General features: G+C 46.2%; 1 protein-coding gene across 1 annotated transcript; it reads right to left on the reverse strand.

Annotated features, from left to right (window-relative positions):
* Window positions 1-92,374: 92,374 nt before the first annotated feature.
* LOC139265752 (transmembrane protein 182-like) lies at window positions 92,375-234,327 on the reverse strand. The gene is made up of 5 exons (XM_070883109.1): window positions 234,097-234,327; window positions 203,020-203,140; window positions 166,179-166,271; window positions 160,266-160,403; window positions 92,375-100,944 (listed from the first exon to the last, which is right to left on the reverse strand). The coding sequence occupies exons 1-5, from the start codon at window positions 234,262-234,264 to the stop codon at window positions 100,718-100,720; spliced, it is 747 nt and encodes a 248-aa protein (XP_070739210.1). The 5' UTR covers window positions 234,265-234,327; the 3' UTR covers window positions 92,375-100,717.
* Between the last annotated feature and the right edge of the window lie 54,031 nt (window positions 234,328-288,358).

The raw sequence follows: 288,358 nt of genomic DNA on the forward strand, positions 1-288,358 counted from the left end.
GACCTACACCGATGTGCCCTATGAAGTGGCCTAGTGACCCAGTCAGTTGTATCAAACCTCAGGGCAACTAAGGATGGACAATAAATGCTGGCCTTGCACCAATGCCCACGTCACAAGAATGAATAAAAAAAATGTTGTTTCTATTCAGATTGGGATGTTTTAGTGGAAAGCCAGCTGCCAGTAGTATTCCCTTTCACTGCTTTATGGAGCCTCTTTGTTTAAACTATCATAACCTTATCTGTACAATGTTACTTTTAACATGACTGGCCGAGAAATGTGATGGAATTGCGCCTGTTTTTCAGGTGCTTAAACACCCAATAAGACATGTGGGCCGTGCTTGCTATGCGCGCCCGCCATATTAGTAAAGGCAGAAAAAGAGGTGTCCAAGGACCGTGCCTGAAACAGCTGATAGCCCCTTTACATTTGCAAATAGGGGGCCTAATCCCTTTGTAAAATCAGGTTGCCCTGAACGCAGCTGTATTGGACTGGTTGCATTGAGGAAAGCCTGTTCTACGGGTGGCCTAGCCAGCAATTCTCAAAGGGACCACTCGAGGTCACCACCAAACAAGTACTTTTTGAAATGCTTGAATGTGGAGTCAGGAGATGCGGGAGTCCGGCTTCTTTGCCATACTGAAGACCATTGGCAGCCCCCCGCTTGGCCCCCCCCATTCGATCAACTCCCCCTTCTCACGATCAACTGCCCCCCACACTCCCCTCCCTCATACTCCCCCCCCACTCCCCCCCCACACACTTCCCCCCCCCCACACACTCCCCCTCCACTCCCACTCACCCCCCCCACCCCGGGCCCACCTGAGGGCCACTATTGGCAAAGCAGCGGTCCAAAATCGAAATGCTTTCCTTTGGCGAGCTGCCCTGAGGCACCCAGCAGATGTCTGCAGCTTGTGGTCTGGTGTAAATTATCGGGTGGGCCTTGGGCGGACTCGTTCTGTCGCACGGATATTGCCCTGCTCCCTGTCCGTGCCCACTTAGTTTTCCTAAAAAATAAATTAAGTCTTGTTTTTAAGAATTAAATGTATTTATGCGTGTTGTTTGCTGTAGTTTCACAAGGCACAATTAAGTGAGAATTTGAAGGTATCCTGGGTATGATTTATAGAGCATGCAATCAACCTGTCGAGATTATGCTTCAATATAAATTAAATTATTCTGCTTCAAATCTGTACACTTATACATGACTTAAGTAGGCAGCAGCTTTCATGCTTATCATTAATGTCTGTGAGACATAGTATACATCAGCCAGATAAGACCCGAGCACGATCTACTGAACACCAATGATTTCAGTGAAAACTTTACCAAATAATTACTGTGGAGATACTGGAGAAGCTGGGATTGTTCTTAGAGCAGAGAAAGTTAAGAGGAGACTTAATCGAAGAGTTCCGAATTATTAAGAGTTTATTAAAATAAAGAGAAACTGGCAGGAGGATCGATAACCAGAGGACACAGATTTAAAATAATTGGTAAAAGAACCAGAGGGGCAACGAGGAGAATTTATTTGTTTTACTCAACTTGTTGTTGTGATCAGGAATGCACTGCCTGAAAGGGCGGTGGAAGCAGATTCAATAGTAACATTTAAAGAGAAATTGGATAAATACTTGAAAAGGAAAACATTGCAGGACCAAGGGGAAAGAGTGGGGGATAGAGACAACTTGGATAGGTCTTTTAAAGTGTCGACACAGCATGAAGGGCTGACTGGCATCCTTCTGTGCTGAATGGTTCTCAGATTCTGTGATTCATTCTACTCCTACGCTATGATTCTTGGGCTATTGTACTAATACCATAACCGCCTCCCTCTTTAAAAAAAAACACTGTGCACTTGTACTCAATATGGTACGGAAAAAATTATATCACAACATGTTCCGAAGCTGTAACATATCTAGCCCCGCTTGGCATCATTGGAGCCCAATTTTTTTAAGTCATGTAATATACTAATCACATAATATGACCTATGATCTAGTTTCATTGTTTTGACCCTGCAAATTTCAGTTTGTGTATTATATTTCTTATTAGCTGTGCCTTCAGCTACCGAGGCCCCACACTCTGGAATTCCCTCGCTAAACACATCTGCCTCTCCAACTCTTACCTTTTAGTACTCCCCTTAAAACCCATCTCTTAGACCAAGCAAATTGGTTGCCTCACCTGGTATCTCCTCATTTAGTTTGCCATCCATTTTTTGTCTGACTATTACTCTAAAATGCCTTGAGACATTTTTCATGTTAAAGGTGTTATAAGTACACGTGGTGTTATTGTATATTTCCAGCTCTGCAGACGTTCTGATCTAAAACTGCCTTTTCTAGTCATTAACAATGCATTTCCACTGGAACTAGAGCATTGGTGTCGATTGTCTTCAATTTGCACTTACTCAACACATATATACTGTTAGGACAGCCTGAATCCAGAATTGTGGCTCAACGTGACACAGGAGTGAAGAGGAGTCGGATTTCCTGGGGCTGGAGTCGGACTTCCTGGGTGTCGGGATGTCCTGGGGGAGGGGTCAGGCTTCCTGGGGGAGGGGTCAGATGTCCTGGGGGAGGGATCAGATGTCCTGTGGGAGGGGTCAGATGTCCTGGGGGTGGGGCCAGATGTTCTGTGGGAGGGGTCAGATGTCCTGGAGGAGGGGTCAGATGTCCTGGGGGAGGGGTCAGGTGTCCTGGGGAGGGGTCAGGCGTCCTGGGGGAGGGGTCAGATGTACTGGGAGAGGGGTCAGATGTCCTGTGGGAAGGGTCAGATGTCCTGAGGGAAGGGTCAGATGTCCTGTGGGCGGGGTCAGATGTCCTCGGGGAAGGGTCAGATGTCCTGTGGGAAGGGTCAAATGTCCTGGGGGAAGGGTCAGATATCCTGAGGGAGGGGTTAGATGTCCTCGGGGAAGGGTCAGATGTCCTGTGGGAAGGGTCAAATGTCCTGGGGGAAGGGTCAGATGTCCTGTGGGAGGGGTCAGATGCCCTGTGGGAGGGGTCAGATGTCCTGGGGATGGAGTCAGATGTCCCGGGGGAGGGGTCAGATGTCCTGGGGGAGTGATGTCCTTGGGGGAGGGGTCAGATGTCTTGTTGGTGGGGTCAGATGTCCTGGGGGATAGAGCCATAGTCAGCTTCACTTCAGAGTAAATCCTTGCCTTAACAGCCAATTTAAACTGTACAGGTTTAGCGTCAGTAGGGGGCTGAAACTACTTTGTACCAACACTGAACTTGTGGTGTAAATTCACGTCACGCACTGACCTGTGAGAATAATCTCAAGATAGGCCATTTTCTTTGATGAGAAACATCATTTCGACATACTTTGAGCAGAAAAGGTTAACAACATACTCGAGTATGAGATGGCAGAGCCTCACTACCAAGCCTTTATACAGCAAACACTAACATCGACAAGACAAAAACAAAATACTGCGGATGCTGGAATCTGAAATAAAAATGCTGGAAATCTCAGTGGGTCAGGCAGCATTTGTAGAGAGAAACAGAGTTAACGTTTCAGATTAACATCTACAAGACACTGTCTAGTATTTTATAATTTTAACAGTCCTTTCTCATATTAGAATTGGCCATTATAAGGTACTTATTTTACCATACATTCCAACAACATTCATATCACAGATCTATTTGAAACGAAAAGAAACTAGACCACTGACAGTGATATATGACGGGAGAGATTAAATTGTACAAATGTCAAATCTACGCTTTGTCAATTTCCCCAAGTTTTACATCGAACATGAGCTTTCAGCAAGAACACATTGTAAAGTTAGATGCAGAATACACAGTAACATTCCTTATTTTGATTGTAATAAATAACTCTTTGACCTAATTTTTTGGGGGGGACAAAGTTTGGTTATGTCAGCCAATGCAGGAAGATATATTGCCTTGTTAAGTGGAGCTGACATATAAAATAAAACACTTTTCAGCACATGTGATTCCTGCCAATATACCGTCTGCATAAGTTTATGTTTAATTCTCAATTACTTGTCAGTGTAAGGCCATCAGAGTGCACTCTTTAAAAATTGTAAAAAATTATACATTCGCATGTCAGCTTTCCCAGTGTTGATTTGACAGTCATTCCGCAACACTTGGTGCTGATGAAATTATTGGGCATTCAAAATATTTCACTGAACAATAAGTGGTAATAAGATCAACTTGTGGGGTTTTTATTCTATTTTACCTAATATTTCTAATAAGAGTGGACTGTTTCATATTTCCATAGGGGTTTTGATCAGAGGTTAGACCAGCTAATCTTGCATGCATTTTATCCCATTCTTTGTAACACGTCCTTTGAAGTTAAAACACTTGGCTTGCATTTCTAAACTACACAAGTGTTTAATTAATAACTTTCTGGTTTCCTGCAGTAAGGAGCATTATTTTTTCACTTTGACTTTGCCATTTCACTGACATTCATTAAATAAATTAATGCTTAGAAATTGGTCTCCTTAGCGCCTCCCGTTATCACCTCCGGGGGGGGGGGAGATAGTGGGGCACTAAGCACTTCCCGACCGGGCACGGCGAGATGATCGCCTCCTGAATGTTTGGGGAGAGGTTTGTGACAACAGTTGGATGTTGCGCCCCGATCACCTTCGTCCGGGGATCATAACATCATCGCCGTGTGCATCGCCCTGGTAGCGCCCCGACCCGAACTTCAGTTATGCCCCCTGCAGCATCGATGGCCGAAAACACCAGCGGCTGCAGGAGGCATCTATTGGGAGGCCAGGCACTTCAGGAGCGATGCTAAAAGGCGAGGTGGCCGAGGTAAGGGAAAAAATTCCAAAATACTGTTTCTCTTTTTTTTCATTCGTCTTCCCCAGCGATTGATCAGCCCGGCACTCTGCTGCAGTGCATTGGGCTGATCGGGCCGGATCGCGGCTGCTGTCAGGGTCCAGGTAAGTGTAGCCATTGTACAGCCTGCAACCATGGCCCTTCTCTTTAATGGAGGGAAGGAGCCTCTAAACACGGCAGCGATGCACGGCCCATTGTGCAACGTTGCACAGTTACCGCCCCGCCTACATCCTGTTGTGCTCCAGGAAGGAAATGGAGCACTTGATTTAGCACTCCACTTCCTTCCTGGAGCACAAACCCCAAATCTTAAAAAAGTTGAAAATGATTAGCGCCTGGCTATTGAAATGTAAACTACAACAACAACTTGTATTCATACAGTGCCTTTAACGTAATAAAACATCACAAGGCGCTTCACAGGAGTGTTATAAGACAAAAAATAAATAACTTTGACATCAAGCCACATAAGAAGAAATTACGACAGATGACCAAAAGCTTGATCAAAGAGGTAGGTTTTAAGGCGCGTCTTATAGGAGGAAAGAGAGGTAGAGAGGCGGAAAGGATTCGGGAGGGAGTTCCAGAGCTTGGGGCCCAGGCAGCTGAAGGCACAGCCACCAATGATTGAGCAGTTATAATAAGGGATGTTCAAGAGGACAGAATTTGAGGAGCGCAGACATCTCGGGAAGTCGTGAGGCTGAAGGAGATTCCAGAGATAGGGAGAGGCGAGGCCATGGAGGGATTTGTAAACAAGTGTGTCATTGGTATGGATTCAAAGAGCTGATTTTAATCCTGCCCACACCATGGAAACCAGGTGGGCAGGCAATTAAAATGGTCACAGCGACTTACCCTTCCGAGCCCACTGCCTGTGCATGATTTGCACTTTTAACCTGCTCTTTTTCAACAGGCAAGGGGCACACTTTAAATATGCAGACCAGGTTCTGATAATGTCACCGGGGCCTGACTGCAAATTTAACCCGAGGCCTGTGTAGGAAAAGCATTGTGACTTCCCACCCCCACCCCACAGACCATTCACCTTAGCCCCATTCAGGCCATCATCGCTCAACTCCTAACCGCCCCCCCCGCCACTACTCTGGCTATCATGAACCCCCTCCCATGCCAAAATGCCAACCCCCCGCCCCCAGGCCATCCTGGTTCCCCTCCTCCCTGGCCAACCTGGTGGTAAGTGGCTACAGGGGTAGTAGAGGCCCAAAAAGTCATTTTTAACATGTTTATGTATCCTAGCAGTCCAGACAAAGCAGGAGTGCTCCACTGGGACCACAAGGAAACCCCAGGCCTCCCCTGCCCCTCACTTCTTTCCCACTGTCCCGATCTCCCCCTGAACCCTCACTGTATCACTTACGTGACTGCTGGGGATGGATCCACTGCGGACCCGGCGGCAGCCTGCTGCAGCCCACCCGCCCACCGGCCAGCTAGTGCTTCCCGCCGGGTTCAGGCACAAGGCTGATGGGGGCCCGTGCAGTCGAGGCCTGGGCCTTCACTCTGCAGTGGGCCAGACGGCTTCCAGCCTGCCTCTGTCCATGCACACAATGGCACACTCAGAAAAATAAAACCAATGGTTGGCTTTCAAGTCGACTTTTTCTTTCATCTCCTACTCTTCACAGGATATCTGTCAATTGAGCTGAAATGACACGTGAGTAGGTGACCACGTATTTGCTCTTAATGGCCATCTACGAGCTGTGTGACATTGACCTTGTGATGACTTTCTCACTTCGTGGCCATTTTCACCTTATCTAGGGATTTAAAGCATGACCCCACCTCACAGCATCCACTGGGACATCACATTAGTGATCCACAATTGCTACTCTATGCTGCCATCATTGATTAAATAAAACTCTTTACATTTTCAAGTCAGCAATCCTGTAATGATGCATTTTAAGGGATCAGCCTTGGCTCAGTGGTAGCCCACTCGCCTCTGAGTCAGAAGGTTGTGACTTCAAGTCCTACACCATAGATTTGAGCACATAATCCAGACTAACACTCCAGTGCACTACTGAGATGCTGTCTTTCGAATGCCTGGCCTCTGAGGTGGATGTAAACGATCCCGTGGCATGATTTTGAAGAAGAGCAGAGGAGCTTGGTGTCTTGGCCAACATTTATCACTCAACCAACATCACCAAAACAGAAATCGAAGGGACGGTAGCATAGTGGTTAAATTACGGGATTAGTAATCCAGAGGTGATCCAATGGTGAACATGAAACCACCGGATTGTCCTAAAAACCCATTCCTTCCCTTTAGGGATGCAAATCTGCTGTCCTTACCTGGTCTGGCCTATATGTGACTCCAGACCCACAGCAATGTGGTTGACTCTTAACTGCCCTCTGAAATGGCCTAGCAAGCCACTCAGTTGTAACAAACTGCTACAAGAAACAATAAGAATAAAACCGGACAGACCACCCGGCATCGACCTCTGCTCCAGCTTGGGACCCGTCAAAGACACACCCAGCCCAGTCGGCCCTGCAAAGTCCTCTTCACTAACATCTGGGGACTTGTGCCAAAATTGGGAGAGCTGTCCCACAGACTAGTCAAGTAACACCCTGACATCATACTCACATAATCATACATTTCAGCCAATGTCCCAGACTCCTCCATCAGCATCCCTGAGTATGTCCTGTGTCACTGGCAGGACAAATTCACCAGGGGTGGCGTCACAGTGGTATACACTTGGAAGTGGCCCTGGGAGTCCTCAACATTGACTCCAGACCTCATGAAGTCTCATGGCTTCAGGTCAATCATGGGTAAGGAAACCTCCTGCTGATTACCACCTACTGCCCTCCCTTAGCTGATGAATCAGTACTCCTCCGTGTTGAACGCCACTTGGAAGAATCACTGAATAGCAAAGGCACAGAATGTACTCTGGGTGGGGGACTTTAATGTCCATCATCAAGAGTGGCTCGGTAGCACCACTACTGACTGAGCTGGCCGAGTCCTGGAGGATATAACTGCCAGACTGGGCCTGCGACAGGTGATGAGAGACCCAACACGAGGGGAAAAAACTACTTGATCTTGACCTCACCAATCCACCTGTCACAGATGCATCTGTCCATGAAAGCATTGGTAGCAGTAACCACTACATAGTCCTTGTGGAGATGAAATCCCGTCTTCACAATGAAGACACTCCATTGTGTTGTGTGGTACTCATCAAAGGTGGCCCCTCGAACGAGGATGACTTGCTTCCACAAGAGTTCACAGATATTTCAATGAAGGACTCTATGTTCCAGTCCTGAACTCTAATTGAGGGGGTGGAAGATGCCTGTGCGTGGATTTGTTTTAACATGTGGTGACCATTGCACATCAGCCACCACACGGGCTCGACAGAGCTAGATCTTTATCCAGTGGCAAGGGTTGAACCAGGACGACTGGAGGCATGCTCTGCTGCACGGACAGAGTGCGCACACATATTGCAGTGTGGGCTGGCCCGTGCTGCCCCTGGGCCCTCGCCTCTTCTGTACTCTAACACTGATCATCCGCTCGGCACTTCTGGCTGAAGATGGTTGCAAACGCTTCAGCCTTGTGTGCTGGGCTCCACTATCTTTGAGGATAGGGATATTCATGGAGCCTGGTCCTCCTGTTAGTGTGTAATTTTCCATCACCATTCATGATTTGATGATTTAGCACTACCACTGTGCTAAATGGGATAGATTCAGAACAGATCTAGCAGCTCAAAACTGGGTAACCATGTGGCGCTGTGGGCTATCAGAACAGCAGAATTGTATTCCAACACAATCTGTAATCTCATGGCCTGGCATATCCCTCACTCTACCATTACCATCAAGCCAGGGGACCAACCCTGGTTCGATGAAGAGTGCAGAAAAGCATGCCAGGAGCAGCACCAGCTGTACCTACAAATGAGGTACCAACCTGGGGAAGCTGCAACACAGGACTACATGCATGCTAAACAGTGGAAGCAGCATGCTATAGACAGCTAAGCGATCCCACAATCAATGGATCAGACCAAAGCTCTGCAATCCTGCCACATCCAGTCGTGAATGGTGGTGGTCCACTAAACAACTAACGGGAGGACCAGGCTCCATGAATATCCCCATCCTCAAAGATGGCAGAACCCAGCACGTGAGTGTTAAAAACAAGGCTGAAGCGTTTGCAACCATCTTCAGCCAGTAGTGCCGAGCGGATGATCCATTTCAGCCTCCTCCTGAGGTCTCCACCATCACAGTCTTCAGCCAATTGGATCCACTCCACATGATATCAAGAAACAGCTATGCGCACTGGATACAGCAAAGGTGATTGAATTAAAATAACATTAAAAGGGCATGATAAATTTGCTAGGGAGCATGTATACATGTGGCGATTATGCATATGTTGCTTCTAAATTTCATTTGGTTTTACTGGTGAAATTCAGAAATGGTAAATGTTAATGCTGTAGAATGGAGCACCATGGGTTTATCAAAGAAATGGTAGAAGCTTTGGAGCACCTTGTTCTTGTTTGGTTCTACATCTTTCCCAGTGGCAACGTCAAACTTCCTTAGCCCAATATCATACGCATAAACTACGCTATGAATTTTTTGTTCACTTTCGTTTCCAGAACCATTTCCAAGACCATCTTCCACCTGATGATTTTTCTAATTCACAAGCAGCCCACCCCATAGCCTCTGACAGAATTGCCTGAATTAAAGAAAGAATGTCATTGCATTTATATAGCACCTTTCATGACCTCAGGACATCCCAAAGTGCTTTACAGTCAATGAATTATTAAAGTGGAGTCACTGCAGTAATGCAGGAATCACAGTAGCCCACATACACACAAACAGCAATGCAATAAATGACTTGATCATCAGTTTTAGGTGTTGGACACTGGGAGAACTCCCATTCTCTTCTTTGAATAGTGCCACGGACTCTTTTACATCCACTTTTCCGATCAGTGAACTGGCACCAAACATCCCACTGATGGGCATGAGAATACCATCACCTCCAAGTCACACTCCATCATACTTGAACATATACCACTATTCCTTCATCATTGCTGGTTCAAAATCCTAGAACATTGGAATTCAGAAGAATGACAGGTGATCTTTTCGAAACTATAAGATTATGAGAGGGATGCAGAGAGGATGTTTCCACTGATGGGGGAGACTAGAACTAGGTGGCATGATCTTAGAATAAGGGGCTGCCCATTTAAAACTGAGATGAGGAGAAATGTATTTTCTCAGAGGGTTGCAAATCTGTGGAATTCGCTGCCTCAGAGAGTTGTGGAAGCTGGGACATTGAATAAATTTAAGATAGAAATAGACAGTTTCTTAAATGAGAAAGAGATAAGGGGTTATGGGGAGTGGGCAGGGAGGTGGAGCTGAATCCATGATCTGATCAGCCATGATCTTAGTGAATGGAGGAGCAGACTCGAGGGGCCGTATGGCTTACTCCTGTTTGTATTTATGTTTTTATGAACTTCCCACCTAACAGTACTGTGGGAGAAACATCGCCACATGGACTCCAGCGGTTAAAGAAGAACCACAACCTTCTCTTGGGCAAGTAGGAATGGGCGATAAATGCTGGCCTTGCAAGCAACACCCACATGCTGCTAATGAAAAAAATGTGTATTCCTTGCTACAATCTTCTTGATTCTAGTGCCTCCTTCCCCCACCATCTACACACTTTTGTATTACCCCTTTGTTGATGTGGCTACAGAAAGATGCAACAAGATTAGAAAATGCTGGGAAACATGAGGAATAATTAGTGTCACTGCATATGCACAGCACCATTTTCAACAGGCAAGGACAGTTCAAATATTAAATAATCTGAACTGGTGAGAATTGTATCACATCAGCTCCATAATTCAGCTCACTCTTAATGTTCCTTTCAAAAGAAAACAAGCTGGATTTAGACCAATTTCAAGGCTATTTAAGGATGTGTTCGGCAATTTTATTTGAAAATTAGTTACGGACCAATGTTAAGATGCTCCAATGTTAGGACCAGATTTAAACTGTGACCGTTTAAAGCAATAATTGATTCCCTTTGTTGTTTTGATTCTAAATCTAAAAATGTACTGACTCACAGAAATGATGCACAGCTGGAGGCCATTCAGTCCATTGTGCGTGTGCTGCCCCGGATCCTCATCTGGAGCTGTCTACTGCAACCCATGCCCCATCCCTTCTCGTTATCCTTCATATTCATCCTTCCCAAATACCGATCCACTTCTGGTATACAGCTGCTCCAATAGCCACTTTGGGTAAAGCATTCCATGGCCGAATAACCCATTGTGCAAAATAAGTTGCTCTATTTTAATAACCCTTCCCTATTTGCTCTTTAGTCTTTGTGATAATCCTGAGTCGATTCCTCCTTGTTACTAATTCACCAACCATTGGAAATAACCTTTCACTATTTACCCTCTCTAATCCTTTCATAGTTATAAAACCCTCTGTTGGATGCCCGCACCCCCCACTGGCCTTCTATGATCTTGTTGGAAAACCTCTATTTTTTACGCCTTTTATCATAACTATTCGCATGAGCAATCCAAAACTCCCCAACTTTCTCCCTGTAACCTGGCGTCTGCCTCTGCTCCAAATATGTATGTGCTATTCCTTTAAAAGATGTAATCGTCTCTTCCTCACCCATTCCCTGTGAGAACACATTCCGTGCTCTGAAACCTATCTGTGTGAATCAATTTCTACTAATCCCTCTCCTCACCACCTTCGTAATGCTTCAAAATTACTGAGCCCCCATTATTGATTCCTCGGATAGAACAGCCTTTCCCTATTGATCCCATCAATCACCATCATTATTGGGTAACGATCATTGTCCAACATAGCTCGTTAATGAGCGCAGGGACTTGAACCCTGGGGTTGTGTGAGGGTCTGTACACGGTCACTCTTTCATTGACTCGCTCCGTACACAGATTGCAGCTTGTGGGCGCCATTGGCTAATTCAAGGATGAGCTCAGTCGGCTTTTGACGGCATTTCCCCCATCGAGGGTCCCACTCCCCTCCTCCAGGGGCTCATCCACCCAAACCCATTGGCCCGTTCTGGAGGTGACTGGGTTACTGGTTACTGCTCAGCACTGGGCATTGACCAGTCGCAGATAGTACTGTCTCCTGTCATTATAGTTTGCACATCTGACCTGATGCACCATCAAAACCCCTCATCATTTAAAAAATCGCGATTAAATCCTTTCTTCGCTCTGCTTTTGCTCCAGTGGAAATAGTTCCAGTATCTCTGAGTGTCTCAGCCCTGGTGAGAGACATTTGTCCGTGTCCTCTCCGCTTTCAGTCTCCCCTTTTTCCATTCCTTTTAACACGGCGTGGCACTTGATCAAACGGCTTCTGGAAATCAGAACCGGAGCATTCCGTCTAGTTGTAAACTGTGACACAAAGCGCAAAGAAACCACTCTTGATGCCTTTTAGAAGTTTATTGTTAATGGATCAGATGTTAGTAAATTGATGGGGGTTCCCCAGCGCTGTTTAGGTAATATACAGTTGAATACTATGTTTATACTCAAGCTTTGCATAGCAGTGTTTTAAATAGTCAGCAAATTGTGAACAAATATTTCAGTTCAAATCTAGTCCTGTTATTTTCCTTCCTTTAGTTGATGTTTCCAGTTTGCTTCCAAATATTCTTCCCCAAACTGACTGCGATCTTTGTAAGTTTATTGCACAAGTAATGTAAACCATTAGGACGCACTGACCTTCAGAACAAACTCTGCAATGCCAGCGTGCGAATTGGAAATCTTTTTTCTCCCTTGGGGGCATTAACCTGTTTAAAATAAATGGGCTAACCTCGCTGCTAAAATAACAGAATGAGGGATTTCAGACAAACATGGTCAACATTTGGACAGCGGTGCCTCACGGTGTCACTGCAAGGCCGCAGTGTTTCTCAAACTTGCCCGCTCTAATTGAAGTAATTAATTACACAAAGAAAATGAATGAATGCAGCCATCACCAGAATATGCAAAGGCCCGGCAGCAATCGTAGACGTGAACTGCTTATTTTAAAGAGTGCTTTTGAATCTTGTTTCTTTAAGATCTTTCCTTATGAAGCAATTTTTATGCGTCAGTAATGAAACGTGTTGTGTTTGATCGAACTGGGCTTTGATCTGATGGGCACCTGTATGTTCCAAGAAGTTCAACAAAGCAACGCACAAGTGAAGAGGGCTTAAACCATTTGAAGGGGATTGATTAAAGTGAAACATGTTTTTTTATATTCTCAATGGCCTTCCTTTCATCACACAGCAGGATCCCATGTTGACAATTAACTGATGTTTCTTTATCAAACCTGTTGCTCTTTGATCAGCGTATATTTCCTGCAAAATGCAAATATATTTAGATCTGAGTGCAGTTTCGAGTGGAGATTCAACTCGCGAATGGAAACATTTATGATGATTGACACTTGCTACTTTTAATCAAAATCTCTCTTCTTGCAGTTGGCGTTTCGCAATATGAAAAGTTCCATTTGATTTTGTTTTTAAAAAGGGATGCATTGCTTTTGAGGAGAAGAAGAGTTCACATTAGGAGTTTCATTATATTTTCCTGCACGCTTAATCATTCGAGCTTTCATCTTGAAGTAAAATACTACGTGGAACTAGAGACGTGTTCCGCATATTTTTCCCTCGCTGATTTGATTCTTTTTATACGGTAATAAGAAATGTTTCAGGAAGCGTTAAGTTTGTATACGAAAAAAAGAAACGTTCTTCGTTAGATTTTTTAAAACACAATATACTAACTGGCCACGATTCTCTCACCATTAAGTTTAATGTTCAGAGAGCCAACAGCAGTGTGCATTCAAATTACCAATTTGTGAGGGGGAACATTAAATGTATTTTCTGTATCTTTGAATGGATCTTTATGGTGTCTGAATGAGTTGCATTTAAAAATGGAAACTTCCACGATTGCATTGTATCAGACATTTTGTGACAAATGTGCATAAATGATGGTTGAATGGCATCAAACTTTAATTCACGTGCATGAAGAGGGATTTAAAGAAGGAATATGGTCAAAGTTCAGCGATTTCCTGCGACCCCTATTGTTTATGCTGATTTCCACATTCCGAGTTCAACATTCCAACATATGCTAATGTGATTCTCAGGAACTTTGGCGGAACTTGCCGAAGGGAAGATCGGCCTAAATTTCAACATAACTTGCCGGTTTCACAATTGCATCAAATTCCAGGCCGTTAAATGGTCATTGCTAGGCTACAATGTGAATGCTGCAATAGTAATATTTTGGAAATGTTTTCATTAACTAAGAATGGTGTGCAGCAAGTCGACTCGTGAAGGCTCCGTTCTTCCTCTGGTTTCCCTTTCCAGAAAAAGGTGTCGCCTCCACCTTGTTCCTTGAGCTGGTCTTCCCCTGCCCACCGGGTCTCACTTAGGGCAACGATGTCGATGTCAAAGCGTCTGAGCTCCCAGGCAACGATGGCGGTTCCAGCCTGTTGCTGCTGGAGTTGTCCATGAGGGTCAACCGCCTCCTGCGGGGTTAACGAACGCCTTATGACTCTTTGTCTCACCCTATCCCGGAACTAATGTGCCACAGTCATCAGTGCGTATGCCCCAACACTCGATGCAACGGATGAGACTAAAGAGGGTTTTTATTCCAAACTCGAGACATCCCCATGGGCGACAAATTGATCCTCCTAAGTGACTTTAATGTCAGAGTCAGCAAAGACACAGCCCTCTGGGGAGGCGTGATCGGCAGAGAGGGGTTAGGGAAAGCCAACTCCAGCGGTACCCTACTCCTGACAAAATGTCCTCATCACCAACACCCTGTTCTGCCAGAGGGACAAATACAAGACATCGTGGCAACAACCTTGCTCCAAACACTGGCACCTGCTCGACTATGTCATCGTCCGATCCAGGGATCGCAAGGATGTGCGCATCACCCATGCCACGACAGGAGCTGATGGCTGCTGGACGGCCCACTGCCTAATCCGATCCATCATTGATATTAATATAGCCCCAAAGCAGAGGGGACATCAGAAGCAGTGCCACAAAAAAGTCAATGCCGGGGCACTTAAAGACCCAGCTAAGAAAGCCCTATACAGCCAGCGCCTCAAAACTAATCTGGCGTGCCTTGATGACCCTGAGATGCTGAATGCCCACAGCACTTGGTCTGCCTTCCAGGTCTCCATAACCAGTGCCTGTGAAGAGGCACTTGGTCACTCAACCAGAACACACCAGGACTGGTTTGATGAGAATGATCAGGAGATCCAAGAACTAATAGATTACAAGCGCAGAGCATTTCTGAGCCTCAAGCAACAACCCAACTCCGGAGCAGCAAAGCAACATTACAGGTGGCTCAAGGCTGAGGTCCAACAAAAAACCCAGGACCTAAAGACAGGTGGTGGATGGAGAAAGCACAGGAGATACAACAACTGGCCGACAGCCATGATATGCGAGGATTCTTCATTGCCGTCAAGGCCACCTATGGTCCCATCTCCCAAGTCCCACCCCACTCCTGGCCAAGAACGGGGAAACACTCTTCAAGGACACCGAGGCTGTCAGGGCCCGCTGCAAGGAGCACTTTGAAGATCTCTTCAAACGAGACTTTGCCTTTGAATCGAATGTTCTCGACTCCATCCCGCAGCATGCGACCCGCCACCACCTCAGTAAAACCCCAACGTTGCACGAGGTAGAAAAAGACATAAAACAGCTCAAGAATAACAAGGCTACGGGAGCGGATGGAATCCCTGCTGAGGCGCAAAAGTATGGTGGCGAGGCGCTGTTGGTGCGGATACATGACCTTATCTTTCTCAGCTGAAGGGAGGAGATCATGCCGGGAGATCTCAGAGATGCAGTGATCATGACCATCTTGAAAAAAGGGGACAAGTCCGACTGCGGCAACTAAAGGGGAATCTCCCTGCTAGCAGCCACTGGGAAAGTTGTCGCTAGAGTTCTCCTCAACCATCTTCTCCCTGTGGCTGAGGAGCTCCTCCCGGAATCACAGTGCTGATTTCGTCCCCAAGGGAAACAATGGACATGATCTTTGCAGCACGACAGCTGCAGGAAAAATGACCTTTTTCGACCTTACAAAGGCCTTTGACAGTGTCAACCGCGAGGGTCTATGGAGCGTCTTCCTCCATTTTAGATGCCCCCAAAAGTTTGTCAACCTCCTTCATCTGCTCCACAACGACATGCAGGCCGTGATCCTTACCAACAGATCCATTACAGACCCAATTCACGTCCGGACCGGGGTCAAACAGGGCTACGTCATCGCTCCAACCCTCTTAATCTTCCTCGCTGCCATGCTCCACCGCGCAGTCAACAAGCCCCTCTCTGGAGTGGAACTAAACTACAGAACCAGTGGGAAGCTGTGTAACCTACGCCGCCTCCAGGCCAGGTCCAAGATCACCCCAACCTCTGTCGTTGAGTTGCAGTACGCGGACAACGCCTGCGTCTGCGCACATTCTGAGGTTGAACTCCAGGATATAGTCGATAGATTTACTGAGGCATATGAAAGCATAGGCCTTACGCTAATCATCCGTAAGGCAAAGGTCCTCCACCAGTCTGTCCTCGCTGCACAGCACTGCCCCCCAGTCATCAAGATCCATGGCACGTGGATCATTTCCCATACCTCGGGAGCCTCTTATCAACAAAAGCAGACATTGATGCGGAGATTCAACACCGCCTCCAGTGCACCAGTGCAGCCTTCAGCCGCCTGAGGAAAAGAATGTCCGAAACCAGGCTATCAAACCTACCACCAAGCTCATGGTCTACAGGACTGTAGTAATACCCGCCCTCCTGTATGGCTCAGAGGCATGGGCGATGTACAGAAGACATCTCAAGTCGATGGAGATATATCACCAACTATGTCTCCGCAAGATCCTGCAAATCCCCTGGGAGGACAGGCATACTAACGTCAGTGTCCTCGTCCAGGCTAACATCCCCAGCATTGAAGCACTGACCACACTCGATCAGCTCCACTGGGCAAGTCACATAGTTCACATGCCAGGCACAAGACTCCCAAAGCAAGTGCTCTACGCGGAGCACCTTCACGGAAAATGTGCCAAAGGTGGGCAGCGGAAACATTACAAGGACATCCTCAAAGCCTCCCTGATAAAGTGCGACATCACCACTGACATAGAAACATAGAAACATAGAAAATAGGTGCAGGATTAGGCCATTCGGCCCTTCGAGCCTGCACCACCATTCAATAAGATCACTGCTGATCATTCACTTCAGTACCCCTTTCCTGCTTTCTCTCCATACCCCTTGATCCCTTTAGCCGTAAGGGCCATATCTAACTCCCTCTTGAATATATCCAATGAACTGGCATCTACAACTCTCTGCGGTCGGAAATTCCACAGGTTAACAACTCTCTGGGTGAAGAAGTTTCTCTTCATCTCAGTCCTAAATGGCCTACCCCTTATCCTAAGACTATGTCCCCTGGTTCTGAACTTCCCCAACATCGGGAACATTCTTCCCACATCTAACCTGTCCAGTCCCGTCAGAATTTTATATATTTCTATGAGATCCCCTCTCATCCTTCTAAACTCCAGTGAATACAGGCCCAGTCGATCCAGTCTCTCCTCATATGTCAATCCTGCCATCCCAGGAATCAGTCTGGTGAACCTTCGCTGCACTCCCTCACTAGCAAGAACGTCCTTCCTCAGATTAGGAGACAAAAACTGAACACAATATTCCAAGTGAGGCCTCACTAAGGCCCTGTACAACTGCAGTTAGAGCTCCCTGCTCCTATAAACACATCCCCTAGCTATGAAGGCCAACATACCATTTGCCTTCTTCACCGCCTGCTGAACCTGCATGCGAACTTTCAATGATTGATGGACCATGACACCCAGGTCTCACTGCACCTCCCCTTTTCCTAATCTGCCGCCATTCAGATAATATTCTGCCTTCCTGTTTTTACCACCAAGGTGGATAACCTCACATTTATCCACATTATATTGCATCTGCCATGCATTTGCCCACTCACCTAACCTGTCCAAGTCACCTTGCAGCCTTTTAGCATCCTCTTCACAGCTCACACTGCACCCAGCATAGTGTCATCTGCAAACTTGGAGATATTACATTCAATTCCCTCATCCAAATCATGAATGTGTATTGTAAATAGCTGGGGTCCCAGCACTGAGCCCTGCGGTACCCCACTAGTCACTGCCTGCCATGCTGAAAAGGATCTGTTTATCCCGACTCTCTGCTTCCTGTCTGCCAACCAGTTCTCTATCCACGTCAGTACATTACACCCCAATACCATGTGCTTTAATTTTGCACACTAATCTCTTGTGTGGGATGTTGTCAAAAGCCTTTTGAAAGTCCAAATACACCACATCCACTGGTTCATCCTTGTCCACTCTACCAGTTACATCCTCTAAAAATTCTAGAAGATTTGTCAAGCAGGATTTCCCTTTCATAAATCCATGCTGACTTGGACCGATCCCGTTACTGCTTTCCAAATGTGCTGCTATTTCATCTTAAATAATTGATTCCAGCATTTTCCCCAGTACTGATGTCAGGCTAACTGGTCTATAATTCCCCATTTTCTCTCTCCCTCCTTTCTTAAAAAGTGGTGTTACATTAGCTACCCTCCAGTCCATAGGAACCGATCCAGAATTGATAGACTGTTGGAAAATGATCACCAATGCATCCACTATTTCCAGGGCTACCTCCTTAAGTAACTCTGTGATGCAGACTATCAGGCCCCGGGGATTTATCGGCCTTCAATACCATCATTTCCCTAACACAATTTCCCGCCTAATAAGGATTTCCTTCTGTTCCTCCTTCTCATTAGACCCTCGGTTCCCTAGTATTTCCAGAAGGTTATTTGTGTCTTCCTTCGTGAAGACAGAACCAAAGTATTTGTTTAACTGGTCCGCCATTTCTTTGTTCCCCATTATAAATTCACCTGAATCTGACTGCAAGGGACCTACGTTTGTTTTCACTAATCTTTTTCTCTTCACATATCTATAGAAGCTTTTGCAGTCAGTTTTTATGTTCCCAGCAAGCTTCTTCTCATACTCTATTTTCCCTCTCCTAATTAAACCCTTTGTCCTCCTCTGCTGTATTACAAAATTCTCCCAGTCCTCAGGTTTGCTGCTTTTTTCTGGCCAATTTATATGCCTCTTCCTTGGATTTAACACTATCCCTAATTTCCCTTGTTAGCCACGGTTGAGCCACCTTCCCATTTTATTTTTAATCCAGACAGGGATGTACAATTGTTGAAGTTCATCCATGTGATCTTTAAATGTTTGCCATTGCCACCGTCAACCCTTTAAGTATCACTCGCCAGTCTATTCTAGCCAATTCACGTCTCATACCATCAAAGTTACCTTTCCTTAAGTTCAAGACCCTAATCTCTGAATTAACTGTGTCACTCTCCATCTTAATAAAGAATTCTACCATATTCTGGTCACTCTTCTCCAAGGGGCCTCGCACAACAAGATTGCTAATTAGTCCCTTCTCATTACACATCACCCAGTCTAGGATGGCCAGCCCTCTAGTTGGTTTCTCGACATATTGGTCCAGAAAACCATCCCTAATACACTCCAGGAAATCCTCCTCCACATCATTGCTACCAGTTTGGTTAGCCCAATCAATATGTAGATTAAAGTCGCTCATGATAACTGCTGTATCTTTATTGCACGCACCCCTAATTTCTTGTTTGATGCTGTCCCCAACCTCACTACTACTGTTTGGTCTGACACCTGGGAGTCCCTGGCTAAAGACCGCCCTAATTGGAGAAAGTGCATCTGGGAGGGCGTTGAGCACTTCGAGTCTCAACGCCGAGAGCGTGAAGAGGTTAAGCACAGGCAGCGGAAGGAGCGTGCGGTGACAGATTAGGAAAAGGGAAGGTGCAACGAGACCTGGGTGTCATGGTACATCAGTCATTGAAGGTTAGCATGCAGGTACAGCAGGCGGTTAAGAAAGCAAATGGCATGTTGGCCTTCATAGCGAGGGGATTTGAATACAGGGGCAGGGAGGTGTTGCTACAGTTGTACAGGGCCTTGGTGAGGCCACACCTGGAGTATTGTGTACAGTTTTGGTCTCCTAACTTGAGGAAGGACATTCTTGCTATTGAGGGAGTGCAGCGAAGGTTCACCAGACTGATTCCCGGGATGGCGGGACTGACTTATCAAGAAAGATTGGATCAACTGGGCTTGTATTCACTGGAGTTCAGAAGAATGAGAGGGGACCTCATAGAAACGTTTAAAATTCTGACGGGTTTAGACAGCTTAGATGCAGAAAGAATGTTCCCAATGTTGGGGAAGTCCAGAACCAGGGGTCACAGTCTGAGGATAAGGGGTAAGCCATTTAGGACCGAGATGAGGAGAAACTTCTTCACCCAGAGAGTGGTGAACCTGTGGAATTCTCTACCACAGAAAGTAGTTGAGGCCAATTCACTAAATATATTCAAAAGGGAGTTAGATGAAGTCCTTACTACTCGGGGGATCAAGGGTTATGGCGAGAAAGCAGGAAGGGGGTACTGAAGTTTCATGTTCAGCCATGAACTCATTGAATGGCGGTGCAGGCTAGAAGGGCTGAATGGCCTGCTCCTGCACCTATTTTCTATGTTTCTATGTTTCTAAACCAGTCCCACCCACCCCTCCACTTGGCGGCTGTCTGTTCCACCTGTGACAGAGTCTGTGGCTCTCGTATTGGACTGTTCAGCCACCAAAGAACTCACTTCAGGAGTGGAAGCAAGTCTTCCTCGATTCCGAAGGATTGCTTATGAATGAATGAATGAATGCAGCGAGCACTGAGTCCAAGGTAGGGAGAACCTGCCTGGAACTCCCGAGTACTGAGTTAAGGTTCCATGGTTTAGGAAAACTATGAGCTTCCTGCTGCCAGAAATGGTGATTTAAAAAAAATCTCAGCACCAAGAGCGAAATGATCTGGACCAAGTTTCCATCACATGCGATGAGTGCATATTCACTGCAAGGAACTGTCAGGGAACTGTATGAGTTCTTGTATCAGGTCAACAAAACCTCATGTAGAACATACATCCTCAGTGCCCTGGAACTTGATTGATCGAATGGGAGGAATTTTCATCGATTTTCTTTCTGAAATTGCCCTGAGTTTTCTTCATTGAATAGGATCTGCAACACAGAAACTGCCATTCGGTCCACCTGGTCTGTGCTGGGGTTTCTATCCCACACGATCCTTCTCTCACACTAAATACCTCCTCTCACCCTGCCCTCATGGCCCTCTATTCCTTTCTTTCTCATTTATGCATCCAGCCTCCCCTTAACAGCATCAATGCTATCTGCTTCAACCACTCTGTACGACAGCACTCACCCTGGTGTACTCTACAGCAGATTACTGTTCTCTGCCACGGCAATCATGTCCGCATGTCAAATCTGCTGATCAGCTAAATTCTACTGTGAGAATTATTACCACTGCGCTTTTATCAACACCAACACCTTGGCTGCCTGTCTCAAATCTAGACGGCCGTTTTGGACTATCACCGAAGTCCTTCAGCAATCTCCCCACAGCCTTGATGACTGATGGCAAAATGCTTGAAAGAACAGTGACATATGGAATGGATTCCTTATAGAGGACCCCACAGTACATCCGGAATGATCAAATCTTCCTTACAAATCATCAACTGCCTCAGAACTGGTCATGGTAGATGCTGCCATCTCCTGCAACATTGTGGGCCACCCCAACCTGTGAGAAGACACCACCGCAGGTCGCAAGTATAAAGAGCTGGAGCATGCCACAACAACTACCAGTGTGAGCTGCACCATGTGTGCGATGGCTTCGAGGTGGGCGACTGGGTTACGTCATCAAAACCCAGGTCGCCTTTTGGGGCATGGGCAGGATCGGGAAGGTCGCGGCGGAGGTGCGGAGAATGATTGAGGCGGAGAAGCGGCAAGAGATCGAGGTAAAAATGCGGCGGATGATCGAAGGAGTGGGGAGGGATCATGGCTGAGATTCGGTGAGTGATCATGGCGGAGGTCCGGCAAATGTTTTGTTGTGGAGGTGCAGCAAGAGATCATGGTGGAGGACCGGTGAGAGATTGTGGCGGAGATGTGGCGAATGTTTGTGGCGGAGGAGTGGCGAGAGATCGTGGTGGAGGTGCGACAGATGAGGGTACGGGGCCCAGAAGAGCCGAGGACCCAGGGGCAGCACGGGCCAGCCCACACTGTGATATGTGTGCACACTAGGTCCGTGCAGCAGAGCAGGTCTCCATTCGTCTTGGTTAACCCTTGCCACTGGATAAAGGCCTAGCTCTGTCAAACCTGTGTGATGGCTGATGTGCAACGGTCACGGTTAAAAAAATCCATGCACAGGCATCTTCCACCCCTGGAGTTCAGGACTGGAATATCGGGTCCTTCATTGAAACATCTGCAAACTCATCCCTTTTGGTGTGGAAGCAAGTCATCCTTGTTTGAGGGACTGCCTATGATGATGAGATGGAAGATTAAAACATCCTCATCATGCGACAGTGGAGCTCCGAATCAGACCCTGGAGCACATCATTGAGCACTGCCCTCAGAGGAAATTTGCAGGCAGCCTACAGTTACACCAGAAGCTTTGGTCTGGGTATGCGACTTAGATATTGACATTTGATTTGCTTTGCTACTACCATACGAAAAAAGACTCAATGTGGCAGTGAGTTGCACATTCTCACCACTCTCTGCATAAAGAAAATGACTCTCTGGGCTAGAAATTGGTCTTTTGGTGATAGCGGTATTTTTTTCAGCATTTTTCGTCAAAAATACCCTTAAAATGCCACTTTTTTTTAAAAGGCCTAAAATTGGTAAAAAAATGCGCCCGACAGTAAACATCGGCGTCGCATGAGGATTCGCGATGGAAACCACGGTCCTTGCCAACTTTAGTCCAAGGCCGATTACTGCTAAAAAGACAGGCCCTGGGACGGGTGAAACACATTAAAAAAATTGCAAAAATAAAAAAATTACAAAACATTCACAAGACACTTATCTAGCGAATCGCTGAAAAAAAAACATTAAAACTTTAACTTGCCTTTTTTGCAGGTCTTCATACTTACCGCAGTTTCTGGGGCTGCAACACAGGCTTTTCTCGGGCGCTTTTTCTAACCCAGAATATGGGTGTGACGAATGGGCAATTTAAAGCGATATTGCTTTATTTGATCTTGCATGACAGTGGTCCGCTTTTCAGCGGTATTTCAAAACCGCCGGCGCACAACTTTGGCCAATTTAGGTGAACACCTTTTTCCATCAAAAAAGGCGAAATATCGTCGAAAAAATGGGCGCAAGGCTGGCCAATTTCTAGCCCAATTTCTTTTCTCCCCCCCAGAAATATGTTCCTTCTGGATGGAACTGAGGGACAGATAGGGGTGATGGTGTGGAGAAGTCATACCATGATAGTACGGGGCAGGCTCGATGGCCCAGCCGGTCTTTTCCCATCCTCCATTTTCATATATTCATAAGTACCAACATAACAATTCCACCAAATATGTTTCTCAGTTAATATTAGAAAGTAGTTACTGGGAGGAAAGAAATCCTGGAAGAGGTGAGCACCATTTTCACCACAAACTCATGCACAAGTAACTTGTTGGCACTTTTACACTGCTTTGATGTTTTGCACTGTGAGCTGGAGAACTATGCCAATAATTCTCCAGTGTGGACAACGCCCCTTAAGTCTACCTTCCTACCAGCTTACTTTGTTCCTGTAGTGGCTGAGTAGTTTCTGTGAAGAATATGCTGAAACAGTGCAGGGAAATTATTGACAAAAGTCCTTTGAGTTTCAACTTGCTAAAGGTGTGCTGATGTCACGAGATGATCGTGATTGCATTGCATGTCAATGAGTTGCTACTAACAATGTATTGTATGTCTGAAAAAATATTAAATGGGCCTAAAATTTTGCCAGAGGTCTTCCTGTGGGCAAACTAAAGAAAAAAGGTAAAAAACTGCACATTTGCCTGTTGCTGCTGCGCCCGCTCGAACTTCCAAGCCTGAGACCTTCACTCCTGCACGTCGGAGCGCGTGTACATTGGGACGTGCGCAGGGCTGGAGTTGTAGTCACATGGCTCTGGGCAGCCAATCAAGGTACAGTATTTTCTCATTCATAATAATGGGAACTCCGTAATTATTATGAATATGAAACCCCATTCACACAAAAATCACTAAAAAATAGAAAAATACACGACATATTTAAGAATGATTTAAATTAAAGTTCTTATAAAAAATAATATTTTCCTGACTTTTTTTAAAGATGCCTTAAAATAAACTTACCGTAGTGGGGAGGGATTTTAATAATAAAGTATGTTTTCATATGTGTTTAATTTAATTTTAATGTTTTTATGTATTTTTAAACACTTGCACCTGTAAAAGTAGGCTATACGCCTGCTTTTTCAGGCGCAAGATTTTAAAGGATATTTGCAGGGCAAGATATTCATAAATATTGGAAATCTTGCCCTGCAAGTGTCCTCGCTCCCGATATGCGCGAGATCTGTCAAGCCAGAAACTTGACAGATCGGAAAAGCCGGTTTTCAGCGCATGCGCATTGCGTGCTGAAACTTGGCTGTCCGATGCCTTCCTAGAACTTCGTACGGACCCGGGACATCAGAATTTCAGGGTCGGTATGTTGGAACAAATTTTACTATTATCATTGGACTAAAAAGAATCATTTTCCTTTTTTTCTGTAGGAAAAATCCTATTTAAATTGTATCCGGCTTTCCATGAAGTACCAGGACCAGACAGAATGCTTGTACAAAGAGTAGGCAGAGAGAAAAAAGTTGAAGGCAGAGGTCAAGATTCTTTCATGGTATCTTTGTGAATCTCAAATAGTTCATGCTATTGCAGCTTTTAAAAGAATTAGAATGTTGAGCATGGGAATTATCGCTTGAGAACCACCGTGACCAGAATGTTGGATGAGTTCAAAAAGAAGCAAAGAGCATCCAGGAAGGCTAAAGAATTTTCACAAGTCAAGTTGATCCCAATAAATTTGCTGTCACTCTACAGGTAGCAATGGAAATATTGGATTGTGGCTATGTTGGTATTCAGAAAGTACTTGATAAGATCTCATATGCAAATGATAGCAAAGTTCATGGTGGTCACAGGGGAAGATGTAAATTTGAAAATGAATTACTAGATATTTAGAAGCAGAATCTAGTTAATAAATGATGAACATATCATCCAATTGCATGACACCATATCAGCCGTGGCTCAGTGGTAAAACTCTCCCTTCTGAGTCAGAAGGTTGTGGGTTCAAGCCTCAGTCCAGAGCATTGTGCACACATTCTTATATATCTGCCCCTCCCTCCTTTTTATCAAACCATTAGTGGTGTAGTCTTCAACCTCCTGTTTTCTGATCCTCCTTTTTTAAACCACTCTGCCCTTAGACTTTCCACCCTTAAAAATCTTCTCCAAATCTGTTACCCAGGCTTTCAATCATCTCTCCTAACTCTCACAGTTTGACACAATAACTCCACTTTATTCCTTCATATTTAATTATTTTTTAAGGAACAGAATAGATTAGCCACTCCACACCATACCCTGGAGTTTCCACCACATTTGCACCCAGATATATCTGTGATCTGGGCGCAAAGCAAATATGCGGTTTAACAGAACTTTGGGCATAAGTGAGCGACGCGCTTAACTACAATACACCCAAAGCTCCACCATCTTTTTTGTCTGTCCATCAAACCTTCCGTCCGAATGAATCTCCGCCCACACAACTGGCCACGCCCCGACTCTCAAACCTGAGTATCCTATTGTGCTTGTTCGTGGCAATCTCATCATTGTGACCACATTTTCAGGCTCAGTGGGAAACAGTCATTAATTGCAAGTTATTAAGTATTTTTTTTTTAATATCCTCACATCTCTGTAATCTCTGTTTAAGGCATTTTTCTGGCAAGATATGAGTTATATTAAAAGTTGAAAAGCTTCCCCGATTGCAGGTTAATAAACATGCTGTGCCTGATGTGCAAGAATGATGAATAAATGAGTTGGAACTTTTACATTTAAGACTCATAGGAAAAAATATACTGGTGTGGGTTTTCTTGTGCGGGCCCGATTGTGCACCCTGATTTATATCCATTTATGGCCATTTTGAGTTTGGACGGTTTTTGATATCGGCAAAATTGGCGCAATTTTGCGTGCAACTTCAGATTACGCCCACAGAGGAAACTAGTCCCATGACCGTGCTCGCGACCTCTGACTATCCCTGAGAAACCCCAACAGGAGATTGCTCGTTTAGTAACTAAATGTCCCTTTTGTTAGCCCCCTTTTTAAAGCTGGTATATTGCTAAATGAGTGTAATGGCTATTGTTTATTTAAGCTTAATGCTTCGTTCCATCCTATTTGTAATGATTTCATTATCCGGTTCATCTAGAGTTTTGTACAGACAATTTTAGCAATGTCATGCTGATTAGTTTTGTTAGTAGCAATTCCTATTATATAAAACATGAACCAAGCTGCAGATATATCATTCCAACACATCTTGCAACTGTTAAATGATAGAGATAAAGCAATTTACAAAAACTGATTATTATTGACTATAGAAATTAGATAATTTATTAATAAAAAACAAAATTAAAACAGACATCAAAATGTGTTGATGAAATCAGTATGGTTGAATTTGAATTAATTGTAAAATTGCCTTCAAACAGCATATTGCTCTGTGCTGGTATTAACTGGATTCTGGAGATTGGGCATTCAGCAAAGTAATATGGTCAATGATAATCATTTGCAGAAGTAGTATAGAAGTATAGAAGTATATGGTACCAGTCACTGTTGAGAGCGGTACAGCGTGGATTCAGTTCCTTGCAATGACTCATGCACTTGTTATTTGAGGCCCTCAGTCGTAGCACTCTCAACTCTGAGTCAGAAGGTTGTGGGTTCAAGTCCCACTCCAGGGACTTTAGCACAAAATCTAGGCTAATCCTGCTGCACTGTCAGAGATGCCGTCTTTTGGATGAGATATTAAGCTGCTCAGGCGGATGTAAAAGATCCCACTACAATATTTTGAAGAAGAGCAGGAGAGTACTATCCCCAGTGTCCTGGCCAATATTTATCCCTCAATCAACATCACTAAAAAACAGATTATCTAGTCACAGTGATAACACTTCAAAACTACTTCATTGGCTGCAAAGTGCTTTGGGATCCTGAGGTCATGAAAGGTGCTATATAAATGCAACTCTTTTTATTATCTCAGGGAGCTTGCTGTGTGCACATTGGCTGCTGAGCGTTTCTCTTCATAAGTACTTCATTGGCTGCAAAGTGCTTTGACATGTCCTGAGGCCATGACTGGCTCTATACAAATACACATTTTTTCTTTTCTCTGTTCTTTGGTGGCCCGGGGACAGAGGTTAACTTGTTTTCTTGTTTGACCTCAGTCATTTATCCTGTTTTAATATTAGACACTTTTCTGGATTGGCTGGAATAGGATCTACCGCCACAAAAGTACATGCAGTCTCTTGGGGGAAAATACTATCTTGGTGAATCTTACTTAGTATAATATTTACTTACAGCTATACATGCGCTATGATTGCTCTAACACATCGTGAACATGTTTTTGCTTGAACACGAGTTGCAATCTGTCCTGCTACAAGTTTGCATTGTCAGTGACTGATGTACTGCTTGAGCACAATTAGCCAATTTGTGTTGTGATACTTTGTTTGACTGGCTTTTGGAAATCCTCCTCAGACACATTTACTGTCCGCGCACAATTTTCTGAGTTAATCATGCAGAAATATGCTAAAGTCTCCAGGGTTTCCAAGATAATGAGATTTTACTGTACACTCTTGAGGGTTTGTGTGTGTGGGGGTGTCGATGAATAAATTTGCTCTGTACAACGGGGGTGGGGTGGTGGGGGGGGGGAGATATGTTTTCACCTTACACAATTATTAATTGTACATCTTCCTTGGTCCAAAATATTTGATGCATACAGTTAATTATTTGAAAAAGCGAGCTGTTCATTCTTAATAAGCATGGCAATTTATCAGACAGGAACAATAAGCAGAAATATTACTAACATATTAGAAAACTGTAGCTTGGTCATAGTATCGACTTACTGTGTATTTTGGAATCTCTATCAGAGAAAGATCATTCTCACGCCAAATATATTTGAGCTTACCTCTCACAGAATGCTTGTGTTGGCAATAATAAGGTTTATTTCAACGAGCAGAAATATTAAGATTTGGTTACAGCTTTCCTCGCTCTGCTTGATTTTTGCATTTTATTATCAGTGTACAGGAATCGTATTATATTTCAGATTGCTCAGTATGAAATCTGCTTCTCTGATTGAGGTTTGTGGCGCTCCATTCAAAGTGGCTTCATAGTGGGAGCAACAGCACCTCAGAGACGCTGTCATATTATAGGGTCAAGTAATAAAGTCATAACTGTATCTCAATCAACTCTCAATTTCTGTCAACATTTTATAATTCATTCTTGGGATATGGGCATCGTTGGTGAGGACGGCATTTATTGCCCATCTCCATTTGCCCTGAAAAGGATTGGTACAACTGAGCCACTTCACATGGCAGTTAAACTTCAACCACGTTGGTGTGAGACTGGAGTCACTCAAAGGCCAGGCCACGTAAGGACAACAGGTTTCCTTCCCGAAAGGATGTTCGGCAATCAATTGGGTTTTTAGCACCAATCCAACACCTTTGTGATCTTCATCATGTAGGATCCATTTTTTGATCATGACCTTGGAACCTACAGTTGACCTTTGTTGTTGAGTCTGGTGACCACAGTTATAGCAACTGATCAACTAACGTTGTCCACAAACTAACTAGATCATCAAGAATTCTGCACCAGAACTTAAAATTCTGAGAGATTAAAAAACATAACATAAGAAATAGGAACAGGAGTAGTCCATTTGGCCCCTCGAGCCTGCTCTGCCATTTAATAAGATCATGGCTGATCTGATCATGGATTCAGCTCCACATCCCTGCCCACTCCCCATAACCCTTTATTCCTTTAGCGTTCAAAAATCTGTCTATCTCCGCCTTAAATATATTCAATGACCCAGCCTTCATAGCTCTCTGAGGTAGAGAATTCCATAGATTTACAACCCTCTGAGTGAAGAAATCCCTCCTCATCTCAGTTATCTGAACGTGAAGTTAGGAATTGGATTCCCAACTTGTACATTATTTTACACTTTCAGCGGTGCAAATGCTTAATCCATCACACAACACACAATCAGATTTTGCAGTCACTTCCATATTTGAATCTTCCTTTTTGTGCTCATTTTCATTGACCATTGTAACCCGCTAACATTTTTGACAAAATATAAATTCAGGTTGAAAATTACTTTTGGCTCAGATTTAAAATTTGAAGAGATGGGACAGAGCAGATAGAATCAGACTGTTTGAGTCGCTAAAGGGTCACAAATAAGGGCCCTATCAAGATTCAAGATTAGATTGGCTAGGTCGATGAAGGAAAATGGGTTGAAGGAATATGGCAACAGGGCGGCTAAGTGTGATTCGAACCATTTGCTCGTGTGGAGGCTAAATGCAGACACAACTGGTTGGACCGGATGGCCTGTTTCTATGTTGTAACTTCTGCATATTTCTGTATTTCAATCTCAATCAGCCATCAATTCTGGAGCTGGCACAAATCACCTGAAGCTCTTGCTTCAAGTAGGATAAAATCATGAGGAAAAGTATAGATTTGACAGATAATATAATTAAAGCAGAAGGTGGTTCCAGTGCCTATGACCTTTGTCCTGCACACAGTGTTAGACTCATGGCTATTGTCACAGTGCACGTCATGATCACCAGTTTCCAGTTGTGGGCCAATAAGCAATAGTGGATGAGCAAAGAAAAAAGGCAGCCCCACGGTAACCATTTTAATAAAATAGGAGCATAGAAACAGAAACTGTAACACAGAGGGTGCTGTGAAGAAATTAGCCACTGCACTCACTTGAAGTTTTTTTGGAACACAATCCCCCAAAACACTGGTAAAAATACTGGAAAATCCCATGGAATAAAAACAGACAGCATAAATCAATGGACCTAATTATTCATGAACCATATTGGGGCATGTAATCCCCAAACATTACTATAAAAGTCTCATAAAACCAGGTGATAAACATGCAATTTGATTTATTCAGTCACTGTAACCCTGGTCATGAGAAAACTTTGGTGTGCAGGAAAAATTTGCATCCAGATTCAATATAAGTGGCCTGAGTGAGATTAGAGTGACATTATAGACACACTGGGGTAGATCTTGACTTTGTGCGATAGCATAAACCGTGTGACAGCAAGTCAGCAGTCTGTTTTACATCACTCCCATGTTTTATTGCCGTTGACTTCAATGGGGCGAGATGTGAACCAGGCTGGCGACTTGCTATAACACGTTTCACGCTATCGCACATAGTCAAGATCTGCCCCACTGCTAATGATGCAATGCCATAATCAAGTTACTGCTCAGACTCTTGTTCACCTTTATCTTACCAATCTGGTAAAGTGCCTTATAAACAATCCCCCTTGAAATTAGAATGTTGGTCACTATTTGGATCTTGACAGATGAGTTAATTGCAATGAGCTGTTAATGAAATTAACTGCACCATAGAGACAGCGTTGACATATCTAAGTGCAATAGTTTAATATGCATCATTCAACTAATCTATTCTGGTAAATCAATTGCAACAGTGCAGTAAACTCCATCTACAACACTTTCTATGAGGTGAGGTGCTTTTAATGAATTATGTCCTTTTGTTTCTGGTATCCGAGTTCAAGTCTATTCCAAACAGATAGTCCACTCTTTCTCTTGGTTCAAAGTGAAATGAGATTCATGAGTGTTGCTCCAGTTTTAGAGATGGCAGGTAACCAGCACCCTATATTCCATAATTCAGCACTAAGTACATAGGATTACATACGATATATGGCACAGAAACAGGCCATTTGGCCCAGCCAGTCCATGCTGGCATTTGTGCTCCACTCGAACCTCCTCCCGTCTTTCCTCATCTAGATCTATCAACACAACCCTCTATTCTCTTCTCGCTCATATGCTTGTCTAGCCTCCCCTTAAATGCATCTATACTATTCGCTTCAACCACTCCCTGTGGTAGCGAGTTCCACATTCTCACCACTCTTTGGGTAAAAAAGTTTCTGCTGAATTCCCTATGGATTTCTTGGTGACTATCTTATATTGATAGCCTCTAGTTATGCTCTTCCCCACAAGTGGAAACATTTTCTCTGTATCCACTCTATCAAAACTTTTCATAATGTTAAACGCATCAGCCTTCTTTTTGCATGAGAAAACAAACTCAGCCTGTTAATCTTTTCCTGATATGTATACCCTCGCATTTCTGGTATCATCCTTGTAAATCTTCTCCGCATCTTCTCCAGTGCCTCTATTTTTTTTTATGATATGGCGACCAGAACTGTAGCGTGGTCTAACCAAGGTTCAATAGCATAACTTCCCAACTTTTCAATTTTATGGGCTCAATTTTCCCCAATGCCATTTTTTGGCGTGTTGCAAGAGTTAATTGGCCCCGACTACGGCAAAAAAAAACTAGCAAGTTTCTCCGTTCTATTTTTTGAAATTGGCATCGCGCAGCCTGTCCTTTAGCTTTGGGGGGTGGTGTCTCATATATGCGTTAAAAAAGCGATGCACCTCTGCCCTTCTGTGCATGCGCAAAACAAATTGACATTTTTCACGAGAGTGCTATGGGCGTGCATGCCCAGTGCAGCTCCCGGTCTGCATTCGGCCATTTTTAAAGAGTCGGTTGTGTGTGAGAACTTTAATTCTCATTGGAAAAATCGGAAGATGCAATGCAGCTCAAGGACCAAGAATTTGTCACCACAGGAAGTGGAGGCACTAGTTACTGATGTGTCCTTACTATACAGTATAAATGCACACGAGGCCCATGCTTGAGAGAAGGTCAGTCTGTGACCTGTCCTTTATTCCTTAGCACTCAAGTGATGGAAGTGGGTGGAGCTTCCCCTTTAATATCTGAAGATCTAGGTTAGGAGTGTCTCCCACAAGTTCACCACCTCGTGGTCAGTGTTCTCATAGTGTACAACTTAAGTCAGATTATACATGGGTTACAATGCTGGTTGAATACATGACATCACCTCCCCCGCAAAGTCTTATTGGGATCACAGGTTGAGTCTCTCTGGTGGTTTACGCTCCCTTGTAGAGCGCCTGAGTTAGGGCTCCGGTTGTTGGGCGCTGGCCTGAGTGTCTGCTGTTTGCAGTGCCTCAGGCCTGTCCGGACTGCCCACAGTGACTGGGCTCTCCTCCCTTTGGTTCCTGTGTTCGGTCACCTGTCGTGGAGTGAACTCTACATCGTGTTCTTCCTCTGCTTCTTCTATGGGGTTGCTGAACCTCCTTTTTGTTTGATCCACATGTATGCGGCAGATTTGTCCATTGGTAAGTTTAACTACCAGAATCCTATTTCCCTCTTTGGCAACCGCAGTGCCTGCGAGCCATTTGGGCCCTGCAGCGTAGTTGAGGACAAAAACAGGGTCATTTACATCAATACATCGCGCCCTCGCATTCCTGTCATGATAGTCATATTGTGACTGGCACCTGCTCTCGACAATTTCCTTCATGGTGGGGTGTATAAGGGATAACCGGGTTTTGAGCGTCCTTTTCATTAGCAGCTCTGCGGGTGGAACCCCTGTGAGCGAGTGTGATCGGGATCTGTAGGCCAACAGGAGGCATGATAAGCGGCATTATAGGCAACCCCCTTGGATTCTGAGCATCGTCTGTTTGATTATCTGCACTGCTCGTTCTGCCTGGCCGTTTGAGGCCGGCTTGAATGGTGCTGTTCTAACATGGTTAATTCCATTGCCTGCCATGAAGTCCTGGAATTCAGTGCTTGTGAAGTATGGGCCATTGTCGCTGACCAAGATGTCCGGTAGACTGTGGGCGGCGAACATTGCCCGTCGACTTTCTACCGTGGCAGAGGATGTGCTTGAATTGAGAATGTCACACTCGATCCATTTGGAGTAGGCGTCTACGACAACCAAAAACATTTTCCCCATGAAAGGACCTGCGTAGTCCACATGGATGCGTGACCAAGGCTTGGCGGGCCATGGCCAGGGGGGCTTCCCTGGGCGCATTGCCCAGCTGGGCACACATGTTGCTCCTGCGAACACAAAGTTCCAGATCTGCGTCTATCCCTGGCCACCAAACGTGTGACCTGCCAATTGCCTTCATCATGACAATGCCCGAGTGCACATTGTGGAGTTCTATGATGAACACCTCTCTACCTATCTGGGGCATGACTACGCGGTTTCCCCACAGTAGGTAATCGGCCTGAATCGAGAATTCATCCTTGCGCCTGTGAAATGGTTTAAATTTCTCAGGGCATGCCCTGTACGTGGCTGCTCAGTCCCCATTCAGGACACATTTCTTGACTAGGGACAATAGCGGGTCTCTATTTGTCCAGACTTTAATCTGACGGACTGTGACGGGTGAGCCTTCGCTTCCGAAAGCTTCAACAGCCATGACCATCTCAGCAGCATGCTCGGTAGCCCCCTCAGTGGTGGCTAGTGGGAGCCTGCTGAGTGTATCGGCGCAGTTTTCGGTGCCCGGTCTGTGCCGAATTGTGTAGTCATAGGCGGCTAACGTGAGTGCCCACCTCTGTATGTGAGCCGATGCGTTTGCATTTATGGCCTTGTTGTCGGCCAAAAGGGACGTTAGGGGTTTGTGATCTGTCTCCAGCTCAAATTTCCTGCCAAACAGGTACTGGTGCATTTTCTTTTCTGCATATACACATGCGAGCGCCTCCTTTTCTACTATCCCGTAGCCCCTTTCTGCCTGGGACAGACTTCTGGAGGCATAAGCTACTGGCTGTAACTGACCCTTGGCATTGACATGCTGCAACACACACCCGACACCATAGGATGACGCATCGCACGTTAACACAAGTTTCTTACATGGGTCATATAGCGTTAACAGATTGTTGGAACATAACAAATTGCGTGCTCTATTAAAAGCCCTTTCCTGGCTGTCCCCCCAGACCCATTCGCGACCTAGCAGCGTGCTCAATTTGGGAAGAAAGTTACCAAAATAGTTCAGGAGCCCCAGGAATGAACACAGCTCCGTCGTGTTACGGGATCTGGGTGCTCTCTGGATCGCTTCTGTCTTGGACGCAGTAGGGCTGATCCCGTCTGCTGCTACCCTCATCCCCAGAAATTCTACCTCTGGAGCTAGGAAGACGCACTTCGCCTTTTTCAGTCGCAGCCCTACCCGGTCCAGTCTGCGTAGCTCCTCCACCAGGTTGTGGAAGTGTTCTTCAGTATCGTAACCCGTAATGAGGATGTCGTCCTGAAAAACCACCGTCCCTGGAATCGACTTGAGGAGGCTTTCCATATTTCGTTGGAAAATCGCGGCGGCCGAGCGAATCCCGAATGGACATCTGTTGTACTCAAACAACCCCTTGTGTGTCGTGATGGTGGTCAGCTTCTTCGACTCACTCGCCAGCTCCTGGGCCATGTAAGCTGAGGTCAGGTCCAAATTTGAAAAAGGTTTGCCACCGGATAGCGTCGCAAAGAGGTCCTCCGCTGTCGGTAGCGGGTACTGGTCTTGGAGTGACACCCGATTGATGGTGGCCTTGTAATCACCACATATCCTGACTGACCCATCCGCCTTGAGCACGGCACAATCGGGCTCGCCCAGTCACTGAATTCGACTGGCGAGATGATGCCTTCCCTCAGCAGGCGGTCCAATTCGCCTTCTATCTTTTCCCGCATCATGTACGGCACCGCTCTGGCCTTGTGGTGTACTGGTCTGGCGTCCGGGTTTATGTGAATCACTACCTTGGCCCCCATGAAAGTGCCAATGCCGGGTTGAAATAATGAGTCAAATTTGTCCAGGATCTGTGAGCATGATACTCGCTCCACAGAGGAAATTGCATTGACATCGCCCCATTTCCAGTTCATGACAGCAAGCCAACTCCTCCCCAGTAGTGCGGGACCGTCCCCCAGGACAATCCAGAGAGGCAACCTGTTCTCCGAATCTTTGTGGGTCACAACTACCGTGGCACTGCCTAGCACTGGAATGATCTGCTTTGTATAAGTCCGTAGCTGTGCGTCAATTGGCGATAATTTTGGCCTCCTGGCCTTGGACGCCCACAACTTTTCGAACTGTTTGATACCCATCAGGGACTGGCTGGCCCCCATATCTAGCTTCATTGAGTGCACCATTAACAGGTGTTGATGGCTCCATTACTGGCCACATTGTCCCTTGCAATGGCGTGAATCGCCGTTCAGCTTGCCATTGTCTCTGTCGAACTCCCCCTCTGGGTTCGACTACATGTTGGGGCATGCCCGACTGCCCTTGTCTGCCTGATGAACTGTGTGCTGCTTTAACAATGTTGAATCTCTGTCCCAACCATTCCTTAACACAGTACCTCTCATCTGTTCTGCTCATGGCCATGCTCGCGTGGTTTACATCCCAGTTTCTTGTCGCCATTGATACGTCCTTACTATACAGTATAAATGCACACGAGGCCCATGCTTGAGAGAAGGTCAGTCTATGACCTGTCCTTTATTCCTTAGCACTCAAGTGATGGAAGTGGGTGGAGCTTCCCCTTTTATATCTGAAGGTCTAGATTAGGAGTGTCTCCCACAAGTTCACCACCTAGTGGTCAGTGTTCTCACAGTTTACAACTTCGGTCAGATTATACATGGGTTACAATGCTGGTTGAATACATGACAGTTACTGTAATTGAGGCCAGATGGCACGAGCTGGACACTAGCAGAGGTCACCTAAAAGTTTCACCAAAAGAAATAAAGAAATCCTGGAACCAACTTGCAGAAGATTACTATTTAATGCTGACCACCCTAAGGTCTGGAGGCCAGTGCAAAAAGAACCTTGGTCAAGTAGTTAGTGTAAGTAATATTTTCATTTATTTACTGGAATTGCAATTGTAAATGTGACCATCTGTATATGTCCCATCCTGCAGAAAGACACTCTCTCTAAAACGTTATATTTTCATCTTTGCAGAGGAAGGTGGCACACAACAAAAGGGAAAGAACTCGAACAGGAGGAGGCCCGGCTAATCTGCACCCACTGACACCCTTTGAAAAGAGGGTCACTGCTTTGATGGGTGCTGCCTGGAGAAAAGCAACCACCACTGCACGAGCTGGGCCCACGCTCGAGGGAGAGGGTAAGTCCTGCAAATTCCACAGTCTGGCTTTGCTAAATGTTAAGTACTGCGCGGGCTGGCCATGCTTTGGTTCCTGGGGATGTCTCCGTCAGTTACGCTTCGGTTGATGCAATGTACTATCATTCATCGTAGTCCTTCAAATCAGCCTGCTGCCTGCGCTGTGTGAGCCTACTCATACCACCCACCCTGCCCCTCCTCTGCTGCTAACCATTTGTCTGTTCTGTTATATTTAGCAGAACTTGAGGCCAACCCTGACAAGGCTGAAACCGATGCCGAAGAAGATTCAGACACAGACGAGTCTGAAGAGGAGAACATCTTCCAATCCCACCTTCCAGACCAAGAGCAGTGGGTGAGGGGGAGGGGCAGGGGGAGGTGATGGATGAATCCCCCACTGTTGTACTCACGCTGGAGGAGGTACAGGTGCTGCTCATTAAGGTGCCAGCCCCTTCCCTGAGTTGTTAACCTGTGGAATCCCTGCCACAGAGAGTTGTTGATGCCAGTTCATTGGATGTATTCAAGAGGGAGTTAGATATGGCCCTTACGGCTAAAGGGATCAAGGGGTATGGAGAGAAAGCAGGAAAGGGGTACTGAGGTGAATGATCAGCCATGATTTTATTGAATGGTGGTGCAGGCTCGAAGGGCCGAATGGCCTACTCCTGCACCTATTTTCTATGTTTCTATGTTTCTATGAGTGGTACGAGTGTTGGGACATGCCATGGTTCCTCACACACCGAGGCTGGGAATTCCAGTGGGGTGCCGTAAGGCACACCCAGGGTCCCACCATCCGAGGCTGCGGGTCCCAGTGGGATGCAGCGAGGCACACCCAGGGCCCCACCGTCCGAGGCTGCGGGTCGCAGTGGGATGCAGCGAGCCACACCTAGGGTAAGGAGGGGAAGGAGAGCCCGACAACGCTCTCCTGAGGTGCAGGATCTAACAGATGTGGTTCAGATGATGGTAATGAGTGTGGAGAGCATTGACCTTACACGATCACTCCTGGACACCATCAGTGGGGTGGGTGATGAGGTATCGGGACTAGCGGGAGAAGTAACAACACTCTCACAAGAAATGGGAACATTGTCCAGGCACATGAGGGAGGGAATGTCGCAGGTGGCTGATACACAGTCGGTGAACATGAGGGAGGGAATGTTGGAGGTAGTTGAGACACTGTCAGGGCAAATGAGGCAGGGAATGTCGGAGTTAGCTGCTGCAATAAGGGAACATGCCCAGACCCTGCGCCCATTGACAGAATCAACTGCCACCCCCACTCCAATCCCCACACCAGCTTCTGAAGAGGCCAAGCCGGGCCCTCCTAATTACCACCTGCCCTTCCCCCCCCCACCCCCCCCCAACCCCATCTAGATGTGCGCATTACCCGAGATGTTCGAAAGAATAAGCTTGGTACCAACCCCAGAAATCTGTGCCAACATCTGCGGGCAGGGATGGAGTCAACAAGACCATGCGCAGTGGGCAGTCTTAGAATAAGGTGGAGGAAAAATGGGTGCAGCTTTTCTTTGCTGCTGTTGTCGTTGTTGTTATTATTGTTACTGTTATAACTGTTCTCAAATTAAAAGTTTTTTGTAAGTTATGTAAATTTACAAGTTTAAAAGCTTGTAAGTGATCTTAAAGTTTTTAAGTGATCTTAGACTTTGGAGGTGATCTTAAAGTTTGTAAGTGATCTTAAAATGTGTAAGTGATCTTAATTTAAAACTTTAAAGTTTGATACAAGAATATTTTTATTAAAGTTAAGTTAAGTACACACAAGTGTTAAACTTTTGAATAAAATATATTTTAAATTATAACTGAATCATTTCCATTATTTGTTCCATTATTTACACAACCTTTTGAACTAAAGAGAATCATTTTCATTATTTGTTCCATTTACACAACACAACATTACAGAACAGGTCCAAACAGTAAACATGGTCCATTTGGAATAGTTGCCGCTGAGCCTTCAGGCAGCAAAGCGTTCACGGATGAGCTGCTGGCGCAAGGCTCAAGCAATCATTAAAGGGGCATGACGGCCCGCCCTCCTCCGCCGTCGTGCCCTGGGTTCAGGTAGTTGCATGGCTTCCTCCTCCTCTTCCTGCTCATCATCTGCATCTTCCTCTCATCATCAGGCACTCTCACCTCAGGTGGGTCTTCTACTACCAGCTGCTGCTGCCTCATGATGGCTAAGTTTTGCAGCATGCAGCACACAACAGAGAACTGACCGACAATCTCAGGGAGTATTGCAAGTAGCCTCCGGAATGGTCTAGGCATTGGAAACGCTGTTTCAAGATGCCAATGGTCCTCTTTATTATGCTGCGTGTCGCAATGTGCGCATGTTTTATTCCCGGTCAGCTTCCGTCCAGGTTATGCATAGGTGCGTTATGAGCCAGGTGGAGAGGCTGTACCCTTTGTCTCCCAACAGCCAGCTCTGCCCTTCTGGCTGCTGCAGAAACATGGCAGATGTTACACTCTTGCATAGGATGAAAGCATCATGGGTGCTCCCAGGCTATCTCGCATCAACTGCTATGATGCGATGCATGTTGTCACACACGAGCTGCACAGAATGGAAGCCTTTTCTGTTCCTGTAGATCTCGGAATCCTCCAAAGTTGCTTGCAAGGGGATGTGGGTACAATCAATGCAGCCCTGTACCTTTGGGTAGGCAGCAATCCTGGAGAAACCCACAGCCCTTTCACGCATTGCCTGGATGGTCATGAGGAGCTTTATGTCATCATTCCTCCGGGCATATAGTCCAGCAGTCACCTGCCAAATGCAGATATATGTTGCATGTTGAGAAATGGTGCACACATTCCAAGTTGTGGCTTGTAATGGTCCAGATGATCCAGATATAGAATGAAAGTGAAGCTGTAAACTTTACTTCAACTGACAAAGCGGCCCTCCTGACGATCCTAGGGTGCAGGTCTGCTTTTACTAACTCACAGATCTCGGTTACAACTTATTTGCGGAAACAGAGCCTTCTCACACAGTCTGCATCACTCAGGTGCAGGTATGAACGCCTGTGTTGATATACCCAGGGTGGGTAAGACCTGCTGCCCATCATCCTACGTGCTCTGAGGTTCCTCATGCGATGATGTCGAATCAATCATCTCCTCCGCAGCACCATCATGCAGAAGGCTTGCACAAGGTATGGCATTGTCAATATTGCCCCCATAATTAAATTGTACATTTGCAAGAAGCTCAAAACAGCAGGACAAGGAGTTAAAATGTCTTTGTTCTCTCTCTCCTCAAGTTCGATGCCCTAGTATTTACCACACTCAGGTCTGCGAATGTGCAATAGGCTTGCTTGGAACAGAAAGCTAGGCATTCAAATGAGGATATTTGTGGCAATGAAGTCTAATGGAATTATTTAATTTTAGATTTTTTTCAAAGTACCACCCCACTACCTACTGAACATCTCCTCACCAGGCTCGAGAGTCGGCCAGCAGAATCGCTCCCTCGCCTGGACACAGGGGTTTGGCAAACACCACCCCTCCAGGCTTCTTTTGATGCTGCTGCATAGTGTAAGACTTCTCATTCCTTCATTTCGGCTTACACCCCCCCAGGCATCATTTGAAGCCGAGCCCGAGCCCTTGTGTCTGGGCGAGGGAGCGATTCTGCCAGCTGATGTTCTGACCCTCGAGCTCGGTGAGAAGACGTGGTGGCGTGGCTCTTTGAAAAAAATTAAAGAATCGCATTAGACTTCCATTGTCTCCATTTTAAGTTTGAAAAAATTAAGCTTCATGATGCATATTTAATATGTTCTTGACTCCCTCCAAAACTTTGCATAAAAATAATGGCGTCTTTCTGCACCGATTTTGTAATGTGCGCTGGTTTTTCTTGTGCCCAGAAGGTTTTTTGGGAGTGGTCACATACGCTGTCCTAGGAGAAATGTAAGTTGGCTAAACTTGCATAAATGTGAAAAACTGGTGCAGACATCAGGTTACGCCGTCATGACGCAAAGAAAAACTAGCCTAAAATAATCATAACTAACTGAGTTACGCTGACGCAGAAACTTGGATATTTTAATTTAGGCCAAAAAAAGGGCACAGATAACTGGGGAAAATTGAGCCCAATACCTCTAAAAATAAACCCTAGTGCTTGCTTTACTTTTTTAATTACCTTGCTAACCTGTGTGCAACGTTTAGTGATTTATGTATTTGAACTCCGAGATCTATTTGTTCCTCTACCCGACCTAAACTCACACCCTCCAAGTAATAAGTGACCTCCCTATTCTTCCTACCAAAATGTAATATCTCACATTTATCTGTGTTGAACTTCATTTGCCAATTATATGCCCATTCTGCAAGTTTATTAATGTCCTCCTTTAATTTGTTGCAGTCTTGACTATGGACTATCTGCCCCCAATTTGGTGTTAGCCGCAAATTTAGAAATTGTGTTTTTGATTCCAAAGTCTAAATCGTTATGGTAAATTGTGAACAACAGTGGTCCCAGCACTGATCCTGTGAAACACCACTACCCACCTTCTGCCACTGTGAATAGCTACATTTTACCCCTACTCTCTGCTTTCTGTCTTGAAGCCAGCTAGCTATCCATTCTGCTACTTGTCCCCTGACTCTGCATTCTCTGACCTTGTCAATAAGTCTATTATGAGGCACCTTATCAAAGGCCTTTTGAAAATCTAGATAAATTACATCCACTGCATTACCATTGCCTAATCTCTCTGTTACCTCTTCTAAAAATTCAATAAGGCTGGTCAAGCAAGTCTTTCCATTTTGAAATCCATGCTGACTATTCATTGTTATATTTTTGGTTTCTAGATGTTCTTCTATTTTATCCTTTAATATGGATTCCATTATTTTTCCTATCAATGATGTTAAGCCAACTAATCTATAATTCCCAGGACACGTTCTATCCCCCTTCTTAAATATAGGTTCCCTCGCAGGTCAAGTCCATGTGGTGGCTGGTGTGCAACGGCCACCACGCGTTAAAAAAATCCACGCACAGGCATCTTCCACCCATCAGGATGTAGTTCGGGACCTGGAATATTAGGTCCTTCATTGAAACACCTGTGACCTCATCCCTTTTGGTGTGAGGGACTGCCTTAATGGCCCTATTCCCGACCCAACCTTCCTTTTGTTTAACTGCCTGTAAAATATTTTACCATTTTGTTTTATGTTCCTTGATAATTTAATTTCATAGTTCCTCTTTGCCTTCCTAATTGATTTTTTGACTTCTCACCTAACCTCTTCATATTCTCCCTTATCATCCACTCCCCTGCTGTTTATGTACTTAATGTATGCCTCTTTGCTTACCCTCAATTGTTCCCTTATGGCTTTCTCGCTCTCAGGCAGTTCCTCGGAGTCGAGGATGACTTGCTTTCACACTATTATGAGTTCTCAGGTGACCGATGAGTCCAATGTGGGACCTACAGCCTCTGTCATAGGTGGGGCAGATGGTGGTTGGAGGGACGGGTGGGTGGGGTGCTTGGGTTGTCATACCTTTCTTCCAATGTTTGTGCTTGGTTTCCATATGTTCCCAGTGAAGAGACTCGAGGTGTTCGGTGCAATCCTGGATGCTTCTCCTCCACTTTAAGCAGTCTTGGGCCAGGGATTCCCAGGTGTCGGTGGGGATGATGCACTTTTTCAAGGAAGCTTTGAGGGTGTTCTTGAAGCATTTCCTCTGCCCAACTGGGACTCGTTTGCCGTGTCGGAGTTCTGAGTAGAGTGCTTGTTTTGGGAGTCTAGTATCGAGCATGCGGACAATGTGACCCATCCATCGGAGCTGATCGACTTTATTTATCCATGGAGTCTCATTAGTGTTTAGTTTGTTCTTTCCTTTTAGCAGAATATATTTTTCCTGAACATCCTTTTAAATGTTTCCCATTGTTGTTCTTTGCCAATATTGTTGCCCATTTTATTTCGCAACTTCTACTCTCAGAACCTCAAAATCAGCTTTCTTCCAATCTATTACCCTGGTTCTCACCAAACTTATGTCCTTCTCAATTATAATCATGAAATGTATTATAGTATAATCACTATTGCCGAGATGTTCCCCTGCTTTGGATCATTCCCCATTACTAGATCAAATAGTGAATCCTCCCATGTTGGGCTTTTTACATATTGGATTAGAAAGGATTCCTGTACATATTGTAGGAACTCCATTCCCTTATCCCCTTTACCTCCCTCTTCTGTCCAATTAATATCGGGGTAATTGAAATACCCCATGATTATTATTCTATATTTTTTACTCATTTCCATAATTTGACTGCATATTTTTTCCTCCACCTTCCTTTCACTATTAGGTCTATTAGTGTGATTGATCCTTTATTATCTTTTATCTCTATCCATATGGATGCTATTTTTGTCTTCTGATGGCTGCTTCACTTTTTTCTACTGCCATTATGTTATCGCTAATAAGTATCGCTTCTCCATCCTCCCCTTATTCCCTCTCTATCTTTTCTAAATATGTTGGTGGTAAAAACAGAGAGACAGACTATTATCTGAATGGTGACAGATTAGGAAAAGGGGAGGTGCAAAGAGACCTGGGTGTCATGGTACATCAGTCATTGAAGGTTGGCATGCAGGTGCAGCAGGCGGTTAAGAAAGCAAATGGCATGTTGGCCTTCAAAGCAAGGGGATTTGAGTACAGGGGCAGGGAGGTGTTTCTACAGTTGTACAGGGCATTGGTGAGGCCACACCTGGAGTATTGTGTACAGTTTTGGTCTCCTAACCTGAGGAAGGACATTCTTGCTATTGAGGGAGTGCAGCGAAGGTTCACCAGACTGATTCCCGGGATGGCGGGACTGACCTATCAAGAAAGACTGGATCAACTGGGCTTGTATTCACTGGAGTTCAGAAGAATGAGAGGGGACCTCATAGAAACATTTAAAATTCTGACGGGGTTAGATAGGTTAGATGCAGGAAGAATGTTCCCAATGTTGGGGAAGTCCAGAACCAGAGGTCACAGTCTAAGGATAAGGGGTAAGCCATTTAGGACCGAGATGAGGAGAAACTTCTTCACCCAGAGAGTGGTGAACCTGTGGAATTCTCTACCACAGAAAGTTGTTGAGGCCAATTCACTAAATATATTCAAAAAGGAGTTAGATGAGGTCCTTACTACTCGGGGGATCAAGGGGTATGGCGAGAAAGCAGGAATGGGGTACTGAAGTTGAATGTTCAGCCATGAACTCATTGAATGGCAGTGCAGGCTAGAAGGGCCGAATGGCCTACTCCTGCACCTATTTTCTATGTTTCTATGTTTCTATGCAATGTTTAATTCCCAGTCCTGATTTTTCTTTAGCCATGGCTCAGTAATCCATAATATGTCTGGTTCATAGAAACATAGAAACATAGAAAATAGGTGCAGGAGTAGGCCATTCGGCCCTTCGAGCCTGCACTACCATTCAATATGATCATGGCTGATCATGCAACTTCAGTACCCCATTCCTGCTTTCTCTCCATACCCCTTGATCCCTTTAGCCATAAGGACCACATCTAACTCCCTTTTGAATATATCTAACGAACTGGCCTCAACAACATTCTGTGGTAGAGAATTCCACAGGTTCATAATGCTCTGAGTGAAGAAGTTTCTCCTCATCTCGGTCCTAAATGGTTTACCCCTTATCCTTAGACTGTGACCCCTGGTTCTGGACTTCCCCAACATCGGGAACATTTTTCCTGTATCTAAACTGTCCAATCGGTTCTGGTCCTGCCCAGGTGCAGACCATCCGGTTTGTACTGGTCCCACCTCCCCCAGAACCTATTCCAATTTCCCAGAAATTTGCATCCCTCCCTCTTGCACCATTCCTCAAGCCTCGTATTCATCTTAATTATCCTGCTATTTCTACTCTGACTAGCACGTCGCACTGGTAGCAATCCTGAGATTACTACCAGTGCATGATTGCCTCCAGCTCTCCTGTTTTATTATGGACACTGCATTGCTGTACAGTTTGACTCATTTTTAATAGGATTTCCTCTCACTTTATATTTAACTTTTTTAAGACTCCTGTTCTATAACTCTATTTATTCCCTTGACATCAATATCCTCCCTTACTTTATTATTTCCTATGCTCTCTTTTCCTGTTTTGTTTATATTTAGGCTGGTTATGTTTCTTGTGGATCCCTCCCCCCATCTTACTAGTTTAAAGCCATCTCCCTATTTACCTTTCCGCTAGGACATGGGACCCATCGCGGTTTAGGTGAAGCCCGTCCCAACGGTGCTGCTCCTTCCTATCCCAGAACTGCTGCCAGTGTCCCACAAAAGGGAACCCCTCTTTCCCACACCAGTCCTTTAGCCATGTGTTCATTCTCCTGATCTATCTGTTTCTAAGCCAATTTGCATGTGGCTCAGGCAATATTCCAGAAATTATTAACCTCGAAGTCCTGCTTTTTAATATAGAGCCTAACTCTGATACTCTTTCAGCAGGACCTCCTCCCTGTTCCTACCTATGTTGTTTGTTCCAACATGGACCACGACAACTGGATTTACCCCGTTCTTTCTAAGTTCCTCTCCAGCCGCCGTGAGATATCTCTTACCCTGGCAGGCAACGTACCCTTCGGGATTCTTGTTCAGCCTTCTGAGCCACGGTGCTGTAGTGTGCATTGTGGCTGTCCTCCCTGAAGTGTTTCTGATACTAAAATTAGCAACCTCACTCAGAGATGCCATAAGGATGGCAATAGGATATCTCACATAGGGGCAGTGGGCTTGCTTCCTGAGTTAGAGGTGAAGCCACATTAGCGTGACATTGTAAAAGGAGCTTTAGCCTTCTTAAACCTTTGATGTTGACAGTGGATTGCAACAAGTTAAAAAACAATGCTCGAATCCCCACTGGTGACACCCTTCACCAATATCATTGCAACACTCATAGGTCGGAATTTTGCCAACCTGGGAGGGGCCGCTGTCCGTGGCGGGTCACGATCCACTGCTGGTTCCATCCCGCTTTTGAAAATGAACTTAATAGGAATTATTAAGCCCGCCCAGTGTGTTACCCAGCCCAAGGAGATGGAGCGGGTCTGGTGACATCATTCATGATGTGCTTTCAGCCACGATCCTTCAAGGGGCCACGGCCAAATTACATTTGAAGTTTAATCTAACATAGTGCTGTCAGTGCACTACAGCATTGCAGTGCTGCATACACTGACAATGACTGCCCAGAGGCAGAGGGCTGCACTCAGGCTCCCCGATGACTTCTTCCATATGCTTATGGAGGGAGTCAGAGCATGCAGGGTGGTCCTCTTCCCTTCCGATGGGCAGTAGATACCTCCCAAGACAGCATGGTTGCAGATTGCAGAGGAGGTCACAAGCAGCGGTGTGGTCAAGAGGACCTGGGACCTGCCGCAAATGTTTCAATGACCTCAGTAGATCAACTTGGAAGTATGTTGGCCTGATACATTTTTCTCCGTTTTTGAAATTCTGTATCTGGACAATGAAGTTTTATTTGTAGGATTAATACAGAAGTTATCTTTCCTTTGATCTTGTTGACTACAGCCATCTAATGGTCTTTAGTAATCCTGTTTCTGTTTGAGATTAGTGTCCATATTTAACATTGTGTGAGAAATTAAGTGAATTAAACTTTTTCTAAAATGGGTATAGAAGGACTCTTCCATTTTCTGTCTTTCTTTTAACAAAAATTGTTGTATATTTGGGGCCTAATACGAGTTGGGGATAAAGGAACTATTTGGTGTGTGCACGGCTGTGTGTATGCATACGTTGACTCAGTGTCAATAGAGTATTCACAATCCCAAATCGATTATGTTAGACAATGAAGGGTTGCTGTTTCACTACAGTGATGTGGTCAAAGTCTCTTGTGTACAAAATTACAGTGTTACTGGTTCTTAGCAGTTGTCAATCAGATTCATTGTCGGGATTAACCATGATCAGTGAACAAAGTGATATTTATACTGTAAGCAACAGGAAGCAATTTCAGAGCAATCATTAGCTAATAACTTCCTGTCTAAGTGACACAATTTTATTATTGCACAAATAATCCAGGCTCTTTCTTGTTCATCTTTAAGTAACTCCATTTTATGTTCTAGTAACATAACATTTTATCAGTGGTTAAAAAAGGTTTTTTAAAAATAAATCAACAAATTGCCATTTACAGGAAAAGATTGTAGAAAAGTGCATTTATCTACAAGGCTGCATCAATACAGTTGGAGATGCCTTAAAAGTCTCTGATGGAGGGGAAATTTCAGCCTAACCCGCCCGGCAGGAATTTGATGCAGTGAGATTGGCCATCCATTTTACATGCCACCCGAAAGCGTTGTGTAAAACCAGCGACCGATCTGATCATCACAGTTTCACACAATTAGGTTCAAATTACCCCCGCCAATGTTCCCTGTTAGCTGTGCTCCAGGGAACCCGCACAGTCGGCTTGCCGGCTTTCAATACCAAATACGCGCATGCGCAGTATTTTCAATGGCCCATGCAGCCCCTTAAAGGGGCCACGCAGGACCAAACAAAATTAGAGGGAACATTGAACTCCCACCCCCATCAGAGCCGTTTAAGGCTTTCCAAGAGTTAAAAAAAGACTTGAAAGACTTGCATATCAACGTTCTCGCTAATTTGTTGGAGGGGTGCGGTCCCTTTAACGGGCTGCGTAGCCCATTCAAATTATTGCACATGTGCGGGCTTTTCCAGTTAAAAGATGGTGAGCGGCCTGTGCGGGACCTCCAGACTGCTGCACAGCTCAACGGATGTCTCAAAGTGCTTCACAGACAATTAAGTACTTTTGAAGTCACTGTTGTAATGTAGGAAAGCACAGCAAGGTCCCACAGACATTAATGTGATCATTTACATCTACCTGAGAGGGCAGATGGGGACTCGGTTTAATGTCTCATGCAAAAGATGACTCATTCGACAGTACAGTGTCTCATTTCTTTTGAAAAAAGGCTGAGGGGGTGACCTAAAATTATTAAAGGTTTTGATAGTGGATACAGAGACAATGTTTTTACTTGTGGGGAAGAGCATGACTCGAGGCCATCAATATAAGATAATCACCAAGAAATTCAATAGGGAATTCAGAAGAAACCTCTTTACCCAGAGAGTGGTGAGAATGTGGTACTCGCTACCAGAGGGAATGGTTGAAGCGAATAGTATAGATGCATTTAAGGAGAGGCTAGACAAGCATGAGGGAGAAGGAAATGAAAGGTTATGCTGATAGATTTAGAGGAAGAAAGATGGGAGGAGGCTCAAGTGCAGCATAAATGCCGGCGTGGACTGGTTGGGCCAAATGACCCATTTCTGTGCCGTATAATCTATGTAATCCCTCAGTACTGGACTGAAGAGACCGCCTGGATTATGTGCTCAAGTCTCTGGAGTGGGACTTGTACCCATGACCTTCTGAATCAGAGGCAGGTATGTTACCACTGAGCCGAGACTGACGATTGCAATTCTTGGCAAGACTTCCCCATGTAAATAGCATTTGGTGTCAAAGTGCCTGTGAGATATCTGAAGCAATTCAGCATCCCAACTATTTGACCTATGACTCATCAGCATTCTCCATATCAGGCACCTACATTAAAATGTTAATCAGCTCTTCAGCTTTCCCTTTATCTGTTGAGCCAGACCAGCCTTTAAAGCATGTCGGGCAGCGGTTCCGCTAACAGTTGATAGTGTGTCCTTCAGTGAAAACCAGTCTTTTTAATGCAGCTCTCATCCATCATGTAGCTACTGTAAACGGAGTAGTAAAGATATATCAAACAGGTCTTCAGTGAGTTAATGAGATTGATTAACTCATGTCTGACAATATATAAGTTTAGAAATTTAATGGTGGTGTGCCTGTTTTTCAGGCACAAAACAGGACCGAATCATGCATCAGAAGTGCAGCATCCAGCATATTGGAAATGGCAGAGAAAGAGGCATTTGGGGCCCTGAGCATACGTAAATAAGAGGCCTCTTGCCTGTTTCAGGCCTCTTTGCAAAATTGGGCTGCCCTGAGCACAGCTGGCTTTGGGCCAGCTGCTTTCAGGCAAACATGGTCCACATGTGGCCTAGCCAATGGTTCTTACAGGAACCGCTGCAGGCTACCACCAAAAAGATCCATTTTTTACTTATACTTACTTGAATGTGAAGCCAAGAGGAGCTGGAGTTACTCCCCCTTTCCAGACAGCCCTCACTCTCCCAATTGCCCCGCTCCTCCTGATCATTTCCCCTTAACTTCTCTCAAGACCGACCAAAATTGAAATTATCTTTGTCGATGAGCTGCCTGCGGACACCCAGCAAGCATCTGCACCCCACCGGTCTCATATAAACGAGGCCCGAGGGCCAATATTGGGTGTGCCTCGGGCCTAACTGTTCCTGCGTAAGAATCGTTCCCTGCGCCCAGTTCTCACTGGCAGGAGTGCACCTCCTGGCACCTCACCAATACCTTGGGCCTCCCCTGTCCTGGGCTTCCTCCCTCCCTATTGATTATGATCTTTGTCAATCCATCCTCTTCCTCATTTACCTAGCCGGGGACCATTTCCGTGGTTCCCTGATAATGGCCTGGCCCCCACAACTTTCCATTGATGTTATTCCCGCTGGCTTTGGACGAGGATTAGTGTCAGAGCATGCAAAGGAGGCCCGGGAGTCGCAGTCTCTGGGGGTCTGGACGGATTGATGCCTGCTTTGGCCCCTGCACTTCTCATTCCAGCACCGAGTCTAAATAAACCTTTTACAATCTGCAAACTTAGCTCACCTGCTGAACTGAACCTGTAATTAATCTCAGGATGTTCTTAAAGGGACAGAACCGATTAAACATGACTGCACCTTAATAGCAGAATAAATGCATTGGTTATTACCTGGTATTATGCTCCTATCATCATAAAACATTGTATCAACTGATTTACAGATGTTATGAGAGAGAAAATTGAAAATATCAAATCAATTTGATATAAAGTCCACTATCCGCAAAAGAGGAATAATTAAAATGATTTCCCATCTTCGGGAGCGAAGAATGACTTGGGAAATACTTACTCCAATCCATTGTATTGCTTGATACAACCCTGATCTTCACTCGTTTAAGTCCAAGGGACGCAGACTTGAACAGATATGGTGGACAACTGGATTAGCCATTCACCGCCAGATCTGGCTGGACCACATAAAGCACTATCAGGTCCTGCTCTTGTCTTCCAAAATTGCTCACTATTCCAGAATAATTCTCAAATGTAAAGATAAACCCTGGCCTCTATTCTCCACTGCTAACTGTCTTTTTAAACCCCTCTCCCCAGTCTCCACCCTCACCTCCGACAATAAGTGCTAGGATCTCATGGACTTCTTTGTCTCTAAGATTGAGATCATCCATTCAGCAGCCTCTGCCTCTTTCCTTCCTTCCCTGGCCACTGGGCCAAACTTCCTCTAAGGATCCCCCCTCCGCGCCCCCCCCCCCCCGCGCCACCCAAGCCCTGACCTCACGTCTTTCTCCAGTTTCTCTCTGATCTCGACTCATGACCCTTCCAAGCTCATCCTGCCCATGAGACCCACTTCCTGCTCCCTTGACCCTTATCCCACCAAACTGCTGACCACCCAACTTCCTTTTCTGGCTCCCATGTTAGATGACATTGTTAACGGTTCTCTCTCCTCGGGTACTGTTCCCCTCTCCCTCAAATCTGCCGTCATCACCCCTCTCCTCAAAAAGCCTACCCTCGACCCCTCCGTCCTTGCAAACTAATGCCCCATCTCTAAAGTTCCTTTCCTCTCCAAAGTCCTTGAACATGTTGTCGCCTCCCAAATCCATGACCATCTTTCCCGCAATTCCCTGTTTGAATCCCTCCATTCCAGTTCCACCCCTGTCACAGTACCGAAACAGCTCTCTTCAAAGTCACAATTAACATCCTTTGTGACTGTGACAGAGACAGACTATCCCTTCTTGTCCTTCTTGACATGTCTGCAGCCTTTGACATGGTTGACCACTCTATCCTTCTCTAGCGCCTTCCACCATCATCCAGCTGGGTGGGACGGCACTCGCCTGGTTCCATTTTTATCTATCTAATCGCAGCCAGAGAATCTCCTGCAACAGCTCCTTTTCCCACCCCCGCATTGTTACCTCTGGTGTCCCCCAAGAATCTATCCTTGGCCCCCTCCTATTTCTCATCTACATGATTTCTGTCATGTATGTAGACCATGTATACTAACTGTACAGTCACATAAGGTATACCACCAGAGGGCACTGCGGTGGGAGACCTGATGGTCACCTGCATAAGTTTGCAGGGCCCAGTATAAAAGGCTGCCCACTATGCTTGTGCCTCACTCTGTAGTTACACTAAATGGGACTAAGGTAATAACTTCACGGTGGGGCGGGCAATAATCAAGGGAATAATGGAGGCATGTGAAAAAGGAACGGCAGTAATCATGGGGGATTTTAACCTACATATCGATTGGTCAAATCAAATCGCACGGGGTAGCCTGGAGGAGGAATTCATAGAATGCATACGGGATTGTTTCTTAGAACAGTATGTTACAGAACCTACAAGGGAGCAAGCTATCTTAGATCTGGTCCTGTGTAATGAGACAGGAATAATAAACGATCTCCTCGTAAAAGATCCTCTCGGAATGAGTGATCACAGTATGGTTGAATTTATAATACAGATTGAGGGTGAGGAAGTTGTGTCAGAAATGAGCGTACTATGCTGAAACAAAGGGACTACAGTGGGATGAGGGCAGAGTTGGCTAAATTAGACTGGAAACACAGACTAAACGGTGGCACAATTGAGGAACAGTGGAGGACTTTTAAGGAGCTCTTTTATAGTGCTCAACAAAAATATATTCCAGTGAAAAAGAAGGGCGGTAAGAGAAGGGATAACCAGCCGTGGATAACCAAGGAAATAAAGGAGAGTATCAAATTAAAGACCAATGTGTTTAAGGTGGCCAAGATTAGTGGGAAACTAGAAGATTGGGAAAATTTTAAACAACAGCAAAGAATGACTAAGAAAGCAATAAAGAAAGGAAAGATAGATTACGAAGGTAAACTTGCGCAAAACATAAAAACAGATAATAAATGCTTTTACAAATATATAAAACGGAAAAGAGTGACTAAAGTAAATGTTGGTCCCTTAGAAGATGAGAAGGGGGATTTAATAATGGGAAATGTGGAGTTGCTGAGACCTTAAACAATTATTTTGCTTCGGTCTTCACAGTGGAAGACACAAAAACCATGCCAAAAATTGCTGGTCACAGGAATGTGGGAAGGGAGGACCTTGAGACAATCACTATCACTAGGGGGGTAGTGCTGGACAGGCTAATGGGACTCAAGGTAGACAAGTCCCCTGGTCCTGATGAAATGCATCCCAGGGTATTAAAAGAGATGGCGGAAGTTATAGTAGATTCATTTGTTATAATCTACCAAAATTCTCTGGACTCTGGGGAGGTACCAGCGGATTGGAAAGCAGCTAATGTAACGCCTCTGTTTAAAAAAGGGGGCAGACAAAAGGCAGGTAACTATAGGCCGGTTAATTTAACATCTGTAGTGGGGAAAATGCTTGAAACTATCATTAAGGAAGAAATAGCGGGACATCTAGATAGGAATAGTGCAATCAAGCAGACGCAGCATGGATTTATGAAGGGGAAATCATGTTAAGCGCAGATGAATACGTGGCTTGAGCAGTGGTGCAGCAGGGAGGGATTCAAATTCCTGGGGCATTGGAACCGGTTCTGGGGGAGCTGGGACCAGTACAAACCGGACGGTCTGCACCTGGGCAGGACCGGAACCAATGTCCTAGGGGGAGTGTTTGCTAGTGCTGTTGGGGAGGAGTTAAACTAATATGGCAGGGGGATGGGAACCAATGCAGGGAGACAGAGGGAAACAAAAAGGAGGCAAAAGCAAAAGACAGAAAGGAGATGAGGAAAAGTGGAGGGCAGAGAAACCCAAGGCAAAGAACAAAAAGGGCCATTGTGCAGCAAAATTCTAAAAGGACAAAGGGTGTTAAAAAAACAAGCCTGAAGGCTTTGAGTCTTAATGCAAGGAGTATCCGCAATAAGGTGGATGAATTAACTGTGCAAATAGATGTTAACAAATATGATGTGATTGGGATTACGGAGACATGGCTCCAGGATGATCAGGGCTGGGAACTCAACATCCAGGGGTATTCAACATTCAGGAAAGATAGAATAAAAGGAAAAGGAGGTGGGGTAGCATTGCTGGTTAAGGAGGAAATTAAGGCAATAGTTCAGAAGGACATTAGCTTGGATGATGTGGAATCTATATGGGTAAAGCTGCAGAACGCCAAAGGGCAAAAAACGTTAGTGGGAGTTGTGTACAGACCTCCAAACAGTAGTAGTAATGTTGAGGAGGGCATCAAACATGAAATTAGGGGTGTGTGCAATAAAGGTGCAGCTGTTATAATGGGTGACTTTAATATGCACATAGATTGGGCTAACCCAACTGGAAACAATACGGTGGAGGAGGATTTCCTGGAGTCCATAAGGGATGATTTTTTAGACCAATATGTCGAGGGGGGAGGCCATCTTAGACTGGGTGTTGTATAATGAGAGAGGATTAATTAGCAATCTCGTTGTGCGAGGTCCCTTGGGGAAGAGTGACCATAATATGGTGAAATTCTGCATTAGGATGGAGAATGAAACAGTTAATTCAGAGACCATGGTCCAGAACTTAAAGAAGGGTAACTTTGAAGGTATGAGGTGTGAATTGGCTAGGATAGATTGGCGAATGATACTGAAGGGGTTGACTGTGGATGGGCAATGGCAGACATTTAGAGACCGCATGGATGAACTACAACAATTGTACATTCCTGTCTGGCGTAAAAATAAAAAAGGGAAGGTGGCTCAACCATGGCTATCAAGGGAAATCAGGGATAGTATTAAAGCCAAGGAAGTGGCATACCAATTGGCCAGAAATAGCAGCGAACCCGGAGACTGGGAGAAATTTAGAACTCAGCAGAGGAGGACAAAGGGTTTGATTAGGGCAGGGAAAATGGAGTACGAGAAGAAGCTTGCAGGGAACATTAAGACGGATTGCAAAAGTTTCTATAGATATGTAAAGAGAAAAAGGTTAGTAAAGACAAACGTAGGTCCCCTGCAGTCAGAATCAGGGGAAGTCATAACGGGGAACAAAGAAATGGCGGACCAATTGAACAAGTACTTTGGTTCGGTATTCACTAAGGAGGACACAAACATCCTTCCGGATATAAAAGGGGTTGGAGGGTCTAGTAAGGAGGAGGAACTGAGGGAAATCCTTATTAGTCGGGAAATTGTGTTGGGGAAATTGATGGGGTTGAAGGCCGATAAATCCCCAGGGCCTGATGGACTGCATCCCAGAGTACTTAAGGAGGTGGCCTTGGAAATAGCGGATGCATTGACAGTCATTTTCCAACATTCCATTGACTCTGGATCAGTTCCTATGGAGTGGAGGGTAGCCAATGTAACCCCACTTTTTAAAAAAGGAGGGAGAGAGATAACAGGGAATTATAGACCGGTCAGCCTGACATCGGTAGTGGGTAAAATGATGGAATCAATTATTAAGGATGTCATAGCAGTGCATTTGGAAAGAGGTGATATGATAGGTCCAAGTCAGCATGGATTTGTGAAAGGGAAATCATGCTTGACAAATCTTCTGGAATTTTTTGAGGATGTTTCCAGTAGAGTGGACAAGGGAGAACCAGTTGATGTGGTGTATTTGGACTTTCAGAAGGCTTTCGACAAGGTCCCACACAAGAGATTAATGTGCAAAGTTAAAGCACATGGGATTGGGGGTAGTGTGCTGACATGGATTGAGAACTGGTTGTCAGACAGGAAGCAAAGAGTAGGAGTAAATGGGTACTTTTCAGAATGGCAGGCAGTGACTAGTGGGGTACCGCAAGGTTCTGTGCTGGGGCCCCAGCTGTTTACACTGTATATTAATGATTTAGACAAGGGGATTAAATGTAGTATCTCCAAATTTGCAGATGACACTAAGTTGGGTGGCAGTGTGAGCTGCGAGGAGGATGCTATGAGGCTGCAGAGCGACTTGGATAGGTTAGGTGAGTGGGCAAATGCATGGCAAATGAAGTATAATGTGGATAAATGTGAGGTTATCCACTTTGGTGGTAAAAACAGAGAGACAGACTATTATCTGAATGGTGACAGATTAGGAAAAGGGGAGGTGCAAAGAGACCTGGGTGTCATGGTACATCAGTCATTGAAGGTTGGCATGCAGGTACAGCAGGCGGTTAAGAAAGCAAATGGCATGTTGGCCTGCATAGCGAGGGGATTTGAGTACAGGGGCAGGGAGGTGTTGCTACAGTTGTACAGGGCCTTGGTGAGGCCACACCTGGAGTATTGTGTACAGTTTTGGTCTCCTAACTTGAGGAAGGACATTCTTGTTATTGAGGGAGTGCAGCGAAGGTTCACCAGACTGATTCCCGGTATGGCGGGACTGACCTATCAAGAAAGACTGGATCCACTGGGCTTGTATTCACTGGAATTCAGAAGAATGAGAGGGGACCTCAAAGAAACTTTTAAAATTCTGACGGGGTTAGACAGGTTAGATGCAGGAAGAATGTTCCCAATGTTGGGGAAGTCCAGAACCAGGGGACACAGTCTAAGGATAAGGGGTAAACCATTTAGGACCGAGATGAGGAGGAATTTCTTCACCCAGAGAGTGGTGAACCTGTGGAATTCCCTACCACAGAAATTTGTTGAGTCCAATTCACTAAATATATTCAAAAAGGAGTTAGATGAAGTCCTTACTACTAGGGGGATCAAGGGGTATGGTGAGAAAGCAGGAATGGGGTACTGAAGTTGCATGTTCAGCCATGAACTCATTGAATGGCGATGCAGGCTCGAAGGGCCGAATGGCCTACTCCTGCACCTATTTTCTATGTTTCTATGTTCCTATGTTTAACTAATTTACTGGAATTCTTTGAGGATATAACGAACATGGTGGATAGAGGTGTACCGATGGATGTGGTGTATTTAGATTTCCAAAAGGCATTCGATAAGGTGCCACACAAAAGGTTACTGCAGAAGATAAAGCACGCGGAGTCAGAGGAAATGTATTATCATGGATAGAGAATTGGCTGGCTAACAGAAGGCAGAGAGTCGGGATAAATGGGTCCTTTTTGGGTTGGAAATCGGTGGTTAGTGGTGTGCCACAGGGATCGGTGCCGAAGGAGAGCATCCTCATGGCCTGGCATCGATTTTATTCACACCACCGCTCCGAGGGCCAGGAAATCGCAAAGTACGCTGCCGACCTCAGGAGGCAGGCAGGACCATGTGAATTCGGCGCATCCCTCGCCGATGCATTGCGGGACATTTTCATAATTGGCATCGGTCATGAAGCCCTTCTTCACAGGCTACTGTCTGCCAAAACCACCGTCACTCTGCAGAAGGCCTTCAGCTTCAGCCAGGCGTTCATGACCTCAAGCTGCAGCTCCAAGCAGATGATGACTCACTCTCAGGACTCAAACCCGGCAAGTACTGTAAATTGAATGGCGCCTTTGACAGGCAGAACTGTTGAACGTGAATCTGCCCAGGGCAGAGCGTACAGGTCCCCGAGTCCTTTAACTCAGAGTCCGCCGAGGGGTGCAAACAGAAATCAAGTAGCACCATGCTGGCGTTGCAGAGGTAATCACAGGGCTCATCAGTGTCGGTTCAGAGACTATGTGTGCAAAGGCTGCAGCACAAAGGGCCACCTCCAGCGAATGTGCAAAAGAGCGGTGACTCACCACGTGGAAGAGGAGTCAGTAGATGGCTGTGAATCCAGCGCGGATTATGAGGAGCTGACTAAGAGAGGCAGTTCAGTCCCAGGACGAAGTGTATGGAGCATATACCCGCACCACAGATTGACTTCCAGTGATAATGGAAGTCGAGATAAATGGCGTTCCAGTCTTCATCGAAGTGGACACGGGGGCGAGTCAGTTAGTAATGAGCCGGGAAGCCTTTGAGAGACTATGGAATGATCAAGCTGAACGACCCAAGCTGGTCCTGGTTCAGGCAAAGCTGCGCACCTACACCAAGGAACTGATATCAATTGTTGAAAGTGCGGATGTAAGTGTATCCCATGGTGGCGCGGTGCACAATTTACCATTGTGAATTGTTTCAGGTGATGGACCAACACGACTTGGAAGAAGATGGATGGTAAAGATTCAGTGGAACTGGGAAGACTTTATTTCTCCAGAGATCGACGTCCCCCATGCTCAGAAGCAGAGCAAGCCCCCATGTTCAGTTGGACCAGGCACCGGAGAGCAGATTCACGCAGCCTCCAAGGCACAGACTGCTCATCACGACTGCGTGGCGATAATCCAGCCGAGACGACCTGAATGCACCGTCCCGGTTTCAGTGGCAGAACTCCTGGGGAGGAAGATTGGATCCGAGGGCACCTTCCCAACTTCAGTGGCAGAATCCCTGGGAAAGAAGACCGTAGCAGTCGACATCATGGACAGGGAAAAGATGGCGTCCAAACCACTAGGTGCAGCGCTAATGGAGCAACGACACATGGTTCCATGCAAGGAAGACGATTGGGGTAAAAGTAGTAAGGCCATTTTAAAGGAGGCCAGCAACTCGCTATTTTTGAATGAACTGCTTGAAATTGGTAACCAATGTAAAAGTCCAGCTGTAACGAGCAAAATGTTGTTGAGCGATGTCGGGTGCAAATTGCAATCAGCCAATGTAGCGGGTGAACACCTAACAGTCGTATACAGACCCAGCGGGCTATCCAATGCTGTAGCTTGCGTCCCCGAGACTAGAACGATGCATCATAAAGTGTCCCCACAGTTGACAAAAATAGACAAGCTGCAGAGTGAACGATCCACAGAGAGCAGAGGCACCAGTAGCGATACCCTGCCTCAGATCGGTTTAACATTGCAGGCACCAGATGGCATGAACCGCCACGGGCCAGAAACAGTAAACTGCGCCTATGCTCACAGTCGGCTACTGTCGCCCACCACCCAAGTTGAAAAGGCGCAGCCCAGAAACCCACTTGCCACCATGGCAATGCCCAAGAGTGAAGGGTTACCCACAACGGCTCCTCCGAACGGGACCTGGACCAGTCAGGATCCCAAACTAGAGAGTGCTCACAACAGTGCCCTCAAGGAAAGCGAATCTGCAGTCCCCTGCGAACTGCTAGACAAGATGAGGCAGCCTTACCATCACTTCGACGAAACGCTCACTCGCTCAGACCGCTACTGTGCAAACAAAAAGGACAGGGAGGTCATCGACACATCAGCTGTATTTGGGCCTGCCCGACACTAGGAGCAATGGCAAGAGCCCTGAGCTCCGGCAACTCGAGCAAAATATGCTCACCACGCCCACAGACCCACTAGCATGGGGCGCTGTGCTGCTCAATGGGGCACCTCCAACGAGCTTGAACATGAGCTGCAAGCTCTACAAAACCTGCTAACCACCACGTGGCAGAGGAAGATCGGTCCATGGTGGATCAAAGCAATTTCGAGCCTCAGAGAGAGGAGGCAGATGCTGAAGTAGCGCCAGTGTCTAGTTCCATGGCTACGGGTAAGCCATTCAATGTTACGTTTAGCAATATAGGTGGACATTTTGTCAAAAATCTGTGCACCCCGTGTACTTCAGCATCTGCCTCCTCTCTCTGAGGCTCGAAATTGCTTTGATCCACCATGGACTGATCTTCCTCTGCCACGTGGTGGTTAGCAGGTTTTGCAGAGCTTGCAGCTCATTTGCAAGCTCGTTGGAGGTGTCCCATTGTTCCACAGCTCTTGCAAACATACCCTTTGAAGCTGCATGAATTGGCTGAATGGAAGCCTCCACAATGCCAACAAGGTGTGAATTGCCTTGCATTCATCCTTTGTTGGGGACTTTGAGTCATCTGGGTCACCTGAGGCCTGCTGGCAGTTGCAGATTCGTGGGTTCTGCCCTGTACATTTCTGCTCGCAAACACAGTTCCAGTTAATTTATGAACATTGCTAGCACTTGTGTGCTGAGAGATTTGTTTGGTGTTATCACTGGTGGACATAAACGCCTGTGCTATCGCAATGGTCTTACTCAGGGTCGGTGTCTCGTCAGTCAAAAGTTTATGTAGGATGGTCTCGTGGCCAATGTCCAGTACAAAAAATTCTCTGAGCATTTGCTCCAGGTAGCCAACAAACTCACATTGTCCTGCAAGTCGCCTTAGCTTGGATCCCTTGGGACTTCAGGGGATGAGCTCCCTGGTGGCGGAACATGGGAGTGCATGCTTTACAGATACACAACAAATGTCACTATTGTTTTCATATCATAATCCTGCAACAAATTCTCAGTATCATTGCATATCATTACGTGGCCCCGTCTGCCCTCTCCGGTGGACGGCAAAGTTCCCACAGTACTATTTGGCGAAGAGCAGGGGGAGCTCTCCCTGGTGCCTTGGCTAATATTTATCCCTCAACCAATGCCTAAAACAGGTTATCTGGTCATTTATTTCATTGCTATTTGTGGGACCAAGCAGCCTTGGACAATGTGGATCATTTTCCATACCTCAGGAGCCTACTATCAGCAAGGACAGACATCGACGATGAGGTCCAACACCGCCTCCAGTGCATCAGCGCAGTCTTCAGTCGCCTGAGGAAGAGAGTGTTTGAAGGTCAGGACCTCAAATCTGGCACCAAGCTTATGGTCTACAGGACTATAGTGATAACCGCCCTTCTATAAGGCTCAGAGACGTGGACCATATACAGTAGACACCTCAATGCGCGAGAGAAATACTACCAATGCTGCCTCTGCAAGATCCTGCAAATTTCACTGGGAGGATAGACGCACCAATGTCAGTGTTCTCCAGCATCGAAGCAGTGACGACACTCGACCGGCTCCGTTGGGCGGGCCACAACGTCCGACACGGGACTCCCTAAGCAAGTGGTCTACTCGGAACTCCTACATGGCAAGCGAGCCCCAGGTGGGCAGAGGATACGTTTCAAGGACACCCTCAAAGCCTCCTTGATAAAGTGTAACATCCCCACTGGCACCTGGGAATCCCTGGCCCAAGACCACCCTAAGTGGAGGAAGAGCATCCGGCAGGGCACTGAGCACCTCGAGTCTCGTCGCCGAGAGCATGCAGAAAGCAAGTGTAGACAGCGGAAGGAGCGTACGGCAAACCAGACTCCCCACTCACCCTTTCCTTCAACCATTGTCTGTCCCACCTGTGACAGAGACTGTAATTCCCGTATTAGACTGTACAGTCACCTGAGAACTCATTTTTAGAGTGGGAGCAAGTCTTCCTCGATTTCGAGGGAATGCCTATGATGATGATGATTTGTGAGAGCTTGCTGTGTGCAAATTGGCTGCCGTGTTTCCTACATTCTAACAGTGACTACACTTTGAAAGTACTTCATTGACTGTAAAGCTCTTTGAGATGTCCTGAAATTGTGAATGAGGCTATATAAGTGCAAGTCCTTTATTATGGACCATTATTTGGTCAAAGCCAAGTTCCACCCATTTTTCGGCGGTCCTCGGGCAGTGCATGATTTTTTACCGCCCGGTACCACTGGGGCCGAATGGGCGGGAGATTCATCCCGCTTTTCTCGGCGGTAACAGGAGCGGAGTGCAGCGGGCGGCGGCGGAATGCAGCGGGCGTTGGTGGGTGGAGGAGGCCATTTGACCCAGGAATCACGGATCCTGAGTTGTGCGCACGTGCAGCTGTCAAGCTCCACCCCCCGAGAAGCACCGACAAGAGGCCAGGGACTGCCAACCTGAGATCACTGTGGGGGTGGAGGGGAGATCGTTGTGGGAGGGGGAGATCGCTGTGGAATGGGGGGGATGAGATTGGGGGTTGAGAGAGACAGGTGGGTGAGAGAGGCTGGTGGGGAGAGACTGGGGGGGAGAGAGAGACTGGGGGGTGAGCGAGACTTTGGGGGGGAGAGACTGGGGAGTGAGAGACTGGGGGCTGAGAGACTGGTGGGGAGAGACTGGAGGGGAGAGACTGGCGGGGAGAGAGAGACTGGGGGAGGGGTAAGAGAGACTGGGGGGCAGGAAGAGACTGGGGGGGGTGGAAAGAGACTGGGGGGGTGAGAAAGACTGAGGGGGTGGAAAGACTGGGGGTTGAGAGAGACTAAGAAAATTGTTATTATAGTTCATTAATAAAGGAAAGAGTAAATAAGGCTTTATTAGACCGGTTATATTGTTGCTTGGCACTAGAAAATACTACAATCCATTTAAAAATACAACAAACTGTGCAGAACTATAACAATCTGTATAATATCAAACAAACCTGTCAGTTCTATGTACATACCGCCCACTTAAGATCTATGTAAAAGCACCTTCTCCAGGATGGTATGCAGCTCTGGCGGTATGTTGGCGGTATGTCATGAAACTTGCACTTTTGGGGGTGTGTGGGCGGTTTTACATGGGTGGGCGGTGTGCATACCGCCCAGCGTAATTTCACTCATGAAACTTCAGCCAGGCGGTATGTCAGTGGTATGTACCTGTTTTTTGACAAAACTTGTATTTTTCGTTGGTAAGCAGGTGGTAAGCGGATGGTAGTGAGTGATATGTCGATGAATTTCGGGCCCTTTATCTTTAGGATAGTTGCTTAGTAAATTGTAGAGTACCTGCAAATTTCAATGTAACCTCATTGTAGTGCAGCTCCGGTGAGTAGAATCCTTTCCAAAGGGTTAACCCATATTTCACCCACAGCTAACAGTTACATTGTTCAGCTGTCATTTGTTCAAATTGAGGTGGTTTTTTATTGTAGTACCACATTATTAACCAGGTGGGTGAACTGTTCATCAATCTTCATCCTCTTTAGTGAGTTGAAGATGTGAATATGGTCCATGGAATTGAAAGCTTTGGCTGTGTCTACATAGACTGTCACCAGTTCATCTTTATTATATTGTGTTCCCTTGCTGATGATATTCAGTGCAGTAGGTTACCATTCCACCTTGGGGCTGTAATAAATCATTTATTTAGTTGCTGCTTGGTTGATAATGGTTTGATGTTAACCTTTCATCCATAATCTTGGTAAAGCTTCTGACCGATACAATGTCAGTGGTCATTATAAGACTCGCCATTTTTTGTTTCTTAAGAGTTTTGTTTCTGGAACATTGGATTATCAAATCAAAAGAGTATTATTCCCCCTTGAGAATGGTTTGGACCTGCTGATGTTTGAGCCACAAATTAAATTATCCCATGTTGACTTTAAGAATCAATATTAAAGATTTTCTCGAAAGGGTGGCATCCCCTTGATCTATTCTCACCACTGAATTGTTTTAAAAATATTCCTTTATGTTTTTCATTTCTGTATGATGGCACATGTCTACATATAACAACTATTCCCAAAAATTGAATGCTCAGAGAAATTGTGGAGAGAAACATTCAGATATATTTAGATTTTTACACAATTCAGATACAAAGGTAGAAATGTCGGTGATATTAGTGGAGGAGCCCTTCACTCGTTCACATGGCATTCCTCCGCATTCCTTTCGAGGGGGCATTAGCCCTCTCAAAATAAACAGGTCAATACCTGTACTAAAACCGAAGACAGAAGAATGTCATGGGAATGTGTTAAGTCTTTCCGTGCTAATATTGCCAACATTAATATCGATCTTATTGTGTAGATAGTTCAACTCTGTATTTCTGAAGAAAATATGTCATCTGAATTTAAAAATCCAATGTTTGAACATAAATCCAAAATTCGAATTGCATAAAATCAATATTCCTGTTTACAAAAACTATTTCCTGTTGTACTTTTCCCTTTGCAATTTCCAGTGATCAAAAGTATGATCGAAACTGTCTCTGTAAACTTATCGCATTGTAATTACACTCTCCCACTGTGGCTGAAGAACTCCTCCCAGAGTCGCAATGCGGATTTTGCCCACTAAGGGGCACAGTGGACATGATCTTCACCGTGCGGCAGATACAAGAGAAATGCAAGGAACAGCACCAACCCCTGTACATGGCCTTCTTCGACCTCACAAGAGCCTTCAACACTGTCAACCGTGAGGGATTATGGAGCATCCACCTCAGATTCGGCTGCCCTCAAAAGTTTATCACCATTCTCCACCTGCTCCATGATGGCATGCAAGCCGTGATCCTGACCAACGGAGCCACCACAGACCGTTCCATGTTCGGATTGGGGTCAAGCAAGGCTGTGTCATCGCACAAATGCTCTTCTCGATCTTCCATGCTGCAATGCTCCATCTCATCCTCAGCAAGCTCCCCGTTGGAGTGGAGCTAAATTACAGGACAAACGGGAATCTGTTCAACCTCCGCCGCCTCCAGGCCAGATCCAAGGTCGTCCCATCTTCTGTCATTAAACTACAGTGCGCATACGACGCCTGCGTCTGCGCACACTCTAAGGCCGGACTCCAAGCCATCATCAACACCTTTACCGAGGTGTATGAGAGCATGGGGCTTACACTAAACATCCATAAGACAAAGGTCCTCTAACAACCTGCCCCGCCACACAGCACTGCCCCCTGGTTATCAAAATCCACTGTAAAGTTCTTACACAATACCACAAATCCACACGAGGCACATTCTATGGACAAGGTCACTCCTTATTCACAGGACCAAGAAGTGATGACCCTGCATGGGACCTCCCTTTATATACCTGGATGACCAGGTGAGGAGTGTCTCCCACAAGTTCACCCCCGGTGTGCATTTCTTACGTATATACAGTATTGCAGTGTTGTTACATAAAGGTTACATACATGACATCCACGACGAGGCGTTGGACAACGTGAACTATTTTCCTTACCTCGGGAGCCTAATGTCAACAAGGGCAGACATCGACAACGAGGTCCAACACCGCCTTCAGTGTGTCAATGCAGCCTTCAGTCACCTGAGGAAGAGAGTGTTTGAAGACCAGGACCTCAAACCCGGCACCAAGCTCATGGTCTACAGAGCAGTGGTGATACCTGCCATCCTATATGGCTCACAGACATGGACTATGTACAGCAGGCACCTCAAAACATGGAGAAGTACCACCAACGCTGCCTCCGCAAAATCCTGCACATCCATTGGCAGGATAGGCGCATCAATGTCAGTGTTCTCGCTCAGGCCAATATCCTCAGCATCGAAGCACTGACCACGCTCGATCAGCTCTGCTGGGCAGGCCACATTGTCTGCATGCTTGACATGAGACTCCCAAAACAAGCGCTCTACTCGGAGCTCCAACACGGCAAGCAAGCCCCAGGTGGGCAAAGGAATCACTTCAAGGACACCCTAAAAGCCTCGTTGAATAAAATGTAACATCCCAACCGACACCTGGGAATCGCTGGCCCAAGATCGCCCAAAGTGGAGGGAAAGCAGCCGGGAAGGCGCTGAATACCTCGAGTCTCTTCACCGAGAGCATGCAGATACCAAGTGCAGACAGCAGAAGGAGCATGCGGCAACCCAGGCACTCCACCCACCCTTTCCTTCAACCACCGTTTGCCCCACCTGTGCCAGAGACTGTGGGTCCCACATTGGACTCATCAGTCACCTGAGAATTCATTTCTAGTGTGGAAGCAAGTCATCCTCGACTCTGAGGGACTGCCTATGATGACACTCTACCATCACTGGTGGCACTGTAGTGCCTCAGATTTGCATCTTTCAGTTCTCAGCCGGTAGCGGAGGAAGAAACTCTTAGGTTGCAACCAGTTCTACTCTCTGCTTCTCAAATTACTGTAATGTTGCTATTTTAAACTATAAACGATCATATAAAATCCAAGTATTCTACAAAGCAACGACAGAATTTATGACTGGAAATGGCAAATTACTTATGTCTGCAAGCCATGATCCAATTATCCTTTGCTATCTTACCCTCCTTCACCAGCAAACTCCACTTGGCTTTAATTCCTTTTGTGAAACACCACAGGAAGTCGAATAGTCTAAATAAAATTGCAAGCTTACATTTTCAACATTAGATTCATAGTTTGGGTTTGGGTTAATTGGATTCAAGGAACTGTCTGAAGATTGACTTCCATGCTTTCATTTTAATTTGCATAATTGTTAGTTGTTTTTCTATTTCTAGTTCAGAAAGAAACGGTTAATGAAAAGGCACTCGAAAATTTAGTTGAATATATCAACTTCAGCAATGAAATTAGGATCCATTGAAAATAGATTCAAATCTCTAAAGTATGTTCTCTTTCCTGGTTTTACACTGTGTATATGGTTATAATTATCAGCAAAGGCTGAACAGGCTTGGGTCCTTTTCTCTAGAAAAGAGAAGGCTGAGGGGTGACCTAAGAACATAAGAAATAGGAGCAGGAGTAGGCCCTATGGCCCCTCGAGCCTGTTCCGCCATTCAATAAGATCATGGCTGATCATCGACCTCAACTCCACTTTCCCGCCCGATCTCCATATCCCTTGATTCCCCTAGACTCCAAAAATCTATCTATCAGCCTTAAATATATTCAGAGACTCAGCATCCACAGTCCTCTGGAGCAGAAAATTCCAATGCTTCACAACCCTCTGAGTGAAGAAATTCCTCCTCATCTCTGTCTTAAACGGCCTACCCCTTATCGTGAGACACTCCAGCTAGGGGAAACAACCCTAATTGAGGTCTTTAAAATTATGAAGGAGTTTGATCGGGTAGACATAGAGAAAATTATTCTGATTGTGTAGGAATCCAAAACTAGTGGTCATAAATATAAGATAGCCACTAATAAATCCAGTAAAGAATTCAGGAGAAACTTCTTTACCCAGAGAGTGGTTAGAATATGGATCTCGCTACCACATGGAATGGTTGAGGTGACCAGCATAAATGCATTTAAGGGCAATTTAGTTAAATACACGAGGGAGAAAGGAATAGAAGGATATGTTGATGGGGTGAGAGGAAGTTGAGTGGGAGGAGGCTCGTGTGGAGCATAAACACCGGCGTGAATCTGTTGGGTCAATTGGCCTGTTTCCATGCTGTAATATCTGTGTGTTTCTATATATGGCAGTCACATGCTCCATGAAAGATTAACGACTGATTTGGGATATGTAAAGTGAAAAACAATTTGATGGCACACCTACAGTGTAAGGTTGTATGTTTCATGTCTAAATAACACAATAATACTAATAATGCATGGCTAACCATCACAGGTGCAGTTGAGGATGTAGCTTGGATGTAGCTTATATATGATGGGACGATTTAATGGCACTGCATGGGTGGAAGAGAAGAAATTATGACTGTCATTAAGTGATGTAGAAAGAGAGAGACCTGATCACAACATCTTAATTATTCTCCTGTTTGGTTAGGACTTGAAACATTGGCAGGACGCACCCATTTCACATATGGAATGGATTTTGCTAGTTTGAAATAGCCTGGTAATTGAGATGCACCATAAGTTTGGCCATTTCGCTAACAATCACCTGCAGTGGCTTCTCTTCCCACTGCTACACTGTTACCTCTGGAGTTGCCCAAGGATCTATCATTGGCCCCCTTCTATTTCTTATCTACATACCCACTCCATCACCAAGACTGCCTACTTCCACCTCCGTAACATTGCCCGACTCATACCTTGCCTCAGCTCATCTGCTGCTGAAACCCTCATCCCTGCCTTTGTTACCTCTAGAATTGACTATTCCAATGCTTTCCTGGCTGGCCTGCCATCTTCCACCCTACTTAAACTTGTGCTCATCCAACACTCTGCTGTCTGTATCTTAATTCGCTCCAAGTCTCGTTCACCCATCACCCCTTGCTGACCTTCACTGGCTCCCGGTCCAACAACGCCTCAGTTTTAAAATCCTTATCCTTGTTTTCACATCCCTCCATGATCTCACCCCTCCCTATCTCTGTAACCTTTTCCAGCCCTACAAGCCTTTGTGATTTCTGCGCTCTCCCAATACTTGCCTCTTGAGCATCCCCGATTTTAATCGCTCCATCTTGGGCAGCTGTGCCTTCAGCTGCCTAGGCCCTAAGCTCTGGAATTCCCTCCCGCAACCTCTCCACCTCTCTAACTCTCTCTCCTTCTTTAAGATGTTCCTTAAAACCTACCTCTTTGACTGAGCTTTTGGTCACCTGTCCTGCTATCTCCTTCTGTGGCTCAGTGTAAACAATGTTTTTTATTGATACTGCTCATGTTAAGCACCTTGGGACTTTTTCCTACATCAAATGTGCTACATAAATGTAAGTTGTTGTTGGTGGTGGCAGAAGGTTCAATGGACTGCTGGGCTGTTTCTCCAACAACTGGTTCTTCAATCTTCAGCAGCCTTCTAAAATCTCTGCTATTATTGCACCTCGATTTAGTTATTTCTTGAGATTATGCAGTTCCAAAACTGTTGTACAGCCCCAAAGTTTTTAGTAAGTCATTGGGGCCAAGTTTCGGCCTGAGTTGCTCCTGTTTTTTTGGAGCAACTGGTTTAGAATGGAGTATCTTAGAAATTGCAATTCTCGGCATTTAGTTTGCTCCAGTTCTAGTCAGTTAGAACAGTTTCAGTTTGGAACAGATTTTTTTTTCAAAAGAGGGCGTGTCCGGCCACTTACACCTGTTTTGAAAGTTTAGGCAATGAAAACTTACTCCAAACTAACTTAGAATGGAGTAAATGTAGATTTTTGTACGCTCAGAAAAACCTTGTCTACACTTAGAAAATCAGGCGTAGGTTACAAATCAGGCATAGGGAATGGGGGCGGGGGGGGTTTAAAGGGAAGTTTACAAACATTAAATACTTCAGTTTTACAAAAAGAGTCATCATCAATAATAAATGCTAAATACATCAATAAATCAACCAATAAATCAATCAAAAAAAATTAATAAAAAATAAAAATGTTAAAAAAATCAATAAATAAAACAGTTTCTACTTACTGACTGCAGCATCGGGAGTCCTCCAACAGTGTGCTGGGATGCCCCCCCAGTGTGTCTCTTTCAGTGTCTCTATCTCTCTGTCTGTCTGTGTGTGTCTCTCTCACTCTCTGTCTGTCAGTGTCTGTGTTTCTGACAGCGAGGGGTGGAGGGGAGGGGGAGGATAGGGAGGGGGAGGAGGGGTGGTGGAGAGGGGGGAGGGGGTGAAGTGGGGCAGAGGGGGTGTAGTGGGGGAGAGGGGGTGGTGGGGGAGGGGGAGAGGGGGAGAGGGGGGGAGGGGGAGAGGGGGAGAGGGGGGGGAGGGGGAGAGGGGGAGAGGGGGTGGGGGGGAGGGGGAGAGGGGGTGGGGGGGGAGAGGGGGTGTAGTGGGGGAGAGGGGGTGGAGGGGGAGGCCGGGAGCGGAGATCGGTTGGGGAGGTGGGAGGAAGGTTGGGAGCGAAGGTCGGGGGGGGCGGTCGGGAGCGGAGGTTGGGGGGGGGGGGCTGTCGGGAGCGGAGGGGGGGTGGTGAAGGTCGTGAGTGGGGGAAACGGAGGTCGGGTCGGTGGGGGGGGGGCGGTCCGGTGGGGGGGGGGGGGGGTGGGGTGGGAGCGGGAGTCAAGTCGGGTCGGGTCCGGTTGGGAGGAAGCAGGAGCTGTGCGTGGGAGGAGCCTTATCGACACAGCCCCAGTGAGGCCATTCGGCCAGGGCTAGGGCTGCGTGTTTCGGGCCCCTCCCACACAGTTTTGGGTGCCTGGCGCTACTGCACATGCTGTAGCGCCTGTGCAGAGGTCCCGGCACTGTTTTCAGTGCAGGGACCTGGCTCCGCCCCCCACAGCTTGTGCTGCGCTGCGCCCAGCTCCAGAGGGCCTGCAGGGAGCAGAGAATAGGTAAGTTTTTTTTAGGCGCACTTTGTGGCACGAAAAACGGGCGTCCAGGTCGGGTCTACGCCGTTCTAGGCACGGCCCGAAACTTGGGCCCATTGTCTCAAAGGAATTGCAAATGTAGCTCCATTACTTAAGAAGGCAAGGAGAAAAAACAGGAATCTACAGACTTGTCAGTTTAACATCAGATCTGGGGGAGTTACTGGGATCTGTCATCAAGGACAGAGTGTCCGAGCTCTTGGACAAGTCGGAGCTGATCAAAGCGACCCAGCGTGGATTTATGACAGATACGTAGGGGTAGAGTGCCCGCTTAAACTCATTTGCATATCGGCAAACGCAATATCTGCCACGAGCCAGCACAATTGGGCACTGTTTGGGTTGGCAAATGAGTTTTAGCACAAAAAGTAAATCACAGTGAGCCAGAATTTGCCATTGGTTTAATGGGGCATGCCATCAGACCGCATTTGAAATCAACAGCAAGTTCCGGATTTCTGCATGCACTTGCACATGTGCTAAATCCCGAACTTATGATCTGTCAAGTTCTGACTTGGCAGATGATCCACACCAACATTGAAATACTAATTGCTAGCAAGAGTGGGGATAATTGCCCTCCAACTGCCCAGCAATTATGTATGAACATTTTACGGCTGCAGTGCAAGGGGATAGCTCCTGACAATCCAAATATTTCAAAAGCTATATGAGGCCAGAAATGGAAGCATTTCATATGACTCACAGGATTTTGTCCATCAAAAGTTATGTGCATGAAAAGTAAAGTAATGTCTTAGAATAGATTTTTGAAGAAAACATTATTCTCAGCATTTTAGAATGTTTTTGCTGGGAGTGAAAACATGAAAATGTAGATGACTTACAAAATGCATTCTGCACAGCCCCAGACCCCAAATGTAAGTTATTTTCCATGTACTGGAGTGCAAGGACTAACGATCTCTAACAGTATTAATGAGAGATCTTTGGTTTGCTGATTGGAACACCGGCCCATGTGATCCCAGGTATCCTTACACACACATAGTGTGCCCCTGGGATCTGTGGGCTACCCCGCTGCCCTCTACCTCAGTGTCTGACAGCAACATCTTGGAGGAAGGTTCCCATGAGGTAAGTGGGCATTTGGTTTGTATGCCAGCATTTGCAAAATCCGGGCCAGTGTCAATCCACCACTTTACTGAAAATAACTTTTTAAAAAATCCAACACTCTTTTCTAGTTCAATTGGGATACAGTAGTCAGATCCTTAGTAAATTTAAAAGAAAATAATTAAAAACCTTTCAAAACGTACCTATTAGTGTCCTTGCGCCCAAAAGACCCAACTTAATTTTTGGAGCCTCCTCTAAGGCCTGCAAACGAGCGCAATTAATGGAACCTCCCAACAGTGGTTAATTCATCCTGGGGGCATGGCCAGTTTTGGGGACGGAGCCGGTTTCTCTCACAATGTTTTTAAAACTAGCGCAAAAAATTGCAGAAACTCAATTTGTGCTGAACACAACTAGCACTTAGAATTCCACAATCTCTTATGGCGGTTATGCGAAGATCAAGCGAATTGCACTGAAAGATAAACAGTGCAATTGAGATGGAAACTCCAGGGTATAATGTCTGACTAATCTAATTGTGTTTTCTGAGGAGGTTACCCACATGGTGGATAAGGGAGTGTGTATGGATGTTGTCTATATGGACTTCCAAAATGCATTTGATAAGGTTTCATCGACTAAGCTTGTATTCGCTTGAGTTTAGAAGGTTGAGGGGTGATCTGATCCGGGTGTATAAAATGATAAGGGGATTCAATAGGGGAATCCAGAGAAAGAGGGCACAATCTTAAAATTAGAGCTAAGGCATTCTGCAGTGAAATCAGGAAGCACTTTTCACACAAAGGGTAGTGGAAATTTGGAACTCTCCTCATAAAGTCTGTGGGTGTTAGGGGTCAACTGAAGCTTCAAGACTGAGATTGATAAATTTTTGTTAGGTAAGTGCATCAAGGGATACGGAGCAAAGGTGGGTAAATGGAGTTGAGGTATAGATCAGCTGTGATCTAATTGAATAGTGGAACATGCTTGAGGGGCTGAATGTTCCTAATGTATTTTATATGTTAAAGAGGAAAATCTAACTGGCTCACAACGTTATTGTCCAGACTGGTGATTATTGACTTAATGGAAAATGTTGCGTTGAGATACTTTATACTAATGAGCTTTAATTCCATTGAATCTGTTTAGTCTACAGCAAAGAGCCCCAGTCACTTTATTACATTGAAGAGTATGACACACTGACATTTTAACAAAGGTTTTCAAGCTGCTAAAGAAATAAGGGATGCTGTCACATAGAGATAAGGAAAAGGCTATGAGAATTTGGTATCAGGAATTTCATTTCTTTCCCTCTCTTTTTCTTCTTCAAAGTGACTGGCAATTATCTACAAAGGCAAATAACAGTCTAGGTATGATGGAATATGACGCAAGATTTTCTGCACTATGTAAATTGTCAGTGATTGGCAGGGTACATCGGAGAATCTTTGCTGCAATGCACTCCCAATGGCAGTTTCATTTGCCACAGGGTAACAGTGATGACATGTTTAACTGTGGCTTTTTAGCATCCTCACTGCACATTAACCTGCCATGAGAAGCTCAAAGAAATGGTGCAATCAAGCATTCAAAGGCTGGCAGCCTTTGTTAATAGGGCTGTAATCATAGGACAGTAGAAAAGGTGATTGTTTTCAGTTGGTGACAGAGAGTAATGATAGCTGGTTGATTGAACACAATGATGTGTGATTTTCAAGCCTTATAGCACAAAGCCTGTTATTAGAGAGAGAACAGTATCTGACAGAAAATTTCCCGCTGTGCCAGTAATACGGGGGTTTCCATTCGGGTGGCAACCTTTTAGAACTTAATGATTGCCAATTAATGATCGCCAATAATTGAGTACTGGAGGATTAAATTCATATTTTGCTCATTGTCGCTATAAATCTAGGACTGCTTCTGATGATACAATGTTTCTCTAATGCAATCATTGCAATTTATCCTCCACTTCTACACCACACTTATTTTCTCTTCCATTATTACTCATTTGGTCTATAATGATGATGGCCTGAAGTCATCTGTTTCCTGCTCCTTTTTCCATCTGCACCATCTCACCCTCAGCTCTTATCACCTCCCTCACTCTCCTTGTTCCCTCTTCTTGATTGTACATGTTTCAAAACACAACAGGAGTACACCTATTGTCGATCAACTTGTAAAGTTTGCTTGAAATGTTGTGCAGTTGTTGGAAATGGCGGGATGTTCAAGGAACGGGCTGAGCAAATTCACCATTTTCAACAAATGATTCAGATTGGTTACATTCCGTAGGTAGCCAGCTCGTTTAAATTGCCTTGAGTGATAAAAGATTTGATTTCTGGTGACTGTGATCTCTGTTTCTATTTGTGTAGTGGTTAATCGGGATCTAACGTGCAATTACAAGGGAGTCTGAAAGCTAAATAAATGTGAAATCAATTGGTATTTAAATCAAATGCCTCTCTGATTTACAATATTTTAATTAGCCTAGTGGGATGGTGCATTTTATTAAAATTTTACCTCATCCAGTGGAGGAATGTTTTCATCGGGAAAACACTCTAAATACATAATGGCCATTGATTATGTGAAAAAAATGAGTTCTCGTTACCTCATGGGCTACTTTGGAGTTCAACTCTCTTGGGAGAATATTGCAGACAACAATAAAGGAGGGATTCGGAGAGCTCATCCATGCCCAATGCTCTCTGCTTTCACAGGTTGGCTCACCAGGGGGATATGCCCCTCTACAGTGGAACAATCCAGCTCTGTGCCACCTCGGAAAGCAGTGAACCCATACTTCAGAAATGCAGGAGAGCCCTGGTACTGGTGCAAATCAACCAGGCTTAGTTAGAGGTTAAGAGAGAGAGTGGACCTACTGAATCCCCAAAGCTTTCCAGTGAAATTGCAGAAACCATGTCAGGAGAAGGAGCCTTTAGCTTAGCGGTTAGCATTACCGGCCTCTGGGTGTGTTTTTAGCAGTAAAGCACAGCCCGCCATCGTCAATATTGCTCTTTGGATAACTTGTGTTTTGCTGAGAGTTTGCTGTACAAATTGTTTCTGACATCTGGGAGTCCACAGGTAGGGAGGGTGAGGTGGGGGTGGGGCAATATCCACTGCAACAGAATGCGGTCCCCCTCGGTATACCCTCTCAATTCACGTTAGTTAGAGGAAGAGGAGAAGATGAATGGGAGGTGATTTGGATTACAGAGAGGTGAGGCGCCATCATCTCTTCCAGTGTTTACCCCTCCCATCATGGTGACTGCTGTTCTCTCCAATTTACTCTTGCTGCTGGCAGGTAACTGTCAAGTTGAGGCTGCTGGGATTGAGGTGGGTCCTGAGCTCTGTAAGCAAGGCCCCCTGATGCTGCAGTGCATGCCATTCGGGATGGACAGGTGGCCTATGAAGAAAGTGAAATCATAATTTAAAAAAAATACAAAGTTAGAAATAAAAATGGAAATTAAAATATTAGCAATCCCAATTTGCACTTTTGGGTATCTAATTGGTACATGATATCATGTGCTTAGTATGAAGCAGTCTTAGGCTCTGAGTGGTCAGTGGTGTAGCACAGACCAATGTTGGATTCTGACTGGTACATGATGTCATGTGGATAGCCTGGATCAGTGTTGGAATCGGATTGGTTCATGGTGTCACATGGCTAACATTGACCAATTAGTAATGTTACAGGCAGGCTACATTCTTGCATTTCAGATGCAAAACTTTTTAAACTATAAATTCTGCTATTAATCTTCTTTCCAATCAATCACAGAAGGATAGAATCATTAAATTATGGCCATCCTAGAAACTCAGCAAGTGCAACTTTCCCAACCAGGCAGCACACCAAGCAAGGACTGTGGGAACACAAGAGATTCATGAACCTTAACGGTTTGTGATAGTCCTGTTGGTACCACTCCATTTGTACCATCATGGAACTCATTCATCTGTGCTCTAGATAGGGAGGCCATGTTTCCTCAAGAAGGTATTTGCTTGCTTGGGTTCTTGGCCTTATGCATTAACCCAAGTCGTCATAAATCAGGGCTGCCAACTCTTCGACCTTAGTAGGAGGGCTGGGGTTGCCTGTTTACCGATGAGCAACAGGACAAGCAGAGGTTTTGCTAAAGCAAGAGACATGATGGTGGTCAGTCAGAAAAATTTGATACGTGCCTGTACTGACAAGCGTTATCTTACAGGGAGGTTTCCTGTGAGCTGAGGAAGGTCGATGACACATCATGGATCTCCAAAGGCCCGTTTAATCTGGAGAACTCTCTACATTGCCTGGTCAAAAATCTGTCTACTAACAACCCAGCTATTGTGTCAGTACCGTACCTGTGAAAATCCAGTTGAAATCCAAGCTCCTGTCACAATTGTGTCGAGTACTGACAGGTCTCTGTGATGGACATTGGCATGGAATTCACCATGTTATTCAGTCCACTGATCATAATGCCTTTGTAATGAATTGACGCCAAGAGTAAGAGATGTGTTTTTTTTGCAGTCTGCCAAATGAAAGCTGCCGTATTCCATTACTGAGTGGGTATATGCTCTTCAACTTGTCACAAGTTTGCTATTTCTATTTCCCAAACCAGCCATCCTTATGGGCTGTGTTAACGTCACTGCCAATATTGTGCCAGTTAGTGCGAAACTGACATTGCCAGATATGACAAGCTGCGCTGAGCATTCCATGACCAGCTTCACTGCCAGCTTTACTGCAACAGAATTAAACAGCTCCAACGAGCGCTAGCTGGAATGAAGGATTGCAACGAAGGCTTGAAACCAGCCAATTCATTCTTTCTTGCTACAAATTAGCTTTCACTTATCGGTAATATTTGAAACGTTAATAACTCCTAATCATCATTTTTGATTAACTTTTTAAAATAGAAATAAAACCTTTATTTTATGCAGGCAATCATTACAAATCTCAACAGGGGTACATACTTTTTGAAAATTGTTTAAGGAGAATAACAAAATCCTGGTTTACATATTGATGTAGTACGTCTTAACCTACAACTAAATCTTAACATACAATGTACCTTCAGACACACAGTGCACCTTAAGACACATACTACATCTTAACATGCACAGTATACCTTGACACACATAATATAACATAACACAAAAAGTACACCTGAACACAGACAGTACTTCTTAACACACTGTATATCTTAACACCTACAGTATACCTAGAAACTATCAGTACGACTTAACATAGTACATCTTAACATGGACAGTACAACTTAACATAGATTGAAGAGCTTCACATATATTTATGAGAGGGGTGTTGACAGCACAGTTGTGCTTGTTTGTACAATAGTTTTGAAAGAAAAAAGGACTTGCACTTATATAACACTTTCATGTTATCAAAGCACTTCACAGTCAATTAATTATTTTTTCAAGCATAGTCACTGTTATTTTTCTAAGCCAATGTATTTAACCATATTGATTACTATTCAGTTTATAAACAATGTTCTCGTGTGATTTACATTGACATTTTATTTTTTCTTGTTTAAAATTCAAAAATATTCTCAACAAATTTATGACTCAGGATATGACTGTGTGAGGTTAAGTCTATGGATAAATAATCAGCAATTTGCATCAAAAAGTCTTTGTGTGCCTGGAGTATACATTTTACAATTAGACCTTAGTGTGACCAAGCTGTATGACGTGAAGTTGCTAACAACCTATGACCAATATAAAAAAAATTATTAAAAAATATGTGATTTTTTTTCACATACATACAGTTGTCACAGAGATGCTTTATACATCTCGAACAATACTTTCAGTAATAAACCTTTGTCATGTACATTTCAGTACCATTTTTCCCAAAACCTAATCTTTCTTCCTAGCCAATCTGAAAATACTAAAGTACAGAGAGAAAAATATATCCATTTTAATCCACCTGTGAATACAAGACCGAGCCTCTTGTCACCTGACCTGGACACCATGCAAGGAGGTGCTGAGAGGAATGGTTTATGGGTAATTAGAAGGTTTTGTGACTGACTATTGAATATAGAATGCTATGTTTCAGTTTTTGCAGCATGAATGTTTTCTGCCACAGATCAGGCACAAAAAGTATTTTCGGCAAATTGATATTTCTTACAACTTTTTTTCTTTCTGTATATCCTTTGCACTCTTGCCTTTGAGTCAGAAGGTTGAGAGTTCAAGACCCACTCCAGTGACTTTAGTACATAATCCAGGGTGACACTCTAGTGCGGTATTGAGGGAGTGCAGCACTAACAGAGGTGCTGTCTTTTTGATGAATCGTTAAACAAAGAGGTTTTCTCCTCTCAGATGGCTCCAAAAGATCCCACGGCACTTTTCAAAGAAGAGCAGGGGAGTTCTCCTTGTTGTCCTGGTCAATGTTTATCCTTCAACCAACACCACTAAAAACAGATCATTTGTTCATTTATCTCATTGCTGCTTGTGGGATCTTGCTAATGTAAATTTGCTGCTGCATTTGTCTACAGAAAGAGTGATTACATTTCATAAGAACATAAGAAATAGGAGCAGGAGAAAGCCATATGGCCCCTCGAACCTGCTCCACCACTTAATATGATCATGACTGATCCGATCATGGACTCAGGTCCACTTCCCTGCCCGCTCCCCATAACCCCTCATCTCTTATCGTTTAAGAAACTGTCTATTTCTGTCTTAAATTTATTCAATGTCCCAGCTTCCACAGTTCTCTGAGGCAGCAAATTCCACAGATCCACAACCCTCTGAGAGAAGAAATTTCTCCTCCTCTCAGTTTTAAATGGGTGGCCCCTTATTCTAAGATTATGCCCTCTAGTTCTAGTCTCCCCTATCAGTGGAAACATGATTTCAAAAGTATTAAATTGGCTGTGACGTACTTTGGGACATTCTGAGGACATGAAAAGCGGTATATAAATGCAAGTTCTTTTGTCTTTTTTCATAGTCCTATATGATCAGACCTGTTTGGACTGCTGGCTGCTCCACAGCTATTGCCAGTGCTGTTTCATGATTAGCCAACAACAAGTGTTCTTGTCCAATTTTATTGCTGTGATCAAAAGATGAACTCAAAGGTTAATAGTAATGGTTGCAAGTAGAGTGATTCGGTTATCCCCTAGACATGGGTTCAAAGGTTATAATTGCCATTAAATTCATTATTTGTTGATAGGAATAACAGTCAAATGTGATTTGAAATTTATTTGTGGAGATCCAAATTTGGCCTAATTTGGATGGCTTAATTCTCAGCATTTCTTGTCTTATCACAACGTTTAGATCTTTACACAAGATATTCTCCTGCATTCAGCTTCATCACTCACTCCTGTAAGTGGACCTTGAGTCCCCTACAACCTGGAGTGCACCCTTTACTGTCCAAAATCGAGAAAAATAATAAGATTATTTGAGGATTGTGACAGAGAGCCCATTGTGCAGCAACTGAAAGATTCCACGTGCCTCCACAAAGGTTCTTCTTTTCTTCGCGGAAGGTGGACTGAAAGGTTTTCTGTCGAGACTGGCACAGCTTCAGACCAGAAACTGGTTTATATTACAAAAAACACTTGAATCCCTACGCTATTTGCTTATGAAAAGTCAAAAAAATGCCACTTACTAAAACTATAACTTTCTAGCTAGGCTATTCTGAGCTAAGGTGGTTCAGACTTTTAAAAAGCAGGCAACCTTCTGCTGCTGTCACTGAAACTCACAGCTCACTATGTATCGAAATGAAAGAGATGATGAGAGACTTCTCTGTCACCTGCCTCAGGTTTAGACAATATACCTTTCATGGTTTTAATTAACCCACAATGGATCCCGCATCCTTACTGATGGCCCAAGACGTTTGTCAGTGATATGACAATTGCAACTAATTGACCTCGTGGCTCTCCCCATTCTGTTGAAGCTATAGAAACTAGCAAAAGTAAGTAGTGCTGTTGCTGATCATCAGAGGCAGTCCCTTGAATTGAGGATGACTTGCTTCCACGTCAAAAAGTTCACAGGTGTTTCAATGAAGGACCTAAAATTCCAGGTCCCGAACTAAATCCTGAAGGGTGGAAGATGCCAGTGGATTTTATGATGACCATCAACAGTTCCATCCCACCCCACCCCGACGATTGATTTAATCCTTTCTGCGCCAAATCAGTAATATTATAACAAACAAAATCAATTAATCACATTTCTCTACTTATTAAAATAATATAGATGAGCATGAAATCACTTTGAGTATGCTACCATAGCATGGCTTCTTCCTATCATGGTGCCTAATACTTGTACCTCCGGGGACAGCAACAACTTGAGATGTCGCCGGTTTGTTTGTTAATTGTATTTCATCTATCTGATGTTGTCATGTGTCAGCCTCTGGGGGGTCGGGTAGGGGGAACGCCCTTGACCTTGGCTTCAATATCACAAAGCCTCTGAATTAATGTTGACCTCTCGAAGCCAAAGCTTGAATAAATCTGAATGTTCTTCCCCACTTACTGCCACTAATTCCTCAATCTCACTCAGCGCGGTCACAAGGGCAGACAGCGCGACAATGGAAATGCAGCTCAAGAGCTGCAGGGGTTGGGCTCTGGAGTTTGAACCTGGGATCACATTACAAATGGACATAAAGGTAGATGTGGGCCATATTGTGAGAATGTTTAACTGCTTTGATAGATGCAAAGGGAATTCCTTATTTTCATCTCTCATTATTTCCCATTGCAGGTGGATATACACAAACACACACACACGCATCTTTAATTTGTTTCTTTTATTACAAAACAATTTTACTTCAAACCTTCTGACATGCACAAAATTTGTCCACTTCCAGAGAGTACCTCAGGATATTTTGCACATGTGCCTCTGAACAACCACTATACTAAATAGTGTATTTCAAGAGATCAGCTTAGTTTTTTTGCATTCAAAGAATACAGAGCACAAGAATTAATGAAAAGTATGTGCATTAGATGACTCTCCAAAATACCATCATCTTCCTCGAGAAGATCTGAACCCTGGTGTGTAGTTTTGAAGACACAGTTGGCCTTTGTGTCTGTAATGTGCGCTGTCACCATCCAAGGATGCTATAAGAAGCAGAATCTAGCCCCGCACTGACCTTGAGTCCCCACAGACCATATCAGCCTGTCCCTGCAGACAGTTGCATCATTCTAGATGCAGAGTATGCACCATGGCACCTCCTCCTTACATTCTGGGGGCTGAACCCCCTGTTTGGCCTGTTTAGTACCCGGCTTACTATAATCCAACCAGGAAGCATCTGTGGGGCTCTGCAAAACATACAAGTCCCATGTTGGGCTCGAGTGTCCAAACAGTGCTCCAGGCGCTCAGTGCCCAGAAAAAGCAGGTACTCAGGAAAGGTCCAAGCCCCCATGTTGGCTCTATGCTCTTTAAGTGGTCTGTTTGGCAGGGACTTGCTGTCAGAATGTGCTGTGTATTTTTCCATCTATTTCACGATCGCATTGTACTCCATCCCAAATGAACTCTTGCAACACATTTTAGAGTACCACTTAATGAAAATTGTAATTCAGCTTAGTTGTGCGGTTCAGGGGTGTTCAGGCTGTTCAGGCTGTTTTGTTCCAGTACTTTGCACAAACATCGTGCTCATTGTTTGCTACTTAACATAGTTCATGAGCCAAAGGGCAAAGGCATAGTAATGGCAGTGATACAGAGTGATGTCGCCTGGGCATGCCTGCACTATTGGAAATCGGATGGTCTGTTGCAAGGCTTAGTACACAATGTGTCAGACAACACTTCTCATTTCTGGGTTGTTTGGATTTGGAGATTTTATATGATTTAAAATATATTTACTAACATTTAATAGGAAAGAGTAACAGCAGTGATGAAGCAATGAGAAATGAGCTTAACCTTGACCTCACAACCTAGAAGGACAAGAGCGGCATGGGAACACCATCACCTGCAAGTTACACACCATCCTGACTTGGAAATATATTACCCATTTCTTCATCATCGCTGGGCCAAAATCCTGGAAATCCTTCCCTGACAGCACTGTGGGAGCACCTTCACTACACGGACTGCAGCGGTTCAAGAAGGCAATTAGGGATGGGCAATAAATGCTGGCCTTGCCAGTGACACCTATATCCTGTGAATGAATTTATAAAAGCACTGCAGGGGTTTTCTACAGTAATATAGATATTTTGAAAAGATGCTTTTAGGATAACCAGATGTTTAAATGTCATGAAGGAGTCTTTCATGAAGCAGTAATTTTTTTTTAAAAAAAGAGGATGCTTTAAGCTTTTGACAGAATCAGAATTGTTTTCAAAGTCTGTTCCAGTTACTATCACGTATAATATTTGTACAAAGTCCTTTTATCTGCTGCAGAGAACGGTGTGAACAGTATTTGGTGTTATTACAGATATGCACGTGTATAATGTGTGTGTTCCACTATAGGGTGTATGTGACTTTATCATAGCATGCTTGTACGAGTAGACTTCAAAGTATAAACTCTATGGGTTTCTCACAGGGGGATTTTCATTACACCAGCCTATCTACTCTTCTTGCTGATGCTGCAGATTTTCAAGTAAGTCCGTTAGGTTGGTCTGTGAGATGAAATTGTGCAGACAGAATAAAAGGCAAACGTGTTCTAAATGTCTGCAGGTTAATAAGAACAGTGTAGCATTCCTCTCAATGAGCCATTTAAAAAATAGAATTCTGGATTTTATATATTTTGTGCCATTGAATACAAAATGCAAGAGAATGATAATGACAGCACTGCCGACATTGGTTGGATCCACAGCTGGATGGGACAATACCATTAAAGAAAAGATAAATCAGCCATGGGGAAGGTGCAACACATGGTGACCGGGGTAATGGTTGCAAGAGGCTCGGTATAAGGCTTCATTCAATGCAGCGGAGAATCTTGAGGGGTTCAGGTGGTGATAATGAATGATTGTTTCCCATTGGTTAGTGAATAATAACAAAGGGATATAAAATTAAGAATGGTAACCCTAACATAAATAGCAGCATTGCAGGGATTTTCAAGCAAAGAATTAATTTGGGTATTGAATGCATTGCTACAAGTGGCCATTAAATCTGAGTTCATCACAATATTTAAGAGAGAATTTGATAAACATTTGAACAAGAATATTATGTAGGAAGAGCAAGGGAAAAGGGTTAGAGTAGAACTCTACATTACAACAGTGACTACTCTGCAAGAGTACTTCATTGGCTGTAAAGTGCTTTGAGACGCCCGGTGGTTGTGAAAGGCACTGCATAAATGCAAATCTTTCAAATCTTTCTTTAACTCTTGGATATGGAGCGGGCACAAGCACAGTGAGTTGAGGGGCCTCCTTTTATGCTATCAATCAAAGAACAAAGGGATGGGCCACAGTTGAGATAGCATTCTTTCTGAAACCTTTTTCTAGGCTGCTGCGGTGGTCCTCTTGACTCAAAGTTGTTCGTCCCCTCCAAAAAGATCTACCTTTCTCTGTAGCACCTCCTGCAACCCACCTCCAAAGCAGCCCTCCTGGAATGGGACTGCCCTGCCTTTGAGAATCGCTTCCACCATTTAAAAACAAAACTTGAGACCGTTTTCTCTTCATAGGGGGTCAGCAGCCCTTTAATAGCTGCTGCCACAGGATATGCCCCCCTTAACTCTTGCATGCTTCAAGGGCACAATGTGCTGTGGCGGAAAATGTTTATTTAAACGTTGAGGTGAGTTGCTTGTGTGAGTGACTAACCTCCCACAGCAAGTAACTGAGAGATGAGTCACCCTGGCATGACCTCTGGCCAATTACAGAGCAACACTGGCAAAGGATCTATACCAGTTCTCTGCATGCTCTCCTGGCCTGAGAATGATAATAAGAACATAAGAAATAGGAACAGGAGTAAGCCATACAGCCCCTCAAGCCTGCTCCGCCATTCAATATGATCATGGCTGATCCGACCATGGACTCAGCTCCACTTCCCTGCCTGCTCCTCATAACCTCTTATTCCCTTATTGTTTAAGAAACTGTCTATTTCTGTCTTAAATTTATTCAATGACCCAGCTTCCACAGCTCTCTGAGACAGCGAATTCCACAGATCCACAACCCGCTGAGAGAAGAAATTTCTCCTCATCTCTGTTTTAAATGGGCGGCCCCTTATTCTAAGATTATGACCTCTAGTTCTAGTCTCCCCCTCTCTGCATCCACCTTGTCAAGCCCCCTCATAATCTTATACATTTCAATAAGATCACCTCTCATTCTTCTGAATTCCAATGAGTAGAGGCCCAACCTACTCAACCTTTCCTCATAAGTCAACCCCCTCATCCCCGGAATCAACCTAGTGAACATTCTTTGAACTGCCTCCAAAGAAAATACTTCCTTTCATAAATATGGAAATCAAAATTGCACGCAATATTCCAGGTGTGGCCTCACCAATATCTTGTATAACTGTATGATGTGTGATGCGGGGATAAAAGAAATGGTGCACTAACTATAAAATGGAAAAGGAGGGATTATTTTTAAGTGCATTGACCCGTCGTTTGATGAAAGCATTTTCTTTCAATGATTGCTTTATATATTTTTCCCCTTATATTTTAGACTGAAGAGGCCCTAAAGCTCTCAGTGCAGGATCCCGCTGTTAAAGCGGCTCGGCCCCCTTCCCGCCAGAGGGCACCGCGTTTCCACGGGGCAGGCGGGTGGGAGCGCCACTGCGAGTGCATCTCTGGGCCTACAACTGCTCTGTTTTGCAGGGAAATCCAGCCTCCAGCTATCAATGGGGGCCATGGTTCAGGCCCACCCTTCCAGACCCCGTCCCACAAGCCAGCCATGTCCTCCCTGTCCCCCTGTAGAAGAGGGGCAATCTAGATTTTTAAAATGTTATATTGTTCCTTTTTCAGGCCTCCAGACCATTTTCCTGGTCCCGCCCCACCCCCACATTCCCCCCCCACTTCCTCCCCTCCCCCCCACTTCCTCCCCTCCCCCCCCCCCCACTTCCTCCCCTCCCCCCCCACTTCCTCCCCTCCCCCACCGTGGGGCCCATCTCGAGGCCGATATGCCTCATCACACTCGACCGACTGGCTTCCAGTACTACGCTGGACCCTCATTGAGCCAGATGAGTGGCAATACCTGGTGTACGGAGACCCCACCCCCAACCCTATTGTGTTCATACTCTCTTTGTTTGTTACACAAACCCTCACTAGACAGGCATTAGGACCCTGCGGGAGTTAGTCACACACTCCTGTAAACATGATGGTTCATGCTGGTTTTTGGACACCATTTTGGGAGTTGCTATAAAGGATGCAGTTAAATTACACTACTACTGTTTCAGTTAGTCTGTTTATTTATGTATACAACATAATTTGGCGACGAGGATGAATTTAATTAATCTCCCTACTGCCGCCCCCCCCACCCCGCCTTTCCTCTCCACAACCGGGGACCCTCCAGTTCCATGGCCGAGATGGATAAAAAGTTTTTCTACCTATATCATGGCGAGTGGGTTAGACGGCGACAACGTAACACCAGCTCGCCACCGTGCAATACTTATCCACTGCCTCGGCACTGAAGACCAACACACCTTTGGCCAAATCGAAGACATGAAGTCCTACGACAAAGCGATAAGTGTTCTCGAGAAATATTTTGGGCCAAAGAAAATTATGATGGAGAGATACAATTTTCTTCAAAGGGGGCAAGGGAACGGTTAACCAATCAAACAGAATATCATTTCATTAACTGAATTGGCCGTTACATGTAACTTTGAAGCACTTACATAAGAAATGATCAGGGATCAAATTATTGAGAAAACAACGATCCCCGCATTCGGGAACCCTTGCTAATGGAGGATGGCAAATTGACATTGGACAGAGCACCTAATTTGGCCATCCAAATCGAATCAGCTCTTTCTGATTCAAAAGCGATCAGATCCCCTGCTCCCCCTGTGCAGCAGACTTCAGCTACAGCCCATGTGCAAGGCGTTTGTCCAAAGTGGAAATCACAGCAGAGACCCGGGCCAGTAATAAGTCACCCACTGCGGATCGCGGGCCTAACTTCCACTGCTTTAAATATGGGGAGAAATCACATTCAGCAAAGTGTCCTAATTGCCCTGTACGTGGGAAGAAATGCTGTGTATGTGGTAAAATGAATCATTTTGCTAGTGTCTGTCACTCATTGCAGCATATTTGACACGTGGACATCCCCGATAGTGATGAACCTAGTATGGTTTACACCGTTAGTGACATTTCGCACATCGATTCAGGCAAATTCAGGGACTATGATGTAAACATTGACGGCACGCCCATCTGCCTGCTCATTGACCTTGGAGCCAAAGTCTCCATATTGAGCGAGGCTGTGTACAAAACCCACTTCATGCACTGTCAACTGCAGCCCGCAACTTCCACTCTACTTGCGTACTCTGACTCCAAAATTGAGGTACTTGGGGTCATATCTGTCCTGATATATTACAAGGACATAATATTGGAGAACTTTTCCTTTCATGTCACGAAGGGACGAAGCCTCATGGGTGTTGACCTTTGTGACAAGCTTGGGTCAAAGTTTACGACCCAACCGGCACACCTGTGTACACGGTGGACTTTGACCAGCAGTAACCCTCAATCTCACAGGGTTTGGAGTGACAACAAAATTCTGCCACCATCCATCAAACTGGTCACGCAGTGACGTCGCCGTCTTCCATTCACGGTCCGCGACCAAGTAGCCGCAGAATTAACGCGACTCGAATCTCAGGGAATCATTGAGAGCATTGACTCCTCACCCTGGATCTCGAACTTAGTCATTGCTTGGCGTAAAAATGGAGAGATCCACCTACGCATCAACCTGAAAGACATCAACAAGACCATCATCCTCGACAGATACCTTCTTCATACCTTCGACGAACTGTCTTCAGAATTCCACGGTTCAATAGTTTTTACGAAACTCGACAGGCGCCCCAGTTACCTGCAAATACCCCTAGCCAAGGACAGCAAACCGCTTACAGCATTCACGATGCATAATGGTCTGTATCAATATTGAAGCATGCCCTATGGACTATCTTCTGCACCAAGTGCATTTCAGAAGATTGTCATCATCATATCATAGGCAGTCCCTTGAAATCGAGGAAGACTTGCTTCCACTCTAAACCTGAGTTCTCAGGTGACTGTACAGTCCAATTCAGGAATTACAGTCTCTGTCACAGGTGGGACAGACAGTCGTTGAAGGAAAGGGTGGAGAGTCTGGTTTGCCGCATGCTCCTTCCGCTGCCTGTGCTTGTTTTCTGCATGCTCTTGGCGACGAGACTCAAGGTGCTCAGCACCCTCCCGGATGCTCTTCCTCCACTTAGGGTATCTTTGGCCAGGGACTACTACGCTAGCAGGCATAGAGGGAGAACTCAATCTGCTTGACGATATCGTCGTCCATGGATGGACAATGGAAGAACATGACCAGTGACTTCACGCAGTTATGGCTAGACTTGCTACACATAACATTACACTTAATGCCGCTAAGTGCACAATCACTGCTGGAGAAATAAACTTTCTCGGCTACAGACTAACAGCACAAAGTGTCAAGCCGACGCTTGACAACATTGACGTGATCCAGCGAATGCGGGAGGCTGCCAACTTCAAAGAACTTTCATCATTCCTCGGCACTTGCACCTTCTATCTGAAGTTTGTCCCACACTACGCGCACATTGCCGAACCACTTCACAAGTTGCTGCGCAAGGACATCCCTTGGGAATGGACAGATTCCCAGGCTCAGGCATTCACCACGCTTAAGGAGCAAATCACATCCCCTCCTATCCTTGCACACTTTGATCCGAATGCCACTACGTATGTCATCACAGATGCATCAGGCACCGGGCCTTGGGTGCTGTGCTCTCGCAATGGATTGATGGCCTGGAACCCCCAGTAGCCTTTGCCTCTCACACGCTCTCGTCTGCAGAATGTAAATGCTCGACAGGGGAACGCGAAGCACTCGCTTGCATCTACGCATGTGATCACTGGCACACCTACCTCTATGGCAGGAAATTTACCCTCTGTACGGATCATCAAGCGCTAACTATGCTACTCGCTACAACTCGATCTGGGCACAGACCACTACGAATCAGCTGATAGTCAGATTGTCTTCATCAGTATAACTTTGATGTACAGTACATTGCTGGCAGTCACAACCACGGCGCTGACATGCTCAGCCACTCGACACCTGTTTTGGACTCTGGTGCTGACTTGTTCACAGATGATGACACATATGTCACTTCGATCATCACTCAGTCCATCAGGAACCTTGTCTCCTGCGAAAAACTCAAAATCGAATCACAGTGTGATGCTACGTTCCAGCACATGTGCCACTTCCTCCAGACTGAGTGGCCTAAGCAAATTCCAGAAGAGCTGAAAACCTTCCACAGACTTCGCAATGTACTTTCCATTTGGAACGATGGCTGCCTAGCTCGTGGTGATAGAGCAGTAATTCCCAAGTCGCTTCAACAGCGTGTACTTTTATTGGCACATGATGGACATCCTGGCATTGTCCTCATGAAGCAGTGATGTCGCGATTCAGTATGGTGGTCTGGGACTGACACTCGCATTGAGGAGTTTGTCTCGCACTGCGAAGCATGCAGTCAGAGCAAAAAGGCCACAAACATCCGACCAGCGCCAATGAAGCCCATTCCATGGCCACAAAGACCATGGCAACAACTTCAGTTGGATATCTTCGGTCCAGTTGAAGCAGTTCCACAGCACCAGCGTTCCTTGTTGTAGTACATGACCTGCATTCCAAATGGCCAGAAATCGCTACAAGTTCAGTGACCTCATCAACGAACTTCACTATTCTGCAGCATATGTTCACAAAGTGGGGTCTCCCAGAGGTTATAATCACTGACCACAGTTTGTGTCCGACCAGTTCGAGGATTTCATTTCTCGTCATGCTATCGAGCATCGCCTTACTGCCCGGTACAATTCTCAAACCAACGGAGGTGTTGAGCGATTTAACCGAGTCATCAAAGAGGGTTTGAAAGCTAACCTCGCAGCAGGCAAACATTCGACGAAGCGGTTCAAACCATTCTCCGCACATACCATACGACAAAGCATTCGCTAACGGGGAAGACACCCGCTGAGCTCATGATTGGGCACAATCTTCGCTGGCTACTGGACATTCTCAAACCCCCAGCCAAACCTAGCGTGAAGATAGCCACACTCGCATCCCAGATTTTGGAATGCCAACGAAAAGGAAAGTCGTACACTGACACAAAATGATGCGTTCAAAAGCCCCAACTGAAAAACGGAGATTGGGTCAGAGTTAAGCGCCCAATCCGTAGTCATAAACTCGCATCTTCACTTTCACCTCCAAAACTGATCGGGCGAATCGTCAGCCCTCATACCTTCGAGTGCAATGATGGAACCTGCTGGAACGCTCGTAGACTGATCCTAACTCACAGGCCAACATACCAGCAGGATGGAACAGAGGCACCGTTCTGTTTCACCAACCAAAAACCTCAATCAAACACCGCAAGCCCCATGCAGGTCTCAACGTATCAGCACGTTATCTCAAGGTCTGTTCATAGACTGTGTTTTAAGAAAGGGGGAAATATGTTGTGTTCCTACTCTATTTGCTGGTTACACGAACCCTCACTAGACAGGCATTAGGACCATGCGGGAGCTATTCACAGCCGCTGTAAACATGCTGGTTCTGGGGCACCATTTTGGGAGTTGCTATAAAGGATATAGTAAGTTACATTACTCCTGTTTCAGTTAGTTTGTTTATTTATGTACACAACAGACCCCACACTTGGCCCCACCCCAGCAATGGCACTCACCTTGTAAGGAGTAGCTGGAGATTCTGTCCCTCTGGAAGGCAGACTGGGAAATCCCGGGAATGGGGCAGGCCTGTTTTCCGGTGGGTTCTGTGGAAGACCGGCTGAATCCCTGTGGATTTCTGAGGCCAAGATTATCGGGACAGTGTATCCTCGGGATAGAGTAGGTTGGAGTCCGTGTCTAAGTGATTCAGATCAAGGACAAGGAATTTTAACATCCCTTCTCTCTTTAAACACAAGTGCTGGTTCCATGTGCTTGCAATGGAATTATTTCAAATGCAATTTTTCCTGTTAGCAACGAGGCTAAGGACCAGTATAGCTATAGAATGTTACAGCACAGAAACAGGCCATTCGGCCCCTTGTATCTTAGCTACTATTTCCCTCTACAAGAGTCACATTGTCAAATCCCTCCCTGTGCTCTTCAATATTCCTCTTTTTCTAACAACTATTTATTTCCCTTTCAAAAAATTTTTTAAGTCTACTTCAGCGATAGTTTGAGGTAGAGAGTTCCAAATTCACACCACCCTCTCTGTAAAGCAATTTCCCCCGATCTTCCCTTTCATTCCTGTTGTAATGATAACTGGCCCGGAGTCTCTGGTAACATAAAGAAGCAGAATCAAAACCAAAGCCATCGTTGCCCCGCAGAATCTGTTTCCCATCTCTAGGTTTGAAGCTCATTTTTGCAACACTTCATGAAAAGCAGTTTCAGGCTTCTTGAAGTCATTACGCTTGGGCTCAGAAGCGCAATTGTGCACATGAAAGAAAAAAGACAAGTATTTATGCGCTTTTCACAACCTCAGGCCGTCCCAAAACACTTTACAGGCAACAAAGTATTTTTGAAGTGCAGCTGCTGTTGTAATGGAGGAAATGCAGCAGACAAGATACGCACAGCAAGCTCCCACAATCAACAGTGAGATAATGACAAGATCATCTGTTTCTGTGATGTTGGTTGACAGATAAATATTGGCCAGGATGCCCTAGCTCATCTTCAAATAGCGCCATGGGGTCTCTTACGTCCACCTGAGAGGGCAGTTTAACATCTCATCTGAGAGACAGCACCTCCAACAGTGCAGCGCTCCCTCAGCACCGCACTGGTGTGTCCGCCTGGACTATGTGCTCTGGAATGGGATTTGAACCCACCCCCTACCTGCCTTAGTGGTGTGTCTGTGTGTTACCCACTGAGCCACAGCAGATTTGAACTTGTAAACGCAGACACATTACAGCACTGAAAGAGGCCATTCGGTCCATTGTAACTGTGCCAGCTCTTCGCTATAACAGTGCAAAAGTAGCTAATTATCCTGCTCCTGCTCTCTCTCTCTTCCCCCCCAATCATCCGATAGCCCTGTACCTCCCTCTGCTTCAAATGTTTAGTCACTCTCCCCTTAAGAGATGCAATGGTCTTTGTCTCAATTACTTTATTGTGGCAAAGTATTCCACCTTCCAATAACGCTCTGCATAAAGGGATTGTTCTTAACCCCTCTGGTCAGCTAGTGTTCCCCTCACACAGCGAATGCCTTCCTTAACCTTGGTTACTTAGTATCAGCTGGAATCGGAATGCTGTAATAAGAATAGTATTGAACCCAGTGCAACACCATTAAAAGGTTAATTGCAAATTTCATGGCCGGAAACAGTGTACACGCAGGAATGCCAATACCATAATTGAAAGATGCAATTGAATAACGGCGAGTAATTTTTACTTTGCTTTATGCCGCTGCAGCTGAGATCATGATACTTGTTGTAAAGTTCCGAGAAATTTTAATCAGTTTCCCTGCACTGTGTGAAGACAAAATGTAGGGGAAGGAAAGTGTGAACGCAGTCAACAGCGCCCTCCGCTGTCCAGAATACGCCACAGCAGCTGGATGTGAAAACAGAAGGACACTTTATGCAGAAGATATAATCAGTTAGGAATTTAATCCAAGGTAATAACAGAGCGAGGGAACTCAACTATAGCATAAAGAATGATTGTGTGTCTGTGTGCATAATAAGACCCAGAGGCTAAACACCCTTCTGATGATAAAAAATGCTCTTCTTATCTTTTATGGAGTTCTTTTGATTTAAAAATGCTTGAATATCAATATTTCCTTTATTTCTGTGTATGTATTCCTCCCTTCTTACCTTAATGTGGATTAACATTCGTAATCCCACTCCAGAGTCTTTGAGCACATAATCTATGCTAACACTTCAGTGCAGTGCTGAGCAATGTTCCCTCTAATTTATTTTTAGCGCATGGTCCCTTTAAGTTTATTGCGTACGCGGTGTCTTTGAGTGGCAGCAGCTAGTGAGCAGCCTGCGCGGGACCTCCCGATTGATGCGCAGTTCCATGCCCGCCTACCTTATGTTGGTGCTGAGGGAGCGCTGCACTGTTGGATGTACTGTCCTCCAGATGAAGCGTTAAACCGAGGTCCCGTCTGCCCTCTCGGGTGGATGTAAAAGATCCCATGGCACGATTTCAAAAAGCAGCAGGGGAGTTCTTCCAGTGTCCTGGCCAACATATATCCCTCAACTAACCTCATTAAACGCTGGTGACTTGCTGTGCATAAATTGGCTGCTGCGTTTACCTACATTACAACAGTGACTACACTTGAAAAGTACTTCAGTGGTTGTGAAACACTTTGGGACATCCTGAGGAAGTGAAAGGTGCTATATAGATGCAAGTCTTTCTGAATGAACGTTACTGAATTCTATGAGTAAGTCTGTTTTCCTGAACGTCTGTCTGTGAGTGACTGGAATTTTAACACTCAGAGATACACACAGAAAGGACAGAGAGATATTGCACAACGGAAATGACAGCATGCTGGTCGAACTGCCTGTTTTCAATTAGACAACACAACCTCCACAGTGATGACCTAATAGGCCTGATAGTGTGGTTAAGGGAGATACAGTTTCTTTCCCTGTTCACTCAAGTCCCAGATGCCCTCTAGAGGGCGCTGAACGTTTTGAATGGTTGGCTGACGAGAACTTGCCATGCAAAAGCCTATAGAAAGTCAAAGGCATTTGGCCCAATGCATTAAAATCTCAGTTTTTCCAAATTCAAACATATCCCAGGACAATTCTGTTGATAATTATGTTCTGATCAAATCAAACTATAAACTGATATAGAATAATAAATATTCTTGGTTGAAATTATTCAATTAAAGGAAGAACATGCAGTTATAACGCACTCTTCATATCCTCAGGATGTCCCAAAGCGCTTTGCAGCCAATGAAGTATTTTTGAAGTGTAGTCACTGTTGTAATGTAGGAAATGCGGCAACCAATCTGCACAGAGCAAGCTCCCATAAACGAACAATAACATGAATGAACAGATAATACTCATATGGCTCCATATCCTGTCAGTAACTAATTTCATTTTAAGCCTTTCTGCATAGATTTTACCTGAAATTTCTAAAATAATCAATGGATCATTAAACTGTGATGGACAAAGACAAGAGATTCACTAACACTTGACCCATGATAAAGAGAGAATAGGCCTCCCCCATTAGTACCATTCATCACTCGCCATTGGCGTCATTAGATAACCTCTACAACTTTCATTCCACATCCCTGATCGGTATCATCAGTCTCTTCTATCAGCTCAATCTTACGATATAACCTTGTTATTCACTCTGACCAGTTGTATTCCGCCAGTTACATTTAACGAAAGCACATCATGTGTCTAATCATTAATAATGTTTGATGTTGAAATTATTTATCATTGTAACAATATGTCCATATTTAAGATCGAGTGTTAGGATTTCTGATGTCAGTTCTGTACATGTTCAAGATCATATAAGATAGGAAAAGAAATAAGTGTAGGAATAGGCCATATGGGCCCCTTGAGCCTGCTCCACCATTCAATAAGATCTTCGACCTCAACTCCACTTTCCCGCCCAATCTCATTTCCCTTGATTCCATCAGAGTCCAAAAATCTATCGATCTCAGCCTTAGATATACTCAATGACTGAGCATCCACATCCCTCTGACGTAGAGAATTCCAAAGACTCACAACCCTCTAAATGAATACATTTCTCCTCATCTCAGTCCTAAATTGCCAACTCCATTATCCTGAGACAATGCCCCCAGTTCTAGACTCTCCAGCCAGGGCAACCAACCTTTCAGCATCTACCCTGTCAAGCCTTCTCAGAATATTATGTTTCAGTGAGATCACCACTCATTCTTATAAACTCGAGCAAGTTTAGGCCCCAGTCTACTTAATATCTTCTCATAGGACAATTCTCTCATCCCAGGAATCAATCTAGTGAACCTTCGTAGCACCCACTCGAAGGCAAGTATATCCTTCCTAGGTACAGAGACCAAAACTGTGCACAGCACTCAAGCTTCCTTACTCTTGTACTCCAATCTCCTTGCAATAAAGGCCAACATGCCATTTGCCTTCCTTATTGCTTGCTAACTCTCTGTGTTTCGTGTACAAGGACCCCCAAATGCATCTGAACACCAATATTTAGTAGTTTCTCACTGTTTTTCTAATCTTCCCACCAAAGTGATTAACTTCATATTATAATCCATCTGCTACCTCCTTGTCCACTTACCTAACCTGTCTATATATCTTTGAAGAATCTTTCGGGTTGAAATTGCCCTGCGCTAGATTTGGGATGCAGAATTTGATTTATCCGATGTTTTATTACCTGGCGATAGGAGAACAACTGAGCCCCGGAATTGGGCTCTTTACCTGAATAAAATATGCTGCCGCTCTCGGGGGCCCCCGGGCGGGAGGGAAGCGGAATTGTGGCGCTGTGAGTCATCGGCGTACTAACCGAGTCAGTAAACGGGAGGGACACTGTGAAGCCTAGGGCTGGCTGCGTGGCACCCACTGGGCCACTCGGAGGGTTTTGGCCAGGCCAGAGACCCAGCACCCAAGAGGGGCTGCCGGGCTACCTGTCGGTGGCCCCGCTGAAATAGCAGCGCCATTGTTGGGCTGACTCCACAGTCGGCCGACAAATAATAAGATGGCAGCCATGGCACTAGGCCCTCCCCCTTAAGGGAGGCCACAGTGCCCCAGCCAGTGACAGCTTCTCGCCCCGTGGAGCGCAAAGGGCGAAAAGGGGTCGGCGCATGGTGATGACATCACGGCGCAAAGCCGTTTTCGCCCGCGGCATCCCGGGGGCAATTCCGACCGTGTCACTTCCACCGCCTGCTCCTGGGTGCAAAACACTTATCGTCCCATTTGCGTCGGCCAGAGGTGCTAATGGACTTTGCGCAAAGGGACAATTTCAACCCCTTTGTGACTTCCTCACAGCTTGCGGTCCCATCTAGCTTTGTATCATCAGCAAACTTGGAACCATTATCAGTCCCTTCATCTAATCATTAATACAGATTGTAAATAGTTGAGGCCCCAGCACTGATCCTTATTGTACCCCACTAGTTACAGCCTCCAAAACTGAAGAGTACCCATTTATTCCGAGGGGTAGAAATTCAGGTCCGCCCGAAACAGGTTGCACCGACCGCTTTTGAAGTGTTTTTTCCACCGCGTTGGATGAGGTAACCTCTTTCACAAAATTCAGCTCTTTGTCATATTTTTTCAGGCGGACCGGAAGTCGGTCATGATGGGGGCGGAAGTGGAGCAGTAAGCCGAAGATCGACCACAAGAGGGGCGGAAGTGGAGGCGGGGGACGGAGTCTCTGCCGCTGTCATTCATCAGCGGAGCGGTGATGACGTCACAACTCGTGTGCGTCACCGTTTAAAGGGGTGAGCCGCTGCGAGCACTGTGAAGATTTTAGTTTGGTCCACTGGGCCACCAGGGAGGGTTTCGGCAGGGCCAATGGCCTGGCACCCAAGAGGGGGTGCCAAACTGTCTGTTCGTGGCCCGGCCGAACCCCGGGCCATAATTGTCCGGCTGATCTGGAAGTAGGCGGCAAAAAAAATTGCCGACTGTGGCAGTGGGCCCTCCTCTTGAATGGCCTGTGCCAGCCATGTCCCACACACTGAAAACAAGGTGCACCGACAGAAAAAGTTGTCAGGGGCACCACTCAGCAGCCTGAAGATGTTTTGTGCTGAATATCAATGGAGGTGCAGGAGATTAGCGATGCGCCCTTTGATGATGCACTTAGGAGGTTTGGCAGCAGAGGGCGTAAGTGGGGACCACCGGAAAAATCACCGTGCTGAATTTCGCTGGTGCCGGCCGTCCGGACGGTGAGCAGCCTTTTCGGGAGACTGAATTTCGGCCCCCTATTCTCTATTTTCTGTTTTCTATCCATGCTCCATGAACCCCAACATGTCTCACAAACCCGAACACTAGATCTTAAACATGAGCAAGAAGGTGGCGGATGGAGTATAATGTGTGGAAATGTGAGGTTATCTATTTTAGTAGGAAACATAGAAAACAATATGTTGTCTGTTTAAGACCCATGTTGAAAACATCACAATAAATAAACCTTCAGCCACAAAGGTTGCAGTCCAAATTAGATTTTATTACTTGATTTTAATACCTACAACATGGATCAATGTTACAAGCAATTTATACAGACATTTTCAAATTGTATTTGACAAGCTTAGTTTTATTAACTATTTGGATTATGCAGTTGTAAAAGTCTATAGAGGATATCTTTCAGGAATCAATAAATTCTCAGTATGAATTCCAAAAGGCAGACATTCTGGGCCTGAAATTCACCATCCCCGAAGGGACAGCTACCGCAGGGTTTGGGCAGTCGATCGAAAAAATCGATGGGCCGCCGCGGTCGGGTAATTTTCCCTTCCCAAGCCATATTCAGCTCGGGGAGGATTTCAGCGGTGATCACTTCCGCCGGAAACGGCGCGGTGAAGCCGCTAATAAAGTTAACTTTCCAGCGGTGGCTTTGTAGCGTGCTGGCCGCTAGAAAGCAGCAAGGGCAGGAATTTTCAGCTGCTAAAAGGTAAGCCACCGAGACTGAGACCTCCCGCCCACTGCCGCCCAGATTGGTGGCATATGCCGTTAATTTGCCACCCGCTGACCTTCGAGGGACCTCGGCGATGAAAACCCAGTCGAAAGTATCGTCTGGTACCTCGGCGGCCATCGGCGACACTTTGGGCGACACTTGGGCGGGCGGAAGCCATGACCAAATTCAGCCCCAAGGTATTTATCTTTTCATATAGTTTTATTAATTGTTTTGGCTCCATTCAACCTGCTGAGTGCTGCTCAGAGGTTTGTACATACCCCTCTACTTTTGTACAACTTTCAGGTCTGACTCTTTAGTGGAGTCCTGTGGGCTGCAGAGACCTGCTTGGCAGGGTTCACCCTGAGGATGGGAGGAGTGTTGGGAGGGCGACACCTGGTACACCTGGTCAGAAGCAGGATGGCATGCAGGAGAAGGCGTCACCGTCAGCACCGTGCAGACAGGCAGCGGGCAAGGGAGGCAGCAACCATGATTCGTTCATTCTGCGCCAGACCAGTGTGCCCACTGTCTTGACCGGCCTGACGGGGCAGCACCAACTTTAGCGGTACTGAATTTCGGGCCCTCTATATTTTGGCTGATTATCCAATACAAATCTCTGACCCTATGTTGGTAGGATTGTTTTCCACTGTATGTCAAACCACCTATTTAGCCCATTATTATGGAGTGGAAGCAGCCTATATTAGGCTTGTCCTTGAGTAAAGGCTTCCATCATCTGTACACACCTGCTATCTTTCCACTTTGTAATATGTCATTGATTGGGATTGCTCCAGCCAATGGCTACCCTGAGGAACAGCAAGAAGAAGTGTGGACATGAAGACAGAGGAAGAAATGTGGAAGACCATGGGGGAAAGTTGGTGTGAGTGTAGAGAGGAGCAGGAGGAAGAGTAGATATGAGGCCAGAGGAAGAAGTGAGGAAGACCATGGGGGAAAGTTGGTTTGAGGACACAGGAAAGAGAGGGGGTTTGAGGAGTTGTATATTTAGGAGGTAAGCTATTACATGAGAAGCTTCAGATTCAGAGCACTATGATATGAGTTGACTCCACATCTGGAGACTGTTTATATGAATTTCATCACTCTTTCTGTGGCAGTGAAAGCGAAATCTGCCTTGAATTTTTTTTTTGGCACTAGCCTTTTCCAAGCTGCTGGCTGAGATTACGTTGCCATTGATCAAAGCACTGTGTCAAATTGTATAAAGAAGGTGATTGAAGCTTTTGCGGTGCAGTATTCATGCTTCAGTTCATTCTTTCCAAAACAGTGAATCAACAATTGTCAAAGTAGGAGAGACTCAATGCAAAAGCATTTCCACAAATCCAGGGTATCGTGGACTGTGTAAACAGAAAGATTCCAACACTCTCTGAAAACCCAGCAATCTGCATCTACTGAGAAGGTTTCCACTGCCTCAATACGTAGGAAATCTGTGATGCACGGAATTTTCCAACAACAATTTGTATTTATATAGCATCTGTAACATAGTAACCTAGGTCCCAAGTTGCTGTACAGGAGGGTTATGAAACATTTTTGACACCGAGCCACCGAGGGGAGATATTAGGACAGATGACCAAAAGCTTGGTCAAAGAGGGAGGTTTTAAGGAGCGCCTTAAAGGAGGATAGTGAGGTAGTGAGGCAGAGAGGTTTAGGCAGGGAATTCCAGAGCTTGGGACCTAGGCAACAGAAGGCATAGCCGCCGATGGTTGAGCAATTAAAAATAGGGATGCTCACGAGGCCAGAATTAGAGGAGTGCAAATATCTCAGAGGGTTATGGGGCTGGAGGAGATTGCAGAGATAGGGTGGGGGTGAGGATTTGAAAATAAGGGTTAGAATTTTAAAATCGAGGCGTTGCTTAACCAGCAGCCACTGTAGGTCAGCGAGCACAGGGCTAATGGATGAGCAGGGCTTTGTGCGAGTTAGGACACGCTCAACTAAGTTTGGATAAGCTCAAATTTACGCAGGGTAGAACGTGGGGAGCCAGCCAGGGGTGTGTTGGAATAGCCAAGTCTAGAAGAAGCAAAGACCTGGGTGAGGGCTTCAGCAGCAAATGAACTGAGGCAGGGGCAGAGTCAGGTGATGTTATGGAGGTGGAAAGAGGCGGATTAAGTAATGGCGTAGAAATGTGATCGGAAGCTCATTTCAGGGTCAAATAGAACACCAATGTTGCAGATGGTCTGGTTCAGCCTCAGACAGTTGCCAGGGAGAGGGATGGACTTGGTGGCTAGAGAACGGAGTTTGTGGTGGTCTTCCCAAAATTTATTTGGAGGAAATTTCTACTTATCCAGCACTGGATGAGAGAGAAGCAGTCTGACAATTTCGAGACCGCAGAGAGATGTAATGCTGATTACTGCCAAATCCCTTCAAAGTTCTTCCATTCTACATCATGCCTGTGCATCTACATTATTTGAGCAGGATAACTACCTAGAAGGATGGCTCCTACAAGACCACGGGTATGGTTTGAAACCATGGGTTTGTGACAGCGACACAAAGCCCACAAAATGCAAAGACACAACAAAAAAACTGTCATGTTAAGGCACATCATCAATTATTGAAAATGCACTGAGAATGCTGAAGAAAAGGTGGAGGTGTCTGGATTGATCTTCTGGTGTCTCAGTGTAAGACCCAGTAAACTATTTGCAGTGGATCCTGTGCTATGTGAATAGATGATACATGGGGAGCTTCATGCAATTTCAAATTGATGAGGAATGCACTTAAGAACATAAAGAATTAAGAGCAGGAGTAGGCCATATGGCCCTTCGAGCCTGCCCACCATTCAATAAGATCATGGCTGATCTTCAACCTCAATGACACTTTCCCTCCTTGTCCCCATATCCTTTGATTCCCCTGCAGTCCAAAAATCTATCGATCTCAGCCTTGAATATACTTAACGGGGAAAAAATTCTTTGTTGCCTGGAAAGCAGTCAGTGTCCTCGACAACTGCCACTAATGGCCGTCATGCTAAATGAGGTAAATTGGTGAGCGGGGCAGGGTGGCATCCTGGTGGCGTAGGATGAGGGATCCAGGACCAATTTGTTGTGCTGGTGCACCGTTGCTGCTTCCCCCCAGCGTCTGTGTGCGAGGCTATGAAGCTCACAATGCATTGTGGGCAGTGAGGAGCTCTGAAATTTAAAAGGCTATGCACATTGAAGAAAGGGAAAATAAAATGCACTGATTCAGTACATTTTTCAGCCCTTTTTGTCTTTTAACAAATAATCAATATTTAAAAGAAGTTCCAAATGTAAATATTCAGCACTTGAATCTGAATTACCTTCCTAACCTCAACAAATGGGAAAACTGCTTCAACACAAATGGCTCAGCAAGCCTGGGAAGGGGCACCCAGGGTCTCGCACGCAGCACTCCAACTTAGTGCAGGGGGTCAACACTGCAAGAGCGGCTCTCTACCCACAGGGGCCAGGAGGCCCTGCAGAAAGAACCATGTGGGACCACATCACGAAGACCATCACTGCCAGCAGTGTCAACCCCACCACCTGGCTCCAGTGCCCAAAGAAGCCTCAGACCACTGGTCAAGGTCACTGAATGCATCTTCAAAAGACATCACCTACCAACTGCACCACTAGCCTCACACACTGCTCAATGCACAACCCTCAATCACTCACCTACCAACAATCTGCACCAATGACGAGGCACATCTCCCATTACTAGCCTCACCTCACCCCCTTGGAGGAGACGGTGCAGGCCATGCTTGGCAGGGGTGTGGCTGAGTCCTTGGCCAGTGGCGGGGCTGAAAGGATACAAGGTGCAGGTATCCTCATACGTTATCCTCCTTCTGACTCTTCCTTTCCTGGCCTCCTGTCTGCACAACTCCACCTTTATGTCGTCCTCATTTCACACACCCAGGAAATGCAGCCTGCCCAGCCAGTGGGTCTACAAGAAGAGGCAGCCTGCCCAGCCAGAAGGACCGCAGGCAGATAATTCCATCCCAGAAATGCTCGCCACAAAATGGCTGTCTGGGATGGATCCTTCTATCTGATTCCTCTTCTTTGTTTTCCTCGTTTGCATCATCCTCTTACTTCTGCAAGCAGATGCTGCTAATGTGGAATGACAGCATAAAATGCTGCAAATGCTCAGTTGGTCAAGCAGCATGTTGACCTAAGACGTGAACTCCACAGATGTTGCGTGACCTGCTGAGTATTCGCAGCATGTTCTGTCTTCTCAAAGGTCTTCATTTACCATCCGAACCCTTGCAAGCATCCAGCATCACTCCCTACACACTTAAAAAACTTTGAGCATGAAGCAGCCACAAACTCTTGCGGCAAGCCACCACTTCAATAGAAGCTAAAAAACCAAGTCAAACCCTTCCATTCAAACTTACCTGATTGATGTGTGTGTCCCTTTAACAGCTGCAGGTACCGCCCCTGTCAGCATCTGTCAGCCTGCTTGTTGCCAGGTTAACCAGCTGTGCTTAGGATTGAGTGCGAGGTTCAAAGTTCGCATAGGTGATGGTCAGTCGGCGTTGCATGCCGACTAACGTCACCATGCTGCCATTTCTTTTTACAAGGCGCTGCTAGTTACCGGCAGCGCAAAGGGGCAGACGACTATGGCAGCCACTGTGGGCACCGCCTCAAGCTGGTGCATGAGCGGTGGCCACCATTTTTTCCAGAATCGCTGGTGTTAACAGGGGGCGGTAAGTATATGAATTTCTCGCCCAACGACTCAGCATCCACAGCCCTTTCGGGTAGCGAGTTCCAAAATTTTGCACAATGGGAGGTAGGAGGATGAACTTTGGTCGTCTATTCCGGTATGTCTGAAGAGTTACAAAATCGAAGGGGGTGAAATTGGAGAATGCCCCATTTGGGGTGCTAACTTTTAAAAGTAAATCAGGCGCTCCACTTCCTTCCTGGAGTGCAGTCGTTAGCAGACGGGGTAGTGGGTGGAGCAGCGCTACTCACTGGGCTGAGCAGCGCTGCCGTGTTGAAATGCTCCTTCCCTCCTTTGAAGGAAAGGGCCATCACTGCAGGCTCTGCAAAGGAAACAAACTCACCTTCTCCACAACAGCAGCGTGATCCCGCCCGATCAGCCCGGCACTCATGCAGTGTGCCGGGCTGATCAATCGTGGGCAGGAACACGCAGAAAAACTAGCAATGGAGAAGGTTTTTTTTTTACTTACCTTGGCCACTTCACCTTTAAGCATCGCCCCCAAAGCAAACCCATTTACACCACATTAGTGCCCCTGGAGGCACTGACGGGAGGCGCAAAGGAGCCCAATTTCACCCCCTCAATGATTGAAAACCGTTTCATATGAAGAATTACTGGATTTTGTGAGAACGTGTCCTCATGGGCCTACTAAGTACAGAAACGTACCTCAAACGGCCTCTTCTTCTTGCGATCCTAGTCTCACTTGCCTTCACTTGGCTGGCCCGCTCAGGCTGGAGTTAAAATCACGTTCTAGGCCTGATGATGTCATGGAACCTCAATCTGCATATTTAACGAAGGCCCACACCTGCTTTAGGCGTCTACCTGCTCAGAAGAGCTGATTAAAAGCGAAGATGCGGGATTCAGGCGTCACATGATTGCAGTCCCCTTCTCACAGCGCCCTTGTAGCTCAACTCATATGTTGCACAGACGGCACTGTGACATCTGAATTCTTCTTCACATCAAACTGCATTATAGTCTTTCTGCAGTTTAACAGGCCAGTCAGATCAAAGAGGGATCAATACTCTCCAATCTTTGATCCATGGATTTGTATAAGTGCTCCAGTTAATATTCTCTTCATACACAACGCTCTTGCTTTGAATACCTATTAATATCTTCATTCTCCTGCTGAGGCATCTGCTGTTTCCGACATGTACAAGCTGCCATTTATCTACTCAGTTCATCTTCCTGAACTGCCATGCTGATTCCTTTGTATCAGTTAATGGGCCATTGCTGGAGACCCACCCAATGTTTCTGATGACGGGGCTGATGTCCGTCATTTGAATTTCTTGTAGTGCACACATTACTGCAGCGAGACAGAATGATTGTCTTACGGATATGCCAAAAGGTGCATCGGTGGAGAGAGGAATAGAATGACGTTAGGAGGCAACACTCAACTTTTGCAATCTTCACTCTTAGACACAATGCCACCACATGCAACAAGAGACAACAGGTGATACTGTAATGTAAACGTACTGATTTCATTGCATCAGAAAAATAAAGATCTACAATTCACTAAATCACATCCAAATATGGTGACACTTTCCTGCCTGTAGAGGTAGTTTCCACTTCCATGCCCTCATGAACAGGTCTAAAGGTTTCCTCTTCTACAATGCACAGAAACTTTAGGACCTGTTGTGGGTTCCCGATTCCACTTCTGGGCCTTTCATATGAATGTGCATATTTAAATGACCTTTCCATGGCCAGTTATTCTGTGCTCCCAAAAATGCTAGCCATCTGGCACAGTCTCTTGTGTCAAAACACTCAGTTGCCTCCAATTGTAAACTTCCACTGTGTTTTGGACAGTCTTCACTCAATCTTTGAACAAGAATTGGTGGCAGACCCTCTGTAGACTGGAAATGACTGTGAGTGATGTTATTGTGAACACATCAAACTCCTCTCCCTTCTATTTTGATAGACATTCCCCAATTTAAAATAAATGTGATTGCCTCTGCGCTAAAAGAAAAGGGAAGAGAAATTTAAGATGAGCATGTGGAGTGTTTGAGTAATGGCATCATTCAGCATAACTCAAGGGTCATTCCTGTCTCTATAGGCTTAGCCTTAAATCTTGTACAATTGGATGTCTCAGTATTAGATTCATTCTCCAACTGCGTCTAAAGTCTGCCTTTTCTGGGATATAGCTCTTGTGAATTTTGTTTTGTATAAGTGTCTCAAATTTATATTCTCACATTTTCCAAACAATGTTTATTGCAATAATATTTGCATCACTCACAAAATTTACGATTTCAGCAGTACAGGTTACTGCAATGCTTGAACATGAACAAGCATTAAACATTGGCACAGTAAAGATACTCTGTGATAATACATTGTTGCAACATTGGTATTATGCTGGAAATAGTTTTGAAGGTTGAGGAACAGACATTGTTTTGTCGGATTTAAACATATTTTATATTAACAACATCACACCAGTTAGCTTTTTGGACTATAAGAATCATTATTAAATAATTATCTGCTTTTAAAATACAATTATTAAATTATCCTCAGAATATACTACGTTAACCATCATAGGTCTATAAACATGGGACACATTTTGGATTTAGCTGCAGCGTTTTAGTATAAAGACCTGGTCTAAAGCATATCAAAGTCAGCTGCAAAGTTACTGTAAAGCTTTTATTCCACATCAACCAATCACTGAATAATAGCGCTAGAAAAATAAATGCGATAGTATTTGGTGCTGTGAATGCATGTCAATGAGAAAAATGTATTAATGTTCCCAATGCGTGCAGATGTAGCAGCTTGGATATAGCGTTTTATTTTAGAAGAATGTCGTGGAATAAAAGCATTATTAAAACCATAATTTCATTTTTTTTGTTTGTTTTTACAAAATCTAATACAAAAAACATGTCCTCAAAGGATCAAAGCTTAGAAATTCCTTTTGATAATACTAGTGGGTGAACAATTAATTAGTCTGAATAACATTCCTCTGTCAGTTATTTCAGGGGGTTAATGCCTGCATTAAAACAGTGGATCAAGGAATGTCAGATGAACATATTTGTTTGTTTGCTGATATGGCCAATTGTAATTTATAGGCTTAAAGGCCCTCTTCAGCACACCCGGTGTTGTCAAAATTAATTCCTGTTTTCTCAAACGTGATACATCATCAAACCAAAACAAAACATTCACTGAAAATTGAGCTGGGGCTTGTATAAAACGAGTCTCCATGAATCTCGAAACAAGGTGGAGGTTGCTATCAACCCCAGATATGTTGGGGCACTGACAAATATTTTTGATTTCCCACTGCACATATTGAATCTAGCACCACACAGGAGCTTGTTGCTCCAGACTTCATTGTCTACACTTATTTGTTATGGGCTTCGATGGTGCGGCCAATCAGGTAGAACAACAGTCCAGCCAGTAGAGCCAAAGGGATCCCAGCGGCTGCAAACATAAAGGACCATCCGTACTGCACATGGACTAGGACATCCTTGCAGCCGCTACTTCTCTCCAACAGTATGTATCTTTCCAAATCTACGACAAATTCCTTCCACATCACAAACAGAAATATCAGGATGGAAAATAGCGTTCCTGCAAAGCAAAGAGATTCAGTTGAGATAAGGCAGTTCATATTTTGACATCATCGTTTATAGTTTCTTAAAATGTAAAATATACATTTACGAGCTGCTAAATCCAACACTGCCAGGAGTTATAGTTGACCTTGTACACATTGTCACTGGTGAAAAATTGCTTCCCGTGGAAAACATGAGGAATGTTGCCTGGGAGAATATAAGCACCATTACTAATTGGGTTAGGATACTCTAAGAACCAAAAATAGAAAGCTTGTCTGAGTAGGGTTGCCAACTCTGATTGGAGGCATTCCTGGAGATTTGATCAGGTGACACTCTGACCACATGACATCTGACCATGTGGTGAATGATTGCATGACATCTAATCACATGACTTCTAATATTATTGCATTTATCTTATAAAGAATGTGGATTTGCTTCAGCAGCTGTTATGTGACAAGTTTCTAGAATCAGGACACTACCCATGCACAGGAGCTGAGGGGAAACTGAGGGCGGGGAGACCAAGGGTGGGGAAAAGGGGAAAATCAAGTGTGGGGAATAGGGGAGACCGGGGGTTGGGAATAAGGGAGACCGGGGGTGGGGAATAGGGGAGACCGGGGGGTGGGAAATAGGGGAGAGCGGGGGTTGGGAATAGGGGAGAGCGGGGTTGGGGAATAGGGGAAACTGGGGGTTGAGAAGAGAAGAAATCGAGAGAGGTACTCCAGTAACCTGCTGATATTCTCCTGAAACCGTAGCCCCAGTCTCCCCGGCACTGCACAAGGTGCAATCAGGTTTCCCAGTCGATGACATTTTTAACAGGCCCGATTTCTTTCCCTACCTCCTTGGACACCAGTCCCATGTGAAGGTAATGACTGTGAACTGGGACCCTAAAACAGAGTTGGTCTGTCCTTGGACTTTACATATCACAGACCGAACTGAACCAAACTGAGAGATGGCACACTGGGGAGTGGGCTCAGTGTTTGGGGCACTTCTCACAGAGAACATTGTCCTAAACTCAGCACAGCACCAACATTTCAAACCATTCCCTGAACTCAGACTCAATAAAGTAGGGTTTTCATAGAATTATAGAAATTACAGCACAGGAGGCCATTGTACCCCTGGGGTGGACACTCTCCTGTAACCCCACTCCCCCTCCCCTGATATGTTTTTGTTTACCTCCTTTTCAAATATTTATCCCTTTCCCTTTGAAATGATGTTTTAGTCTCTACCTCAATAGCCACATGTGGTGAAGGATTCCACAGTCTAATAGCCCTCAATTCAAGAATCTTCTCCCTCCCTGCCTCCTTGATTTTATCAGTGAGAAACCTTGGTTTCCATTTCTGAGTTCCCCATTTGCCCATCAATGGAATCAATGTTTCACTGTTTACCCACAGTAAAGTCCACAGATTTCATTTATCCCATTATTGGTTGCTCCTTTCAGTGCTGCTCCCACTCACCACAACGCTGCTGCTGCTCCTAGCTCTGCTTGTTCACTCAACCACCCCCTTCTCCAACACCCCCACTTGAACCCCAATCCCTCGACTCAGTGGTCCCTTACCTCCCCCATTCCCCACTCTCCCTCTCTCCCCCCTGAGCCCCATTCCCCAGTCTCCCTCTCTCCCCCCGAGCCCCCATTCCTCAGTCTCCATCTCTCCCCCCCAAGCCTCCATTCCCCAGTCTCCATCTCTCTCCCCTCCGAGCACCCATTCCCCAGTCTCCATCTCCCCCTGAACCCCCATTCCCCAGTCTCCATCTCCCCCGAATCCCCATTCCCCAGTCTCCATCTCTCTCCCAAGCCCCATTCTCCAGTCTCCCTCTCCCACCGAGCCCCCATTCCCCAGTCTCCCTCTCCCACCGAGCCCCTATTCTCCAGTCTCCATCTCTCCCCCCCAAGCCTCCATTCCCCAGTCTCCATCTCTCTCCCCTCCGAGCACCCATTCCCCAGTCTCCATCTCCCCCTGAACCCCCATTCCCCAGTCTCCATCTCCCCCGAATCCCCATTCCCCAGTCTCCATCTCTCTCCCAAGCCCCATTCTCCAGTCTCCCTCTCCCACCGAGCCCCCATTCCCCAGTCTCCCTCTCCCACCGAGCCCCTATTCTCCAGTCTCCATCTCTCCCCCCCAAGCCTCCATTCCCCAGTCTCCATCTCTCTCCCCTCCGAGCACCCATTCCCCAGTCTCCATCTCCCCCTGAACCCCCATTCCCCAGTCTCCATCTCCCCCGAATCCCCATTCCCCAGTCTCCATCTCTCTCCCAAGCCCCATTCTCCAGTCTCCCTCTCCCACCGAGCCCCCATTCCCCAGTCTCCCTCTCCTACCGAGCCCCTATTCTCCAGTCTCCCTCTCCCCAGAACCCCCATTCCCCAGTCTCCATCTCCCCCTGAACCCCCATTCCCCAGTCTCCATCTCCCCAGAAACCCCCATTCCTCTGTCTCCATTTTCCCCAAACCCCTATTTCTCAGTATCCATCTCTCCTCCCAAGCCCCCATTACCCAGTCTCCCTCTCTCTCTCCCCCCCCCCCCCCCACCCCACCCCGGCCAAGCTCTCAAACCTCTTAATTTCGGACACTTCCATTTTGGAGATCTCCGGGATTTCAGTGACCCTACCCTGATTTCAGAACCCCCATTTTGGAGCCACACTCAAATTTTGAAGTCCCACCCAATTTTGGAGACCCCCAATTTCAGAGACCCCCCCTTCCTGATTTTGGAGAACACCAATTTCAGAGACCCCCAAAATTTGGATACTACCCCGCCTCCCAGTTTCAGAGACACCTCCAATTTCATAAGGAGCCCCCTGATTTCAGATGCTTCTCCCGATCCCTGATTCCCCAGCCCCCTCCTGATGCATTCCATGCAGTCTTGGCTCCCAGCAGCAGCGGTCGAGTGGTGTCATGGAATGAGGTGGGAGAGGACGCACTCTGGCGGGAATTTTAAATTGTTGATCTCCCGAGCTGCTAGAGGGAGGGAACCCCAATTCTGGGAAACTCACAGTCATTGCAGGAAGGTTGGGAATTCTATATCTAAGAAATATTGGCCTGGATATTGATAGGGGCGGGTTGTGTAGGTGGGGTGTTGGCAAATGGAACTTGGTTAATTCAGCTTCTGAAAGGTGTTCATGTTTAAGTTCATTCGATATCGGGGGAAATGTGGTTGGTATCATTGGAGAGAGAGAGAGAGAGAGACAGTTAGCAACAGCCGGAGCTGGCAACCAACCAGCCTTGGATATTTTCATAATAGCATGTTTTGATCAGAAATATTATGTCAGAATAAGAAAGTCTAGAGACTAGAAAGTTTATGCTTACCATAGCAAGGCTACAATGTTTTTATGTGCTTCTAACATTGTTGATGTATATTGATGAAAATGCAGACTTGTGTCTTTGGACTATGCAGTAGCCAGAGACTACCATATTAGGCAATGCCAGCTCCAAATTGATAAGAAAGTAATGTATAAATATAAGCTTTTTCCTTTGTTCGAGCAGCACGAAAAGCCCATGTCCAGGTTCCTGTGCTCTATCTGTGACTATACTCTGCTTGTAAATTGTGTTTTATGCTGAAGTTAAAGAATGTAATGATTATAACCAGAAGACTGAATGTGTTACTATTCAAGTGAACAAACGGAAGCCTGTTTTAAGTCAACACAGGGTGAGAAAGGAGGGTGGTGGCGGATTTTCAGACGGGAAACCCGAAAGTCTGGTTTCTCACACATGCTGTGAAGTTTTAACTCCACAACGTGTGTCTTTTCTCCTCGACAGGTTCCCCACCCGGAAGTCAGTCTGATTGACAGGCTTAGCTTCCAGGGCTGCGAAGCAGGGTTCAGGAACAGGTCGGTCCGAGTCACGACCCCAGGGGGCGGTGGGGGGAGGATCCATTCCTGAGGGATGTCTGATCCGAGGGGGGTCCAATTCCGGGGGAGGGGAGTGTCCAATCCCCGACCCCAGGAGGTGGTCCAATCCCAGGGGAGGGGAGTGTCCGATCCCCGACCACAGGGGGCGGTCCAATCCCGGGGGAGGGGAGTGTCCGATCCCCGACCCCAGGAGCGGTCCAATCCCGGGGGAGGGGAGTGTCCGATCCCCGACCCCAGGGGGCGGTCCAATCCCGGGGGAGGGGAGTGTCCGATCCCCGACCCCAGGGGGCGGTCCAATCCCGGGGGTGGGGGAAATAAAGAATATGTACGTGGGGGTAGTAAACATTTTAGGGAGATGCAGAAGATAAAAAGTTATATGGTGTTTTAACGTGACAGTGGTTGAAGGAGTATTGTCCTAATCATATGGTCCCCATTCTCTTATAGGCATCATAGAAAGGGGAGGTTGTTGTAGGTAACTGATCACCTCCAGTAAAGGCTGAGTCCAAGAAGGAGAAGGCCCAACAAGGATCAGCTGTGACAATAAAAATGGATGCCGTTGATAAAGTAATACTATGGTGAAGGGCATGGGCAGAAACTTGTGTCCAAAAGCACATTAGGGAAGGACCTTTTGAGGAGGCTAACGCTAATGGCCCTTATGGGAGAATCAAAATATAAATGAAAAAAGTAAGAAAGGAAGAAAGTCCAATTACATAATGCCAATGGGGCAAATAATAGCTAATTTGCATAAACAATTCACTGAACAGAATAGCCAGGCTCAGGCTCTACAGGCAGAAGTAGAACGATTGAAAAACGAATGTGGTGCTGTACATGCAGAATGGAGATTAGCCGCCAACCAACTGTCAGAGATGTACCAATTACACATCCAGCTGCAGGATTCTTCAGAAACAACAATTAAGATGCAGGGATACCAAAATAGCTTATCGAGAACTAGGGAACTTGTGGCAAGAAAAGGTTAGAGAGGTGGTAAGGCAATGGAGGGAGGAGAGACGCAAGAGCAGAGGATAAGAAAAAGGTTATAGAATTAAAATTTCGATTGGCAGCCTTGTCTGTTGGCACTTATGAGGAGGAATCCAGTCGTGGTGATGACGAGGATGATCCAGTCTTCCCAACAGCCACCCCTCAGTTCGGAAGACCACTGAAGGTGGCGGTTTCTGATACTGAGCAGGGAGGAAGTGATACTTCCAATATCAGTAGTATTGCAGAGGGTGTCGCGGATTATACTCGGTATAAAACAGGTGGTAGTACAGGGGTACACAGGTCTGTTAAAATGGCCCCCTTAGTAACCAAATACTTGCACATAAAAGGGGAGACAGATAAGCAAACGGGTCAAAAAGTATATGGTAAGAGGTTGCTGAGACAATTTTCTAGTGGATACAGGGCATCCTGTTCCATCACTCATCATGAAGATTTCCCCTCTAGCGTGTGTTGCCTGCAGTTATTGGGAGTGGGAGGAGGAGGTGTCTTGATGGAGATGACCGTTTCTCATCAATTACAAATTGGCAGAAAATAAAGAAGTAAGTTGGTATCTGACCCTTTTAGAATCATGCCAATAATGTGAGGGAATAGAAGACCCAACTTAGTTATTAAATAAAGTACGCCTTCTCAGACAAAGATGCTTGTTGACTGCTGCAGGCTGTCTTACTTCCAAGCTTGACATTGCCTGATGAATTTGCACTGGGTATGAGGGCCAATTCCTAGACCATGAAGAGCATAAGACCATAGTGTTTGAGGAGTGGGATATAGGGTAGTGGTGGATATGGGAAAGATTATGGACCATAAGCCCAGGGATGAGCACCTAATCCAGTATTTAAGCGACTTGGCAGAAGTGTATAATCAGAACCGTGCACCCCATGGTGATCGAATAGAATTGTCCGAGGACGATCCCACCTTTGGGAGTTTAATAATAATAATAACTTATTTATATAGTGCCTTTAACGTAGTAAAATGTCACAAGGTGCTTCACAACAGTGTTACAAGACAAAATATATAAATTTGACACCGAGCCACAAAAGAAGAAATTAAGGCAAATGACCAAATGTTTGGTTAAAGGGGTAGCTTTCAAGGAGCGTCTTAAAGGAAGAAAGAGAGGTGGAGAGACGGAGAGGTTTAGGGATGGTGTTCCAGAGCTTAGGGCCAACATAGCTGAAGGCATGGCCACTGATGGTTGAGCAGTTATAATGAGGGATGTTCAAGAGGCCACAATTTGAGGAGCGCAGACATCTTGTGGGGTTGTTAGGCTGAAAACGATTACAGAGATAGGGAGAGGCAAGGCCATGAAATGATTTGTAAACAAGGATGGGAATTTTGAAATTGAGGCATTGTTTAACTGGGAACCAATGTAAGTCAGCGAGCACAGGGGTGATGGGTGATCGTGACTTGGTGCGAGTTAGTACACGGTCTGCTGAGTTTTGGATGATGTCAAGTTTAAGTAGGGTAGAATGTGGGAGGCTGGCCAGGAGTGAGTTGGATTAGTCAAATCTAGAGGTAACGGAGGCATGAATGAGGGTTTCAGCAGCAGAAGAGCTAAGGCAGGGGCGGAGGAGGGCAATACTACGGATGTGGAAAAAGGCAGTTTTAGTTATGCCACAGATATGTGGCCGGAAACTCATTTCAGGATCAAATATGACACCTAGGTTGCAAACAGTCTTGTTCACCCTCAGATTGATGCTAGAGAGTGGGATGGAGTCTGTTTTGTCCTTGGATTCTCTGATAATGACTCCACGAGGCAATGTGTTGTACTTGAACTGTAGTGACCTTAGTCCTTTATTGATAACTCCAGAATGAGGATCACACCTGGTGGCCTGCCATTTATACTAGGCCAGGCACACCTGTACAGGTAACCTACAAGTCTCCCACTGCTGTGCCCTCTGGTGGCACACCTTGTGATAGTACAAACAGTAGCCATGCAGGATACATGACATCACTCTCCCCCAAGCCTTTAGTGCAAATCGCCTCTGCATTGACTGTGCTCTGGGCTTAGTTCTGTCTGGTTGACCCTCGGTGGGTCGTTTCAATCTTGGGTGAGTGGTTGGTGTTTCGTTGGCAGTGGTGCTGGTGGTTGCTGTTTGTGTGTGTCCCTGACCACTCCATTCTCCCACCCCCACACATAGACTATGCCGGAGGCTCATTGCATTCATATACATTCAAGTCCAAAAAAACAAGTTTGTATTACATTTGTGGTTCAGTTGTGAGACAAGTACGTTAGACTAGTGAGATATATTATCGATACGTACTGGGGATCGGTAACCGGTTCGTAAGGATAAGCTAGTTCCAGAACTGCTGGATGGTGTCCAGGCAGTCTGGTGGTGGTACGGTGCCCAGTGCTGGCAGTGGGAACCCGGTTAGCTCAAGTTGCCTGCTCTTGGGGTTGTTGCCATTGCTCCTAGCGTCGGGCAGGTTCACAGATGTCTGTGACCTCCCAGTCCTTTCTTTGTGCCCTGGGTGACTGCTGCTCCCTGAGCAGCTGTTGTCTAGCAGTGCACAAGGGAACTACTGACTCGCTAGCCTGGGCATTGTTTGGTTTGGGATCCTGGCTGGTCCCGGTACCCTTTGGGAGAACTGTTGCGGGTGACCCTTCGTTCCCGGGTATGGCCTTGGTGGCGATGGAGTCTGGGGGCTGCGCCTTAGCACAGTTTGCTCTTTCAGGCTCATGGTGGTTGGTGCCATCGGGTGCCTGAGAGGTGGAGCCGATCAGGGGCAGGGTATCCATACCGGTGCCGTTGCCCTCCTGAGATCGCTTGCTCTGCAGCTCGTGTGTATTGGCTGTTTGTGGCCACACTCCATGGTGCATAACTCTGGTCCCAGGAACGTAGGCTACAGCGTTGGGTAGCTCGCTGGACCTGTATGCTCCCGATGGGTGTTTGCCCGCTGCATTGGCTGTGTGAAATTCTACATCGCACAATGTTTCATTACTTATTGTGAATACCCTATAGCTCCGATCGCGGTCGCGCAACTTTTCCTTTTTTATTGCATGTACACAATTCTGATCATCAATTACCCACTTTACATGATCGCAATCGCACGACTTTTCCTTGCTTATTGCATGTACACAACTCTGATCATCAGTTACACACTTTATCTCTAACTCATAGTTGCTATTACATTGCTTGAGTGTGTGGAACTGTCCTTTTAAGTGTGGTGGGTTGCAGGCCTCCTTTAAGACAGCCTTGCTATCTTTACCCCAATCCTCTTCTTAGTTTAGTGCCACGTGTTGCTCCCCCAGCGCTGCACCTCGTGGTCTGGCCGCCGCCATCTCTTTCTTCAGCGCATCACCTCGTGGTTTGGGCGCCATCTTTCCTCCATCCATAATGTCGACTGCAGTGATCCTCTTCTCCCCGGGTTCTGCCTCCCAAGCTGGGAAGTCGCCTCTGGATCCAATTTTCTTTCTCTGGAGTCCTGCCACTGGAGCCTGGATGATGCACTCGGGTCGTCCCAGCTGGATCATCTCCACGCAGTCGTGCTGGGCAGTCTGTGCCTTGGATGCTGTGTTGGTCTGCTCTCTGGTGCCGGATCCAACCTCAGGTGAGGGCTTGCTTTGCCTCTGAGCGCAGAGCACTTCGATCGCTGGAGGGCTGAAGTCTTCCCACTTCCAATGGATCTTCTCCATCCACCTTCTTCCGAGCAGCATTGGTCCATCACCTGCAACAATCCACAGAGGTAACTTATGCATTGTGCCATCATGGAGTACCTTAACATCTGCACTACCAACGACTGGAATAAGTTCATCGGTGTAGGTGCGCAGCTTTGCCTGAACCGAGACCAACTTGGGTCGTTCAGCTTGATTGTCCCATAGCCTCGCAAAGGCTTCTTGATTCATTACTGATTGGCTCGCCCCCATGTCCACTTCCATGAAGACTGGAACGCCATCTACCTCGACTTCCATCCTTAACGGGGAACACTCGGTGGTGCAGGTAAACATGCTATATATCTCGTCGTAGGGCTAAGCTGCCTCTCTGCCTATCATTTCATAATCCGCGCTGGATTCATGGCCATTTGCAGACTCTTCATCGACACAGTGAGTCATATTTCACTTACACATTCGCTGAAGGTGTCCCTTTGTGCTGCAGCCTTTACACACATAGTCTTTAAAACGGCACTGGTGAGCCCTGTAATTCCCTCCACAACTTCAGCATGGAGCTACTCGATTAGCACTCCTCGGCGGACTCTGAGTTAAGGGACTTGGGGGCCTGTTCTCTCTTCCCTGAGAAGGTTCGCGTTCTACAGTCCAGCCTCAAAAAGGCGCCAGTCTGTGCACAGTACTTGTTGGGTTTGAGTCCTGAGGGTGAGTCATCTGCCTCGAGCCGCAGGTCGAGGTCATGAATGCCTTGCTCACAGAGGTGGCCTTCTGCAGTGTGACTGTGGGATCTGCTGACAGTAGCTTATGAAGAAGGTCCTCATGGCCGAGTCTAATGACAAAAATGTCCCGCAGTGCTTCAGTGAAGTGGTCGCCGAAATCACATGATGCCACCAGCCTCCTGAGACCTGCAGCGTATTTCACGATTTCCTGGCTTTGGGCTGTCGGTGGGTGTAGAACCGGTGTCTGGCTGTGAGAATGCTCTTCTTGGGCTTGAGTTGCTCATGGATCAGTGTAACAAGCTCCTCGTACGTCTTGGTCGTTGTCTTCGCTGGTGCCAGCAAGTCCCTGATGAGGCCATAGACGGTGGGCCCACAACTGGTTAGCAGGATAGCTCTGCGCTTGCTAGCCAGTGTGGCCGGGTCGTCTCCTTCCAGGTCGTTTGCTGTGAAGAAATGGTCGAACCTCTCCACAAAGGCGGCCCAATCATCACCATCGGCGAACTGCTGCAACGTACCAAGGGTAGCCATTTTCGCGTGAAAGTCCGTAATCTCGCCGCCAATTGTTATATCCTTGGTGTAAAGTCCTGTCCCCTCAGTACAGATTCACATGAGGCATATAGTGAAGTCAAGGTCACTCTGGACCTGCACCTTTATTTCACAGCTCTGGAATGCTGCACTTGCCTGAGACCTGTCCTTATATACCTGTCTCTTGCAAGTGCACCCCAGGTGGTAAGGTATGCTGGTGGTTACAGGTCATATCTTATTACAGTCATGTATAGCATGTTAGGATACAGTTATATATAATAATGTAAGATACATGACACTTGGATGCTCTGATAATGACTGCACGAGGCAATGTGTTGTACTTGAACTGTAATGACCTTAGTCCTTTACTGATAACTCCAGAGTGAGGATCACACCTGGTGCCCTGCCTTTTATACTAGGCCAGGCACACCTGTACAGGTAACCTACAAGTCTCCCACTGCTGTGCCTTCTGGTGGCACACCTTATGATAGTACAAACAGTAGCCATGTAGGATACATAACAGAATCAGCAGCTAGGGAACGCAGTTTGTCTCGGGGACCTAAGATAATGGCTTCGGTCATCCCAATATTTCTTTGGAGAAATCCAGTACTGGATGTCGGATAAGCAATCTGACAATTTAGATACCAGGCAGGGGTTGAGAGAAGTGGTGGAAAGGTAGAGATGGGTGTCATCTGCATACATGTAGAAACTGACTCTGTGTTTTCGGATGATATCTCCAAGGGGCACCATATAGGTGAGAAAAAAGAGGGGGCCATGAACCGATCCTTGGGGGACACCAGAAGCAACAATACGTGAGTGGGAAGAGAAGCCATTGCAGGAGATTTTCTGGCTATGATTAGATAGGTAAGAATGGAATCAGGCGAGTGCAGTCCCACCCAGCTGGACGATGGTGGAGAGGCGTTGGAGCAGGATGGAGTGGTCAACGGTGTCAAAGGCTGCAGACAAGTCCAGAAAGTTGAGGAGGGGTGGTTTACCTTTGTCACACTTACAAAGGATGTCATTTGTGACTTTGATTTGAGCTGTTTTGGTACTGTAGCAGGGGCGAAAACCAGGTTGAAGGGATTCAAACATTAATTCATGGAAAGATGGTGATTAATAAGTACAAGACCCTGGTAAATCCTGCTTGTGAACTTATACTTTGTCATCAGTGTATGGCAGACATATTGCGGTCCTGCTCACAGCCTGACAATGTGATTCAGTATGTTGATGATTTATTGTTGCAGTCAGAGTCAATGGAGAAGCATTAACTCCTCTTGGAGAAATTCTTGAGCCTCTTCGAAGAGGCTGGATTTAAAATTAATCCAAAAAAACCTGCACCTGCGCCAGAAAACTGTGACTTTTTGGGGTGTTAAAATTGAACAAGGAGGAAAGGCCCTGTTTGCGATGGTTCGTGGGTATCATGGGATTTTGTTGGGAGTTTATTGAAGGATTCAGGGAGATGGCAGCTCTGTTGTATTGCTATCTACAGGGCAACCCTGGTAAAGAGGACACTCTTGAGGATTGGGACTGGAAATCACATCTGGCATTAAAAAATCTTAGAGAGACACTCACACTGGGCTCCAGCCTTGCAGAGCGCTGATCCCTCTCAGCCCTTCATTATGGAAGTTACAATTTCAGAGCAATGTCTATCTGTCGCGGTAATGCAAGAGGTGCACAGAAGGTGCATATCAGTCGGATATTTCTCACGTACACTCACCCCTGTGGAGAGATCGTACGACCAATGTACTAAGCAGATCCTGGGGGTCCACTGGTCAAGCACCAGGAATATTTGGTAGGATTTAATCAATTAATCTTGCACAGCCCCCAAACCCCAGTGACGTTATTAGTCAAGGGCCAGGTGAAAGGAGTGTCCCCGGCGTGGTGGGGAAGATGGATTTTGGTATTGGGCAGTAAAGATATCACAGCCCCACCCTCCCACATCATGTTGCAGTATGAGGGCGCACCCCATGCCTGTAAAATGTAAGAGGTCGAAGCTAGTGGGTCTATTAAAACCATACCACTGGTGGGCTCCACTAGTGTTTATGTGGATGTATCCAGGCTTTATGAACAGGGACAATACTATACTGCTGCATGCTGGATTCCACAGGACATTCAAAGTGTCCCCATTAAATGTCCGCCCCGGCACTCTGCCCAAAAGGCTGAAGTTATTGCTGTAGTTACAGCACTTCAGACAATTATGAGGAAGGTCACTCTCTACTCTGACATTTCATTTGTGTGCAATCCCTCAAAGTATTTGCCTATCTGGTAACAATGAGGCTTCTGCATGGCAGAAGGTAAACCACTCGCCCATCATTCGGAACTCCAAATGATTTGGGATATTGCCAGTGAGCGACCCGGAAAAATGGCAATTTGTAAAGTGAAAGCCCATCAGCGGGGGTGAATTAGCCAAGAAGGCGACATAATAATGTGGCTGATCAATTGGCCAGGAAAGCAACTATAGAATGGGTTCCATGGAAACCACCTAACTCACAACCACTGGTACTAGTGCGACAGACTCCGGTCATACTGACCCCGAAATGGTAATGGCTAAAGAGGCCATATGCCACAGGAAGGAACTTCCCCCACCCTTCGCACTGAGTAAGGACTCGCTTGTCCTCCATGAAGAGATTTTGTACCATGAGGATGGCCCCAAACTGACATGGGTCACCCCTCTCTCAAACAAAAATTGATTCTGTATATGCATCAAATTGGGGGATGGGCCTCTATACCTCGGGTTATGGATATGCTACACAGTTGTTACCGGTGGCCAATGTTCAAACCTAGCTTTGTGTCCAAATTAATACAGCACCAACTAAATGAAAGGTCCCGATGGGTACTTCCCACCTGAATAATAGCCCATGCGAAACATTGCAGATTGGCTATACAGGCCCATTACCCACAGCAAAAGGGAGGCATCGGTTTATCTTAGTTGCTATGGATTACCCGGTGGATCGAAACCTTCTCAGCCCGTAAAAATGATGCAGTTAACACGGCAAAGGTTTTGTGGGAGCAAATTTTTACCAGATGGGGTTTTCCGAAAAGGCCAGAAAGTGATAATGGATCGCATTGTGCGGCAGTAGTGATCCAACATCAATGTGGGACAGCATTTCCACATCCCCTACCACCTGCAGTGCAGTGGGATGGTGGAACGCTTTCATTGCACTCTGGTTCCCAGCATGACAGCTTTTCTCAGCCCTGCTTACAATCATCTGGTTAAGACCAATACTGATTGGGTTCCGGCTTTTGCCTGCTATTCTGACGGCCATCCGTGCCACACCAGTGAGCTCTATGAGCTACAACACATTTAAGCTGATGACGGGCCGACAGATGTAAATTGCACATCCAAATGGGGTTCCATGCCCCATTGCTACTCGCCAGATCCATAACCAGTTCCTCCATCAATATTTACAACTCACTCTGCTCCATGCAGTGGAGAAGAAGGGTGCTACCCATTTTAGGTGTCATGGTACATCAGTCATTGAAGGTTGGCATGCAGGTACAGCAGGCGGTTAAGAAAGCAAATGGCATGTTGGCCTTCATAGCGAGGGGATTTGAGTACAGGGGCAGGGATGTGTTACTACAGTTGTACAGGGCCTTGGTGAGGCCACACCTGGAGTATTGTGTACAGTTTTGGTCTCCTAACCTGAGGAAGGACATTCTTGCTATTGAGGGAGTGCAGCGAAGATTCACCAGACTGATTCCCGGGATGGCGGGACTGACATATCAAGAAAGACTGGATCAACTGGGCTTGTATTCACTGGAGTTCAGAAGAATGAGAGGGGATCTCATAGAAACGTTTAAAATTCTGATGGGTTTAGACAGGTTAGATGCAGGAAGAATGTTCCCAATGTTGGGGAAGTCCAGAACCAGGGGTCACAGTCTAAAGATAAGGGGTAAGCCATTTAGGACCGAGATGAGGAGAAATTTCTTCATCCAGAGAGTGGTGAACCTGTGGAATTCTCTACCACAGAAAGTTGTTGAGGCCAATTCACTAAATGTATTCAAAAAGGAGTTAGATGTAGTCCTTACTACAAGGGGGATCAAGGGGTATAGCGAGAAAGCAGGAATGGGGTACTGAAGTTGCATGTTCAGCCATGAACTCATTGAATGGCGGTGCAGGCTCGAAGGGCCGAATGGCCTACTCCTGCACCTATTTTCTATGTTTCTATGTTTCTATGTTTCACTACTTGATTGGTGATCAAGTCATGTTTAAAACATTTTAAAACGGGGGCGGTGGGGGAGGGTGGAGCGGTTACTGTGTAGCTAATTGGGAAGGTCTGTATGATATCATGGACAAATTAGGAGAAAAAACCTTAAATTGGCCATTCAGAAAGAAATGTGTGGTATCATGGAGATCAATGTAAACTGTACAAGAAAAAAAGGGCAGATAACTAGATGAAGAATAAATGCTGCATTTAGAAACATAGAAACATAGAAAATAGGTGCAGGAGTAGGCCATTCGGCCCTTCTAGCCTGCACCGCCATTCAATGAGTTCATGGCTGAACATTCAACTTCAGTACCCCATTCCTGCTTTCTCGCCATACCCCTTGATCCCCCTAGCAGTAAGGACCTCATCTAACTCCTTTTTGAATATATTTAGTGAATTGGCCTCAACAACTTTCTGTGGTAGAGAATTCCACAGGTTCACCACTCTCTGGGTGAAGAAGTTCCTCCGCATCTCGGTCCTAAATGGCTTACCCCTTATCCTTAGACTGTGACCCCTGGTTCTGGACTTCCCCAACATTGGGAACATTCTTCCTGCATCTAACCTGTCTAACCCCGTCAGAATTTTATATGTTTCTATGAGGTCCCCTCTCATTCTTCTGAACTCCAGTGAATACAAGCCCAGTTGATCCAGTCTTTCTTGATAGGTCAGTCCCGCCATCCCGGGAATCAGTCTGGTGAACCTTCGCTGCACTCCCTCAATAGCAAGAATGTCCTTCCTCAGGTTAGGAGACCAAAACTGTACACAATACTCGAGGTGTGGCCTCACCAATGCCCTGTACAACTGTAGCAACACCTCCCTGCCCCTGTACTCAAATCCCCTTGCTATGAAGGCCAACATGCCATTTGCTTTCTTAACCGCCTGCTGCACCTGCATGCCAACCTTCAATGACTGATGTACCATGACACCCAGGTCTCTTTGCACCTCCCCTTTTCCTAATCTGTCACCATTCAGATAATAGTCTGTCTCTCTGTTTTTACCACCAAAGTGGATAACCTCACATTTGTCCACATTATACTTCATCTGCCATGCATTTGCCCACTCACCTAACCTATCCAAGTCGCTCTGCAGCCTCACAGCATCCTCCTCGCAGCTCACACTGCCACCCAACTTAGTGTCATCCGCAAACTTGGAGATACTACACTCAATCCCCTCATCTAAATCATTAATGTACAGTGTAAACAGCTGGGGCCCCAGCACAGAACCCTGCGGTACCCCACTAGTCACTGCCTGCCATTCTGAAAAGTACCCATTTACTCCTACTCTTTGCTTCCTGTCTGACAACCAGTTCTCAATCCATGTCAGTACACTACCCCCAATCCCATGTGCTCTAACTTTGCACATCAATCTCTTGTGTGGGACCTTGTCGAACGCCTTCTGAAAGTCCAAATATACCACATCAACTGGTTCTCCCTTATCCACTCTACTGGAAACATCCTCAAAAAATTCCAGAAGATTTGTCAAGCATGATTTCCCTTTCACAAATCCATGCTGACTTGGACCTATCATGTCACCTCTTTCCAAATGCACTGCTATGACATCCTTAATAATTGATTCCATCATTTTACCCACTACCGATGTCAGGCTGACCGGTCTATAATTCCCTGTTTTCTCTCTCCCTCCTTTTTTAAAAAGTGGGGTTACATTGGCTACCCTCCACTCCATAGGAACTGATCCAGAGTCAATGGAATGTTGGAAAATGACTGTCAACGCATCCACTATTTCCAAGGCCACCTCCTTAAGTACTCTGGGATGCAGTCCATCAGGCCCTGGGGATTTATCGGCCTTCAATCCCATCAATTTCCCCAACACAATTTCCCGGCTAATAAGGATTTCCCTCAGTTCCTCCTCCTTACTAGACCCCCCGACCCCTTTTATAACCGGAAGGTTGTTCGTGTCCTCCTTCGTGAATACCGAACCAAAGTACTTGTTCAATTGGTCCGCCATTTCTTTGTTCCCTGTTATGACTTCCCCTGATTCTGACTGCAGGGGACCTACGTTTGTCTTTACTAACCTTTTTCTCTTTACATATCTATAGAAACTTTTGCAATCCGTCTTAATGTTCCCTGCAAGCTTCTTCTCATACTCCATTTTCCCTGCCCTAATCAAACCCTTTGTCCTCCTCTGCTGAGTTCTAAATTTCTCCCAGTCCCCAGGTTCGCTGCTATTTCTGGCCAATTTGTATGCCACTTCCTTGGCTTTAATACTATCCCTGATTTCCCTTGATAGCCACGGTTGAGCCACCTTCCCTTTTTTATTTCTATGCCAGACAGGAATGTACAATTGTTGTAGTTCATCCATGCGGTCTCTAAATGTCTGCCATTGCCCATCCACAGTCAACCCCTTAAGTATCATTCGCCAATCCATCTCAGCCAATTCACGCCTCATACCTTCAAAGTTAGCCTTCTTTAAGTTAACAGGAACAAGATGTGGAGAGTCATTGTACTACTGCTGACCTCGACCAGCACATCTGCCGCCGTACTATATAGTGATGTCCGTTTTGAGATTGTACTAGTGTTGGTGAATATGAAATTTGACATATCCAGAAAGCTTTCTCATTGTAATTATACAGTGACATTGCATAGAATGTTGCAAGCCTTAGTGGAAAATAAGGGAGGGAAGTGTAAGGGATCAGAAGAAGAGTCAGGTTGGTGGGAAGATGGGCACAAGGAGGATAAGAAATGAAGGACAAGGGGCTAATGGAATGGATGGTATAGGAGCAGCAGTAGGTTTATTTGGGATGAACCGAGCCGACATAGAGGAAATGTGGGAACATGATGAGGTAATGAGGAAGCAATTGAAAGGCATTTTATCCAAAATGAACCAAGAAGGGGAGATGATTTAGCAGAACAACAAAACAGTTTATTATCTACTGAGGAGTTAGTGAGAGAATTGGGCAACATGCAGAAGAGAATAAATCAGTTCATAGATGATAGTTAATGAAAAACAGGAGACGACGCGAGATATTATGCGTAGCCTGTATGCGGCTTCTGTGATGAACATAATCCAGAAAGGAACGGATCAAGTAAAGAGACGCGAGGTGCCTCTGTTTATTCATGAAAAACAAATTAAAGGGTGGTTTAACAACTCGAAGAATTCAGAGTATGAATGGGACTATGATTTGATGCAGCAAATGGACATTGCGTTTCAGATCCCTAGGGAAGGGCAAAGAAATGAAGATATTATTCCAGTGGTATTGGTCTTGCCTTTGTTCAGGAAAAATGAAATGAAACAAAACCTTAGGTGTATAGGATAGAATTGATTGGAATGGTGGAAGTCTCTGAGTTGGGTTCGATCCATAAACAGTATGAGGAATATCCAAGATATCTGATTAAGAAGGGAGGAACTGCAGTGTTGTACTCTGAAAGCTACAATATGTATTTGTTAATGTGACAGAGTCCATCAACATATTGTTCCAGCTTGTGGATTTACCCTCAACAAAGAATCACCAGAATGCCAGATTGGAAAAAGTAACTGGGGTGAAGACCAAAGTAATATCGTGTATAAAGGAAAAGGACAGTATGGTGTGACTACAATGACCACTTATATGACTGTAGGTTCAACCCGATGCTCCATACTAGAACACCAGTTTTGTTTGACTCCAACGGGAAACACTTGTATCGGTGCTAAAACGTTGGTACTGGTATGTCATCAAAATGCCACTTATCTACAGATGAGACTGCCTCTGGAGGATGAAGCCATTTGAGCTATTCTGCATATGGGACACTATATACCCTCCATCTCTGGCTTTAAAGGCAATAATTGAGTGAACGAGGACATCCCAGAAAAACATAGTGCAAATAATACAGACAAATAGAGAGAGAACAGGCAATCATGAGACTTGGGAATCACGAATGGTGAGAAGTAGTCTCCAGTGTGGAACTACATCCTTGTGCTAGACTGTTCCAGGTGGGATTGGTGATAGCACAGATAATAGCTTTAGGGATTCTGGTCATTGCATTATGTTGTATAAGGAAGTCGATAAGGGACATAGAAAATATAAGGAAAGTTAAGGAGACAGCAAGGGCACTAAGAGAAAGCCCGAATTATTAAAGACAAAGAAGGATATAAAACACTTTGCTAAGGGGTAATGTAATCGAAAAGAAACAGTCTAACATGTTGGCATATGAAACTCAGTTAATTCAGCTTCTGAAAGGTGGTTTAGTTAATTCGATATAGGGGGAAGTGTGGATGGTATCAGTAGAGAGAGTGAGAGTTCACTGAGCAACAGCCGGTATCCGTAACCAACCGGCCTTTGATATTTTCATAATCGAGTGTTTAGATTAGCAATATTGGGCCGAAAAGTGTGACACCCGGTGAGGCCTCACAAAAGCTGGTTCTTGGGATGTGATGCGCATGCGGTGAAAACCGGCTTTTCCGATCCATCAAAATTTCTTTAGACAGATTTTACACATCCCCGGGAGAAGGACATCCATGTGGCACAGATTGAACTATTTGCCCAACTCATGCCCAGCGAATGTCCTTCAAACTTTTATGCCTGGTAAAAGCAGGTGTATATCTCACTTTTACTAGCGGAACACTTTTAAAACATAGAAAATTTACATTTAATTATTCATTTTTATATTAAAAACCCTGTCCATTAAGGTAAGTTTATTTTTAACCCTATTAAAACACATTAAAAAAAAATACAAAAATTATATTGTTTTCTAAAACATTTAATTTCAATTAATTTTAAATATGTGAGATGTTTTTATATTTATTGTGCTGTGTTTGGTGTTTTAGAGGGTTATTCTCATTGATAGTAATGGGAGCTCGTACAAACAGAGCTCCCATTATTATCAATGAGAATACTAGATAGTGATTGGTGGTCCAGGCCCACATGATTCCAGTGGATGCGTTCGTACATGAAGGACATCTCCCCGTGCGCTGCGCAGCGAATGAAGGCCTTAAACCGGAATCCTACATTCCTCCGGGACCAACAGGTTGTTTCATAGATTTTTTTGGGTCAGAGGTGTTTGTACGAAGGAAGCCGCTGACCGCAACTTTCGGCCTATTATGTCAGGATAAGAAAGTCTAGAGACTAGAAGGTTTATGCTTACCACAGCAAGGCCACAATGTTTTTATGTGCTTCTAACATTGTTGATGTATATTTGACGAAAATGCAAACTTGTTTCTCTGGACTATGCAGTAGCCAGAGACTACCACATTAGGCAATGCCAGCTCCAGTTTGATAAGAAAATAATGTGTAAATATAAGCTTTTTTCTTTGTTCAAGCAACAAGAAAGGACCCACGCCCAGGTTCGCGTGCTCTATCTGTGACTATACTCCGCTTGTAAATTGAGGTTTGTGCTGAAGTTGAAGAATAAAATAATTATAACTGTCATGTATGTATGCTTGGGGTTACTAGCCACCATGGAGCGCCCCTGTCGGGAGGTTATTGGGCTGTACGCACGTGTGTGCGTGCCAGGTATATAAAGCAAGCCACCATGTAATGTGGGCACTTTAGGCCGAAATAAAGTTGAGCCAGGTTTGCACCTGAGTGAGTTTACAGTATTCAGTCTATCGAGTTATTACATACGTAACATTTGGTGACGAGGTAACTAAAGAACCTTTGCATGCAAAATGAGCCCCATTGGAATTCTGGAGAGGTTCGTGGAGGGAGAGGACTGGTCTGATTTTATCGATCGCCTGGACCAGTACTTCGTGGTCAACAAAATGGAGGAAACTATTGATGCAGTTAGGCGCAGGGAGGTTTTCCTCACTCTTTGCTTACCGAAAATCTATGGCCTCATAAAGAACCTCCTCTCGTCTGCACTTCCAATGGACAAGGACTATGAGGAATTGTGTGCTCTGGTATGTGACCATCTCAAAACAAAAGAAGGCATCATCATCTCACACTATCGATTCTGCACGCATGTTTGTTCTGAGGGCCATGATGTGACAGAATTCGTCACCGACCTAAGACGTCTTGCTGGGCCATGTAAGTTCGAAGACAAGTTGGGAGACATGCTGCGAGATTTCTTCGTAATAGGAATCAACCACGAGGTGATCCTCTGGAAGTTATTGGCTGCGGCGTCGCTGGATTTGAGCAAAGCCATCGCGATTGCCCAGGCATGGATAATGACTGATGATAATTTAAGGCAGATATCATCGAAGAATCGGAGCTCCACGGCAAGTACTGTAAACAAGATTGTATCATCGTATGGCAGAGCTGCTAATGGCAGGGCCTACTCGACTGCATATGCGAAACCCATAGCTGCTCAAAATCCACCAACTGGTACGAATCCGATTTCACCCTGTTGGCATTGTGGGGACAATCATTGGCATCATCAGTGTCATTTTAAACAGTACATCTGTAAAGGCTGTTCGAAAGTGGGGCAACTTCAGCGAATGTGTCCACAAATAAGCAAGCGTGCTGGTCGTCATCATGTGGATGATGACGACCAGCCCAGCACGGACCTGGCTATACAACCCGAGATACCCGAGGAGGAAGTGTATGGACTGTATTCATTCCTGACAAAGAGCCAACCGATAATGGTTAATGTGAAACTACATGGTGTGTCGGTATCGATGGAATTGGACATGGATGCGAGTCGGTTGATAATGAGCCAAAAGACATTCGACAAGCTGTGGGACACTAAGGCTGTGAAGCCTAAGCTGAGTCCAGTCAAGGCCAAGTTGCGTACTTACACCAAAGAACTCATACCGGTGATTGGCAGTGCAGTAGTCAAGGTGTCATATGATGGTGTGGTTCATGATCTATTGTTATGGATTGTTCCAGGAAATGGTCCAACACTGTTCGGCAGGAATTGGCTCGAAAAAATCAAATGGAATTGGAATGATATCAAAGCGTTGTCATCAGTGGATGTCACTTCATGTGCTCAAATGCTGAGCAAGTTTCCCTCGCTGTTTGAGCCGGGCATCGGCAATTTCACGGGAGGCAAGGTGCAGATCCACCTGGACTCGGGTGCAACACCCGTCCATCACAAAGCTCGGGCTGAGAAGGTCGAAATTGACCTGGACAAACTCCAACGTGAAGGGGTCATATCACCGGTCTAACAAAAGGGCCAGTCCAATTATTCCTGTGTTGAAGAGTGATGGCACTGTCAAGATTTGTGGAGACTACAAGGTTACGATCAACCAATTTTCGGAGCAGGATCAGTACCCATTTCTGAAGGCTGATGACCTGTTTGCAACGCTAGCCAGTGGGAAGTCATCCACTAAACTGGATCTGACGCAGCCTATATGACACAGGAGCTTGTCGAGACGTCGAAGAAACTTACATGCATCAACACTCATAAAGGACTGTTTATCTACAACAGGTGTCCTTTCGGAATTCACTCGACTGCAGCCATATTTCAGAGGAACATGGAGAGTCTATTGAAATCCGTCCCTAGAATCGTTGTGTTTCAAGATGACATTCTGGTCACAGGTCGTGACACTGCCGAACACCTGAACAACCTTGAAGCGGTTTTACATCGTCTGGCCAAAGTGGGACTCAGGCTGAAATGTTTGAAGTGCGTCTTCATAGCACCGGAAGTCGAATTTCTGGGGAGGAAGATTGCTGCTGATGGCATCAGGCCTACGGACTCGAAAACCAAGGCCATCAAAAATGTACCCAGGCCTCAGAATGTGACAGAGCTGCATTTGTTCCTTGGTCTATTCAACTACTTTGGTAATTTCTTACATAGATTGAGCACTTTATTAGAGCCACTGCACATGCTGCTCAGAAAAGGTGACAACTGAGTTTGGGGTGTATCTCAAGATATAGCTTTCGAGAAAGCTACAAATCTGCTTTGCTCTAACAAGTTGCTGGTACATCATGATCCGTGTAAGCATCTAGTATTGGTCTGTGATGCTTCATCATATGGGGTTGGCTGCATGTTCCAACAAGCTAATGAGTCGGGTAAACTACAACCTGTTGTGTATGCTTCAAAAAGTTTGTCAAAGGCTGAAAAAGCCTACAGAATGGTAGAAAAAGAAGCTTTAGCCTGCGTGTATGGGGTTAAAAAGATGCATCAGTACCTGTTTGGTCTTCGTTTTGAACTCAAAACGGATCACAAAGCACTCATTTCATTGTTTTCAGAAAACAAAGGTATCAATACCAATGCTCCATCCCGCATCCAGAGTTGGGCGCTGATATTATCTGCCTATGATTCATCATAGACCTGGCACCGAGAATTGTGCCGATGCACTGAGCCATCTGCCTTTGCCACAACCTGCAGATCTACTGTTAGTTATGGATGCTTTTGAAAGTGAAGGAACCCCTGTCACGGCTCAACAAGTTAGGACCTGGACCAGACAGGACCCGATTTTATCGGTTGTAAAACGTTGTGTCCTTAGTGGTGATTGGTCTGCTATACCTATGGAAATGTGTGATGAGACCAAACCTTACAACCGTCGCAAAGACGAGCTGTCCAGTCAGTCAGATTGTTTACTGTGGGGTAATCATGTTGTTATGCCTAAGAAAGGCAGAGAGAAATTTGTCCGTGATCTACATAGCACTCATCCCGGTATTGTCATGATGAAAGCCATCGCCAGGTCTCACGTATGGTAGCCTGGAATTGACTCTGGTCTGGAATCATGTGTGCATCAGTGTAACACTTGCATGCAGCTAAGCAAAGTACCAGCGGAATCTCCACTGAGTCTGTGGTCGTGGCTATCCAAACCATGGTCGAGGATCCACATCGATTTTGCAGGTCCTTTCCTGCGTAAGTTGTTTTTTCTTGTGGTAGATGCATATTCCAAGTGGATAGAGTGTATAATCATGTCATCCAGTACATCCACAGCTATCATTGAGAACCTTCGTGTCATGTTTACTACTCATGGTCTGCCTGACATTGTTGTGAGTGACAATGGATCTTGAAACTCAATAGTATTAAACATGTGAGGTCAACACCATTCAAACCCGCATCTAATGGTCAAGCAGAGCGTGCTGTCCAAACAATCAAGCAGAGTATGAAACGTGTAACTCAGGGTTCGCTGCAGATTCACTTGTCATGCATATTGCTTATTACAGGACAGGACCTCACACGCTTACCGGGGTCTCCCCTGCTGAACTATTGATGAAGAGAGGTCTCAAGGCCAAGCTCTCTCTCTTCCATCCTGACTTGAACGATCGTGTTGAAAACAGACGTCAAAATCAGCAGTGGCATCATGATCGTGCTGCTGTGTCACGTGACATCTCTGTTAACGATCCTGTGTATGTGCTAAATTATGATCAAGGTCCCAAGTGGGTTGTCGGTACTGTTACAGCCAAGGAGGGTAATGGAGTGTTTATTGTCAGGCTCAAAAATGGTCAAACATGCAGGAAACATGTTGCTCAGATAAAGCTGCGGCACACGGATGAACTGGAACAAGTTGAGGAAGACATGATCAGTGACCAACCAACCTATATTCATTCATCAGAGGACTCCGCCGACATCAATGAATCTGGACTTTCAATCTCTGACATGGTCATTGCAACTCCCATCAGATCGGCTACCCAGCCTCCAGTCATAACTGACTCAGAACGCTCGCCCAGAACTGGTGTTGAACTGAGATGATCAATTCGTGAGCGGAAAGCCCCGTACAGTCTTAACTTGTAAAAAGACTGATACTAAGATCTTGAAGGGGGATGTTGTCATGCATGTATGCTTGAGGTTACTAGCCACCAGGAGGTGCCCCTGCCGGAGGTATTGGGCTGTACGCACGTGTGTGTGGGCCAGGTATATAAAGCAAGCCACCACATAATGCGGGCACTTTGGGCCCGAATAAAGTTGAGCCAGGTTTGCACCTGAGTGTGTTTACAGTATTCAGTCTATCGAGTTATTACATACGTAACAATAACCAGAAGACTTAACATGCTACTACTCAAGTGCATAGGCGGAACTCTGTTTTAAGTCAATATGAGGGGTGGGGGGTGGATTTTCGGACTAGAAACCTGAAAGTCTGATTTCCCACACACGCTGTGGAGTTTTAACTCCAGAATATGTGTCTTTTCTCCTTGACAGGTTCCTCATCCAGATGTCAATCTGATTAGGGTACAGGGACAGGGAGGTGTTACTACAGTTGTACAGGGCCTTGGTGAGGCCACACCTGGAGTATTGTGTACAGTTTTGGTCTCTTAACTTGAGGAATGACATTCTTGCTATTGAGGGAGTGCAGCGAAGGTTCACCAGACTGATTCCCGGGATGGCGAGACTGACATATCAAGAAAGATTGGATCAACTGGGCTTGTATTCACTGGAGTTCAAAAGAATAAGAGGGGATCTCATAGAAACGTTTAAAATTCTGATGGGTTTAGACAGATTAGATGCAGGAAGAATGTTCCCAATGTTGGGGAATTCCAGAACCAGGGGTCACAGGCTAAGGATAAGGGGTAAGCCATTTAGGACTGAGATGAGGAGAAACTTCTTCACCCAGAGAGTGGTGAACCTGTGGAATTCTCTACCACAGAAAGTTGTTGAGGCCAATTCACTAAATATATTCAAAAAGGAGTTAGATGAAGTCCTTACTACAAGGGGGATCAAGGGGTATGGTGAGAAAGCAGGAATGGGGTACTGAAGTTGCATGTTCAGCCATGAACTCATTGAATGGCGGTGCAGGCTCGAAGGGCCGAATGGCCTACTCCTGCACATATTTTCTATGTTTCTATGTTTCTATGACAGGCTTGGTTTCCAGTCAGGCAGGGAGGACTCTGGAGCTGGCTGCAGGAGCATGTAGGTCTGATCCATGACCCCGGGGAGGGGGGGTCAATCCGGGAGGGTGCAATCCGGGGGAGGGGGCTCCAATCCCTGACCTGGGGGGAGGGATCTGATCCTGGGGAGAGTCTGATCCCCGACCCTGGGGATCTTTGTATGGGTGTGTGGTCTGACTGGGGGGAGGGGAGCATGGGGGGTTGGGGAGAAACACCTCTGCTCCTCCTGGCTCACAAGCAGTGCTGTAAAGGCACTTACTTTCTCCCCGAAGCTCTCCTCACCTCCCTTCAGCTGCCAGGTTTCCAAAGGCCCGGGAAGCCCTTGGAAGCAGGTTAAATCAGAGGCTGCCAACTGCATTAAAATATTTAAATTGCCAACCACCTTTGGATGCCTGTCCCTTGTCCCACCTCCTTTAAACCTGCAAGTGGGCAAGTTGGAGGCAGTGTGAGGCTGGCTTTCAGATTTTACAAATTTTAACATTTGACTCAACCCCAACCCACCCATTTTTGGGGGTTAAAATGCACCCCATTATTAGGAACAGAAAAAGTCCATTAGGCCCAATAAGACAATCCCTTTTTCAGAGGTTAACATCACTCACCTGCCTCCTCAATATAGGCTGGAAATAACTAACGGAATAGGTAATGTAGTCATGTGACCTGTCTTTGCCTGCTATTTTAATGGAGGCATTAACCTGTTTGTTAACAACACATTGACACTGCCAGTGAAGTAGGAGGCAGGTCAGTATCACCTGGATGCATCATGTGTTCATCCGCCAATAACCCCAACCGTCATGCTTGGCTTGCAGATCTCTGGAAATGCATCTGTTCGATGCTGCTTTCCCTGAAGGAGGGATACCTTTGTAGCATTTCCGTACCAGGTTTAACAAGTGATGTCGGTTCGCACTCAATGCTATTACAGGAAGCAATGCTAACTTAGTTCACAAAAGGCTTATATGTTCCAGCCGTCATTTTACAACCAGCTGCCAAATAAATCCCTCTGCCCTCGGAAAATGCACGGTGCATGTGTCAGTTTGGTAACTTGATAGTTACCCCCAGCCTATGAGCTAGGTCGGAGCAGCATGTACACTGAGAGATCACATGAGTCTTAGATCAGCTGCCGCTGAGCTGGAGGCACTTCCCAGCAGCAATTGACACTTTAGATGGTGGTAATGTTAAGAAGAGGGACAATTATTCCAGACTTGATAAGAGATAGGTACAAGAATATAAGAACATAAGAAATAGGAACAGGAGGGCAGGAAAAAGAGTGGGGGAGCTATAGTGGTAGGGGATTCCATTGTAAGGGGAATAGATAGGAGTTTCTGTGGCCGCAATCGAGACTCCAGGATGGTATGTTGCCTCCCTGGTGCAAGGGTCAAGGGTGTCTTGGAACGGCTGCAGGGCATTTTGGAGTGGGAGGGTGAACAGCCAATTGTCGTGGTGCATATAGGTGCCAAAGTTATAAAAAAATGGTGAGGTCCTACAAGCTGAATTTAGGGAGCTAGCAGTTAAATTAAAAAGTAGGACCTCAAAGGTAGTATTCTCAGGATTGCTATCAGTGCCACGTACTAGTCAGAGTAGAAATAGCAGGAGAGTTAAGATGAACACATGGCTTAAGGAACAGTGCAAGAGAGAGGGATTCAAATTCCTGGGACATTGGAACCGGTTCTGGGGGAAGTGGGACCAGCACAAACCGGATGGTCTGCACCTGGGCAGGACCGGAACCAATGTCCTGGGGGGAGTGTTTGCTCGTGCTGTTGGGGAAGGTTTAAACTAATATGGCAGGGGGATGGGAATCTATGCAGGGAGACAGACGGACGTAAAATGGGGGCAGAAGCAAAAGGTAGAAAGGAGATAAGGAAAGGTGGAGAGCAGAGAAATCAAAGGCAAATATCAAAAAGAGCCACATTACAACATAATTCTAAAAGGATAAAGAGTGTTAAAAAAAACAAGTCTGAAGGCTCTGTGTCTCACTGCGAGGAACATTCGTAATAAGGTGGATTAATTAACTGCGCAGATAGCAGTTAATGGATATGATATAAGTGGGATTACGGAGACTTGGCTCCAGGGTGACCAAGGCTGGGAACTCAACATCCAGGGGAATTCAATATTCAGGAAGGATAGAAAGAAAGGAAAAGGAGGTGGGGTAGCGTTGCTGGTTAAAGAGGAGATTAACGCAATAATAAGGAAGGACATTAGCTTGGATGATGTGGAATCTTTATGGGTAGAGCCGCGGAACACCAAAGGGCAGAAAACGCGAGTGGGAGTTGTGTACAGACCACCAAACAGTGGTAGTGAGGTTGGGGATGGCATCAAACAGGATATTAGGGATGCGTGCAATAAAGGTACAGCAGTTATCATGGGTGACTTTAATCTACATATAGATTGGGCTAACCAAACTGGAAGCAATACGGTGGAGGAGGATTTCCTGGAGTGTATAAGGGATGGTTTTCGAGATCAATATGTCGATGAACCAACTCGAGAGCAGGCCATCCTAGACTGGGTCTTGTTAAATGAGCGAAGATTAATTGGCAATCTTGTTGTGCGAGGCCCCTTGGGGAAGAGTGGCCATAATATGGTAGCATTCTTCACTAAGCTGAGAGTGACACAGTTAATTCAGAGACTAGGGTCCTGAACTTAAAGAAAGGTAACTTTGATGGTATGAGACGTGAATTGGCTAGGATAGACTGGCGAGTGATACTTAAAGGATTGACGGTGGATAAGCAAAGGCAGACATTTAAAGATCACATGGATGAACTTCAACAATTGTACATCCCTGTCTGGCGTAAAAATAAAAAGAAGGTGGCTCAACTGTGGCTAACAAGGGAAATTAGGGATAGTGTTAAATCCAAGGAAGAGGCATATAAATTGGCCAGAAAAAGCAGCAAACCTGAGAATTGGGAGAAATTTAGAATTCAGCAGAGGAGGACAAAGGATTTAATTAAGAGGGGGAAAATAAAGTATGAGAGTAAGCTTGCAGGGAACATAAAATCTGACTGCAAAAGCTTCTACAGGTATTTGAAGAGAAAAAGATTAGTGAAGACAAATGTAGGTCCCTTTCAGTCAGAATCAGGTGAATTTATAATGGGGAACAAAGAAATGGCGGACCAATTGAACAAATACTTTGGTTCTGTCTTCACTAAGGAAGACACAAATAACCTTCTGGATGTACTAGGGGACCGAGGGTTTAGCGAGAAGGAGGAAAGGAAGGAAATCCTTATTAGTCAGGAAATTGTGTTAGGGAAATTGAGCGGATTGAAGTCCGATAAATCCCCAGGGCCTGATAGTCTGAATCCCAGAGTACTTAAGGAAGTAGCCCGAGAAATAGTGGACGCGTTGGTGCTCATTTTCCAACATTCGATCGACTCTGGATCTGTTCCTATAGATTGGAGGGTAGCTAATGCAACCCCACTTTTTAAAAAAGGAGGGAGAGAGAAAGCAGGGAATTTTAGACTGGTTAGCCTGACATCGGTAGTGGTGAAAATGTTGGAATCAATTATTAAAGAAGTAATAGCAGCGCATTTGGAAAGCAGTGACAAGATCAATCCAAGTTAGCATTAATTTATGAAAGGGAAATCATGCTTGACAAATCTTCTAGAATTTTTTGAGGATGTACCTAGTAGAGTGGACAAGGGAGAACCAGTGGATGTGGTGTATTTGGACTTTCAAAAGGCTTTTGACAAGGTCGCAAACAAGAGATTGGTATGCAAAATTAAAGCACATGGGATTGGGGGTAATGTATTGAGTGGATAGAGAACTGCTTGGCAGACAGGAAGCAAAGAGTAGGAATAAACGGGTCCTTTTCAGAATGACAGGCAGTGACTAGTGGGGTTCAGTGCTGGAGCCCAACTATTTACAATATATATTAATGATTTGGACGAAGGAATTGAATGTAATATCTCCAAGTTTGCAGATGACACTAAGCTGGGTGGCAGTGTGAGCTGTGAGAAGGATGCTTAGAGGCTGCAGGGTGACTTGGACAGGTTGGGTGAGTGGGCAAATGCATGGCAGATGCAGTATAATGTAGATAAATGTGAGGTTATCCACTTTGGTGGCAAAAACAGGGAGGCAGAATATTATCTGAATGCTGACAGATTAGGAAAAGGGGAGGTGCAACGAAACCTGGGTGTCATGGTACATCAGTCATTGAAAGTTGGCATGCAGGTACAGCAGGCGGTGAAGAAGGCAAATGGCATGTTGGCCTTCATCGCGAGATGATTTGAGAATAGGAGTAGGGAGGCCTTACTGCAATTGTACAGGGCCTTGGTGAGGCCACACCTTGAATATTGTGCATAGTTTTAGTCTCCTAATCTGAGGAAGGATGTTCTTGCTATTAAGGGAGTGCAGCAAAGATTCACCAGACTGAATCCCGGGATGGCATGACTGACATATGAAGAAAGACTGGATCGACTAGGCTTATATTCACTGGAATTTAGAAGAATGAGAGGGGATCTCATAGAAACATATAAAATTCTGACGGGATTGGACAGGTTAAATGCAGGACAAATGTTCCCGATGTTGGGGAAGTCCAGAAGCAGGGGCCACAGTCTAAGGATAAGGGGTAAGCCATTTAGGACCGAGATGAGGAGAAATTTCTTCACTCAGAGAATTGTGAACCTGTGGAATTCTCAACCACAGAAAGTTGTTGAGGCCAGTTCGTTAGATATATTCAAAAGGGAGGTAGATGTGGCCCTTATGGCTAAAGGGATCAAAGGGTATGGAGAGAAAGCAGGAATGCGGTACTGAAGTTGCATGATCAGCTATGATCATATTGAATGGTGGTGCAGGCTCGAGGGGCCGAATGGCCTAGTCCTGCACCTATTTTCTATGTTTCTATGCTTCTATTTGGCCCCTCGAGCCTGCTCCGCCATTCAATAAGATCATGTCTGATATGATCATGGACTCAGCTCCACTGCCCCGCCTGCTCCCCAAAACCCCTTATCCCCTTATCGATTAAGAAACCGTCTATTTCTGTCTTAAATTTATTCAATGTCCCAGCTTCCACAGGGCTCTGAGGCAGCGAATTCCACAGATTTACAACCTTCTGAGAGAAGAAATTTCTCCTCATCTCAGTTTTAAATGGGCGGCCCCTTATTCTAAGATCGTGCCCTCTAGTTCTACTCTCCCCCATCAGTGGAAGCATCCTCTCTGCATCCACCCTGCCAAGCCCCCTCATATCTTATACATCTCGATAAGATCACCTCTCATTCTTCTGAATTCCAATGAGTAGGGGCCCAACCTACTCAACCTTTCCCATAAGTCAACCCCCTCATTCCCGGAATCAACCTAGTGAACATTCTCTGAACTGCCTCCAAAGCAAATATATCCTTTCGTAAATATGGAAACCAAAACTGCATGCAGTATTCCAGATGTGGCCTCACCAATACCTTATATAGCTGTAGTAAGACTTCCCTGCTTTTATACTCCATCCCCTTTGCAATAAAGACCAAGATACCATTGGCCTTCCTGATCACTTGCTGCAGCTGCATATACTATCCTTTTGTGTTTCATGCACAAGTACCCGCTGGTCCCGCTTTGCTGCAGCACTTTGCAATCTTTCTCCATTTAAATAATAACTTGCTCTTTGATTTTTTTCTGCCAAAGTGCATGACCTCACACTTTCCAACATTATACTCCATTTGCCAAATTTTTGCCCACTCACTGAGCCTGTCTATGTTGTTTTGCAGATTTTTTGTGTCCTCCTCACACATTGCTTTTCCTCCCATCTTTGTATCGTCAGCAAACTTGGCTATGTTACACTCAGTCACTTCTTCCAAGTCGTTAATATAGATTGTAAATAGTTGGGGTCCCAGCACTGATCCCTGCGGCACCCCACTAGTTACTGATTGCCAACCAGAGAATGAACCATTTATCCCGACTCTCTGTTCTCTGTTAGTTAGCCAATCCTCTATCCATGCTAATATATTACCCCTAACCCCTTAAAATTGAACTTGTGCAGTAATCTTTTATGTGGCACCTTGTCAAATGCCTTCTGGAAGTCCAAATACACCACATCCACTGGTTCCCCTTTATCCACATTGTTCGTTACATTCTCAAAGAACTCCAACAAGCTTGTCAAACATGACTTCCCCTTCATAAATCCAAGCTAACTCTGCCTGACCGAATTTTGCTTTCAAATGTCCTGCTACTACTTCTTTAATAATGGACTCCAACATTTTCCCACCCACAAATGTTAGGCTAACTGGTCTATATTTCCTGCTTTTTGTCTGCCTCCTTTTTTAAATAGGGGCATTAAATTTACAGTTTTCCAATCTGCTGGGACCTCTCCAGAATCCAGGGAATTTTGGTAAATTACAACCAATACATCCACAATCCCTGCCGCTACTTCTCTTAAGACCCGTGGATGCAAGCCATCAGGTCCAGAGGATTTAACTGCCTTTAGTCCCATTATCTTACTGAGTATTATTGTGTTCCTAACACAGATGAAACTGCACACAGGGAGGTTAAAGTAACAGTGACCCTCAGTCTTTATTAAGATATTCCAGAGTGAGGAACAGGCCTTAGGAGCCAGCTTATATACAGTGCTCCCAAGGGATGCTAGGATCCTTTGGGACTTCAGGGGATGCACTCCCTAGTGGCAGAACATGGGAGTGCATGCTTTACAGATACACAACATCACTGCCGCTCAAAGTCAAAGTGAACACTATTTACAAGGTGAGAAGATTGGGAGCCTTTCTTTCCCTGGTGGACCGCGTCGGTACAAATGTCTGTTCTAGTGTGTTGGCTGTGCCCTCACTGGGCTGGCGTGTTGTTGACCCTGCAGGGCTGCTGGGTGAGCCTGGCCTTGCTGGGCTGTTGGACGTGATGGGTTCGATTTCCTGGTCTGGGGTGGTGTCGTTGATCCTTTGGGTGTGTGTTGTGGGCTCGAAAAAGGTGATGTCTGCTGTGGGTTGTTCAGGGCAGTCTGTGAACCGCAGCCTCCTTTGGTCCAGGTGCTTTCTGCAAATTTGTCCATTGTCTAGTTTGACTACAAACACCCTACTCCCTTCTTTAGCTATCACCGTGCCTGCGATCCACTTGGGACCTTGTCCATAGTTTACCACATACACAGGGTTATTCAGATCAATTTCCCTTGACACAGTGGCGCGACCATCGTTTACATTTTGTTGCTGCCGCCTGCTCTCTACCTGATCATGCAGGTTGGGGTGAACCAGCGAGAGTCGGGTTTGAAGTGTCCTTTTCATGAGTAGCTCAGCTGGGGGCACCCCTGTGAGTGAGTGGGGTCTTGTGCGGTAGTTGAGCAGTACTTGGGACAGGCGGGTTTGGAGTGAGCTTTCTGTGACTCATTTAAGTCTCTGTTTCATTGTTTGTACTGCCCGCTCTGCCTACCCATTGGAGGCTGGTTTAAACGCGGCCGAGGTGACATGTTTGATCCCATTGTGGGTCATGAATTCTTTAAATTCGGCACTTGTGAAACATGCCCCGTTGTCACTGACCAGTATGTCAGGCAGGCCGTGGGTGGCAAACATGGCCCTCAGGCTTTCAATGGTGGCGGTGCTTCCTGACATTATTTCACATTCAATCCATTTTGAAAAAGCATCCACCACCACCAGGAACATTTTACCGAGAAACGGGCCAGCATAGTCGACATGAATCCTTGACCATGGTCTGGAGGGCTAGGATCACAAATGTAGTGGTGCCTCTCTGGGCGCGTTGCTCAACTGAGCACACAAGCTGCATTGCCGTACACAGGACTCTAAGTCAGAGTCGATACCAGGCCACCACATGTGGGATCTGGCTATCGCTTTCATCATTACTATACCCGGGTGTGTGCTGTGGAAATCCGAGATGAACGTCTCCCTGCCCTTTTTGGGTAGCACTACGCGATTACCCCACAACAGACAATCTGCCTGAATGGACAGCTTTTCCTTTCGCCGTTGGAACGGCTTGATTAGCTCTTGCATTTCAACGGGGATGCTGGCCCAGCTCCCGTGCAGTACACGGTTTTTTACTAGGGACAGCAGAGGATCTTGGCTGGTCCAAGTCCTAATCTGGCGGGCCATGACAGGTGATTTATCATTTTCAAATGCTTCCATGACCATCAACAAGTCTGCGGACTGCACCACCATCAACAAGTTTGCAGGCTGTGCCATTTCCACCCCCGTGGTGGGCAATAGTAGCCAACTGAAACCACCCGCACAGTTCTCAGTGCCTGGCCTGTGGCGGATGGTATAGTTATACGCTGATAGCGCAAGTGCCCACCTTTGTATGCGGGCTGAGACATTCGTATTTATCCCTTTGTTTTCAGCGAACAGGGAAATGAGGGGCTAGTGATCGGTTTCTTACTCAAATTTGAGGCCAAACAGGTGCTGATGCATTTTCTTTACCCTGAACACACACGCTAATGCCTCTTTCTCAATCATGCTGTAGGCCCTCTCGGCCTTAGAAAAGCTCCTGGAGGCATAAGCGACAGTTTGCAACTTCCCCGCAACATTAGCTTGTTGTAACACACACCCGACTCCGTACGACGACGCATCACATGCTAGCACAAGTTTTTTTACACAGGTTATACAATACAAGCAGCTTGCTGGAGCATAAAATGTTTCTAGCTTTCTCAAAAGCAATTACTTGGTTTTTTTCCCCATACCCAGTTCTCACCTTTATGCAATAACACATCGAGGGGCTCTAAGAGGGTGCTTAACCCCAGTAGGAAGTTACCAAAATAGTTGAGGAGTCCCAGGAACGACCGCAGCTCCATGACGTTCTGTGGCCTGGGCGCATTCCTGATAGCCTCTGTCTTGGCGTCTGTGGGCCTAATGCCGTCCGCCGTGATCTTTCTCCCCAAAAACTCCACTTCTGTTGCCATGAAGACGCATTTCGACCTCTTCAGCCGCAGTCCTACATGATCCAGTCACTGGAGGACCTCCTCCAGGTTTTGTAGGTGCTCGACGGTGTCCTGACCCGTGACCAATATGTCGTCCTGAAAAACCACTGTGTGTGATACCGACTTGAGTAGGCTCTCCATGTTTCTCTGGAAGATCGCTGCAGCCGACCAAATTCCAAATGGGTATCTGTTGTAGATGAACAGTCCCTTGTGCGTGTTGATGCAGGTGAGGCCCTTCGAAGACTACTCCAGCTCTTGCGTCATGTAGGCCGATGTCAGGTCGAGCTTGGTGAACGTCTTGCCTCCTGCCAGCGTTGCAAATAGGTCGTCTGCCTTAGGTAGCGAGTATTGGTCCTGTAGCGATTAATAGTTACTTTATAATCGCCGCAAATCCTGACCGTGCCATCACTTTTGAGTACTGAAACAATCGGGCAGGCCCACTCGCTGAATTCCACTGGGGAGATGATGCCCTCACATTGCAGCCTGTCCAGCTCGATTTCCACCCTCTCCCTCATCATAAGAGGTACCGCTCGTGCCTTGTGGTGAATGGGTCATGCCTCTGGGAGCAAGTGAATCCACACCTTCGCCCCGGAAAAGTTTCCAATGCCTGGCTCAAAAAGGGAAGGAAATTTGTTAAGAACCTGGGTACATGAGGCCTCATCGGCATTTGATCGAACTTGGATGTCAACCCAGTTCCACCAGATTTTGCCCAGCCAATTCTTTCCAAGCAGTGTGGGGCCATCGCCCGGGACAATCCAGAGTGGCAGTTCATGCTCTGTGCCCTCGTGACGTTGATCATGGCGCTGCCCAGGACAGTGATAAGCTCTTTGGTGTACATTCTCAGTTTCATATGAATGGGACTCAGAACTGGTCTGAGTGCCTTGTTGCACCACAGTCTCTCAAACATCTTTTTACTCATGATGGATTGGCTAGCGCCAGTGACCAGTTCCATGGCTACGGGTAAGGCATTCAATTTTACATTTAGCATTATAGGTCGACATTTCGTCGAAAATGTGTGCACCCCGTGTACTTCTGCATCTGCCTCCTCTCTCTGAGGCTCAAATTTGCTTTGATCCACCATGGACCGATCTTCCTCTGCCACGTGGTGGTTAGCACGTTTTGCAGAACTTGCAGCTCGTCTGCAAGCTCGTTGGAGGTGCCCCATTGTTCCACAGCTCTTGCAAACATACCCTTTGAAGCGGCATGAATAGGCTGAATGGAAGCCTCCACAACACCAACAAGGTGTGAATTGCCTTGCATTCATCCTTTGTTGCGGACTCTGAGTCATCTGGGTCAGCTGAGGCCTGCTGGCAGTTGCAGACTCGTGGTTTCTGCCCTGTACATTTCTGCTCGCAAACACAGTTCCAGTTAATTTATGAACATTTCTAGCACTTGTGTGCTGAGAGGTTTGTTTGGTGCTATCACTGGTGGACATAAACGCTTGTGCTATCGCAATGGCTTTACTGCAGGTCAGTGTCTCTACAGTCAAAAGTTTTTGTAGGATGATCTCGTCGCCAATGCTCAGTACAAAAAAGTCTCTGAGCATTTGCTCCAGGTAGCCATCAAACTCACATTGTCCTGCAAGTCGTTTTAGCTCAGCGACATAGCTCGCCACTTCCTGACCTTCAGATCGCTGGCACGTGTAGAACCGATACCTCGCCATCAGCACGCTCTCCCTTGGGTTAAGATGCTCCCGAACCAGTGTACACAGCTCCTCATATGACTTATCTGTGGGTTTCACTGGAGCCAGAAGATTCTTCATGAGGCTGTAGGTCGGTGCCCTGCAGACCGTGAGGAGGACCGCTCTCCTTTTTGCAGCGCTTCCTTCTCCGTCCAACTTGTTGGCTACAAAGTACTGGTCTAGCCGTTTGACATAGGCTTCCCAGTCCTCACCCTCCGAGAACTTCTCCAGGATGCCCACAGTTTGCTGCATCTTTGCATTGAATTCGTATACTCGTTGCCAGTTATTGTTTTTCCTAACACAGATGAGACTGCACACAGGGAGGTTAAAGTAACAGTGACCTCAGTCTTTATTAAGACACTCCAGAGTGAGGAACAGGCATTAGGGGCCGGCTTGTATACAATGCTCTCAAGGGATGCTGGGATCCCTTGGGACTTCAGGGGATGCACTCCCTGGTGACGGAACATGGGAGTGCATGCTTTACAGATACACAACAAGTACCACCTCCCTTGTGATTGTGATTGTGTTAAGTTCCTCCCCCCGTATAGCCCTTAGACTATCCACTGTCGGAATATAGTTTGTGTTCTCTACTGTAAAGTCTGATACAAAATATTTGTTCAGAATTTCTGCCATCTCCATGTTCCCCATTACTAATTCCCCCATCTCATCCTCTAAGGGACCAAAGATTGCTTTTGATATGTTTGATTTGAATGAACCGAGACATAGGTCTTTCACCTTCACTAGATACTGGATATAGATACCTAACCAAGATTCTTAACGAGTACCCAGGTAGGAGAGTCCTCTGCAAGCCACAGAGCAATGCATTAATGTACTGTGTTCGTTTATTTTTCCCCGAACCTTTATATTAGGCTTCAGGTCAAAGGTGAATTTAACACGAGGTGCAGCTTCGAGCCTGACAGATACTGCCAGGGCAGGTTTGACCTAATGCTTGTCCAGCCCTGAAACTACTACCAGTGGCTCTGATTTCCTCACAGTATCCAAAAGAGTGAAAAGGAGTAGTTCTTTAATACCAGAGCAAATTCCAGATTAAAGTATGAGTGTTCAGTTTTATCACTTTCGCTCAGATGCAATAAAGAAATGAGAAATTGGAATTTATCCAGCGCTTTTCATGACCTCAGGATATCCTAAGTATTTTGAAGTGTAGTCACTGTTGCAAGGTAGGAAACATGTCTGTCAATTTTTGCACTGCAAGGTGCCTCAAACAATTATGTGATAATGACTGATTCCCAAGATGACAGGACTGACATATGAGGAGAGACTGGATCGACTGGGCCTGTATTCACTGGAGTTTAGAAGAATGAGAGGGGATCTCATAGAAACATAGAAAATTCTAATGGGACTGGACAGGTTAGATGCAGGAAGAATGTTCCCGATGTTGGAGAAGTGAGAACCAGGGGTCGCAGTCTAAGGATAAGGGGTAAGCCGAGATGAGGAGAAACTTCTTCACTCAGAGAATTGTTAACCTGTGGAATTCTTTACCGAGAGAGTTGTTGAGGCCAGTTCGTTAGATATATTCAAGAGGGAGTTAGATATGCCCCTGACAGCTAAAGGGATCAAGGGGTATGGAGAGAAAGCAGGAAAGCAGTACTGAGGTGACTGATCAGCCATGATCTTATTGAATGGCTGTGCAGGCTCGAAGGGCTGAATGGCCTACTCTTGCATGTATTTTCTATGTTTCTATGACCAGATAATCTGTTTTAGTGATATTGGTTGAGGAATAAATATTGACCAGAGTACCAGGAGTGCTCCCCAACTCTTCTTCAAAATATTGCCATGGGATATTTTCTGTCCACGTGAGAGGGCATCAGTTTTACATCTCATCCAAAAGACAGCACCTCTGAAAGTGCAGCATTCCCTCAGTACTGCATTGGCATGTCAATCTAGATTTTGTGCTCAAGGGACCAAAATTCAGGGTCTTAAAGAGAACCGTTAATGCTTGTTTGCGGCGGCCATTTCTAAAAATTGAATGGCTGCCACTTTGGGGACAACAGGCTGACCCGACCTAAATTCACGTCGGGGATTTTTCAGCCTGCACCCCATTCTATGCAACTAATTGCACCACCAATTTAAAGGAATAAAAAAATAGTTACCTATTGATTTTCAGCTACGCGATGCCCCCAGAAGGTTTTTCTGCCGGTGCACCATCGCCACACTGAGCGCAACCTGGCAGCCCTTAAAGGGGAGGGTCCACTGCTGCGGCCGCAATGCAAAACATTTTGCTGGCCGACTTGCCGTTCAACTGGCAAAATACTGCCCCCGTGTTCGGCCGGGTTGCCAAGGGGCAGCCTGGCAACCCCTCTTGGGTGCCAGGCTGCTAACCCGGCCAAAACCTGCCCTGGTGGTCCAGTGGCCAAAGTTAAAAAATGATAGAACCTCTTCCCTTTAACGGAGGGGAGAGAGCACGGTGATGCACAAGCGCTGTGACATCACCATGACTCCACCATTGATTGACAGCCTAGCTTTGAATCTAAGGCCCGCCCCCATTTTGAAAACATTTTAAAGTCCTGAAAATGGATCTACTTACCGTACCAGGAGTTCCAGCGGTGAATACAACTTCAAAACTCATAGGTGTGCCAGCTTTCTGATGCACCTGAATTTTGGTTCCCAAGTCTCTGAAGTGGGACTTGATCCCACAACCTTCTGACTCAAAGGAGAGAGTGCTACAAATTGAACCACAGCTGACATCATATTAAATTAGTGTCTTTAGCAGTTGCAAAATGAATACATTTGCGATTGCTTGGTAAGACCCAAGGTGCTTGGTAAGCGCCTCACTGCTAACTTGATGACCCTGAGACGCCGAATGCTCACAGCGCTTGGTCTGCCCTCCAGGCCTCCATAATCAGTGCCTGGGAAAAGATGTTCGGTCACTCAACCAGGAAACACCAGGATTGGTTTGATGAGAATGATCAGGAGATCCAAGAGCTAATAGATCGTAAGCGGAGGGCATTTCTGAGCCTCAAGCAACAACCCAACTCGGGAGCAGCAAGGCAGCATTACAGACGTTTTAAGGCTTGTGGTGCATGTAGCACTCAAATCACTGACTCCACATAGTCTGGTGTTGTAGTAACTGCTGTGACACTCCTTTATTGTGTAACTCCAGAATGCCTCTCAGGTGTGTTGGGCAGCCTTTTACACTCTGTCTTGCAGGTACTTTCAGGTCTCCCACCACAGTGCCCTCTGTGGCGCACCATTGCACTTATACATTTAATGGACCAGGACAATACATAACATTTCGCCCCCCCCCCCCCCCCCCCGCAAGTTCCAAGAGCTTTTGTCAGTAACCTCGGCCTTGTTCGTCCTGGTTGATTTGTGAGTGTGAGTCCATGACCATCCACTTCCCTCTTCCCTCCCCCCATGTAGAGATTATGCTTGCGATCCAGTGCAAGCATGTGGTATTAGCAGTCCTTACATGGGTGATGAAGTCACGAGTATAGCCTCCAACAGAAAGCAGGTATACATGGACAGTACATTTGTATGATACATATATTGTATGATATAGATGTTCGGTCAAAAGGTTGCAGGTGCACTGAACAGTTATTTAATCCCAGCTCATTGGCTGAGGTACAGTGGCAGTGTGCTGCCCCTTTTTGCCCGAGGTAATGGGCTGCGCTGAGACAGGGTATCGCAACTAGCGCGTTGCCTTTGTTCTCAGTAGTCGCCTTAGTGGCTCATTGTTGCAGCCACTGAACCCTTGCATGAATCACGTAAAATCGAAAATCACCTTGGTCCATTAGGCATGTTAGTCATGGACCCCTTAACCCTTTTACTTGTACCTCGTGGTATTAACTCTTTTCGTAAATCATTCATATCCATCATTTTAAACACAGTGCCCATATAGCATCAAAATAATTACTCTTATCCTAAATCACGTCATCATACAAATCACATTACTCAATTAGACTCGCTCTTGCCTTGCAAAAGCCTCTTTGTGGGGACCGGCAATGGTGTAAGACCCTTTTAAGGCTCCTGGGTGCATTTCCCTTTTAAGACGCCATCTTGTAGTTCCCATGAGGCTTCCACTGGGCGCTGCAATTTGAGTTGCTCTGCTTGCCTTTGTTCTGTTGAACTCTGCTGCTCTTGAGCTTGCTGGCATGGCGTTTTAGGAAGAACTAGAAGGGGTAAAGAAGGAAGAAAGAAGAAAAACGGCCAAGAACGATTGAATCTTGAATCGTGGTTCTGTGGATTCAATCGGTCATAGTCCCTGTGGCCTCCATAACTGCCGTAACTGCTGCCTAATCCATCACTCTGGCTCTTGTGCCCACCCGAGTAGCTGTCACGTTCTCCCGGGTCATACCTGCCGCCGCTGTAGCCTCCGCCGCCGCTGTAGCCTCCTCTCCTGCCGTTTCGGCTGCTGCCGTCCCGGCCTCCACCATAGCCGCGACCGCCGCCCGACTTTCTCTCCGCGTGGGCCCCCCCGGTTTCCCAATCAATGCCTGCTCTTCCAGGGTCTGCTCATCTGTGGAGGCTGAGGCTGCAGGATTGCTTGAGGTCAGGAGTTCCTGGCTGCTGTCGTCTGTGTGGGGATTTAGACTGGCGATGAACAGCTTCTTTCTCCTCCAGCTCGGTCGGCGCTGCTCTTTGGGAACCCGGGGGACAGCGGTCTGTGGAGGCATGAAGTCTTCCCAGCTCCCACGGACCTTCCCCATCCACCTCCTGCCGAGAAGTGTCGGCCCATCACCTGCAATGTCCCACAAAGGTAAACCGTGCGTCTCGCCCCCATGAGATACCTGCACATCCGCTCTGCCAAGAACAGGTATCAGTTCCCTGGTGTAGGTACGCAGCTTCACCGTGATCGGGACCAGCTTGGGTCGTGCAGCTGGATTGACCCACAGTTTCTCAAAAGTTCACTGACTCATCAACGACGGACCTGATCCAGTGTCCACTTCCATACTCACTGGGACTCCGTTGATCTTGACTTCCATAATCACTGGGACCGAATCATCGGTACACGTATACAGTCCAAACAACGCCTCATCTTCTTCTGCCTGCTCCTCGCTGGATGGTGGATCCTCTACCATCTCCTCAGCCACACAGTGAGTCAGGTTTCTTTTGCACATACGCTGAAGGTGGCCTTTTGTGTGGCAGGTATTGCACGTATACTCCGCAAACCTGCACCGGTGAGCCCCATGGCTTCCACCGCAGCGCCAGCATGGTGCTACTCGATTAGCCCCCCTCAGTGGACTCTGAGTTCCAAGACACCGAGGTCCATGCTCCCTGCCCTGGGCAGAGCCACATTCTGCAGTTTTGTCCATGGCGGGTGCTATCCTATGGACAGTGCCTGCCGGATTCGAGATTGTGTGGATCACCTGCTTGGTGCTGCACATCGAGATCATAAATGCCCTGCTGATGGTGATGGCTTGCTTCAGGGTGACTGTAGGTTCAGTAGATAGCAGCTTGTGAAGGAGCCCCTCATGGCCAATCCCCATAACAAAGATGTCTCGCAACACGTCGTCAAGGTGTGTGCCAAAATCACACGGCGCCGCGAGTCTCCTGAGGTCCGCAGCATATTTGGTGACATCCTGGCCCTCAGGTCTGCAGTGGTGGTAGAATTTGTGCCGGGCCATGAGGATGCTCTCCTTCGGTTTCAGTTGGTCACGAATGAGTGCAATCAGCTCCTCATATGACTTATCCCTGGCACTCGCGGGTGCCAGCAAATCCCTAACGAGACAGTAAACCTCATCACCACAACTGGAAAGCAATATCGCCTTACGCTTCTCTCTCAGTGCATCCGTGTTCCCCATCAGGTTGTTTGCTGTGAAGTAGTACTCGAGCCTTTCCATAAAGGCCTCCCAATCATTGCCCACCGTAAAATCCTTTAGTGAGCCCAGAGTAGCCATGATTGCGTGAAGTTCGTCCGTGTCCTTGTCGCCAATGTGGTGTATGTAGCTTTCAAATCACTGACTCCACACGGTCTGATGCTGTAGTAACTGCTGTGACTTTAGTCCTTTATTGTGTAACTCCAGAGTACCTCTCAGGTGTGGTGGGCAGCCTTTTACACTCTGTCTTGCAGGTACTTTCAGGTCTCCCACCACTGTGGCGCAACATTGTACTTATACATTTAATGTACCTGGACAATACATAACAAGGCTGAAGTCCAACAAAAAACCCGGGACCTAAAGAACAGATGGTAGGTGGAGAAAGCACAGGAGATTCAGCAGCTGGCCAACAGCCATGATGTGCGAGGATTCTGCATCGCAGTCAAGGCCACCTACGGCCCAAGCACGCAAGGCCCCACCCCCACTTCTGGCCAAGAATGGGGAGACACTCATCAAGGACATCAAGGCAGTCAGGGCCCGCTGGAAAGAGCATTTTGAAGAATCCTTAACCGAGAGTCTGCCTTTGACTCAAGTGTCCTCGACTCCATCCCGCAGCATGCTATCCGCCACCATTTCAGCAAAACCGCAGCTCTGCACAAGGTAGAAAAGGCCATCCATCAACTCAAGAACAACAAGGCCATGGGTGCGGATGGAATCCCTGCCAAGGCATTGAAATATGGTGGAGAGGCGCTGTTGGTGTGGATACATGACCTCACCTCAAGGAGAAGAGCATATCGGGAGGTCTCAGAGATGCAGTAATCGTGACCATCTTTAAAAAGGGGACAAATCCGACTTCGGCAAGTGAGAAGTCTCCCTGTTATGAGCCAATGGGAAAGTCATCGTGAGCGTCCTCCTCAACTGTCTTCTCCCTGTGGCTGAGGAGCTCCTCCTGGAGTCACAGTGCGTGACAGCTGCAGAAAAATGTCGGAAACAGCAGCAACCCTTGCACGTAGCCTTCTTTGACCTTACAAATGCCTTTGACACTGTTAACCGTGAGGGACTATGGAGCGTCCACCTCCGTTTCGGCTGCCCCCAAAAGTTTGTCGCCATCCTCCGCCTGCTCCATGATGACATGCAGGCCGTGATTCTGACCAATGGATCCATCACAGACCCAATCCACGTCCGGACCGGGGTCAAGCAGGGCTGCGTCATTGCGCCAACCCTCTTCTCGATCTTCCTTGCTGCAATGCTCCACCTCACACTCAACAAGCTCCCCACTGGAGTGCAACTAAATTACAGAACCAGTGGGAACCTGTTCAACCTTCGTCATCTCCAGGCCAGATCCAAGACTGACCTAACTTCCATTGTCGAACTACAGTACGCGAATGACGCTTGCGTCTGCACACATCCAGAGACTGAACTCCAAGACATAGTCAACATATTCACTGAGGCATATGAAAGCATGGGCCTTACGCTAAACATCCGCAAGACAACGGTCCACCAACCGGACCCCGCCACACATCACTGCCCCCCAGTCATCAAGATCCACAGCGTGGCCCTGGACAATGTGGACCACTTTCCATACCTTGTGAGCCGATTATCAGCAAGGGGAAACATCGACGACAAGGTTCAACACCGCCTCTAGTGCGCCAGCGCAGCTTTCGGCTGCCTGAGGAAGAGATTGTTCGAAGATCAGATGCTCAAATCTGGCACCAAGCTCATGGTCTACAGGGCTGTACTGATACCCACCCTCCTGTATGGCTCAGAGACCATGTACAGTAGACATCTCAAATTGCTGGAAAAATACCACCAACAATGTCTCCGCAAGATCCTGCAAATCCCCTGGGAGGACAGATGCACAAACATTAACATCCTCAATCAGGCCAACATCCCCAGCATTGAAACACTGGCCACACTCGACCAGCTCCATTGGGCGGGCCACGTTGTTCGCATGTGTGACACAAGACTCCCAAAGCAAGCCTTCTACTCAGAATGCCTACACAGCAAGTGAGCCCCAGGTGGGCAGAGGAAATGTTTCAAGGACACCCTCAAAGCCTCCTTCATAAAATGCAACATCCCCATTGACACTTGGGAGTCCCTGGCTAAAGACTGCTGTAAGTGGCGGAAGTGCATCCGGGAGGGCGCTGAGCGCCTCGAGTCTTGTTGCCGAGAGCATGCAGAAAGCAAGTGCAGGCAGCAGAAGGAGTGTGCGGCTGACCAGTCCCACCCACCCTTTCCTTCAATGACTGTCTGTCCCACCTGTGACAGAGACTGTAATTCACGTATTGAACTGTTCAGTCACCTAAGAACTCACTTTTAGAGTGGAAGCAAGTCTTCCTCGATCTTGAGGGACTGCCGATGTTGATGATGATAAGACCCAAAGTGAAAACATTGCATTTTCCTCAGCAACTCAATCAATCATGAAAGCAATCTAAACTCCAGCCCATGAGATCAGTAACTACTTTTAACATTTAATGCCATGCATTGCTAATTATTTACGTAGTGCAACCTAGGCATAACAGGCCTTCCGTAAGGGATGAGGTCCTATGAAATGAATTTAAGGAGCTAGGAGCTAAATTAAAAAGTAGGACTTCAAAAGTAGTAATCTCGGGATTGCGACCAGTGCCACGTGCTAGTCAGAGTAGGAATCGCAGGATAGCGCAGATGAATATGTGGCTTGAGCAGTGGTGCAGCAGGGAGGGATTCAAATTCCTGGGGCATTGGAACCAGTTCTGGGGAGGTGGGACCAGTACAAACCGGACGGTCTGCACCTGGGCAGGACCGGAACCAATGTCCGAGGGGGAGTGTTTGCCAGTGCTGTTGGGAAGGAGTTAAACTAATATGGCAGGGGGATGGGAACCAATGCAGGGAGACAGAGGGAAACAAAAAGGAGGCAAAAGCAAAAGACAGAAAGGAGATGAGGAAAAGTGGAGGGCAGAGAAACCCAAGGCAAAGAACAAAAAGGGCCACTGTACAGCAAAATTCCAAAAGGACAAAGGGTGTTAAAAAAACAAGTCTGAAGGCTTTGTGTCTTAATGCAAGGAGTATCCGTAATAAGGTGGATGAATTAACTGTGCAAATAGATGTTAACAGATATGATGTGATTGGGATTACAGAGACGTGGCTCCAGGGTGATCAGGGCTGGGAACTCAACATCCAGGGGTATTCAACATTCAGGAAGGATAGAATAAAAGGAAAAGGAGGTGGGGTAGCATTGCTGGTTAAAGAGGAGATTAATGCAATAGTTAGGAAGGACATTAGCTTGGATGATGTGGAATCTCTATGGGTAGAGCTGCAGAACACCAAAGGGCAAAAAACGTTAGTGGGAGTTGTGTACAGACCTCCAAACAGTAGTAGTGATGTTGGGGAGGGCATCAAACAGGAAATTAGGGGTGCATGCAATAAAGGTGCAGCAGTTATAATGGGTGACTTTAATATGCACATAGATTGGGCTAAGCAAACTGGAAGCAATACGGTGGAGGAGAATTTCCTGGAGTGCAGAAGGGATGGTTTTCTAGACCAATATATCGAGGAACCAACTAGGGGGGAGGCCATCTTAGACTGGGTGTTGTGTAATGAGAGAGGATTAATTAGCAATCTCGTTGTGCGAGGCCCCTTGGGGAAGAGTGACCATAATATGGTGGAATTCTGCATTTGGATGGAGAATGAAACAGTTAATTCAGAGACCATGGTCCAGAACTTAAAGAAGGGTAACTTTGAAGGTATGAGGCATGAATTGGCTAGGATAGATTGGCGAATGATACTTAAGGGGTTGACTGTGGATGGGCAATAGCAGACATTTAGAGACCGCATGGATGAACTGCAACAATTGTACATTCCTGTCTGGCGTAAAAATAAAAAAGGGAAGGTGGCTCAACCGTGGCTATCAAGGGAAATCAGGGATAGTATTAAAGCCAAGGAAGTGGCATACAAATAGGCCAGAAATAGCAGCGAACCCGGGAATTGGGAGAAATTTAGAACTCAGCAGAGGAGGACAAAGGGTTTGATTAGGGCAGGGAAAATGGAGTACGAGAAGAAGATTGCAGGGAACATTAAGACGGATTGCAAAAGTTTCTATAGATATGTAAAGAGAAAAAGGTTAGTAAAGACAAACGTAGGTCCCCTGCAGTCAGAATCAGGGGAAGTCATAACGGGGAACAAAGAAATGGCAGAACAATTGAACAAGTACTTTGGTTCGGTATTCACTAAGGAGGACACAAACAACCTTCCGGATATAAAAGGGGTCAGAGGGTCTAGTAAGGAGGAGGAACTGAGGGAAATCCTTATTCGTCGGGAAATTGTGTTGGGGAAATTGATGGGATTGAAGGCCGATAAATCCCCAGGGCCTGATGGACTGCATCCCAGAGTACTTAAGGAGGTGGCCTTGGAAATAGCGGATGCATTGACAGTCATTTTCCAACATTCCATTGACTCAGGATCAGTTCCTATCGAGTGGAGGGTAGCCAACGTAACCCCACTTTTTAAAAAAGGAGGGAGAGAGAAAACAGGGAATTATCGACTGGTCAGCCTGACCTCAGTAGTGGGTAAAATGATGGAATCAATTATTAAGGATGTCATAGCAGCGCATTTGGAAAGAGGTGACATGATAGGTCTAAGTCAGCATGGATTTGTGAAAGGGAAATCAAGCTTGACAAATCTTCTGGAATTTTTTGAGGATGTTTCCAGTAGAGTGGACAAGGGAGAACCAGTTGATGTGGTATATTTGGACTTTCAGAAGGCTTTCGACAAGGTCCCACACAAGAGATTAATGTGCAAAGTTAAAACACATGGGATTGGGGGTAGTGTGCTGACATGGATTGAGAACTGGTTGTCAGACAGGAAGCAAAGAGTAGGAGTAAATGGGTACTTTTCAGAATGGCAGGCAGTGACTAGTGGGGTACCGCAAGGTTCTGTGCTGGGGCACCAGCTGTTTACATTGTACATTAATGATTTAGATGAGGGGATTAAATGTAGTATCTCCAAATTTGCGGATGACACTAAGTTGGGTGGCAGTGTGAGCTGCGAGGAGGATGCTCTGAGGCTGCAGAGTGACTTGGATAGGTTAGGTGAGTTGGTAAATGCATGGCAGATGAAGTATAATGTGGATAAATGTGAGGTTATCCACTTTGGTGGTAAAAACAGAGAGACAGACTATTATCTGAATGGTGACAGATTAGGAAAAGGGGAGGTGCAACGAGACCTGGGTGTCATGGTACATCAGTCATTGAAGGTTGGCATGCAGGTACAGCAGGTGGCTAAGAAAGCAAATGGCATGTTGGCCTTCATAGCAAGGGGATTTGAGTACAGGGGCAGGGAGGTGTTGCTACAGTTGTACAGGGCCTTGGTGAGGCCACACCTGGAGTATTGTGTACAGTTTTGGTCTCCTAACTTGAGGAAGGACATTCTTGCTATTGAGGGAGTGCAGCGAAGGTTCACCAGACTGATTCGCCGTTTGGCGGGACTGACCTATCAAGAAAGACTGGATCAACTGGGCTTGTATTCACTGGAGTTCAGAAGAATGAGAGGGGACCTCATAGAAACGTTTAAAATTCTGATGGGTTCACACAGGTTAGATGCAGGAAGAATGTTCCCAATGTTGGGGAAGTCCAGAACCAGGGGACACAGTCTAAGGATAAGGGGTAAGCCATTTAGGACCGAGATGAGGAGAAACTTCTTCACCCAGAGAGTGGTGAACCTGTGGAATTCTCTACCACAGAAAGTTGTTGAGGCCAATTCACTAAATATATTCAAAAAGGAGTTAGATGATGTCCTTACTACTAGGGGGATCAAGGGGTATGGCGAGAAAGTAGGAATGGGGTACTGAAGTTGCATGTTCAGCCATGAACTCATTGAATGGCGGTGCAGGCTAGAAGGGCTGAATGGCCTACTCCTGCACCTATTTTCTATGTTTCTATATCTATGTTTCGATGTAAACTAGTCCCAGTTATAACCCTGCGCATTCATTGCTTTCAATGGTCATGATAGTAACACAGGAACAGGAGTAGGCCATTGAGCCCCTCGAGCCTGCTACGCCATTCAATAAGATCATGGCTGATCTGCGACCTAACTCCATACCTGCCATTGCCCATATCTCTTAATAAATTTGGATAACAAAAATCCATCAATCTCAGATTTAAAATTAACAACTGATCTCGCATCAATTGCCATTTACGGAAGAGAGTTCCAAACTTCTATGTGTAGAAGTGTTTCCTAACTTCAGTTCTGAAAGGTCTGGCTCTAGTTTTTATGTTATACCTCCTCGTCCTAGATTCCCCAACTAGCAGAAATAGGCATGGAAATTCCGACATCCCGGGCCCATACAGAGTTTCAATGGATCCGGGAAGGCATCGGAAAAGCCGGTTTTCAGCGCTGAAAACCAGCCTTTCTGATCTGTCAAGCTGGAGCTTGACAGGTCATTCGCAGATCGGGTCATTTGTACGGACAAGATTGCGGGATTTACGCATATTTTGCCCGGCTAATGTTCTCAAAACATTTGCGCCTGATAGAAGCAGGCACATTGCCTACTTTTAAAACATATCAAAAACATGATAAAAATAAAATTTGTAAAAACATGTTTATATTAAAACCCTGCCCACTCAGGTAATGTTATTTTAAATCCTAACCCTAACTTTTTTAAAAAATTGGCAATTTTTTTTTCTTTAAAAAACATTTATAACAACTTTAATTTCTATTAATATATTATGTGAGGTGTTTTTTAAATGTTTTATGTAGTATTTGTGCTTTTTGGGGTTTTTCCCGTTCATAGTAATAGGAGATTCATAACTTACGAATCTCCTAGTACTATGAATGAGAAAATACTTACCTGTGATTGGGTGTCCAGGCCCACGTGACTCCTGCGGACGTCCCAAAGTGAACGCACTGCGACGCACAATCACGAGAGGCTCTCAAGCAGGATCTCAAGCAGGTGCAGCAGCTTAAGGTAAGTGCCCATTTTATTTCTATTCTCCAGTGCTTTGCCCATGGGAAGTCATCGAGAGGAATTTCTGAGCCATAGTTTCTCTCTTATTACCCTATCTGTTCCCATTAATATCTTGAAAACTTCAATCAAATCACCCCTTAACCTCCTAAGTTCCAGGGCATTCAACCCTAGTGATGCCCGACTATACTTGCCAATTCCACTTGCGATATCGTTGGCCAATCATTCTGTTCGGCCTTTCCTCTCTGATGCATTGTCCAGCTGTTTAAAGTGCTGCAGAGTGTGCTGTTGATCAGCCAGGGGAGCAGCTCATCCAGAAGAAAAGACTGTCCAACTACCTTGCAAGCACGATTGCTGATTTTCGATTCCACCCAGCACCCGTTCTACTCCCGTACCACTAATGATGCAACTTGAAATGTTGCCGTATAATCGCTAACAAACCGAGGGTTTCCTCATGTTCCTTTTCCCCATAGGTGCCTGTTACAGAAAATATTGTAGACTCATTAACTGCTCTGTTGGACAGGATTGTGACACTGCATAGGAATACATGCACTTAAATGTTCAAAGTAACCACCAGTCTCAGCTGGAGTTAAGATTGCTGTCACAACTAATTAAGTTTCTGAGGAAAATCCAATGGTGTCTCTTAATAGGCTCTTAGCTATTACTAGAATGCTTGTTTGTTGTTGCAATTGCTCAAAATGCCTTTTGTTACATCTGAGCAAAAGTAATATACTATGGGTTTTTCTACGCTGTTATAAAGCTATTCATGTTTCCGTATATCAAACACTGAGGAAATCAAAGGCACTGTTTCAGGGCTGTATAACCACTAGATCAAAACTGCTCATGGAGCTGGCAGTACCCATCATTGTCCAACATTGACAGGCTCAAAGCTGCACCTGCAGATATATGTGCCTTTGACCTGAATCCATGGGGAAAGAGCAGCGGGTGTGGGACTAATTGGATAGCTCTTTCAAAGAGCCGGCACAGGCACGATGGACTGAATGGCCTCTGTCTGTGCTGTAAGAGTCTAGGTATGATGGGTAATTTTATTAACTCTTGTTACTCTGCTCTCCTGCCACTGTTTAGGTCTGGGATCAGTGCTCTATGATTATTGTGCAGTAACCAGCGGGAATAGTAACCTTTGCATTGTTCCAACATTTAATTATCACCTTAACTGCTTCACAAGTGTTAAATTGCTTGTGATGGCAGGTGTGGCGTGATTGGTTAGCTTCCCATAGTTCCCTAGTTACCAATTTGTTACATGCGAATTCGCCTACTCAAAAACATAAGCTATGCCAAGTTGCTAGTTGCCTGTTCAAAAGTACAAATGAATCATTGTTACTAAGTAGAGCAGATCAGAGTCCGGGAGTCTAGAGTTGCTCACACACATCCAAAATTACCAACAGGCCTCAAAACTAGGCCAGTAATCAGGGAGCTCTGGTTCGCGTTATGCCATTTTACTTCGCCAACCGAGAGGCATTCCCTTCAACTACACGGCTCCTGTCAAAGTGCTATCGGTTTTACAAGAAAACCATAATTAGGAGTGTATACAAAGGGAAATGAAATAAATATTTTCCCTTCATTAGGTAACAGGTTGTAGGTTGAAACCTTATGCCCCAATTAAGAACTTTAATACTTCAATTACAGGGAGGCATTGTTGTATCTGGAGCCCCATCTCTTGGAGAAGATACTAAATCTAGGTTATGAAAGATCATGAAAGAATTTCCAGCATCTGAAGTATTTTGCTTTTGTTATACTAAATGGAGATTTGTCTGCTTGACCTGGAGAATGATAAAGGAACCAAGGCACTAACTTGCGAGTATAATGATCCAGTATCTTGCTGTAAACAAGATGTGGAACTTCGCGAGCGAGTTCTCTTCAAACAGGATCAAAATAAACAGAATCAGCAAAGTGTTAATTCAGTTGACATGTTGTATAGAGTTCTGTGTCCCAGCTGTCTGTTGTTCTAGCTCACAGTTCTGTTCACATTCTACTTTTTCAATAGTAATATGCCCTTATTTGGCACTTGCCCAATGCCTGCATGTGACTTATAAAGAAAAACAGACATTATTTATTTTTATTCATTCTTGGGATGTGGGCATCGCTGGCAAGGTTGGCATTTATTGCCCATCCCTCGTTGCCCTTGAGAAGTTGGTGGTGAACCTTCTTCTTGAACCGCTGCAGTCCGTGTGTTGAAGGTGCTCCCACAGCGTTGTTGGGTGGGGAGTTCCAGGTTTTTGACCCAGCAACAATGAAATATGAATTCTCATACCTTTTTACCATAATCTGCTCCTTTGCAGAATTTCAAAACTTTTGAAGTTTCATGCTATATGGAACTTGTACAATTTAATGGATTTATTTAAAAAATTTGAAAACATTACACCTTACAACAACTAACCTTAATTAACATACAAAGAAAGTCTGCTCTAATTGTATCAAGTCTGATTCATCTCTCCGCCCCCCCCCATAAACCCAGAGCATCATCGCTGTATGAACAGATCCTCCTAGAATTCCTTCATAGTCATCTTATTTTTAAACTTTCTTACATTATTTTCATTTTACTTTGTCTGTGAAATAGTTAAATCAATGGCAGTTCAGAACTTTCCACATTTTCATATAACTCAAAATAGTTGTGGTATCTTTATGAAACAGAATAGGAACATTCAGCCTGCAGAAAGAGTCCATTAATTCGACTCTCTAATTAGACAATATGCATATGCAAATTGGATCAGGGAACAGACTTTCTGCAATAACTCAGAACTCAGAAGCCCTAACTTTATGACATGACATCATAATTAGGCTGGTAAGGATAATGTGTCTATGAATTATCAAATAAATGCATTTGCATATTGATAAAACTAATTAGAATAATTTAACCACATGGATTAGGCTGGTATAAAAATTGTCCTTCTCTGTACCCGTGGTTACTTTTAATCTCCCAATCAAACATGAAATGCAAGTGCGACAGACTGATTTCAAGCTATGCTACAAATGTTGCTTAAATTAAACTGTAAGTTAATGGTAACTGGAGGAAGAGGAAAATGCTGTCTAAAACCTTATCTGTGTGCATGAAATAACCATTTCTCTTTCATAATGTTCAACAATGCGATGGGTCGGTTGGGGCTGGTCAGTGCAAGGTGCCCTTGTGCAATCTATAAGCCCTTTATTGTGCTAAAGACAACCAAGCACCATCAGCTCGAACCAAGCACATTTTCCGATGTCTTTGCACTTGGCCTCGCACCAAAATACACACAGAACAAAAACAAGACCCAGTTTCTTCATTGATTACTTCATTATATATTGCCATTCATTCTTCATCATTTGGTCAGTCTCCTGGAATTCCTCACTCAACATCATTGTGGAAGCATTATCATCAGAAGGACTGCAGCAGCTCAAGGAGAAGGTACAGCACCACCCTCTCAGGGCATGTAGGGATGGCCAATTAATACGACTTTGCCAACGTCACTCACAGCTCAAGAACCCACATTTTTTTAAATCAATTTCTAAATTCTGCAGCAACAATGATGCAACTGCTAGCATTTCTTTTTCAAGCTCTAAATAGGAACATAGGACTTGCTAGATGAAAAAAGACCAAGGTCCATCTAATTTGCCTTCTACCTTGACATCATTGCGACCCCTTATGTCCCATGCCGACCCTTTGCGCCCCTCAGGGGACATTTTTCCGTGGGACACGAAGTCGGCATGGGGCGATGCCATCGACAGCCTCTCGGTGAGAGAAGCTCTGGTGGCTGTAACGCCCCTGGCACCCGTAAAGGGAGGCGGCAGCACGGCGGCTGACATCTTTTTTCTGTTGGCTGACATTTCAGTCAGTCCAACAATGGCGGCCGCTGGTGTGGCCAGGCTACCAACATACAGCCCGGGGCCCCCTCTTGGATGGCAGACTGCTGGCCCGGCCAATGCCCTCCCTGGTAGCCCAAAGAGACTGTAGAGTTCGCAGCGGCCTTCCCCTTTAACAGAAGGGGAGGGACGTTGTGATGCATCAGCATGATGCATCAGCGTGTCCGCGTCGTGCTGACATCATTAGCGCAGTGCTGAGCGTCATGCCCCACGAGTGTGGCGCAAGAGCCTTGCGAATGCTCCATTAGCGCAGCAAACTTTTTTTTTTACCCAAAGAGGCTTTCCGCACCGGCGCAAAAAAAACCCCATCTAATTTGAATTGACCGCCCAAACCCAGCACAGGGTAAGGTCAGGCCCCCTAAAAATAACAATCATATCACCTCCCAACTTTTCTCTTTTCCAGTGAGAACTTGCCAAATTTGCATAAACACCAGTGAGAGTGTTCGGAGGGAGCCTGTTATTAGGAGCATGTTCTTTTAGCACCTGCTCTGGTTTTGTTGTGTTCACTGAATGTACAACTCCCAGAGTATCACAACTACACTGCAGCATTGCACAGGCCTATTTAAAGACTGCCACTTATCTGTAAACCAGCTGCGGTTTCAAATTCCTGCTGAGTGCTGCCACATAGTAAATTAAATTTGGGTATGACCGAGGCATCCAGATAGAGGGAAGATACACACAATGTCGGCATTAAAACACTGTTATGAATCCTAACCAAGTTAACTGAGGAAGCAATTTGGAAATGTGTATTGGATTATTATTGATATACAAACTTTAAAAGAACTTAAGAGTATTTTCTACTTCTCGCTCACAGAGCAAATTCAAATTATATTAGTCTTAAAGGACTCTATTTTCGCCACCATTGGGCGTGTTCTTTTCCCATCCGCTGATTTTTTTGCAGCAATCTTGATTTTGCAATTTTCCTCAAAGTTTGTAAACCAGCGGTGACTGTCAGCACTGGTTTTTTGTACGCAAGATTGTTTGGCGCAAGTCTGGGTGAAAACTGATTTCCGCGCCGTTTTTGGCCATTTAACCGATTTTCACCAACACTGATTTTTTTCAGGGCGGCGGACAGTGGTCTTAATCACCGATCAGAAAAACCCCACGTTAACTTAAGGAAATCGGCGCTGGGTTTTTGGAGCGACGGAAGAAGACAATTTAAAACACACGTTCATGATGATTTTTGCAGTGGGAACTCGGAAAGTTAATTTTTCCCACAGAATGTTTTTGAGAATGGGCAAATTGCAATTCCACCCCACCCCACCACTGAATCTCTGCTGACAGGGCTCTAGGCATGGGTTGGAGGAGTGACGGCCGGCCGAAGGATCACTCCCTTGGCCGGACACGAGGACAGGAGTTCGGCGCTTGGATTCCACTTCCATCTCCCCCCTCCTTACCCACATGGCTCAGCTTGAAAAGAAGCTTGGTTTGGAGGGAGGGGGAGGTGCAATCCAAGTGCCAAACTCCTGTGTTTCTGTCCGGCCGAGGGAGCGATCCTGCCGACATGCACTCCGAACTGTGCACCGGAGATGGCACAACACAGCAGCAAACTCAGGCATTTCAGCATAACCTGTAATTAAAATGCCATAAATCTCTGTGTGTTGCATCTCCATAGAGACAGAGCTTAATGTTGCGCATGCGCGCAGGCCAGGGTGTGGTCCATTCTGCTCGGGTGTCACCCAACAAAGGTGTGTGTGCTGTGCTTCAGTAAGTCGCACAATAACAAGAATAACAAAGTTAAGAATAATAATTATGGGTGTACATTTTACTATGCCTCATGTAGTAAGGTTGGTTTACGTGCATGGCATATGGAGCGACGGATAATACAACAACGCCATCGTCGCAGAAACCAGATCACTTGGGCATTAATGGGGAGGAGGCCTTGATCGAATCTACAGGGACAGGTGCTCATATTTACACTTGAGTGAGGCAGACTGCATTCGCAGACTGCGATTTAGAAAGGAGGCTATCACCGAGATCTGCCAGCTAGTCAGGGCAGACATACAGCCAAGAAGTGGCAGGACGACTGCCCGACCTGAGGGAGTGAAGGTCACTGCAGCACTTGCCTTCTATGCTTGTGGCTCATTTCAAGCAGCAACTGGGGACATGTGCTGTATCTCGCAGCACGCCACACATTGCTGCATTCGACAGGTGACTGCTGCACTGTATGCCAAACGGGACCAGTTCATCAATTTCCCTAGGGCCACGCAGACAATGCGAGATACGGCTTTGGGGTTCTCCAGAATTGCTGGCTTCCCAAAGGTACAGGGTGCGATCGACTGTACCCACATCGCCTTGAGAACACCTTTGGTTGACTCCGAGGTTTATCCCAACAGGAAAGGGTTCCATTCCCTAAATGTGCAGCTCGTCTGCGACGATCTGCATCGGATCATGGCAGTGGATGTCAAATACCCAGGTAACATCCATGATGCTTTCATCTTATGTGAGAATGTTATATCCATGATATTTCAGGAGCGGCCAGAAGGGCACAGCTGGTTGCTCGGGGGCAAAAGGTCCGGGCTCACAACCTGGCTTGTGACCCCCCTATGCAATCCCCGCACTGAGCCAGAGTGTCGCACATTACGACACGGAGCATCATCGAGAGGACAATTGGCATACTGAAGCAGAATTTCCGATGCCTGGACCACTCTGGAGGCTATCTGCAATATGTCCCTCACCATGTCGCTCAGTTCACTGTCGTGTGCTGCATGCTGCACAACTTGGCCATCAGGAAGAGACATGCCCTGGACATTGAAGATCCTCCTGAGGAGAGAAGGGGTGGTAGGGGGGAGGGGAGGAAGAGGAGAATGAGGAGGCTGACAACGAGGTCGAGAAGGAGGAGGAGGAGGAGGAGGAGGAGCAGCAGCAGGATGACGACAAACCCATGCCACCACCTCAATCCGCAGGATGACGTCAGAGGAGACGGCCTCGTGCATCTATTGCCAAAGCTAGAGACTTGTGTCATCAGCCAATCCATAATCGCTTTGCTGCCTGAAGGCTAAACGGCCCGACAGTGTTGACCCTCTTCACCTGTTAGTGTGAAAAAAATAATGTTCATAATAATGTATGTAATGTTGTGTTGGTTTATAGTGCTTTAATTCAAAAAATAATGTGCAGGATTCTGCTTAAATTTAAAAAATAATTAGGTTTATTAAACATTTGTACAGTTTTATTTAGCTTTATTAAAAATTTTGTATCAAACTGTAAACTTTTCAATGAAGAAGACAACAAGTAGCAGCAACAAACAAACAAACTCTAGCTGCAGCCATCTCTTCTCCCCCTTATTCAAAGATCTTAGCGCTGTGCGCCCCTCTTGCCCCTGTTGTTGCCTCTACCCTTACCAGTGCCCGTTGTCTCAGACTTCTGCTTCCTCACCCCGACCCCAAGGTTTTTTCTGCTTTCTGTGCGAAGGTGCATTTGTTGTTGGTGGAATTGGACAGAGATTTACCGAGCAGACAGCATTGTGGAAGGCCCCGGTTCATCGTCAGACTCTTCTTCAGCCTGTGGATGAACCACGCGCACTACCTGACTTTGTACCTGACTACCTGACCTGGGAATTGGAAAGTGAGTGTCAGCAGATGATGCTGCCAATTGATGTTGGGCAATGACAGCCTGTGTGTGTCTATTTATTGCAGCAGCTATCTCCGACATTCCCTCCCTAATCTGTCCTGATACTGCATCAGCTGCCTCCGACATTCCCTCCCTAATCTCTGACATCCCCTCCCTAATCTCCGACATCCCCTCCCTCAGCTGTCCCGACAGTGCCCCATTCCTGCAGACAATGTTGCTACTTCTACTGAAAATCCCCCTAATTCTACCCTCACCCCACCCATGGTGTCCAGGAGCGATCTCGTTAGCTCAATGCTCTCCCTACTCATTCCCATGATCTGTCCTATGTCCCCTGCATCCTGCATTTCAGGTTGAGCTCTCCTTCCCACCCTCCTCGGCCATCTCTCAGCTGTGGCTTGCTGCAACCCACTGGGACCTGCAGCCTCAGACTGTACTCCATGAAATGTCGCATCGATTGTATCGCTCAGCAAAGGGCTTGGCGTCCTCAGGGGATTCACCGGCTCCAATTCCAATGTAACCATCTCATTATTGGGGTCTTCCTGCTTCCCTTCATTGTCCAGTTCATCCTCGTCCTGAAGTTGATGAAGAATATCTGGACTGACGGATTCCTGATCTTCTGCTTCAGCTTCTGTCTCTTCCTGATGGACAATATCTACAAAACATAACAGAGCAGATGTTTGGTTAGCAGCAGGGGAGGGGGCAGAGGGGGCAGGGTAACATGAGTATGCAGGTTACACAGCACAGCTTCTTTTCAAAACACCACGATGCCAACCCAGACTGTGCAATTTGCAGGGCTTACCCTCTCTCGGTAACCTGGGCCCAGTGTCCACATTGGTGGTTGATCTTCTCTTGCGCGATTTAATCAGATCAGCAATCCTCTGTTCCACAGTTGTTAGTTGCAGCTACTTGGCACACCTCCTCCAGTTTTTGACCTTTCTTGGTTGATCTGTGACACCTTCCTCTGCAAAGATGAAAATATAACTTTTTAAGAGAGGGTCCTTCTGCTGTGGTGGCCACACACACACACACACACACACACACACATTTTACACTTTTACAAATGTAATTGCAGTGCATAAATAAAAATATTACTTACAGTAACTGCTTGGCTAAGATCCTGCCACTTCTCTTTGACCTGCGTACCGCTTCTCGTGGTCACGGCCACTGCATTGAACGCTTCTGCAACTTGGTCCCAAAGTTTTGCTGGTGGAGAGGGTTTCAGTTTCTTTTGTCCCATTCTCCCTTTGTTCTCCAGCATATCCCATCTCCTCTCAATGATGTCTACCAGGGGCTCAATTTCTTCTGCTAGAAATCTCTTGGCCCTTCCCCCTTCCCCTTCCCCGTCTCCTTCTCCTTCTTTTGAATCCATCTTTTGCAGCTAAAATTTAAATGTCCTGATCCAGCTCTGATCCCAATGTGTTCTCACAAGCTGCTGATCCAGACCAGGAAATTCACTGGATGCGCGGACACACCCATCACATGAGAAAAGTATTTTTTTCCGGCGCATGCTCACTGATTTTTCACGCACACTTGAAGCTCCATCCCCAGATTTATCTTCTGGTACTGCAGCGCCAAAATTACATTTTACTTTGGTATTTTTTTTTTCCGGCGCAAACGGGCACAAATAAATCGGCCGTACATCCTCCTGTACGCCAAAAATCGGCAAAGAGGAAAATAGAGCCCATTAAGTACTTAAATCCTCACTCATAATATTTTTCCTCTTGTCATGCAACTGAAACGTAACTATTTTTTCATGTGTTGTGTTATATTCACTAATGATAACACCAACATCCTTATAACACACAGGAAAAGTTTGAGAGCACTTATAGGATGTGCTGTTTACAAGCTGTGATTATGTGTTTGCTTTGTATTATTGACTTAACTTTTGTTTGCAGGTAAACTTTCTAATGACAGGCTTCAAGTGTATGATTTTTCTCAGGCCTTTTGTAGGTTCACTAATAAATGTCCTATAGCAATGCTCACAGTAAGCCAGACTATACCATATAATACATAATATATTATTATATAATGAAAGAAGTGTTACATCACATAATGCATAATGTACTAGACAGTGACCGCAAGTCTTGTACCATATAAAGCACATTGCATTTTATATAATGACAAGTGTTCTACCAGTAACACCCAATGAACTATTACATATGAGAGGAACATTGAGATATGCCATTCTGACTCAGCATCCTATTTGTTTATTGCTGCCTCATACTATTTAAACACGATGAGTGATGAGTCAACTAATACCCTGCGGTCTCAACTTTCCTCTTGCCAATTCTTACCTTACCAATGGAGTATATATACCTCCTAGTTTTACATCCAACATGCAATGATTTTTATTTCCCAGACCGAACTTCATTTGCCACTGACCAGCCCAGGTTATCATAGTAATGAATTTATGGCAGTACTGTAGCTGTTTGTGTAGAATTTGTTACCAAATCCCAGTTTTGTAGCTCTCCTAGTCAATAATAGAATAATTGTTTTAATTAATGCAAACCAGGCTCTCTGCGACTTTTCTGCCCATCCCGACCTATTGCATTAAACAGGTTTTGACTGAACAGATAATTATGCTGTACCAGAGAACATGTTTCCAACAGTCTTATTCATTGGTTAGCTAACTCAGAGTAAAAATATGGTTTCAAAGATATGAATAAATTAGATAACAGCATTAAAGTCAAATAGAAACTAAATTCAAAATCAATTGCAAGAAATTGGAAGCAAATGTTCAAGGACATTTACTTGCAATGAGGTATAATAGTGTGGAGAATTTCCACTGGAACCTGTAAGGAACAGTAGTTTAACAAATAATTGCTGGGACTATGTTAACATATTGATGAACGGCAGTCCTAGACTCGAAAATTAGTTTCAAACCCAGTTTGCCAGTCTCAGCTGGGGAACAAGTGAAAACTGAGAGAGTGGGGGCTGAGAAACATCACTGTGGACATGTTTGCCCGTTTCCAGTCAAAGGGAATAGCGGGGCTAACATATGCTGTGAAAACAAGGCAACCTTCCCTTCAGTGCTTGAACATTCTCTTCAATGTCATCCCATTATCCCTTCTTTCCCAAAGGAACTGAGGCAGAATGGGTTACAATTTGATATGTAGTGCCAACACTCATCCAATTGGACACACAGCATGTGAGAATCTGAACAATTCATCACTCCTACGTGTCCAGCAGGGAACTGGGTCTGAAAAGCGTGGCGGCCCTGACCTGCAAGGGAACATCAGCGGCAGGTCGGAGCCATAAAAGGAGCGTCGAGAGGCGACCATGGATAGCGTGGAGGCCACTGCAGGGTACAGCGCGAGTTGGTGCAGGAGGGCGACGGCTGTGAAGAGTGACATCATCAAGGTCCAGGTCGGTGATTGGAATGTGGGTAGGTACAGCAGGAGGCGCGAGTTTGGGCTCAGGATCCCAGGGGTAGCACGGACCAGCCCACACTGCGATACGTGTGCGCACTCGGTCCGTGCAGCAGAGCTGGTCTCCAGTTGTCTTGGGTAATCCTTGCCACTGGACCAAGACCTAGCTCTGTCAAGTCCATGTGGTGGCTGGTGTGCAACGGCCACCCCACGGTAAAAAATTCATGCACAGGCATCTTCCACCCTTCAGGACGTAGTTTGGGTCCTTCATTGAAACACCTGTGAACGCGTCCTTTTTTTGGCGTGGAAGCAAGTCATCCTCATTTCGAGGGAATGCCTATGATGATGTGTCTGAAAGGTGTGTGGACGGATAACCAGCACTGTAATGTAACCCTGGCTCAAACATTACCTTAAGAGTGTGACTCCTTGCCTGGAGCATGGAGATGCTGAATTTACCTAATGAATTGTATTTAGGAACAGAAACCTTTTCCAATGTTTCCCCAAAGTTAACCTTGGTCTGTTGAGATCAATCATGACCCTGCGCTGCTACCTCAGTCGAGATTAACTAACTCAAAACAGACCAGTGATTGAACCTAGGACCTAGAACCTCGGTCGTCATGGCTCAACATCAAATCGAATGGGCCATCAAAAGTGTTTGGGGAACATTTTTTGAGGCAAAAAATAAATAATGTTCATTACTTCCTGAGATACCAGCGCTGTTTAATTATTGGTATTTTTAATGTACATGAATAGCAACTTACCAGAAGCCAAAAGGAATCCACCCCCGACTTTATATAGTTTAGCACTCACAAACGGCACTGCACAAACCAACAGGAATCCTCCCACAAGACCAGCAGCCACACCTAGTATTATGAATGCTGTCCAGAAGCCACGATACACTGTGTAATGGAAAGAATATGAAAAGTAATTAGTCCTGCTGATTTCTCACTTCAGTTTCATTGTACTAGCTAAACTTCTATTGTATGGACTGATATGTCCTTACTATACAGTATAAATGCACACAAGGCCCATACTTGAGAGAAGGTCACTCTGTGACCAGTTACCTTTATTACCAAGACCTCAAGTGATGAAGGTGGGTGGAGCTTCCCCTTTTATACCTGAAAGTCCAGGTTAGGAGTGTCTCCCACAAGTTCACCCCCTTGTGGTCAATGTTCTCAAGGTGTACAACTTAGGTCAGCTTATACATGGGTTACAATGATAGTTGAATACATGACATCACCTCCCCCCCAAAGTCTTATTGGGATCACAGGTTAAGTCTCTCTGGTGGTTTACGCTCCCTTGTTGAGTTGGGGCTCCGGTTGTTGGGCGCTGGCCTGAGTGTCTGCTGTTTGCGGTGTCTCAGGCCTGTCCAGACTGCCCACAGCTCTCCTCCACTTGGTTCCGGGGTTCGGTCACCTGTGGTGGAGTAAACTCTACGTCGTGTTCTTCCACTGCTTCTTCTATGGCGTTGCTGAACCTCCTTTTAGTTTGATCCACGTGTTTGCGGCAGATTTGTCCATTGGTAAGTTTAACTACCAAAACCTTATTCCCCTCTTTGGCAATCACAGTGCCTGCAAGCCATTTGGGCTCTGCAGCGTAATTAAGGACAAAAACAAGGTCATTGACATCAATACATCGCGCCCTCGCATTCCTGTCATGGTAGTCACATTGTGACTGATGCCTGCTCTCAATAATTTCTTTCATAGTGGGGTGTATACGGGATAACCTGGTTTTGAGCGTCCTTTTCATTAGCAGCTCTGCGGGTGGAACCCCTGTGAGCGAGTGTGGTTTGGATCTATTGGTCAACAGGAGGCGTGATAAGCGGCTTTATAGGAAACCCCCTTGGATTCTGAGCATCCCCTGTTTGATTATTTGCACTGCTCGTTCCGCCTGGCCGTTTGGGGCAGGCTTGAACAGTGCCATTCTGACATGGTTGATTCCATTGCCTGCCATGAAGTCCTGGAATTCAGTGCTTGTGAAGCACGGGCCATTGTCGCTGACCAAGACATCCGGTAGACCATGGGCAGTGAACATTGCTCGTAGACTTTCGACAGTGGCAGAGGATGTGCTTGAATTTAAAATGCACACTCAATCCATTTGGAGTAGGCATCTACTACGACCAAAAACATTTTTCCCATGAAAGGACCTGCGTAGTCCACATGGATGCGTGACCATGGCTTGGCAGGCCAGGATTAGGGGCTAAGGGGGGCTCCCCCAGCTGAGCACACGTGTTGCACCTGCGAACACAAAGTTCCAGATCTGCATCTATCCCTGGCCACCAAACGTGTGACCTGGCAATTGCCTTCATCATGACAATGCCCGGGTGCTCATTGTGAAGTTCTCTGGTAAACACCTCTCTGCCCATCTGTGGCATGACTACTCGGTTTCCCCACAGTGGGCAATCGGACTGAATCGAGAGTTCATCCTTGCGCCTGAGAAACAGTTTAAATTCCTCAGGGCATGCCCGTACGTGGCCGCCCAGTCCCCATTCAGGACACATTTCTTAACTAAAGACTGTAGCGGGTCTTTATTTGTCCAGACTTTAATCTGACGGGCTGTCACAGGTGAGCCTTCGCTTTCGAAAGCTTCAACAGCCATCACCATCTCAGCATCATGCTCAGTTGCGCCCTCAGTGATGGCTAGTGGGAGCCTGCTGAGTGCATCGGCGCAGTTTTCAGTGCCCGGTCTGTGCAGAATTGTGTAGTCATGGGCGGCTAACGTGAGTGCCCATCTCTGTATCCGCGCCGTTGCATTCGTATTTATGGTCTTGTTGTCGGCCAAAAGGGACATTAGGGATTTGTGATCTGTCTCCAGCTCAAATTTCCTGCCAAACAGGTACTGGTGCATTTTTTTTACTGCATATACACATGCTAGCGCTTACTTTTCTACCATCCCGTAGCCCCTTTCTGTCTGGGACAGACTTCTGGAGGCAGAAGCTCCCGGCTGTAACTGACCATTGGCATTCACATGCTGCAACACACACCCGCCCCCATAGGACGATGCATCGCACGTTAAAACTAGTTTCTTACACGGGTCATATAACGTTAACAGTTTGTTGGAGCATAACAAATTGCGTGCTCTATCAAAAGCCCTTTCCTGGCTGTCTCCCCAGACCCAATCGCAACCTTTGCGTAGGAGCACGTGTAGCGGCTCTAACAGTGTGCTCAATTTGGGAAGAAAGTTACCAAAATAGTTCAGGAGCCCCAGGAACAAACACAGCTCTGTTGTGTTGCGGGGTCTGGGTGCTCTCTGGATCGCATCCGTTTTGGACGCAGTAGGTCTGATCCCGTCTGCTGCTACCCACTCCCCAGGAATTCTACCTCTGGAGCTAAGAAGACGCACTTCACCTGTTTCAGTCGCAGTCCTACCCGGTCCAGTCTGCGTAGCACCTCCTCCAGGTTGTGGAGGTGTTCTTCAGTATCGCGACCCGTGATGAGGATGTCATCTTGAAAATCCACCATCCTTGGAATTGACTTGAGGAGACGTTCCATATTTCGCTGAAAGATCGCGGCGGCCGAACGAATCCCGAACGAACATCTGTTATACTCAAACAACCCCTTGTGTGTCGTGATGGTGGTCAGCTTCTTCGACTCACTCGCCAGTTCCTGGGTCATGTAAGCTGAGGTCAGGTCCAATTTTGAAAAAAGTTTGCCACTGGATTGCGTCGCAAAGAGGTCCTCCGCTCTCGGTCGTGGGTACTGGTCTTGGAGTGACACCCAATTGATGGTGGCCTTGTAATCGCCACATATCCTGACCGACCTATCCGCCTTGAGCACCAGCACGATCAGGCTCGCCCAGTAACTGAATTTGACTGGTGAGATGATGCCTTCCCTCAGCAGACGGTTCAATTCGCATTCTATCTTTTCCCGCATCACGTACGGCACCGCTCTTGCCTTGTGGTGTACTGGCCTGGCATCTGCGTTTATGTGAATCACTACCTTGGCCCCCATGAAAGTGCCGATTCCGGTTTGAAATAATGAGTCAAATTTGTCTAGGACCTGTGATCATGATACTCGCTCCACAGAAGAAATTGCATTGACATTGCCCCACTTCCAGTTCATGACAGCAAGCCAACTCCTCCCCAGTAGTGCGGGACCGTCCCCCGCGAAAATCCAGAATGGCAACCTGTTCTCCGAATCTTTGTGGGTCATGACTACAGTGGTGTTGCCTAGCACCGGAATGATCTCCTTTGTATATGTCCGTAGCTGTGCGTCAATCGGCAATAATTTTGGCCTCCTGGCCTTGGACACCCACAACCTTTCGAACTGTTTGATACTCATCAGGGACTGGCGGCCCCCGTGTCTACCTCCATGAATACTGGGATGCCATTGAGGAGCACTTTCATCATTATCGGTGGTGTCCTGGTGTATGAACTGTATATGTGCTCCACATGAACTCGCTGAACTTCAGTTTCCAGCAATTTCCCCCAGTATTTATTTGGCCTTGTAGGGCTTACATCAGGCCCGTCCTCCTCGTACATCAACCTGGCTGCAGGCTTCCTTCACATACGCGCCAAGTGACCGCTGATGTTGCAGTTTCTGCAGGTATATTACTGATACCTGCAAGCTCTGGCTGGATGTTTGCCTCCACACCTCCAGCATGAGCTGGAGGCCCCATTGTTGGAAACAAAAAGTCCATTACCAGTCGATCATCTCTGACTGTCTCTGTAACTGTCCTAAAGCACACCATTAACAGGTGTTGATGGCCCCATTATCAGCCGCATTGTCCATTGCGATGGCATGAATCACCGTTCAGCTAGCCATTGTCTCTGTTGAATTCCCCCTTTGGGTTCGACTACATACTGGGGCATGTCCGATTGCCCTTGTCTGCCTAGAAAACTGTGTGCCGCGTTAACAATGTTCACTCCCTGGTCGTTTGCCGCATTTGAGCCAAGATTCTTGTCATACATCATTCTGGTCTCTTCCTCCTCTGAGATAAATGTCTGGGCTATCAGAGCTGCCGCTTCTAAGGTCAAGTCTTTGGACTCAATCAGTTTCCTGAAAACCCCAGCATGCCCGATGCCCTTAATACAAAAGTCTCGCAGCATCTCCACTCTACATGCATCTGGGAACTTACATAGGCTCGCCAGTCGCCGGAGGTTTGCCCCAAAGTCTGGAATGCTTTGCCCTTCGCGCCGCCGGTGCGTGTAAAACGAGTGTCTTGCCATGTGCATGCTGCTCGCCGGTTTAAGGTGTTCCCCGATCAACCTACTGAGCTCTTCGAACGTCTTGTCCGCCGGCTTCTCTGGTGCTAGAAGGTCCTTCATCAGGGAGTACGTTCTGGATCCACAAACCGTCAGGAGATGAGCCCTGCGTTTATGAGCCGAATCCTGTCCCAATGATTCCTTAGTGACAAAACTTTGCTGTAGTCTCTCAATAAAGTCGTGCCAATCATCACCAACACAGTACCTCTCTTCTGTGCTGCTGGTGGCCATGCTCGCGTGGTTTAAATCCCTGTTTCTCGTCGCCAATGATATGTCCTTACTTTCCAGTATTAATGCACACGAGGCCTATACTTGAGAGAAGGTCACTCTGTGACAAGTTACCTTTATTACTAAGACCTCAAGTGATGAAGGTGGGTGGAGCTTCCCCTTTTATACTTGGAAGTCCAGGTTAGGAGTGTCCCCCACAAGTTCACTCTCTTGTGGTCAATGTTCTCAAGTGTACAACTTAGATCAGCTTATACATTGGTTACAATGATAGTTGAATACATGACATGGACAAAAGTTAGAGTAAAAACTTGTCTTTCCCTTTTCCTGTAATTTATGCTGCAGTCTCTCTTTCCATTTCACCACCTTTGTCTGTTCTTCTTTCCTTTTCCTTGCGATTTTCTCTGGTTCTCACATATTTTCTCATTATCTTTACTCTCTGTGATTATTACTCTTTCTGTAGGTCTCCCCTTCTGCCTCCTGTGTCTGTATACCTCTCAGACAATGTCTGCCTGCATCGACCTCTCACTTTCTCTTTCTCTCTTCTTTCTGCGAGTCCCCGCTCATTTCCTTTCAATTCACAGATATCTGGAGAGCTATTCAAGTCTGATAGGTGGAGGCAAAATGTAATCTCTCTTAAGATATGAAGCCTGCTTCAACATCAGTTTAATCCTGAAATGTAAATGCTTGGAAAATTGAGAAGGTGAATTTATTCGACTCTGGGGAGATGATACTGAAAATTAGCAGAACCTGAAGGATGAAATCAACAATAGCTCAACCGTTGACCAAATTGGGCCAAAAGCATTGTGCTTTTCTAAAGACAGTACAAAAAGAAATGGAAACCAAATTAACAAATAAGAATTAAATGGCTGCAAGGCCAATGATCAATAGAAGAAACATGAAAAAATCTGGAGGCTTTCTAAATGCTGCAGGCAAATAATTGGAGGAATAGATCACATGGTACTCACTGACCAATCGGAACATTGGAAGATTATTGGGACCCATTGTTCACCTGATTCCCATTAGGCAATCAAATCGCTGGAAGAATAACAGGGGCATGGATCAAATGATTAACACAGATCAATCAGAGTGGTAGAAAGCGACACGGACTTAATGGACCAATCAAATTGCCAAAGAACATCCAAATTCGACAACCTTGACAATATAGAAAATGCTAGAAAAATCATATATAATTGTAAAGGACAACCATGTACTTATTTAAAGCTAATTATATTTCAAAACATACCAGCAGTACTGTCATGTGAAGACACAGGTCTCATTGCGATTGGAAAAGGAAAGAGATAGCCATGGACACAGTACTTGGATGGGGGTTGGTTTGCTGTACAATACAAAATAAGAAGATATTAATAAAATTCTCAAAGAGAATGTAGCAAATTTGTGACTACGGGACAGATATTACTGAATGTGTATCCACTTTGGTCAAAGCTTTCTTTGCTAAGATTCTTTTGGCTAGATCTTGAACATCAGATGAGTTCAGATGAGAACAAAAAGGGTTTCAACTTTTTACAAGAATCACTGCACAACTTTTAATTCTGCATCTTTGGTAGTCTTTGTTTTTCCATTCTTGTAGCTTAAAGATGAGTTGGGAGAGACTGAGAGCAGAGAAAACAAACTGGGAGGACTTCCAATATTTGAAAGCAAAAAGATAAATAAAAAATCTGCTACTGAAATCCTGGAAGAGTTGATCTTGCAGTAATTTAAAAAAAAATAATGCATTATTACTATTGAATGAACATAAACAACATGAAGTGTAAGGGTGCCTGCAGGGGTCAAATCTATGACTTCACAAATTATTTTTACGGGTTTGTTTCAGACACAGGTTTACTTTCCTTGACAAATTAAGGATAATTTTGCAGTGATGAGAGCCGCGCACATCAATCAATGTGAGCCAGTGGGTCACTTTACCTCAGGAATACTTATCAGGGAATTCTATGTACTGAAAATAATAAATGGGCATGACTTGATATCAGCAGAAATTTCCAAAACCTGGGTTTCCAGGAGAGCTGTCCTATGCTGTAATAGTAAAGCAAGAGTTTACACATAACCAAGCCAAGACTTCCAACATGCTTCACAAGACTTCAGACACTAAGCAGGATTTGGGAATGTTTTAGAGTAGGTGCTAGAGGGTGAGATCAACTAGGTAGGTTTTTGAGGAGAATTTTGAAGGTGAGGAGAGATAGAGCAACATAGGGAGAGGGTTGCAGAGATCAAGGCCAAAATGGCCGAAGGCTCTGGAACAGGTAGTAATGCCTACAGAGTAGTGGAGGTGCACAATAGTAGGGACTCCAAAGAGGGGAAGGCGAGAGATGGCATGTAGTGCTGGAGGAGGTTGCACAGGAAGTGTGATGCAAGCACATGTAGGAACATCAAACAGGGCAAAGATTATAGCATCAATATACAGAGGGAAGGTGAACAGTCCAGGTAGGCAAAGACTGGAATATTAGATTAGCAGGAGTTTGCCATTTTTATCCCATCTGGATGAGTTCTGGATGACTTGGAGTTTGTTTGCGTTTGAGAAGGCAGCAAGGAGAATGAAGGTGAAGTGAAGTTGGAGATATTGAAGGCAGGGATGAGAGTTTAACGGAAGGTAGGGTAAGCGAGAGATGCAGGCGGAGGATATTACACAGGTAGAAATAGGCAGTTTTGACTACTTTCTATATCCCTGGAAACTCCCATTTCATTCCAGGTCTAGCCATGTTAACTGATCAATCTGCTCAGAGATAAAGGTGCAGGAGATGTGTAAAAGGCAAAAACAGATCAACTATATTTCACATTATGAGCTGGTCTGATTCCCAAGGGAAAAAGTGAAGTTGAAGGTTCAAATTTGTAACACACCCCAGAAAAATATATTTGTGAAGCATTAAATAAGAACACATTGGCCTGTAAATTCTGGGACCTTGCTCCATTAGTGTAAATTAATGGTGTTAGACATGGCTCAGTTGGCAGCACACTTGCCTCTGTGTCAGAAGGTCATGGGTTCAAATCCTATCCAGGAACTTGAGCACAATTTCTAGGCCGACACTCCATTGCAGTGCTGAGATAGAACTGCACTGTCGGAGGTTCCATCTTTCAGATGAGATGTTATACCGAGGCCCCTTCTGCTGTCTCAGGTGGATGCAAAAGATCCCATGGTAGTATTTTGAAGAAGAGCAGAGGAGTTGTTCCCGGTGGTTTGGCCAATATTTATTATTCAACCAAAATCAATAAACAGTTTATCTGGTCATTATTGCTATTTTCTGTGGGAGCTTGCTGTGCGCAGATTGGCTGTCACATTTCCTACATTACAACTGTGACTACATTTCACAAGTTCTATTTGGCTGTAAAGTGCTTTGGCTCTCGCCAAAGATCAGAGCCTGCTCACAGATTCAGGGCCTGGTGTTTTTGCAGAACCAACAACAATAATTTGCATTTACATAGTGCCTTTAATATAGAAAAATATCCCACATAGAAACGTAATCAGACAGAAATTAACACTGAGGCAAACAAAGGCGCCATTCAGAAGGATGGCAAAAAACTTGCTTGACGAGATAGATTTTTTAAAAAGTCTTGAAGGAGAGGTGGAGAAATGGAACGGTTTAGGGAGTAAATGCAGCCTAGATGGTTAAAGGCAGGGACCCAAAAGTGAGCCGAAGAAGTGGGAGATGCACAAGAGACCAGAGCTGGAGGAGCACAGAGATCTCGGAGGGTTGCAGAACTGGAGAAGGTTACTGAGAAAGGGAGGATTTTACTGAGATAGGGAGCAGGTTACTGAGATAGGGAGTGTGTTACAGAGATAGGGAACGTGTTACTGAGATAGGGAGCATGTTACTGAGATAGGGAGCATGAAACTGAGATAGGGAGCATGTTACTGAGGTATGGAGCATGTAACTGAGATAGGGGGCATGTTACTGAGATATGGAGCGTGTTACTGAGATAGCGAGCATGTTACTGAGATAGGGAGCATGTAACTGAGATAGGGAGCGTGTTACTGAGATAGGGAGCATGTTACTGAGATAGGGAGCATGTAACTGAGATAGGGAGCATGTTACTGAGATAGGGAGCATGTTACTGAGTAAGGGAGCATGTTACTGAGATAGGGAGCGTGTTACTGAGATAGGGAGTGTGTTACTGAGATAGGGAGAGTGTTACTGAGATAGGGCGTGGGTTACTGAGATAGGGAGCGTGTTACTCAGATAGGGAGTGGGTTACAGTGAGATAGGAAGAGTGTTACTGAGATAGGGAGCGTGTTACTGAGATAGGGAGTGGGTTACACTGAGATAGGGAAAGTGTTACTGAGATAGGGAGTGGGTTACACTGAGATAGGGAGCGTGTTACTGAGATAGGGAGTGTGTTACTGAGATAGGGAATGTGTTACTGAGATAGGGAGCTTGTTACTGAGATAGGGAGTGTGTTACTGAGATAGGAAGCGTGTTACTGAGATAGGGAAAGTGTAACTCAGATAGGGAGTGTGTTACTGAGATAGGAAGCGTGTTACTGAGATAGGGAGTGGGTTACTGAGATAGAGAGTGGGTTACTGAGATAGGGAGCGTGTTACTGAGATAGGGAGTGTGTTACTGAGATAGGGAGCGTGTTGCTGAGATAGGGAGTGTGTTACTGAGATAGGGAGCGTGTTACTGAGAAAGGGAGTGTGTTACTGAGATAGGGAACATGTTACTGAGATAGGGAGTGTGTTACTGAGATAGGGAGTGTGTTACTGAGATAGGGAGCGTGTTACTGAGAAAGGGAGTGTGTTACTGAGATAGGGAACATGTTACTAGGATAGGGAGTGTGTTACTGAGATAGGGAGTGTGTTAGTGAGATAGGGAGTGGGTTACTGAGATAGGGAGCGTGTTACTGAGATAGGGAGTGTGTTACTGAGATAGGGAGTGTGTTACTGAGATAGGGAACGTGTTACTGAGATAGTGAGTGTGTTATTGAGATAGGGAGTGTGTTAGTGAGATAGGGAGTGGGTTACTGCGATAGGGAGTGTGTTACTGTGATAGGGAGCTTGTTACTGAGATAGGGAGTGTGTTACTGAGATAGGGAGCATGTAACTGAGATAGGGAGCGTGTTACTGAGATAGGGAGCATGTTACTGAGATAGGGAGCATGTAACTGAGATAGGGAGCATGTTACTGAGATAGGGAGCATGTTACTGAGTAAGGGAGCATGTTACTGAGATAGGGAGCGTGTTACTGAGATAGGGAGTGTGTTACTGAGATAGGGAGAGTGTTACTGAGATAGGGCGTGGGTTACTGAGATAGGGAGCGTGTTACTCAGATAGGGAGTGGGTTACAGTGAGATAGGAAGAGTGTTACTGAGATAGGGAGCGTGTTGCTGAGATAGGGAGTGGGTTACACTGAGATAGGGAAAGTGTTACTGAGATAGGGAGTGGGTTACACTGAGATAGGGAGCGTGTTACTGAGATAGGGAGTGTGTTACTGAGATAGGGAATGTGTTACTGAGATAGGGAGCTTGTTACTGAGATAGGGAGTGTGTTACTGAGATAGGAAGCGTGTTACTGAGATAGGGAAAGTGTAACTCAGATAGGGAGTGTGTTACTGAGATAGGAAGCGTGTTACTGAGATAGGGAGTGGGTTACTGAGATAGAGAGTGGGTTACTGAGATAGGGAGCGTGTTACTGAGATAGGGAGTGTGTTACTGAGATAGGGAGCGTGTTGCTGAGATAGGGAGTGTGTTACTGAGATAGGGAGCGTGTTACTGAGAAAGGGAGTGTGTTACTGAGATAGGGAACATGTTACTGAGATAGGGAGTGTGTTACTGAGATAGGGAATGTGTTACTGAGATAGGGAGCGTGTTACTGAGAAAGGGAGTGTGTTACTGAGATAGGGAACATGTTACTAGGATAGGGAGTGTGTTACTGAGATAGGGAGTGTGTTAGTGAGATAGGGAGTGGGTTACTGAGATAGGGAGCGTGTTACTGAGATAGGGAGTGTGTTACTGAGATAGGGAGTGTGTTACTGAGATAGGGAATGTGTTACTGAGATAGTGAGTGTGTTATTGAGATAGGGAGTGTGTTAGTGAGATAGGGAGTGGGTTACTGCGATAGGGAGTGTGTTACTGTGATAGGGAGCTTGTTACTGAGATAGGGAGTGTGTTACTGAGATAGGGAACGTGTTACTGAGATATGGAGTGTGTTACTGAGATAGGGAGTGTGTTAGTGAGATAGGGAGTGGGTTACTGAGATAGAGAGTGTGTTACTGAGATAGGGAGTAGGTTACTGAGAAAGGGAATGTGTTACTGAGATAGGGAGTGGGTTACTGATATAGGGAGTGTGTTACTGAGATAGCGAGCATGTTACTGAGATAGGGAGTGTGTTATTGAGATAGGGATAGTGTTACTGAGATAGGGGGCGTGTTACTCAAATAGGGAGCATGTTACTGAGATAGGGGGCGTGTTACTGAGATAGGGAATGTGTTACTGAGATAGGGGGCGTGTTACTGAGATAGGGAGAGTGTTACTGAGATAGGGAGCGTGTTACTGAGATAGGGAGTGTGTTACTGAGATAGGGAGCGTGTTACTGAATTAGGGAGCGTGTTACTGAGATAGCAGCATGTTACTGAGATAGGGCATATGTTACTGAGATAGCGAGCGTGTTACTGAGATAGGGAGCGTGTTACTGAGATAGAGAGTGTGTTACTGAGATAGGGAATATGTTACTGAGATAGGGAGCGTGTAACTGAGATAAGGAGCGTGTTACTGAGATAGGGAGCAGGTCACTGAGATAGGGAGCGTGTTACTGAGATAGGGAGCATGTTACTGAGATAGGGAGTGTGTTACTGAGATAGGGAACGTGTTACTGAGATAGGGAACATATTACTGAGATACGGAGCGTGTTACTGAGATAGGGAGCAGGTCACTGAGATAGGGAGTGGGTTACTGAGTTAGGGAGCGTGTAACTGAGATATGGAGCATATTACTGAGGTAGGGAGTGTTACTGAGATAGGGAGTGTGTTATTGAGATAGGGAGCTTGTTACTGAGATAGGGAGCGTGTTACTGAGATAGGGAGCGTGTTACTGAGATAGGGAGAGTGTTACTGAGATAGGGAGTGTGTTACTGAGATAGGGAGTGTGTTACTGAGATAGGGAGTGTGTTACTCTGATAGGGCGCGTGTTACTGAGAAAGGGAGCGTGTTACTGAGATAGGGAGTGTTTTACTGAGATAGGGGGCGTGTTACTGAGATAGGGAGAGTGTTACTGAGATAGGGAGCGTGTTACTGAGATAGGGAGTGTGTTACTGAGATAGGGAGCGTGTTACTGAATGAGGGAGCGTGTTACTGAGATAGCAGCATGTTACTGAGATAGGGCAGATGTTACTGAGATAGCGAGCGTGTTACTGAGATAGGGAGCGTGTTACTGAGATAGAGAGTGTGTTACTGAGATAGGGAATATGTTACTGAGATAGGGAGCGTGTAACTGAGATAAGGAGCGTGTTACTGAGATAGGGAGCAGGTCACTGAGATAGGGAGCGTGTTACTGAGATAGGGAGCATGTTACTGAGATAGGGAGTGTGTTACTGAGATAGGGAGCGTGTTACTGAGATAGGGAACATATTACTGAGATACGGAGCGTGTTACTGAGATAGGGAGCAGGTCACTGAGATAGGGAGTGTGTTACTGAGATAGGGAGTGTGTTACTGAGATAGGGAGCTTGTTACTGAGATAGGGAGTGTGTTACAGAGATAGGGAGCGTGTTACTGAGATAGGGAGTGTGTTACTGAGATAGGGCGTGGGTTACTGAGTTAGGGAGCGTGTAACTGAGATATGGAGCATGTTACTGAGGTAGGGAGTGTGTTACTGAGATAGGGAGTGTGTTATTGAGATAGGGAGCTTGTTACTGAGATAGGGAGCGTGTTACTGAGATAGGGAGCGTGTTACTGAGATAGGGAGAGTGTTACTGAGATAGGGAGTGTGTTACTGAGATAGGGAGTCTGTTACTGAGATAGGGAGTGTGTTACTCTGATAGGGCGCGTGTTACTGAGATAGGGAGCGTGTTACTGAGATAGGGAGTGTTTTACTGAGATAGGGAGTGGGTTATTGAGATAAGGAGTGTTTTACTGAGACCGGGAGTGGGTTACTGAGATAGGGAGTGTTTTACTGAGAAAGGGAGTGGGTTACTGAGATAGTGAGTGGGTTACTGAGATAGGGACTGTTTTACTGAGATAGGGAGTGTGTTACTGAGATAGCGAGCGTTTTACTGAGATAGGGAGTATGTTACTGAGATAGGGGGCATGTTACTTAGATAGGGAGTGTGTTACTGAGATAGGGGGTGGGTTAATGAGATAGGGAGCGTGTTACTGAGATAGGGAGAGTGTTACTGTGATAGGGAGTGTGTTACTGAGATAGGGAACGTGTTACTGAGATAGGGAGTGTGTTATTGAGATAGGGAGTGTGTTAGTGAGATAGGGAGTGGGTTACTGAGATAGGCAGCGTGTTACTGAGATAGGGAGTGTTTTACTGAGATAGGGAGTGTGTTACTGAAATAGGGAGTGTGTTACTGAGAAAGGGAGCGTGTTACTGAGATAGGGAGTAGGTTACTGAGATAGGGAATGTGTTACTGAGATAGGGAGCGTGTTACTGAATTAGGGAGCGTGTTACTGAGATAGCAGCATGTTACTGAGATAGGGCATATGTTACTGAGATAGCGAGCGTGTTACTGAGATAGGGAGCGTGTTACTGAGATAGAGAGTGTGTTACTGAGATAGGGAATATGTTACTGAGATAGGGAGCGTGTAACTGAGATAAGGAGCGTGTTACTGAGATAGGGAGCAGGTCACTGAGATAGGGAGCGTGTTACTGAGATAGGGAGCATGTTACTGAGATAGGGAGTGTGTTACTGAGATAGGGAGCGTGTTACTGAGATAGGGAACATATTACTGAGATACGGAGCGTGTTACTGAGATGGGGAGCATGTTACTGAGATAGGGAGTGTGTTACTGAGATTGGGAGTGTGTTACTGAGATAGGGAGCGTGTTACTGAGATAGGGGGCGTGTTACTGAGATAGGGAGTGTGTTACTGATATAGGGAGTGTGTTACTGAGATAGGGAGCTTGTTACTGAGATAGGGAGTGTGTTACAGAGATAGGGAGCGTGTTACTGAGATAGGGAGTGTGTTACTGAGATAGGGCGTGGGTTACTGAGTTAGGGAGCGTGTAACTGAGATATGGAGCATGTTACTGAGGTAGGGAGTGTGTTACTGAGATAGGGAGTGTGTTATTGAGATAGGGAGCTTGTTACTGAGATAGGGAGCGTGTTACTGAGATAGGGAGCGTGTTACTGAGATAGGGAGAGTGTTACTGAGATAGGGAGTGTGTTACTGAGATAGGGAGTGTGTTACTGAGATAGTGAGTGTGTTACTCTGATAGGGCGCGTGTTACTGAGATAGGGAGCGTGTTACTGAGATAGGGAGTGTTTTACTGAGATAGGGAGTGGGTTATTGAGATAAGGAGTGTTTTACTGAGACCGGGAGTGGGTTACTGAGATAGGGAGTGTTTTACTGAGAAAGGGAGTGGGTTACTGAGATAGTGAGTGGGTTACTGAGATAGGGACTGTTTTACTGAGATAGGGAGTGTGTTACTGAGATAGCGAGCGTTTTACTGAGATAGGGAGTATGTTACTGAGATAGGGGGCATGTTACTGAGATAGGGAGTGTGTTACTGAGATAGGGAGTGTTTTACTGAGATAGGGAGTGGGTTATTGAGATAAGGAGTGTTTTACTGAGACCGGGAGTGGGTTACTGAGATAGGGAGTGTTTTACTGAGAAAGGGAGTGGGTTACTGAGATAGTGAGTGGGTTACTGAGATAGGGACTGTTTTACTGAGATAGGGAGTGTGTTACTGAGATAGCGAGCGTTTTACTGAGATAGGGAGTATGTTACTGAGATAGGGGGCATGTTACTGAGATAGGGAGTGTGTTACTGAGATAGGGGGCATGTTACTGAGATAGGGAGTGTGTTACTGAGATAGGGAATATGTTACTGAGATAGGGGGCATGTTACTGAGATAGGGAGTGTGTTACTGAGATAGGGAGTGTGTTATTGAGACAGCGAGCATGTTACTGAGATAGGGAGCATGTTACTGAGATAGGGAGCTTGTTACTGAGATAGAGAACGTGTTACTGAGATCGGGAGCGTTTTACTGAGATAGGGAGTGCGTTACTGAGATCGGGAGTTGGTTACTGAGATAGGGAACGTGTTACTGTAAAAGGAAACGTGTTACTGAAATGGGGAGAGTGTTACTGCGATAGGGAGAGTGTTACTGAAATAGGGAGTGTGTTACTGAGATAGGGAGTGTGTTACTGAGATATGTAGCGTGTTACTGAGATAGCGAGCATGTTACTGAGATAGGGAGTGTGTTACTGAGAATGGGAGTAGGTTACTGAGCTTGGGAGTGTTGTACTTCGATAGGGAGTGGGTTACTGCGATAGGGAGTGTTTTACTGAAATCGGGAGTGGGTTACTGAGATAGGAAGCGTGTTACTGAGATAGGGAGTGTGTTACTGAGATAGGGAGCGTCTTACTGAGATAGCGAACATATTACTGAGATAGGGAGCGTTTTACTGAGATGGGGAGCATGTTACTGAGATAGGGAGTGTGTTACTGAGATAGGGAGCGTGTTACTGAGATGGGGAGCATGTTACTGAGATAGGGAGTGTGTTACTGAGATTGGGAGTGTGTTACTGAGATAGGGAGCGTGTTACTGAGATAGGGGGCGTGTTACTGAGATAGGGAGTGTGTTACTGATATAGGGAGTGTGTTACTGAGATAGGGAGCTTGTTACTGAGATAGGGAGTGTGTTACAGAGATAGGGAGCGTGTTACTGAGATAGGGAGTGTGTTACTGAGATAGGGCGTGGGTTACTGAGTTAGGGAGCGTGTAACTGAGATATGGAGCATGTTACTGAGGTAGGGAGTGTGTTACTGAGATAGGGAGTGTGTTATTGAGATAGGGAGCTTGTTACTGAGATAGGGAGCGTGTTACTGAGATAGGGAGCGTGTTACTGAGATAGGGAGAGTGTTACTGAGATAGGGAGTGTGTTACTGAGATAGGGAGTGTGTTACTGAGATAGTGAGTGTGTTACTCTGATAGGGCGCGTGTTACTGAGATAGGGAGCGTGTTACTGAGATAGGGAGTGTTTTACTGAGATAGGGAGTGGGTTATTGAGATAAGGAGTGTTTTACTGAGACCGGGAGTGGGTTACTGAGATAGGGAGTGTTTTACTGAGAAAGGGAGTGGGTTACTGAGATAGTGAGTGGGTTACTGAGATAGGGACTGTTTTACTGAGATAGGGAGTGTGTTACTGAGATAGCGAGCGTTTTACTGAGATAGGGAGTATGTTACTGAGATAGGGGGCATGTTACTGAGATAGGGAGTGTGTTACTGAGATAGGGGGCATGTTACTGAGATAGGGAGTGTGTTACTGAGATAGGGAATATGTTACTGAGATAGGGGGCATGTTACTGAGATAGGGAGTGTGTTACTGAGATAGGGAGTGTGTTATTGAGACAGCGAGCATGTTACTGAGATAGGGAGCATGTTACTGAGATAGGGAGCTTGTTACTGAGATAGAGAACGTGTTACTGAGATCGGGAGCGTTTTACTGAGATAGGGAGTGCGTTACTGAGATCGGGAGTTGGTTACTGAGATAGGGAACGTGTTACTGTAAAAGGAAACGTGTTACTGAAATGGGGAGAGTGTTACTGCGATAGGGAGAGTGTTACTGAAATAGGGAGTGTGTTACTGAGATAGGGAGTGTGTTACTGAGATATGTAGCGTGTTACTGAGATAGCGAGCATGTTACTGAGATAGGGAGTGTGTTACTGAGAATGGGAGTAGGTTACTGAGCTTGGGAGTGTTGTACTTCGATAGGGAGTGGGTTACTGCGATAGGGAGTGTTTTACTGAAATCGGGAGTGGGTTACTGAGATAGGAAGCGTGTTACTGAGATAGGGAGTGTGTTACTGAGATAGGGAGCGTCTTACTGAGATAGCGAACATATTACTGAGATAGGGAGCGTTTTACTGAGATGGGGAGCATGTTACTGAGATAGGGAGCGTGTTACTGAGATAGGGAGTGTGTTACTGAGATCGGGAGCGTGTTACTGAAATAGTGAGCATGTTACTGTGATAGGGAGCGTATTACTGAGATAGGGAGATTGTTACTGAGATAGGGAATGTGTTACTGAGATAGGGAGTGGGTTTCTGAGATAGGGGGCGCGTTACTGAGATAGGGAGCTTGTTACTGAGATAGGGAGCGTGTTACTGAGATAGGGAGTGTGTTACTGAGATAGGGAGAGTGTTACTGAGACAGAGAGTGTGTTACTGAGATAGGGAGCGTATTACTGAGTTAGGGAGCGTGTAACTGAGATACGGAGCATGTTACCGAGGTAGGGAGTCTGTTACTGCGATAGGGAGTGTGTTACTGAGATAAGGAGTGTGTTACTGAGATAGCGAGCGTGTTACTGAGATAGGGAGCATGTTACTGAGATAGCGAGCGTGTTACTGAGATAGGGAGCGTGTTACTGAGATAGGGAGCGTGTTACTGAAATAGGGAGCGTGTTACTGAGATTGGGAACATATTACTGAGATAGGGAGCGTGTTACTGAGATGGGGAGCGTGTTACTGAGATAGGGAGCGTGTTACTGAGATAGGGGGCATGTTACTGAGATAGGGAGTGTGTTACTGAGATAGGGAGTGTGTTACTGGGATAGGGAGCGTGTTACTGAGATAGGGAGTGTGTTACTGAGATAGGGAGCGTGTTACTGAGATAGGGATTGTGTTACTGAGATAGGGAGTGTGTTACTGAGATAGGGAGTGTGTTATTGAGATAGGGAGTGTGTTACTGAGATAGGGAGCGTGTTACTGAGATAGGGAGCGTGTTACTGAGATGGGGAGCATGTAACTGAGATAGGGAGCGTGTTACTGAGATAGGGGGCGTGTTACTGAAATAGGGAGCATGTTACTGAGATAGGGAGTGTGTTACTGAGATAGGGAGTGTGTTACTGAGATAGGGGGCGTGTTACTGAGATAGGGAGAGTGTTACTGAGATAGGGAGCGTGTTACTGAGATAGGGAGTGTGTTAATGAGTTAGGGAGCGTGTTACTGAGATAGCAGCATGTTACTGAGATAGGGAATATGTTACTGAGATAGCGAGCGTGTTACTGAGATAGGGAGTGTGTTACTGAGATCGGGAGCGTGTTACTGAGATAGGGAGAGTGTTACTGAGATGGGGAACGTGTTACTGAGATAGAGAACATGTGACTGAGATAGGGAGTGTGTTACTGAGATAGGGAGTGTGTTACTGAGATAGGTAGCGTGTTACTGAGATCGGGAATGGGTTACTGAGATAGGGAGCGTGTAACTGAGATAGGGAGCATTTTACTGAGATAGGGAGAGTGTTACTGAGATAGGGAGTGGGTTATTGAGCTAGGGAGTGTTTTACTGAGATCGGGAGTGGGTTACTGAGATAGGGAGCGTGTTACTGAGATAGGGAGTGTGTTACTGAGATAGGGAGTGTGTTACTGAGATAGGGAGTAGGTGACTGAAACAAGGAGTGTTTTACTGAGATCGGGCGTGTGTTACTGAAAAAGGGAATGTGTTACTGAGATAGGGAGTGTGTTACTGAGATTGGGAGTGTGTTACTGAGATAGGGAGTGGATTACTGAGAGAGGGAGTGTGTTACTGAGATAGGGAGTATGTTACTGAAATAGGGAGTGTGTTCCTGAGGTAGGGAGCGTGTTACTGAGATAGGGAGTATGTTACTGAGATAGGGAGTGTGTTATTGAGATAGGGAGCGTGTTACTGAGATAGGGAGCATGTTACTGAGATAGGGAGAGTGTTACTGAGATAGGGAGTGTGTTACTGAGATAGGCAGCGTGTTACTGAGTTAGGGAGCGTGTAACTAAGATACGGAGCATGAGGTAGGGAGCGTGTTACTGAGATAGGTAGTGTGTTACTGAGATAGGGAGCTTGTTACTGAGATAGGGAGTGTGTTACTGAGATAGGGAGCCTGTTACTGAGATAGGGAGTGTGTTACTGAGATAGGGAGTATGTTACTGAGATAGGGAGCGTGTTACTGAGATAGGGAGCATTTTACTGAGATAGGGAGTGCGTTACTGAGATCGGAAGTGGGTTACTGAGATCGGGAACGTGTTACTGAGATAGGGAACATGTTACTGAAATGGGGAGTGGTTTACTGAGATAGGGAGAGTGTTGCTGAGATAGGGAGTGTGTTACTGAGATCGGGAGCGTGTTACTGAGATAGGGAGAGTGTTACTGAGATGGGGAACGTGTTACTGAGATAGGGAACATGTGACTGAGATAGGGAGTGTGTTACTGAGATAGGGAGTGTGTTACTGAGATAGGTAGCGTGTTACTGAGATCGGGAATGGGTTACTGAGATAGGGAGCGTGTAACTGAGATAGGGAGCACGTTACTGAGATAGGGAGAGTGTTACTGAGATAGGGAGTGGGTTATTGAGCTAGGGAGTGTTTTACTGAGATCGGGAGTGGGTTACTGAGATAGGGAGCGTGTTACTGAGATAGGGAGTGTGTTACTGAGATAGGGAGTGTTTTACTTAGATAGGGAGTGGGTTACTGAGATAGGGAGTGTTTTACTGAGATAGGGCGTGTGTTACTGAAAAAGGGAATGTGTTACTGAGATAGGGAGTGTGTTACTGAGATTGGGAGTGTGTTACTGAGATAGGGAGTGGATTACTGAGAGAGTGAGTGTGTTACTGAGATAGGGAGTGTGTTACTGAGATAGGGAACGTGTTACTGAGATAGGGATAGTGTTAATGAGATAGGGAGTGTGTTACTGAGATAGAGAGTATGATACTGAGATAGGGAGTGTGTTACAGAGATAGCGAGCATGTTACTGAGATAGGGCGTATGTTACTGAAATAGGGAGTGTGATCCTGAGGTAGGGAGCGTGTTATTGAGATAGGGAGTGTGTTACTGAGATAGGGAGCGTGTTACTGGGTTAGGGAGCATGTAACTGAGATACGGAGCATGTTACTGAGGTAGGGAGTGTGTTACTGAGATAGGGAGTGTGTTACTGAGAAAGGGAGTGTATTACTGAGATAGGGAGCGTGTTACTGAGATAGGGAGCATGTTACTGAGATAGGGAGCGTGTTACTGAGATAGGGAGCATGTTACTGAGATAGGGAGTGTGTTACTAAGATAGGGAGCCTGTTACTGAGATAGGGAGTGTGTTACTGAGATAGGGAGTATGTTACTGAGATAGGGAGCGTGTTATTGAGATAGGGAGCGTGTTACTGAGATAGGGAGCTTGTTACTGAGATAGGGAGAGTGTTACTGAGATAGGGAGTGTGTTACTGAGATAGGGAGTGTGTTACTGAGATAGGGAGCGTGTTATTGAGATAGGGAGTGTGTTACTCTGATAGGGAGTGGGTTATTGAGATAAGGAGTGTTTAACTGAGATCGGGAGTGGGTTACTGAGATAGGGAGTGTTTTACTGAGAAAGGGAGTGGGTTACTGAGCTAGGGAGTGGGTTACTGAGATAGGGACTGTTTTACTGAGATAGGGAGTGTGTTACTGAGATAGCGAGCGTTTTACTGAGATAGGGAGCATGTTACTGAGATAGGTAGTGTGTTACTGAGATAGGGGGCATGTTACTGAGATAGGGAGTGTGTTACTGAGATAGGGAGTGTATTACTGAGATAGGGAGTGCGTTACTGAGATAGGGAGTATGTTACTGAGATAGGGGACGTGTTCCTGAGATAGGGAGCGTGTTACTGAGATAGGGAGTGTGTTACTGAGATAAGGAGCGTGTTATTGAGATAGCGAGCGTGTTACTGAGACCGGGAGTATGTTACTGAGATAGGGAGCGTGTTACTGAGATAGAGAACGTGTTACTGACATAGGGAGCATTTTACTGAGATAGGGAGTGCCTTACTGAGATCGGGAGTGGGTTACTGAGATAGGGAACGTGTTACTGAGATAGGGAACATGTTACTGAAATGGGGAGTGGGTTACTGAGATAGGGAGAGTGTTACTGACATACAGAGTGTGTTACCGAGATAGGGAGCATGTTACTGAGATAGGGAGTAGGTTACTGAAACAAGGAGTGTTTTACTGAGATAGGGCGTGTGTTACTGAAATAGGGAATGTGTTACTGAGATAGGGAGTGTGTTACTGAGATTGGGAGTGTGTTACTGAGATAGGGAGTGGGTTACTGAGAGAGGGAGTGTGTTACTGAGATAGGGAGCGTGTTACTGAGATAGGGAGCATTTTACTGAGATAGGGAGTGCGTTACTGAGATCGGAAGTGGGTTACTGAGATCGGGAACGTGTTACTGAGATAGGGAACATGTTACTGAAATGGGGAGTGGTTTACTGAGATAGGGAGAGTGTTGCTGAGATAGGGAGTGTGTTACTGAGATCGGGAGCGTGTTACTGAGATAGGGAGAGTGTTACTGAGATGGGGAACGTGTTACTGAGATAGAGAACATGTGACTGAGATAGGGAGTGTGTTCCTGAGATAGGGAGTGTGTTACTGAGATAGGTAGCGTGTTACTGAGATCGGGAATGGGTTACTGAGATAGGGAGCGTGTAACTGAGATAGGGAGCACGTTACTGAGATAGGGAGAGTGTTACTGAGATAGGGAGTGGGTTATTAAGCTAGGGAGTGTTTTACTGAGATCGGGAGTGGGTTACTGAGATAGGGAGCGTGTTACTGAGATAGGGAGTGTGTTACTGAGATAGGGAGTGTTTTACTTAGATAGGGAGTGGGTTACTGAGATAGGGAGCGCGTTACTGACACACAGAGTGTGTTACCGAGACAGGGAGCGTGTTACTGAGATAGGGAGTAGGTTACTGAAACAAGGAGTGTTTTACTGAGATAGGGCGTGTGTTACTGAAAAAGGGAATGTGTTACTGAGATAGGGAGTGTGTTACTGAGATTGGGAGTGTGTTACTGAGATAGGGAGTGGATTACTGAGAGAGTGAGTGTGTTACTGAGATAGGGAGTGTGTTACTGAGATAGGGAACGTGTTACTGAGATAGGGATAGTGTTAATGAGATAGGGAGTGTGTTACTGAGATAGATAGTATGATACTGAGATAGGGAGTGTGTTACAGAGATAGCGAGCATGTTACTGAGATAGGGCGTATGTTACTGAAATAGGGAGTGTGTTCCTGAGGTAGGGAGCGTGTTATTGAGATAGGGAGTGTGTTACTGAGATAGGGAGCGTGTTACTGGGTTAGGGAGCATGTCACTGAGATACGGAGCATGTTACTGAGGTAGGGAGTGTGTTACTGAGATAGCGAGTGTGTTACTGAGAAAGGGAGTGTATTACTGAGATAGGGAGCGTGTTACTGAGATAGGGAGCATGTTACTGAGATAGGGAGCGTGTTACTGAGATAGGGAGCGTGTTACTGAGATAGCGAGTGTGTTACTAAGATAGGGAGCCTGTTACTGAGATAGGGAGTGTGTTACTGAGATAGGGAGTATGTTACTGAGATAGGGAGCGTGTTATTGAGATAGGGAGCGTGTTACTGAGATAGGGAGCTTGTTACTGAGATAGGGAGAGTGTTACTGAGATAGGGAGTGTGTTACTGAGATAGGGAGTGTGTTACTGAGATAGGGAGCGTGTTATTGAGATAGGGAGTGTGTTACTCTGATAGGGAGTGGGTTATTGAGATAAGGAGTGTTTAACTGAGATCGGGAGTGGGTTACTGAGATAGGGAGTGTTTTACTGAGAAAGGGAGTGGGTTACTGAGATAGGGAGTAGGTTACTGAGATAGGGACTGTTTTACTGAGATAGGGAGTGTGTTACTGAGATAGCGAGCGTTTTACTGAGATAGGGAGCATGTTACTGAGATAGGTAGTGTGTTACTGAGATAGGGGGCATGTTACTGAGATAGGGAGTGTGTTACTGAGATAGGGAGTGTATTACTGAGATAGGGAGTGCGTTACTGAGATAGGGAGTATGTTACTGAGATAGGGGACGTGTTCCTGAGATAGGGAGCGTGTTACTGAGATAGGGAGTGTGTTACTGAGATAAGGAGCGTGTTATTGAGATAGCGAGCGTGTTACTGAGATCGGGAGCATGTTACTGAGATAGGGAGCGTGTTACTGAGATAGAGAACGTGTTACTGACATAGGGAGCATTTTACTGAGATAGGGAGTGCGTTACTAAGATCGGGAGTGGGTTACTGAGATAGGGAACGTGTTACTGAGATAGGGAACATGTTACTGAAATGGGGAGTGGGTTACTGAGATAGGGAGAGTGTTACTGACATACAGAGTGTGTTACCGAGATAGGGAGCATGTTACTGAGATAGGGAGTAGGTTACTGAAACAAGGAGTGTTTTACTGAGATAGGGCGTGTGTTACTGAAATAGGGAATGTGTTACTGAGATAGGGAGTGTGTTACTGAGATTGGGAGTGTGTTACTGAGATAGGGAGTGGGTTACTGAGAGAGGGAGTGTGTTACTGAGATAGGGAGCGTGTTACTGAGATAGGGAACGTGTTACTGAGATAAGGAGAGTGTTACTGAGATAGGGAGTGTGTTACTGAGATAGGGAGTATGTTACTGAGATAGTGAGTGTGTTACAGAGATAGCAAGCGTGTTACTGAGATAGGGTGTATGTTACTGAGATACGGAGTGTGTTATTGAGATAGGGAGCGTGTTACTGAGATAGGGAGCATTTTACTGAGATAGGGAGTGTGTTACTGAGATAGGGAGTATGTTACTGAGATAGGGGACGTGTTACTGAGATAGGGAGTGTGTTGCTGAGATAGGGAGTGTGTTACTGAGATAAGGAGCGTGTTATTGAGATAGCGAGCGTGTTACTGAGATAGGGAGCATGTTACTGAGATAGGGAGCGTGTTACTGAGATAGAGAACGTGTTACTGAGATAGGGAGCATTTTACTGAGATAGGGAGTGCGTTACTGAGATCGGAAGTGGATTACTGAGATCGGGAACGTGTTACTGAGATAGGGAACATGTTACTGAAATGGGGAGTGGTTAACTGAGATAGGGAGAGTTTTACTGAGATAGGGAGTGTGTTACTGAGATCGGGAGCGTGTTACTGAGATAGGGAGAGTGTTACTGAGATGGGGAACGTGTTACTGAGATAGGGAACATGTGACTGAGATAGGGAGTGTGTTACTGAGATAGGGAGTGTGTTACTGAGATAGGTAGCGTGTTACTGAGATCGGGAATGGGTTACTGAGATAGGGAGCGTGTAACTGAGATAGGGAGCACGTTACTGAGATAGGGAGAGTGTTACTGAGATAGGGAGTGGGTTATTGAGCTAGGGAGTGTTTTACTGAGATAGGGAGTGTGTTACTGAGATAGGGAGTGTTTTACTTAGATAGGGAGTGGGTTACTGAGATAGGGAGCGCGTTACTGACACACAGAGTGTGTTACCGAGACAGGGAGCGTGTTACTGAGATAGGGAGTAGGTTATTGAAACAAGGAGTGTTTTACTGAGATAGGGCGTGTGTTACTGAAAAAGGGAATGTGTTACTGAGATAGGGAGTGTGTTACTGAGATTGGGAGTGTGTTACTGAGATAGGGAGTGGGTTACTGAGATAGGGAGCGTGTTACTGAGATAGGGAGTGTGTTACTGAGATAGGGAGTGTTTTACTTAGATAGGGAGTGGGTTACTGAGATAGGGAGCGCGTTACTGACACACAGAGTGTGTTACCGAGACAGGGAGCGTGTTACTGAGATAGGGAGTAGGTTACTGAAACAAGGAGTGTTTTACTGAGATAGGGCGTGTGTTACTGAAAAAGGGAATGTGTTACTGAGATAGGGAGTGTGTTACTGAGATTGGGAGTGTGTTACTGAGATAGGGAGTGGATTACTGAGAGAGTGAGTGTGTTACTGAGATAGGGAGCGTGTTACTGAGATAGGGAGCACGTTACTGAGATAGGGAGAGTGTTACTGAGATAGGGAGTGGGTTATTGAGCTCGGGAGTGTTTTACTGAGATCGGGAGTGGGTTACTGAGATAGGGAGCGTGTTACTGAGATAGGGAGTGTGTTACTGAGATAGGGAGTGTTTTACTTAGATAGGGAGTGGGTTACTGAGATAGGGAGCGCGTTACTGACACACAGAGTGTGTTACCGAGACAGGGAGCGTGTTACTGAGATAGGGAGTAGGTTACTGAAACAAGGAGTGTTTTACTGAGATAGGGCGTGTGTTACTGAAATAGGGAATGTGTTACTGAGATAGGGAGTGTGTTACTGAGATTGGGAGTGTGTTACTGAGATACGGAGTGGGTTACTGAGAGAGGGAGTGTGTTACTGAGATAGGGAGCGTGTTACTGAGATAGGGAGCATTTTACTGAGATAGGGAGTGCGTTACTGAGATCGGAAGTGGGTTACTGAGATCGGGAACGTGTTACTGAGATAGGGAACATGTTACTGAAATGGGGAGTGGTTTACTGAGATAGGGAGAGTGTTGCTGAGATAGGGAGTGTGTTACTGAGATCGGGAGCGTGTTACTGAGATAGGGAGAGTGTTACTGAGATGGGGAACGTGTTACTGAGATAGGGAACATGTGACTGAGATAGGGAGTGTGTTACTGAGATAGGGAGTGTGTTACTGAGATAGGTAGCGTGTTACTGAGATCGGGAATGGGTTACTGAGATAGGGAGCGTGTAACTGAGATAGGGAGCACGTTACTGAGATAGGGAGAGTGTTACTGAGATAGGGAGTGGGTTATTGAGCTAGGGAGTGTTTTACTGAGATCGGGAGTGGGTTACTGAGATCGGGAGCGTGTTACTGAGATAGGGAGTGTGTTACTGAGATAGGGAGTGTTTTACTTAGATAGGGAGTGGGTTACTGAGATAGGGAGCGCGTTACTGACACACAGAGTGTGTTACCGAGACAGGGAGCGTGTTACTGAGATAGGGAGTAGGTTACTGAAACAAGGAGTGTTTTACTGAGATAGGGCGTGTGTTACTGAAAAAGGGAATGTGTTACTGAGATAGGGAGTGTGTTAGTGAGATTGGGAGTGTGTTACTGAGATAGGGAGTGGATTACTGAGAGAGTGAGTGTGCTACTGAGATAGGGAGTGTGTTACTGAGATAGGGAACGTGTTACTGAGATAGGGATAGTGTTAATGAGATAGGGAGTGTGTTACTGAGATAGAGAGTATGATACTGAGATAGGGAGTGTGTTACAGAGATAGCGAGCATGTTACTGAGATAGGGCGTATGTTACTGAAATAGGGAGTGTGTTCCTGAGGTAGGGAGCGTGTTATTGAGATAGGGAGTGTGTTACTGAGATAGGGAGCGTGTTACTGGGTTAGGGAGCATGTAACTGAGATACGGAGCATGTTACTGAGGTAGGGAGTGTGTTACTGAGATAGCGAGTGTGTTACTGAGAAAGGGAGTGTATTACTGAGATAGGGAGCGTGTTACTGAGATAGGGAGCATGTTACTGAGATAGGGAGCGTGTTACTGAGATAGGGAGCGTGTTACTGAGATAGGGAGTGTGTTACTAAGAATGGGAGCCTGTTACTGAGATAGGGAGTGTGTTAATGAGATAGGGAGTATGTTACTGAGATAGGGAGCGTGTTATTGAGATAGGGAGCGTGTTACTGACATAGGGAGCTTGTTACTGAGATAGGGAGAGTGTTACTGAGATAGGGAGTGTGTTACTGAGATAGGGAGTGTGTTACTGAGATAGGGAGCGTGTTATTGAGATAGGGAGTGTGTTACTCTGATAGGGAGTGGGTTATTGAGATAAGGAGTGTTTAACTGAGATCGGGAGTGGGTTACTGAGATAGGGAGTGTTTTACTGAGAAAGGGAGTGGGTTACTGAGATAGGGAGTGGGTTACTGAGATAGGGACTGTTTTGCTGAGATAGGGAGTGTGTTACTGAGATAGCGAGCGTTTTACTGAGATAGGGAGCATGTTACTGAGATAGGTAGTGTGTTACTGAGATAGGGGGCATGTTACTGAAATGGGGAGTGGTTAACTGAGATAGGGAGAGTTTTACTGAGATAGGGAGTGTGTTACTGAGATCGGGAGCGTGTTACTGAGATAGGGAGAGTGTTACTGAGATGGGGAACGTGTTACTGAGATAGGGAACATGTGACTGAGATAGGGAGTGTGTTACTGAGATAGGGAGTGTGTTACTGAGATAGGTAGCGTTTTACTGAGATCGGGAATGGGTTACTGAGATAGGGAGCGTGTAACTGAGATAGGGAGCACGTTACTGAGATAGGGAGAGTGTTACTGAGATAGGGAGTGGGTTATTGAGCTAGGGAGTGTTTTACTGAGATAGGGAGTGTGTTACTGAGATAGGGAGTGTTTTACTTAGATAGGGAGTGGGTTACTGAGATAGGGAGCGCGTTACTGACACACAGAGTGTGTTACCGAGACAGGGAGCGTGTTACTGAGATAGGGAGTAGGTTACTGAAACAAGGAGTGTTTTACTGAGATAGGGCGTGTGATACTGAAAAAGGGAATGTGTTACTGAGATAGGGAGTGTGTTACTGAGATTGGGAGTGTGTTACTGAGATAGGGAGTGTGTTACTGAGATAGGGAGCGTTTTACTGAGATAGGGAGTGTGTTACTGAGATAGGGAGTGTTTTACTTAGATAGGGAGTGGGTTACTGAGATAGGGAGCGCGTTACTGACACACAGAGTGTGTTACCGAGACAGGGAGCGTGTTACTGAGATAGGGAGTAGGTTACTGAAACAAGGAGTGTTTTACTGAGATAGGGCGTGTGTTACTGAAAAAGGGAATGTGTTACTGAGATAGGGAGTGTGTTACTGAGATTGGGAGTGTGTTACTGAGATAGGGAGTGGATTACTGAGAGAGTGAGTGTGTTACTGAGATAGGGAGCGTGTTACTGAGATAGGGAGCACGTTACTGAGATAGGGAGAGTGTTACTGAGATAGGGAGTGGGTTATTGAGCTCGGGAGTGTTTTACTGAGATCGGGAGTGGTTTACTGAGATAGGGAGCGTGTTACTGAGATAGGGAGTGTGTTACTGAGATAGGGAGTGTTTTACTTAGATAGGGAGTGGGTTACTGAGATAGGGAGCGCGTTACTGACACACAGAGTGTGTTACCGAGACAGGGAGCGTGTTACTGAGATAGGGAGTAGGTTACTGAAACAAGGAGTGTTTTACTGAGATAGGGCGTGTGTTACTGAAATAGGGAATGTGTTACTGAGATAGGGAGTGTGTTACTGAGATTGGGAGTGTGTTACTGAGATACGGAGTGGGTTACTGAGATAGGGAGCATTTTACTGAGATAGGGAGTGCGTTACTGAGATCGGAAGTGGGTTACTGAGATCGGGAACGTGTTACTGAGATAGGGAACATGTTACTGAAATGGGGAGTGGTTTACTGAGATAGGGAGAGTGTTGCTGAGATAGGGAGTGTGTTACTGAGATCGGGAGCGTGTTACTGAGATAGGGAGAGTGTTACTGAGATGGGGAACGTGTTACTGAGATAGGGAACATGTGACTGAGATAGGGAGTGTGTTACTGAGATAGGGAGTGTGTTACTGAGATAGGTAGCGTGTTACTGAGATCGGGAATGGGTTACTGAGATAGGGAGCGTGTAACTGAGATAGGGAGCACGTTACTGAGATAGGGAGAGTGTTACTGAGATAGGGAGTGGGTTATTGAGCTAGGGAGTGTTTTACTGAGATCGGGAGTGGGTTACTGAGATAGGGAGCGTGTTACTGAGATAGGGAGTGTGTTACTGAAAAAGGGAATGTGTTACTGAGATAGGGAGTGTGTTACTGAGATTGGGAGTGTGTTACTGAGATAGGGAGTGGATTACTGAGAGAGTGAGTGTGTTACTGAGATAGGGAGTGTGTTACTGAGATAGGGAACGTGTTACTGAGATAGGGATAGTGTTAATGAGATAGGGAGTGTGTTACTGAGATAGAGAGTATGATACTGAGATAGGGAGTGTGTTACAGAGATAGCGAGCATGTTACTGAGATAGGGCGTATGTTACTGAAATAGGGAGTGTGTTCCTGAGGTAGGGAGCGTGTTATTGAGATAGGGAGTGTGTTACTGAGATAGGGAGCGTGTTACTGGGTTAGGGAGCATGTAACTGAGATACGGAGCATGTTACTGAGGTAGGGAGTGTGTTACTGAGATAGCGAGTGTGTTATTGAGAAAGGGAGTGTATTACTGAGATAGGGAGCGTGTTACTGAGATAGGGAGCATGTTACTGAGATAGGGAGCGTGTTACTGAGATAGGGAGCGTGTTACTGAGATAGGGAGTGTGTTACTAAGAATGGGAGCCTGTTACTGAGATAGGGAGTGTGTTACTGAGATAGGGAGTATGTTACTGAGATAGGGAGCGTGTTATTGAGATAGGGAGCGTGTTACTGAGATAGGGAGCTTGTTACTGAGATAGGGAGAGTGTTACTGAGATAGGGAGTGTGTTACTGAGATAGGGAGTGTGTTACTGAGATAGGGAGCGTGTTATTGAGATAGGGAGTGTGTTACTCTGATAGGGAGTGGGTTATTGAGATAAGGAGTGTTTAACTGAGATCGGGAGTGGGTTACTGAGATAGGGAGTGTTTTACTGAGAAAGGGAGTGGGTTACTGAGATAGGGAGTGGGTTACTGAGATAGGGACTGTTTTGCTGAGATAGGGAGTGTGTTACTGAGATAGCGAGCGTTTTACTGAGATAGGGAGCATGTTACTGAGATAGGTAGTGTGTTACTGAGATAGGGGGCATGTTACTGAGATAGGGAGTGTGTTACTGAGATAGGGAGTGTATTACTGAGATAGGGAGTGCGTTACTGAGATTGGGAGTATGTTACTGAGATAGGGGACGTGTTCCTGAGATAGGGAGCGTGTTACTGAGATAGGGAGTGTGTTACTGAGATAAGGAGCGTGTTATTGAGATAGCGAGCGTGTTACTGAGATCGGGAGCATGTTACTGAGATAGGGAGCGTGTTACTGAGATAGAGAACGTGTTACTGACATAGGGAGCATTTTACTGAAATAGGGAGTGCGTTACTGAAATGGGGAGTGGGTTACTGAGATAGGGAACGTGTTACTGACATACAGAGTGTGTTACCGAGATAGGGAGCATGTTGCTGAGATAGGGAGTAGGTTACTGAAACAAGGAGTGTTTTACTGAGATAGGGCGTGTGTTACTGAAATAGGGAATGTGTTACTGAGATAGGGAGTGTGTTACTGAGATTGGGAGTGTGTTACTGAGATAGGGAGTGGGTTACTGAGAGAGGGAGTGTGTTACTGAGATAGGGAGCGTGTTACTGAGATAGGGAACGTGTTACTGAGATAAGGAGAGTGTTACTGAGATAGGGAGTGTGTTACTGAGATAGGGAGTATGTTATTGAGATAGTGAGTGTGTTACAGAGATAGCGAGCGTGTTACTGAGATAGGGTGTATGTTACTGAGATACGGAGTGTGTTATTGAGATAGGGAGCGTGTTACTGAGATAGGGAGCATTTTACTGAGATAGGGAGTGTGTTACTGAGATAGGGAGTATGTTACTGAGATAGGGGACGTGTTACTGAGATAGGGAGTGTGTTACTGAGATAGGGAGTGTGTTACTGAGATAAGGAGTGTGTTATTGAGATAGCGAGCGTGTTACTGAGATAGGGAGCATGTTTCTGAGATAGGGAGCGTGTTACTGAGATAGAGAACGTGTTACTGAGATAGGGAGCATTTTACTGAGATAGGGAGTGCGTTACTGAGATCGGAAGTGGATTACTGAGATCGGGAACGTGTTACTGAGATAGGGAACATGTTACTGAAATGGGGAGTGGTTTACTGAGATAGGGAGAGTTTTACTGAGATAGGGAGTGTGTTACTGAGATCGGGAGCGTGTTACTGAGATAGGGAGAGTGTTACTGAGATGGGGAACGTGTTACTGAGATAGGGAACATGTGACTGAGATAGGGAGTGTGTTACTGAGATAGGGAGTGTGTTACTGAGATAGGTAGCGTGTTACTGAGATCGGGAATGGGTTACTGAGATAGGGAGCGTGTAACTGAGATAGGGAGCACGTTACTGAGATAGGGAGAGTGTTACTGAGATAGGGAGTGGGTTATTGAGCTAGGGAGTGTTTTACTGAGATCGGGAGTGGGTTACTGAGATAGGGAGCGTTTTACTGAGATAGGGAGTGTGTTACTGAGATAGGGAGTGTTTTACTTAGATAGGGAGTGGGTTACTGAGATAGGGAGCGCGTTACTGACACACAGAGTGTGTTACCGAGACAGGGAGCGTGTTACTGAGATAGGGAGTAGGTTACTGAAACAAGGAGTGTTTTACTGAGATAGGGCGTGTGTTACTGAAAAAGGGAATGTGTTACTGAGATAGGGAGTGTGTTACTGAGATTGGGAGTGTGTTACTGAGATAGGGAGTGGATTACTGAGAGAGTGAGTGTGTTACTGAGATAGGGAGTGTGTTACTGAGATAGGGAACGTGTTACTGAGATAGGGATAGTGTTAATGAGATAGGGAGTGTGTTACTGAGATAGAGAGTATGATACTGAGATAGGGAGTGTGTTACAGAGATAGCGAGCATGTTACTGAGATAGGGCGTATGTTACTGAAATAGGGAGTGTGTTCCTGAGGTAGGGAGCGTGTTATTGAGATAGGGAGTGTGTTACTGAGATAGGGAGCGTGTTACTGGGTTAGGGAGCATGTAACTGAGATACGGAGCATGTTACTGAGGTAGGGAGTGTGTTACTGAGATAGCGAGTGTGTTACTGAGAAAGGGAGTGTATTACTGAGATAAGGAGCGTGTTACTGAGATAGGGAGCATGTTACTGAGATAGGGAGCGTGTTACTGAGATAGGGAGCGTGTTACTGAGATAGGGAGTGTGTTACTAAGATAGGGAGCCTGTTACTGAGATAGGGAGTGTGTTACTGAGATAGGGAGTATGTTACTGAGATAGGGAGCGTGTTATTGAGATAGGGAGCGTGTTACTGAGATAGGGAGCTTGTTACTGAGATAGGGAGAGTGTTACTGAGATAGGGAGTGTGTTACTGAGATAGGGAGTGTGTTACTGAGATAGGGAGCGTGTTATTGAGATAGGGAGTGTGTTACTCTGATAGGGAGTGGGCTATTGAGATAAGGAGTGTTTAACTGAGATCGGGAGTGGGTTACTGAGATAGGGAGTGTTTTACTGAGAAAGGGAGTGGGTTACTGAGATAGGGAGTGGGTTACTGAGATAGGGACTGTTTTACTGAGATAGGGAGTGTGTTACTGAGATAGCGAGCGTTTTACTGAGATAGGGAGCATGTTACTGAGATAGGTAGTGTGTTACTGAGATAGGGGGCATTTTACTGAGATAGGGAGTGTGTTACTGAGATAGGGAGTGTATTACTGAGATAGGGAGTGCGTTACTGAGATAGGGAGTATGTTACTGAGATAGGGGACGTGTTCCTGAGATAGGGAGCGTGTTACTGAGATAGGGAGTGTGTTACTGAGATAAGTAGCGTGTTATTGAGATAGCGAGCGTGTTACTGAGATCGGGAGCATGTTACTGAGATAGGGAGCGTGTTACTGAGATAGAGAACGTGTTACTGACATAGGGAGCATTTTACTGAGATAGGGAGTGCGTTACTGAGATCGGGAGTGGGTTACTGAGATAGGGAACGTGTTACTGAGATAGGGAACATGTTACTGAAATGGGGAGTGGGTTACTGAGATAGGGAGAGTGTTACTGACATACAGAGTGTGTTACCGAGATAGGGAGCATGTTACTGAGATAGGGAATAGGTTACTGAAACAAGGAGTGTTTTACTGAGATAGGGCGTGTGTTACTGAAATAGGGAATGTGTTACTGAGATAGGGAGTGCGTTACTGAGATTGGGAGTGTGTTACTGAGATAGGGAGTGGGTTACTGAGAGAGGGAGTGTGTTACTGAGATAGGGGGCGTGTTACTGAGATAGGGAACGTGTTACTGAGATAAGGAGAGTGTTACTGAGATAGGGAGTGTGTTACTGAGATAGGGAGTATGTTACTGAGATAGTGAGTGTGTTACAGAGATAGCGAGCGTGTTACTGAGATAGGGTGTATGTTACTGAGATACGGAGTGTGTTATTGAGATAGGGATCGTGTTACTGAGATAGGGAGCATTTTACTGAGATAGGGAGTGTGTTACTGAGATAGGGAGTATGTTACTGAGATAGGGGACGTGTTACTGAGATAGGGAGCGTGTTACTGAGATAGGGAGTGTGTTACTGAGATAAGGAGCGTGTTATTGAGATAGCGAGCGTGTTACTGAGATAGGGAGCATGTTACTGAGATAGGGAGCGTGTTACTGAGATAGAGAACGTGTTACTGAGATAGGGAGCATTTTACTGAGATAGGGAGTGCGTTACTGAGATCGGAAGTGGATTACTGAGATCGGGAACGTGTTACTGAGATAGGGAACATGTTACTGAAATGGGGAGTGGTTTACTGAGATAGGGAGAGTTTTACTGAGATAGGGAGTGTGTTACTGAGATCGGGAGCGTGTTACTGAGATAGGGAGAGTGTTACTGAGATGGGGAACGTGTTACTGAGATAGGGAACATGTGACTGAGATAGGGAGTGTGTTACTGAGATAGGGAGTGTGTTACTGAGATAGGTAGCGTGTTACTGAGATCGGGAATGGGTTACTGAGATAGGGAGCGTGTAACTGAGATAGGGAGCACGTTACTGAGATAGGGAGAGTGTTAATGAGATAGGGAGTGGGTTATTGAGCTAGGGAGTGTTTTACTGAGATAGGGAGTGTGTTACTGAGATAGGGAGTGTTTTACTTAGATAGGGAGTGGGTTACTGAGATAGGGAGCGCGTTACTGACACACAGAGTGTGTTACCGAGACAGGGAGCGTGTTACTGAGATAGGGAGTAGGTTACTGAAACAAGGAGTGTTTTACTGAGATAGGGCGTGTGTTACTGAAAAAGGGAATGTGTTACTGAGATAGGGAGTGTGTTACTGAGATTGGGAGTGTGTTACTGAGATAGGGAGTGGGTTACTGAGATAGGGAGCGTGTTACTGAGATAGGGAGTGTGTTACTGAGATAGGGAGTGTTTTACTTAGATAGGGAGTGGGTTACTGAGATAGGGAGCGCGTTACTGACACACAGAGTGTGTTACCGAGACAGGGAGCGTGTTACTGAGATAGGGAGTAGGTTACTGAAACAAGGAGTGTTTTACTGAGATAGGGCGTGTGTTACTGAAAAAGGGAATGTGTTACTGAGATAGGGAGTGTGTTACTGAGATTGGGAGTGTGTTACTGAGATAGGGAGTGGATTACTGAGAGAGTGAGTGTGTTACTGAGATAGGGAGCATGTTACTGAGATAGGGAACGTGTTACTGAGATAGGGATAGTGTTAATGAGATAGGGAGTGTGTTACTGAGATAGAGAGTATGTTACTGAGATAGGGAGTGTGTTACAGAGATAGCGAGCATGTTACTGAGATAGGGCGTATGTTACTGAAATAGGGAGTGTGTTCCTGAGGTAGGGAGCGTGTTATTGAGATAGGGAGTGTGTTACTGAGATAGGGAGCGTGTTACTGGGTTGGGGAGCATGTAACTGAGATACGGAGCATGTTACTGAGGTAGGGAGTGTGTTACTGAGATAGGGAGTGTGTTACTGAGAAAGGGAGTGTATTACTGAGATAGGGAGCGTGTTACTGAGATAGGGAGCATGTTACTGAGATAGGGAGCGTGTTACTGAGATAGGGAGCGTGTTACTGAGATAGGGAGTGTGTTACTAAGATAGAGAGCCTGTTACTGAGATAGGGAGTGTGTTACTGAGATAGGGAGTATGTTACTGAGATAGGGAGCGTGTTATTGAGATAGGGAGCGTGTTACTGAGATAGGGAGCTTGTTACTGAGATAGGGAGAGTGTTACTGAGATAGGGAGTGTGTTACTGAGATAGGGAGTGTGTTACTGAGATAGGGAGCGTGTTATTGAGATAGGGAGTGTGTTACTCTGATAGGGAGTGGGTTATTGAGATAAGGAGTGTTTAACTGAGATCGGGAGTGGGTTACTGAGATAGGGAGTGTTTTACTGAGAAAGGCAGTGTGTTACTGAGATAGGGAGTGGGTTACTGAGATAGGGACTGTTTTACTGAGATAGTGAGTGTGTTACTGAGATAGCGAGCGTTTTACTGAGATAGGGAGCATGTTACTGAGATAGGTAGTGTGTTACTGAGATAGGGGGCATGTTACTGAGATAGGGAGTGTGTTACTGAGATAGGGAGTGTATTACTGAGATCGGGAGTGCGTTACTGAGATAGGGAGTATGTTACTGAGATAGGGGACGTGTTCCTGAGATAGGGAGCGTGTTACTGAGATAGGGAGTGTGTTACTGAGATAAGGAGCGTGTTATTGAGATAGCGAGCGTGTTACTGAGATAGGGAGCACGTTACTGAGATAGGGAGCGTGTTACTGAGATAGAGAATGTGTAACTGACATAGGGAGCATTTTACTGAGATAGGGAGTGCGTTACTGAGATCGGGAGTGGGTTACTGAGATAGGGAACGTGTTACTGAGATAGGGAACATGTTACTGAAATGGGGAGTGGGTTACTGAGATAGGGAGAGTGTTACTGACATACAGAGTGTGTTACCGAGATAGGGAGCATGTTACTGAGATAGGGAGTAGGTTACTGAAACAAGGAGTGTTTTACTGAGATGGGGCGTGTGTTACTGAAATAGGGAATGTGTTACTGAGAGAGGGAGTGTGTTACTGAGATAAGGAGCGTGTTATTGAGATAGCGAGCGTGTTACTGAGATAGAGAACGTGTTACTGAGATAGGGAGCATTTTACTGAGATAGGGAGTGCGTTACTGAGATCGGAAGTAGGTTTCTGAGATCAGGAACGTGTTACTGAGATAGGGAACATGTTACTGAAATGGGGAGTGGTTTACTGAGATAGGGAGAGTGTTACTGAGATAGGGAGTGTGTTACTGAGATCGGGAGCGTGTTACTGAGATAGGGAGAGTGTTACTGAGATGGGGAACGTGTTACTGAGATAGAGAACATGTGACTGAGATAGGGAGTGTGTTACTGAGATAGGGAGTGTGTTACTGAGATAGGTAGCGTGTTACTGATATCGGGAATGGGTTACTGAGATAGGGAGCGTGTAACTGAGATAGGGAGCATTTTACTGAGATAGGGAGAGTGTTACTGAGATAGGGAGTGGGTTATTGAGCTAGGGAGTGTTTTACTGAGATCGGGAGTGTGTTACTGAGATAGGGAGTAGGTTACTGAAACAAGGAGTGTTTTATTGAGATAGGGCGTGTGTTACTGAAAAAGGGAATGTGTTACTGAGATAGGGAGTGTGTTACTGAGATTGGGAGTGTGTTACTGAGATAGGGAGTGGATTACTGAGAGAGGGAGTGTGTTACTGAGATAGGGAGCGTGTTACTGAAATAGGGAGTGTGTTCCTGAGGTAGGGAGCGTGTTACTGAGATAGGGAGTATGTTACTGAGATAGGGAGTGTGTTATTGAGATAGGGAGCGTGTTACTGAGATAGGGAGCATGTTACTGAGATAGGGAGAGTGTTACTGAGATAGGGAGTGTGTTACTGAGATAGGCAGCGTGTTACTGAGTTAGGGAGCGTGTAACTAAGATACGGAGCATGAGGTAGGGAGCGTGTTACTGAGATAGGTAGTGTGTTACTGAGATAGGGAGCTTGTTACTGAGATAGGGAGTGTGTTACTGAGATAGGGAGCCTGTTACTGAGATAGGGAGCGTGTTACTGAGATAGGGAGCATTTTACTGAGATAGGGAGTGCGTTACTGAGATCGGAAGTGGGTTACTGAGATCGGGAACGTGTTACTGAGATAGGGAACATGTTACTGAAATGGGGAGTGGTTTACTGAGATAGGGAGAGTGTTGCTGAGATAGGGAGTGTGTTACTGAGATCGGGAGCGTGTTACTGAGATAGGGAGAGTGTTACTGAGATAGGGAGCGTGTAACTGAGATAGGGAGCACGTTACTGAGATAGGGAGAGTGTTACTGAGATAGGGAGTGGGTTATTGAGCTAGGGAGTGTTTTACTGAGATCGGGAGTGGGTTACTGAGATAGGGAGCGTGTTACTGAGATAGGGAGTGTGTTACTGAGATAGGGAGTGTTTTACTTAGATAGGGAGTGGGTTACTGAGATAGGGAGCGCGTTACTAACACACAGAGTGTGTTACCGAGACAGGGAGCGTGTTACTGAGATAGGGAGTAGGTTACTGAAACAAGGAGTGTTTTACTGAGATAGGGCGTGTGTTACTGAAAAAGGGAATGTGTTACTGAGATAGGGAGTGTGTTACTGAGATTGGGAGTGTGTTACTGAGATAGGGAGTGGATTAATGAGAGAGTGAGTGTGTTACTGAGATAGGGAGTGTGTTACTGAGATAGGGAACGTGTTACTGAGATAGGGATAGTGTTAATGAGATAGGGAGTGTGTTACTGAGATAGAGAGTATGTTACTGAGATAGGGAGTGTGTTACAGAGATAGCGAGCATGTTACTGAGATAGGGCGTATGTTACTGAAATAGGGAGTGTGTTCCTGAGGTAGGGAGCGTGTTATTGAGATAGGGAGTGTGTTACTGAGATAGGGAGCGTGTTACTGGGTTAGGGAGCATGTAACTGAGATACGGAGCATGTTACTGAGGTAGGGAGTGTGTAACTGAGATAGCGAGTGTGTTACTGAGAAAGGGAGTGTATTACTGAGATAGGGAGCGTGTTACTGAGATAGGGAGCATGTTACTGAGATAGGGAGCGTGTTACTGAGATAGGGAGCGTGTTACTGAGATAGGGAGTGTGTTACTAAGATAGGGAGCCTGTTACTGAGATAGGGAGTGTGTTACTGAGATAGGGAGTATGTTACTGAGATAGGGAGCGTGTTATTGAGATAGGGAGCGTGTTACTGAGATAGGGAGCTTGTTACTGAGATAGGGAGAGTGTTACTGAGATAGGGAGTGTGTTACTGAGATAGGGATAGTGTTAATGAGATAGGGAGTGTGTTACTGAGATAGAGAGTATGTTACTGAGATAGGGAGTGTGTTACAGAGATAGCGAGCATGTTACTGAGATAGGGCGTATGTTACTGAAATAGGGAGTGTGTTCCTGAGGTAGGGAGCGTGTTATTGAGATAGGGAGTGTGTTACTGAGATAGGGAGCGTGTTACTGGGTTAGGGAGCATGTAACTGAGATACGGAGCATGTTACTGAGGTAGGGAGTGTGTAACTGAGATAGCGAGTGTGTTACTGAGAAAGGGAGTGTATTACTGAGATAGGGAGCGTGTTACTGAGATAGGGAGCATGTTACTGAGATAGGGAGCGTGTTACTGAGATAGGGAGCGTGTTACTGAGATAGGGAGTGTGTTACTAAGATAGGGAGCCTGTTACTGAGATAGGGAGTGTGTTACTGAGATAGGGAGTATGTTACTGAGATAGGGAGCGTGTTACTGAGATAGGGAGCGTGTTATTGAGATTGGGAGTGTGTTACTCTGATAGGGAGTGGGTTATTGAGATAAGGAGTGTTTAACTGAGATCGGGAGTGGGTTACTGAGATAGGGAGTGTTTTACTGAGAAAGGGAGTGGGTTACTGAGCTAGGGAGTGGGTTACTGAGATAGGGACTGTTTTACTGAGATAGGGAGTGTGTTACTGAGATAGCGAGCGTTTTACTGAGATAGGGAGCATGTTACTGAGATAGGTAGTGTGTTACTGAGATAGGGGGCATGTTACTGAGATAGGGAGTGTGTTACTGAGATAGGGAGTGTATTACTGAGATAGGGAGTGCGTTACTGAGATAGGGAGTATGTTACTGAGATAGGGGACGTGTTCCTGAGATAGGGAGCGTGTTACTGAGATAGGGAGTGTGTTACTGAGATAAGGAGCGTGTTATTGAGATAGCGAGCGTGTTACTGAGATCGGGAGCATGTTACTGAGATAGGGAGCGTGTTACTGAGATAGAGAACGTGTTACTGACATAGGGAGCATTTTACTGAGATAGGGAGTGCGTTACTGAGATCGGGAGTGGGTTACTGAGATAGGGAACGTGTTACTGAGATAGGGAACATGTTACTGAAATGGGGAGTGGGTTACTGAGATAGGGAGAGTGTTACTGACATACAGAGTGTGTTACCGAGACAGGGAGCATGTTACTGAGATAGGGAGTAGGTTACTGAAACAAGGAGTGTTTTACTGAGATAGGGCATGTGTTACTGAAATAGGGAATGTGTTACTGAGATAGGGAGTGTGTTACTGAGATTGGGAGTGTGTTACTGAGATAGGGAGTGGGTTACTGAGAGAGGGAGTGTGTTACTGAGATAGGGAGCGTGTTACTGAGATAGGGAACGTGTTACTGAGATAAGGAGAGTGTTACTGAGATAGGGAGTGTGTTACTGAGATAGGGAGTATGTTACTGAGATAGTGAGTGTGTTACAGAGATAGGGAGTGTGTTACTGAGATAGGGAGTGTGTTACTGAGATTGGGAGTATGTTACTGAGATAGGGAGTGTGTTACTGAGATATGGAGCGTGTTACTGAGATAGGGAGCGTGTTACTGAGATAGGGATTGTGTTACTGAGATAGGGAGAGTATTACTGAGAAATTGAGCCTGTTACTGAGATAGGGATCGTGTTACTGAGATAGGGAGCATGTTACTGAGATAGGGAGTGTGTTACTGAGAGAGGGAGCATTTTACTGAAACAGGGAGCGTGTTACTGAGATCGGGAGCGTGTTACTGAGATAGGGAGTGTGTTACTGAGATAGAGAGTGTGTTACTGAGATAGAGAACGTGTTACTGAGATAGGGAGCGTGTTACTGAGATAGGGAGCGTGTTACTGAGATAGGGAGTCTGTTACTGAGATAGGGAACGTTTTACTGATATCGGGAACGTGTGACTGAGATAGGGAGTGTGTTACTGAGATAGAGATCGTGTTACTGTGATAGGGAGCGTGTTACTGTGATAGGGAGCGTGTTACTGAGATAGGGAGTGTGTTACTGAGATAGGGAGCGTGTTACTGATATAGGGAGTGTGTTACTGGGATAAGGAGCCTGTTACTGAGATAGGGAGCGTGTTACTGAGATCGGGAGCGTGTTTCTGAGATAGGGAGTGTGTTACTGAGATATGGAGCGTGTTACTGAGATAGGGAGCGTGTAACTGAGATAGGGACCGTGTTACTAAGGTAGGGAGCGTCTTACTGAGAAATGGAGCCTGTTTCTGAGATAGGGATCGTGTTACTGAGATAGGGAGCGTGTTACTGAGATAGGGAATGTGTTACTGAGATAGGGAGTGTGTTACTGAGATAGGGAGCGTGTTACTGAGATAGGGAGTGTGTTACTGATATAGGGAGTGGGTTACTGAGATAGGGAGTGTGTTACTGAGATAGGGAGCAGCTAACCCATGAGGAGATTTGAACATGAGGTTAACACTTTTAAATTGGAGGCATTAGTGGATTAGGAGCCAATGGTGAGAGCACAGGGGTGATGGGTGAATGGGACTCGGTGCGGGTTAGGAAACAGTTATCAGTGTTTTGGACAAGTTGACGTTTATGGAGAGTGGAAGATGGGAGGCTGGCCAGGAGAGCATTGGAATAGTTGAGCCTGGAGGTTCAAAGGCATGGCTTTCAGTAGCAGATGGGCTCAGACAGGGCGGGTATTGGCTGTATTACGGAGGTGGAATTAGGTGGTATTTGTGATGGAGGAGACATGTGGTTCGAAGGTCAGCTCGCGGTCAAATAGGACGCATCAATAGTGTCTGCCCCTGCCCATGCTGATCTGCCCTATAAAGGCGGAATGGAGTCCTTTGGAAGGCCAAATATACTAAAGGAAAGCTAATTTTTAACCTCTTCGGTTTCCACTGGCAGTATGCCAACTAGAGAACGTAATTAATCCCTTCTGGGATCAGTTACCTTACTCTCGTGATGATTGGCAACTTTAGAGTGCCTCAAAGGGCCTGTCGCTGGTCTCAACTGGCATGAATTCCACTGGGTGTAAGATGGAATTCCCCGTGGAACTCGAGGTACTACCCCAGCATCCTACCTCGATGAGAAGCAGCAGGTGACAAAGCTCCCACCGCCTCCCCAACTGGAATTTATGGGCTGGAGTTTTACTCGGAGATGGGTAGAGGACGGGGTGGGGGGGCTGGGGTTGGGGGGTGGTTGGACTGGATTGAGGTTGTGAAACCCGGAAGAATGGGTTTCCATCAGACCCTGTTGAATTTAACGCCAGGGCCTAATTAAGGTCATTTTTCTCTGTTTCCCAGCGGCAGTCACATTGAGAGGTTGGTTGGCTGTCGGGCGGGTAGGCCTACAGCACCAGGCTGCAGCCGGGGAGCGAAAGGGAGGCAGGTGGATCAGAGGCCAGGTTGGGGGAGAGGTTGGAGCGGGGGTGGTCAGAGATCGGAGAACTGAAGGATTGGAGGCCGGAAGAGAGGGTGGTTGGAGATAAGTGGGATTATTGACTGGGGTCGGTGTTGGGTGTTTTAAATCAGAGGCTGGGGTGGATTCAGAGATCAGAGGCCTGCGGGATTGGATCACTGGGGGGAGGTGTTGGAGATTGGAATCCTCGGGGGTGAGATCGGAGGCCTTGTGGGGGGAGGATTGGGGGGAGATCAGAAGTGTCAGGGATTGGTGGGGGCAGGGGGGGGGATTCGGATTCCAATCATGGGAGTTTGGTGAGGCAGATACCCTGGATCCAGTAGGTAAGTGGAAAAGCACTTACCTCCTGGATACGGCAGTCCTCGCCTCCCTTTAGCCAACGGGATTCCGAGGCCTGAGAAACCCAGCCAACCAGAGTTCAATTTGAAATGGGTGGATCAATATAAGGCATGCAGCCTCATCATAATATTTAAATTTCCAATCACCTCCTAGGCTCGTGGTTTGTTGACCACCCTCCTTCTTCCCGCCTCCGTTAAAACTAGAAGTGGCGGGTTGGAGGTAGGTTGAGTTCCAGATCCAAATTTTTAAACACTAACCTCCCACGTGACCCAAACCCACCCGTTTGTTGGAGTTAAAATTTCCCCTTATACGTCTGGTCCAAATGGGGCGGATTCCTGGTGGAGCCTGGATCTGGTCCATTTTCTGGCTCCCCTGGACGAAAACACAACTTATGGTCTTTCCATCCCAGAAATTTTGGGGCCAAAGTGTTTCCTCTGTACATCTCACTTTAACTGGTGTCCAATTATCTTCCCTTTGAGTGTGACTCCCTCTTGGGAGCACCAGGCCTCTCAGTTTACCCTTCAGGTATCAGCCTTGGCCTCAGAGGTAGCACGGTCACCTCTGAGTCACATGATTGTTCAAGCCCCACAGCAGAGACTTGAGCACAAAGTCCAAGCTGACACTTCAGCGCGGGACTGAGGGAGTGCTGCACTGTCGTTGGTGTCATAAGAACATAAGAACATAAGAAATAGGAGCAGGAGTAGGCCATAAGGCCCCTTGAGCTTGCTCCGCCATTCAATAAGATCATGGCCGATTTGATCATGGACTCAGCTCCACTTCCCCGCCCGTTCCCCAGAACCCCTTATCCCCTTATCCTTTAAGAAACTGTTTATTTTGTCTTAAATTTATTCAATGTCCCCCATCAGTGGAAACATCCTCTCTGCATCCACCTTGTCAAAGCTCCTTATACGTTTCAATTCGATCGCCTCTCATTCTTCTGAACTCCAATGAGTAGAAGCCCAACCTACTCAACCTTTCCTCATAAGTCTTTCAGATGAGGTGTTAAACTGAGGCCTCGCCTGCCCACTAATGCCACTATTTGAAGAAAAGCAGCCCAGTTTCCTGGCCACCATTTATCCCTCAACCAACATCACTATCTGGTCACTTATGTCACTGCTGTTTGTGGGATCTTGTGTGCAAATTGGCTTCCACATTTCCCTACATTACAACAGTTGTGTTTACGTCCAGGGGAGCCAGAAAGTACTGCATTGGCTGTGAAGCATCTTAGGACGTCCTGAAGTCATAAAACGCATTACATAATGCAAGTTTTTCTTTTCAATACCATAACTAACTACTGCGAGAAAATCACGGAACATGGACATTGATACACCGGTCCCTATATTTCAATTGAAGGACCCTTTTGGGTACAATGCAGGTTACAGACACATGGGGTGCACAACAATAACAGTATATTTGGCTCTACTTACTGAACCAGAAATTCCAGATACTATCATGGGAAATGTCTTCAGTGAACCAGCATCGCCAAATGAATCCCTCGTGGTGAAAGGTGATGGCCGATTCATCATGTCCTTGTCTTGCTTGTCCGTTCTGCACATCAACATAACACATTACAATAGGAAGTGGATAGGCAGGAGATTCAGTTCAAGACTAAGATACAGATCAAGGTTTTTTATTGACAGATTAATATCAAACAAGTTGAGTTTTCTTTGTGCTAAATTTAACTAAACAAGCTGAGTTAGTGGCACTTACCACTGAGAAGGTGAATAATCCTGGTTCCCCATCTCCCTGTTGCATTGGACTGTACAGTCCAACTTGTGGAGACAGTTCAAGCTATTTTAAAGCATTCTAGCTAGTAAAAAAAAATGTTCAATATAATTGAAGATGTTTAGTTGTATTTTCTTTTGAAATCAAACTCTTACATCAACTGCCGTGAAAAGGTCAGATTGACAACTTGCTGCTAGGGTCAAACTGGTCAATAGTGGGCACACAATGGCAGTTTGGGATGACTCACTGAGGGGGCTTGGCATCTCCAATGCTTTGGAGACTGTATCCGGTTTTGGCCACCTTATCTTCAAAAAGATGAGGATGACTTGGAGAGGACTGAGAACAATGACAGTGATAATTCCTCCAGTCTTTGAACCCTAAATTATAAAGAAAGTCTGAATTTGTTTGTACTGGAGAAAAGAAGATTGAGAGGTGACATGATTGAAGTCTTTAAGGTGATGAAAGAAATGGATGATATAGCTTATTTAAATCATGCAATGCCATGGGATTCCTCCAAGGAAATTCCAATTCTTCTCACTTTGTATGGTGCTGTTTTTAATGGAACCAGCAACCCCAGAAACGTTAAAATGGCAGACTACTCAACTACTACACAGATTAAAAAGAGGAAAAATGTCATTGCAAATACCAAAAGAAACAAACCCTTTTATCAGGGACTCAAAGTGTGACTTTCCTTTAACAGCTGTCTTGGTCAGGCTGGGTTCCAGGACTCAGGTGAGGTGCAGGCTGTGGGTGAAACCTTTCCCAGAGTCATGAGCTTCAGCATGGGACCTGATTTTAAAAACAATATTGTAATCGAGAGTTGCGTATGCCCATTGGCCTCACTGTGCTCCCAAAATTGACCGTTCTGAAGTGCAGAGTGCAGCACTCTTACATGCTACGCCTGTGGGCAGTGAGGCCCCATACCAGAGCATGGCAAAATTTGTCCTATCATATTGGTGAAATCTGCAATTTCTAACAAATGCACTAACTTAACTGGACCATCACTTAACGCTTAGAATTATTAAAAGTATCAGTCTTAGTCTGTATGCTCCAAAACATCTTTAAAATAAATGAGAATGAAAGCCTATGCTGATTGGCTAAACCTTCTCCACCTTATGTAGTGCACCTGCTCGAAAGCCATGCTATCAATGCCCAAGGTATTGGTAATTCATCCTGTGAGCAACAAGAGGCCTTGGAACTGAAATCCTCTCTCCAGGGCCATCTCATGGTATGTTTATCGTCTGTTTACTTCATGATGTGCCTTCCTGCCTTTGTGTCATTTTCTGTCGGCTCTGCTGGTCTTCGATGTGGTCTCCAAACATGCTGTCAATGAAATTCCATATCAGCTGGCATCAGATGTGTCTGGCAAGGTGGGATTGTAGTTGCTGAGTTGAGATAGCAATTTCATTCATGAGTAGGTTCTCCATTCTATCAGACTAGGACAATCAGTAGCTGGGGTCTGAACGGCTGTTGTTCAGGCAATGATTGCAACCCAAATTTTCTGAATGGGATGGACCAAAAAATGACTGGACTGCTCAACTGAAGCTTTCTTTCCAATTTACACACAAAGTAGCAAGCAACAAGCAGAGTGCTTGAAGATGGAACTTCAATATCACTCCTGAAAACAAAGCTAGCGAAGAGAATTGTTAGGAGTAGTAGGTTTGGGGCTACATTCACTGAGGCCTGAACTGGTGGAACACTTGATTGAGCTCATGATGGAGTCGAAATTCATCTTAGGCAATGCCACAAATGGGCGATATCACATTGACTGCCTGTAATACACACTGCCCGATATTCAGTTACATTGGAATCAATAGAATGGACTATCGGGCGGGGCATAGAGTCATTACGGCACAGAAGGAGGCCATTCAGCCCATTGCATCTATGCTGGCTCTCTGTAGAGCAATCTAGTCAGCCCCATTCCCCCACTCTATCCCCGTGGCCTTGCAAGTTTATTTCCCTCAAGTGCCTATCCAATTTCCTTTTGAAATCATTGATTGTCTCCGCTTCCAACACCCTCGTAGGCAGCGAGTTCTCGGTCATTACCACTCACTGCATAAAAAACTTCTTCCTCACAACTACCCAGTATCTTTTATGCAAAGTCGTAAATCTGTGTCCCCTAGTCCTTATACCATCAGTGAATGCGAACAGCTTTTCTTTGTTTACCTTACCTAACCTGTCATAATCTTGTACACCTCTATCAAATCTCCCCTCAACCTCCTTTGCTCCCAGGAGAACAACCCCAGCTTCTCCAACGTACCTTGTAGCTAAATTCCCTCATCCCTTGAACCAATTCGGCCAAATCTCCTCTGCACCCTCTCAAGGACCTTCATATCCTTCCTATAGTGCGGTGACCAGAACTGGATACAATACTCCAGTTGTGGCCTCACCAGAGCTTTATAAAGGTTCAATGTAACTTCCTTGCATGTAACAGATGTCCAATATTCTACTGCCCAAGACACATTTCTACCCTGTCAAGTTTTGGATAAGGTTATACAATTAACGGGAGTCCATGAGCAGAGGAGAAATACTTCCTCAGATGTAGGCAGTAACAGCTCAAACCTTTCCAGTGACCATCTCAAGTAAGCAGGGAATGGTCTATGGTGTAAGGAGCACGGGGTCAAAGAAATTAACTTTTAATTGTTAAATCAGAACATGTATGGGTCTGTGTCATTTCAGCAATGTACGTTAGCTCAGTCCCTTCATATTGCAAGATGCACAAATTTACATCTGTGATGCATTTTCAATCCTGAACATGCTTACATTACCAAGCTGTGCTATCAAACCCCAGAGGTTCATTCACATGAACCTGGCACCTCACCATCTCCATGTGGTATTTTCAAATGGAAATGTTCCCATGAGAGACACAGCACTGGGTGTTATTTGTGCCCTAAAGTTGTCTGAAGTGTAAATGAAGAATGGAGCTTGAGATTTTCAGCTTTCTGAGTTTGAGCTACCACCTCTCTGTAGTGGAAATGACCTTGTAAGGCAATGTTATTGTGTATACTTTACACTGTTGTAGCCAATTCAAGTGCGATAATATTTTAGCATATAGATAGAACATTTCAATTTGCAATTTAAAATGATACAGAAGAAATTGATTAAGACAATAGTAGAGATAGAAATCAGGGACAAGAGAAACTGGAGCTCTTTTCACGAGAATAGAGAAGGTTAAGAGGAGATCTGATAGACGTATTCAAAAATATTGGGTGGGGGTGAGGGGGGGGGTTATTTTGGCCAAAGGGTGTAAACAGGCACTAAATGGGTGCGTGGTAAAAAGTGCGGATTTGCCACGCAACCTTCGGGCTAGTTGATGATTATCATGATTTGAACGTGCCTGCAGGTGCTGAAAGCAACAAAGGCAGGTTTAACACTCAAACACTGATTAGATGCAGTTTTCCTGGAGATGCATATGTAGCCTGCACTCACCCACTTTCACTGAAGATGTGGAGTGTACTGACTGGGAGTGGCAGGATGCCTGAAGGAACGAAAGAGTGTGTGCCCAGGTTCTCGATGGAGACTGGAGGTCCTGGTGGAGGAGTTAGAGAGGAGGAGGAATGTCCTCTACCCACAGCAGGGGGAAGGAGGCCACAGAGGCAGATAACGTGGGAGGAGATCGCCCGGGAGATCACAACCAGGAGGGCTAACTCCAGGACATGGCTACAGTGCTGCAAGAAATGTAGTGACTTGACACATGTGGTCAAGGTAAGATCCCATTTCACAAACACACCTCAGTAACTCATCATCATCATCATAGGCAGACCGTCGGAATCGAGGAAGACTTGCTTCTACTTCTGAAGTGAGTTCTTTGGTGGCTGAACAGTCCAATACGAGAGCCACAGATTCTGTCACAGGTGGGACAGATAGTCGTTGAGGAAAGGGATGAGTGGGACTGGTTTGCCGCACGTTCTTTCCACTGTCTGCGCTTGTTTTCTGCATACTCTCGCCGTTGAGACTTCAGGTGCTCAGCGCCCTCTCGGATGCATTTCCTCCACTTAGGGCGGTCTTGGGCCAGGGATTTCCAGGTGTCAGTGGGGATGTTGCACTTTATAAGGGAGGCTTTGAGGGTGTCCTTGTAGCATTTCCGCTGCTCACCTTTGGCTCGTTTGCCGTGAAGGAGCTCCGAGTAGAGCACTTGCCTTGGGAGTCTCGTGTCTGGCATGCGGACTATGTGGCCTGCCCAGCAGAGCTGATCGAGTGTGGTCAGTGCTTCAATGCTGGGGATGTTAGCCTGAATGAGGACCTTGATGTTGGTGTGCTTGTCCTCCCAGGGGATTTGTAGGATCTTGCGGAGACATCGTTGGTGATATTTCTCCAGCAACTTGAGGTATCTACTGTGCATGGTCCATGTTTCTGAGCCATACAGGAGGGCTGTATTACTACAGCCCTGTAGACCATGAGCTTGGTGGCAGCTCTGAGGGCCTGGTCTTCAAACACTCTTTTGCTCAGACAGCCAAAGGCTGCACTGGCGCACTGGAGGCGGTGTTGGATCTCGTCACCGAGGCTCCCGAGATATGTGTCCAGGGCCACACCATGGATCTTGATGACTGAGCGGGCAGTGCTGTGCGGTGAGGACAGGCAGGTGGAGGACCTTTGTCTTATGGCTGTTTAGCGTAAGGCCCATGCTTTCGCACGCCTCAGTAAATACGTCGACTATGTCCTGGAGTGCAGCTTCGTTCGCGTAGCTCAACGACAGAGGTTGGGGTGGTCTTAGATCTGGCCTGGAGGTGAAGCAGATTGAACAGGTTCCCACTGATTCTGTAGTTTAGTTCCACTCCAGCAGGAAGCTTGTTGACTGTGAGGTGGAGCATGGCAGCGAGGAAGATTGAGAAGAGGGTTGAGGCGATGATGCAGCCCTGTTTGACCCCGATCCGGACGTGGATTGGGTCTGTGATGGATCTGTTGGTAAGGATCATGGCCTGCATGTCATCGTGGAGCAGGTGGAGAAGGTGACATACTTTTGGGGACATCCAAAATGGAGGAGGAAGCTCCATAGAACCTCGCGATTGGCAGTGTAAGCTCAGTAACTGCACCACCACCAACAGCATCCCAACCTCAACACACTTCATCCACCATCTAACTATACACTGACATTCATACACCCCGCACTACTGAATCCTTCACAGACACTGCTCACACCTCAGACACATCCCACAGCTCTTCAACCATGTGAGGCATCAGACATGACACAAACACATGTGCCAATACACTCATTCACAATCACCACTCTTGCTCTTCCAAGAAAAAAATAACACATAACAGGCGGCAGCAGGACCTGACCAGGGGAGGACAACCACACCTGCATGACATCGCTCCCATTGAGGAGTCAGTGCTGGCCGTGATCGGGAGGAGAGTGGGAGATGCCGTGACCAGAGGCAGAGTAGGGGGAACCTTGCCTAGAGGTAAGTGGCCACTCCAGCTTCCTTACAGACGCACAAATATTCCTGACCCCGAATCACCCAAAGCTATCCTCACTCCCAAGTTCCAGTGATCATGGAGCAACGTGATCGGGGCCCAGGAGAGGCGTGAGTTCAGTGCCCAGAAGAGGCAATGGCCCAGGGCCAGCCCACACTGTGATATGTGTGTACACTAAATCCGTGCAGCAGAGCAGGTCTCCAGTTGTCTTGGTTAATCCTAGCCACTGGACCAAGAACTAGCTCTGTCAAGCCCATGGAAACAGTGAAACATAGAAAATAGGTGCAGGAGTAGGCCAGTCGGCCCTTTGAGCCTGCACCACCATTCAATAAGATCATGGCTGATCATTCCCTCAGTATCCCTTTCCTGTTTTCTCTCCATACACCTTGATCCCCTTAGCCGTAGGGGCCATATCTAACTCCCTCTTGAATATATCCAATGAACTGGCATCAACAACTCTCTACGGCAGGGAATTCCACAGGTTAACAACTCTCTGAGTGCAGAAGATTCTCCTCATCTCAGTCCTAAATGGCCTACCCCTTATCCTAAGACTTTGTCCTGTGGTTCTGGACTTCCCCAACATCGGGAACATTCTACGCGCATCTAACCTGTCTCGTCCCGTTAAAATCTTATATGTTTCTATGAGATCCCCTCTCATCCTTCTCAAGTCCAATGTATAAAGACCCAGTTGATCCAGTCTCTCCTCATATGACAGTCTAGCCACCCCGGGAATCCGTCTGGTGAACCTTCGCTGCACTCCCTCAATAGCAAGAACATCCTTCCTCAGATTAGGAGAAGAAAACTGAACACAATATTCCAGGTGAAGCCTCACCAAACCCCTGTACATCCCCTAGCTATGAAGGCCAACATACCATTTGCCTTCTTCACTGCCTGCTGTAACTGTATGCCAACTTTCAATGACTGATGAACCATGACACCCAGATCTCATTGCACCTCCCCTTTTCCTAATCTGCCGCCATTCAGATAATATTCTGTCTTCACGTTTTTGCCCCCAAAGTGGATAACCTCACATTTATCCACATTATACTGCATCTGCCATGCATTTACCCGCTCACCTAACCTATCCAAGTCACCCTGCAGCCTCTTAGCGTCCTCCTCACAGCTCACACCGCCACCCAGTTTAGTGTATCTGCAAACTTGGAGATATTACACTCAATTTCTTCATCTAAATCATTGATGTATATAGTAAAGAGCTGGGGTCCTAGCACTGAGCCCTGCGGCACCCCACTAGTCACTACCTGCCATTCTGACAAGGACCTGTTTATCCTGACTCTCTGCTTCCTGTCTGCCAACCAGTTCTCTATCCACGTCAGTATATTACCTCCAATACCATGTGCTTTGATTTTACACACCAATCTCTTGTGTGGGACCTTGTCAAAAGCCTTTTGAAAGTCCAAATACACCACATCCACTGGTTCTCCCTTGTCCATTCTACTAGTTACATCCTCAAAGAATTCCAGAAGATTTGTCAAGCATGGTTTCCCTTTCATAAATCCATGCTGACTTGGACCGATCCCGTCACTGCTTTCCAAATGCGCTGCTAGTTTATCTTTAATAATTGATTCCAACATTTTCCCCACTACTGATGTCAGGCTAATCGGTCTATAATTACCCGCTTTGTCTATCCCTCCCTTTTTAAACAGTGGTGTTACATTAGCTACCCTCCAGTCCACAGGAACTGATCTAGAGTCGAAAGACTGTTGGAAATTTATCACCAATGCATCCACTATTTCTGGGACCACTTCCTTAAGTACGCTGGGATGCAGACTTTCAGGCCCCGGGGTTTTATCGGCCTTCAATCCCATCAATTCCCCCAACACAATTTCCTGCCTAATAAGGATATCCTTCAGTTCCTCCTTCTCACTAAACCCTCAGTCCCCTAGTACTTCCGGAAGGTTATTTGTGACTTCCTTCGTGAAGACAGAACCAAAGTATTTGTTCAATTGGTCTGCCATTTCTTTGTTCTCCATTATAAATTCAGCTGAATCCGACTGCAGGGGACCTACGTTTGTCTTCACTAATCTTTTCTCTTCACATATCTATAGAAGCTTTTGCAGTCAGTTTTTATGTTCCCAGCAAGCTTCTACTCATACTCTATTTTCCCCCTCTTAATTAAACCTTTTGTCCGCCTCTGCTGAATTCTAAATTTCTCCCAGTCCTCAGGTTTGCTGCTTTTTCTGACCAATTTATATGCCTCTTCCTTCGATTTAACACGAACCTTAATTTCCCTTGTTAGCCACGGTTGAGTCACCTTACCCCATTTTATTTTTACTCCAGACAGGGATGTACAATTGCTGAAGTTCATCCATGTGATCTTTAAATGTTTGCCATTGCCTATCCACCGTCAACCCTTTAAGTATCATTTGCCAGTCTATTCTAGCCAATTCATGCCTCAAACCATCAAAGTTACCTCTCCTTAAGTTCAGGACCTTAGTTTCTGAATTAACTGTGCCACTCACCATCTTAATAAAAAATTCTACCATGTTATGGTCACTCTTCCCTAAGGGGCCTCGTACAACAAGTTTGCTAATTAGTCCTTTCTCATTACACATCACCCAGTCTAGGATGGCCAGCTCCCTAGTTGGTTCCTCGACATATTGGTCTCGAAAATCATGTGGTGGCTGGATGGCAACGGCCACCACGCGTTAAAAAAATCCACGTAGAGACATCTTCCATCCTTCAACATGTAGTTCAGGACCTGGAATATTCGATCCTAAATTGAAACACATGTGCACTCATCCCTTTTTGGCATGGAAGCAAGTCAGGCGGGCAGGAAAAAGAGTTGGAGAGCTATAGTGTAGGGGGTTCTATTGTAAGGGGAATAGATAGACATTTCTGCGGCCGCAATCGAGACTCCAGGATGGTATGTTGCCTCCCTGGTGCATGGGGCAATGATGTCTCAGAGCGGTTGCAAGACATTTTGGAGCCGGAGGGTGAACAACCAGTTGTCATGGTGCATATAGGCACCAACGATATAGGTAAAAAACGGGATGAGGTCCTACAAGATGAATTTAGGGAGCTAGGAGTTAAATTAAAAGTAGGACATTAAAGGTAATAATCTCAGGATTGCTACCAGTGCCACATGAATACGTGGCTTGAGCAGTGGTGCAGAAGTGAGGGATTCAAATTCCTGGGACATTGGAACCAGTTCTGGGGGAGGTTGGACCAGGACAAACCGATGGTCTGCACCTGGGCAGGACCAGTACCAATGTCTGAGGGCAAGTGTTTGCTAGTGCTGTTGCGGAGGAGTTAAACTAAAATGGCAGGGGGATGAGAACCCATGTCGGGAGGCAGAGGGAAGTAGAATGGGGGCAGAAGCAAAAGATAGAAAGAAGAAAAGTAAAAGTGGAGGGCAGAGAAACCCAAGGCAAAAATCAAAATGGGCCACATTAGAGCAAAATTCCAAAAGGGCAAAAGTGTTAAAAAAAACAAGCCTGAAGACTCTGTGCCTCAATACAAGGAGTATTCATAATAAAGTGGATGAATTAACTGCACAAGCAGCTATTAATAAATATGATATAATTGGCATCACGGAGATATGGCTCCAGGGTGACCAAGGCTGGGAACGCAAGATCAAGGGCTATTCAACATTCAGGAAGGATAGACAGAAAGGAAAAGGAGGTGGGGTAGTTTTGCTCGTTAAAGAGGAAATTAATGAAATAGTAAGGAAGGACATTAGCTTGTATGATGTGGAATCTGTATAGGTGGAGTTGCGGAATACCAAAGGGCAGAAAACGATAGTGGGTGTTATGTATAGACCACAAACAGTAATAGTGAGGTTGGGGACAGCATCAAACAAGAAATTGGGATGCGTGCAATAAAGATACAGCAGCTATCATGGGTGACTTTAATCTACATATAGATTGGGATAACCAAACTGGTAGCAACTTGGTGGAGGAGGATTTCCTGGAGTGTATTAGAGATGGTTTTCTAGACCAATATGTCGAGGAACCAACTAGAGAACTGGCCATCCAAGTCTGAGTGATGTGTCATGAGAAAGGACTAATTAGCAATCTTGTTATGCGAGGCCCCTTGGAGAAGAGTGATCATAATATGGTAGAATTCTTTATTAAGATGGAGAGTGACACAGTTAATTCAAAGACTAGGGTCCTGAACTTAAGGAAAGGTAACTTCGATGGTATGAAGTGTGAATTGGCTAGAGTAGACTGGCAAATGATACTTAAAGGGTTGATGGTGGATGGGCAATGGCAAACATTTAAAGATCACATGGATGAACTTCAACAATTGTACATCCCTGTCTGGAGTAAAAATAAAACGGGGAAGGTGGCGTGACCGTGGCTTACAAGGGAAATTAAGAATAGTGTTAAATCCAAGGAAGAGGCATATAAATTGGTCAGAAAAAGCAGCAAACCTGAGGACTGGGAGAAATTTAGAATTCAGCAGAGGAGGACAAAGGGTTTAATTAGGAGGGGGAAAATAGAGTATTAGAGGAAGCTTGCCAGGAACAAAAAAACTGACTGCAAAAGTTTCTATAGATATGTGAAGAGAAAAAGATTAGTGAAGACAAAAGTAGGTCCCTTGCAGTCAGATTCAGGTGAATTTATAATGGGGAACAAAGAAATGTTGGATCAGTTGAACAAATACTTTGGTTCTGTCTTCACAAAGGAAGACACAAATAACCTTCCGGGAATTCTAGGGGACCGAGGGTCTAGTGAGAAGGAGGACCTGAAGGATATCCTTATTAGGCGGGAAATAGTGTTCGGGAAATTGAGCGGATTGAAGGCCGATAAATCCCCAGGGCCTGATAGTCTGCGTCCCAGAGTATTAATGAAGTGGCCCTAGAAATAGTGGATTGCTGATCATTTTCCAACACTCTCTCAACTCTGGATCAATTCCGATGGACTGGAGGGTAGCTAATGTCACACCACTTTTTTAAAAAGGAAGAAGAGAGAAAATGGGTAATTATAGACTGGTTAGCCTGACATCAGTAGTGGGGAAAATGTTGGAATCAATTATTAAAGATGAAATAGCAGTGCACTTGGAAAACAGTGACAGGATCGGTCCAAGTCAGCATGCATTTATGAAAAGGAAATCATGCTTGACAAATCTTCTGGAATTTTTTAAGGATGTAACTAGTAGTGTGGACAAGGGAGAACCAGTGGATGTGGTGTATTTAGACTTTCAAAAGGCTTTTGACAAGGTCACACACAAGAGATTGGTGTGCAAAATCAAAGCACATGGTATTAGGGGTAATGTACTGACGTGGATAGAGAACTGGTTGACAGACAGGAAGCAGAGAGTCGGGATAAATGGGTCCTTTTCAGAATGGCAGGCAGTGACTAGTGGGGTGCCGCAGGGTTCAATGCTGGGACCCCAACTCTTTACAATATACATTAATGATTTTTGTGAAGGAATTGAATGTAATATCTCCAAGTTTGCAAATGACACTAAACTGGGTGTCGGTGTGAGCTGTGAGGAGGATGCTAAGAGGCTGCAGGGTGACTTGGACAGGTTAGATGAGTGGGCAACTGCATGGCAGATGCAGTATAATGTGGATAAATGTGAGGTTATCGACTTTGGGGGCAAAAATAGGAAGGCAGAATATTATCTGAATGGCGGCAGATTAGGAAAAGGCGAGGTGCAACGAGACCTGGGTGTCATGGTTCATCAGTCATTGAAAGTTGGCATGCAGGTATAGCAGGTGGTGAAGAAGGCAATTGGTATGTTGGCCTTCATAGCTAGGGGATTTGAGTATAGGAGCAGGGAGGTCTTACTGCAGTTGTACAAGGCTTTGGTGAGGCCTCACCTGGAATATTGTGTTCAGTTTTGGTCTCTTAATCTGAGGAAGGACGTTCTTGCAATTGAGGGAGTGCAGCAAAGGTTCACCAGACTGATTCCCTGGATGGCCGGACTGACATATGAGGAGAGACTGGATCAACTGGGCCTTTATACACTGGAGTTTAGAAGGATGAGATGGGATCTCATAGAAACATGTAAGATTCTGACGGGACTGGACAGGTTAGACGCGGGAAGAATGTTCCCGTTGTTGGGGAAGTCCAGAATCAGGGGACATAGTCTTAGGATAAGGGCTAGGCCATTTAGGACTGAGATGAGGAGAAACTTCTTCACTCAGAGAGTTGTTAACCTGTGGAATTCCCTGCCGCAGAGAGTTGTTGATGCCAGTTCATTGGATATATTCAAGAGGGAGTTAGGTATGGCCCTTACGGCTAAAGGTATCAAGAGGTATGGAGAGAAAGCAGGAAAGGGGTACTGAGGGAATGATCAGCCATGATCTTAATGAATGGTGGTGCAGGCTCAAAGGGCCGAATGGCCTACTCCTGCACCTATTTTCTATGTTTCTATTTTTCTATTCTCGATATGAGGGACCGCCTATGATGATGGTGGTCTCATCACACACATACTCCTATAGCGGCCACACGTGCTTCACCCTAACCCTTCCATCTTCATCATTGTCGACTCCCAGGAGAAGATCCACCTCATCTCCTTGGAGGAAGAGGTGGAGGAGGGGTAGAGCGAGGTAGAATGCACTGTGTTAATGACCACCACTGTCGCAGACACCAGCTCAGAGACCTGCACACACATAACGTAGATGGTAGGGAGAGGGATGGAGTAGTGGCTACTGTTTGTGGTGGGGACTGAAGACAATGCCTTCCATTCTCCAAATCTTTAGTTGGAGGAAATTTCTGCTCATCCAGAACTGAATGTCTGACAAGCAAGCTGACAATTTAGAGAAAGTGGAGGGGTCGAGAGAAGTGGTGGTGAGGTGGAGCTGGGTATCATCAGCATGGAAACTGCCGCTCTTTGTTGGGATAATGTTGCTAAGGGGTTGTGTCGAGGGGGATGGAGGAATCCTCCTCCACTTTGTTCTGTGGCTGGACGCAGAGCTTGGAACCCATCCTCTCCAGCATGGACAGGCTGGACAATTCCAGTCAGCGATCTGTGGAGCCCGCCATCATGCAGCGTCTGATGACTGAGGTCGCAGCTTCCACTGCAATCATTACAGCTTTCATAGAACGGCAAATGGCTGCAATGGAAGCTCAGGCAGCTGCCATGGTGGCTCTGGGCTCCACGGTTGAAAAGGCCTTGCACAGCATCTTCGATGGCCAGAGATCTGTCCTCTACAAGATCACTGGGTGGGTTGAACAGCAGCGCCGAGGTAGTGGTGTGGGAATCATGGAGCAGGAACCTACTGGCCTCTCTCCAGATGCCAGCATTGCAGTTTCCTCCCCCACCACTGCACCATTGCCCTTGTGGCCCAGACAGCCTATGCTAATGCTGAGATGTTGCAGTCTGAGGCAGGGCCATCATGGGCATCCCAGGCGGACATCTGAACTGCCCTCTTCACATTGTTAGCAGCCATTCGTCTCACCTGATGCTGCCACTGGGGTGGAACTTCGTAGAAGCACTAGATTCCGCACGGACACTTATAGATAGACACCAAGAGTAAGCAGCAAGGTGAATCATTTACTCCATGTAAGTGCTGTGCCATGTTTACACTGCTTGTTTTTAATGTATATACACAGTGATTATGGTAATTGGGCAGTGGTGGAATCGGTGGCCTTTTTCTATTCTGATCTTCATGGGGAGGGGGTTGAAAGGATTGAGTGCAGATGCTGGACTAGTCGCCTGATGGATCCTAAGTTGTAGAAGGTACATCATGTGACCACAGTACTCCAGAGTCCGATGGCGGACATGTCTTTCAAAAACACTGTTCAATTAGATGGGTGCGAATGTGCCTCCCAGGTGTGGGCTGGTACCTGGAAGTCTCTGGTGCTCCCTCTGCTCCAGTTCCTCCTCCTCCTCCTCTTCCTGCTCCTCCGCCTCCTCCTCCTGCTCCTCCTCCTCCTCCTCCTCCGCCTGTTGTGGCAACTCAGCTTGACCCTTTGCCGTAATTGCTGGTGGTCACAGCTGGTTTCTCATGATTTCCAGATTGTGGAATATGTAGCACATCACCACGAATCTCGACCCCTTCTCAGCCGAGCACTGCAGGGCACCTCCTGACCGGTCAAGGCAGCTAAACCTCTGCTTGAGGACCCACTGGTCTGCTGTGGTTGACTGGCCCATCGTATGAGCGCTCAACTGGTGTCTGGGGGTATCTCAGGGGAGTCATGATCCATGGCATCAGAGGGTATCCCTTGTCACCTAGTAGTCAGCAATGCACGTTGCGTTGGGGCTCAAAGATCTGCGGGACGATGACTGTCTCATTATAAATGTATTGTGGCAGCTCCCTGGATAGCTGGCATTCACCTGCATGATGCACTGCCGGTGGTCATAGACAGGCTGCACATTGAGGGAATGGAATCCCGACCTGTTCCTGAATACCTGCAAGTTTAAATAAAGGGCTTGCATGGGCACATGTGTACAACCCTGGGCCATGGGGAATCCCGCATTTCCTGTTGAATTCTAGAGCACTCTGCCTCTGGCCTTCTCTGGCAATAGGGAATAATATATAGTCATTGTTCAGAGTGCGTAGAGCCACAGAGACCTCCCTTACACTGAAGTGCACAGATGATTGCGATATGTGACTTATATCACCTGTGACAGTCTGGAATCTTCTAGCAGCATAAAAACTAACTGCTACTGTGGCCCTAACTGCTGCAGGCAATGCAGTCCTGGCTGTGCTGTTATTGCTGAGTGTATGATCCATGAGGCCACAGATCTATTTCTGTGACGACCTCCTCGGTAAAGTGCAGCCTCCTTATGCACTATCCTTGTGTCATGTGACTGTCGGAGTAATGCTTTCTGAATACCCCGGGTGGATAGGGCCTCCTGCTGACAGCCCTCCTCGCCCTCCCATCCCTCTCTCCTTCAGCAGCTGGTGCTGCTCTGCCTGGTCTCACCGCTTCCTCCTATTCCTCCTGCAGAGCGAGGGGGACCTGGCAAGTTGCCCATGACCAAGCACTCCCTTTCTCCTGTGTCCAATAGGGTAGAGTAGCTCAGCATTCACTCTCTTTAGGTGAAGTCCTGAGAAAATAGCCAGAATAAATGTTGATAGAGTGTTGGTGAAGTCTTCACAAAGTGTCCCAGAAAGTTTCCCGATGTGTTTCAAAAGTCCTCTTATAACGCAGTGTAGTTGGTCGATCTCACTCAGCAAGTGAACAGTGAAAGCTGAGCCTGGCTTTAATTAGCACTCAAAATCCTCACCAACGCCTTGTTTACGCCTGTTCAGCTGGTCGTTGTTGAACAACGTCATTAAGTGAAGCGTTACCCACCAAAATGGTGTGCAGCCTCGTTAATGAGCGCTAGCTGGAAATGTAATTGTCAATCAGCCCCTTAAAGATCCTCCAGGCTGGCTTCAACTCCTTTACCAAGATGGCATCTTGCACTAAACATGGGCTAAACCGGTGTTGCAGCTTAAGACCTCATCTTGGCCACCTCTTTACCTCTTTAGCACCTAAATATTCAGCCAAAATCATTCCCTCTGGGTTTTGTTTAGGTAAATTTGGAAAAACTATTTCCACTGGTTGGTGAGTTGGTAACTAGAGGGCAGAAATTTAAAACCACCATCAAAAGATTGATTGGAGGAGGTGGAGAATTGTCTTTTATGCCGAGGGTTGTTAACACATGGAATGCCAGAAACAGTGGTGGAAGTACAATCCATAATTGCTTTTAAAAAGGAATTGGATAAGTATTTGAAATAAAATGGTTGTATATGGGGAAAGGTCAAGGGAATGGAATTAACTGGATAACTCGTTCAGAGAGTGATTAGCCTAATGGCCTCCTTCTGTGTTATGGCTCATTTCTCCTTCATAATCGTCCCAACACTGTACTATACTGGATGAGCATATTCAAATATATGCCCAACATTTTCAATTATTCAAATTATTGCAGCAATTTAGGTTGGTGGTACTTTTATAAAACTAATCATCCTTCCATGCTGTTACTGCACAGGGAGTCACAACCAAGTGCAGTGTTCAGGTCAAGTAGGGTTAAAAAGGATGGGGATAACTGGACTCAGGCAAGGGGAGGGAGTAAGTGGGAGGGGTAGAGCAGGATAGAGATGGAGATTGGAGGAAGTGAGAGAGGAGCGGAGGGGAAAACACAAAGGTGTTGAGGCCAATTTTCTTCTCAGTGGGTGGGGGGGGGGGGTGCGGTTGACTCAGCGGTTGAGGGGAAGAGGACAGGCCCCAGTTCCTTCGCCATGTGGTAAGGGTAGGGCAATATTATAGACTGCAATGTTGCTTCATTTGAGCAAAGCTACTCCAAAGTCAGTGAGCATGGATCAAACCCTCACTTTTTTATTGAACAAATGTACAAATCTAGCTTCAATAACTATAGTGTATGTATGAGGAGCTGGGAACCCAAACAAAGGCGAAGGGATGGCGGGGAAACATTTATTAGAAGTGGCCCTTAATCATCTGAGTATTAGACAGAAAACAGAGAGTAGGGGTAAAGGGTAGTTATTTAGATTGGAGATAGAAAGCAGTGTTCCACTAGGATCAAATCTGGGACCACTATTATTCATAATTTACATTAATGATTTGGATTTAGGGACAAGTAATTCAATATCATAATTTGCAGATGATACCAAACTAGGAGTATAGCTAACACTGAGGAAGAATGCAACATAATACAAGAAGATATTAGAAAACTTGCAGACTGGGGAGTTAGGTGGCAAATTAACTTCAACATAGATGCACTTGGTAGGAAAAACAGAAACCTTAGAAAATAAGAAACTGCGGGAATATCAGATCAAGAGGTCCATAAAAAGGGCCGGAGTTTGGGAGGAGCCATAGCAGCGGGAGCAGGAGATCGAGTCCGAAAGTAAAACAAAGAAGTAAAAAGAAATCGAAGTGTGACATCACAGCGAAGCGGGTAAGTGATTGGCTGGTGGATTGGTGAGTATTTTATCTTTTTCTTTTCCTTTTTTTTAATTATCAGTAGAAAACCTTTGGCATTGTTGCCAATTTAAGTTAATTTAAGGGCAGGAGAGGCCAGACCCATGTTATGCTACTCCTGTGCTATGTGGAAAATCAGCAACACTTCCAGTGTCCCTGACTACTATGTGTGCGTGAAGTATATCAAGCTGCAGCTCCTGTCAGACTGCATTGTGGCACTGGAGCTGCGCATGGATTCACCCTGGAGCATCCGCGATGCAGAGGATGTCGTGAATAGCGCGTTTAGTGAGTTGGTCACACCGCAGATAAAGGTTACAAAGGCAGATAGGGAATGGGTGAACATCAGGCAGAGCAGTAGGAAGGTAGTGCAGGGGTCCTCTGCGGTCATCTCCCTCCAAAACAGATATACCACTTTGGATACTGTTGGGGGAGATGGCTCATCAGGGGAAGGCAGCAGCAGCCAAGTTCGTGGCACCATGGGTGGTTTTGCCGGACAGGAAGGCAGGAAAAAGAGTGGGAGAGCTATAGTGGTAGGGGATTCTATTGTAAGGGGAATAGATGGCATTTCTGCGGCTGCAATCGAGAGTCCAGGATGCTATGTTGCCTCCCTGGTGCAAGGATCAAGGATGTCTTGGAGCAGCTGCAGGGCATTCTGGAGGGGGAGGGTGAACAACCAGTTGTCGTGGTGCGGATAGGTATCAATGATATAGGTAAAAAAATGGGATGCGGTCCTACAAACTGAATTTAGGGAGCGAGGAGTTAAATTAAAAAGTAGGACCTCAAAGGTAGTAAGCTCAGGATTGCTATCAGTGCCACGTACTAGCCAGAGTAGAAATAGCAGGAGAGTTAAGATGAATATGTGGCTTGAGGAATGGTGCAAGAGGGAGGAATTCAAATTCCTGGGACATTGGAACCGGTTCTGGGGGAGGTGGGACCAGTACAAACTGGACGGTCTGCACCTGGGCAGGACCGGAACTAATGTTCTAGGGGGAGTGTTTGCTAGTGCTGTTGGGGAGGGGTTAAAATAATATGGCAGGGGGATGGGAATCTATGCAGGAAGACAGAGGGAAGTAAAATGGGGGCAGAAGCAAAAAGTAGAAAGAAGAAAAGTAAAAGTGGAGGGCAGAGAAACCTAAGGCAAATAGCAAAAAGGGCCACATTACAACATAATTCTAAACGGACAAAGAGTGTTAAAAAAATAAGCCTGAAGGCTCTGTGTCTCAATGCGAGGAGCATTCTTAATAAGGTGGATGAATTAACTGTGCAGATAGCTGTTAACCGAAATGATGTAATTGGGATTACGGAGACATGGCTCCAGGGTGACCAAGGCTGGGAACTCAACATCCAGGGGTATTCAACATTCAGGAAGAATAGACAGAAAGAAAAGGAGGTGGGGTAGCTGGTTAAAGAGGAGATTAACACAATAATAAGGAAGGACATTAGTCTGGATGATGTTGAATCTGTATGGGTAGAGCTGCGGAACACCAAAGGGCAGAAAACGCTAGTGGGAGTTATGTACAGACCACCAAACAGTAGTAGTTAGGTTGGGGATGGCATCAAACAGGAAATTAGGGATGCATGCAATAAAGGTACAGCAGTTATCATGGGTGACTTTAATCTACGTATAGATTGGGCTAACCAAACTGGTAGCGATATGCTGGAGGAGGATTTCCTGGTGTGTATAAGGGATGGTTTTCTAGACCAATATTTTGAGGAACCAACTAGAGAGCTGGCTATCCTCGACTGGATGTTGTGTAATGAGAGAGGATTAATTAGCAATCTTGTTGTGCGAGGCCCCTTGGGGAAGAGTGACTATAATATGGTAGAATTCTTCATTAAGATGGAGAGTGACACAGTTAATTCAGAGACTAGGGTCCTGAACTTAAAGAAAGGTAACTTCGATGGTATGAGACGTGAATTGGCGAGGATAGACTGGCGAATGTACTTGAAGGGTTGTCGGTGGATAGGCAATGGCAGACATTTAAAGATCACATGGATGAACTTCAACAATTGTACATCCTTGTCTGGCGTAAAAATAAAATGGGGAAGGTGGCTCAACCGTGGCTAACAAGGGAAATTAGAGATAGTGTTAAGGAAGAGGAAGAGCTCTATAAATTGGCTAGAAAAAGCAGCAAACCTGAGGACTGGGAGAAATTTAGAATTCAGCAGAGGAGGACAAAGGGTTTAATTAGGAGGGGAAAATAGAGTATGAGAGGAAGCTTGCCAGGAACAAAAAAATTGACTGCAAAAGCTTCTATAGATATGTGAAGAGAAAAGATTAGTGAAGACAAATGTAGGTCCCTTGCAGTCAGAATCAGGTGAATTTATAATGGGAAACAAAGAAATGGCAGACCAATTGAACAAATACTTTGTACTCTGGTTCTGTCTTCACTTAGGGAGACAAATATAACCTTCCGGAAATACTAGGGGACCGAGAGTCTAACGAGGAGGAGGAACTGAAGGAAATCCTTATTAGTCAGGAAATTGTGTTAGGGAAATTGATGGGATTGAAGGCCAATAAATCCCCAGGGTCTGATAGTCTGCATTCCAGAGTACTTAAGGAATTGGCCCTAAAAATAGTGGATGCATTAGTGGTCATTTTCCAACATTCTATAGACTCTGGATCAGTTCCTATGGATTGGAGGGTAGCTAAAGTAACCACACTTTTTGAAAAAGGAGGGAGAGAGAAAGCAGGGAATTATAGACCGGTTAGCCTGATATCGGTAGTGGGGGAAATGTTGGAATTAATTATTAAAGATGTAATAGCAGCGCATTTGGAAAGCAGTGACAGGATCGGTCCAAGTCAGCATGGATTTATGAAAGGGAAATCATGCTTGACAAATCTTCTAGAATTTTTTGAGGATGTAACGACTAGAATGGACAAGGGAGAACCAGTGGATGTGGTGTATTTGGACTTTCAAAAGGCTTTTGACAAGGTCCCACACAAGAGATTAGTGTGCAAAATTAAAACACATGGTATTGGGGGTAATGTATTAAGTGGATAGAGAACCGGTTGGCAGACAGGAAGCAAAGAGTAGGAATAAACTGGTCCTTTTCAGAATGGCAGGCAGTGACTAGTGGGGTACCGCAAGGTTCAGTGCTGGGACCCCAGCTATTTACAATATTCATTAATGATTTAGACAAAGGAATTGAATGTAATGTCTCCAAGTTTGCAGATGATTTTAAGCTGGGTGGCAGTGTGAGCTATGAGGAGGATGCTAAGAGGCTGCAGGGTGACTTGGACAGGTTAGGTGCGTGGGTAAATGCTTGGCAGATGCAGTATAATGTAGATAAATGTGAGGTTATCCACTTTGGTGGCAAAAACTGGAAGGCAGAATATTATCTGAATGGTGACAGATTAGGAAAAGGAGAGGTGCAACGAGACCTGGGTGTCATGGTACATCAGTCATTGAAAGTTGGCATGCAGGTACAGCAGGCAGTGAAGAAGGCAAATGGCATGTTGGCCTTCATAGCGAGAGGATTTGAGTATAGGAGCAGGGAGATCTTACTACAGTTGTGCAGGGCCTTGGTGAGGCCTGACCTTGAATATTGTGTTCAGTTTTAGTCTCCTAATCTGAGGAAGGACATTCTTGCTATTGAGGGAATGCAGCGAAGGTTCACCAGACTGATTCCGAGGATGGCAGGACAGACATATGAAGAAAGACTGGATCGACTAGGCTCATATTCATTGGAATTTAGAAGAATGAGAGGGATCTCATAGAAACATCTAAAATTTTAACGGGTTTTGACAGGTTAGATGCAGGAAGTATTTTCCCGATATTGGGGAAGTCCAGAACCAGGGGTCACAGACTAAGGATAAGGGGTAAGCCATTTAGTACCGAGATGAAGAGACACTTCTTCACTCAGAGAATTGTGAATCTGTGGAATTCTCTACCATAGAAAGTTGTCGAGGCCAGTTTGTTAGATATATTCAAAAGGGAGTTTGATGTGGCCCTTGTGGCTAATGGGATCAAGGGGTATGGAGAGAAGGCAGGAATGGGGTACTGAAGTTGCATATTGAATGGTGGTGCAGGGTTGAAGGGCTGAATGGCCTACTCCTGCAACTATTTTCTATGTTTCTATGTTTCTATGTTTCTATGATTGTGGATAGAAGAGCAAAAGTTTCTAGGGGTACAGGTGAACAAATCATTCAAAGCAGCATCACAGGTCAACAAAGCAATTAAATGCTGACAAACCATTGAGATTTATTTCTAGGGATGTAAAATTCAGAAGTAGTGAAGTTATGTTAAACTTATATCGGACCCTGGTCAGGCTGCACTTAGAATACGATGCACAGTCTGGTCTCCATACAACTAAAATCACATCGAGATGCTGGAGAAAGGTCAAAAAAGATTAACAAGGATGGCACCAGAACTGAGATTTTACAGCTATTGGAAAAGATTGAACGGGTTGGGGCTTTCTCTGTAGAAAAGAGAAAACGTAGAGGAGACCTGATGGAGGTCTTTAACATTAAGAATGGGTTGGACAGGGTGGATGTGGAGAGAATGTTTCCACTTGTGGGAGAATCCAAAACTAGGGGCCATAAATACAGGATGGTTACTGATAAATCCAATAGAGAAATAAGGAGATTTTGTTTTCTCAGATAGTGGTTAGAATGTGGAATTCACTGCCACAGGAAGTGGTTGAGGCAAAAAAGTTTAGATGCTTTCAGAAGGAAACTAGATGAATACATGAGAGAAAAGGGAGTAGAAAGATATGCTGGAAGGCTGAGATAAGGCAGATGGCGTGGATGGAGACTTGTGTGGAATACAAACACCAGCACAGACTTATTGGGCCAAATGGCCTGTTTCTGGGCTGTATTTTCTCTATAATTCTGAGCAATATCAGCGCTGGGTGGTACATATTTCTGGAAGTGATACCAGATTTAACAGCACAGTTCACCTTTGGCACTCATCCCAAAACCATTCTGATCCACTGCAGCTATATTAAATGGTTCATGGCCCTAATTTCCAACCTCAGTGTTCAATAATAAAACTCCAGCTTTTGAATCAACAAGTGAAGCTCCATTAAAAATCTAGTCTAGATTAGGAAATTAATCCACAGGGATTAGGTGGAGTTTGTATTAGTCGAGGCAACAGCTGCTTTCAGTAACTCCACATCTGGCCAAGGTCTTTCATAAGAACAGAATGTGTGATTACTGTGCTTCTTGCCAATTCTTGTGTGTGCTTCTACATTATCTTCGAGAATACCAACTAACTGCAGTGAATAAATCTGGAGAATTAACCATGACTTATTAAAAATTAAGTTACGATTGTAACGTTTTTATGCCACAGAAACCATATGACAAATTGACAATGAGGTCCGTTTTTTTATATCTCAGCTGGATTCCTGCTGCATTGGATTTCAAAAACAAAGCGTCTTTCACATGATAAAAAGATTCAATTATATAATAGTTAACCAGGCCCCAGAACAGGAAGAAAAACCCCTCCATAGCAGCCTGAAGCACATATGCACAAATGTATTGCTGGCGTATCTCCTGTAAACACCTTGTTAAGAGAATGCTGAACCAATCTTAAATCTCTTTAAAATGTTTCAACAACTATGCTTGCACCTTCCTTTTGGTAATTGTTAAATGCTTGACTGGCTTTCATAAGAACACAAGAAATAGGAGCAGGAGTAGGCTACCTGGCCCCTCGAGCCTGCTCTGCCTGTTAATAAGATCATGGCCCAGAAATTCCTGTAACACCATTCCCGCGGGCATCCTGGTAAAATAAAGAAAAGAAATGCGCACTTACCTTTCTCTTCTGTGCCCTCTTGAACTTCCGATTCTGTGATGAAGATTCCTGGGCATCGTAGGACGTCACGCTGCCTGGGAACGTAGCGCGCGCGAAGCCTGTGTCTTCTTTTGGAATCTGTTCCTGTTCACAGGAGCCATTACAGAAACGTGGTTGCAGTGGGGCCAAGACTGGGAATTAAACATACAGGGGTATCTGCCAATTCGGAAAGATAGACAAGAACGGAAAGGAGGTGGGGTAGCTCTGTTAATAAAGGAAGATATCAGGGCAGTTGTGAGAGACGATATTGGCTCTAATGAACAAAATGTTGAATCATTGTGGGTGGAGATTAGAGATAGTAAGGGGAAAAGTCACTGGTGGGCGTAGTTTATCGGCCCCCAAATAATAACTTCACGGTGGGGCGGACAATAATCAAGGGAATAATGGAGGCATGTGAAAAAGGAACGGCAGTAATCATGGGGGATTTTAACCTACATATCGATTGGTCAAATCAAATCGCATGGGGTAGCCTTGAGGAGGAATTCATAGAATGCATACGGGATTGTTTCTTAGAACAGTATGTTACAGAACCTACTAGGGAGCAAGCGATCTTAGATCTGGTCCTGTGTAATGAGACAGGAATAATAAACAACCTCCGAGTAAAAGATCCTCTCGGAATGAGTGATCACAGTATGGTTGAATTTGTAATACAGATTGAGGGTGAGGAAGTAGTGTCTCAAATGAGCATACTATGCTTAAACAAAGGGGACTACAGTGGGATGAGGGCAGAGTTGGCTAAAGTAGACTGGAAACACAGACTAAACGGTGGCACAATTGAGGAACAGTGGAGGACTTTTAAGGAGCTCTTTCTTAGTGCTCAACAAAAATATATTCCAGTGAAAAAGAAGGGCGGTAAGAGAAGGGATAACCAGCCGTGGATAACCAAGGAAATAAAGGAGAGTATCAAATTAAAAACCAATGCGTATAAGGTGGCCAAGGTTAGTGGGAAACTAGAAGATTGGGAACATTTTAAACGACAGCAAAGAATGACTAAGAAAGCAATAAAGAAAGGAAAGATAGATTACGAAAGTAAACTTACGCAAAACATAAAAACAGATAGTAAAAGCTTTTACAGATATATAAAACGGAAAAGAGTGACTAAAGTAAATGTTGGTCCCTTAGAAGATGAGAAGGGGGATTTAATAATGGGAAATGTGGAAATGGCTGAGACCTTAAACAATTATTTTGCTTCGGTCTTCACAGTGGAAGACACAAAAACCACGCCAAAAATTGCTGGTCACAGGAATGTGGGAAGGGAGGACCTTGAGACAATCACTATCACTAGGGGGGTAGTGCTGGACAGGCTAATGGGACTCAAGGTAGACAAGTCCCCTGGTCGTGATGAAATGCATCCCAGGGTATTAAAAGAGATGGCAGAAGTTATAGCAGATGCATTTGTTATAATTTACCAAAATTCTCTGGACTCTGGGGAGGTACCAGCGGATTGGAAAGCAGCTAATGTAACGCCTCTGTTTAAAAAAGGGGGCAGACAGAAGGCAGGTAACTATCGGCCGGTTAGTTTAACATCTGTAGTGGGGAAAATGCTTGAAGCTATCATTAAGGAAGAAATAGCGGGACATCTAGATAGGAATAGTGCAATCAAGCAGACGCAACATGGATTCATGAAGGGGAAAATGCAGTGTAACAAAATTTGCAGATGACACATAGATTAGTGGGAAAGCGGGTTGTGTAGAGGACGCAAAGAGGCTGCAAAGAGATTTAGATAGGTTAAGCGAATGGGCTAAGGTTTGGCAGATGGAATACAATGTCAGAAAGTGTGAGATCATCCACCTTGGAAAAAAAAACAGTAAAAGGGAATATTATTTGAATGGGGAGAAATTACAACATGCTGCGGTGCAGAGGGACCTGAGGGTCCTTGTGCATGAATCCCAAAAAGTTAGTTTGCAGGTGCAGCAGGTAATCAGGAAGGCGAATGGAATGTTGGCCTTCATTGCGAGAGGGATGGAGTACAAAAGCAGGGAGGTCCTGCTGCAACTGTACAGGGTATTGGTGACACCGCACCTGGAGTACTGCGTGCAGTTTTGGTCACCTTACTTAAGGAAGGATATACTAGCTTTGGAGGGTGTACAGAGACGATTCACTAGGCTGATTCCAGAGATGAGGGGATTACCTTATGATGATAGATTGAGTAGACTGGGTCTTTACTCGTTGGAGTTCAGAAGGATGAGGGGTGATCTTATAGAAACATTTAAAATAATGAAAGGGATAGACAAGATAGAGGCAGAGAGGTTGTTTCCACTGGTCGGGGAGACTAGAACTAGGGGGCACAGCCTCAAAATACGGGGGAGCAAATTTAAAACCGAGTTGAGAAGGAATTTCTTCTCCCAGAGGGTTGTGAATCTGTGGAATTCTCTGCCCAAGGAAGCAGTTGAGGCTAGCTCATTGAATGTATTCAAATCACAGATCGATAGATTTTTAATCAATAAGGGAATTAAAGGTTACGTGGAGCGGGCGGGTTAGTGGAGCTGAGTCCACGGCCAGATCAGCCATGATCTTGTTGAATGGCGGAGCAGGCTCGAGGGGCTAGATGGCCTACTCCTGTTCCTAATTCTTATATTCTTATGTTCTTATTATGTAAACGGAGCTCATTTACATAGGCCACACCCCTGCTTTTTTTTACCTTCAGTGCTGCAGCTGGTTTAGCGATCACTACAAGGCTTTGAAAGGTGAGATTTTTCAAAGATTTTTCTATCTTTTAGAATAGTTTAAAGATTGTCTAATTTATTTTAAATATTTTAACAGTTTTAAACACTTTACAAATTAATTAAAGCAATATAAAGACTGTTAATTAAAAGATTATTTTAAAAGTTTTTAAGTTTATTGTCTAAACTGACCATTGCTTTAATTTTGGGGAGAGGCACCAGTAAATGGGGAGATAGGGGAGAGGCACCAGTAAATGGGGAGATAGGGGAGGGGCACCAGTAAATGGAGCCAACTTGCAATGTGAGTGAACAAAGGTCAGAATGTTTTCTAGGGTTAAAAATAGAAATGAGGAGTTTCCCCTGATGGCTAAGTTGGTAGATACTGGCCCATGCAGACTAGGAAAAGGAGAGAATTATACCTGGTCTATGTTAAGTTAGCTGAGGCCAGCAGCAAGCTCGAGACACCAGACCAGTATACTACAAACCATTACCTACTTTTACTATTGAAATGTTTCCATTCAACATGCAGCCTTCAAAGTAGCTGTAAAGGACAATCTCAAACAATCCTTCTATCTACAGTGCTGGTGTCAGGCTTTAAAAAGTAAAATTCCCATAATGTACACTAATTACCTGGTTCCTCCAGCACCTCTGCACACAAAATGCAGGCTTCATCTCGCACAGAACTTTCGTGCCCTAATCCTGGGCAGAACATCTCTAAAAGTTGGAATTCTGCATGATAGCTCATAGTTCTCGAGTGCATGGAAGACCTGTCAAGCACCAGGCCGGTCCGGCCCAACGACGCACTCCAGATCCCTTCGGCCAGCCGCTCCAGCCCAACGATGCACTCCGGGTCCCGTCGGCCAGCCGCTCCAGCCCAACGACGCACTCCAGGTCCCATCGGTCAGCCGGCCCGGCCCAACGACGCACTCCAGGTCCCTTCGGCCAGCCGGCCCGGCCCAACGACGCACTCCGGGTCCCGTCGGTCAGCCGGCCCGGCCCAACGACGCACTCCGGGTCCCTTCGGCCAGCCGGCCCGGCCCAACGACGCACTCCAGGTCCCTTCGGCCAGCCGGCCTGGCCCAACGACGCATTCCAGGTTCCGTCGGCCAGTCGGTCCAGCCCAACGATGCACTCCAGGTCCCTTCGGCCAGCCGGCCTGGCCCAACGACGCACTCCAGGTTCCGTCGGCCAGTCGGTCCAGCCCAACGATGCACTCCGGGTCCCGTCGGCCAGCCGGTCCAGCCCAACGACGCACTCCGGGTCCCGTCAGTCAGCCGGTCCAGCCCAACGACGCACTCCGGGTCCCGTCGGTCAACCGGCCGGCCCAACGACGCACTCCGGGTCTCTTCAGCCAGCCGGCCCGGCCCAACATCGGGTTGGACCTGCACTAGGTCACTAGCGGTGAACACTAACTTTTAAACAACTTGATTTACATTTTAGACTTTTTTTTATCAACGTTTAATCAACTCTTAATCTATTTATTCAACCTTCAATCAACCTGTGTAACTTTAAAAAAAAATTTGGAAATACTTTTGAACTCTTAAACTTTTAAAACAACTTGGAAACCTTTGGGGGAAATTTTTAACCTTGGAAGAAACTTTCCAAAACATCCCTCGGAACCCCAGCGGAGAGCTGACCTTCCTAATGCCCGCCCTCCAACCAAGCCTCGGGCCATCTACCATCAATGGCGCTACTGAGCGCCGAGCTTGTGGCCAACATCTCGCCGTAAGCAATTAGGCTCATACAGCAGTGCCTGGTCTCCAGTCGTCTAGGACCCCCTTGCCACTGGACCAAAGCCTTGCTCAGCTAAGCCCGTGTGGTTGCCAGTGTGCAGTGGCCACCCCACGTTAAAAGAACTCATGCACAGGCATCTTCCACTTCATTAATATGAAGTTCGGGACCTGGAACATCAGGATCCTCATGGACAACTCCAACAGCAACAGGCCGGAACGCCGCACCGCCATAGTTGCCCGGGAACTTAGATGTTTTGGCACTGACATCACCGCCCTAAGCGAGATCTGGCGGTCAGGGGAAGACCAGCTCAAGGAACATGGTGAAGGTTACACCTTTTTCTGGAAAGGAAAACCAGAGGAAGAATGCCGCCTTCATGGAGTCGGTTTCACCGTCAAAAATGAACTGGTCGACCACCTCAAAGACTCTCCCTGTGGGGTTAACGAATGCCTCGTGACTCTTCACCTTACTCTATCCCGGAACCTATGCGCCACAGTCATCAGTACCTACGCCCCCACACTCGATGCAATGGATGAGGCTAAAGTGGGGTTTTTATTCCTACCTCGAGACATCCCTGTCCCACGGGCGACAAATTGATCCTCCTAGGTGACTTTAATGTCGGCAAAGACACAGCCCTCTGGGGAGGTGTGATTGGCAGAGAGGGGGTAGGGAAAGCCAACTCCAGCGGTACCCTACTCCTGACAAAATTTCTAGAACACGAACTCCTCATTACCAATACCCTGTTCCGCTAGAGGGACAAATGCAAGGCATTGTGGCAATACCCCCGCTCCAAACACTGGCACCTGCTTGACTACATCATCGTCCGAGTCAGGGATCGCAAGGATGTGCGCATCACCCGCGCTATGACAGGAGCTGATGACTGCTGGACGGACCATCGCCTAATCCGATCCATCATCGATATTAACATAGCCCCAAAAGCAGAGGGGACAGCAGAAGCAGTGCCGCAAAAAAGTCAATGCCGGGGCACTTGAAGACCCAGCTAAGCAAGCCCTATACAGCCAGCGTCTCACAGCTAATCTAGCGTGCCTCGATGACCCTGAGATGCTGAATGCCCACAGCGCTTGGTCTGCCCTCCAGTACCTGCAAAGAGACACTTGGTTACTCAACCAGAAAACACCAGGACTGGATTGATGAGAATGATCAGGAGATCCAAGCACTGATAGATCGTAAGCGCAGAGCATTTCTGAGCCTCAAGCAACAACCCAACTCGGGAGCTGCAAAGCAACGTTACAGATGGCTCAAGGCTGAGGTCCAACAAAAAACCCGGGACCTAAAGAACAGGTGGTGGATGGAGAAAGCACAGGAGTTACAACAACTGGCCGACAGCCACGATATGCGAGGATTCTTCATTGCAGTCAAGGCCACCTACAGTCCAAACTCCCAAGGCCCCACCCCACTGCTGGCCAAGCATGAGGGAACACTCATCAAGGACACCAAGGCTGTCAGGGCCCGCTGGAAGGAGCACTTTGAAGATCTCCTCAATCAATACTCTGCCTTTGACTCGAGTGTTCTCGATTCCATCCCGCAGCATGCGGCCCACCTCAGTGAAACCCCAATGCTACATGAGGTAGAGAAAGCCATAAAACAACTCAAGAATAACAAGGCTACGGGTGCAGATGGAATTCCTGCTGAGGCGCTAAAGTATGGTGGAGAGGCGCTGTTGGTGCGGATACATGACTTCATCTCTCTCACTTGGAGGGAGGAGAGCATGCCGGAGATCTCATAGATGCAGTGATCGTGACCATCTTTAAAAAGGGGGACAAGTCCGACTGCGGCAGCTAAACGGGAATCTCCCTGCTATCAGCCACTGTGAATGTTGACACTAGAGTTCTCCTCGACAATCTTCTCCCTGTGGCCGAGGAGCTGCTCCCGGAGTCACAGTGTGGATTTTGTCCCCTACGGTGCACAATGGACATGATCTTTGCAGCGCGACAGCTGCAGGAAAAATGCAGGGAGCAGCGCCAGCCCTTATACGTGGCCTTTTTCGATCTTACAAAGGCCTTTGACACTGTCAACCGTGAAGGCTTATGGAGCGTCCTCCTCCGTTTTACATGCCCCCAAAAGTTTGTCAACATCCTTCGCCTGCTCCATGACGACATGCAGGCCGTGATCCTTACCAGCGGATCCATTACAGACCCAGACCAGGGTCAAACAGGGCTGCGTCATCGCTCCAACCCTCTTCTCAATCTTCCTCACTGCCATGCTCCACCTCACAGTCAACAAGCTCCCCGCTGGAGTGGAACTAAACTACAGAACCAGTGGGAAGCTGTTTAAACTATGCCGCCTCCAGGCCAGGCCCAAGATCACCCCAACCTCTGTCGTTGAGCTACAGTATGCGGATGACGCCTGCGTCTGCGCACACTCTGAGGCTGAACTCCAGGATATAGTCGATGTATTCACCGAGGCATATGCCTTACACTTAAGATCCGTAAGACAGAGGTCCTTCACCAGCTTGGTCCTCGCCGCACAGCAGTGCCCCCCAGTCATCAAGATTCATGGCGCAGCCCTCGACAACATGGATCATTTCCCATACCTCGGGAGCCTCTTATCAACAAAGGCAGACATTGATGCGGAGATTCAACATTGCCTCCAGTGTGCCAATGCAGCCTTCGGCCGCCTGAGTGCTCACAGACCAGGCCCTCAAATCTACCACCAAGCTCATGGTCTACAGGGCTGTAGTAATACCCGCCCTCCTGTATGGCTCAGAGGCATGGACGATGGACTGAAGACACCTCAAGTCGCTGGAGATATATCACCAACGATGTCTCCGCAAGATCCTACAAATCCCCTGGGAGGACAGGTGCACCAACATCAGTGTCCTCACCCAGGCTAACATCCCCACCATTGAAGCACTGACCGCTTCGCTGGGCAGGCCACATCGTTCGCATGCCAGACACAAGACTCCTTAAGCAATTGCTCTATGCGGAGTTCCTTCACGGCAAACGAGCCAAAGGTGGGCAGCAGAAACGTTACAAGATACCCTCAAAGCCTCGCTGGTAAAGTGCAACATCACCACTGACACCTGGGAGTCCCTGGCCGAAGACCACCCTAGGTAGAGAAAATGCATCCGGGAGGGCGTTGGGCTCTTTGAATCTCAACGCCGTGAGCGTGAAGAGGTCAGGCGCAGGCAGTGGAAGGAGCGTGCGGCAAATCCGTCCCACACTCCCCACCCCACCCCCCCGCCTCCCGACGAATGTCTGTCCCACCTGTGACAGGGTCTGCGGCTGTCATATTGGCCTGTTCAGCCACCAAAGAACTCACTTTAGGAGTGGAAGCAAGTTTTCTTCGATTCCGAGGGACTGCCTATGATGATGATATATGTTTCGATAAGATCACCTCTCTTTCTTCTGAACTCCAATGAGTACAGGCGCAACCTATCTTCATAAGTCAACCCCCTCATCTCTGGAATCAACCTAGTAAACCTTCTCTGAACAGCCTCCAATGCAAGTGTATCCTTCCTTAAATATGGAGTCCAAAACTGTACGCAATACTCCAGATGTGGCCTTATCAATACCCTGTACAGTTGTAGCAGGACATCCCTGCTCTTATACTCTATCCCCCTTGCAATAAAGGCCAATATGCCATTTGCCTTCCTGATTACTTGCTGTACCTGCTTACTAACTTTTTGTGTTTCATGCACAAGGACCCACAGGTCCCTCTGTACTGCAGCACTTTGCAATTTTTTGCCATTTAAATTATAATTTGCTTTTCTATCAAAGTGGATAACCTCACATTTTCGCACATTATACTCCATCTGCCAAATTTTTGCCCATTCACTCACTTAGCCTGTCTCTATCCCTTTGCCGTTTTTTTGTGTCCTCCTCACAATTTGCTTTCCCATCCATCTTTGTATCATCAGCAAATTTGGCTACATTACATTCGGTCCCTTCATCCAAGTCCTGTTTGGATTTGTAACATTTGTCTTCATGAAATAACAAAAAGACTTCACAGGAATTAAATCAGTTCTCTTGCTTTTGGGGGGGCATATTTGCCTGATGTTCGACCTCAGTACAATTTCCTGACTCAATTTTCAACAACTTTCAACGTTTTGTCCAGATCACAATTCTTTAGTGAAGTGAGAGATCAAATCTGCAGCCCTACAGTTTAAGACACAACATACTGGTGCTCAGAATAGGCAGCCCTGCTTTTGCGAGAATGGGAAGAACGAGGCTGAGTTGCCCCATTGTGCCGAACTACAATCGTAGTTCAGGCACCTTCAGTGTAACTTGTACCGTCATAGCCATTTGCAGTGCCTGACCGTTCTGCTTGGCAATTTTAAATACAACTTGGGAACCGAAGGCCTCCAAACTCACCGGTGCAGTAGCTGTGGGCCTGGATATTACATTCTCAGATCCATGTTCATACGCTTCACAGTTCTCGGCTGCTAAGAGCCAGTAATCCGTCCCAAATGCCACCAGAAAGAGAAGCAGCCCAATAGCTCCAATGAGCCCAGCTACAAAGGCAATTACACTGACTTTCATGGTCAAGCTAAACTTTGCGAGTGGGAGAAAGCTGTGGGCTGGAAGCTATGCCTGCAGTGTGTGCGTGTGTGAGAATGAGATAGCTATTTTAGGAGATAGATCCACTTCAATCAATAACTGGTGTACGTTTCACAGGGGTGTGGCCCAACATATATTAAAATAGACGACCTTGCCGGATAAACAGATGGCAATGAAAAAATGTAACTGCTGTTGTTAAAAGGAATTACTTGAAGTAATAACGTATAATATATTTGAAATGCTTCTTATTCGATTTCCTTTCCAGAAGTAGTTTGGAAACTGACGGCGCCAGCGGTGCGGAAAGCTGGCCTTGCTCCCATAGAATCGAATATGGCTTTAAAACAAGTGCTTCATGCCAGCTATCTGATTCCCATGTGCGATGGATCATAGGGAAAAAATTGAGCATGGCAAATGCTGCAGATAAATGCATCCCTCCCTAAAGATTTAACACAAAAGTGCAACTTATTTGGGGGGGAAATGAGAATGCAGGCACAGCCCAAACTAAAGACTGGGAATGTTACTGCATGAACATCTAACACACCCTTCTCAAATTCCTCTCTCCATTACTTTAATGGAGGCTTCAATCAGCTTATTTTAAGTGAATAAAATAACCCTTATGTGAAATGGTGTAGAGGGGATAAAAAGAGAGAATGTTGGAGATCTCAGCAGGTCAGGCAGCATCTGTGGAGAGAAAAACAGCATTAACATTTTGGGTCGATGACCCTTCGTCAGAGCGGAGTTTGGTATGAATGTGTTAATCGTTGCTCTGATAACGTTGCTCTTGGTCATTTGCAAGCTTACATCTCCCATAAAAACAGAACAGCCCAACATTAAATCAATCAGAAAATCAATCATGTGTTCTTGTGGTTCCAGAATCCATATAGATGTGGTATTCCATCCACACAACAAATATCGACTGCTGTCCGACTAGCTGCAGTGCTCTGGGTGGGCACGGAGAAGGAGACAACTGTGTCTGTAATAACTCAGGAAAATGGGACTGCAGCTGAGAATCTGACTCAAAAGAAACTGAACATGACTGCTGAAGGGTGAACAGGTTTAGGAGAGGCCATGACTCTCAGAGACATTGTACTACAAACAGGTTCTGATGGCAGGAAATAGCCCCCCACCCTTGCTACTGTAAACTACTCACTGTTATTTGACACTGACTGTTGGGACTACAGCAGATGCATTAGATGATGTAGCTTCTGAATTGTTGCGTATGCAATAACTCAATAGGCTTAGTACCATGAACTCAATCAGGTGCGACCTGACTCTACTTTATTAGCTCTCAAAGTGAGGATTAAACATGGAGGCTTTCTTTATATACAAAAGCTGCACGTGTGTGTCTATGGCCCAATGACTTCCGATGGTTGCTCCCCTTGGTAGCAGATAAACCCAGGCATACATACTTTATATCATTTCCCCCAAGATCTTGGTATCAGTCCTATTTACAAATTGAGATGATCCAGGGCTTTCCGCTCCCTAGTTGATCATCTCAATTCAATTTCAGATCTGGGTGAGTTCTCCGAGTCATTCATGACTTGAGGCTGGGTAGCCGATCTAATGGGAGTGGCAGTGTCCATGTTGGGTCCAGATTCAGTGACATCAACAGGGTCTTCTGTTGGTTGAATATGAATCGGTTGGTCATTGATGGAATCTTCTTCAAGCTGTTCCATGTTTGCCTATTAGTGAGCCTGACAATAAGCACTATGTTACCCTCCTTGGCCGTAACAGTGCCAGTGACCCACTTGGGGCCTAGATCATAATTTAGCACATACACAGGATCATTAATAGAGATGTCGTGTGACACGGCAGTGCAATCATGATACCACTGCTGATGTTGATGTCTGTTTTCGACGTGATCATTAAGATCAAGGTAGACAAGCAAGAGCCTGGTCTTGAGACCTCTCTTCATCAATAGTTCAACAGGAAGGACCCCGGTAAGCATGTGGGGTCTTGTCCTGTAACTAAGCAGTATGCGTGACAAGTGAGTCTGCAAAGAACCATGAGTTACACGTTTCAGGTTCTGCTTGATGGCTTGGGCAGCCTGCTCTGCTTGACCATTGGATGCGGGTTTGAATGGTGCTGACCTTACGTGCTTGATACCATTGAGTCTCATAAACTCTTGAAACTCCAAATTCGTTGTCACTCACAATGATGTCGGGCAGACCATCAGTAGCGAACATGGCACGAAGGTTCTAATGATGGCTGTGGATGTGTTGGATGACATGATTACACATTCTATCCATTTGGAATACGAATCCACCATCACCAAAAACATTTTGCCCAGGAAAGGACCCGCATAGTCGATGTGGATCTTTGACCATGACCACAGACTTAACGGAGATTCCACTGGTGCATTGCTTAACTGCATGCAAGTGTTGCACACATGACTCCAAATCAGAGTCAATGCCAGGCCTTCATCATCACAATACCGGGATGGATACTGTGTAAATCCCGTACAAATCTCTCCCTGCCTTTCTTGGGCATAACAACACGATTACTGCATAGCCAGCAATCAGATTGAATGGATAGTTCATCTTTGCGACGGTTGTAAGGTTTGGTCTCATCACACACTTCCCTGGGAATGGCCGACCAATCACCACTAAGGCCACAACGTTTTACAACCGATAAGATCGGATCCTGGCTGGTCCAGGTCCTAACTTGTTGAGCAGTGACAGGCGACCCATCACTCTCAAAGGCATCCATGACCAACAGTAGGTCTGTGGCTGTGGCGTTTCCACCTCCGGCATGGGCAACGGTAACCGGTTCAATGCATTGGCACAATTTTCAGTGCCAGGTCTATGGCGAATGACATAATCATAGGCAGATAATGTCAGCTCTGAATGCGGGACGACGCGTTGGTATTGATACCTCTAAGCTCTGAAAACAAAGATACGAGCGGCTTGTAACCAGTTTCAAGCTCAAAACGAAGCCCAAACAGATACTGATGCATCTTTTTAACCCCATATAGACAGGTGAAAGCTTCTTTCTATACCATGCCGTAGGCTCTTTCCGCTTTACACATGCTTCTCGACGCATACGCAATGGGTTGTAGTTTGCCTGACTAATTGGATTGTTGGAGCACCCAACTAACCTCACGTGATGAAGCATCACAGGTCAATACTAAACTTGCATGGGTCATAATGTACCAGCAATTTGTTGGAACAAAGCAAATTTCTAGCCTTCTTGAAGGCCCATTTCTTGAGATACACTCCAAACACAGTTGTCGCCTTTTCTGAGCAGCATGTGCGGTGGCTCTAATAATGTGGTCAATTTAGGTAAGAAATTACCGAAGTAGTTGAGAAGACCAAGGAACAAATGCAGCTCCGTCACATTCTGGGGTCTGGGTGCATTTTTGATGGCCTCTGTTTTTGCGACTGTAGGCCTGATGCTGTCTGCAGCAATCTTCGTTCCCAGGAAGTCGACTTCCAGTGCCATAAAGACATAAAAATATAGAAAATAAATGCAGGAGTAGGCCATTCGGCCCTTCTAGACTACACCACCATTCAATAAGATCATGGCTGATCGTTCACCTCAGTACCCCTTACCTGCTTTCTCTCCATACCCCTTGAACCCTTTAGTCATAAGGGCCATATCCAACTCCCTCTTGAATATATCTAACGAACTGACATCAACAACTCTCTGCGGAAGAGAATTCCACAGGTTAACAACTCTCTGAGTGACGAAGTTTCTCCTTATCTCAGTCCTAAATGGCCTAGCCCTTATCCTAAGACTGTGTCCCCTGGTTCTGGACTTCCCCAACAACGGGAACATTCTTCGTGCATCTAACCTGTCCAGTCCCATCAGAATTTTATATGTTTCTATGATATCCCCTCTCATTCTCCTAAACTCCAGTGAATACAGGCCCAGTTGATCCAGTCTCTCCTCATATGTCAGCCTTGCCATCCTGGGAATCATTCTGATGAACCTTCACTGCACTCCCTCAATAGCAAGAACGTCCTTTCTCAGATTAGGAGAACAAAACTGAACACAATATTCCATGTGAGGTCTCACCAAGGCCCTTACAGCTGCAGCAAGACTTCCCTGCTCCTATGCTCAAATCCCCTAGCTATGAAGGCCAGCATGCCATTTGCTTTCTTCACCGCCTGCTACATCTGCATGCCAACCTTCAATGACTGATGTACCATGACACCCAGGTCTCATTGCACCTCCCGTTTTCCTAATCTGTCACCATTCAGATAATATTCTGCCTTCATGTTTTTGCCACCAAAGTGGACAACCTCACATTTATCCACATTATACTGCAGCTGCCATGCATTTGTCCACTCACCTAACCTGTCTAAGCCACCCTGCAGCCTCTTAGCATCCTTCTCACAGCTCACACAGATTAGTATCATCTGCAAACTTGGAGATATTATTCTCAATTCCTTCATCTAAATCATTGATGTATATTGTAAATAGCTGGAGTCCCAGCACTGAGCCCTGCGGCACCCCACTGGTCACTGCCTGCCATTCTGAAAAGGACTCGTTTATCCCGACTCTCTGCTTCCTGTCTGCCAACGAGTTCTCTATCCATGTCAATACATTATCCCCCAATACCATGTGCTTTAATTTTACACACCAATCTCTTGTGTGGTACCTTGTCAAAAGCCTTTTGAAAATCCAAATACACCACATCCACTGGTTCTCCCTTGTCCAATCTACTAGTTACATCCTGAAAAAATTCTAGAAGATTTGTCAAGCATGATTTCGCTTTCATAAATCCATGTCGACTTGGACCGATCCTGCTACTGCTTTCCAAATGTGCTGCTATTTCATCTTTAATAATTGATTCCAACATTTTTCTCACTACCGATGTCAGGCGAACCAGTCTATAATTATCCGTTTGCTCTCATCTCCCTTTTTTAAAAAGTGATGTTACATTAGCTACCCTCCAGTCCATAGGAACTGATCCAGAGTCGATAGACTGTTGGAAAATGATCATCAATGCATCCACCATTTCTCGGGCCACTTCCTTAAGTACTCTGGGATAGAAACATAGAAACATAGAAAATACGTGCAGGAGTAGGCCATTCGGCCCTTCGAGCCTGCACCGTCATTCATTAAGATCATGGCTGATCATTCCCTCTGCACCCCTTTCCTGCTATCTCTACATACCCATTGATCCCCTTAGCCATAAGGGCCATATCTAAATCACTCTTGAATAAATCCAATGAACTGGCAACAACAACTCTCTGCAGCAGGGAATTCCACAGGTTAACACTCTCTGAGTGAAGAAGTTTCTCCTCATCTCAGTCCTAAATGGCCTACCCCTTATCCTATTACTATGTCCCCTGGTTCTGGACTTCCCCAACATCGGGAACATTCTTCCCGCATCTAACCTGTCCAGTCCTGTCAGAGTTTTATGTGCTTCTATGAGATCCCCTCTCATCCTTCTAAACGCCAGTGAATAAATGCCCAGTTGATCCAGTCTCTCCTCATATGACAGTCCAGCCATCCCTGGAATCAGTCTGGTGAATCGTCGCTGCACTCCCTCAGCAGCAAGAACGTCCTTCCTCAGATTAGGAGACCAAAACTGAACACAATATTCTAGGTGAGGCCTCACTAAGGCCCTGTACAACTGCAGTAGGACTTAAGATTTCCCTGCTCCTATACTCAAATCCCCTAGCTATGAAGGCCAACATACCATTTGCCTTCTTCACCGCCTGCTGTACCTGCATGCCAACTTTCAGTGACTGATGAACCATGACACCCAGGTCTCGTTGCACCTCCCACTTTTCCTAATCTGCCGCCATTCAGATAATATTCTGCCTTTGTGTTTTTGCCCCCAAAATGGATAACCTCACATTTATCCACATTATACTGCATCTGCCATGCAGTTGCCCATTCACCTAACCTGTCCAAATCACCCTGCAGCCTCTTAGCATCCTCCTCACAGCTCACACTGCCACCCAGTTTAGTGTCATCTGCAAACCAGGTGATATTACACTCAATTCCTTCATCCAAATCATTGATGTATATTGTAAAGAGCTGGGGTCCCAGCACTCCACTAGTCACTGCCTGCCACTCTGAAAAGGACCCATTTATCCCGACTCTCTGCTTCCTGTCTGCCAACCAGTTCTCTATCCAATTCAGTACATTAGCCCCAATACCATGTGCTTTGATTTTGCACACCAATCTCTTGTGCGGGACCTTGTCAAAAGCCTTTTGAAAGACCAAATAAACCACATCCACTGGTTCTCCCTTGTCCACTCTGCTAGTTACATCCTCAAAAAATTCCAGAAGATTCGTCAAGCATGATTTCACTTTCGTAATCCATGCTGACTTGGTCCGATCCTGTCACTGCTTTCCAAATGCGCTGCTATTTCATCTTTAATGATTGATTCCAACTTTTTCCCCACTACTGATGTCAGGCTAACTGGTCTATAATTACCTGTTTTCTCTCTCCCTCCTTTTTTAAAATGTGGTGTTACATTAGCTACCCTCCATTCCATAGGAACTGATCCAGAGTCGATAGACTGTTGGAAAATGATCACCAATGCATCCACTATTTCTAGGACCACTTCCTTAAGTACTTTTGGATGCAGACTATCAGGCCCCGGGGATTTATCGGCCTTCAATCCCATCAATTTCCCTAACACAATTACACGCCTAATAAGGATATCCTTCAGTTCCTCCTTCTCACTAGTACCTCCGGAAGATTATTTGTGTCTTCATTCGTAAAGACAGAACCGAAGTATTTGTCCAATTGGTCTGCCATTTCTTTGTTCCCCATTATAAATTCACCTGAATCTGACTGCAAGGGACCTACGATTGTCTTCACTAATCTTTTTCTCTTCACATATTTATAGAAGATTTTGCAATCAGTTTTTATGTTCCCTGCAAGCTTCCTCTCATACTCTATTTCCCCCCTCTTAATTAAACCCTTTGTCCTCCTTTGCTGAATTCTAAATTTCTCCCAGTCCTCAGGTTTGTTGCTTTTTCAAGCCAATTTATATGCCTCTTCCTTGGTTTTAACACTATCCTTAATTTCCCTTGTTAGCCATGGTTGAGCCACCTTCCCCGTTTTATTTTTACTCCAGATAGGGATGTACAATTGCTGAAGTTCATCCATGTGATCTTTAAATGTTTGCCATTGCTTATCCACCGTCAACCCTTTAAGTATCCTTTGCCAGTCTCTTCTAGCCAATTCACGCCTCATACCGTCAAAGTTACTTTTCCTTAAGTTCAGGACCCTAGTTTCTGAATTAACTGTGTCACTCTCCATCTTAATAAAGAATTCTACCATATTATCGTCACTTTTCCCCAAGGGGCCTCGTACAACAAGATTGCTAATTAGTCCCTTCTCATTACACATCACCCAGTCTAGGATGGCCAGCTCTCTAGTTGGTTCCTAGACATATTGGTCTAGAAAACCATCCTTCATACACTCCAGGAAATTCTCCTCCAATGCATTGTTACCAGTTTGGTTAGCCCAATCAATATGTAGATTAAAGTCGCCCATGATAACTGCTGTACCTTTATTGCACACATCCCTTATTTCTTGTTTGTTGCTGTCCCCAACCTCACTACTACCATTTGGTGGTCTGTACACAACTCCCACTAGCGTTTTCTGCCCTTTGGAATTACGCAGCTCTACCCATACCAATTCCACATCATCCAGGCTAATGTCCCTCCTTATTATTGCATTAATTTCCTCTTTAACCAGCAATGCCACCCCGCCTCCTTTTCCTCTCTGCCTATCCTTCCTAAATGCAGACTATCAGGCCCTGGGGATTTATCGTCCTTCAATCCCATCAATTCCCCTTACGCATTTTCCTGACAAACAAGGATTTCCTTCAGTTCCTCCTTCTCGCTAGTCCCTCGGTCCCCTAGTATTTCCAGAACGTTATTTTTGTCTTCCTTCATGAAGACAGAACCAAAGTATTTTTTCAATTGGTCTGCCATTTCTTTGTTCCCCATTATAAATTCACCTGATTCTGACTGCAAGGGACCTCCATTTGTCTTCACTAATCTTTTTCTCTTCACTTATCTATAGAAGCTTTTGCAGTCAGTTTTTATGTTCTCAGCAAGCTTCCTCTCATACTCTATTTTCCCCCTCCTTAATAAACCCTTTGACCTCCTCTGCTGAATTCTTAATTTCTCCCAGTCCTCAGGTTTGCTGCTTTTTCTGGCCAATTTATATGCCTCTTCCTTGGATTTAACACTATCCCTAATTTCCCTTGTTAGCCACGGTTGAGCCACCTTCCTCGTTTTATTTTTACTCCAGACAGGGATGTACAATTGTTGAAGTTCATCCATATGATCTTTAAATGTTTGCCATTGCCTATCCACCGTTACCCTTTAAGTATCATTTGCCAGTCTATTCTGACCAATTCACATCTCATACCATTGAAGTTACCTTTCCTTCATTTCAGGACCCTAGTCTCTGAATTAACTGTATCACTCTCCATCTTAATAAAGAATTCTACCATATTATGGTCACTCTTCCGCAAGGGGCCTCACACAACAAGATTGCTAATTAGTCCTTTCTCGTTATACATCACCTAGTCTAGGATGGCCGGCCCTCTAGTTGGTTTCTCAACATATTGGTCTAGAAAACCATCCCTAATACTCTCCAGGAAATTGTCCTCCACCGTACTGCTGCCAGTTTGGTTAGTCCAATCTATATGTAGATTAAAGTCACCCATGATATCTGCTGTACCTTTATTGCATCACACTTTGAACATTTCAGCCTGAGCCCCACTTTGTCCAGACAACGTAGAACCTCTTCCAGGTTGTGCAGATGTTCAGCAATGTCACAACCTGTGATGAGAATGTCGTCGTTGAACACCACGGTTCTAGGGACAGACTTCAGTAAACTCTCCTTGTTTCTCTGAGATATGGCTACTGCCGAGCAAATTCCAAAAGGACACCTGTTGTGAATGAAAAGCCCTTTATGCGTATTGATGCACGATTCGACGATTCGACAAGCTCCTGTGTCATATAGGCCGACGTCAGATCCAATTTGGTGAACGACTTTCATCCGGCTATCATTGTAAACAGGTCAACATCCTTTGGTAACGGGTATTGATCCTGTTTTGAAACTTGGTTGATCATAACCTTGTAGTCTCCACAAATCCTGACAGTGCCATCACTCTTCAGCACAGGAACAATGGGACTAGCCCATTCGTTAAATTCGACCGGTGAAATGGCCCCTTCACATGGAAGTCTGTCCAGTTCGATTTTAACCCTCTCCCTCATCATGTACGGGTCCGCCTGAGCTTTGTGATGGACGGATCTTGCATCCGAGTCCAGGTGGATCTGCACCTTGACTTCCGTGAAGTTGCCGATGCCCAGTTCAAACAGAAAGGGAAATTTGCTCAGCACTTGAGCACACGAAGCGTCATCCACCGATGACAAAGCATTAATATCGTTCCAGTTCCACTTTATTTTTTTGAGCCAACTCCTGCCGAACAGCGTTGGACCATTGCCTGGAACAATCCACAGCGATAGATCATGAACCGCCCCATCATACAACACCTTGACTGCTGCACTGCCAATCACTGGTATGAGCTCTTTGATGTAGGTACGCAATTTTGCATTTACAGAACTCAGCTTGGGTTTCATGGCCTTGGTATCTCACAGCTTTTTGAAAGTCCTCTGGCTCATAATTGACTGATTCACACCCGTGTCGAATTCCATAGATACCGACACGCGTTCAATTTTACTTCAATCATTATCGGTTGGCTCTTTGTCAGAAATGAATGTACACTATACACTTCCGCCTCGGGTATCTCGGGTTGCATTGCCGGATCTGCTCCGGATCGGTCATCAACATCCACGTGATGTGTCACGGTCACATCTGCTGAAGGTACCCCATTTTCGCACAGCCTCTACAAAGATACTGTCTGAAACAGCACTGATGAGGCTGATGATTGCCCCCACAACACCAACAGGGTGAAATCGGATTCGTGCCCAATGGCAGACTTCGAGCAGCTACAGGTTTCGCAAACACAGTTGGGTAGGCCCTGCCAGGTGCAGCTCTGCCAACTGACGACACAATCTGGTGCACAGTACTTGCCGTGGAGTTCCGACTCTGAGAGGATATCTGCTTTGTATTATCGACCGAGGTCAGGCACGCCTGGGCGATCGTGATGGCCCTGCCCAGATTCAGCGTCTCCGCAACCAGCAGCTTCTGCAGGATCACCTCGTGGTTTATGCCTATTACAAAGACGTCGTGCAGCATATCTTCCAACGGGGTTCCAAACTTACACAGCCCAGCGAGACGTCTCAGGTCGGCAACAAATTCTGCCAAGTCCTGGCCCTCAGAATGAACATGCTTGTAAAAGTGATATCTCGATATAATGATGCCTTCTTCAGGTTTGAGATGGTCCAGAATCAGAGCACACAATTCCTCATAGGTCTTTTCTGTTGGACATGCAGGTGAGAGCAGATTCTTTATGAGGCCATACATTTTTGGACCACAAACCGTGAGGAAAACAGCCCTATGCCTAACTGCGTCAACATCTTCATCCATCTTGTTGGCCACGAAGTACTAGTCGAGGCGATCTGTAAAATTCTCCCAGTCTTCTCCCTCCACGAATCACTCCAGGATTCCAACGGTGCTCATTTTTTTTGTGCGCGGAAGTTCATATTGTGCCTCGTCGCCAAATGTTGCGTATGCAATAACTCATTAGGCTTAGTACCATGAATTCAATCAGGTGCGACCTGAATCTACTTTATTAGCTCTGAAAGTGAGGATTAAACATGGAGGCTTTCTTTATAGACAAGGGCTGCATGTGTGTGTCTGTGGCCCAATGATCTCCGACGATCGCTCCCTCTGGTGGCAGGTAAACCCAGGCATACATACATTACATGAATTGCCAGTGTGAGTGTGATGGATGTGTAGTCTTAGTTGGCTTGGCAGAAAAGTACGTCATCTCATTATGTGGCTGATACAAATGTAGACCAATGCCTGGCTGACCTCCCACATTCTACCATTTTACCCAATGCGCTTCAGGCCCTATCCTCTCTCTCCACCCACACACCCGACTCTGTCGGCACTTCAGGCCCTACCCTCTCTCTCCACATCCGACTCTGGTGATATTTTGGCCTCCCTCCGGCCGCCAGTCCCACTCAACTGCGGAGGCAAAAGCAGCTGAAGGAATCGCGGTGGAGCCCATCGAGCACATGGTGTGTTCAATGGCGGCAGCCACTCTATCCTCTCCTCCTTTTATGAACTGGAGCCCTGGCCATTTCAATGCCCACCCTCAGCCAGGAGCTAATGCCTAGGAGAGGGAAGCATTGTCTCAAATCTCTCACCCCCATTCTCCACACCTTGGATCTCCCAGCATCTCTCTGAAAGGTGCTGCTCAGTGCCGAGCTTATGGCTCACACCTCACCGTAGGCAATTAGGCCCATACAGTAGAGCTGAGTCTCGAGTCATCTTGGACCCCCTTGCCACTGGACCAAGATCGCGCTCTGCTAAGTCTGTGTGGTAGCCGATGTGGTAACGTGGCCACCCCACATTAAAAGAACTCACGCATAGACATCTTCCACCTTTCAAAATGAAGTTCAAGACCTGGTACGTCAAGACCCTCATGGACAACCCCAACAGTGACAGACCGGAACACCGCACTGCAATCGTTGTCCGGAAGTTCAGATGCTTTGACGTTGACATCGCCGCCCTAAGTGAGAGCCGCTGGGCAGGGGAAGGCCAGCTCAAAGAGCAAGGTGGTGGTTACACCTTCTTCTGGAAAGGCAAACACGGAGTGGGCTTTGCCATCAAGAATGAGCTGGTCAACTGCCTCAGAGACTCCCCCTGCGGGATTAGCGAACGTCTCATGACTCTTCGACTCACCCTAGCCCAGAACCAGTGCGCTATGGCTATCAATGCGTACGCCCCAACACTGGATGCTACAGATGAGACCAAAGAGGAATTCTACTCCAGTCTCGAACAATCCCTGTCCCGAGTCCCAACGAACAACAAGCTGATCCTTCTTGGCGATTTCAATGCCGGAGTCAAAAAGGACACAGACCTCTGGGAAAAACCAACTCCAGCGGTACCCTGCTCCTGACGAAATGCCTTGAACATGGTCTTGTCATTACCAACACTTTGTTCCATCAGTGAGACAAGTACAAGGCATTGTGGCAACACCCTCACTCCAAGCAATGGCATCTGCTTGGCTATGTCATCGTCAGAGCGAGGGACCGCAAGGATTTGCGAATCACCATGACAGGAGCCAACGATTGCTAGACAGACCACCGCCTAATCCGTTCCGTCATTAACATCAATGTAGCCCCAAAATAGTGACGGCAACAGAAACAATGTCGGCGGAAAATCAAAAGCAGAGGAACTCAAAAACTCAGTTAAGAAAGCCCTGTTCAGTTAGTGCCTCACTGCCAATCTGGCGACCCTTGATAACCCAGAGATGCAGAGAGTGTCCCAAGTGCCTGGTCTGCCTTCAAGGCCTCCATAATCAGTCCCTGTGAAGAGACGCTCGGTCACTCGACCAGGAAACACCAAAGACTGGTTCGACAAGAACAATCAGGAGATCCAGGAGCTAATTAGCCGCAAGCGCAAGGCATTTCTGAACTTAAAACAGCAACCCAACACAAGAGCAAGATAGCAGCTCTACAGATGGCTGAAAGCCGAGGTCCAACAAAAAACCCATGACCTAAAAAACAGATGGTTGCTGGAGAAAGCACAGGAGATCCAGCAGTTCGCCAACAACCACGACATGCGTGGATTCTTCAGCACAGTCAAGACCACCCATGGCCCAAGCACCCAAGGCCCTATTCCACTGCTGGCCAAGAACGGTAAGGTACTCATCAAGGACAGAGAGACAGTCAGTGCACGTTGGAAGGAGCATTTCGAAGATCTCCTTAACCAAGACTCTTTCTTCGAAGCAAGTGTCCTCGACTCCATCCCGCAGCATGCTACCCGCCACCATCTCTACACAACCCAGCCCAGTACGAGGTAGAAAAGTCTATCCGTCAGCTGAAGAATAACAAGGCATCAGGAGCAGAGGAAATTCCCGCCGAAGCACTAAAGTGTGGCAGAGAAGCATTATTGGCATGAACACATGACCTCATTTTTGTTATCTGGAAGGAGGAGAGCATGCCAGGAGATCTCAGGGATGCTGTAATCATGACCATCTTCAAAAAAGGGGACAAATCCGACTGCGATAACTACAGAGGAATCACCATGCTGTTGGCCACAGGGAAAATGATTGCAAGAATTCTCTTCAATCGTCTTCTCCCTGTGAATGAAGAGCTCCTCCCAAAATCGCAATGTGGATTCCATCCACTAAGGGGTACAACAGACATGATCTTCACCTTGCGACAACTACAAAAGAAATGCAGGGAACAGCACCAACCCTTGTACATGGCCTTCTTTGACCTCACAAAGGCCTTTGACACTGTCAGCCGTGAGGGATTATGGAGCGCCCTCTTACGTTTCAGCTGCCCTCAAAAGTTTGACACCATCCTCTATCTACCCCACGATGACATGCAAGCCGTGATCCTGACCAACGGATCCACCACAGACCCAATCCGCATCCGGACCGGGGTCAAGCAGGGCTGTGTCATCGTACGAACGCTCTTCTCGATCTTCCTTGCTGCAATGCTCCATCTCACCCTCGACAAGCTCTCCGCCGGAGTGGACCTAAATTATAGAACCAATGGGAATCTGTTCAACCTCCATTGCCTCCAGGCCAGATCCAAGGTCGTCCCATCCTCTGTCACTGAACTACAGTACGCAGACAACGCTTGCGTCTATGCACACTCGGAAGCCAAACTCCAAGACATCATCAACACCTTCACCAAGGTGTACGAGAGCATGGGCCTTACACTAAACATCCATAAGACAAAGGTCCTCCAGCAACCTGATCCCGCCACATAGTACTGTCCCCCGATTATCAAAATCCTCGACAAGACCTTGGACAACATTGACAATTTTCTATACCTCGGAACACTACTGTCAGCAAGAGCAGACATTGACGACGAGGTCCAACCGCCTTCAGGGCTTGTTTTTAAATCCCTCCATGGCCTCGTCCCTCCCTATCTCTGTCGCCTGAGGAAAAGAGTGTTTTAAGACCAGGACCTCAAATCTGGCACCAAACTCATGGTCTACAGGGCAGTCGTGATACCCGGCCTCTTATATGGCTCAGAGACGTGGATTATATACAGCAGACACCTCAAAGCGCTGGAGAAGTACCACCAGTGCTGCCTCCGCAAGATCCTGCAAATCCACATCAACATCAGTGTTCTCGCTCTGGCCAACATCCCCAGCATCGAAGCACTGACCACACTCGATCAGCTCCGTTAGGCGGGCCACATCGTCTGCATGCCCGAGACTCCCAAAGCAAGCACTCTACGCGAAGCTTTGACACGGCAAGCGAGCCCCAGGTGGGCAGAGGAAATGCTTCAAGAACACCCTCAAAGCCTCCTTGAAAAAGTGCATCATCCCCACCGACTCCTGGGAATCCCTGGCCAAGACCGCCCAAAGTGGAGGAAGAGCATCCGGGAGGGTGCTGAGTACCTCGAGTCCCATCGCCGAGAGCATGCAGAAAACAAGCGTAGACAGCGGAAGGAGCATCAACCCAGGCTCCCTGACCACCCTTTCCTTCAACCATTGTCTGTCCCACCTGTGACAGAATAGTGTAGGTCCCGCATAGGACTCCTCAGTCACCTAAGAGCTCACTTTTAGAGTGGAAGCAAGCCATCCTTGACTCCGAGGGACTGCCTATGATGATGATGCTGATGACATTCTGCCCTACATAAACTAGAGGTGATCCAAAACTCAGCTGCCCATGTCCTAACTCGCACGAAGTTCCACTCACCCATCTGCTCGCTGACCTACATTGGCTCCCGGTTAAGCAACGCCTCAATTTCAATATTCTTATCCTTGTTTTTAAATCCCTCCGTGGCCTCGTCCCTCCCTATCTCTGTAATCTCCTCCAGCCCCACAACCCCCCGAGATGTCTATGCTCCTCTAATTCTGCCCTCTTGAGCATCCCTGATTATAATCGCTCAACCATTGGTGGCTGTGCCTTCTGTTGCCTAGGCCCTAAACTCTGGAACTCCTCCCTAATCCCCTCTGCCTCTCTACCTCACTTTCCTCCTTCAAGACGCTCCTTAAAACCTACCTCTTTGACCAAGCTTTTGGTCACCTGCCCTAATTTCTCCTTATGCAGCTCAGTGCCATTTTAAAAAAATCTCATAATACGCCTTGGGGTGTCTCACTAAGTTAAAGGCACTAAATAAATACAAGTTGTTGTTGTAATGTTTTGCAGCTTCACTGTTTCATCAGCTTTGTTCCAATCAATATGGGGGAGAAATATAATGTGCTACTCAGCGTCCTAAAGCTCAAAAATGGTGTCTGAGATGCTCACACATACTTCCGATGGGTAGTGCGTCGGACGCCATTTTGGTCAAGGGGTTTGCGCGCACGCACCTAACAACTGCTGGCATCATGCCGAGTAGGCAGATTATGACACGAATCAGTGTGTAACGCTGATTTGACAGCAATGCTGTCCTTATCAAAAGCCTCGCTCCAGCTTACTCCCTGTCTTAACCTTGCACAGCTAAACATGATATTAAATAGCAGGACGGTCACACCACCAGCGCTATTTAAAGGGATCATGAACTACTTACAGGTTGGTTGTCGGATTATTTCTTCATTTTGCTGGAGCAATTGTTTGTGTTTTTGGAGCTTTCCAATACTTGTCTAAAGTTTTAATAGTCTACAGGGAGTGGTCTGGCTGGTGTTAAAGCACTTTTCTGTTTATTTAAATGCTTGTGCTGAAACAAGTTGCTTCCAGACATGGGTGCCCCGTTTGAGTTCCTTCTGGGAATTGAGCATGACTGGGAGAATGAGGAGAAGCCACGCAGAGCAGCACAAGATGCAGGAGGAGGGAGGAGGAGGGAGGAGGAGGAGGGGGAGAAGGGCTCTCAGCTGGAGGCCATATCCACCACAGGTCTTTAGGAGCAATTCTCTTACCTCAACTTCAGTAAAGACCAAGTCTTGAGACGTCTTCACTTCACTAAAGAGGTTGTGACTGAAATCTGCCAACTGCTGCAGGCAGAACTGCAACTTTATATTTCTGGCTCTAACCAACCTACTGCTGGAGATTTAATCAACATCACACAGTTTGCAGTACACTGCTGCATACAGTAGGTCACTGAGACTCTCTATACACACAGAGACAGTTTCCTCTCATTCCCTCTTGCCAGAGACAAGCAGGCGGAGCGAGCACAGGGATTGCAGGTTTCCTCATGGTGCAGGGTGCGAGTGCCTGTATGCACGGCGTGTGACCTTGGCCATTTTTGTTATTATATCCGAGATGTGGGCATCACTGTAAGGCCGGCATTTATTGCCCATCCCTAACTGCCCTTGAGAAGGTGGTGGTGAGCCACCTTCTTGAACCACTGCAGTCCATGTCATGAAGGTGCTCCCACGGTGCTGTGAAAGAGGGAGCCCCAGGATTTTGACCCAGCAACGATGAAGTAATACATCCAAGTCAGGATGGTGTGTGACTTAACGGGGAACTTGGAGGTGGTGGTGTTCCCATGCACCCCTGCTGCCCTTGTCCTTCCACATGATAGAGGTCGCGGATCTGGGAGATGCTGCCGGAGAAGCCGTGGCGAGTTGCTGCAGTGCATCTTGTAGATGATACACACTGCAGCCAAGGTCCGCCGGTGGTGGAGAGAGTGAATGTTGAAGGTGGTGGATGGGGTGCTAACCAAGTGAGCTGCTTTGTCCTGGATGGTGTTGAGCTTCTTGAATGTTGCTTATATAGGCAAGTAACGAGCATTCCATCTCGCTTCTGAATTGTGCCGTCTGAATGGTGGAAAGGCTTTGAGGAGTCAGGAGGTGAGACACTCACTGCAGATTACCCAGCCTCTGACCCGCTCTTGTTGCCACAGTATTTATATGGCTGGTCCAGTTAAGTTTCTGATGAATGATGACCCCCAGGATGTTGATGATGGGGGATTTGGTGATGGTAATGACATTGAGTAGCAAGGGGAGGTGGTTAGATTCTTGCTTGTTGGAAATGGTCATTGCCTGGCACTTTTGTGGCACGAGTGTTAATTGCCACTTATCAACCCAAGCCTGAATGTTGTCCAGGTCTTGCTGCATGTGGGCATGGACTTCTTCATTTTCAGTGGTTGTGAATGGAATTGTACATGGTGCAATCATCAGCGAACATCCTCACGTCTGACCTTATGATGCAGGGAAGGTCAATGATGAAGCAGCTGAAGATGGTTGGGCCTAGGCTACTGACCTGAGGAACTCCTGCAGCGATCTCCTGGGGCAGAGATGATTGGCCTCCAACCACTACAACCATCTTCCTTTGTGTTAGATATGACTCCAGCCAGTGGAGAGTTTTCACCCTGATTCCGATTGCCTTCAATTTTACTAGTGCTCTTTGATGCCACAGTATTTATATGGCTGGTCCAGTTAAGTTTCTGATGAATGGTGACCCCGAGGATGTTGATGGGGGATTTGGCGATGATAATGACGTTGAATATCACTTGGTCAAATGCTGCCTTGATATCAGGGGCAGTCACTCTCACCTCACCTCTGGAATTCAGCTCTTTTGTCCAAGTTTGGGCCAAAGCTGTAATGAGGTCTGGAGCCGAGAGGTCCTGGCGGAAACCAAACTGAGCATTGGTGAGCAGGTTATTGGTGAGTAAGTGCCGCTTGATAGTACTGTCGACGACACGTTCCATCACTTTGCTGATGATTGAGAGTAGGGTGATGGGTCTTAATTGGCTGGATTGGATTTGTCCTGCTTTTTTGGACAGGATGTACCTGGGTCGTTTTCCACATTGTCGGATAGATGCCAGTGTTGTCGCTGGAACAGCTTGGCGAGAATCGCGGCTAGTTCTGGAGTACAAGTCTTCAGCATGACAGCCGGGATGTTGTCGGGGCCCATAGCCTTTGCTGTATCCAGAGCGCTCAGCCATTTCTTGATATAATGTGGAGTGAATCGAATTGACTGAAGACTGGTTTCTGTGATGGCTGAGACCTCAGGAGGAGGCCGATATGGATCATCCACTCAGCACTTCTGGCTGAAGATGGTTGCAAACGCTTCAGCCATGTCTTTTGCATGTGTACTGGGCTCTGCCATCATTGAGGATGGAGATATGCGTGGAGCCTCCTCCTCCTGTTAGTTGTTTAATTGGCCACCATCATTCATAACTGGATGTGGCAGGACTGCAGAGCTTTGATCTGATCCATTGATTGTGGAATCTGTTAACTCTGATTATAGCATGCTGCTTCCACTGTATAGCATGCATGTAGTCCTGTGTTATAGCTTCCCCAGGTTGGCACCTCATTTTTAGGCACTCTTGATGCTGCTCCTATAATGCTCTTCTGCACTCCTCATTGAACCAGGGTTGGTCTCCTGGCATGATGGTAATGGTAGAGTGAGGGATATGCCGGGCCATGAGGTTATAAGTTGTGGAGGAATACAATTCTGCTGCTGCTGATGGCCCACAGTACCTCATGGATGCCCAGTTTTGAGCTGCTCAATCTGTTCTGCATCTATTCTATTTAACACGGTGACAGTGCCACACAACATGATGGAGGTTATCTTCAGTGTGAAGACGGGACTTCGACTCCACAATGACTGTGCGGTGGTCACTGCTACCAGTGCTGTCTTGGACAGATAGATTGGTGAGAACGAGGTCAAGTAGGTTTTTCCCTCATGTTGGTTCTCTCACTACCTGGTATAGTCCCAGTCTGGCAGCTATATCCTTCAGGCCAGCTCAGTCAGTAGTGGTGCTATTGAGCCACTCTTGGTGATGGACATTAAAGTTCCTGTAAGATTTATCTTAATAAAACAGGTTTTAACCTGTAAGATTTATGTCTTTTCTCTACACATTACAGAGTTCAGACTTGTGAGACAAAACCAACATCGACTCAGGGTGCTTCATTTCTCATCTTTATCCAGGGATTATCTTTACTTAGAATAATCGAATTCTAATTATTAACCTGCACCGACCTATCGCATTAAAATACTTCTTAACTGTGAAAAATGGCCTATTTCCTAATTGATTACAAAGCAAAGACACTCACATCAGAGTTAACTCCAGCCATGGTCAGTGATTGGAAATTAACCCTCAAAACACAAATGAGGTTATTAGAGGAGAAGGGGGTGCTCGGGTCACAAGGTGATTCCAGCACTACACACAGCATATGCACGACAAAAGCACCACCGCTATCAAGATCATCACAGACATCACATTTCATGACCATCAACACATTGTGCATTGCAATGATTTTCAATAGGCCAGCATTATTTATAGGACAATTTTAGAAATCATCTATCATGTATGATTGTTCAGATATGAGTGGGTGTGGCATCTATTGACTTTACATCACACAATGGTGTAAACATTACTCACGTGGCATCTGCATATGCGCCGTGGCTGTCCGGGGCTGTTTCCCCACAAGTGTGTGCACCTGCTCCTCCATGTTAGTAATGTCGCTGGGGACTGGTGGCCCCCCCACCCGTTCGCCTCTGCACGGACCTCATCGTCGAGAGCTTCTTCTGTAAAAGATGACAGGACGACATGGCATGAGATCATTGTGTGATATCATTGCTAGATACTGTCACAGAGACTGATACAACACATAAGCGACAGATGTAATCATGATTATTATGATTATTATCATTCTTTACCTAAAGACGTACACCGTGACTGCAGGCTTTGACTACAACATTCCTGGTAAAAGTGAAGGACATCACATCTGATGATAGTCACTCATGACTGTTATATAAATACAAAAGTACATGTAAATAAATGTAATACTTATTCTTGCGGATCCCACAAAGTAGTTCCATTGTTTGTGGCATTGGTTGCCCTCACGCATTTCGTTGGTCACCGACAAGACCACCTCTGCTATCTCGGTCCATATCTTCTGGTATGCCTTTGGGGTGGACTTCCCACGCCCACCCTGGGTCAAATCACCTCAGCGTAACTCGACCTCCTGCAGGAGGGAGGCATTTGCCTCATCCAAAAACCTCCACGCTCTTTTGCGTCCTCCAATGTGCTCCTCTCCCAGCTCTCTGCTCTCGCCTGTGTCAGTCTCCACAGTGTGCTGTGACGCCTCCTCCTCTCCCTCCATTATAGGCCAAATTCGGGCAAATATCTGGCTGGTAACAGCTCATTTTTGTTTCCCTATTTGCTCTATAGCTCTAAACTCTCGCCCCTTCCTCCAAAAGCAATAAACACCACACCCACACATGCCTTCAGTCCCTCTCAGCTCCCTCTCTCTCTGTCGCCTCTTCTGCGTGTGTCATGATGACCCTTGACCTCCTGAATCGCAGGAATTGAGCATTGCCATGCCATTGCTAAGGACACTTTACGGCAAAATGTTAGAGATTTAACGCTATCGCCCATTTCATATCACTCGCGGTAACGCACAATTTCAAAAATGGAGACTAGGTGCTTTGAGAATGTGCGACAAGCCAGTGATCTGAAAACTAATTTTTACCATCCACGCCGGAAATACCACCCATTTTTAGGCGATCTGCACAAAAGTGTAAAATCTAGCCTATGCTCACTATTACTTATACTAGCTTTTTATTCCAGATTAATTTAATTAACTGAATTTAAGTTCCACAGCTGCCGTGGTACGACTTAGACTCACGTCTCTGCATCATTAATCCAGGTCTCTGGATTACTAGTCCCGTAATTTAACTACTATGCTATCGTTCCCCTGAACCGAAAGGCATTCCACTCCCTCAATGTGCAGCTGTTTTGCGATCACAGGCCCGTTATCCTGGCAGTAGTAACAATTCTTTAATTCTGTGCCAGTACTCTGTAGCAGCTGTATTTGACTCACCACAGCAAATGAAATGCTGGCTACTGGCCGACAAGTTATATCCACTAGTGGCGTGACCCATGACTCCGGTCCGGAACCCACACACACGTGTACAGCAGACCCACAATGAAAGCGATGCTGCACAAGGAACATTATAGAGCACGCCATCGGTGTCCTCAAGCAACGCTTCTGCTATCTGGAGCGCTCTGTTAGAGCCCTGCCATACTCAGCTGAGCGGGTATCAAGATTTGTGGCAGTGTGCTGCATGTTGCACAACCTGGACATTATGAGGGAAAAAGCCACTACATATCAGGCGAGAATTTGAGGAACAGGAGCAAGAGGAAGAGGAGGAGGGGGAAGTGAAGGAACTCAAAGAGGAAGGGAGGATACAACATAGGGCAGCCCCTTTCTGCCTTGGTTCTGTGTGATTAAATAATTAATGAGCGATAACACAAACCTCTACCACACGTTCCTATTCACCAACAGTCCCACGCACCTTACTATCACTGACCATCACATCGTCCTCTTTCCGACATCACAAAAATAAATAAACACCAGAAAATGTACATTCCAATCCAAATGTTTAAATTCAATCAGTACATAATGCATACAAAAATAAACTAATCACCCTTGTGCGTTCCCTTAGTGCTTTTACCTCTCCTGGTGCTCCTATGAGGTGCTTCCCCACTGGCTGCAGCATGGCTCGTGGAAGGCTGCTGATCTTCAATCGAGGAGACTGCAGATGGCCTTGGAGGGTGACCTCGAGCAGCTCTGGGCCTGGAGGGCCCAGCTTCAGACTGCACCATCTCGGCCTTGTCTGCAGCAGTCTGGGCTAGCTGGCTGATAGACAACAGCAAGGGCACTGTGGGAGTGGCAGGGGTGGGAGCAGGAATGCTGGCATGCTGAGAGAGGACAGCAGGTTCGTGTTCCATGGAGCCACTGCCACTCTCCCGGGGCAGTGCCTCAGCAATCCTAGTAATCTGTTGGAGAACAGATTGATGGACTGCTGTGATGCCTTGGAAGCCCCTTTGAAAAGTAATATCCAGAGCCATGATGGCAGCAGGCTGAGCTTCCACAGACCTTTGCTGGAAGCTCCCTGCGCTGCAATGGAAGCTGTGACATCGGCCATCAGATGCTGCATCATGGTGGGGTTCACAGGTGCGCTGATGGAGATGACCACCTGTTCCATGTTGGAAAGGATGAGCTCCAAACTCTGCACAAAGCCCTGTGCCAGGTTAGTGCTGGGCCCCTCCATGCTCCTTGACATTGAGACAAGCTTTCAGGCAGGCTTTCCAGTGCACCAAAGATTTGATTATGTACACCCATCAGCCTTCTTCTGTAACCTGGCCCATCGACGTCCTCAACTGAGTCCTCTGCAGCAGAACTAGGCTGCGACCTCACCTGCCGGTGAGCTGGCACCTGCGCTATGCTTACCCTCCACCCTGGCTCCGCGCACAATGTCTGGTGTCTCACCATGGACAGATCCCTCCTTTATCCGCGCAGTGTCAGTCTCTGAGCTGGTGGCTGTGAGTGTTAGATCGAGTGATGGTGTCTCTTCATCTTCACTGGCTTCTTCCTCTTCCTCCACTGACTGGGAAAGGTCCAATTCTTGGGTATCTGAAATGAAAAAGAGACAAAGGGAGGGGAGAAGAGAAAGTGTGTGCTGATACCATCTGCGGCTTCTAAATCAGAAGAGATTGAGGGAGGAGGGAGAGGTGGGAAGAGAGAAGGAGGGTTAGGGATGCGTATATCTTCATCATCAATTGCTTCAGCCCCGCCAGTGGCCACGGCCTCAGTGATGCCCCTTCCCATGATGGCCAGCACTGTGCCCGCCATGGAGGTTAAAACATTAGGCGCGCTTGTCCTCCTCCAGTTCTTTGCTGCTGCCTGCCTTTATGGACCAGCTTCTCCTGCAAGAGAGAGGGAAGTGTGTCAGTGAGTGTGCTGCAATATGTTTGGGTGATGTGGCTGTCAAGGTTGAATAGCTGCCAGTGCTAAGAGTGTGAGGGTGAGGTAAAGCATATGAATTTTAGAATTGAGTCCTGATTGATAGGGATTGTTGGGGTAGGTGGGCGCTGGAGGTGTAGAGAATAGAGCAGTGGATGAGGCTGAGGAAAGGTTATCGATCTGAAACATTAACTCCGTTTCTCTCTCCACAGACGCTGCCTGACCTACTGAGTATTTCCAGTAAATGCTGTTTGTATGACAGATTTCCAGCATCCGAAGTATTTTGCTTTTCCTAGAATCATAGAAATTTATGGCACAGAAGGAGGCCATTTGTCCCATTGTTTCTGTGCTGGCCAAAAAAGAGCTATCCAGCCTAATCCCACTTTCCAGCTCTTGGCCTGTAGCCCTATAGGTTACGGCACTTCAAATGCATATCTAAGTACTTTTTAAATGCAATGAGGCTTTCTGCCTCTACCACCCTTTCAGGCAGTAAGTTCCAGACCCCCACCACCCTCAAACCGAAAAAGTTCTCCTCAACTCTCCTCTAATCCTTCTACCAATTACTTTAAATCCATGCCCTCTGGTCATTGAGCTACTAAGGGAAATAAGTGCTTCCTATCCACTCTATCTAGGCTCCTCATAATTTTATGCACCTCAATTAAGTCTCCCCTCAGCCTCCTCTGTTCCTAAGAAAACAACTCCAGCCTGTGTAATTTTTCCTCATGGCTATTTTGTATTAGTGGATGAGGCGAGTGGTGCAGTTGATAGGAATGCCATTTGAAGATGAACTTATTGACCTTGTCAACTCGTGTCAGATTGTTAAACTTTTTCCTGCATTGCATCCATGTTCTTGAAGCAACACACCTGGTATTGATCTCTGCGCTACTTCTTCCCACTGCCTCCTGAACATATGTCTGGAGGACCTCCTGCCCCCCTCTGGATAGAGGATGCCTCTCGTTCTTTCCAGCTCTTCCACCAAGACCACCAGTGCATCATTGTCTGAAGACCTTGCTGCTTGCCGTCATGCATGTTCAGCCATTGCTCAAAGTATTAGAGCACGGATACAATTTTCAAATGACTCCCACCACTTCTTGCAGCCGCAATGCACCTCCCCTTTAAGAGGTGCAGGCTGCCATTAGGTAACGCTAGCCATTCGCGATATTGGGCCCCCTGCTGATACGTGCAGCCAATGAACAGCGTGGGTAGCACTGGTTGCACTCAACAATCATGTGACGTAGCAGGCAACACCAATTTATCGCGCTGCCTGCAATGCAAATAATGGGAATGGATTAATCGCGTGTCATGATCCCCGTGCTCATTTTTGGGGTTAACCAATTTCTTCCTCTGTATCTTCAATAGGATGACTGCCTCGTAAAATTTTGAAAAGGCTATGCATATGTGTATGCATACTGGATCTGACTTAAACATGCATTTACCGTGCAGTGTCATGTTCACAACAACAACTTACATTTTTATAGCGCTTTTAATGTAGTAAAACACCCCAAAGCGCTTCTCAGAAGCGTTATCAAACAAAATTTGACTGAGCCAAATAAGGAGCCATTTGGACAGATGAACAAAAGCTTGGTCAAAGAGTCAGAGGCTGAAATTTGGTACCGCCCGCATTGAGGTTGCGATATCGCCGGGGCAGTATCTTTAGGGCCTCCACGTGCGATATTCAGTTGTATCACCCTAAGAGGAGAGTGGAGTGCTAAGAGAAACGTTCCACACTACTCTTCGGACGCTAATGGAGTGATAGCACAGGAGGTCTACTCAATCTTTTCCTGCTAAGATGCTGACATCCTAGTGCCTGAAGATGAAAAAAAAATTTGGTGAAAATTTCAATGAACTACTGTCGAAGAGGTGGTGGTGAGGTAGAGCTGGTGTCTTACAGTGTACTTGCGGAACCTGACATTGTGCTTTTGGGTGATGTCACTGAGTGGCAGCATGTAAATAGGAGGGGGCCAAGGAGAGATCCTTGGGGTTTCCAGCAGTAACTATGCGGGAGTGAGAAGAGAAGCCATTGCAGTTAATTCTCTGGCTCGATAAGAATGGAACCGGGCGAGTGCAGTTCCATCCAGCTGGATGATGGAGGCATGGAAAAGGATGGAGTGATCAACCGTGTCAAAGGCTGCAGACAAGTCAAGAAGGACGAGCAGGGAAAGGTTGCCATAGTCGCAGTCACATAGGATGTCATTTGTGACTTTGATAAGAGCAGTGGGAGCGGGAGATCGAGAGGCCCATAAAAAGAGCACGGAGTTCGGGAGGAGCCACAGCAGTGGGAGCGGGAGATCGAGGCCGAAAGTAAAACAAAGAAGTAAAAAGAAATCAAAGTGTGACATCACAGCCAAGGGAGTAAGTGATTGGCTGGTGGATTGGTGAGTATTTTATCTTTTTCTTTTTCTTTTTCTTTTCTAATCAGTCGGAAACCTTTGACATTGTTGCCAAATTAAGTTAATTTAAGGTTAAGTCATGGCAGGATTCCCTGATTACTTTGTGTGCAGGAAGTGTAACCAGCTGCAGCTCCTGTCAGACCGCATTGCTGTACTGGAGCTGTGCATGGATTCACTCTGGAGCATCCGTGATGCTGAGGATGTCGTGAATAGCACATTTAGTGAGTTGGTCACACCGCAGGTAAGGTTACAAAGGCAGATAGGTAGAGGCAGAGCAGGAGTAGGAAGATAATGTAGGAGTCCCATGCGGTCATCTCCCTCCAAAACAGATATACCACTTTAGATACTGTTGGGGGAGATGGCTCATCAGGGAAAGGCAGTAGCAGCCAAGTTCATGGCACCATGGGTGGCTCTGCTACACAGGACTGCAGGAAAAAGAGTGGGAGAGCTATAGTGGGAGGGGATTCTATTGTAAGGGGAATAGATAGGTGTTTCTGCGGCCACAATCGAGACTCCAGGATGGTATGTTGCCTCCCTGGTGCAAGAATCAAGTATGTCTCAGAGTGGCTGCAGGGCATTCTGGAGGGGGAGGGTGAACAGCCAGTTGTCATGGTGCATATAGGGATCAAAGATATAGATAGAAAATGGGATGAGGTCCTCCAAGCTGAATTTAGGGAGCGAGGAGTTAAATTAAAAAGTAGGACCTCAAAGGTAGTAAGCTCAGGATTGCTACCAGTGCCATGTGCTAGTCAGTGTAGAAATAGCAATATTGTTAAGATGAATATGTGGCTTGCGGAATGGTACAAGAGGGAGCGATTCATATTCCTGGGACATTGGAACCAGTTCTGGGGGATGTGGGACCAGTATAAACCGGACGGTCTGCACCTGGGCAGGACCGGAACAGATATCCGAGGGGGAATGTTTGCTAGTGCTGTTGGGGAAGGTTTAAACAAATATGGCAGGGGATTGGGAATCTATACAGGGAGACAGAGGGAAGTAAAATGGGGACAGAAGCAAAAGATAGAAAGGAGATAAGGAAAAGTGGAGGGCAGCGAAATCAAACGCGAACATCAAAAAGGGCCACATTACAACATAATTCTAAAAAGACAAAGAGTGTTAAAAAAACAAGCCTGAAGGCACTGTGTCTCAATGCAAGGAGCATTCATAATAAGGTGGATGAATTAACTGCATAGATAGCTGTTAATTAATATGATGTAATTGGGATTATGGAGACATGGCTCCAGGTTGACCAAGGCTGGGAACTCAACATCCAGGGGTATTCAATATTCAGGAAGGATAGACAGAAAGGAAAAGGAGGTAGGGTAGCATTGCTGGTTAAAGAGGAGATTAACACAATAGTAAGGAAGGACATTAGCTTGGATGATGTGGAATCTGTATGGGTAGAGCTGTGGAACACCAAAGGGCAGAAAACGCTAGTGGGAGTTATGTACAGACCATTAAACAGTAGTAGTGAGGATGGGGATGGCATCAAACAGGAAATTAGGGATGCGTGTAATAAGGGTACAGCAGTTATCATGGGTGACTTTAATTTACATATAGATTGGGCTAACCAAACCGATAGCAATATGGTGGAGGAGGATTTCCTGGAGTGTATAAGGGATGGTTTTCGAGAACAATATGTCGAGGAACCAACTAGAGAGCTAGCCATCCTCGACTGCGTGCTGTGTAATGAGAGAGGATTAATTAGCAATTTGGTTGTGCGAGGCCCCTTGGGGAAGAGTGACGATAATATGGTAGAATTCTTCATTAAGATGGAGAATGACACAGTAAATTCAGAGACAAGGGTCCTGAACTTAAAGAACAGAAACGTCGATGGTATGAGATGTGAATTGGCTAGGATAGACTGGCGAATGATATTTAAAGGGTTGACTGTAGATAGGTAATGGCAGACATTTAAAGATCACATGGATGAACTTTAGCAATTGTACATCCCTGTCTGGCATAAAAATAAAACGGGGAAGGTGGCTCAACCATGGCTAACAAGGGAAATTAGGGATAGTGATAAATATAAGGAAGAGGCATATAAATTGGCCAGAAAAAGCAACAAACCAGAGGACTGGGGAAAATTTAGAATTCAGCAGAGGAGGACAAAGGGTTTAATTAAGAGGGTTAAAATAGAGTACGAGAATAAGCTTGCTGGGAACATAAAGACTGACTGCAAAAACTTCTATTGATATGTGAAGAGAAAAAGATTAGTGAAGACAAATGTAGGTCCCTTGCAGTCAGAATCAGGTGAATTTATAATGGGGAACAAAGAAATGGCAGACCAATTGAACAAATACTTTGGTTCTGTCTTCATTAAGGAAGACACAAATAACCTTCCGGAAATACTAGGGGACCGAGGGTCGTGCGAGAAAGAGGAACTGAAAGAAATCCTTATTAGTCAGGAAATTGTGTTAGGGAAATTGATGGGATTGAAGGCCGATAAATCCCCAGGGCCTGATAGTCTGCATCCCAAAGTACTTGAGGAAGTGGCCCGAGAAATAGTGGATGCATTGGCGGTCATTTTCCAACATTCTATAGACTCTGGATCAGTTCCTATGGATTGGGGGGGTAGCTAATGTAACACCACTTTTTAAAAAAAGAGGGAGAGAGGAAACAGCGAATTATAGACCAGTTAGCCTGACATCGGTAGTAGGAAAAATGCTGCAATCAATTATTAAAGATATAATAGCAGCACATTTGGAAAGCAGTGACAGGCTCAATCCAAGTCAGCATGGATTATTGAAAGGGAAATCATGCTTGACAAATCTTCTAGAATTTTTTGAGGATGTAACTAGTAGAGTGGACAAGGGAGAACCAGTGGATGTGGTGTATTTCGACTTTCAAAAGGTTTTTGACAAGGTCCCACACAAGAGATTGGTTTGCAAAATTAAAGCACATTGTATTGGGGGTAATGTATTGACATGGATAGAAAACTGGTTGGCAGACAGGAAGCAAAGAGTAGGAATAAACGAGTCTTTTTCAAAATGGTAGGCAGTGACTAGTGGGGTACTGCAAGGTTCAGTGCTGGGTCACCAGCTATTTACAATATACATTAATGATTTAGACGAAGGAATTGAATGTAATATCTCCAATTTTGCAGATGACACTAAGCTTGGTGGCAGTGTGAGCTGTGAGGAGGACACTAAGAGGCTGCAAGCTGACTTGGACAGGTTAGGTGAGTGGGCAAATGCATGGCAGATGCATTATAATGTAGATAAATGTGCGGTTATCCACTTTGGTGGCAAAAACAGGAAGGCAGAATATTATCTGAATGATGACGGATTAGGAAAAGGGGAGGTGCAACGAGACCTGGGTGTCTTGGTACATCAGTCATTGAAAGTAGGCATGCAGGTACAGCAGGCAGTGAAGAAGGCAAATGGCATGTTGGCCTTCATAGCGAGAGGATTTGTGTATATGAGCAGGGAGGTCTTACTGCAGTTGTACAAGGCCTTGGTGAGGCCACATCTGGAATATTGTGCACAGTTTTGGTCTCCTAATCTGAGGGAGTGCAGCTAAGGTTCACCAGACTGATTGCCAGGATGGCAGGACTGGCATATGAAGAAAGACTGGATCGACTAGGCTTATATTCACTGGAATTTAGAAGAATGAGAGGGGATCTCATAGAAACATATAAAATTCTGATGGGATTGGACAGGTTAGATGCAGGAAGAATGTTCCTGATGTTGGGGAAGTCCAGAACCAGGGGTCACAGGCTAAGGATAAGGGGTAAGCCATTTAGGACTGAGATGAGGAGAAACTTCTTCACTCAGAGAATTGTGAACCTGTGAAATTCTCTACCACAGAAAGTTGTTGAGGCCAGTTCGTTAGATATATTCAAAAGGGATTTAGATGTGGCCCTTATGGCTAAAGGGATCAAGGGGTATGGAGAGAAAGCAGGAAGAGGATACTGAAGTTGCATGAACAGCCATGATCATATTGAATGGTGGTGCAGGCTCAAAGGGTCGAATGGCCAATCCTGCACCTACTTTCTATGTTTCTATGTTTCAGTTCTGTGGCAGGCGCAGAAACCTGATTGGAGAATTCAAACATGGAATTCCGGGAAAGATCGGCACGGATTTGAGAGGTGACAGCATGTTCAAGGACTTTGGAGAGGCAAGGGAGGTTGGAGATGGGGCGGTAGTTTGCAAGGACAGATGGGTCAAGGATTTAGTTTTTGAGGAGAGGGGTGATGACGGCAGATGTGAAGGGGAAGGGGACAGTACCTGAGGAGAGAGAACCGCTAACAATATCAGCTAACATGGGGGCCAGGAAGGGAAGTCGGATGGTCAGCAGATTGGTGGGAATAGTTTCGAGGGAGCAGGAGATAGTTCTCAGGGACAAGATGAACTCAGAAAGAGCACGAGGGGCGATCGGAGAGAAACACAGGGAGATGCGAGTTCAGGGGTAGGGCACCTTAGGGGAAAGCAGGGAAGCAGCAGAGGCAGCTGAATGGATGGTCTCAACCATCAACAAAGAAGGCCACGAGCTCCTTGCACTCATTGGAGGTGAGGGTGGAGGAAGCAGGGGAGAGGGATTTAAGAAGACAGTTTGTGGTGGAGAAGAGAAGCTGGAGGTTATCTTTGCTTTGCAGAATGATCCTAGAACAACTGATTTAGCCATTCACTGCCAGATCTGGCTGGACCATGTAAAGCATTATCGGGTCCTGCTCTCCTCTGCCAAAAGTCTTCATCATCCTCGGTAGAGGAGGGCAGGACATTTTACGTGGTCCAGCCAGATCTGGCAGTGAATGGCTAAACCAGTTGTCCGCAATAAACGTTCAAGTCTGCCACCCTTGGATTTAAAGGAGCGAAGATGAGGGCCGTAGAGAGGGAATGACCAGGGTGAGAGAGAGTAGGGATGAAGGTGTGATTGAGCAGATCAGTCGCTGCAGAAATGTCATGGTGAATGGAGGGCCAAAGGCTGGACAGTTGGGATTTTGAAAGTGCTGTTGTAAGTGACTTGGGAAAGAATTTTATCCTGTGGCAGATATATGAGGAAGTGGGGTTGGGAAGGGAAATGGGGATGTGAGTGAAAAGGGATCCAAGGAAGTAATCAGAGATGGCCATTTCTGTGATTGACAAACTGGGCGTAGAGAGGCCTCGTGAGATGGCAAGGTCAAGCAGGTGGCTGTAAATATGGGTAGGTGAGTTTATATGGAGGGTGTTATTGAGGGAGGATAGGAAGGCAATGAACTCAGAGGAGAGAGAGCATGATGAATTGAGATGGAGGAAAGCAGTGAAGATATCTCTGTGAGAAAGTTGGGTGGGTGGTAGAGAATGAGAAATTTAAATGAGAGGCGGAGGGGTGAAACTAGGTGAGATGCTCAAAGGAGGAGAACATGAGGGAGAAGTAGAGGGACAGATCTAGGTGTCATTTGGTGGTAAAAGTCACACTGCACCATGATGGTCCAGGTGGGATAAGTAGTGGAAGGTATTGCCAGTTGGGGAGGCTTCATTTAATAGGAAAGGTGTCATCGTCTCTCAGCCAGGTTTCTGTCAAGGTCATGATGTCGGTGCAGTCATCCACAATAAGCTCATGGATGGCAAGGGCCTTGTTCACCAGTGAATGGACTTTCTGGAGGGAGATGCGGAGAGAGGCGATGATAGCTGATTCACTGGCAGCAGTCACTGTTGTGTTCAGACTCTGTTTATTTGTTTCACTCACTGGATGGGCACTAGGACCCCGTGGGAGCTATTCACAGTTGCTGTACTCATGCTGGTTCATGCCAGTTTTGGAATTCCATGTTGGGTTGTATAAAAGCACAGTTAAGTTAAGTTACATTATTCCTGGCTCACTTTGTCAGTTATTTACGTGTACACAACATCATTTGGCGATGAAGATGAATTAAATTAACCTCCCTACTCTCCCCACCATTCCTCTCCACATCTGGGAACCCTCCTGTTCCGTGGCCGACATCAAAGTGAGTGGGTTTGCCGGCGAAAACGTAACACCAGCTCGCCGCCGTGCAATACTTATCCACTGCCTCGGCACCGAAGCCCAACGCATCTTTGGTCAAATCGAAGACATATAGTCCTACGAAAAAACAGTAAATGCCTTAGAGAAATATTTTGGGCCAAAGAAAAGTATCATGATGGAGAGATACAAATTTCATCAAAGGGGGCAAGGGAACGGTGAACCAATCAAACAGTGTATCATTTCATTAACCGAACTGGCCACTACATGTAACTTTGGAGCACTTACAGAGGAAATGATCAGGGATCAAATGATTGAGAAAACAAAGTTCCCCCCCATTCGGGAATGCTTGCTAATGGAGGATGACAAATTGACATTGGACAAAGCAAATAATTTAGCCATCCAAATCGAATCAGCACTTTCCTATTCAAAAGCGATCAGATCCCCTGCTCCCCCTGTGCAGCAGACTGCAGCTACAGCCCATATGCAAGGTGTTCGTCCAAAGCAGAAATCACAGCAGAGACCCGGGCTAGTAATAAGCCACCCACTATGGATTGTGGGCTGAATTTCCACTGCTTTAACTGTGGAGACAAATCACATTCAGCAAAGTGTTCTAACTGCCCTGCACGTGGGAAGAAATGCTCTGCATATGGTAAAATGAACCATTTTGCTAGTGTCTGTCGCTCATCACAGCATATTCGACATGTGGATAACTCCGAAAGTGATGAACCCAGTATGGTTTACACTGTTAGTGACATTTCGCACATCGGTTTGGGCAAATTCAAGGACTGTGAGTTAAACATTGATGGCATGCCCATCTGCCTCCTCATTGACCTTGGAGCCAAAGTCTCCGAGGCTGTGTACAAAACCCACTTCACTCAGTGTCAACTGCAGCCCGCAACTTCCATTCTACATGCGTACTCCAACTCCAAAATTGAGGTACTTGGGGTCATATCTGTCCCAATATATTACAAGGACATAACATTGGAGAACTTTTCCTGTCATGAAGGGACGAAGTCTCATGGGTGTTGACCTTTTTGACAAGCTTGGGTTCAAAGTTTACGATCCAACAGGGTACACTTGAGTACACAGTGGACATTGACAAGCAGTATCCCTCAATCTTCACAGGGTTTGGAGTGACAACAAAATTCTGCTACCATCCCTGCGTTGACCCTTCTGTCAAACTGGTTACAGAGCGACTTTGCTGTCTCCCATTCGCGGTTCGCGACCAAGTATACGCAGAATTAACGCGACTCTAATCTCAGGGAATCATTGAGAGCATCGATTCCTCAACCTGGATCTCGAACTTAGTCATTGCTTGCTGTAAAAATGGGGAGATCCGCCTATGCATTGACCTGAAAGAGTTCAAAAAGGCCACCATACCCTCTTCCTATCATCGACGAACTATCTTCAGAATTCCACGGCTCAACAGTTGTTACGAAACTCGACATGCGCCGCAATTACCTGCAAATACCCCAAGCGGAGGACAGCAAACTGCTCACAGCATTCACGACGCATGATGGTCTGTATCAGTATCGACACATGCCCTACGGACTATCTTCTGCACCAAGTGCATTTCAGAAGATTACTATGCTAACAGGCATAGAGGGAGCCCACAATCTGCTTGATGATATCATCGTCCATGGACAGACAATGGAAGAACATGACCAGCGACTTCATACAGTTATGGCTAGACTTGCTACACATAACATTACACTTAATGCCGATAGTGTACATTCGCTGCTGGAGAAATAAACTTTCTGGGTTACAATACTTGACAACATTGACGTGATCCAGGGAATGCAGGAGGCTACCAACTTCAAAGAACTTTCATCATTCCTCGGCACTTGCACCTTCTATATGAAGTTTGTCCCACACTACGCGCACATTGCCGAACCACTTCGCAAGTTGCTGCGCAAGCACATCCCTTGGGAATGGACAGATTCCCAGGCTCAGGCATTCACCATGCTTAAGGAGCAAATCACATCCCCTCCTATCCTCGCGCACTTTGATCCGAATGCCACTACGTACGTCACCACGGATGCATCAGGCACCGCCATAGGTGCTGTGCTCTCGCAATGGATTGATAGCCTGGAACCCCCAGTAGCCGTCACCTCTTGCACGCTCTCGTCTGCAGAACGTAAATACTCTACAGGGGAATGCAAAGCACTCGTTTGCATCTACGCATGTGATCGCTGGCACATCTACCTCTATGGCAGGAAATTTACCCTCCGTACAGATCACCAAGCGCTAACTACGCTACTCGCTACAACTGGATCTGGGCACAGACCACTACGAATCAGCCGATGGTCAGATCGCCTTCATCAGTATAACTTTGATGTACAGTACATCGCAACCACGGCGCTGACATGCTCAGCTGCTCGACACCTGTTTTGGACTCTGGTGCTGACTTGTTCACAGATGACGACACATATGTCACTTCGATCATCACTCAGTCCATCAGAAACCTTGTCTCCTGCGACAAACTCAAAACTGAATCACAGTGTGATGCTATGCTCCAGCAGATGTGCCACTTCCTCCAGACTGAGTGGCCTAAGCAAATTCCGGAAGAGCTGAAAACCTTCCACACATTTCGCAATTAGTTTTCCATTTGGAACGATGGCTGCTAGCTCGTGGTGATAGAGCAGTATTTCCAAAATCGCTTCAACAGCGCGTTCTCTCATTGGCACACGATGGACACCCTGGCATTGTCCGCATGAAGCAGAGATGTCACGATTCAGTATGGTGGTCTGGGACTGACACTCGCATCGAGGAGTTTGTCTCACACTGTGAAGCATGCAGTCTGAGCGAAAAGTCCACAAACATCCGAGCAGTGCCAATGAAGCCCATTCCATGGCAACAAAGACCAGGCAGCAACTTCAGTTGGGTATCTTCGGTCTAGTTGAAGCAGCTCCACAGCACCAGGCGCTTCCTGGTTGTAGTACATGACCTGCATTCCAAATGGCCAGAAATCGCTACAAGTTCAGTGACCTCATCAACGATCGTCACTATTCTGCAGCGTATGTTCACAAAGTGGGGCCTCCCAGAGGTTATAATCACTGACAATGGACCACAATTTGTATCCAACCAGTTCGCGAATTTCCTCATTTATCATGCTATCGAGCATCGTCTTACTGCTCGGTACAATCCTCAAAGCAACGGAGGTGTTGAGCGATTTAACTGCATCATCAAAGAGGGTTTGACAGCCAACCTTGCAGCGGGCCAAACATTGAACGAAGTGGTTCAAACCATTCTCCGCACATAACGTTTGACAAAGCATTCGCTAACGGGGAAGACACCCGCTGAGCTCATGATTGGGTGCTACTGGACATTCTCAAAGCCCCCAGCCAAACCTAGTGCAAAGATAACCACACTCGCATTCCAGATTTTGGAATGCCAACGAAAAGCAAAGTTGTGCACTGACACAAAATGACGAGCTCAAAAGCCCCAACTGAAGAACGGAGATTGGGTCAGAGTTAAGTATCCAAACCAGTGTCATAAGCTCGCATCTTCACTTTCACCTGCAAAACAGATCGGGTGAAAGTTCAGCCCTCACACCTACGAGCTCAATGATGGAACTCAATGGAATGCTCGTTGGCTGATCCCAACTCACAGGCAACAGACCAGCAGGATGGAACAGAGGCATCGTTCTGTTTACCAACCGAAAACCTTGATCAAACACCGCAAGCTCCATGCCGGTCTCAGCGTATCAGAACATGACCTGGCTATCTCAAGCACAATGGGCTAGATTTTACACTTTTGTGCAGATCACCCAAAGGTGGTTGTTATTTCCAGTATGGGCAGTAAAAATGGGTTTTCAGATCGCTGGCTTGTTGCCCATTGTCAAAGCCCCTAGTCTCCATTTTTGAAATTGGGCGTTACCATGAGCGATATGAAATGGGCGGTAGCGTTAAATCTGTCTGATCTTCTGCCGTAAAGTGTCATTGCCCTTAGCAATGGCTTGGCAACTCTCGTTTCCCGTGATTAAGGAGGTCAGGGGTCATCATTACATGTGCAGAAAAGGAGACAGAGAAAGGGAGCAGAGAGGGACTGAAAACATGTGTGGGTGTGGTGTGTGCTTGTTTGGCTGTTGTAGGAGGCATGAGGGAGATTCACCAGCAGCAAAAAGCCTACTAAGTACCAAGAACATAGTTGGCACCGAGTTTTTGTCCGACAAATAATATATAACATGGAAGGGATGGAGGAGGCCCTGCAGCTGGTAGCCAGGAACATTGGTGGCAGAGGGCTCCCAGTGGTCCTAGAGCGTGGCACTGCACCCCAAGGTGCCGCACCTCCATTGCCAACCACACATGAGAGCCAGGAGCAACATCTTGCTTCCGGTTCGGAGCACGTTCCCACCTTGGGACCGTCCTCTCCCATATCTGTCCAAGCAGCGGTTCAGCCATCATCCCCCCCCACAATGAAGCATCGCCTGAGGAGCTCCTCGGCCAGGCGGCTTGGAGTCAGGAGGGGAAGGGCAAGGGGTAGAGGTGGGGAGGAGAAGTGGAGACCAGGCCGGGGGGTGCGGTTGGGTTTTTTTTTTAACAGAAACACTGATGATTTCAGACAAATGTTCGGTTCAAATGTTTTTTACTTAACAAAACCTTGTTGCGCATTGGCTCAGATAGCTGCACTGTTACATCGCTGGTGATTACTTAACATCAGAGGGTATAATTACAATTAACTTCAATCAACTTAAACTTTAACTGTCACCAAGGTGATGCCCACCATTTATGTATGAGCTGCACACCCAGCAGTGTGTCAGCCTTGTAAATAACACCAATGTTCTTTCAGGCAAAGCGATCATTGATGAGCTCCTAATGTAAGGCACTTGCAGCTATCATGCTGCCATGGGCCCTTTCCTGCAGTCTACAGGGGGTCGGGTCATGGCTTCAGCATCAGCCTCATTGTCAGCGCCGCCTCCTCGACCTCCTCTTCCTCTCTTTGCTGAGGCAGACTGTCACACTCTTCAGCCAATTCTTGTCACCTCCTGATAGCCAAGTTGTGCAGCATGGAGCACACCACCACCAATTGAGCTACCTGCTCAGGGCACCTCCTGAGTAATCCAGGCATCTAAAGCGCTGCTTAAACACACCAATAGTTTTCTCCACGATATTGCGAGTTGCTCTGTGGCTCTCGTTGTATCGCCTCTCGGCTTCGGTGTGGGTGTCACGCAGCGGGGTCATCAGCCAGGTGGTGAGGCCATGTCCTTTGTCACCAAGCGTTCTGCATTGACCTTGTGGTTGATTGTTAAATATGTCAGACACAGTGCTCTCACGCAGGATGTGAGCATCATCTTGCTGCCCGGAAAGTTAGCATTCACTGCCATAATTATTTGCTGGTGGTCGACAATGAGTTGTACATTCAGGGAGTGGAATCCCTTGCGGTTCCTGAAAACCTCTGCATCCTGAAAAGGTGCCCGCATCGCAAAGTGCGTACAGACTATTTGCTCCCTGCACCTTGGGGAAGTTAGCAATTCGGTAGAATCCTAAAGCAACTCTCAGTCTGAGCCTCCCTGGTCATAGGGAAGCCGATAAAGTCCATCCTGCGTGTGTACAGGGCTTCAGTGACCTGTCTAATTCAGCAATGTGTGGCATGCTGAGATATACCGTAAATGTCGCCAGCTGAGGCCTGAAAAGAACCCGATGCATAGAACGATGCAGTGACTTTGACCTCGCTGGACAGTGCAGTACTGATGGTGCCTGCAGGCTGCAGATCTCCCCTATGAGCTGGCATACCTCAGGGATAACCTCTTTGTGGAAGCGCAGTCTCTGAAGGCAGGTGTTATTGGACAAGTTGAGGTAAGTCCGCTTCTCCCTGTACTTGCGGGGGGTGTAATATCTGGTCCTCCTCATCAGTCTGGCACATCTTACACTGGACACATAATGCAGTGGAGCATACCTTCTGCCATCTCGAGTCTGCAGCATGTCATCATCATCATAGGCAGTCCCTCGGAATCAAGGAAGACTTGCTTCCACTCTTAGAATGAGTCCTTAGGTGGCTGAACAGTCCAATACGAGAGCCACAGTCCCTGCCACAGGTGGGACAGATAGTCATTGAGGGTAAAAGAGGGTGGGACAGGTTTGCTGCGCGTTCCTTCCGCTGCCTGCGCTTGTTTTCTGTATGCACTCGGCAATGAGACTGGAGGTGCTCAGCGCCCTCCAGGATGCACTTCCTCCACTCAGGGCAGTCTTTGGCCAGGGGCTCCCAGGTGTCAGTGGGGATGTTGCACTTTATCAGGGAGGCTTTGAGGGTGTCCTTGTAACGTTTCCTCTGTTCACTCTTGGCTTGTTTGCCATGAAGTAGTTTCGAGTCGAGCGCTTGCTTTGGAAGTCTCGTGTCTGGCATGTGGACAATGTGGCTTGCCCAGCGGAGCTGATCAAGTGTGATCAGTGCTTCATTGCTGGGGATGTTGGCCTGGTCGTGGACGCTAATGTTGCTGCATCTGTCCTCCCAGGGGATTTGTAGGATCTTGCAAAGGCATCGTTGATGGTATTTCTCCAGCGACTTGAGGTGGCTACTGTACATGGTCCATGCCTCTGAGCCATACAGGAAGGCGAGTATTACTACAGCCCTGTAGACCATGAACTTGGTGGTAGATTTGAGGGTCCTGGTCTTCGAACACTGTTTTCCTCAGGCGGCCGAAGGCTGCGCTGGCACACTGGAGGCGGTGTTGAATCTCCTCATCAATGTCTGCTTTCGTTGATAAGAGGCTCCTGAGGTATGGGAAGTGGTCCACGTTGTCCAGGGCCGAGCCGTGGATCTTGATGACTGGGGGTGCAGTGCTGTGTGGTGAGGACAGGCTGGTGGAGGACCTTTGTCTTACAGATGTTTAGCGTAAGGCACATGTTTTTGTATGCCTTAGTAAATACGTCGACTATATCCTGGAGTTCAGCCTCTGAATGTGCGCAGACGCAGGCGTCGTCCACGTACTGTAGCTCGACGACAGAGATTGGGGTGGTCTTGGTGCTGGCCTGGAGACGGCGCAGGTTGAACAGGTTCCCATTGGTTCTGTAGTTTAGTTCCACTCCAGCAGGGAGCTTGTTGACTGTGAGGTGGAGCATGGCAGCGAGGAAGATTGAGAAGAGGGTTGGGGCGATGACGCAGCCCTGTTTGACCCCAGTCCGGACGTGGATTGAGTCTGTAATGGATCCATTGGTAAGGATCACAGCCTGCATGTCATCGTGGAGCAGGCAAAGGATGTTGACGAACTTCTGGGGGCATCCGAAATGGAGGAGGACACTCCATAGACCCTCACGGTTAACAGTGTCAAAGGCATTTGTAAAATAGAAAAAGGTCATGTATAAGGGCTGGCGCTGCTCCCTGTATTTTTCCTGCAGCTGTCGCACTGCAAAGATCATGTCCATTGTGCCCCGTAGGGGACAAAATCCGCATTGTGATTCTGGGAGGAGCTCCTCGGCCACAGGATGAAGAGGGTTGAGGACAACTTTCCCAGTGGCTGATAGCTGGGAGATTCCTCTGTAGTTGCCGCAGTCGGACTTGTCCCCTTTTTAAAGATGGTCACGATGATTGCATCTCTGAGATCTCCCATCATACTCTCTCCCTCCAGATGAGAGAGATGTGGTCATGAATCTGCAGCAACAGCAGCTCTCTGCCGTACCTCAGCAGGGATTCTATCCGCTCCTGTAACCTTGTTGTTCTTAAGCTACCTTATGGCTTTTCCTACCTCGTGCAACGTTGGGGTTTCACTGAGGTGTTGGCGGGTCGCATGCTGCGGGATGGAGTGAAGAACACTCGAATCAAAGGCAGAGCCTCGATTGAGGAGATCTTCAAAGTGCTCCTTCCAGCGGGCCCTGACAGCCTCGGTGTCCTTGATGAGTGTTTCCCCGTTCGTGGCCAGCAGTGGGTTAGGCCTTGGGAGTTTGGATCGTAGGTGGCCTTGACTGCAATGAAGAATCTTCGCACATCATGGCTGTCAGCCAGTTGTTATATCTCCTGTGCTTTCTCCATCCACAATCTGTTCTTTAGGTCCCGGGTTTTTTGTTGGACCTCAGCCTTGAGCCACCAGTTATGTTGCTTTGCTGCTCCCGAGTTGGATTGTTGCTTAAGGCTCAGAAATGCTCTGCACTTGCGATCTATTAGTTCTTGGATCTCCTGATAATTCTCATTAAACCAGTCCTGGTGTTTCCTGGTTGAGTGAGTCTCTTCGCAGGCACTGGTTATGGAGGCCTGGAGGGTAGACCAAGCACTGTGGGCATTCTGCATCTCACGGTGATCAAGGTACGCCAGGTTAGCTGTGAGGTGCTGACTGTATAGGGCTCTCTTAGCTGGGTCTTTAAGTGCCCCGGCATTGACTTTTTCACGGCACTGCTTCTGCTGTCCCCTCTGCTTTGGTGCTATGTTAATGTCGATGATGGATCGGATTAGGCGGTGGTCCGTCCAGCAGTCATTAGCTCCTGTCATGGTGCGAGTGATGCGCACATTCTTGCGATCCCTGCCTCGGACGATGCCATAGTCAAGCAGGTGCCAGTGTTTGGAACGGGGGTGTTGCCACGATGCCTTGTATTTGTCCCTCTGGCGGAACAGAGTGTTGGTGATGAGAAGTTCATGTTCTAGACATTTTGTCAGGAGTACCACTGGAGTTGGCTTTCCCTACCCCCTCTTTGCCAATCACGCCTCTCCAGAGGGCTGTGTCTTTTCCGACCCTGGCGTTGAAGTCACCTAGGAGGATCAGTTTGTCACCCGCGGGGACGCAGGACAGGGATGTTTCGAGGTTGGAATAAAAACCCTCTTTGGTCTCATCCGTTGCTTACGCACTGATGACTGTGGTGAATTGATTCTGTTATAGGGTGAGTCGAAGCGTCATGAGGTGTTCGTTAACCCCGCAGGGGAGTCTTTGAGGTGGTCGACCAGCTCATTTTTGATGGCAAAGCCGACTCCATGAAGGCAGCGTTCTTCCTCTGGTTTTCCTTTCCAGAAGAAGGTGTAACCTCCACCTTGTTCCTTGAGCTGGCCTTCTCCTGCCCGCCGGGCCTCGCTTAGGGTGGCAATGTCGATGTCAAAGCATCTAAGTTCCCAGGCAACTATGGCAGTGCAGCGTTCCAGCCTGTCACTGTTGGGGTTGTCCATGAGGGTCCTGACGTTCCAGGTCCCGAACTTCAAGTTAACAGAGTGGAAGGTGCCTGTGCATGAGTTCTTTTAAAATGGGGTGGCTGTTGCACACTGGCCACCACACGGGCTTAGCTGAGCAAGGTCTTGGTCCAGTAGTCCAGTGGCAAGGGGGTCCAAGACGACTGGAGACCAGGCACTGCTGTATGAGCCTAATTGCCTACGGCGAGATGTTGGCCACAAGCTCGGCGCCGAGTAGCGCCATTGATGGTAGATGGCCCGAGGCTTGTTTGAGGGAAGGCATTAGGAAGGTCAGTTGTCTGCTGGAGTTCCGAGTGGGAGGTCAGCAAGGAGTGAAAGGATGAAAGAGTCATAGCCATGATGCTCACCAGTAGAAGAGGCCAGGTCACCAGTGGGGAAGGAGAGGTCCAGCCGTCGATGAGGAGAGGGATGTAGGCCCGCCGCCGGAGGGATGGGAGCCTGTCGCTGGAGGGATGTAGGCCCGCCACAGGAGGAGAGGTGGGTGATGCCCCGCTGGCCTGGTAGGAGGCACACCTGCTCGCCGGGCGTCGTCATGAGCAATCCGGTTTCAAATGACTGAAAATTATGCTAATAAAACATCATTTTCTGGTTAGATTGGGGGACAGTATTCAATTGCTTAATAAAACATTTTTAAAAGAAAAGAATGCTTGAAAGTTCCTCCACGTTATTTAAAAGTTTCTCCCAAAGTTTTAAAAGTTTCCCAAGTTAAGTAAAAGTTTAAAATGAAAGTCAGTAGTAAGCTACCTCCCTTGGTACTGTTCCATGGGCGCTGCCAGCTCTCTGCAGCTGTACAAAGCCCTGGCTAGACCACACCTGGAGCACTGCAGGGAAGTAGAGGCCCAGTCATCTCCGAAGGGGGCCCGAACGCCTGAACGCCGCTGGGGCCGGGAGCCCGAATGCCTTGGCCCGCTGCAATCCCGGGCCGAATGCCCTCCCCGCTTTCGGCTCGCTGCAATCCTGGGCCGAATAACGCATGCTTGGCAGGACTATCAGGATGTACATGTGTATGCAGTCTCAGGGTGTACATATCTAAGCAATCTCAGGGTGTACACATGTATGCAGTGTTAGGATGTATATGTGTATGCAGTCTCAGGATGTACACATGTATGTAGTATCAGGAGATACACGTGTATGCAATGTCAGGATGTACACATGTATGCAGTTTCACGATGTACACATGTATGCAGTGTCAAGATGTAAACGTTTATGCAGTGTCAGGATTTACACTTGTATGCAGTGTCAGGATGTAAATGTGTATGCAGTCTCAGGGTGTACATATGTATGCAGTCTCAGGGTGTACACATGAATGCCGTGCCAGGGTGTACATGTGTATGCAGTGCCAGGATGTACAATGTGTCATGTATGTAACCACAATGTAACACCACTGTATTACTGTATACACTCAACCTAGATGCACACCTTGACCACAAGGGGTGATCTTGTGGGAGACACTCCTTATCGGATCACACAGGTATAAAAAGGAAGGTCCCACGCAGGGTCATCGTCTTTGGAGTCCTGTAAATAAAGAGTTAAGGTCACAGAGTGACCTTGTCCCAAGAATGTGCCTCGTGTGGTTTCATATTGTAGAGTAAAAGATTTTACAACGTGTATGCAGTGTCAGGATGTACACGTGCATGCAGTGTCAGGGTGTACACTGTATGCAGTGTCGGGGTGTACACTGTATGCAGTGTCAGGGTGTACACGTGTATGCAGTGTCAGGATGTACACGTGTATGCAGTGTCAGGGTGTACACTGTATGCAGTGTCAGGATGTACACGTGTATGCAGTGTCAGGGTGTACACTGTATGCAGTGTCAGGATGTACACGTGCATGCAGTGTCAGGGTGTACACTGTATGCAGTGTCGGGGTGTACACTGTATGCAGTGTCAGGGTGTACACGTGTATGCAGTGTCAGGATGTACACGTGTATGCAGTGTCAGGGTGTACACGTGTATGCAGTGTCAGGGTGTACACTGTATGCAGTGTCAGGGTGTACACGTTTATGCAGTGTCAGGGTGTACATGTTTATGCAGTGTCATGATGCCCGCTGGGGTGGCAGCTCCCTCAAGAGCTCCCCTTGCCAATCACAAAATCTGCTACCATCCAGCAACTTTCTACAGTCAACCTCCCCCCTCCCACTGTCTAAACTCCCCCTAACCCTAAAAGACCCTAATAGGAGGTGCATTCACTTAATCCTTGGCTTAAACCCAATCCAATCCAATCCCACAAGTTCGGGCCTGCCTCAGGCTTCCCACCACACCACCGGCGATGACGACCGGACTACCAGCGACGACCGAGCCTCCTGCAGCGGCGACCTGGACCTCTTCTTCCCGCCTTCGGCGACCTCCTCCTCGACATCGACTCACCTACCTCACCCGATCCTCGATATCCAACGACGCCCGCGGAGCCAGGTGAGCCTCCGACCAGATATAAGAACATAAGAAATAGGAACAGGAGTAGGCCATACGGCCCCTCGAGCCTGCTCCGCCATTCAATACGATCATGGCTGATCTGATCATGGACTCGGCTCCACTTCCCTGCCCGCTCCTCATAACCCCTTATCTCCTTATCGTTTAAGAAACTATCTATTTCTATCTTAAATTTATTCAATATCCCAGCTTCCACAGCTCTCTGACGCAGCAAATTCTACACATTTACAACCCTCAGAAGAAATTTCTCCTCATCTCTGTTTTAAATGGGCAGTTCCTTATTCTAAGAATGTGCCCTCTAGTTCTAGTCTCTCCCATCAGTGGAAACATCCTCTCTGCACCTTGTCAAGCCCCCTCATAATCTTATACGTTTTGATAAGATCACCTCTCATTCTTCTGAATTCCAATGAGTAGAGGCCCAACCTACTCAACCTTTCCTCATAAGTCAACCCCCTCATCCCCGGAATCAACTTAGTGACCCTTCTCGGAACTGCCTCCAAAGCAAGTATATCCTTTCGTAAATATGGAAATCAAAACTGCAAGCAGTATTCCAGATATGGCCTCACCAATGCCTTATATAGCTGTAGCAAAACTTCCCTGCTTTTATACTCCATCCCCTTTGCAATAAAGGCCAAGATTCCATTGGCCTTCCTGATCAATTGCTGTACCTGCATACTATCCTTTTGTGTTTCATGCACACGTACCCCGAGGTCCTGCTGTACTGTGGCACTTTGCAATCTTTCTCCATTTAAATAATAACTTGCCCTTTGATTTTTTTTCTGCCAATGTGCATGACCTCACACTTTCCAACATTATAATCCATCTGGCAAATTTTTGCCCACTCACTTAGCCTGTCTATGTCCTTTTACAGATTTTTTGTGTCCTCCTCACACATTGCTTTTCCTCCCATCTTTGTATCGTCAGCAAACTTGGCTACGTTACACTCAGTCCCTTCTCCCAAGTCGTTAATATAGATTGTAAATAGTTGGGGTCCCAGCACTGATCCCTGCAGCACCCCACTAGTTACTGGTTGCCAAGCAGAGAATGAACCATTTATCCTGACTCTGTTCTCTGTTAGTTAGCCAATCCTCTATACATGCGGGCCTTCAACTTTCCGTGACGACCGGGCAGCAAATAGGCATCTCTTCCAAGACGGCTTCTGGGCCTCCTCGACGATGGCTGGACCTCTCCTTTCCCCCCTGGGGACCTGGGGCTAGAACCTCCACTTATTTTTATGCTTAACGCCCACTTTACCGCCGAAATGACGCAGAAAATAGAAACATAGAAAATAGGTGCAGGAGTAGGCCAGTCGGCCCTTCGAGCCTGCACCGCCATTCAATAAGATCATGGCTGATCATTCCCTCAGCACCCCCCTCGTGCGTTCTCTCCATACCCCTTGATCCCCTTAGCCGCAAGGGCCACATCTAACTCCCTCCTGAACATATTCAATGAACTGGCATCAACAACTCTCTGCAGCAGGGAATTCCATAGGTTAACAACTCTCTGAGCGAAGAAGTTTCTCCTCATCTCAGTCCCAAATGGCCTAACCCTCATCCCAAGACCATGTCCCCTGGTTCTGGACCTCCCCAACATCGGGAACACTCCTCCCACATCTAACCCATCCAGTCCCGTCAGAATCCTAAACTTTTCTACGAAATCCCCTCATCCCTCCAAACTCCAGTGAATAAAGGCCCAGTTGATCCAGTCTCTCCTCATATGACAGACCCGCCATCCCCGGAATCAGTCTGGTGAAACTTCGTTGTACTCCCTCAATAGCAAGAACGTCCTTCCTCAGATTAGGAGACCATAACGGTACACAATATTCTAGATGAGGCCCCACCAAGGCCCTGCACAACTGCAGCAAGACGTCCCTGTTCCTGTACTCAAATCCCCTCGCTATGAAGGCCAACATACCATTTTCCTTCTTCACCACTTGCTGTACCCGCATGCCCACTTTCAGTGACTGATGAACCATGACACCCAGGTCTCGCCGCAAACCCCTCCTCCCAATCTGCCGCCATTCAGATAATATTCTGCCTTCGTGTTTTTGCCCCCAAAATGGACAACCTCACACTTATCCACATTACACTGCATCTGCCATGCACCTGCCCACCCACCCAACCCGTCCAAGTCACCCTGCAGCCTCACAGCGTCCTCCTCACAGCTCACACCGCCACCCAGTTCAGTGTCATCCACAAACTTGGAGATACTACACTCAATTCCCTCATCTAAATCGCTAATGTATATTGTAAAGCGCTGGGGTTCCAGCACTGAGCCCTGCAGCACTCCACTAGTCACTGCCTGCCATTCTGAAAAGGACCCGTTCATCCCCACTCTCTGCTTCCTGTCTGCCAACCAGTTCTCTATCCACGTCAGTACATTATCCCCAGTACCATGCGCTTTGATTTTGCACACCAATCTCTTGTGTGGGACCTTGTCAAAAGCCTTTTGAAATTCCAAGTACACCACATCCACTGGTTCTCCCTTGTCCACTCCGCTAGCCACATCCTCAAAAAATTCCAGAAGATTCGTCAAGCATGATTTCCCTTTCGTAAATCCATGCTGACTTGGACCGATCCTGTCACTGCTTTCCAAATGCATTGCTATTTCATCCTTAATGATTGATTCCAACATTTTCCCCACTACTGATGTCAGGCTAACCGATCTATAATTACCTGCTTTCTCTCTCCCTCCCTTTTTAAAAAGTGGTGTTACATTAGCTACCCTCCAGTCCATAGGAACTGATCCAGAGTCGATAGACTGCTGGAAAACGATCACCAATGCATCCACTATTTCCAGGGCCACCTCCCCAAGCACTCTGGGATGCAGACTATGATCTTATTGAATAGTAGAGTTGTGATTTGTAGCTGGTTTAGGATTTTATGCCAAAACAGACACTGACCAATTAAACTGCTCAAAATAGTTTCCCCAAAACCTTTTCATGGGTCATATTGCTCCCGACACCAAACTCAAATCTCCAGATTTCAAAATAAAGCTTTTAACCAAAAGAAAACTTGCCTAGTTCAAAATGACAAATTAAACTATAAAGTTTTTTTCTCAGTGTTCAGAGACCATCATTATTGGGCTGAAAATTGCGGCCTCGCCGGGTGCGTGGAAAGTGCGCACACACCCGAAGAGGCCTCGCAAATGCTAGTTCTCAGTGCGCAATGCGCATGCGCCGAGAACTGGCTTTTGCGATCTGGCAAAATTAATTTTGGTCGATCCAACGCATCCCCGCAGGAAGGACATCCGCGGGACAGAGATTGGGCTATTTGCCCAACTCTTGCCCAGCGAATGTCCTTCAAACTTTTACACCGAGTAAAAGCAGGAGTTAGCCTACTTTTACCAGTGTAAGAGTTTTAAAACATAAAAAAATTTAATCACTCATTTTTATATTAAAAACCTTGCCCATTAAGGTAAGCTTATTACTAACTATTAAAAACACAGTAAAAAATATATTTTCTCAAACATTTAATTACATTCAATTTCAATTAATTTTAAATATGTGAGGTGTTTTTTTTATTTATTGTGTTGTGTTTCTTGTTTTAGGGGGCGAATGGAGGCCTCCGACCAGAATCCTGCGTTCCTCTGGGACCACCAGGTATTTTCGTTAAAAATATTCAGGTCGGCGGCATTCATCCGAAGGAAGCCTACAACTGCAATTTTCCCCCCAATGGAGATCTCAGCCTCTCTCAAATACCTGGCCTTGAAATGGTAATCTACCTACAGCTATCATCATAGGCTCAAGATCATTAACAACTATACCTGTGCCAGAAAATCTCAGCAATCAAATTGGAGTACTTGGCTGGAGCTTGACTGAATGAACTGGGTGTTGCTGATTCAGTCAGTGTCTTGGTTTCTCTGGCTGGTGTTCATGTCAATAAGAAAGAAAGAACTTGCATTTATATGGGGCCTTTCACGACCTCAGGATATCCCAAGCGCCCCACAGCCAATTAAGCACCCTTGAAATGTGGTCACTGCCGTAATGCAGGAAACGCGGCAGCCAACCCGTGCAGAGCAAGGTCCCACAAACAGCAACGTGACAAATTACCAGAAAAACTGTCCTAGTTGTGTCGGTTGAGGGATAAACACTGGCAAGGACACTGGGGAGAACTCCCAGCTACTCTTCAAAACAGTGCTGTGCGATCTTTTATGCGCACTTGAAAGGGAAGACGGGGCCTCAATTTAACACCCCATCCGAAAGTCGGCACCCCCGACAGTGCAGCACTCCCCCAGCAGTGCACTGAAGCATCTAGATTATGGGCTCATGTCCCCAGAGTCGGACCCGAACCAACGACCCCATTACCCAAGAGGCGAGAGTGCTACTGATTGAGCCACAGCTGGCACCTGTCAATGACAGGAAGCTCCTCCAAGTTTTCTTTTGGCTGCCGAGTGCCGTTAAATCTGTCGTTGAGTCAAGTTCAGAGTGTATCAGCACTTGCTGTTCTAAGCTCAACCCTCTGTCCTGGTTGCCAGGCTGCTGGCCCGGTCGTACGCTGCCCTACTGGCCCAGTGGAGGCCATCAGAGGCCGTGCAGAGTGCGCAGCGTCCCTCCCCTTTAAGTAAAGGGGAGGGGAATTGAAGCATGTCAGCGCTATGCACAACATTCACATAGCGCTTGACTCCCCACCCCAGTAGCACCCCGGTTACCGCCCCCAAAGGAAGTGGCGTACGGGAGATTGCTCTCCGCTTCATTTCATGGCGTTAAGGGCAATTCCGCCGCAGAGACGGGATTTCTGTGTTGGGTGCTAAAAGTCCCGGCTCCGGAAGGCTATCGCCCTCATTCGGGGCACAGGGCAATTCCGCCCCTTTTGAGAATTAGCACCAGGCACTAATGCTTTAGACTGCATGCAAAATTCATTCTCACTGCTCAATAAAATGATTGGAGTGCTAATTCAAGTGTTAAAGGCCGAGCTCATTGGCATTACACTTAAAGGTAGACCAATATCAGGTGCAGTCTAATCGCAACTCATCTTTGCTAGAGCCTTTTCCCAGTACTTAAAGGGGAGGTTCATTGATACTGTAGCACCTCAGTCTCAGCATTGTTGGCTATGCAGCTGCCTTAGCAAGGAGAATCACAAGGAGAAGAAGCCGGAGGACTGAAGCAGGTGTGCTCATGGTAGATGCATCTCAGTTGGGTCGTCAGGGTGAGTGAATGCTTCAACAAATGCTACATACCACCCGATTGAACCAATTTTCACACACTGCCCAAAGCACCACAGCCCCAACACTCACCCACCAACAATCTCTACCTACTAACAGTCACACCCACATCTCACACCTTGCACACAGTGACAGATATTCAACTATGGCAGGCTCAAGCGCCATTAGTTACGAGAAAGAATATGATATGTGTGATATGTTTATGCCTAAATTTATTAATGGGGTTTGCAATATTTTGTGGTCCCTCTCATTTCACCTTTGTACCCAGGAGGATGCTGTGATATGGCATAACACAGGGATGGTATGATGGAGATATGGTGAGCAAAAGGGATCTGGGGTATAAATCATCCTGGTGTGAGGCTGGAAGTCTGGAGGAGGTGGCAGAGTTCTGTGACCATCACCTTGATGATGCGGAGTCATCTAATACACTGCTCGTCGCTTAATTAAAAGGTAGGAAAAGTGCTGTCGGAATACCCTTGGAGGGTAAGGCCTCCTGTTGTGAGTCCTGAAGTCTCTTTTAATCCCTCTGCGCACATGTTCTCCTATTTCTTGCTGCCCACGCTCCCTCCGCCATAGATCCTGGAGGGCAAGGGCAGTACAGCCCCCATTAATGTTGCCAAGTGTAGCAGTTTGAATCTCTGAACAATGTAGCTACTTTGTAGTTACCAGAGGATTGCTGATACAAAGAAAGCTTGAAATTACTCTAAGGAACTTCTCTAGTGGGTGAAACTGACAAGAAACGATTGCAACTAACCTGCCCTAACAGCTGGGAGTGATTAATACTGATACCTTTAAATAATGTCGCTGGAGCCAGCTTCCTGAAGCTGCACGCCAGCTCTCCCTGTCACTATCTGGCAACAATAAATTTCGCAGATTGGCCGGCTCTGTCACAATCTGCCTGGCATTGAAGTCCCCCACGGTACCTCGTACAGGTAGCGCAACAGGAGGGGGGGGGTGGATTTGCCGTGCAGCGCTGGATTCGCCTCATCACAGTGCTACTGCATCAGCACCCTTAGCGCCATCTGCTGGCGCTAATGGGAGGTGCCAAAGTACTGAATTTTTCCTCCAGAAACTTTGAACTTCTTGCAAGATCATGTTTCCCAGGAAAATGAAATATGTAATAAAAACAGAAAATGCTGGAACTACTCAGCAGGTTAGGCAGCATCTGTGGAGAGAGGAACAGAGTTAACAAAAGAACAAAGGAGAAGGTCTGTGATAGAGTGGAAGGCAGGAGAGATTAAATGACAAAAGGGATGATGGTACAAGGCAAAAGAGAATGGAAATGGGATAAGTAAAGAAACAAAAGTCAATTATGTTGTCAGGGTTGTTTGTTTATATCTACTTAAGCAGCCAAGTGAGTTACTATTCCTTCTCACCTTCTCCTCAAGGTAAAACATAAAGGGGGAAAAGTTTGCATGGTTTGCGATTGCTGTTAGCGCCTCTCGGGTGCAGACCATTTCTCGCCCGGAAGGGTCAAAGAGTGCTACTGGTTCCCGCAAATTTGTGTGGGAGTTAGAGGAAGCACGATACCGGTAGTGTCCCGCTCCTGCCGGTAGCACCCCGGGCCACTGCGCATCTGGCGCTGACATCATCGGCGTGCACAGCACCCCATTTCCACCCAGTATGGCCCATTTTCGCTCCAGCACCACGTGAACTAGGCCGCACTCACCTCGCGGAGCGAGATTTAAAGGGGAGGCTCGAGGCGGCATTTTGATTTTTCAGCCGAGTTACCAGTCCGGCCTCAGTGAGTTTTTTCGCAGTGTCTGTGCCGCGATGGTGCAGCCTGGCACTCCACTTTGGAGCCGGGCAGTGGCCACGGCACACCACATGCCTGGTAGCCTAGTGGAGGCTCCTCAAAAACCCTGCAGAACTCAAAGAGTGCCCTCCGCTTTAAGGGAAGGAGAGGGTCCCGTGATCGCAGAGCAGCCGCTTAGCACATTGACTTGCGCGCTTAGCGCCCCGGAGCTGCCCTCAAAAGGAAATGGAGTGCCCAACATTGAGCTCTACTTCCTCTCGGGGCGGTAACCCCAATTTAGGTCGCGGGGCGGGACTTCTGTGCCGGGCACAGGATGACCCACCTCGCAAAGGTTACCGCCCCCAAACGGGGCAATATTCGGCCCCAAACTCTCATACTTCCCCCTCCCAAGCTAAATTTTTCTGGAGTGGATGATAATTTAGGGCACTCACCCTGCTAGACCCAGCTATGCCTCACAGTGGTACCAGACCCAAAGGCCTCGCTCTCTTCCTGCCGCCCACCCAACTCCAACCCCCCCCAGCCCACAACACTATCAGACCACTAGAATCATCAAGAGGTCAGTCTCCATCTGGTGCCTAAATAGTGAGGTGTGGCAAGTTTTTCAACTATGGAAACCGCAGCACCTTAATCACCACTATCACTAGCGCCCTCTAGCCCCAGGATGTCCACTTTCAAGGAGTCACCGGATAATCATAAACAACAAGAACCATATTCCCACTCCCTAGCCCAAGGTTAGTGAGGTAATTTGTCATGACCCTATTACTGTTCCAGCCAACACAGCACAGACCAGAAATGCAACTTTTAATGACCCATTTATTCTCACTCACCCAGTGTTTCAGAGAAAAACCCCCCAGAAATCTGAAGGATAAGAAGGTTTTCTGTTGGCCATCGAGACATTATGGGGGCGAAATTGCCCCACATCCTGATTGGAGATGGTAACTTCCGGGACATTTATCGCCCAGCCTGGAAGTTCTGCCCTGGCTGTGGAATTCAACTCTTCCGCCTCTCAACGGAGGCAGAATGCTATCGGAGGTGACCCGCAAAGCTGGCGGTGACATCAGCTTGTGCCATCCTTGCCGCCCACGGGGCAATTTCCCCCAAGGGGCGGTGAAGTGTCGACATAGGGCGGTGAAGGGTCGGCGCGCATGGTGATGACGTCATCGCCGTGTGTGAGCCAGCCCAGAGTGCAACTCACGGCGCTAACGATACAACGTCCCCAAACCTCCGGGGCAATTTCCCAGGAGATGTTATTGACCCCTTCATCCGGGCAATAACCTTGTTGCACCCCCGGAGTTACAAATGGGGCTATAAAAAAGGGCGATTTCGCCCCCTATAAGTCTGCAATGCTGCCACCTTCTCAGAGTGCTGGTTGAAGACTGTGAGCAGGGCAGTATGTAGAGAACCACAAGGGATTACTGAGATAAAAGAAGGTGCTTCTATCCCACACTATCATTTATGGCTCATCATGCACTTTTGACTGACTAGCTTTTTCCTTTCAACCTCTATTGTGTAAGGAGGCTGATTTTGTCCAACCTTTTTCAGTCGGGTTATGTTCTTAATCTATTTCGATTGTTCTGACTGCTTGGCACAGACTTCATCTCCCGACAGGGATTTAGACTGCATTCACTTGAACTTCAATGAGCCAGATGGTTAAATACCATCACAGCACAACAAAGACGACTCAACTCACAGCAAGAAGAGGAATTAAAGTCAGACATTCTTGGTTTTACACCATTGACTACATTGCTAAAAGCTGTGGATTACTCAAATCATGTAGCGTGAGTAGGTCCATATTTCATGTCCCAATCTGTGTCGCAGATCCCAGCTGGGGTGTCAGATGGGTATACCGTTTACCCTCAGCACCCCTTTACTGGTGATGGGGGAAAAATAATGAGGTAGGGAGCCCGTTCTTGATCAACATGTAGCATTGAAGTGCACATGTAGGGACAGAATAAGGGCTCAGCTGTGATGACCCACCATGGTAGAATAGCACTTTTTGTTTTCATTTATTGGATGTGGGCGTCACTGGCAAGGCCAGTATTTACTGCCCATTCCTAACTGCCCTCGAGAAGGTGGTAGTGAGCCGCCTTCTTGAACCACTGCAGTCCTTCTGGTGAAGGTACTGCCACAGTTCTGTTACTGAGGGAGTTCACAAACCTTGACCCAGATATCGCCCATTTAGCCACAAAATGGAAACTGACAGGCATTTTTCGGAAACTTAGTGCCGAGCGTTACTTTCCCTATGTGCTTAATGCCAGGAAAAAATAATACCGCCCGCCCACTTTTTCTGGGCAGAATCAAATGAATGGGCGAAATCAACGTCCATAATATCTCCCAGTGTTAGATACTTTCCGCACTGAATTAACGCCGAGATTCAATAATGTCGTCCGCGCACTTTTTTTTGTCGTAAAGAGCATATTTACCGAAACTAGCAGCTATGAGATTGCCTGGCGTCAATTTCACCACCTCGTATACATATCGCCCAAAATATCACTCACCCAAAAAACCACCCACAAAAAGTGGAACTTTTCTGAACGAACGGCAACGGTGTGGCTGGAATTTTTTAAATCCTACTCTTATGTGAGGAGCTGATATCTGGAGGTTTGCCTGAAAGAGCGTTGATGTGAGTGACAACGCTGACACACTGCTGTGTGTGTGCAGCTCAGACATCAATGGCGCCAGTTAAAGTTTATGTTAATTGATGTTCAGTTGTACTTAACCCTTTCATGTTAAGGAATAACCAGTGTGTAATGGTGCAGCTATCCGAGACAATGCACAACAACATTTTATACCAACATTGGTCTGAAATCATAAGTATCACGGGCAATAACACTCAACCCCTACTCACACCCCACTTTTACCACCATTGACATCAATCACATGTTCAACATGTCCAGCAACACAGAATACAAAGGCAAAGCAGGAGTGCGGGCCCCAGCCCCATACATTGCAACAAATTACATACACCTAGATGGAGATAGAACACAGCCATCACCAGTGGACATGCACCTCACGTTCCTTCCCCCTCCTCTTCTTCTCCCCACCTCTACCCCTTCCCCTCCTCGCTCCACGGCATCTGGCCGAGGAGCTCCTCAGGCGGTGCCTCATTGGAGGGTATGAAGGCAGATGCAGTTGTTGCACGGGTACGGGAGCGGGGAGTGGGGGGTTACCGAGGGGACAACATTCTCTGATGCAGAAGCAGGATCTTGGTCCTTGCTCTCATCTGTCGTTCACAGTAGTGGTGTGGAACCTAGGGGTGGAATGCAGCACTCGGGGACCACTGGGAGGCTGTGCCAGCAGTGTTCCTGGCTATCGCATCTAGGGCCTCTGCCATCCGCGAAATATACTCAGTCATGGTGGCCAGCTGTCGGGATATGCCCTCCAACGCTTTGATGAGCTGGTCACCAATGTCTACAGTCCTCCTGGACAACTGGACCATCTCTCCGCTGTCATGTGGTGCTCATGGAACAGACCTGCTGCGTCCTCGGGACCTCCGCGTGGTCGGTGCCGCCCTGGGGACAAATGGAGTGCCCTGTGATGAGGTGCTTGGGGCCGGTACCTCCAGAGTGGAGGCGGAAATGACCGGAAGACCACTAGATGACCTTGGGGTGGAATGGCTTCTGGAGCGTGGCGATGCAGGTTCCTCGAAGTCTATGCTTTCATCCGTGGAGAACAGACCCAACGGATTGACGGGTGAGAATCGGAGCTCCTCAGCACCAGATGTAGGATGACCCGCCGACTCCTGCCCCACACCCCCACCTTCTGGCCTCTGTGGTCTTGCCTTGGGATGTGCTGCTGGCTGAGCTGAAAAACACAAATGAGGTTATTAGAGGAGAAGGGGTTGCTAGGGCCACAAGGTGAGTCCAGTGCTACACAAAGCATATTCACGACCAAAGTACCACCGCTCTCAAAATCATCGCAGACATCACATTTCATACATAGAAAATAGGTGCAGAAGTAGGCCATTCGGCCCTTCGAGCCTGAACCACCATTCAATAAGATCATGACTGATCATTCAACCTCAGTACCCCTTTCCTGCTTTCTCTCCATACCCCTTGATCCCTTTAGCTGTAAAGGCCATATCTAACTCCCTTTTGAATATATCTAATGAATTGGCCTCAACAACTTTCTGCAGTAGAGAATTCCACAGGTTAACAACTCTCTGAGTGAAGAAGTTTCTCTTCATCTCGGTCCTAAATGGCTTACTCGGGGAACAGCAGCGTCGAGTCGGGAGGCGGAGCGGGAGATCGCTGAGGCCTACAAGAGGCCCATCAGTTCGGGGAGCAGCAGCGTTGAGTCAGGAGGCAGAGCGGGAGATCGCTCAGGCCTACAAGAGGCCTGTCAGTCCGGGGAGCAGCAGCGTTGAGTCGGGAAGTGGAGCGGGAGATCGCTGAGGCCTACAAGAGGCCCGTCAGTCCGGGGAACAGCAGCGTCGCGTCAGGAGGCGGAGCGGGAGATCGCTGAGGCCTACAAGAGGCCCGTCAGTCCGGGGAACAGCAGCGTTGAGTCGGGAAGCGGAGCAGGAGATCGCTGAGGCCTACAAGAGGCCAGTTAGTCCGGGGAGCAGCAGCGTTAG

Source organism: Pristiophorus japonicus, chromosome 6 (genome assembly GCF_044704955.1).
Source record: "Pristiophorus japonicus isolate sPriJap1 chromosome 6, sPriJap1.hap1, whole genome shotgun sequence".
In the NCBI taxonomy this organism is placed as follows: Eukaryota; Metazoa; Chordata; class Chondrichthyes; family Pristiophoridae; genus Pristiophorus; species Pristiophorus japonicus.

Bases quoted from the DNA above. Each gene is read 5' to 3' on its own strand.
- LOC139265752 (XM_070883109.1), bottom strand. From the start codon at position 234,264: ATGAAAGTCAGTGTAATTGCCTTTGTAGCTGGGCTCATTGGAGCTATT. The intron at 166,272-203,019 runs GTAAGTAGAGCC...TGTATTGTACAG, and splicing joins TATCTGGAATTTCTGGTTCA to CAAACCAACCCCCATCCAAG. The intron at 100,945-160,265 runs GTAAGTTGCTAT...TTTGCTTTGCAG, and splicing joins TGGATTCCTTTTGGCTTCTG to GAACGCTATTTTCCATCCTG.